Source organism: Oryctolagus cuniculus, chromosome 6 (genome assembly GCF_051225735.1).
Source record: "Oryctolagus cuniculus isolate XC-2025 breed Fujian yellow rabbit chromosome 6, ASM5122573v1, whole genome shotgun sequence".
In the NCBI taxonomy this organism is placed as follows: Eukaryota; Metazoa; Chordata; class Mammalia; order Lagomorpha; family Leporidae; genus Oryctolagus; species Oryctolagus cuniculus.
Genome location: NC_142872.1, coordinates 89,958,182 through 90,246,539, shown reverse-complemented (window position 1 = coordinate 90,246,539; position 288,358 = coordinate 89,958,182). Strand labels below are relative to the sequence as shown.

At 37.9% G+C, this 288,358-nt stretch overlaps 2 long non-coding RNA genes and 1 pseudogene across 2 annotated transcripts; all 3 read left to right on the top strand.

Moving 5' to 3' along the window:
• The first annotated feature begins 54,338 nt into the window (after positions 1-54,338).
• On the top strand, positions 54,339-194,084 carry LOC149126228 (uncharacterized). The gene is made up of 3 exons (XR_016234935.1): positions 54,339-54,392; positions 180,813-180,886; positions 193,847-194,084. It is a non-coding gene; the product is annotated as an uncharacterized LOC149126228 (long non-coding RNA).
• LOC149126229 (signal recognition particle RNA) lies at positions 98,640-98,921 on the top strand (annotated as a pseudogene).
• A 34,331-nt stretch (positions 194,085-228,415) lies between the features above and the next one.
• Positions 228,416-230,596, top strand: LOC149126227 (uncharacterized). Its single transcript, XR_016234934.1, has 2 exons — positions 228,416-228,622; positions 230,374-230,596. It is a non-coding gene; the product is annotated as an uncharacterized LOC149126227 (long non-coding RNA).
• The last annotated feature ends 57,762 nt before the right edge of the window (positions 230,597-288,358 follow it).

Sequence of the window (288,358 nt, the reverse complement as noted above, 5' to 3'; positions counted from 1 at the left end):
ATTTTTCTAAGAAAGTTTTATGTGCACATTGCAGGAAGGTCAAGTACAAATTCATTGCATTCTGCCTTACCTGCTCTCCTGCCGCTTCATTTACTATGTGTCCTTGACTAGTTATAATAATTTTCAACTCTATTTTTTCATCAAAAATTAAGATAATATTTACTTTATTATGCATTTATGAAAATCATGCATACTTATAAAGTTCCCAAAACACACACGGAACTCAACAAAAATTAAAGACTTCTTATTATAGAGATCTCCTATTTTCTAAGTAGCTTTGCAATATATTATTTACCTAGTGTGATGGTTACACTGAATTGAATAAGATATGAACTTTTTTGAAAACTGAAAACCAGGAGACAAATAATTGTATTTCTCAGTGAAGACTATGCTGTTCTCTCTTATTTTATTTTTTTAAATCTCTGAATCAAATGCTTTTTTTTCTTTCCTATGACCATTCCTTTTCTTGTATAATCACTGACTTACAAAAACTATTGTAAACTTATCTGCAGTGGCAATGATAGGCCATTATGTTATAGGTCTACACAGCGATTAGACAGTACCAGTTGCAAGCATTCAGTGACATGGTTCATTCACAACACCAGAATGGACTCTGCCTGACTCCTTACTCCCCAGTCAGTGAGCAGAGGACCGAGTCCCTGGTTTTATTTCCTTTGAACCTGTGCTCTCAGGCTGGCTTTATGGTCCTGCAACGAGAGTGGTCAAGACAATAAAGTTCCACTTCTTTGGATTTAGTGCTCTCCCCTTCAATCTTAAAATTCTTAGGGGATTTATCTTGGTGTTTATACTCTGTAAGTCATGTGAGATGAACAATGGAATACATATCAGAGATTTGGAAGCAGCTCAAAAGTGTCTACCTTCTCAGATGATTTCTTAGACCATTTTCCCTAGTAGCTGTTTCTCTCTGGCCAGTATCCCATTTTCTCCCTTTCTCTATGACTGCTGAAGCCCTCTTTCTGGTGAAGACATGAGGTTGAAACCCCCATTTCTCCATTCCCCTCTCACTTCTGCAAGGTCCATGTGGGGACTTAGGTAAGGGCATGGGCTGGGTTGCGGTCAATAGTACATGCTGAGCTGTGGTCCAGGGTGGGAAATGATGGCAGCAATGCTCAGGCTAGCAACTCAGCAAGTGTGATGATGTCACCCTCTGGGGTCAGGAATCTATTGAATTCCATAAGCAAGTTCATGATATGCAAGTTCAACTTACTGCCTCCAAATTTCTTGATAGGGATATCTGCCCAACATATGTTGGGTGGTGTTCTTAGAAATGGCAAGCTGACATCTCAGCTCTGGCCAGGTCTACCGCATCTATCAGGTGCCTGGTAGGAAGGACTCCTGGATGCCAAATTCCAGGTGGGATTCCTGAGCATCTGTGAGGGTCTGCATTTTCCCAGGAACCATTCCCATTCCTAGAGGGTAAGACTTTAAGTAGCAAATAAAACACACCATAACAGTCTATGCTGTAGCATGGTGGGCTAAGTCTCTGCCTGAGGCACAGGAACCCCATAAGGGTGCCAGTTCATGTCCTGGCTGCTCTTCTTCTGATCCAGATCTCTGTTGTGGCCTGGGAAAGCAGTGGAAGATGGTCCAAATCTTTGGGCACCTGCACCCATGTGGGAGACATGGAAGAAGCTCCTAGCTCCTTACTTCAGACTGGCTCAGCTCCGGCCACTGAGGCCCTCTGGGGGATTAAACCAGTGGATGGAAGACTTCTCTCTCTCTCTCTCTGCCTCTGCCTCACTCTGTAACTCTACCTCTTAACTAAGTAAATAAAATCTTTTTTAAAAATTAAATATACCATGAAATGAATGTGAGACCACAGAGGAAGTAATAAATTTTACATTTTAAATTTTTTATCCTGCTTTTTGAACAAAGGTCCCCACATTTTTACTTTTCACTAAACCCCCTATTTTGTGTAATAGGTCCTTTTTGCTCCCCTGTTCCCTGCACCTCGTTCATTAACCTTTTTTTTTTTTTTTTTTTTTTTGACAGGCAGAGTGGACAGTGAGAGAGAGAGACAGAGAGAGAAAGGTCTTCCTTTGCCGTTGGTTCACCCTCCAATGGCCGCCGCTGCAGCCGGCGCACCGCGCTGATCCTGGCAGGAGCCAGGAGCCAGGTGCTTTTCCTGGTCTCCCATGGGGTGCAGGGCCCAAGCACCTGGGCCATCCTCCACTGCACTCCCTGGCCATAGCAGAGAGCTGGCCTGGAAGAGGGGCAACCGGGACAGAATCCGGCGCCCCAACCGGGACTAGAACCCGGTGTGCCGGCGCCGCTAGGTGGAGGATTAGCCTATTGAGCCACGGCGCCGGCTCGTTCATTAACCTTTTAACACTATGCACATTCCCTTCACTTTCTCTCTTTCAACCAAAGTGGTCACATTAAACTCCATCCATATAGAGCTGGTCCGATAAAGGTCCTGGCCAGTGCTGTTATCCTGGGTCTTCTAGGTGAGTTCCAGAACTGCTCCTTCACATGCTGCAATGATGGCTGAATCTTTGTTCCCTAAGAAGCAGTGTCCTGAGTCAAATATAAAATCCAAATTTTATGGTAATAGTTACGGTAAGGGTCTCTGAAATGATATTCAAAATATTCACACAAATTCCTAATATTGGCCTTCCTTAATGAATGAAAGTTTTTATTCATTTAATTAATATTTCTTGATTAATACTAAACTTTATGCACTCTGCTAAGTACTTAAATTACATTAATTCACTTAATAAATATTATTGAATATTTTATTTGATATTGAATTATAACTGGGGTCAAAGCATAGAGTGGGAAACAAAAGAACAAAATCCTCTGTTCCTATGGAATTCATACTTTAGCTGGGAGGATAATAGTACACAGACAATGGGCAACTAAATAATGTTCAACTGTTATTAAGTTTATCAATATTTAGACATCCCTGACATTATTTGGATTTGTAATTTACCTTTATAAAATAGCACACATACAATATGTAACAGAAACTCTCTCCTTTTAGTTACTAGAAGGGACGGGCTGATTATTCTGAACTAGAAAACTGTTTTCTTCTTAATACGCTATGCTATCAATAGCCAGTGAAAATTAGTGATGATTGAATCAATAAACCCAAGCGCATAATGTATAAAGTACATAGTTTAGGAGAGAGTGGAAAAACCCTCTTCCTTAAAATAACTCAAAATATGAGGCCAACGCTGTGGCATAGTGGGTGAAGCTGCCACCTGCAATGCCAGCATCCAATATAGGTGCTGGTTCGAGTCCCGGCTGCTCCACCTCCAATCCAGCTCTCTGCTATGGCCTGGGGAAGCAGTAGAAGATGGCCCAGGTCCTTGGGCCCCTGGATCTGCATGGGAGACCCAGAAGGGGCTCCTGGCTCCTGGCTTCAGATCAGCGCAGCTCTGGCTATTGTGGCCAACTGAGGAGAGAACCAGCAGATGGAAGATTCTCTCTCTCTCTCTCTCTCTCTCTCTCTCACTTTCTCTGCCTCTCCTTCTCTCTCTGTAACTCTGACTTTCAAATAAATAAGTAAATCCTTTTTAAAAACCTAAAATATAATTAATAATTCAAGAAAGTATATGCAAGGGCCAAACCTTGGTAGAGAAATAGAGCTATCATTGTGTTTCAAACAAAATGGCATGGCCAATGGGAGTCAGACATGGGAAGTGATGTTGGAAAGCTGTCCTACATATGGCTGGGATTAGAAAATTATACCAAATGAAAAGGCATTCTGGGTAAAGGGATGGCATGAAGAGAATGGGGAAGGCTGTCGGGTAAATTCAGTGTTGATAGCAGTAATGACAAAAGGGGGATTAAAATGCTAAGCAAACAATGAAAAAGCTTGAGTACTAGCAAATGATTTTAGATATTAGTTTGTAGGCTATGAGTGACACCAAATGCTTTGGTGCTTTTTAAAATATATACTTAGTAATAGTCTTTTAGTAGTTTTATTTACTGGGAAACTGAAGTTAAGAGGATCAGTTGATGTTACTGAAAAGACATGGTTCTAAAATGGCAAACATTTTCATTAGGATGAGAGCATTTGTACTGAACATGAAATATCAATTGCTATGTTTTGTTATAGATGATATGGAAGATAAAACATAAAAAATGACTGAGATTTTGACCCTCAGGGATGAGGAAAAGAATAGAATTTTTCAAAGTGCCAATAATAGGTAACTTATTAGGGAGAAAAACTGAAAAAGCAGTGAGCTTCCCTCCCCCCAGTACTGTTAAATGTTGGTTTCCACAATTCTCCCTTTTCACAAGCTCCTTGACTACATCAATTCCATACTTGACAATGAGGCTGACAGTCCATTTGCCCTGAGAGGCCAACTGGCATCTACTGTCATTGCAAATAACACCATTTCCTCAGTGAAGGTTGAACTAAATTACTTTAACAAGGCTAAATTAAAAATCAAACATGTTGATGCATTTAATGTGAGTCACAAAGGACACAAAAGATCATCAAAAATGAGTGGCAATATTGATTGTCATAAACAACCCATCATGAAGTAAGACGGATTCAGTACTGACCCTTGAAATGCATTTACCTTATTCCTAGCATGTGGGCTCATAGTTTATGTAATTTAAAGGAATTATTTATTTTTTCTTATAGTTTACTTTTAATGTATTGTTTTAAAATTTTATTCCTCATAATAGTATATTTTTCTTTTAAGTAATAATGCTGGTGATAACTTCATCCTACTGTTGATAATTTTATGAAAAATATGTCATTCTTTTATATCACATGTATGAAATGTATATACTGATAATGCACAGAAAAAACATAGTTTTTCAATATATACAAACACAGCTTGGATATTGTGAAGCAGCAAAATTTTTGTTTACTTTGCTCAACTTTTAATGCATTTCCATCCATTTTTCTAAGAAAATATGTACCATACCTGTGGCCTTACTATTTTGCAAGTTTGAATTCTGTAATATAGCATAGGATGGTCCTTTTAATTTGATTGTGTTATTAAGTATTGAGAAAACTAATGATATTATTGGAAATTTATTAATACAGACTTTCTTAGATTAAATTTTTACAAGTAATAGCCAAGAAAATTTTAGCTAAGGTAAAAAATAATTCTGGTAGACACGCTGGACAAAGATATTTCAATATTTATTGATCTAGCACTAACTTAGAGGAAAGTATCTTTTCATATTTATTCTTTTGAAATTCTTATTATATGTTTATATTTAAGAGAGAGGGAAAGAGAGAGAGAGACATAAACACGGAGATAGAGAGCTTCCATCCACTGTTTCACTCCTGAAATGCCCACGTTAGCCAATGCTGGGTAAGTTCAAAGCTGGGAGCCTGGAATTCAATCCAGGTTTCCTTCAAGGTGGCAGGGACCCAAGTACTTGGGCTGTCACCTGCTGCCTCCCAGAGTGTATATTAACAGGAAGTTAGAACTGGGAGTGGAGCTAAGACTTGAATCCAGGTACTAAAATACAGAATGTCCCAAATGTCTTAACTTCTAGGCTAAGTGCCCATCCCTTTATATTTATTCTTTATCTTTATTGACAGGTTTACCAATATGCAGAATGCCATGTGAATATCAGGATGTCCTAGATAGAAGAATTTAAGCAAATTTCCATATAGAGCATCAAACAAACTGTGGAGTATATTGCTCCAAGGGCTCCAATAGGAACACATGCAACATAGTTTCTGTATTTCAGGACTAATCTATTCACATTAAAATACTATAAGAAGATAGGAATACTTACAATTTTATATGTTCAATTGATATTAAGCATGATAATCACACTTTCCTGCCTAATATCTGATATCAGAATTTCAGTATTTGAGAGGGGTATTTTATAGCTAGCAAAAAGACTGAGTTCTTTTTATTTTGACATTTAACTTCAGCATAGTGGCTGATTTCATATGAATTTTTTTAAAAGATGTATTATATTGTTTGTCTGAAAGGCAGAGCTACAGAGAGAGAGAGAGAGAGAGGTAGAGAGAGTGCTCTTCCATCCATTGGTCCACTTCCCAAATGGCCCAAATGATGGGGGCTGTGCTAGGCTTAAGCCAGGAGGCAGGAACTCTCCCAGGTCTCCCACATGGGTGGCAGGAGACAACTACTTGGGCCATCCACTGCTGCCTTCCCAAGCACATTAGCAGGAAGCTGGACCAGAAGTGGGGCAGCCAGGACATGAACTGGTATTCCAATATGGAATTTGCATCAAAGGTTGCAGCATAACCTGTTGACCCATCTTTATGAGTTTTTTTAATGCTGTGTATTCAGAATGTAATTCATCTGTGGTATAAAATAGCACATGAATTATATACACATTCTTCAACCTAATAAACCCATATTTGTGTCTCCAGACTTTTCTGCCTACTGTACAATAAATATGCCCCCTACTTCACTCATCCAGTATTCTACCAAATTTTCTCTATAACACATGGTTAGATTTCATCCCTTCTGTCCTAAAGGGCTTTATAAATTTCTTAATATGTTATTCAAAGCTCTTCAAAGTGTGACTCTGGCAAGCATTTAATTCTCTCAGTAAATATTGAACTGTTGCCAAATGCCAGAATCTCTGAGGTCCCAGGGGTCCCTGGCTTCATGTGGCTCATTGGTGAACTAGCAGTTGCAACCCAGTGTGATCAACAATTCTTATGCATGCACATTAAAGTCCAGCTAGGATCAGAGGTGCTAGGGAACTTTTCCTAAATGAATTGGTGGAAAAAGGCAAATAATCTACTCAGAGTGTTGCAACAATCACTGAATGTGACATGCTCCTTGAAGGGCAAGAATTTCTGATGAGGGGTATTTAGAGATTAGTGAGAGCCTTGCAGATAAAGGAGGTTGGAACCAAATAATAGTAACTAGGTGCCAGCCTTGTGGTACAGCGGGTTAAGCCACTGTGAATTAAGCTGCCTCTGCAATACCAGGATCTCATATTGTAGTGCTCATTCAGTGTCCCAACTATTCTGCTTCTGATCCAGCTCCCTGATAATGTGCCTAGAAAGGCAGGGTAGGATGATTCAAATGCTTGTGTCTCTGCCATCCATGTTTTAAACCTGGATGGAGTTCCAGGCTCCTGACTTCACTGCATCCAGCCCTGGCTATTATGGCCATTTGGGGAGCAGACCAGCAGATGGAAGATCTCTCAATCTCTCCCTCCACCACCACCAGATTTATTGCCTCTAAAAATAATTTAAAACTAGAATTGTCATCATTTCTTAACAAAGTACATAAAGGATTGAAGGGAAAAGAGGAATGTAAAATAAGCTTTGCTTCTAGCTAGGCAAATGGATCAATGCTTGTGTGACATAGAACAAAAACCTGAAAGAAGAGAAAATTGGGTCAAGGTGGCATATAAGAGATTAAGAGGTTAGTGTGGGATCATATTAAACCTGAGATCCCACTGGGGATCTGAGCAAAATGTTATCCATAATAGGCTATTGGATATCGATTTCTATAGCTTAGGAACTAATTATGGGCTTAATTCTAACTCTGGGATTCACTGGGATATAGCTGATATTCCAAGTTGAGGCTGCTTAATAAAGTGGCTTATGATACTTCAACAATTCATAATTAAGGAAGTTTTTGCCAATTCACATTTATGGGCAAATCTGGTGCACCTCTACCTCTGCTTCTGATTTTCTCTTTTTTCCTCTTATAAAACCTCATGGAATTTTCTTACATTTTCTTTTAGACAAATTCTCCACTAGCAAATATATTACTGTTACTATATGATGCATCAGTGTAGTTTATAGATTTTAGTTAAAAGAAATATTATGCCAAATATTATAATAATTTTGTTTTAAAATTTTTTATTTCATTTTATTTGAACGGTAGAAAAACAGATACAGATAGAAAAACAGAGATATTTTCCACCCACTGGTTCACTCCCTAAATACACAGCAGCCAGGGCTGCTCCAGGAGCTTGGAGACTCCAACTGGGTCTTCCACACTGGTGGCAGGGACCTGAGTACTCAAGTATGAGTCAGCTGCCTCCTATTATGTATGTTTGCTGGAACCTGGATCAGAAGCACAGTAGCCTGGACTCACACCAGGAATTCTGGTATGAGAAGCAAATGTTCAAAGAAGTGACTTAATAGCTGAGACAAGTATCTACTTCCATAATAATTTTCATAGCTGATTCTTTCATTAGTAAGACACCCTTCCTATAAATTCACTTTTTACATGAGGTGCAATATAGTTTGAAGGTACACTACTTTTACAAAATGACTATCTAAATCTATTGTAGCCCTCAATTTTTCATTATAGAAGTGAGAATTTAGTTTTTTTTTTTTTTTTTTTGACAGGCAGAGTGGATAGTGAGAGAGAGAGACAGAGAGAGAGATCTTCCTTTTTGCCATTGGTTCACCCTCCAATGGCTACCATGGCTGGCGCGCTGCAGCCGGCACTCCACGCTGATCCGATGGCAGGAGCCAGGTGCTTTTCCTGGTCTCCCATGGGGTGCAGGGCCCAAACACTTGGGCCATCCTCCACTGCCTTCCCGGGCCACAGCAGAGAGCTGGCCTGAAGAAGGGCAACCGGGAAAGAATCCGGCGCCCCAACCAGGACTAGAACCCGGTGTGCCGGCGCCGCTATGTGGAGGATTAGCCTATTGAGCCGTGGCGCCGGCCAGAGAATTTAGTTTTAAGGCATTTTTTAAGGGAATGACTTGCCTTCATTGATTTAATGTATTTATTGCTACTATAGATTTACTTTTTTTACTCCCTTTAATTTTCACTAAAATGTACCAATCCCAGTTTCATAATTGCTTTAGCTTTCTTGCTTGGATATCCTAAATCATATATGATGCAAAAAGAAAAAAATTCCAAAATATTAAGTCCAACTGATGAAAGATAGATAACTGTATTATCAAAATCTGGTTCATAATCTATATGTTACTGATAGTCAAAAGAGCCAAAAATCAACACTTTTCTCATGACAAATAAAATTGTAATAAATATTCTAATGTCTTTCAGAAAGACAATACCACAAATAATAACATTATAAAAATGTTTAAATACAAAGAACCGAAGAATATAAGGTTGAAGAAGCTATACTATTTTAATGAAACACTTTATTGATTCCTATTTGTGTCAACATCTCTTCAACCACGAATCAAAATGTGCTCATGTTAAGCCCTTAAAGTAAGTGTACTAACGAATGATACTTCTATTGAGTTTTCATTCTTCTCTAAGACTCACAGAATGTGTCTTGATTTTTTGAGCTTCACCATCAAGAGAATCTTTGGCATGAGAGGGCTTTGCTGTTGCTGTGCTTGATTTGACCATCATAAAGGACTACAACTTCCCAAGCTCACATTTAACCAATTTCCATAGGCAGACAGTACAGCAAAATTTGATAGGGACACACAAATGGTATTGCATCAGTGAAGCCAAAGTGTGAGTCTAATTAACTAGAATGATAGATCAACGTCTTGCATACAAACTTTATTCTCTATAAAATACAAATACGGTCTTATTGGAGAGGTGAAGCTAACCTCAAGGAAGCTGGACTAAAATTACCTATTGCACATTCATAAATGCTTTACATATGAAACCATTATTTGCCTTTCAAATTTTTTTCTATTTCTATTTCTTTTCTTTTTTTAAGATTTTTTTTTTATTTTTTTTTTTTATTTTTGACAGGCAGAGTGGACAGTGAGAGAGAGAGACAGAGAGAGAAAGGTCTTCCTTTGCTGTTGGTTCACCCTCCAATGGCCGCCGCTGCAGCCGGCGCACCGCGCTGATCCGATGGCAGGAGCCAGGAGCCAGGTGCTTTTCCTGGTCTCCCATGGGGTGCAGGGCCCAAGCACTTGGGCCATCCTCCACTGCACTCCCTGGCCATAGCAGAGAGCTGGCCTGGAAGAGGGGCAACCGGGACAGAATCCGGTGCCCCAACCGGGACTAGAACCCGGTGTGCCGGCGCCGCAAGGTGGAGGATTAGCCTATTGAGCCACGGCGCCGGCCAAGATTTATTTATTTATTTATTTGAAAGTCAGAGTTACATAGAGAGAGAGGAGAGGCAGAGAGAGAGGAAGGTCTTCTATCTGATAGTTCACTCCCCAATAGGCCGCAACGGCTGGAGATGCGTCAGTCCGAAGCCAAGAGCCAGGAGCTTCTTCTCAGTCTTCCATGTGGGTGCAGGGGCCCAAGGACTTGGGCCATCTTCTACTGCGTTCCCAGGCCATATCAGAGAGCTGGATTGGAAGTGGAGCAGCTGGGACTCGAACCTGCGCCCATATGGGATGCCAGCGCTTCAGGCCAGGGTGTTAACCTGCTGGGCCACAGCGCCGGCCCCTCAAATTTTTTTCTTTAAATTTCCAGATTTGTGAAACTGCTGTATGATATTCTAAGGATGCAAATATGTTGTTATTCATTTGAAAAGCCATAAAACATACAAAATAACATGTGAACCATAATGCAAACTATGGATTTTAGTTATAATGACATATCAGTATTGACTTTTCAATTGTAACACATGTGCCACACCTAGAATACAAGATAAAGAAATAGGAAAAATTCTTTTGGAGGAGAGGGACATATTAGAACTCTATACTTTCATTCAACCTAAAAGTGGTCCTTACAATAAATCTACTGATTAAAAAAAATCAAAAGGTATCTGTAAAAAAATCAAAACTCATGAAAATATAAAGAAAGAAAAATACCACCCCAAATCCTACATGCAGATACTATTATTTTGATGATCATTATTCATTTTCTGTTTCTGTCTTTCTTTCTCCCTCTTTTGTCTCCTCCTATCTCTTCTCCCCCTCCCCTGAATTTTATTGTTTTTTTAGAATCCAAATGAAAAGCATAGCCTGGATTCACATTGCATCTCTGCAGATTCTCTAAATCTGGCTCTAATTCTAAACAAATGTACAAACTGAAGCAGGTTACTTCCACACAAGTGCCTCAATTTCCTTATTTATAGAATAGAAATAATAGCAAGAGTTTACCTCATTGGCTGGTTGAGAGGGTGGTGTCATCAGAAATGGGGATGTTCTGACCTCATAGCCTGATGCACAATGAGCACTCAGTAAATGCTGCTTACTGATTTCTCCTGTGGGTTGCAGAAGAGGATTGAAGAAGAGGAAATCAAAGATTTGAAGCATTGCTGACACAATGACAAGGTGGCCATGTGGCAAGGAATTTTACCAGCCTCTGGGAGCCAGAATGGGCCCAGCTCAGAACCAATGAGAAGCTAGTGCTGTGGTGCACCAAGTTAATCCGTTGTCTGTAGTTCAAGCATCTCATATGGGCACCAGTTCTAGTCCCAGCTGCTCTACTTCCAATCCAGCTCCCTCCTAATGTGCCTGGAAAAGTAACAGAAATTGGCCCAAGTATTTGGGCCCCTGTACCCATGTGGGAGTCCTGGAAGGAACTCCAGGCCGTTTGGGGAGTGAACCAGCAGATGGAAGATATCTCTCTCTCTCTCTCTCTCTCTCTCCCTGCTTCTCTGTAAGTCTTTCATATAAATAAATAAGTCATAAAACAATAAAAGGACTAACGAGAAGACAGAAACTCTGTCATAATACTGAAAGGAACTAAATTCTGCTCACAACAACTATTATTTTAGTTGGGGTCTCCTGTGACAAGAACTCAGTCTGATTGATATTTGTGGGGAGCAACCGGACTAGACTGAGTTACTGGAATTAAGACTTATTCTATGCATCTGCTCTCCCACAATATGGCGCTGGGAGAGGAGAAAACAGCTTCTACACAGCTGCCTCCAGTTCAACTAATAAACTGTAGGACTTGCTATTGATTGGAGGAGAGCAGCGTACTCGGCGTGTGGGCAGCCGAGTTGGGATTGGCGGAGGAGGACTATAAAGGAGGAGAGAGACGGCATGCACCTGGAACATCTAAGGGGAACATCTAGCTGAAGGAACACCTGTGCAGCCCCCCGAGAAAGCCGGCCGGCGGTGTGCCGCTCCCCTGCGGAAGTGGGGAATGTGGCCAGGGGGAACTGCCCTTCCACGGAGGTGGAAGGGATAGTAGCCAACCCGGGAAGAACCAGCAGCAAACCCGGGGAGGGCCGAGCAGACGAAAGAACAGCGCAGGGTCCTGTGTCGTTCCCCCATGAAGACGGGGAGCGACAATATTTGACTTCAACCCTGTGATACTAACTATATAGAGAGGCAGAAAGCAGCATCATGCTCATCTTCTGACCTACGGAATTGCAAGGTGAACAATTGGTGCTGTTTTATGCTACTAATTTTGTGGTAAATTTTTATGAAGCAATAGGAAACTGACATAGAAGATATGAAGAGTAAGAGTGTCGAAGGAAAGTGAAATGCCAGGTGTTCCAGAAAAATATGTCTGCTACTTTGAACATTCTTGGGAGTCTATAAGTACTGATTGAGTGAATAAATGTGAATTGAATGATGTTAAAAATAAGTCACAGAGGAGCCGGTGCTGGTGCTGTGGCATAGCAGGTAAAGCCACCTGCAGTGCCGGCATCCCATATGGGTGCTGGTTTGAGACTCGGCTGCTCTGTCACGTGGATGAAAAGACCCAAGGACTTGGGTCATCTTCCACTGCTTTCCCAGGACACAGCAGAGAGCTGGATTGGAAGTGGAGCAGCCGAGTCTCAAACCAGCACCCATATGGGATGCCGGCACTGCAGGTGGCTTTACCTGCTACGCCACAGCACCAGCACCGGCTCCTCTGTGACTTTTACAAAGTGCTATGCAGCTATAGTACCCTCAATTTGCTGTCTTATGCTAATAAATGGCAAAGTTATATTCATTTATCTGATAATTTTTTAACTTTTATTTAATAAATATAAATTTCCAAAGTACAACGTTTAGATTATAGAGGCTTTTTCCCCCCATAACCACCCTCCCACCCACAGCCATCCCATCTCACACTTCCTCTCCCATCCCATTCTTCATCGATTCATTTTCAATTATCTTTATATACGAAGATCAATTTGGTATATACTAAGTAATATCTAAGTAATATCTGATAATTTTAACTTAAAGAATTTTAAACTCAATATTTTAAATTTTAAATGGAATTATTTCTACATCTGTAAAACATTTATTTATATTGCTTGAAAGATGTGTGTGTGTGTGTGTGTGAGAGAGAGAGAGAGAGTGAGAGAGAGAGAAAGAATATCTTTCATTTTTATTTGCTGTTCGTTCCCCAGTTGCCTGTTGCCTGAAGCCAGGGCTGGGGCAGGCCAAGACAGCAACCTCAAATTCAACCTGGGTCTCCTACATGGGTGGCAGGCAACCAACAATTTCAACCATCATTTGCTCCTCCCAAGATGTGCATTAGCAAGAAGCTGGAGTTGAGATAGGAGCTGAAACTCTAACCACTCCTCCTCCTCCTCCTCCTCCTCCTCCTCCTCCTCCTCCTCCTTCTTCTTCTTTCTTTAAGAGTTAGAGAGAGGCAGAGGCAGAGGGAGAGAGAGCGAGAGGTCTTCCATTTGCTGGTTAACTCCCTAAATAGCCAATTGGAGGTGAGCCAATATGAAGCCAGGAGCCAGGAGCTTCTTCCTGGACTCCCACCCTGGTGCTGGGCCCAAGGACTTGAGCCATCTTCCACTGATTTCCCAGGCCATAGCAGAGAGCTGGATTGGAAGTGGAGTAGCCAGGACTTGAACCAATGCCCATATGGGATGCTGGCACTGCAGGCTTCAGCTTTTCCTGCTATGCCATAGTACCAGCCCCTAACCTATGCACTTCTAGATGAGATGTGAGCATATCAAGAAGCATCTTAAGTGCCTTGCCAAACCTCTACCCCTAATGATTTTTAAATATTTTACATGTTTAAAAAATTTTCCATAACTGTGTGAAAAGTATGATTACAAGGCAAGCTAGAAAATGACATAATAGAGGAATATTTCATCTATGGTAGTACAGATAGTCTCATGTACAAGGAGCCCTCTGTAAATTTGGGTTCCTTGAATTCAATCAAATGTCTTAAAAAATAGTTTTAAAAAATTGGATCTGTACTGATAACATACTTTCTCTTACCACTATTCCTTAATCAATACAGTAAAATAATTATTTATGTTGTTTTAGGTATTATAAGTAAGCAAAGCATGATTTAAAATATATGGCAACTTGTATATATATTATATACAAATACTGTGTCATTTTATATAAGGGATTTGAGCGCCCGAGGATTTTGGTATTTTGAAGAGGCTGGGGTTTCTGGCACAATCTGTAGCTATTGCAGGAGGAGTGCATACCAATGAAATTAGTAGATAACACAGGGCCTTCCCAGCCAGTAACTGAGTCCTTCCCTAAAAAATAAAGTCAAAGACTCAGTGATGTTTATTAGGTGTCATTAGTCATATACAAGAAATAGATACACATCTTTACTTGCAACATTTACAATGAAATCATAGATAGGAAGGAAAGGAGAATTAGGAAGCAAATCTGCTGTTTGAGACAGAGGTTGAGCAGCTCACGAAAGTCATTCCAAAATAGTCAGAGATTTTGTGAGCCTATGGCTAAGTCACTGGCAGCTGGAAACCAGCCTTGTTGCAGTATTTAATCAGCTCACCTTATACATCACAGTGGTCATTTTAAAGAGGTTGTGTTCACGTAGGCCTTGCTGTGTGGACAATGAGGGAAAGACATTTCCAGTTGGGGGAGTATTGTTCAACTCAGGGGGTGAAAGAAGGTTGATTCTACTGGGGCAGATGAATCTTAGCAAGATGGATACGGTATATGCCTACCTACCATAGGTACAATGAATGGCCACAAATATGACAGTATGAAACAAAACAATTTTACCAGTTTATAGTTCTGGATATCCCAGGGCAAGAACAGGTCATCAGGGCAACATTCTGTTTGTAAGACCGAGGAGAGAATACAGTCTCCTGATTCCTCCAGCTTCTCAAGGCTGTCCTCATTCCTGAGGTCGTGGCCCCACATCAGTCTGACCTCTGCTGCCCTCCTTGCATCCCTTCTGACTCTGAGGATCCTGCTTCTGCTTCCTGTTTCCACTTAGAGGAGGGAGCTGTAATCACACTTGTGATTGCATTGGGCTATACTGGATAACCCAGGATAATCCCCCCTTATCAAAGACTTTCATTTAACATCACATCTGCAGTCTCTTCGGCCATGTAAATTTATAGGTTTAAAGGTTTTGGAAATTAGGATATGGGCATCTCTGATAGGTTATTATTCTGCCTAACACAATGGGTAATATGGGTCAGTTGATTAAGGGCCTTAAATGGTCAACTGAAGAGATTAGAGACCTTAATACTGAGCAAAAGACTGATTTAATGAAAATAACATTTTAATAAAATTAATGTCACAACAGATGGCTCATTGAAACTAGAAATTGTTTCTGAAGTAGATGACTTATAGTTATCTACGTAAAAGGTGATTAGAGTATGAATTAGAAGATGCCAGTGAATTACATGCTATCATCAGATAATTTCACACTTGCACTTTAAGAAATAAGAAAATATGATATTTTTGAGACATAATTTACACTCCAGGCACTGAATATATTAATACATTTAAAGTGTATAATTAAATTGTTTTTAGTGTATTTACAGTTTTACAACTATCACTAAAATAAAGATTAAAATAGTTCTGTAACCATTAAAAAAAACCTCTGTACCTGTTAGCAATAACTTATTTCTTTCCAATACCCTAGCCTTAGGTAATCTTTGATCTACTCTCTGTCTCTATAGATTTGTGTATACTGGGTATATCCTATGAATCAAATGATACATTATATGGTCTTTTGTGACTAATTTTCTTAGCTAATTTTTTTCAGTGTTCATCCATGATGTCATACAATCAATATTTCAGTCTTAAGGCTGGTGTTATGGTACAGGTTAAACTGCTATTTGAGATACCAGCATCCCATGCTGGAATGTCAGCTGCTCCACTTTCAATCTGGCTTACTGCTAATGTACCTGGGAACACATCAGAAAAATAGCTCAAAGACTTGGGCCCTTGAAATCTATATGGAAGACCCCACTGGAGGTCCTGGCCCTGGGATTTGGTCTGGCTGAGATCTAGGTGCTGTGGCCATTTGAAGAGTGAACGAGAGGAAAAAATCTCCTCTCTTTCTCACTCTCCCTCTCTCCCTCCCTCCCTCCTCCACTCTCCCCCATCTCTCTGTCCTTCAAATAAATATACACAAAAGAGGCTTTAAAAAATACTTCAGTCCTTTTCAGTGGCAAATAATATTCTATTAAATGGACGTATCATATATTATTTACCCACTATCAGTTGATCAGCATGAATTGTTTCCACTGTTTGAATATCATGAATAATATTATTATAGCTATTTGCTATAAATTTTCCTGTGGACATGTTTTCATTACACATCGTGTATACCTAGCAATTGTCTTGTTAGGTCATAACTCTTTATTTAACATTTTAGGGAACCACCAGTTTGTTTTCCAAAGTTAGATGCATCATTATACATTTCAAATAGTACTATATAAGGATTTCAAGTTTTAGCAAATTCCTGTCAATGCTTGCTATAATCTGTATTTTTTAGTTTAGTCATCCACCAGTGTGTAAATTGATATCTTTATATCTTCGTCCAAAATTAGTTAATTATTAGTTTGAGAGTTTATTTCTAGACTCACTGTTCTATTACCTGATTTCTATTTCCGTCCTTGTTTCAGTACCACATTGTCTTGGTAACTATAGCTTTGTAGTAAGTGTTGAAACTTGGATATGTGAGTCCTCCAACATTGTTCTTCTCATTCAAGATAATTTTGCCTACTTTAGGTACCCTAGATTTTCTCTATATGAGCTATGAAATCAGCTTTGCCAATTCCTGAAGAGAATCTTGCAGAGATTTTTCTGGTGCTAATATTAAATCTGTAGATTAAGATTTAGAAAGTCATATTGACAATATTATCTTCAATCTACTGTAATTTGAGGGCTGTCTCTTAGTTTTACATAAATGTTTTTATTATACTGAAGCAACTCCTGTTTCCTGTGTGTTGAGGGTTTTTGTCATGCGTTCATTTGTGGTTTTGTCAAATGCTGTTTCCAAAGATATGGAGATGATTATCTGGTCTTTGTCTTTTCTTCTACTGATATGGCATGCTATATTAATTGACTTTTGGATAAATGGCTATGTATTATGAGACTACTTCAAAAGCCTGTGGAAAATAAAATTAAAAGACATTTATTTTAGTGCATAAAAATTTGAAATCCTTGCATATTTTATTTTTATAAAACACATTCCTATGAATTTTTTGAAGACCCCCCCATATAATTTTTTTATGCTGCTGGGAATCTGTTTGCTACTATAACAATCTTCATTATTCACAATTTCCATATTCACTCATTTCTGACTTAGGAAAATGTACTGGTGATCCCTAAATCAATACTTGATAAAGTTTTGTGAGCAGGGGCTTATAAGAATCTAACCCTGTGTTTCCTCAGTTGCAATGGGTCAGTGCACACTAACAATGTTCTCAGTGAATGCAGAGAACATAACTACCATGAATAAAAGGAATAAACTGTATATTTGGTAACTTTTTTCATATGTATTCATTAGAGAAATAGTCAGTAGCTTTTAGCTCTTGTGACATTGAGAATCAAGTATTACTGGCCTAATAAAACGAGTTGGGATTTGTTCCTTTGTTTTGTTTTGGGGAGAGTTTATTGAAATTTGACATGAATGCATCTTATAATATTTGAGAATTCACTGGTGGAAAAAAGTCATGGGCCTTAGCATTGCTTTTTGGAAAGTTTTAGGTTCTCTACTTATGCATAAAGCAACAACACCACATCACAACAGCATAGCCAGCCTAATGTCCTTATAAGGAGTAGTCCACAGTTATGTCTGGGGACCTAAGTTTTGGAAGGATTCCCACCATTCCCAGAATTTATGAGAATGTTTCACTGTGGCTTAACTGTTTGTACAACCAATGTGATTTATACAGAATACTGATTTTCCTTCTAAGAGTCTGGAATTTTGAGCACATACTAAGCATGGCCAGCTCTAGCTTGTTGAGTTTTTCAGGAGCTTTCATAATCAACAGTATTTCACACAGATTGTCACAACTTGTTGCTGGAGGAATGAAGTGCGTCCCATGTGACTTCATTGAATTGCAAATCTTGAAAGCTTGTGTTTCCCTGCAACCATACTCGGACTTTGCCTCATGCACCTTTCCTTCTTGTTAATTGTTGTTTAGTGTTCTTTCATTTCACAAATTCATAACCAAAATAATAATTATAAGCTGAGTATTGTGATTTCTCTTAGCAAATTCCCTAAGCTCAGGGTGATCTTGAGGATTCTTAACATATTTATTTAATCTCCACTTGTTTTTAAAAGCATTTATTTATTTGAAAGGCAGAGTTGCAGATAGAGAGAAGGAGAGACAGAGAGGTCTTCCATCTGCTGGTTCACTTCCCAAAAGGCCGCAGCACCAGAGCTGGGCCCATCCGAAGCCAAGAACTACAAGCTTCTTCTGAGTCTCCCACAAAGGTGCAGGGGCCCAAGCACTTGGGCCACCTTCTACTGCCTTCTTGGGCCATCACCAGGGAACTGGATCAGAAGTGGAGTAGCTGGAACACAAACAGGCGCCCTTATGGGATGCCTGTGCCACATGTGGAGGCTTAACCTACTGTGCCACAGCACCAGCCCCAATATCTTTACTTATTAAAGACCTACTTTGATTTCCTAATTCTTCTTGAATCAATTTCTGCATTTAATATCATCTCAGGAACTTGTCATCATAGTTATCTACTTTTTTTGGAATGCAGTTATTTACAACATTCCCTTACAATCATTTTGTTTCTGTAAGGTCAGTAGTGATGCCCCCTCCTTCACACTTGTTTTTACTAATTTGAAGTTTTTTTTCTATTTTTTTCTTGCCAGTCCAATAAAAATGTTTGTAAATTTTGTTGTTCTTTTCTAGTTGTTAATGTAGAAAGTTAAGTTACCGATGAGAAATCCTTCTTCTTTTTTAGCATAGATATTTACAACTATAAATTTTCCTTTCAGAAATTCTTTCACCGCATCCCATAAATTTTTGTATATGATGTCCTTATTTAATTGATCTGAAAGTATTCTCTAATTTTCTTTGTGATTTCCTTGATCCTTTGGCAATTTAAGAAGGTGGGTTTTTTTATTATTTATTTATTTATTTATTTGAAAGTCAGAGTTACACAGAGAGAGGAGAGGCAGAGAGAGAGAGAGAGGTCTTCCATCTGATGGTTCACTCCCCAGATAGCCGCAACAGTCGGAGTTGCACCAATCCAAAGCTAGGAGCCAGGAGCTTCTTCCGGGTCTCCACATGGGTGCAAGGACCCAAGGACTTGGGCCAATTTCTACTGCTTTCCCAGGCCATAGCTGAGAGCTGGATTGGAAGTAGAGCAGCCAGGTCTTGAACCAGCACCCATATATGATGCTGGTGCTTCAGGCCAGAGTGTTAACCTGCTGAGCCACAGCACCAGCCCCAAGAGGATAGTTTTTAATCTGTACATCTTTTTGAAATTTGTTGAAGATCTTGAATTTACAGATCGACATCAGTGATCAAATCTGGGAAGTTTTCATCAATTATTTTTTTTTCAAATATTTATACGCTCTTTCTCCTATCATCCTTGGATTCCCATTACATATATACTGGTGCACGTTGGAGTTCACTTTTCATTATTCTTTCCTTCTCAATGTTTTGTATGCTTTTTAATCAAATTATATTCATTTTAATCAATTTCTTTTTTCCATTCAAATCTCCTGTTGAGCCTCTGTAGGGAACCTTTCATTTCAGTTACCTTCCTTCTCAACCCGAGAATTTTCATGTGATTCTTTCTGTATTTCTTTTCATAAATATGCTTTATTTGATGAGACATTGCCACCATGCTTTTCTTTATTTCTTTAAGCAAGGTTTCCTTTACTAATTTGAAAAAGTTTATGATGACTGCCTACCAAAATATTAATCCCTATCAAAATACTGATGTCATTCTTTACAGAATTAGAAAAAGCAATCCTAAAATTCATATGAAATCACAAAAGACCCAGAATAGCCAAAGCAATCCTGAACAAGAGAAATCAAGCTGTTGGCATCACAATAACCGATGTCAGAGACTACTACAAGGCTTATAGCAATTAAAATGGAACAGAATACAGAGCTCAGAAATTCATCCTTGTACATACAGCCAACTGATTTTCCACATAAAGCTTGGACCATACAGTGGAGTAAGGATAATCTCTACAAATGGTGCTGGCATTTGTGTGTGTGTGTGTGTGTGTGTGTAAGAATGAAATTAGATCCTTGCCTCTCACCATATACAAAAATCAACTCAAGATGTATCGAAGACTTAAATTGACTGAGACTATTGCTGGAAGAAAACATAGGGGAAATACTCCAAGACATTGGTGTAGCAGATGACTTCTTGAACAAGACCCCCAGGGCAGGCACAGAAAATAAAAGCAAAACTAAGCAAATAGAACTATATCCACTCATCTTTCACACAGCAAAGGAAATGATAGAGTGAAAACACATCCAGCAAAATGGGAAAATATATTTACAAAACACCTGTCCAACAAAGGATTAATATCCCAAATATTTCAGCAACTTAAAAAACTCAACAACAAGAGATAAAACAACTAATCCAGTAGAGAAATGGGCTAAGGACTCTGATAGACAGTTCCCAAAGAAGAAATACAAGTGACCAACAAATATATGAAAAATTCTCAACAACATTAGCCACCAGGGAAATGCAAATCAAAATAATAATGAGATATCCCTGAACCCTGGAAGAATGGCTAAAATCCAAAACACAGAGAGTAGCAAATGTCAACAAGGATGTGGAAAAAGGGGAACACTAATGCACTGTTGCTAGAACTGTAAAATTAGTACAGCCATTGTGGAAAACAGCGTGGGAATTTCTTAAAAATGCTATAAATAGACTTGCCATATGATCCAGCAGTCCCACTACTGGCTATATATCCAAAAGAATTGAACACATGAATGAAAGAGCTACTTGTGTCACCATATTTATAGCATCACTGTTCTCAATAGCCAAAATTTGGAATCAACCAAGGTGTCCATCATCAGATGAATGGATAAAGGAAATATGATATATATACACAGTGGAACATTGCCTGACTATAAAAAAGAATGATATCCTACCATTTGCAGCAAAACAGACGCAACAGGAGTGTTGCAGTTGATTTCTCAACAGTGTTGCAGTGGATTCGTTTCTGAGAGGAGGAGCGTGGTGGGGGCAAGAGGTGCGGAGTCACCACACAGACCCCGGGAGTCGGGTGAAAGCAAGATTGAGGCAAGCAGCCCACAGACTCGTTTATTTCAGTTGGTATGTATATATAGCCAAGACCAGCCAATCCGGTCAAGGGGCGGTCTATGCCCCAACCAATCACAGCCTGTTGCCAGGCAGGCTCCGTTTGCCATGTGGGTTTCAAATCCATCCAATCACAGCCTGTTGCCAGGCAGGCTCCAGGTGGGTTTCAAAGCCATTCCTGAGTAACTGTTGCTCGCTTGCCAGCGGCCACCTTGGAATGGCCTTCTCATTCCACCACACAGGAGGATGTCATGTTGAATGAAATAGGCTGATCCAGGAAGACAAATACTGCATGTTCTCCCTTATATGTGGGAGCTAAAATTTAAAAAAACAAAAAAGAAATTTCTTCGTGTATTAGTATCGCTGCACATATCATTTTGTAAAGTTTTGTTTCATACCTTTGTCAACCAATGATTAAGAATGCTATATTGGCCAGCACCGTGGCTCACTAGGCTAATCCTCCGCCTGCGCAGCTGGCACACCGGGTTCTAGTCCCGGTTGGGGCGCCAGATTCTGTCCCGGTCGCTCCTCTTCCTGTCCAGCTGTCTGCTATAGCCCTGGAGTACAGTGGAGGATGGCCCAAGTGCTTGGGCCCTGCACCCACATGGGAGACCAAGAGAAGCACCTGGCTCCTGGCTTCAGCCACATGGGAGACCAAGAGAAGCACCTGGCTCCTGGTTTCAGATCAGCGCGGTGCGCCAGCCACAGCGCGCCAGCCGCAGTGATCATTGGAGGGTGAACCAACAGTAAAGAAAGACCTTTCTCTCTGTCTCTCTCTCTCTCACTGTACACTCTGCTTGTCAAAAAAAAAAATTAAAAAAAAAAGAAAAGAATGCTATATTACTATAGTTTTAATGATCTGTGATTACTTTAAAATTTACTGTATATGAATGAAATGGTCATTTTTCCATTAAATTACTGTTTATAACCATTGTCTGTATTCCCATTAAGCTAGGGTCTTTCAGTTTACTACATATTAAACTTCTTATTTGGTGAAATATTAAGCCTTTTTACTGTAGTGCAAGTTTAAATTATGTTATCTCAAAAATAAAAAAAAGAAAGGGAGAAGGATGGAGCATGTGAAGGAGAGAAGGGGAGGGAGAAAGGGAAAGAGGAAGGGAATATCATATACTTTTAGACTTCTATCTACAAATCACATTGAATCTCTTACAAACTAATTAAAAATTAAAATAAAATAAAAAGATGTCAGGAGATAAGAATTTCAGTTACAGGTATAGAGGAAGTAATAAAACCTGTAAATAATTCTATAAGATATGTATAAATGAATACTGGCAGGTAGACAGATATTAGAGAAAGCCAGTTAGTAAGAAATATATAAAAAAAGTTGACAGACTAGATCAAGGAAACTAACAGTAAGGAGATGAGCTGCATTAAGTGCAGTGAAGAATTGGCAAGGGTAAGGATAGAATCCCTATCTTAATTCCATTAGGAAGATGATTTAGTTGAACAGTTTCAGGAAATTTCTGAGTCTTGAATTAAGATTATAGGAGTTTAGGGAAGAAAAGAGTGGGTGGTGAGGGCAGAAGAGGTTGGAGGGGCTGGCGCTGTGGCGCAGAAGCGCCAGCATCCCATATGGGCACTGGTTCGAGACTCTGCTGCTCCACTTCCCATCCAGCTCTCTACTATGGCCTGGGAAAGCAGTAGAAGATGGTCCAAATCTTTGAGCCCCTGCTCCCACATGGAAAACTCGGAAGCTCCTGGCTCCTGGCTTCGGATCTGCACAGCTCTAGCTGTTGCAGCCAATTGGGGAATGAACCAGAGAATGGAAGACCCTCTCTCTCTCCTTCTCTCTCTATCTCTGCCTCCTCTCTCTTTGTAACTCTGGCTTTCAAATAAATAAATAAAATATTTTTTAAAAAAGTAGAGGTTGGAAGTAGGTTACTTTTCTGAGAATCTCAAGGGTAAAATAATGATAAAAAATAGAATTTCAGTGGATTGGTATTTTTAAAGAGGAAGAATCTTTAAGTTTTGGAAATTCAATCATATTCACAAGAGAAATGAATATTAAAGAAAATAAATGAAGTACAAAGGATAAGTACTACCACTAGATTCATATATCTTAGGAAGAACGGTTTCCATACCAAATAAGGGAGGGCAGATTTTACTCTATAAGAAGACCCTGGAGCATCAGTGACTTGAAAAGAACCATGAGAGAGGTATTGGGTTAAAGTGCACACCGTGAACCAGTGATGTGGCTATTAGGAAAAATTCTCCAAAATTCATAGTTAGGGTCAACACGGAGAACATCGGTTAAGTTTTAAGGATGAATATTAAACTGGTGTCGTGAGTTGACTTTCAACTTTTGAGGCAGACATTTAAAGGAATTCTTTAAATCTGATTTCCAAATGTCCACCTCTTGTGTTCGACTCTACAAGAATGTAGAGTGACTTAGTGGCTGTTACACTTCTCAACCAAAGACTGGAAAAGTTCTCAGATTATTATAAGAGGTCTGGCTCAGGCTACTGCAATGGAGGCTTGGTGAGTAGAGTGGTGAAGCTGTGCCTGCCCGCTTATAGCTCCAGGAAAAGTCTTGCTTTCACTGTGCTCAAGGCAGGTCTCCAGTTTGAATATAACCTGGGGGAAAAGGAACTGGTGGGAACTCTGGCTCCATTACTTTTCTTTCTCTGATCTTGCCTCCTTCACCTCTTGATGCCCCTGGATTTTATGATGCCTTAATTTCCTCATGACCTATATCGTAAGGGCCTATTAGATGGATAATAATTATTGTATCTAAAACAATGTAAGTTTTAGCCCCCCCCCCATTGATATTGTAGGTTAATACAGAGACTCATTCAAGTTACAAGCAAACAAACAAAAAAAGGAATTACTAGTAATAGTGGTGATGCTGATTGGATTGATTTTCTTCCAAAAATTTATTTGTTTACTTGTGAGTTCTATCAGTAGCTGTTTTCCTACAAAACTGAATGCTATTTCTGTCTGGGTAGGAAAAAGTCTATTCATTGAGGTGGTCAAGAGCAATATTTACAGTTAAGACTAAGTTTAGTACAACTCATTCATTATTATTGTTATTGTTATGTTATGAAAATAAAAAGGCCTTTTCTCTACAGTGTGGTGGTGTTGTGGATTTAATCAAATTTGAAATTGGGGAAAGTTGGGAAATTTATCAATTTTTAAGGAATTAGAAGTGGATTCTTACCATTTAAAGCTATAAAGCATTCTATCTTGTTTAAAGTTTATACATTAAAATAGTTTTTTTTAATCAACCACTGTCAATCCATTCAGAGCATTAAAAAAGAAGCTTACTTGTATTTCCTATGTGAAATTATTGCTCATGAACATTGCTGCATGGTACGGAATTAACCAATTAAATTATTTTTACTTAATTAAAAAGCTAAAAAATCAAATTTTTGTGTAAGATACAGCAATAGGTTCTGGTGAGCTATAATATCTTTAATAATCTTAAGTAACAAAATGTAATAATGTTCGTCTGGTTATTTAAAGATCTTTTGATGAAAGATATTTTGGTTTCAACTACTTAGTTAAGATTCTAATTTGTTTGCAGTTCTTTTTCTCAGTTGAGTGTTTTATCCTCATTGATAAATACCCAGAATATGGGGTGTCTGCCTAGGGAGAAATATAAATGTATTTGTTATACTTTAGCACTAGTGTAAAGGCTTCTGTGTTCAATATTCAGTGCTTATACATTAAATACAGTTTGTTCATTATAGGCCATTTGCTTCCTTTTCTAATTACAGAAGATTTGTGCATAGTGAATAGTCATTATTTATAATCTTGGTAAATTTAGTTAGGACATTAGTTAAATCTTTATTCTTTCATAATATGGGAAGTAATTATGATAGAAGAAAGAATGTTAATTTAAAAAAGGCATTTTTATCATGATTTTACATGAACAAAAGAGTTTTAAAAGTAATTTTAGTTTGGATTAATTCATATTACAATATGTAGCTAAGAAAGGAGTTTATATATGGAATCAAAGCATTAAAAATCTATAAGCACTACCAGAGAAATAAAAATGCCTAGTTTATTATTCAAATATAATTGCATCAGAATTTTTGTATATTCCTGTGAAACTGAAAAGAAAGTTGGTCTATCTCTTATGATATAAACAGTGATCAGTATCAGCAGAATATAATCTTCGAAAAGCTATTGTTCTAGTCAAAATGAGTCAGAGTTTTAATCCAAATAGTAGGAACCACCATTCTTTTATTAATAGTTAAATGTCTAAGATTTTATTTTTTAAAATAAGCTTGCGTTTATTTTTTTCAATTCAATAGAGCATTTACTACATTATTCAAATTAAAAGAATAAAATCTGGGATTAAAAGTAGAAACAGCTGCCCATCTGTCCCATTCCTACGTGACTGTTCAGATTGACAAGCTGGATTTTGTAGCACCTAATTCCAGCAAATGTAGGACACTATGCATTTTCAAATTGCCAAAAAGTCTTACTCATATTTTAGCAGCATTTTATATTGCCTCCATCTTAGAGGAAATATGGTATCCATCTCTTTAAAAAAATGTACTTCATGATGTCACATGATTGCTTGCTGTAGAGTTTTCCTTTTAAAAGACATATATGACAATGCAGATCAGCAGACCACGAAGCTGATAGTGATTTTTTTCCCTTTCTAACATAAAACATGTTTAGTAAAGTACACTTTTAAAAATGAGGATTGTGGATCCTGAGTCCAGTGTTATAAAGGCAGCTAGGGCACAGACAATGTGTGATTGTATTTCTGAAGAAAGCAATAACATGGCTACCAGAAGATTCCCACATACGTCTAGGCTGGTATAAAATTTAAGCCTTTGACCACGTGATAGAGTCTTAAATGAGCAAAGGGCAAATTCCTTCCATGTTAACATACTTCTACTTCAAACATTTTAAAAAGACAGATTCACCTTGTTGGAGTGCCTCATGTATGAATATGAATATGTGATTTTTATACAGAGGAGTATCTCAGAGTCACTGCCTCAGCCCAGAGAATCAGGATATAATTCTAACATCTTGCAGGTGCTTGCACATGCTTCACTTTTCAACATGCACATAAAATGGCTGCATGTAGAAAGGCTGTATAACCACAGTAATTGTCAGGATAAATGAATACTGAATGTAAGAATTGTTACTATGACATGTCTTACACTACCTACATGTTAAAAATCCTTTTATGCCAATAATTTGCATAACATGCTTAGACAAGCATATGTTGTCTCTCAATTTCTTAAAAGAAATGACCCAAGTTAATAGTGCAGCAAGAAAAATATTCATATTTCATTATATACAGTTAGTTTGGACCATAGATACTACATATGGGCTGTAGATAGATCCTATACAAAAAAGAAATAAGGAATGTAAGGAACTTCTAATCTGATACTTCAGCAATTTATATTCTTATAATGAATGCCATTCATTTTCTGATTTTTCAAGCAAAATTCCACCCTAGATGTTCAAAATATTTTTGAATATTTAATGTGACAGCACTTATCTGATGCTTATATTTGAAAAATGTAAATCTCCTAACCCATGGATTAAGAACCTACAGAGTGCAGTTGTTTTCTAATGTGTACACTAAAACAAATTGTTGATTCTGAAGAAAAATTGGGGGGTGGGGATCCTATTTTATCAAAATAGCTTATGCAATGGTGACTTTAACCTTGACTCTAGACTACATATATATATATATTTGTAGCTCATCTGTTAGCTACTTTTCTTCTAAACATCATCTTCTAAGAAGTAAGTGTGCTATTTTAATAGGCTCATTCCAATAACATAAGATTTTGTGTTGTGAAAGGAAAGAATTTCCGCACAGAAGCAGCAGCTAGGCAGTACTGAAGCCACAGCATAGTAGACCTTATATGCTTGCAGAATTCATGCCCACTACAACTGCCTCCCTTACTATATGCCTATTTTCACTGTTTATCCAAGTCCTAAAAGAAAAGTGCCATTTACCAACATTGGTTTGAAACTATGCATCATGATTTGGAGGAAAGTAGCAAACACAAATGAAGTCTTTGATCAGAAATAGGAGAATAAATGTCACTTCTTAACAGAATGAAGTGTGAGAGGGACAAGAAGATTGACCTAGATATCTTGTTTTTGCTGGAGAATTTCTATGTAATCTCTTTAGATGACAGTCATGAAATACAGTGAGGTGATTTTGTGTTCCAAAATTTTTGTTCTCAGATATTTCCGGTTGGCTTCTTACTCTGCCTGGATTTTCAGTCAGGCAGGTGGTGTTGTGAAAATGAAAAGTCAGATAATGTTGTGTAAAGCATATCGTTGCTTAAAACACAATGAGCTTTTAATAAATATCAAGTCCTTTCCCAAATTTTAACTCTTAAAATTGTAATACTTATGAATTTAGGATACAATTCAAGTTTCTAGATTTTGTATGAAGTCTTATCTTACTTAAATAAGAAAGAAAATTCTAATTGGCCCACCTTTTGCCCAAATGAGAAGAATCATCTAGATAAAGATAAACAAATTATTTTGTTTGTCCACTTTATTGTGGAAGTGAGCGGCAATCATCCCCCACCTCCATCTCTCCTCACTTTATCTGGGTACTTTGTGCAAATCAAGCTTATCTCTAGGAGGCAGGAGGCTAAGAAGAGAATCGCAGAACAGAATCACAGGCTGAGGAAGAAATGATAGTTCTCAATAGCTAGTCTTAAACAGCTGTAGGGGTTATTACCTGGTTTCAAATATCTCAGGCCATGCTCAATCCATCTTACGTACCCATATTAAACCGATAGACGCTGCCTTTGAGAAGCACACAGTAGTGGTAGTTCCTTGGCAAGGCTACAGATAAATCAACGGATAGTACTTTGGTACCAATCACAGTTGCTCACTCTCATTTTTTCTTTATTGTAAGAAAGAAAAAGAAAGAGCAAGAAAGATCCATCATAGTGTCTGCACTAGTAAATTAATCTCAATTATTTTCTTACTTGGCTTTAGTAGAAATAGAAAATAACCGGTTGGATTGAAATGATGATCTCTCTTTAGAATCAGCTATCATATGGTAACATAAAAACTGGATGATGAGAAAGACTCCTAGGTTCTGGCTTAATCACTGCCCAACCTACTATATTCAAGGCAAGTTACTCATATTCTCTGAAACTGTTTCCAGCCCATAAAATGGGTAAAGTGATATTTTTGATTACTCACAATAGTGCCTGTCAAATAAAATATCAAATGGATGATGAGATACTATATTATCTCAAAGCAACAATACAATTTCTTTTAACCTTCCTATAGTAAGCAATCACATTTATAAAATACACACACACACACACATATATGAACTGTAAATGTATATGCACACATGTGTGTCATACATATATTGGTTTAGCATAATAATATTGTGCTGTATTCTCCTTTTGTTTCACTGACAATTATAAATCTATTATTCCATGTCATTAAATATTACAAGTTCACCTTTAATTTTAGTGTGGTATTTTATAATAGCCTTAGTCTATAATGCATTTAGTCTTATAGAGAAGTATATAGAAACTGGTTTTGTTTTTCTTTTTGTATATGATGCTGCACAAAACATTATTGTATCATCTTTTTTTGTTTTTTTCTCGTTTATCTCATTTTGCCTACAGAATTTGGATGTAATCAAATTTATCTACATATCCGTTTACTGTTTTATGACATGGTTAGAAAGACTTTTCTCGGATTCAGCTTATAAACACTTTAACCATTTATTTTCTGAGAGGTAAGTTCATTGATTTATTATGCAAAAAGAATTATTACTAATATTTTTTTTGTTGTTATTGCTGTTAGGAGTAAGTAATGAGGTTTGAGATTCAGTTTTACATCTCCACAAATAACTTGCTGATCCAATATCGTGATTGAGTCTATTTCCCACTAATTTTAATATTTTGTTGCATATTGTTCAATTTATTTCTGGATGGTCTACTTTATTCATTTGATTTGCAATGTTTTCACTAGTACTACACTCCTTAAATTACTATAGGTGTTGTGAATAAACTGCTAGCAAAAGATTTTGAGGTTGGTAAGCAAAATCCTGCAGCTGAAAATATGAATAGAAGTATTAGTTCTGTAGTTTAGTGGGTTAGAGCAATGTCTGAAAAAGGTGAGTGGGAACAGTAAGTGTGGTAAAGATGGTAAATGGGGGCCAGAACTGTAGCGCAATCGGTTAATCTGCTCCCTGCAGCATGGACATCACATATGGGCAACAGCTCCAGTCCTGGCTCTTCCACTACCAATCCAGCTCCCCATTAATGTGCCTGGGAAAGCACTTGGACATTGGCATCCACATGGGAGACCCAGGTAATCTCCTGGCTCCTGACTTCTGCCTGGCTCAGCCCCTGCTGATGCAGCCATTTAGGCAGTAAACCAGCAGATGGAAAATCTCTCTGTCTCTCTGTCTCTCTCTGTCATAATAACTCTGCCTTAAAAAAAAAGATGATAGGTGAAGAAAACTATAGACAAATGGCATTGCAATTCCAAAGGGAGCTGGAAACATGCTTACACAGGAGTGTTGGTTTGTACTTTCCAATACAATACAATGCATGTTTATGCTAGAGTGAAGGGATATGATTGGGTTTTTCCAGCACTGGAATTTAAGTGGGGTAGTTACACAAGGTAAAATGAATATAGGTTTGAGGGTGCCAGCACAATGATACTTAAAATGATGGTGTACGAGGTCAAGGCTTGTTGCAGAAAGACATCTAAACAGGAGAATACTGATAGACTGAGAAAAGAAATGAGTAGTCCAGAAATTAAGGATGCTGGTGAAACTTAAGAGCTCATTATATCTAGAGAGTGAAAGAACTAAGAAGTTAGAGTTAAGGTCAGAGAAGAGCATGTTAAAGCATACCTGGCTGTGATAAGTATAATAAATCCATTGTTCTTTTCTTTGTGCTGCCTATATTTTTATAGGAAAATTATCAGAGAGGTGAGACACGGTTGAATAAAATGAAAGAACAGAAACATTACAGACAGAGAAAGTATACAATTTTTCTGTTAAAAAGAGACACGAGGGCTGGTGCTGTGGCACAGTGGGTTAAAGCCCTGGCTTGAAGCACCAGCATCCCATATGGGCGCCGGTTCGTGTCCCGGCTGCTCCACTTCCAATCCAGCTCTTTGCTATGGCCTGGGAAAGCAGTAGAAGATGGCCCAAGTCCTTGGGCCCCTGCTCTTATGTGGGAGACCTGGAGGAAGCGCCTAGCTCCTGGTTTCGGATCGGCACAGTTCCGGCCGTTGCGGCCATTTGGGGAGTGAACCATCGGATGGAAGACCTCTCTTTCTCTCTCTGCCTCTCCTCTCTATTGTAGCTCTGACTCTTAAGTAAAAAATAAATAAATCTTTAAAAAAAAGAGGCATGAAAATGTAAAGAAGAAAAGGAAGGTAAATTAATATTTTTCTATATATTAAAATAAAATCTTATTATGATTGGAATGTGTGGCAATATGCTTAATAGAAAAAGAGGAATGACAAGCATTTTGAAATAAAAAGAAAGCTGATCTGATCTAAAATATGGTGCAAAGTCATTACAATGTGACAGGAGGAGAAAGAGAAAGTGGGTATAAATATTTGAAAGGAGTTCTCCAAGTTCAATTAAATGCTTAGGCAGGTCCCCAAATTAAATGAGATGCCAAGAAATCATTGGCAAACAAAGTGTTGTAATTAAGTGCCACAGGGCTAGGAATGGGGCCGAGCCTCACAACATTGTGCCATCTCTTCATGGCCTTGTTCACCATTCTGTAATGGGAAACCCAGTAAATGAAACAAACAGATCACAGTCCAAAATGGCACAAAAAAGATAACTGAAACCAGATGCTACAGATAAACACAAGTGTGGCCAGTGATGTGGATTCCAAGGGCAGCTCTGTATTGGCCAAATGGGAATTTACACTCTGGGATAAAAAATGTGCCAGGTTCCTGGGGTCCAGTCTGAATGAAGTGTACATGGAAACTGAAAAGCAGGCTGCAAGTTAATAAGTTATGCTTGCCCTTCAAATAAAAGTATTCATGAATTTGTAGGCTGGGTAATAACCAGAGTTTTAAGATCCTAATTTGAGTTCTAACTTACATGGTCATCTTGGCAGTGCCATTAAAAAATGAAGGGTGTAGGTACAAGCAGAATCTTAGATGAAAATGTAACAATCAGAATCTCAAACTATCTAATAACTGCAACCAACTTTCCAAAGTCAGTTCAGTGTAGTATATATGTGTGTGTATAATATTTATAGTAAGAGTTATAGTTTGTTGTAATTTTGATGTGTTTGTTCTATTGCTGTTTAAACTAGAAGGGATATGGTGCTGGCACTGTCCCAGCTGCTCCACTTCTGATCCAGCTCTCCGTTACGGCTTGGGAAAGTAGTGGAAGATGGCCAAAGTACCTTGGGTCCCTGCACCCACGTGGGAGACCCAGAAGAAGCTCCTGGCTCCTGGCTTTAGGTCAGCCCAACTCTAGCCGTTGTGGCCATTGGGGAGTGAACCAGCAGATGGAAGACCAGTCTCTCTCTCTCTCTCTCTGCCTCTGGCTCTCTATAAATCTGCCTTTCAAATCAATAAATAATAACAAAATCTTAAAAATAAATTAGCAGAGATAATATCACTTCCAAATAATTTATTTTGGTATTGTTTTTTCTTCTTTGTTTTTTTAGATTTGTTTACTTGAAAGGCAGAATGTCAGAAACAGGGAGAAAAAGAGAGAGAGAGAGAGAGAAACAGAGAGAGAAGAGAGAGAGAGATCTTTCAGATTTTCCAGCCAGGGCTAGGCCAGGTCAAAGAAGGAACTAGCAACTCTATTTGGATCTTCCATGTGGGTTCAGGGACCCAAATACTTGGGTCATTATCTACTTCTTCCCAAACACAGCAGCAGAGAGCTAGACTGGAAGCAGAGCAGCAGAGATTGGAACTGGCCTCCCTATATGGAATGCCCATTTTGCAAGTAGTGGCTTAACCAACTGGGCCATGGTGCCAGTCCCTATTGTTGGTGTTTTATGTATTTGTTTTTGTAGAGTAGAATGGTTTTCCTGGTGGAGAGTTGAGGAGGCATTCTAAAATATTGCAATAGACAGAGAGAACTAACTTGGAGATTTTTTAATCCTTAAATCTGAGAATCTAAGAGATATGTTTAATTGCTTCCATTCTAATGGAAGGTGATAGCTTTGTTGTATATGGGATGGGGTGGAGAAGCAAATATGAAATTACAGCAGCTGAACCATTGCTACCTAAAGAATTTTACTAGGCTCTGAAACCAGTTAATCCAAGGAAGCTGAATTGTATGGTGTTATAAGAAATTGAGATTCAAATATTGTTCTTTATTAAAAACCAATAGATGGTATAAAGGAAGTGCTCTGCCTCATCGTAAATAGGAAGTGCTTTCTTTTCACTACTCTTATTCACACAAACTATTATATTCACTTAAATAGCACCCTTTAGGATAAGTAGATTCAGGAGCCATGTTGCCCAACAAGATCCCCAATTTAGAGATGTACAAATTAATACAGAAATATATTAAATGATTTATTCAAGGAGGTCACATGAGTCACAGAGATGAGACCAGAGTCCTCCTTTTGGTTTAAACCTCCATCTAATTGGCCAATACTTTCACTATACTCTTTAGATTTTAAAGCTAAAATAATTAATGGAATATAATCCTCCAGTAAAGCAGACTGGACTATTATAATCTCCAATTTGGACACAGGATTGCTTGATACTTGATAAATCTAACCAAACCTCAATGATGGATTAAAGCTGTTTCTAGAATCAAGTATTTTAAACAAGTTGTAGAAAAGTTTTCCATTTTTATAACTGACAGTCAAGAACACACACAATGAAGTTTGGATAAAAATTACTTTAGAATGGCATTATGTGCTAGAGAATTTTGCCTAAGTAGAGAAATTATCTGTGAAATGGGGATAAAGCTTTTGACTGCTTTGCTTCATATGGAGTGAGGATTAATGAATAACACTGACAGACTGCTCTGAACTGATTGGAAAAGACATGAAAGAGGGAAATAGGGTATTGTCAATACGCCAGGATGAATGAGGAATGAAATTTTGTCCAGGAGGAAATGTTAATTCATTTATAATTTAAGTGGTGAATCCATAAGATACTTACATGTATTCTCCATTAGAGCCACACTCTAAATATAAAGTTAGAACAGTTTTTATTTTATCTCCAGAGAAACTAATAACAGAGAAATGTAAATTTCAGCAACAGAAATTAACACTAGATATTTAAAAAATCTTATTATTTCACAATCTGCTAATTTATAATTTATAATATTTCAAGAATGGATTGGGCTTTAATATACACTTGTCTTTTATAAAAACAGACATCATAATGAAGTTAAAACTGTATGTAAAATTGCCCTGTTTCTACAGAAGGAAACATAAGTATTTATCTTGCTTAAACATTCAGGCAGATTTTAAGTAGCTTAACAGTAACTACTGGCTACAAATAATCTTTCAAATGATTTTTCTATTAATCCAAGCATATTTTGCAGAACACCCACTTTACAACATTTTTCTTAGTACTTCTAATTTACTTTCTATCATTTAAAGCCATACACAGCTTTTCAATCTTTTAATCGCAAACTTCCAATTGTATAGGGTTTAAACTGACCTTTTTCCTATACAATAGGCTAGTCCTTGATGGGTCTCATACTTGCTCATTCTTCCTCAGTCTTTCCTAATGGTCTCAGTCTAGGCATTCACCATTTATCAAATGATGGCAAATTTTCCATGTCACTGTTTCTTTCTAGAGCAGACACTGCATTTCTTGGTCTCTCTCTTTCCCAATGTACATCTGCATCAATTGTTTCGGTAATCATTTTTGGAACTAGCATCTAGTATGACAATCCTAATGGTATAAATTTTTGAATGATTCCCAGTTATGTAATTGCCTAGAGAAGAGAGTACAATATCCTAATCATATATGTTAAAGGAAAAAAAATTAGACAGATTGTGTATAATAGCATTTATTTGAGCAAAGAATGATTCATGAATTGGGCAGCACACAGAACCCAAAGTTCAGAGAGCTCCACGCAGCAATGCAGGAAGGCAATGATGTTTAGGGACAGAAAAAGGAAGTGCCATATAGAACGTTTTGATTGGTCACAGCTTGTCACTTGCCTTACTTGGACAGGGTATGCTAAGACATTGCCTTCTAGGGACATGACGTGGTCACTGGGTAGACTGTGGGTGGCTGTGGCTCAGCTTCTGCAATTGGCTGAGACTCAGTTAATTGTTAAAAGGATACATTTTTATAATATGCCCTTAGGTTGTAATTTGTTTATATGTTAAGATTCCTGTTCACTATATAGAGAGTCAAACTACAAAAGCAGCCTTGGGTCAAATCAATTTAATTTAACACATTATACATAATTCTTCATGACTCACCATGGTGTTCCTGCACATCTTCCGTCACCTCATAGAAGTGGCCCCCTTAGTCAAGCCTATAATCAGGTTTATTTGCTTTTCTGGGATCCCTTCCCTTTCACTTTTCATGGTTCTGTATCTTTTATCATCCTGGTAATACTTCTGGAAACACCTTTCATTACTGCCTCTGTCCTTCCTATGATAGATGAATAGCCATTAAAGCTTTTATATTTTAATATTAATTTTCTTTTTTTTTTCTTTTTTTTTTGTTTTTGTTTTTTTTTTTATTTTTATTTTTATTTTTTTTTAAACTTTTATTTAATGCATATAAATTTCCAAAGTATGACTTATGGATTACAATGGCTTCCCCCCCATACCGTCCCTCCCACCCACAACCCTCCCCTTTCCCACTCCCTCTCCCCTTCCATTCACATCAAGATTCATTTTCGATTATCTTAATATACAGAAGATCAGCTTAGTATACATTAAGTATGGATTTCAACAGTTTGGTCCCACACAGAAACATAAAGTGAAAAATAATAGATGATTTTTTTAAATGATGATGAAATCAGAGCAGACCTATTGTCATGTTTAATCCCAGTGAGAGTCAAGTTGGGAGTTGATAATTTCTTTTTTTTTTTACAGAAGATCAGTTTATTATGCATTAAGTAAGGATTTCAACAGTTTGCACCCCCATAGAAACACAAAGTGAAATATATTGTTTGAGTAGTCGTTATAGCATTAAATCTCAATGTACAGCACATTAAGGATAGAGATCCTACATGAGGAGTAAGTGCACAGTGACTCCTGTTGTTGACTTTACCAATTGACACTCCTGTCTATGGCATCAGTAATCTCCCTATGCACCAGTCATGAGTTTCCAAGGCTATGGAAGCCCTCTGAGTTCTCCAACTCTTATCTTGTTTAGACAAGGTCATAGTCAAAGTGGAGGTTCTCTCCTCCCTTCAGAGAAAGGTACCTCCTTCTTTGATGACCTGTTCTTTCCACTGGGATCTCACTCGCAGAGATCTTTTGCCAGAGTGTCTTGGCTTTCCATGCCTGAAATACTCTCATGAGCTTTTCAGCCAGCTCCGAATGCCTTTAGGGCTGATTCTGAGGCCAGAGTGCTATTTAGGACCAACATGGGAAGTGAGATACTCAGCAGACTCATAGAATGGCAGATGTCCTAAATATTAATTTTCTTAATCATTGGTTTATATGGACACCTGCTAAATTTTGTGAACACATGAATAAATATAACAACAATGGTTTAGGATTTCTGAACTCTTCTGCTAAACACTTCATAGATTATTTATTTATAGCCGACTACAGTTAAAAAGAATGATGCATATTATCTCCTTTCTCCACTGCTTATCTTGTAAGGATTGGAGAGTTCAGAAAATATGTTAAAGGAAATGCAGATAGTAAGTGAAAGAGCAACATAAAATCAGCTCATGCTCTCTTATCATACTTTCCAATGGTTCTTGCTTCTTTCAGGTCAATTTTTCTCTACTACAAGGAAAACTCTAAGAGCAGAAGCAAGGCCTTCTTAGTATTTGTAGCACCTCATACAAGTTGTAGGATGAAATAACCAAATCATGGCATGAGCTACTCAAAGAGGTAGTGAAAATATTAGTAACACAATTGCAAGATTTTTCTATGTCTACATATGAAATGGTTCACAATTGCATTTATAAAGCTTGATGTTCATAAATTTCAAGCCTTCCTTATTTTCTGGGCAACAAAAATACTCCATTTTTTCATCTGTGGTAAACAAACTCTTGTTTTGGCAAAAGGCCAAGATACGAAGGACCACTTCGGGAGAGACTTCAAAGGTGGATATTAATTGGGCTAAAGTAATACTACTGGTTTCTTCTTCTTTGCTGGAGTCAATTTAGAAATGAGTATGTGGTACAGTTATGTAAGAAAAGTTTAGTCTTCTAGGTTCTGGGGAGATTTTATTATTATTAAGAAGGAGCATAAGAACAAATTCTGTCTGTCTTTTTGTTTTCGGATATTCACAATGATACGCTTCCTTGTGTTCCTCTTAGTCTCTAGGATCACAAGGGGAGCACACTATTGGCTAATTATTGCCAAGAATTTGACGGCAGAAATCGAGGTCTTGTCATGGGTGAGATGCTGAACTAATCAATTCTGGGATTACTATATCCCTAGACCTCTTGTAATATGAGAAACTACATTTTCTTTTCTATATGTGCTACTTAATTTTCTGTTGATTATTGACTGTGAGTAGTTGTGCCGTAAAATGCCTTGGTGCACTTTTTTGTGTATCTGTTCTGCTTGAGGCTCACAGGTGAATGTGTTTGTTCTGAATGTGGCGGACACATTTCATCAACTGTCAAAATCCTGGCTACTATCTCCTCAGATATTCTTTGTAACCCATTTTCTATTTTCTCTCCTTCTGTGACTCCAATTATTCATACATTACTTTGTTTTCTATCATCCCATTGATCTCAGATGCACTATTCCACATTTTTTCTCTTTGTGTTTGGATAACAATCTTCAGACTTACTGACTTTTTAATTTCTATGACCAGTGTGTTGATAAACCCAGAAAATAAAGTTTCCCATGTAAATGTGGCTTTCAATTACACTTCACATTTGGCTTTTTAATTTTTAATGGTTTTTCAAAATGATGAAATTAATCTATTTACCTATGTAGTCTACTTTTTCAGCTTTTTTGCACATTATTTTGACGTCTGATCATTTCTGTCTTGATTGCATTTCTGGGTCTGTTGGTGATGTGCCACATTTCCTGGCTTCTAGAGATGCATTATAATTCTTTTTTTCATGCAAAATATTGTGTTTCAGAGGACAGTAGTGGACTGGTGTGGAATAGCAAGTGAAGCCACCACATGTGATGCAGTACCCCACATGGGTGTCTGTTTGTGTTCTGCTTAATCCACTCTCAACTCCCTGCTAAAGCATCTGGAAAAGCAGTGGACAATGGTCTAAGTGCTTGGGCCACTGCCATCCACATGGGAGAACTGTAAGAAGCTCTCCTGGTTCCTGGCTTTAGCCAGGCCCAGCCCTGGCTGTTCACTCATTTGGAGAGTGAACCAATAGATGAAAGATCTCTCTGTTTATCTCTCTCTCTCTGTAACTCTGCCTTTCAAATAAATAAATAAAATGTTAGAAAAATAAATAAAAAAGGAGTATAGACAAAAGTAAATAATAATACAACACAGAAAAAGTAGGCGTTTTCTCTGAGGCCACCAGGCTAGAGACTCACCATATGTCATCATTTTAGTTTAATTCAATTCACCAATGTCTTAAAATGATTTGAGATCAAAATCAGGATTTTCTCTACATTAGGGCTCACTACTTGAGCACCCAGACTCCAAATATCTCACTGGACTAGGTTTGAGCAAGCTTCCAACTGGCTGAGGTTCTTGCATATTCCTGCCCCTCAGTCCTGTCCCCAGTATTCTTTGCTTCTTTGCACTCTGCTGCTGTGGTCCCAGCTTTGGAGGGCTGGAGTGGTAAATCTGGTGAAGGCCTGGAGCTTCCGTGAGGGGCTTCTTTCTGTTCCCTGGCCCTGACCTCAGATTTGGAATGCTTGGGCCTCCAAGGTGGTCTTCCTCTGGGGCCCATGTTGTGACAGAGTGGCTTAAGCTGCTGCCTGGTCAGAAACCAAATGGGCAGCAATTCAAGACCAAGCTGAATGCACCTAGGAAAGCACCAGAGGGTGTCCCAGGTGCTTGGGCCCCTCTACCCATGTGGGAGACCCAGAAGAAGCTCTGGGTTCCTGGCTTCTGCATGGCACAGTTCCAGCCATTGAGGCTATTTGGAGAGTAAACCAGACTGGAAGACTCTAACTCTGTAACCTTGCCTTTCAAACAAACAATGACTAAATTTAAAAACAGAGGTTGTCTTTCAGCTCTGCTACCTCTCCTCTAGCCCTTCACAGTCTCCTAGTCTGTGGCGGCTGTGTTTGCTTACCCTGTCCTTAGCCTTCATCAGTTCTATTTAATCTTTCACATAAGTACTTAATGAAGGTCTAGGGAGAAGCTGGCGGGTGAGTGCAGACCCTGTGTATAGCTCCTGCCTACTGCAATTATTCTAAACTGCCATGCCTGCCCATATGGGCTGCAAAAATTTCTAAAATTTTTAGTGATACTTTCTTATCCCTTTCCTTCTCTCATCATTGTTCCTCTAATAATAAAAGTGAGTTAAGATTTTGTTTTGGTTTGTTGTTTCTGCTTCTAGGAAGAATTAGTCACTTTCTAGACTTCAGTTATTCAGTAGATTTTTTGCATCCTCAGTTCTACTATGGATTAAAACAATCAACCAGTAAGGACAATAAAGCTAGGATTTTGTAGGTTATATGGTTCATTCTCATGACTGGGATGGGAGAAACTCTACCCTGAGACCACATTTATCCTAAGTGGAAGTGGAACTATCTTTAATACAGTTTTAATTGAGTTTTCTGGTACTTTGCAGCTGGATATATCCTAATCTGATCTATACTGCATTTGAAATTGTTCTTGGAGATGAGAAAATCACAGAATATTCTAATTACTTTTTTGCTGATTATAAAATTAACCATTTTTGTTATAGACAATATTTTTAGATATGGAAAAATTAAGGAAAATTTATCCAGAGTCACTTTTCATGAAGATAAGCATTATCATTTTATTAGATATCTTTTCAATTATTTTCTTGTAAAAATATGTACTCATAGTTTAAGGTAAAATGTGCAAATATATAAACTTTTATTAATGTATAATGTACATTTTTAGTGTTGTTAAATATTCTAAATGCATGATTTTTAACATCATATGTTATTACATTTTATGATTTTCCAAAAGTTTTATTTAATTGATCATCTATTATTGGGCATTCTTAATGTTTCTAACATATCAATGACAAATAATCCTTCAATGGTGTATTTATGTATTGCTTGAAATTTGTTGAAGGTCAAATAGCTGGTTCATGGCTAATCCTGCACTAGGTATAAGGTCTACACTTGTGCTCTTCAATAAACACTGCTTGCAGTGGAGTAAGCGGAACTTTACAGGTCAAGGGCAAAACAAAGGACAGGAAGTTTACTGTGGCAGAAATAGCATCTAGTAAGAGGGTGTAAACTGTCATGATTCAGGAACTGTCTAAGTTAGAGAAATCAAGAGTGGGGCAAAAAAACCCAAGCTGTTATGATTGGACTCATTAAATACTTCCTGACCAAGTATAAAATGAATCTGAGAGGTGATCTGTTTAACTCTCAATGAACACTCATCAACATCATCTGCCTCTCACAGAGTGCTCACCATACAATGCCTACTTCCTTACCATAGTGAGAATTTAGTATCCTTCCTTTCTTCCTTGCTAGCAATGCCTTATTTTAGGATCTTACCATTTGTATCTTTGATTATTGCGAAAGCATCTTCACTATATTTTCTGCTTTTGGCCTTGTCCCTATCCAACTTATTTCCCTCTTGTTTGAATTCTGTGCCATCTTTAGAGATCTCATTTTATTTCTTAAAAAATCAAATCCCTTAGCTCCATTGACAACACCCTTCATAATTTGGTCCCTGCCACATTTATACCACACTATTTGCCAATAGCCCACACTGATACTCCATTCATTTACAGTGAATTTCTAGCTTCCCAAACATACATGGCTTTATTTCTCCCCGCGTTTGCCCTTGTTGTTTGTCAAACCTGGGATGTCCCTCCAGCTTCCCCACCAGTGGTTATCCATGTTTACTTCAACTCATCTTTTGAAATACAACTTCAGGGCTGGCACTGTGGTTTAGCAGGTAAAGCCGCTGCCTGCAGTGCCAGCATTCCATATGAGTGTCCGTTCATGTCCCAGCTGTTCCACTTCCAATCCAGCTCTCTGCTATGGCCTGGGAAAGCAGTGGAAGATGACCCAAGTCCTTGGGCCTCTGTTTCCACGTGGGAGACCAGAGGAAACTCCTGGCTCCTGGCTTCAGATCAGCACAGCTCAGGCAGTTGTAGCCGATTGGGGAGAAAACCTCTCTCTCTGCCTCTCCTTCTCTCTCTGTGTAACTCTGACTTTCAAATAAATAAATCTTAAAAAAAAAGAAATACAATTTCAGTTTCATTTTTATTGGAACTATCAGAGAACACTGAAAACCAATATAGACTTTCTACCCTTTGCTGCTCAAATATCCTCTTCATCAGCTTGTCATAGCACAAACTATAGGACACCACAATTCCCAGTTTTGTTTCACTTGTATAAACAATGCTTTCATTTTCACTTTGTATTTGTAGCAGTTAGCTGGCTCTTAGCAATTGATTAAACAATATTTATTAGAATCTATAATGGTAATATATTAGTTGACAAAAAAGTGAAATTGTCTAATTACCCATTTCCTCTCTTAGCCTTCCACATGTCAATGAGATATTTCACTGAAATTCACTATTGTTAAAGATTAGAAATTAAAAAAAAAAATCATTCTTACTGGGAATCTTTCCTTCCCATTTCATCATTTATATTCTATCAGCAAGTCCTATTGGTCAAAATGTTCTGTCCAGTTCTCACTCATCAGTCTTCTTGCACTTCAATATGTTTTATAACTGGTCTCTTTTTTGTCTCTAACCTTCTCACCATGGTCTTTACACCACTAAGCAGAGTTCTTTTAGAAATGGAAGCTTTCTAAGATGCACTTTCACCATCACGCTTTGTGTGAAATCCAGAGTCCTTTCCGTGACTGACAAGATCCCATATGATTGGCTACCGCCGCTGTCTCTGTCTTCGTCCCTTTGTTCATCCCCCCTCCCCCTTGGACGCTCCAGTATATTCATAATGGCTTTATTGCAGTGTCTCAGCAATGCTATGTTGTTTTATCAAGGGACTATGCATTTGCTGTGCACTTGGCTTCCTGTCTTCATGCCATGCAGTTCCCTGACGGAGCATCACCTCCTCAGGGAGCTTCTTTTAACAGTTGTGTTACTATAGCCCCCAGCCTACTCTTGGCCTCATTCTTTAATCCTCTTCCCTCCCTTTATCTCCTTTGCAGCACTCTCACTAGAGGATATATCATATTCACATTTTGTTTACATTTTCATTTGCTGAGTTTTTACTCTAACATATGTTCCATAAGGCCACACAGTTATCTTGTGTACTGTTGTATCCTAATGATACATATTCATTGAAAGTGTGAGCTATAAGCTGTATTTAGTAAACTAGACTATTTTTTCTATATTCTTTATTTTCTACTATATGGGGTGATTTCTCAACTTTTTTGAACATGATTTGCAGTAAGAAATACATGCTGTATGACAATATACACATTCTGATATTACAATGCATGTACAGTGATAAATGTATCTCATAAAGCAGTACTTATATTTACTATATGAAGTACATTCTTTTATTTTCTGTTCTATTTTATTTTTTACCAAATTGACCTTTCCATTTGGTAGTAATAGATTATATTCAGGACTAATTCTTAATGCTGTGTTGTATTTTGCCAGAGGGTTATATCCAGGCATATGTATGTATCTATATAAAAATGAGAGTACACATACACACACACACACAATTCTGTAAGTACTTACTGTAAGAACATGCTGCCTTATGTTCATTGTCAGTGTAACAGAATTATAATAAACCATAAACTTAATAAAAGATTTACTGGAAATTATGACCTTGATTTTCTACTCAAATGGGAATTTCATTTGAATTTTAGACTTGACCTTCAGAAAGTATTTATTTATTTTTGAATTGAGTTAAGCTTTAAAAGAGTTAAAACTAAAAGTAATCAAGCAAAATGTTTTGTATGTAAGGAGAAATATTTTAAAAATTGAAAAAAGCTTATGTTTCTGTTAAGAAAATGTATGTGACAAAAGCTTAAAAGTAAATATATGAGTGTAAGAGAGTCCTTCTCTTAAGCTGGGATCTTGGATCTTTGAACCAGGAGGCTAAATCCACAGCTAAAGAAATGGTTTTTCTTTTCCTTGTGAACTTGTCATTAGAATTTAAGTCTGGCAGAACGAGGGGCTCACTTCCAGGGGCTTGCAGAAAGAATGGCACTGGTGAAGGAGGGGCAGAAAAGTTGGAATAAGGTCAAGAGATTACTTCTGTATCCTTTTTTTAAAGCCTGTAAATTTCACTGTGATTTGTCATGTTCATTCATCTTGTTGCATTTCTCAGACAGAACACTGGGGAACAGCAAAGAGAATTTTATTTATATAAATTAATGTGCTAATTAGCTGCAGTCTCACAGCTCTTGGAAAATTGCCATTTCATTTTATTGCACATTAAGGATTGGGTGTCCCAACTCTTGCATGCCTTTGGAAATGAAGAAATAATCCCACTAAAATATTTCTGCCACCCAAAGGGAAATGTTAAATACAATGGGCCTCAAGCTCAGTTTCTGAGTGCTCCTTGGCTGCCTGTATTTTACCATTTGTGCTCTTAGCTCAGTGTGTTTGTAGTTGTTTTTTTGTTACCATATAATAAATACCTGAGGGGAGATCCTTAGGAAAGATTTATTTATACTTGAGTTTTGGAGATTCAAAATCCAAGATAAGTGACCTCATTAATCTGACATTTGATGAGGGGCACTATATGGTGGAACAGGTACAATGGGAAGGTTACATGGGGAGCCATGAAATAGAGAAACAGGCAACAAACTCTGCTTACACAACGAGTTCTCTATGAGGACTAACTTTACAGAGAAGCACCAGGTGACCTGATAACCCCAGAGTAGGCCCACCTCCCAAGGCCATAATTAGCTCAAGTCTCCATCTATATCAATGTAGTTTAAATATTGGCATATATTTGGGAAGCTAAATTGTGTTCAAACCATAGCTCTTGGAATATTCTCTCTCTCTCCCTTTTTTTTTAATTGTTTATTTATTTGAAAGGCAGAGTTACAGGCAGAGAGAGGGAGAGATAAAGAGAGAGATCTTCAATCTGCTGATTCACTCCCCAAATGGCTGCAGGGCCAAGGCTGAGCCAGGATGAAGACAGCAGCCAAGAGACACTTCTAGGTCTCCCATGTAGGTGGCAGGGACCCAAGCCCTTGTGTCATCTTCTGCTGCTTTCCCAGGTGCATTAGCAGGAAGCTGGATTGGAAGTAGAGCAGCCAGGACAGGCACTGGTGTCCATATGGTTTGCCTGAATTGCAGGCAGTGGCTTATATCACTATGCCACAATGCCAGCCCCAGAATCTCCTTTTCTTAAAATTTAGTTTTATTTTAAAGGGTAATGGAGAAAGACAGAGACAGACAGACAGACACACACACACACACACACACAGAGAAAGAGACAGAGAGACAGAGAGAATCTTCCATTCACTGGTTCACTCTCCAAATGGCTACAACAGCCAGGCCTGGGCCAAGCAGAAGTATTCAGTCCTGGTCTCCCTTGTGGGTGATGGGGCCCAGCTACTTGGGCAATCTTTCAGTGCCTTCACAGGCACAGTTAAATCAGGATTGGAAGCAGAGCTGCTTGGATTTAAACAGATACTCTGATATGGGATGCTGGAGTAGAAAGTAGTGGCTTAACCCACTGGGCCATAACGCTACCCCCATTTAAAACTTTTTTGAATAGTTTTACAAGTTCACCTCCTGTATCTATTCCCCTGCATCTTATTATATCAATTAATAATTAAGTCTATGTATAAAATATATGGCATAAATATATGTACTCTGATGTACTCAGGATATTATACTAATAAGCAAACAAACCTTATGAAATGCATGAAGCATGAATCCCAAAGGCTGACATATTTTAAATTTGGGATGTTATCTCTTTGACTATGTCCCAGAAGTTGGATTCGAAACTACCAGTGCTGTGATGAGTAAGCACCATGTGGATTTTTCCTCATTTTGGTGTTTACATGATAAATGTGTGTTCCTTATGCTCCAGAATAATACATGTATTTTGGAATGAAATGCAATTTGCTTCACTTTTCTTGGAAAAACTGCAAACTTGTACATTCAATGACAGAAATAAGAAATATTCACTACCATCACGTAGAAAACAAGCAACTAATATGTGTGAGTGTTAGTTGTTCATCAGGGCTACCCCAAACACTGAGTTGATAACAAACATACTCTGTTTCTGCCCATCTTCTTGCCTTAAGGATTTAGAAAGGTTTACTTTTTTCTACATTTCTCATGATTGTTTTCCAACAACACAGCACAGAACTCTCCTCTTTTAAGATACAGTTACCTACTAACGTGCAATCAGGCTTCCTGGAGAATATTCTACTCCTGCATTTCTACCCAAAAGTATACCCTACCAACCATTGAGAATGATGTTTTCTCAACTTCTCCTCTTAGAAGTTGAAGAAATATTTCTGATTTGAAATACATTGATTTCTCCTTTTGTTTGTGTAGCACATCTTAAAATTACATATTTTAACAATCCCTCCTTTATTTTTATAAAGTGAAAAGAATGCCAAATAAAATATGAATAAAATGGCTAGAAAATGAAAGCAATGATCTGGAAAGTAGTATGATTTAACTTTTCTAAAGTAAAGGAGCATGTTGAATGACACAGCTGAATGCAAGAGGGGTAGGGAGGCATTTTAGATGGCCTTCTCCTAGCATCCTTTCTGCAAAAAGAAAACAGGACAGTTCTAAACAGAAAATGTGGAAGTATATTGTACGAAGGGGATGGCATCAATGCTGTATGACGTGGCCTTGGTGTGGTCCTAGTCCTATTGTCAAAGAATAACTTAAATTCAGATAAATTGATTTCACTGGCACATGTTCCTTGCCCTATATGAAATAAGGTTGGCTGTACAATTTTCATAAACCTATACTAGTTCCATGATTCTGAAAGTGTATGTTATATTTTTCAGATAAGCTATGACCTGTTAGTAAATCTTTACTTTCATATTAGCTATTACAAACCATTAGATACAAAAGAAAACAACAGAAAAAAGTTACCTACATATACTAAATCAGGAAAGTTCTCCAAAAATAGTAAACAGTAAGTGGTGAGAAAAATAAATAGTTTTGTAACTCATAAATTATATGTTTAAAATATTCCAGAGTTGAAATAAGCAGTTACTGGTTATTAATAGTTGTGTTTCATATATAGCATTACTTCCTATAAATATTGTCCAGGGAATAAAAAACAAAGAAAACCTCCATAGCAGTGATAAGTAGTAGTGTAGTAGTACTCTAGAAGCTTTTTAAAAAGCTGTTGCATATCTTCTGGTACATGTTCTTTCTCTAGAACCCAACCAAATAAGGACTGTTTGGTAACATCAGCATTAGCTTACTAAATAATGGCATTTGCATCTTGAATTATTCTATTAGATTCTAACCTTGGCACAGTATAACCCTTTTTGCTGAAATATTTATAATTACCTAGTAACATGGGAAATAAACAATTTATCCCTATTATCAGTGTGCATGTTTTGATACCGAAATAGCAAACTGTGAATGACTGGGTACTAATAAGATCATGGAATATCCCCAGCTTGTCATATTGTCTAGTAGCAAATATTTGCATCAGGAATTGGCTATCCGAATATTCCTTATGGAAAGCAGCTGAGAGGTTTTGATTTCTTTCACCTTGAAAAATCATTTTATTCTATTGTTCCTGTGATAAATATTTAGGGTAATGTAGTACAAAGACTTCAGGCCATGCTTAAATTGAATATTTGCCATTTGTACAACATGTTGTTTCAGAAGTGTCTAATTCAGGGCCGGCTCTGTGGCGCAGTAGGTTAATCCTACTGCTCCTCTTCCAATCCAGCTCTCTGCTATGACCTGGAAAAGCAGTAGTAGAAGATGGCCCTAGTCCTTGGACCCCTGCACCAACATGGGAGACCAGGAAGAAGCACCTGGCTCCTGGCTTCGGATCGGCGCAGCTCTGGTCGATGCAGCCATATGGGGAGTAAACCAACGGAAGGAAAACTTTCTCTCTGTCTCTCCCTCTCACTGTCTGTTATTCTGATGTTCAAATAAATAAATAAATCTTTCAAAAGAAAAAAAGAAGTGTCTAATTTGAGGGTGATTTAGGTAAATCATTGTGAAAGTGGTCCTGTTTTCCCTATGTTTTACATAGGGAGATTTTGAAAGTCCTTCTCCCTTCAATGACTCATTTCAAAAATGGGGAAATAAGCACCTAACTTACCACTCATACCTTGAAAAATGGGTTATAAGCTGCACACACACATACATACAAACATATTTGGCAATAGAGTCCTTGAGTTTGCAGAGAGTAAAATAACCTCAATGAAATGCGTGAATAACAATTGTGGAATAGCAAAGATGCACATCAACTTTTATGCCATTAGACAAAAATCTTTCAACTCATTGCAGGCGACTGCTAATAGTTAACGATTTCGATTAAAAAGATCATCCTTGCAGGACACACACATGTGTTGTCATGGATGTTATTTGAACACCTCAATATCACATCAAAAGGCAAAGGCTTCGTTGCAAGTCAGAACTTTAATTTAATGAACTAATATTTAAGCAATTCACATAGTGTATCTCTCACCATCTTTCAGCTGGAAAGCATTCATTAAAGAAAATCTATGCTAATGTTAGCAGAATAAACAGAATTCCAAATAACACAATGAACATTCTGAAATGCCCCCTGGTTTCCTTAATGGATTTACTGCTCAGCTCATCCCTATGGCAGCCTGACACCCACATGGCAGTCCCCTTGTCCATCCTTATTTATACAGTGTAACAGTATAAACAAGGGCTCCAACATGCGTGCATCTGGCTACTCTCGCTACTCATAGCAAGGAAACATCAACTGCCTCTGAAAAGTTCTGAATCGTTTCTAGTTTGCTGCTTTCAAAGCTTGACCTGTGTTATTCTTGAATTCTATTTTATTCTCTTGAAAAAATATATCTTTTCATGATCAGGAAAAAAAAAAAGTCTAAATGAGTTCCAAATCACTTCAGATAATTATCAGCATTGGATCAGCTAAATGCAAGTAGATCAAGGAAAAGCTATTATATTCTTCCCAACCACCTTGGGAGCAGCATGTATGTCTTGCTACACTTGTATTGTATGAAATTTACATTTTATTGATGCCATGGCAGGCCATCTCACACTTCCGGTCTTGGCTTCCTCAAACACAAAGTATGAGATTAAATAGAATGACTGCTGAATCTGTTAAATTCATTCTTACACTGAAAATAACCTATTAACTAATCCTATTTTGTAACTTTGACTGATCGTGTATTGTGTATAGGAAATCTGAGTTGGGGGAGAGATGTCTACTTGAAATGTTCAGAAAAATCTCGAGACCTAGATTTAGTAGACATGGTTCAAGACATATTTTTTTTGAAGTTAGCTTTAAAAGGTTTAGGATTGGATGAATTAAAGAACATCTAGCCCTCCATGATTTTCATAGCAACTTAATAAAAGATTATTTCTAAATGAAATTTGCAGACTCCTTCATTAAATAAAATAAAGCAAGAGAATGAAAAAGATAAACAGGTGCATATACTTATCTTCCAAATTACCCAAACCTACAAACAAAAATTTACCCAGGTGACTATGGCCAGATAATATCATCCATTGACATATAGTCAGTAGTTAAAATAGTCACAGGTATATATTAGTAAAATTAATATTCCTAACTTTTTAAATCATAATGTATTGAAATATATTAGTTATTAGTTCCTACATATTACAAACATTTGTTATGACAAAACAGGCATTTTTTACAATACATATTTTAAAAACTCATCCTCCTATAATTGGGGGTTGGGATAAGCAAAATATTTTATTTAATATTTTATTTAATGATTTAATTTTGTAATTACTGTATCATTTATCTAGTTCATATTCTGAGTGGGTTTGAAATCCTAAGTAAGAGATCGTTCGTAGGAAGAAATTGATCAAGTTGCTTTATACTAATCACATTTAACATTTTATAATAATATCTTCTGCAATAAAGAGACATATGGCAATAAAACTTTATAAAAATATTTTAAATGTACACATAAGAAATTGGATATGTTTAAGTGCTGTCCCCTTCAAATAATCACCTTAACCAATTGAATTGATCAAAATATTACTATAAGGATTTTTTGGAATTATTTTACAACTTGTGACACATACTTCTAATTTCAAACTACCATAAAAGGTTGAAAATCTTTTTGTTTGAGATTATTTTGGCTTTAGAAACAATGAGAATTCATTCAAAGCCTACTCTAATACACAAATTGAGTGATTCAAACTGGATAATGCCATTTGGGGGGTCTAAAGATGTGATGCAAAGGTAATAAGACTGACTTTCTTGTGTGACTAATGGAAGAAATAACCAAATAAAGTACTCTATAGGCAAAACCCAATGACTTGGAACCAAGTGTGAAAGCTTTCTATTTAACAAATGGCAAAACCTTAGAGAAAATAGTAAACTGACTGGGGCCTAGGCTACACAGTATTCTGTTGTTCCAGTTTCTAACTTTGCTGCTTATCATTGTTTCTCTCTTCCAAGAAATAAATTCATTAAAGGCATCAAAGGATTGCCACAAGGTAATGAGCATACACATTTAAATTAGGAAATTAGTATGCCTATATCCAACTAAGAACTGACCTTTTTTTTTATTTTATTTATTTATTTTTTACAGGCAGAGTTAGAGAGAGAGAAAGAGAGACAGAGAGAAAGGTCTTCCTTCCATTGGTTCACCCCCCAAATGGCTGCTATGGCCGGCGCACTGTGCCAATCCGAAGCCAGGAGCCAGGTGCTTCCTCCTGGTCTCCCATGCAGGTGCAGGGCCCAAGCACTTGGGCCATCCTCCACTGCCTTCCCGGGCCACAGCAGAGAGCTGGACTGGAAGAGGAGCAACCGGGACAGAATCTGGCACCCCAACTGGGACTAGAAGCCAGGGTGCTGGTGCCGCAGGCAGAGGATTAGCCAAGTGAGCTGCGGCACCAGCCATGAACTGTCCTTTTATAAGCTATCTTAGAGGCATACATATGTCCATAGTTCAACATTACTACTGACATTGTTCAATTCATGTTTGGAAGCTCTTCTTTTACAACAAGATTTATGAAACTGTTTATGAATCACACATGAGGCAGGTCACATTATCACATTATCCAACCTCTTGCATACTCATTCTTTTCCTCTTTTTCTTCTTACCTTTACCCCATATGAGATAGACTACCTATTTTTTCACCAATGTTGGGGCTGAATAATATCAGAAGCTCTCTAGACACATGCTAATTGACCTCACTAAAAATTTGCAAACAGGGCGTTTATTAAGAAGGCTAAAGTTTTCCTACTCCTCTTTTCCTATATCTCTCTTTGCCTCTGGTAACCATTATTATAATCTCAAATTCTTTTTTGTTTTTAAAATTTTATTTATTTGAGAGGCAGAGTTACACAGATAGAGATGGAGAGATAGAGACAGATATTCCATTTGCTGGTTCACTCCCCAAATGGCTGCAATGGTTGGAGCTGGGCTGATCTGAAGCCAGGAGCCAGGAGCTTCTTCCAGGTCTCCCACACCAGAGTAGAGGTCCATCTTCCACTGCTTTCAGGCCATAAGCAGACAGCTGGATTGGAAGTAGAGCATCCAGGACACAAACCAGTACCCATGTAGGATGCCAGTGCTGTAGGCAGAGGCTTAGCCTACTACGCCACAGTGCCAGCCCCCTATTATCTCAATTTCTATGGGATGATTTTTATTTTTTAGATTCCATGTATGAATGAGATCATGTAGTATTTGTCTTTCTGTGCCTGTTGTTTGTTTTCACTTAATATAATGACTTCCAGTTCTATTCATGTTGTTGCAAATCTCAGGATTTTATCATTTTTTATGACTAAATAGTATTCCATCATGTATGTGTACAAAATTTTCTTTACCTGTTCATTAATGAGCATTTAGGTTGTTTCCATTTCCTGGCTGTTGTTAACAGTGCTGCATGAAGCTTGGGAGTGCAGTTGTCTCTCCTATGTACTCATTTCTTTTTCCTAGGATGTATGTCCAGTAATCAGCATTGCCTGAACATTTGGTAATTATAGGCCATTTTAAAGCGAGGAAAAGCCACACAAATGGAATGAATACAGATACTTGAGGTTATACCTCTGAACAAAAATATTCATTTGGAAATGTAAGCTTGGTTTCCTTGTTACACTGACCTTACTATTTTATTTGAACCTCTTACTCTTTACAAGTGTATAGTTTTTATAATCTACTTAGGAAACAATTATTTGGTGCATTAATGGAATGTATCATAGAATTGCTAACTTCATTCCAGAAGGAAGGGGCTAAGTGAAAATGGGTATTTAATGGAAAATTTTAGAAGGATTGAGTATATTTTAGTTGGTTAAGATATAAACTTTAAAATCATATGTAAATTCTCTTTTTAAGGAAAAAATATTCTTTTAGGAAGAATCAGCCTCATGTGAAAATACTAATATTTTAAAGATTTCTATCATTCTGTAAATTATTATGTGAAATACAAAGGGAAAGTGGAAAAATTCCTTGAAATGCTTTGACTCTATGAGCATAGAAGGTAATTAAATTATCTACAAAATAAAATTGAACTTCTTGTCTCAAAATACATTGGAAAAGAACAATCTCCTTTTACACCCCTAAGGAATTCACAAAGGAACATCTTCAGTTTCCACTTTCCTTCAAATTTAGTCGTGCTCATTCTTCAGTTTGATGATTTTCTGGGAAAAAATGGAAACTATTACTTTTTTCATTAGCTGCAGAATGAGCACTTTGGTTACCTTACAAAATGGTGGTTGTAATAAAACAGATATTCAGGCTCTGACTCTTCCTTTGTGTTTGGATATATTATTCTTCCTCTGTCTGGAATGAATGTGATATCAATGATTACTTAAATAAGTAAATACATGCATAATCTTCCTAGTAAGTAGGGATTCGATTAATTTTTTTCATATTAACATAAACCAGCAAGACAACTGAAAGTCCACATTTAGGAAAGATTCATTTTTTTTAAGATTTTATTTATTTGAGAGCTAGAGGACAGATTCATTTTTACAAATTCATTTAAATCAACCCTGTTTCCCTTTGCAAACATGGATATATAGTACCATGTTTCAAAATATATCCTATAAACTTTGCTTTGACAATAAAACCCAACGAGAAGGAGTGCAATTAATACCACATTTTGATCTTTATCATGCAAATGCCAAAATATTTTTGTTATCTAATGTAGTGGGGCCAGGATTACTTTACATCTGAAGCATGAGAGAAATATTTGACACATGCTATCAGGGCTTTAAAGTGCCTGAGTGTGTTGTTTTAAATATTTCCTGCATCCGTGATCATTTCTCCCTCTCTTCAGGCATCATTCACCCATCATTCCCTCTCTCAACAGAGACATACATACAAACACACACACACCTAAAATATATCCTTCAACATAGATAATATCATCAGTTAAGCAAAATAACAGTTGATTCGTGTTAAGCAAGATAACAATTTGATTCAATTAAAAATCAGTCTGTGAAATTTATCATTACATAAATTTCAAGGTATTCCACCCAATCTTTAGCATCAGGTCATTCCCATCAATTAGAATGATTAGTGAAACAGGAGGAAAAAGCATTTGACCATATGTCAGAAATATCTATCTAATACATGCTGGGCATTTTGTCAGATTTTCATTAAGATGTTCCTAAACACTTCCAAAGCCCTACTGATATAAAATGGGACATCTTATTTCTTCAGGGAAATTTTTTAGTAGTGAGAAACTGGATAGAGATCTTTGTGTCACCTGCAGCATTCTGAAGCATTCTATCCGTTTACATGCCTCTTTGCACATTTTCCTCATTATTCCAATTAGCAGTTCTCATAATTTTGATTTTTGATACCACATTTTAAGGTGAATGTACATGTATCACACACACGAGCATCAGTCCTTCATCTCAGCACCCAAAACAACAAAGGTATTTGAAACCAACACGGAATTCCCAGCTCTGTGCCTTTTTCCTGGCGAGTAGTCACGCTGCACATTTATGGATGCCTCTGCAAGTGGCGTTACCTCCTTAAATCTGCAGTCTCCCTTCTGTAGGCTTCAGTTCCAGCACAACTTAGCTGTTCTCCCTACAAACCCTTCTCACCTGCCCCAAGTGAGGAATGCTTCGCAAGCTTTTGGCAAGACGTGTTGTTAAAACTGAGTTATTTATCTAATAAACATTTTCATAAAAACTCAAGAGTGTTTTTTTATCTTTTGTCCTAAATAGCCTACAAAATTTCAAATCTAAACTATTAAAGTTAAAAAAAAAAAGAAAAAGAACCAGAGCAATTATTACCTTCACAACATTACTTACCATATCACCATAGTGTCTCTCAAGTAGCAAAATTCTTTTTTTTTTCTTGGAAAGTCATTTAGCTAACATGTTTATATGACAGGTGATCATATCATCTTTACAGTTTTGTTTACGAGGAGTTGTTATGATATGGCAAAATCCTAATAAAATAGTTCAAGAAAATCATGCATTGTATCAAATTGTGTGATTTATAACAACAATTTTTGTAAAATGCAAAATCCTAGGAGAAAAAAAAAAGACTAGAAGGAAATTTTCAAAAATGTTTTCAATACTTGTCTATGATTGTTAGTATTATAGATGATTTATGTTCTTACTTTTTCTATGCCTTATGCCTATATGCCTGTATGTTCTTATGCCCATTATTCCTATGGATCTCATATTTGACACATGAATTCAAAAAGAATCACAAAAAATGTTTTTGTTTTTTTTTTAGCTAAAAAAATTGTGGCAACTAAGTGTATTCATCTGGTAAAAGACAAGGCAGGCATGAATACTTCTTTGTGTTAAATGAGATAAATCTTAAAAATTTTTCATAACAGATTTAAACAATGGTTTGAATATCTACTAGATAATTTTGTGACGTAGGATCTTCTTAGAGTAAGTTTCTATATGAGGAAAATTTTATTAGCTTAATGTTACTTAGTATCTATTGATATTAAAGAATTCTTGTTTAATAACACTCCTATTATCCTGAAATATTTCTGTTTCTTTCGTGTGGATTTTTAGAGTATTTAATCAAAAATTTGTTTGTTTTACAAATTAAAAAATTTATGCCAATTTAAAGATAATTTTTGAAATACCAAAAACCTTTTCAGAGATATTAAAAATACTAAAGGTTTTTTCATCAGCAGAATTTTTCTTTTAAAATTGTATGTGACAGCCTATAATTCTGAAATTATCAACCAAATATTTGATAAACAAGTAGTTTTGAATAGGGCTAACTATATCTATAACTACAAAATGTGGACTTGATTAGAAAATTCAGGGTTTTTACTGATTTAATTTTTACAGGAAAAATGTCTGTTTTATAAAGCATCACCATACAAACTTTTTTGACTCTTTCACATAGACTAAAATGGTATTTTCAGAGTATATTGATTATGCTGCTTAAAGGTATACACAGTAATATAAAACACTCTTCTCAAATGTTGTATAGAAATTAGATGCAATGTTGGTGGAGACATGGTAAAAAGGTGAGTAAAAACTGTCCGGAGTTCCACTGTACAGGTGCACTCAGCAATTTAAAAATACTAACTTTATTCCATTTAATGGTAAGGAAACATTTCTTTTTCATTCTTTGCCTAAAGGTCATCTATAATTGAGGAGAAGTTAGCAAGAGTCCAGAGGCTGAGTGTGGCTTTGATCTCAGTGTCCAGCCTTTCTCAGTGCAAATCATTCTGGGCAGAAAGGTAGGAGTCACATCAATGATTCGGTTGCCTTACTAAAGGTTATCAAGGCCTCTCTTCCCTCCCCTTTCACCTCCCCCGTTCCCCCACTGTTTGTGAGCATCTCTGTATGTCTGCAGCAGTTTGCTTGTCTTGAAGAAATTGTACGCAGGTATAGCTTTAAACCTTAAATCTGTTCTTTATGTGTGTTTGGTTACTCTGACTTTGCTGAGATTTAGGGCATGTCGTTTCGTCACTGATCATCTTTATCAAATCATTAAAAAACTGTAATGCATCTTATTTGATTTTGTATATGCAGAATATTCTTCGTAGAATATTCTCATTCCCTAAAAAAATTTGAATACAATTTGATATACAAATCACTTTTTTAATCCTATGATTTAAGCAAGAGGGCAATAGTATTAATACTATGGGTTTTCTTTGAAAATAACAGTAGCCCTAAATGCTCCACATTAGAATAAACCCTGGAAAATTAAACAAACACTTATCATATTTAGATACATATATGGAATTCTTCAGAAATATTTTTATATATTTTAACTTATGTAAAACGCATTAATAACAGAGAAAAAAGATTAAAATCACTCTAAATAGGTTTTTACAAATTATTTATACTGCTTTGTAATATTTGAAAACTTGGCAGTAATTTTCTCAAACATCATATAAATCATTGTCAGAGTGCTGCCAGTCATTTTAAATTACACAATAAAACTATTTTTATAATCAAATATTTCATCAACTATAAAATGCATGAATCTTTTATTCAATGGATAAAAGTTAAGCCTGCTATTTCCAAAAGCAGTTCTTTTAAGTACTTTTGCATGACCAATATTTGTTCACACAATTTTGCATTTTAAAAAATCAAGTAAAAGTATTTTTCCATTAATGCATTAAGGTAGTTTAGATATCAATCCCTGCACTGTTTGATTGGGTGAATATTTATATAAATAAAATATTTTAAGTGTTTGTTTGCAATAGCTACACCTTTTTGCCAATAATGTCTTCAAGCTTTAGGGTAAATACTTTAGGAGAAGAAGAAATTCATGGGACAAATTCTTACAGATACTTCCGTTTCTCCCTACTGTGTTCTAAACTTCTTGATAATTAAGTGTAGATACACAAAATATTGTATTTAAAATGATAACTGGATTTTTTTTGTGGTATGAGTACTTACTGTTGCATACCAAAGAAATATCTGTTGTTTTCCTACTAAATTCCGTATTTCCTGTGGAATAATCCCATTTCTTTAAAGGTACTAATTCTGTACTGTGTTTTAACAATAGCCAATCTCTAATTACTCAGGTTTCTGCATTATGTTTGTGATTATGGTAAAATACAACATGGCCATATAAAATGTAATGCATGTTTATAATTTTTATATAATTTATGATCAATTTCAATGTTTTACATTTTTATTATATGCTATGAACACAATGTAGTGACATCATGAGGCATCAAAATAAATTTATTATTTTAAATCAGTTGTACAAAAAGCAAATTTCAGGTACAAAGAAAGTGATTATATTTATAAGGGATTACTTAAACACTATCATATTAATATATTTATAATTTGTATAGCTAAAATTTTGAATAGCAAATTCTTTAAAAAATTATCAACATAAAAGCAGCCAGGGTCTTTTAATCATGGAAGGACTCTTTTCTGCAACACTCTGAAAATTGGGAAAAATATTGCTAGTGAATTCTAAATTTAATAATTCAAAACAAGTTTTCATTTTAAAAAATGTCCTGTATTTTCATATTCCCTAATTCAATATGATTTCATTTTCATGGCAAATTTATTAATCATATATATCTGATCATATATTAATCATGTAGTCTTAACATTTGCCTTTCTGAAAATATCCAATTGCAATGCTAACAAATAGAAATAGCTTTTGCAGATGACACTTTATTCCCAAGGAAAAAAAAATACCTTTTAGTTTCATCTGAATATCATTTAAAAAGCTAGAGATAGCTGTTTTTCCAAACCTGTGATCAAAAGGTGTCCATTTTCCTAACATCATTAGTAATAGAATCTCATTTAGCAGAAGGGCCATTTTAATGTAACAGTATTTTTTATTAAAAAAAAAAAAAACAGCTTGTCACACTCCTCTTTAATAGTGAAGGATTTCAGTTTCTCTTTCTGTAGACATTTGCACCCAGTATTTTCCAATTCTGTAATGCAAACATTCATGGAGAGGTTAAATACAATGTTGGCTCTATAATATGTATGCAGAAGAGCTGCAGGCATATTGCCCAACCTTCCTTGAATTTAACCTTGGGTCAATAGACATGTTTAAATGTAGACTTGAACATAAATGGTACCTACCAAAAGGAAGTAAATGAGTGTGAAAGTTGTTTATTTTTTTAAGTATTCATATAAGAGCAAGATCTCCAAGGGGGGAAAGAAGGTGGAGGACGGACAGTCCAAAAGCCTTTGATTGAGCATATATTTCCTCATTTTAATATGGTGATTGTACCAAATCTCAAGTAGCCAATGCTCCACCAACATTTTCTTTTCTATATTCCTGATATGTTCTCTCTTTCCAATTCCTCTATTTCCAGGCAGTTGTACTATATGAAATTGACAGCAATTGTTCTGATTCATGGTTTAGGAGGAGTAGCTGATTAATCCCATGTCAGCAGTCCTGACCTTACGTGGAAAATAGAACCACAGAAGCCCTACTCAACAATATATCAGGGAGCAGAGCTATGTGGCTTGCCCTGCTCTTAAATGTAATGAAAGTTTAGGGCAGTGCTGAACAGTGATTTGATGCCTTCTCCCATCCCCCAGTTTCTAATCTATGTTTCAAAAGAACCTTCTGAGAGAAGGGATGAGTGTGTACTGAGGAAAGGAGATGAACAATTAAGATTATTTTCTGGAACAAAATCTTAAGTTTACAAATATTTTCTGTTTTCTAGGAAATGCCTTAAGACATTACATTTTTCATAGACATGATTATTGTTTTTAAGGATAATAATGGTTTCTATATGTTTATTTTGAACCGTTGAATTTTGAAATATTTTTCTTTTTTTAATGACTACAGAATGCTCTCCCACCTTTAATGTAGATCCTTAACTTATACTTCTTACAAGATAATTGCAAGCATCCCCCAGTTCTGGAATCATGTTTCATAGGGCACCCTCAATTTTAAAGAAAAAAAATGCACATGCTATACTTGAAAAGCACAAATGACAGACTTTGAGGAAAGTATGTTAGTCCCTGAGATCACATTTTTCACACAAGCCCACACTGTGCAATGTATGTCTACTGTGCATTGGAAGAAAACCTTAGAGCTCTGAATTATGTTCTCAGAACTTATGATTAAAATAAAAGGATAAAGTAGGATTACGTCTTTTTCAAAGAGGACCATGTGCACGAAGGCACTAATGTGTGAATTTTATTTACAACCATAAAGCAGATTGAAATGCCAAAGCAACTTGAAAATCTGTCAAAAAACATGAAATCTTCAAGCACAGGGTGCTAGGAATGATGGTCACAGAGGACCAGTGGAATCTCAGTACTGGAAGCTGTGCACAACTAGTCAAAGAACAAAACAGCGCATTAAACAACTACCTAGTGTAACTAGATAAAGCTGAAATGTGCTGGAATCTTCCCTTGTGAACTGCATAATAGCACTTCCAATGTTCCCTTTCTGTCACCCTCTGTCACCATCAAGCCACGATTCTGCTGCAGTCAGGTGAACAGTCGCACAGTTCTTACGGCTGGCTGCGTGGAATTCCAAGCAAAGTCACATCTCTACAATTTTCCTTGGATAGTAATAAATAACACCTTTTCAGTACATTTACTTTTTCCTAAATACATTGGAAACAAATTATGCCAGATTTTCTTATACTTTCTCCTAAAGGAAAGGTTTTATTTTGACCGAATCCTTCACTGTGCAAGTGCAGCCCTTTGATCAAGTAATATTTGCATTTCTGGTATGGGTTAGGATTTTATGTTCTTTTTGCACACGTTGTCTATAGCTACATGTATCGTGTTGGTTTGTGCTAGTCAGCATTAAACACATTAGGTACCAAGTGTTGCTTTGTGAACAGAATCCATATGTATTAAGCAGAAGACAATAGAATGGTACAATTTAAAATTCAAAATGAATAGATCTTTGGAATGAAATGCATTTTAGCATAGTTGTTTTAAATATATGCTCAGATACAAAATGTGATATTTTGATTTTTAAATGCAGCATTTTCAGATTAGCCCTGTCTTATAATTTAAAAAAAAAAAAATGGAGTGCTTCTTGAGGCTTTTCTTCAGAGATAAGCATTCTGCATGTACTTATTCAGATAGTGTTAAAACCAACTGCAGGTGACATTAGGATGCTCGAAGTGTTCTTAAGCATAAAGCTGTGTCTTTTGAAAGATCAGCAAGCATGCACCATTGTCTATAAAAATGGGAAAAAAAATGGCAAATGTGTGTGTGTGTGTGTGTGTGTGTGTGTGGAGAGAGAGAGAAAGAGAGAGAGAGGGAAATGATTTTTATCGGTTTGGGATTTATTTTTTCTTTGCTATAAGGAGGAAAGTTCTTTTACCTTCACTTACAAAGCTGGTAGAAAACAGTTTTGCCCTTTTCTCAGGTTTTGATGACATCTTTTCATAAAATCTCCAAGCCTAGGCTGCTTTATTTTTGCATGTGTGGATATTAAAACTGCCTGGATCACAAAGACATATAAACACCTTGTCAATAAAGGAGTAAATTAAACAAGTGACATTAAAAAATTTTTTTCCAATGAATTTTCTTATTAGCAGCCAACTATTTTGGGTGCTTTCAGGCTTAGAGCTTTAACATTTGGTAAAATTTAAATAAGGCAAGATTTGAGTTTCTTGAGTTTTAACAGACATTGGTGAAGTGATATATTTTATCAATTTAAAAAATATATTTGAAATTAGGTGAGTTTTTCTTAAAAGAACAATATTTTTATGTGTATTTACTAGATTTCACATAGCATATTCTTTTCAAAAATAGATGATGGAAGTGTGCATTTAGAAGCATTGCGATAGAGTTCATAGAAAATAAAGGCAAGCAAAATATAAATTACCTATCTCTTAGCCAGGGTTTAGTTTCTAATGTCAAGAATATCAGGTAATATGAAAATATGTGCTATTGGAAGAGATTCTTTTTGTGTCTTCACTGATCTGTTGGTTTCTTCTGCTTTTCCTCACCTATTGAGCAAGGCAGCATGTAGTATCTGTGAAGAAGCTTGATGTTTCTGAGATAATATGTTTTGGAAAATGCTGTTTGCAAGTGTATTTGCTTCTGTGTTGTGTTCATAAGCAGGAAAATATAATTCATCTCTGCATATCTGCTGGACTGGACAAATCAAGGTGACAATCCGTGGTTAGCTCTGTCAGGCCCTTTGTCCCACCGCTGCTGTGAATGGAAGGACAATGGGAGCAAAGTGAATATATAACAGTCCAGCTGCCTTGTTGTGACAGCCCAGTCCCACCATGGCAGTGTGTCAGCTCATGTTTGTGTACTGGTAGCCAATCCATAAGATGACAATGCAAATCGTGTGAAAAGTCTTCTATAAGATAACAAATCATGTTGGGGGTTGAGGTATGGGGAGGAGAGGAAACAGGGAGGTTGGACACATGTCTTAGAAAAATAATGACCCGTAAAAGGTTATATTTTTGGTACAGTGATTACATTCAAATGCAGGACCCTCAGCCCAATTCTGGCATGTGTCTCAAAGATGCAGGTAGGCGCTTACACTTAAATCGATCATACCCTTTCTGTGTGCAAGGGTCTGCATTAATGTTACTTTTAGGGCTGTTTATATTTCATTTACGCATGCAGTTAATCATCTTTACTGTGTTGATGCTACTGGCATCAGCAGTGTGACTTAATTAAATTTGAAATTATAGTACAGTAAATATAGGCTTCCAACTAGCCAGTCCAGATTAAATGCTGTGGTCTATTTCTTACCCATGGTGTTTTCCAATTTAAATGTTCATTTGAAAGGTTACATTTCAGACTGAAATCAGGTTTCTTTCTTTCTTTTTTTTTTTTAAACTCAACTATTATTAAACAAGAATAGTTCTCTTTCAATGAGTGCTTTATTCCTGTTATCTCTATTCTTACTATACAAATTCAGTGTAATCTGTATTTATTACTTTACCTTTACTATTTATCTAATTAAATGCCTAAGGTTCTCCATGGAATCATTTTACCCTTTTAATACTCTTCCTATCTCCTCCTGATATATCAGCTCTGAGCTGCTTTGAAAAGGTCTCGCCTCCATTTTGTTTCAGCCTGGTAATCAAGCAATTAGCCCACAAAATGGAGGTCCTCTGCTCTGCTCTATATACCGGCTGTGAGGTGGGTGGTTTTACCTGTTTGAAAGCTCAGGCAGAACAGTTTACGGCTGATCTTATGAATTGGCCTCTGAAGAACGTTCTCATGATGTCAAATAAATGATTCTTGCTTAGAAGAAACCTTAGTAGCTTGAGAACTTTATGGTGTTGTCACGAAAGAATTATCTTATATTCAAGATCTGCACATCTCTGATCTTCTAACTTGAAAAAGTAAAAATTTAGATTATTTATTCAAAGATTCCAATGATAAAGCACCGAGCTCTAAACCATGGGCTAACTTCATCCCTTTAAATGTTTATTGCTTTGTGCAGTGCAGTCTTCTTCAAACAATTCATAACGTGTCTAGCAAGGTACCTGACTAGAAATGCAGTCACACTCATAGCATGTACACAATCAGAGCTTGAATACGAGAAAATCTGTCATCCGTAAAGTGCAACGTAGGACTTGTGTGTAAAAAATGCATGCTCTTTCCTTCCTTCTTCTTCTTCTTCTTCTTGTTCTTTTTTTTTTTTAATGCAGTGCTGCCTTGTCTGCACTTTTTGAAATTGCATATTTATCAGATCATGAATTATTCATAAGATTGAAAAAGTGGAGGGGGGTGACTAGAGGATGAAGAGGAAGAACATACAAAAAAATGTATGCTTGAAATACATGGGATAGGAAATGCTTTTAATGTGAATGCTAACAATTCTCCTTCAGGACAGCTGTATTTTGATTTTTTTTTTTTCTGTCTGTTGCTCTGAGATCCAATAATGAACAGTTTGGTGTTTAAAAATTGCCTTGCTGTGTTTTCTACTTGCTTCCTGGGAAAATCAGAAAGGGTATGGTGTATTTGGAATTAGGTGAATTGGGGAGTACAAAAAAGAGCATTCAAAAACTTCTAAACTGTAGCATATTTAATAAATATTAATCTTTAGTCAGTCTCCATTGTTGTCAAAAAAGAGCTGACAGATTGAGCATTAATGGAATGTTTCATAAATTAGAAATGAAACTATCAGCAGAATGTCCAAAGTAGAAACCAAACATTGCTCGAGTCAGAGCTTTGGGGCAGTGGAATAGCCCAATCTTAAATCTAATCTTTTTTCATTCCATGAGAAAAAAAAATAATAAAACTCCAATATCTACTAGGTGAAAGCACATATTCTGCTTCTTCTCAAAGGAATGAATGTTTCCTATATTTTTTTTATCACATTGATATTTTTCACTTCTATTTCTCAAAAAGAAATTAAAAATAAAAACAACCAACTAACCAAAACACTACCGCCCTCTCCTGAAATGGTTATAAAAACCAAGAAATTCAATACTAAGGTTTTTCTGAATGAGTTTAAACATTTTAAAAGATACAATAGCAGCTAATACTGCAGATTGTAAGCTTTCTATTGCCAGGATGTTTTACTGGAGCACTGGGAGCAGAGGATAGTTTATAAGACGAGTGGTTGTACTTGGACCGTGTTGTAGCTTCCTATTGTATCACACAATATACCATGATGCTGAGAAACTAAGTCCCCAAACTAACCACCCTGTTAACAAAGATGAATGATGTGACCTATAACAATAAGGTACAAACACAATTTCTTATCCTTCATCCCCACAATATTTCCTGTACAAAGTATGTGACACAGGAAGCATCTTCACCTATGTTAATCTTTGAAAAATTACTATACCAAAAAGAAAAATATATTCTGAGTGTGTGTGTGTGAATGTGTATGTGTATATGTGTGTGTTATGCAACACACTCCATTTTTTGTTCCTGAAAATTCTGACTTTTGTTTTTTAACAGGTTAAAGTTGAAATATGAGCTCTTTACTACTTCTTCTTACCATTCTACTCATTTGAATTTATTAACTTTTCCACATGGTAGTTCCGAATACTCACCTGAAGTACCTCTCTTCCTATCGGCCTGAGATATATAATTTGAAAGTGGGCTAGTAGAGTGTATAAAAATGTTTAGCCTAATCACTCCCTAATGACAGCGACTTATGTCCTTAGTGCAGTCGATTTGTTTCCTGGGTTTTAAAAGTAGATTATTTCCATGGTGCAGGCTTAGTGTAAGCTGTTGAGAAACCACAAGCACTGCACTTCAGCCTGAGTTTGGGACGTTCGCCAAGGGTAATCTGATTAAAAGGGCATTTTTTACAACATTGTGCTGCTTTGAAAATTCTGTGCAGCCTGATAGAGTGGGGGCCAAAAAAATTGCTTTTTGAAGACTAACTAGTTTTCTCAAGTAAAATTGAAAGCTTGATGATTCTCTTTACCCCAACTTCAATGGATAAATAAAATGACTTTAGTAACACATCCATTATACCTACAAGCAATTTTATGATCCAGTTAATGTAGCTTTTTGTTTGTTATGATTTTAGTCACATGAATTTAAATCATAGATGTGACTCTCTGTTCCAGGGAGGAATATGAAAATATTTTTTCTAGGGCTAGTTTTGCTATTCTGTGACCTACCTGTATATGCATTATGCTCTGCTTTGAGAAGCAGTCACTTGTGGACTGCCCTGAGAACCAGTAGCAATCATGGTTGCTTGAGAAGTTTAGCAGCTGTAAGTTATTATAAGCTAATTATCATATCTCAAATCTTGGTGTCTTTTAAAAGAAAGAATATAATACTAATTAAGTATGCTGTGTTTGCACACACTGGTGTGCACTCCAAGAAAGTTTTTTGCATCATTTATTTTATTGAAGTATTTTCATGTTCTTTTGTGGGAGCTAACTAGGCAAACAAAGATAGATAACTAAACCTGCTCCTCCTCCCCCAACATTCTCAGAGTAGGATGAACAGCAAAGATATGTAAGAATCCATCCACTGAAATCAATAGACCTCTTTTAATCTGAGTGTTTGTTACATTGCCACTAGTAATTATTTGAGTTTCTGTTATTTCTTCCAACTTGCCATCCTAGTGGATCTTCTTGGCATTTTGTCCTCATTGAAAGACCTTTAATGGTATATTGCCTTTCCCTCAACAAAATGGCTTTCCAAAATAACTAAAACCTTTTAATGAGATACCATGACACAGTTCTGAAAAGAAAAATAAAGCACATTTTCATTTCATGCAATGTGCCAGACACTGTGCACAGTGCTATTTGAATAAATCCCCACCTTCAACTGCTCATGCTCTGCTGGGAGAATGATGTAAAGAGATAGGACTTATATTCAAAACAGAAAACAATTACTGAGAGATCTCAGAGGGACCAGAATTCCTTTTTATAAAGGGATTGGTATTACTGAACTAGAATTAAAAAAAAAAAAAAAAAAAAAAAAAAAAAAAAAAAAAAAACTCCTTCCAGGAGTGGAATATTTTCTAATCTTTAAATTTACCTGGTCACAGTAAGAACTAATGCCAGTGAAAGACCTAGACAATTTCTTGCAAGCACTTATTTCCTAAGTTTTAGTGGCATCCTAAAATATGTTGAAGTTTTCTACATTGTGTGCTTCTGAATTCTGAGATCTACATTTTCATGGAAATAAATCCCTAAGCTTATTGTTCTCAGTAATTATCAAAAATGGTAGCATTTCTTAAAATATACTTTCTAACTTTTGGTAACAGGCAGAAAATGTGCTGAAAACAACTCCAGTCAAAACAGAAATTGAGAGATGCTGCAAATTGAATTGGGCCTTTCTCCATGACAAACATCTATTGCGTTTCTTTGTTAAGGATGACAGTTTTCTCTTCTGAGCCATTTTTAACTATAGAAGGATCGGGAATGTGTGATATAGTAAGGAAGATTCAATGACAAAACATGGCGTTTCCAAAGAAACTCTTTGCAGTCATTAGGTCGTGTTTCAGGATAGGAGTGTTGTCACTTGAGAGCAAAATTCCTATCTGTGCCAATGGGATTGGCCTTATAGATTCAGAGAGCATTTTATGGTCTTTTTCCCCCTGCAGAATAGAAAGGATAGTCTGACTCAGACACATTAATATGAATGGCTTGGAGTTATATGATTGAAGATTTTTTAATACTAGCACCAAGGTCAGCTTGTAGGGTAGAAACGGTGCTCCAGGGTGCCAGTGAGCCAAAATACATATTCCTGTGACCAGCAAGACAAAGAGTGATGATTTTATTCTGGAGAGATCTATGTAAGAGGGAAGAGGGGTTCTCCTGCTTTCTCTGTATTAGGCATGGTGTTTTAGAAGCAGTCCTTTCAAAATGTTCTAGGAAAAATTGGCAGTGGGAGGCCACAAGTCTACATTTCTACCAGTATAAACCTTTTGTAGCACCAGTAATGTTTGTGAACATATTTTCCCCTTTGAAGTTCAATGGGAGCTTTCTTTTTTTTTTTTTTTAACTTGAGTTTTGGATATCTCTTTAAGATTTTTAAATCTTGTGCCACTTAAAATGTGATATTCATGTCAGGAAAATGTCCTGCTGTTCTAGGAAAAGGAGGGGGATACCATTAAAAAAAAATCTTGATAATCAAGGCCACCTGTGATCCTGGGCTGCTTTTTGGAGCACAAAGCTGTCCTCCGAACCAAAGCGCATTTCTGTGATCCACAAGAGCCTCTTCCCACTAAGAAAAAAAGAAAACCATGCTGCAGCAGGATCAGCTGCTCTCTGTTCCTTCCTCACAAAAAAATCGAGGTGGCTGCTATTTAACACAAAGCCCCATGACCTTAGTGCTGTGGCTGCTTTGAAACACCGAGCTATTTAATGATGCAAATTACAAACAGAGGGAAAACATCAGAAGAATCTGTCTGGAAATTAGCTTGTTTGACTGAAAATTAGCTAGCTTAATCGAACTTGCAGGACTCAGATTCTCTCTGCAGAGACCTGGCTTGGAGCTTTGGTCCATTTGCATGATCTCACCACCTAGTAGAACCCTTGGAAATGCTGAAAATTAGAGACAGGAAAATCTGTCTTCTATGTAAATGGCTGAAATGCCCAAACAATCTCGTGGATTTTTAGCAAGGGCCTTATGGTCTTCCAAGATGCATTATATTAAATACTTGGGGGGAAATCAACCTAGAAAAAATAAGCTAAATTACTATTATATTTAGCCATTTCTAAATGGCTGAATCAAATTCTTCTTTGGCCCTAAAGGGCTAAGATGAATCATATATGTGTATGATTATATCAGCTTTGGTTTGAGAACACTGAATGGTAGCAACATGACCCAATTCATGCAGAGAGATTCCTTGTAAACATTGAATCTAGTCAAAGACTTCAAAGACATGCTTAAAACATAGGGTTATGTTTCAGGCTTATGAATAATTCTGAAGGTCAAAAATTGTTCCATGAAGAGATAACAGCATCAGGACATCAAGATCTATATTAACACACCAGTTCTTAAAGGAAGGATTCAACAATATTAAAGCCTTATTTTCAGCTTCTAAGAACTCTAAACAGGATCGTGGAATGATATCTTGGAAGAATTTTAGAAATATTTATGTTTTCATAGGAGTTAGCTAGATGGAATGGCTGCTTGCTTTTGTTTAAAACACCAAAGTAGCAAAAGTCTCAAGCCATTTGCCAAACAGCTATTTTGCTTTATGTTCAGTCTACCAATCAAACCCTTTGGTGTGAGAAAAAAATTAATATACATAAAGAAATTATGACATCCAGAACAGTATATTCTTTAATTTAAAAATAAGGTATAGACGGTAAAAGCATAAATAATTATTAAAATAGCCTCCTGTGCTAGAAAAATTTAACTTGAGGAATGTACTAGTTCAAAAAATTGTTGGAAGCAATATAACAGGATAGATACAATGGAAAGAAATTTATTGCTAGTATTTCAGTATCATAATAAAATAATAAAGATGACTTTAGGCAGAATTCATCAAAAAGAAATTACAATATTTTTATCACTTCTCTATAAAATATATTGTTATTTGCTATTTATAGACTTTAAATTTTAATGAAAATCTCTGGTAATAGTTTCTGAATTTCTATTGAGAAAACTGACAGTTCATAAATACGTCATATCTAGCTATTAGGGACATATTATTTCTAACTTTTTACAAGAAGGTAATTTACTACTTTTGCAACTATTTTTAAACAACCGTGGTTACATGAAAATTTGCACTCTGTAGAACAATTTCTTAAGCTGAATGATTCCTCATGATGAAATAGCCTGTGGCTTACATAGAATATCAGTGTCAAGGGGTCCCCTTATTTGATTATGATACTCTATTACTTCATAGCCAGAGTAATGCCAATTTTACTTTTAAGATTTTTTTTGCAAATTAAATGACAGATATTTTTGAATAGTGTTCTGAGAAGTGTTGAATGCAATTCATTGAATGTCATTATATTGCTGATAAAACATTTTATAAATTAATTCACAAATCAAATCTGAAAAAAATGATGCAAACAACATTTTCAATCTCTGTTTAAATAGCACTTAATAATTTGAATTGTTTGTTTATCTTTGGCATCATTACATGGTGTAGAAGCAAGCAAGCACTGGTCCTCAAAGAAGACAGACTGCACAACTGTTTTGTCAGGTTCCCAGAAGTCTTTGATGTTCACAGTCTACTGTTTGTTGATTGTATACATCAGCAGTTTCTGGTTTCATTCTGTTATAATTGTGATTTAACACTCAACACAAAAAAGTTATTTGAATAAGATAATTCTTCATGCCACTGTTAAATTTTGGAAGAGATAATAAAATGTTTTCTCTTTCATTACCACGTTTAGTCAGTTTTTATTATACTTAAATCCCATGCTTGGCTCTAAACAACCTGAATTTTGTAATATGAATAATTTTCTGAAAATGCTCCACACCTAGATGGAAATTCCACAGCATTCCTTCCCTTTGTTTCTCCTATTGCTTATCCCTACTTCCTCTAGCTCTATAGTTTCCTGCACAAGGAAATACATTCTCACCTGGATCACTGTTTAAATCCATTGCTATTCTCTAACTATTCTAATATTTCAACTTTAAATTTTATCATCCCAGGGATATCCTTACACGGGTATTATAATGGTGATGCCAGTGGAAGAACACTAAAGTCTATAGTCTTCATTCTATGAGATAAGGTCTGCACTGTGAAATTCACATGGCTTAGTATATTATTGTCATTATTCTATTTGGTTGACTTTGATCTTGCTTCTGCATTTGGTGAGTGAAGTCCCTTTATGACTTAAAAGCCTTAAATATATAAGATTTATTTGGTCACCAAACTAATTCTGAAGCCCAATGTGTTTACACAAAACCTTCAATTATAATATCACATATATATGTATAATGCTAGTTATGAACATATGATATAAATATTCTAAATGCACGTTATGGTACATTTAGAATGTATTAATATATGTGCATAAGCACATTTATATCACACTAGGTTGCAAATAAATTTATTTATTCTGTGAGAATTAAAATTGCAAAAGATTTATATAGGCCGGGCATATATTTTTACAATAGGGAAAAAAATTTTCCCTTAAAAGAACATAATGGTGGTTAGCTTTTAAGTTTCACTTTGATAGATTCTAAGTGAATCATTCCCCTGAAGGTGAGAATAGGGAGCAGGGGTCAAGATACCCTTAAGACCCTCACCCTGCTCTGCACAGGGAAGCTGGCATCCCGAGATTGGGGTAGGGTATGGATGGAGGAAGCTGCCACTCTGCGGCAGAAGCACATCTATCCTGCTCCAAGCTGTGGACAGCTCCTCCGTAGAGAAATAGCTGATGGCCGCAGAGTGCCTCTTCTCCATCCCCACCCCCACCCCACAGCAGTCTGAGCTGGGCATGTGAGCTGAGATGTCCGACATTTTCAGCAGGAGCCTGCGGCAAGAAACAATATTGGGTGCCTCTGCGGGCGGAAGGCACAGGCAGATGGGAGGGAGAGATGGGATGGCAGAGGGTGGCAGGGACTTAGCTCTTCACAGGACATCTCCCTGGATCTGAAGGCTTATTTATAAAAAGCCAATCCTATTTACACGTATTGGCTTCCTGGACAGCTAGGGCTGTGCACTTTGTATATGGGACTTGACTTATCACCTTAGGTGGATTTCAAAGCCAGAGCTTTTGAAAGACAAACAAACAAACAAAACAACAAATTTTTTATAGAATTGCCTTTTTTCTAGAAAGCATCCACATGTTTACTTATTCTACCACCACCAATAGGTCATCTGTGCTTCTGGCATACCATGGTCATTACACAAAAGTAAATATCATTAACAAGAATAGGATTTTGGAATGACTTTATGCACATGTAAAATTAATATTTTCTGTTCTGTAAGAACAATGAAAGTTTGCAAGGCTTATATAAAATATGCTAAAGTTGTAAAACTAAAGCTTTTTTGTGATCAGCATCTTTTCCTTTAAAAAAAAACTAAAACAAAAAAGTGGTAAGTGGAAAGGAAATTCTGTGTATTGTGCATGTGAGTCAATAAATTGAGTATAGTCAGATAGGTTCAGTATATCCTAAACTTCCAGCTTCTCATCGTTAGATTTACTGAGTAATAAGTCTGTTAGCATTTTCTCATTTTCTCAGCATAGGCACCACTCAGACTTATTCTGAGGCAGTGAATACATGGAATGCACACTTACACCCTTCATAAAAAGATCTGATGCGAGGCAGAGAGCCAGAGAGAACTTCAAGGATTTGGCAAAGGCAAGGACGTATCTTAACCTATCCCAAATTCTCATTTTGAACGTGTAAAATTTCAGTCACTTAAAAAAAATAAATTTAATTATGTGTAGTTCAGTACTTTCTTCACAGAACTGGTACTAGAAATAGTTTAAGAACAAACTGTTCTAGGTTTTATTTTTACTGGATCTGTAGGTAAAACTGCCAAAACTGTCACTTAAAATGTTGTTTGCCACCAGATTTTGGAGTCCTCATTTCTGGTTTAGAACTTTGAAATTCGCAAATGTTTGAATACTTGTTCAGTTGTGCAGATAAAAATTCCAGAATGGTCCAAAGCATTTCTTTCTCTAAATGGAAGCAAAAGAAATTAATAAAAGAAGATGCGAGGGAAGCAGGAAGAAGGATAAAAAATCAACCTAATGTGAAAAGTAACAAACACTTCACTTTGACCTACTTTGTAAGTTTTTTTTCCTACTGAACTATATGTGCAGAGACAAAGTCAGCTTCCTTTCAGAGTGACATGATTATTCTTTTGTGGCACCTTAGAAATCCAGAAAGAAAAAAACTTCTGGGGTCATCCTGACATTTCCTGCCAACTACAGGCTGAGTCCAGGCCCCAGTGGCTTGTGCCATGCGATACATATGGCAGGGTCAAATGTTAATGGAGCACCCGTGATTAGAAGAGGAAAGGATTTATTTTGTAAACTCCATTTTGTCATTGTCGTTTCCATACCACTCAGCCACAGGCACCCGTTCTACCTTTCCCCTGTTCTCAGCCCCAACACGCCTCATCAAAAGGAACAGGACTCTACATTTTTGTGTTGTTCTTTGGGTTGCTCTGGTTGAGCAAAGATCATCATGCTCTGATTTAGTGTTTTCAAATAAGTGTGCCCTCTGCTGCAGCCCTCTATTGAGAGACAACACAGCCCAAGCGGGAGAGTTCAGCATGGCCACTAATAAAACACAAGTGCGGCTTTGTCAGGCCACGAGTGATTACTTGAACAAGTGCCAACGAAGAAACCAAACATTAGAGCTCAGCGCTTCAGGCCCTCAAGACAAAGGGCCAATTGACTTTCCTCATTAGTTTTTGTGCCAAACATGTAAACACAGTTTCCTTTCTATCTTTGATGCTCAAAACATGCCAGCTTGTTAACATCTTGGGTGGTACGGTGGTTTACGAGTCTTTAAAGACTATTATATACGGTTGGGTATTTTTCTCTTTCTTCTTTCTGAATAAGATCCATTTCTCCTATTATTTTTTTTTCTTTTTAAGGGAAGAAGAAGCTTTGAGGCTATTTTTTAAATTACTACTAGCTTCATTGATTCAAATGAAACAATTAAATAACGTAAAATCGTGTGTGTGTGTGTGTGTATGTGTGTGTGAATAGATAGGAAGGAAGGAGTGAGGGAGGGAGAGAAGGTGAGAAGGAAGGAAGGAAACAAGGAAGGAGGAAACAATTTGTAAAAAGCTACAATCCTCACTCATACCAGCTGAATATGTAGATTAAAATGTCTAAGAGTTTCTAAAGTGAAGCTTGTAAATGAGTAATTGTGAAAATTAGACTGTGGAGCACGAGAGACTGGTGCAGTAGAACGAAGATTAGGGTAGAGTCGAGTCAGAGTTCCATCTTGGGGTGACTGCTGTTACATCTCCTCACCAGCCTTTCCTGGAGCAGTGTCCCATTGGATGTGAGCCACACCATTTATTTCTCCCCTCTTCCTGTTTTCTTCCATGGTTGGTTTCTCTTTTATACCTGTGCTTAGGGTGCTTCATCTTCCTCCCCCTTTCAATTCTGACTTCTCAGGCCACATGAAGCAGTTTTCTCAAAGCTATAGGGGTCTGCATGCTTGCATAGAAGATATGTGACCCATATTTGTCTCCGTAACTAGGCCTACAGGAGAAAAATGGCACTGTATTGGTAGACAGATAGCCATAATTGTGAGTCTTGGCTCTATGAGTCAGCTCTAGGAACCTCTTCATTGTTAAACCATATTTACCTGTTAAATGTATTATCATCGAAACATGATAGTATAATATATGGTGGAGAGAACATATGTTATTGCATACTTTCTGGATAACCATTTAATTCCATCTATCAATATTAATGTGTATGTCTTTGAGTCAGCAATTCTGTTCTTGGAATTTATTATACAAATATACTCACATAGATGTATAAAATATTATTTAAAAAATAATGTAGCATTGTTTGTAAAAAGAAAACATCAGACAGAAAAACTCCTAAATGTTCATCAGTAGGGAATGAGGTACATAAACCATGGTACATTCATACTATGAAAAGCGATTTATCAGTTAAATAGAATGTTGCTATTTTGCATATGTTGAATTAGGATGATCAGCAACTTCCATTTTTTATGTGAAAAAACAAGTTTAGAACACTGTGTCTAAGAGGTTAGAATTTGTGAAACACAAATGCATACACATATACATACACATATATATGATTATATTCACAGATTCCCCTGGAAAAACTCCCAGATAATTAGTAAGAGAAGTTGCCCCATGGAAGGGGAACCAGAATTGTAGGATCAGATCAGGAAGGGAGACTTACATTTCACATTTTTTTTGGACTCATGGAATTTTGTATTATGTCAATGTGTTTCTTGGTTTAATGAAATAAAATGCTTAGTTTTAATGTATATATAAGGAAAAAATACCTAAATTCACTATAAGCTACTAACATCATAATGTAAGTTATTTTGTCCCAAAATAAAAGAATACTAGGATCGACTGATCAATGAAATATATTCTGTCACATGAGAAGGAGATGACTGAGCTCAAGAAGACCAAATCCTAACTAAGGACTTCAAGTCTTGGGGACACAGCAAAATGAATGCATGGAGGCAGCATGAGGGCTCTGAGTCCCTGATGAACTGGGAGGTAGAAAAGGAATGAAAGGGGAATCCCTGAAAGCAGAAATGAGACCTCTGAAGTCAAAATAAACTCAGACACTTCAGTGTGGTGCTAATCTTGGCCAGAAGCCCTTAATGCATGTTTAAATGTTCTACGAAGGGGGTCGGATGTCAGGAACATCCTTAAACTTTGCATCAAGTTGAGCACAATGGAAGATGCATTAGATCTTTTGGGCCACTAGGGTACCATTTAGAGTAGAGTTCCATCATTGTAGCCAATGACCTAGAAACAGATTATTTTAAAGTAATGACACCCCAGAGGCCTGAAGAGTTAATGTGCCTCCTAAGTGACTAACTTACCATTAGGGACTTATTTAGCCTCTGGGGAAGATAGAATTTGTTCTTATAAGGCAGAGTAGTTTAGTAGATAAAACACTAAGGAAGGAGAACACTGTCGAGCCATGTTCTATTCAGACTTCTTTGTAGATTTGTTCTGCTACCACACTGTTCAACCACTACCATTTCTTTATCTCAGCATGTCTATGAAACAAGGCCACAGTTTTTTAGTTTACCCCAAATATCAGGCAGGGTGTAGGGATTGCTGAAATAATACTTCCAAAATAGTTGGGGAAGAACACTATTTACTATGAGGGTAGCAACCTGTTTTAGAGGCCCAAAGCCATGAACTGAAAATCAAATGATGAAATTTAATTCTCAGAGTGCTAGTAAGAAGATAATTGACCTTGGGTGCATTTATTACCTTCTCTAGGCCTGAGTCCTTCATTTGTAAAACGAGAAGATGCAAGAAGATGATATTTATTACTTCTAACAATTATTTCAAATCTAATGCTCATGGATTATAACCAAATGTCTAAGGAAATACTCAAATGGAAAAGCATATAAATATATGATGAATTTTTACCATTTGTTTTCACTTTACCATAAGTTCCTCTATCATTATTTGAACAACAAGAATGCAAAATTTAATTGCAGGAGTTGTAGCATAGTGGGTAAAGCCTTCACTGTTGCCACATCCAAAATGGGCAGCAGTTCAGGTCTCTACTGTTCCACTTCCAATCCAGCTAATGTTCTGTGAAAAGCAACAGAAAACAGCCCAGGTGTTTGGGCCCCTGCATCTTATTGGGGAGACCTTGATGAAGCTCCTGGGTGCTGGCTTTAGTGTGTCCCAGCCCTAGTTGTTGCAGCCATCTAGAGTGAACCAGTTGATGGAAGATCTTTGTCTCTCCCTGTCTCTCTGTAACTCTGACTTTCAAATAAATAAATACATCTTAAAAAAGAAGAATGTAAAATTTAGAGAATGCATCTTGGCCAAAGGAGATAAATGTAAAATATTGCAAGTCTATGAATTTAGTTTTAGGCTTTTTCATATGTAAAATGATGATAGTAATATACACCTTAAATACTGTTAATTGAAAAATCACCTTTGAAGATGTTTATTCCATGCTAGCCCTTTTGTGGAAGCTTTTATTTTGTAATATGTTAGGTCTATTAGTAAGACTCCCAAGTGATAGTCAATGAAACTGAGGAACAGAGAAAGACATCAGGTAGCTGGTCCAAAGTCACAATTAGACAGTTGCAGAGAAAGGACTCAAACTGAGATATGCTGACAATGTTCATGCATTTAATGCTAACCTAATTTGTAATTAAGGACAGTTCATAAAAATCATTAGACAAAGCACAAATTGAGCTCTAGCCAGCTTCTTCCAGCCTTCATTCTCTTTTCCACAACAAGTAAATACCAGATCTCTTACCCACTTTTTAGCCACCATCTATCCTGCTGTATCTCACAAAGTTAGTCTTCATAATTACTTATACCACTTAATATATATTAAGTGAGCAACTCTCATGTGCTAGGCACCAAAGTCGAGATAATGCATATGTTTCCTAGTCCTTGAATTGCTAATGGCCTGGGGATTAGGGAACAAGCCAGACCTGTCCATCATTGAATTTTGGAAATAGATAACTTGTTTAGATTTCTCAGGACCATAGTTGAAGGGAATGTGCTTCAGGATTAATTATGCCCTGAACCTCACCCATCTATGATTTAGATGAAACTTTAAACTTTTGAGTAGATACTGGAATAAGTTAAAACTTCAGAGGCTATGGAGATGAAATGAATTGATTTATATGTGAGAAGGACATGAGTTTTGAGGAACAGAGATAGAATGCTCTGGCTTGAATGCCCCCTCTAAAGTTTACATGTAAATTGCATTGCCAATGAAGGTGGAGTATTAAACAGTGGAGCACCACCCTCATAAATATATGAATGCTCTTAGCTCAGGATGGATTCATTACTCTGGAAATGCGTTCCTGATAAAAAAAAAAAAAGGGTAGTTGTGCTACCTTCCTCTGTGCCCAGTGCTCCCTTTCTTTTCCATCATGCTATTAAGCAATATGAAGACTCACTAGATGCTGGCATCTGTCAAGGACTTCTCAGCTTCCAGAACAAAAATCCAAACAATTTTATTTTTTAAAGTTTTTTTTTTTTTTACTTTATCCATTTTAGTACTTTTTTTTTGTTCTAGTACCATTGGTTGAACTCTGTAATTAACACACAATTATTCTTAGGTGTTTAAATTTTAACTGAAAAGTGATCCCTGTTAGGAATTTGGAAAACATTATGCTGAGTGAAATAAGCCGATCCCAAAGGGACAAATACCACTTGTTCTCCTTGATAGGTGACAACTAACTGAGCACCAAAAAGGAAACCTGTTAAAGTAATATGAACACTATGAGAAACGGTGACTTGATCAGCCCTCACCCTGACTGTTGATGAGCAACTTAATATGTAATCCCTTTTAGTATTTTTTTTGTTTGTTCTACTTAATACTTTTGGTTGAATACTGTAATCAATACACAATTCTTCTTAAGTGCTGAAACTTAACTGAAAAGTGATCACTGTTAAATATAAGCATGGGAATAAGAGAGGGAAGAGATGTGCAATTCGGGACGTGTTCAAGCTGTCTTACCTCAAATGGTAGAGTTAGAAACATACCAGGGGATTCCAATTCAATCCCATCAAGGTGGCATGTACCAATGCCATCTCACTAGTCCCAGTGATCAATTTCTGTTCACAATTGATTATAATTATAGGACTAAGAACCAAAGGGATCACATAAACAAGAATAGTGTCTGTAAATACTAGCTGACAGAATAAAAAAGGGAGAGAATGATCCAACATGGGAAGTGAGATACACAGCAGACCCATAGAATGGCAGATGTCCTAAACAGCTCTCTGGCCTCAGAATCAGCCCTTAAGGCATGCGGATCCACCTGAAAATCCCATGAGAGTATTCCAGGCATGGAAAGCCAAAACACTCTGGGGAAAAAAAAAAAAAAAAAAAAAAAAAAAAAAAAAAAAAAAAAAAAAAAAAAACCTAAATGAAAGATCTCCACGAGTGAGATCCCAGTGGAAAAAACGGGTCATCAAAGAAGGAGGTACCTTTCTCTGAAGGGAGGAGAGAACTTCCACTTTGACCATGGCCTTGTCTAAAAATTATCAGAGTCAGTGAACTCAGGGGGCTTCCATAGCCTTGGCAGCTCATGACAAGAGCCTAGGGTGATTACTGAGACCATAAACAAGAGTGTCAATTTGTTAAGTCAACAACAGGAGTCACTGTGCACTTACTCCTCATGTAGGATCTTTGTCCTTAGTGTGCTGTACGTTGAGATTTAATGCTATAACTAGTACTCAAACAGTATTTTTCACTTTATGTTTCTGTGTGGGAGCAAACTGTTGAAATCTTTACTTAATGTATGCTAAACTGATCTTCTGTATATAAAGAGAATCGAAAATGAATCTTGATGTGAATGGAAGGGGAGAGGGAGTGGGAAAGGGGAGGGTTGCGGGTTGGAGGGACGTTATGGGGGGGAAGCCATTGTAATCAACATTCTGTACTTTGGAAATTTATATTCATTAAATAAAAGTTAAAAAAAAAAGAAATGCAGAGCCTCACGCACACACAGAGACATACATAGACACACACGCACATGCACACATGCATACACATACACACACACATGGAGAACTTCCATTCACTGATTCACTCCCTAAGTTCCCACAATAGCCAGGTCATAACCAGGAGCCAGGAACTCTATCTTGGTCTCCTCAATGGGTAAGAGCACTTGAGTCACCATCTACTGCTTGCTTTTTAGGAAGCACATTAGCAGTAAAATAAATATGTACACATATGGTTATAAAATAAATTTGAACATTAGATAGAACATTTGGTAGGAAAAGTAAAGAGAAAGAAGGAAAGATTGAATCACTTCTGATTTTAGCATTCTAATGAATAGAGTTTAGCAATTTATATGTTTTCTTCTAAGCGTTATTCTAAGTACATTTGTTACAGAAAGTTGTACGTATAATATAAGTACAGTTTTGTGCTCTGCTCTATTAGTAGCCTTTATATAATAAAGCACAAACATCTTAAGAAATCTACTTTGATAGTGCAATAATATTTTATTTATAGCTTTGTTTTTTCATTTATTACTTGTAAACTTGGAATGACAAATATTACCCCGTACCATGCTGATGTATTCTAAGAATTCAAAAATGAATAAAACCTGGCTATTGACTTCAAATATTAAATAATTCATAGCTTTTTATTTTTTATTATAGAAAAATAGACATTTACCCGGCAAGCAAAATAAGATTTCATAGGTGCTATCATAGTTAGTCTGGGCTGCTATAACAAAAACCCCATAGACTGGTGGCATATAAACAATGGAAATTTTTGGTAGTGCTAGAGCCTGAAAGTTCAGTTCATGGTGCCAGCATGACTTGGTTTTGGTAAGGGCTCTCCTCTGAATTGTGGACTGGTGATTTCTTGCTATGTTCTCAACATGGTGCAAAGGAAACTCACTGTGGTGCCTGTCATATGGACACACGTGCCATGCATGACGTCTCCACCCTCATAACCCGATTACCTCCCAAAAGCCCCACATTCTAAGACTGTCACATTGTGGGTTGAGATTTTAAAATAAGAATTTGGTTTAGGAGGCAGAGGGAGGGACACCAACATTTCATCCATAATAGGTACAATGTAAGATGAATGTAAAAAGTAGATTGGAAAACACAAAAGGAAATAGCCAATCCCCTTATGGGAAGGGGCCATAAGTGTTTCAATTACAAACTTGGATTTTGAAGGATGGTCATAGATCTTGAGCTTAAAATGCAAGGGACGTTGAAATGTCATGGAAAAGGAGGATACCTGCAAGACCCTTGGAACAGTTCCTCTTCAGAGAGGCTTTGGCTTCCAACCAAAGCTGCAGGGCTGATCTTCAGAAATGACCAAAAGCATCAAAGCTGACACACCACATTTGTGTTGAGTAAGATCTCGCTGGTAATAGTGGCAGATGGTTGAAGGGAGGTACAACAAAGTTTATATATGTTTCAAAGTATTTCTTCATAATTAAATTCATATTATGCATTGCAGTTTAATCTTGATTTAATGAAACTCATTGCATCATCACAATATTTCTGACATTATTAATATATGGCAAAGAAAATCATTCTTCAAAATACCTTGCTAATTTTTATTTTTTCTGAGATTTGTAAATGATAAATGAGTCATAGAATTAAGAGTGGTCAACTTCTATTATCACACAAATGAACAATGTACATCATGACAGCCATTGAAATCTACAACATATAAAAAGAAAGGAAAGCTTCAGCTTCTATCAGTCTGAAATCTTTGTCAGATGATCTTACTTTCAATCAGTTTTGTGTATTTAGTTCCTCTGGTGGCCAATACCACAATACTAAACTTGTGGTTCTAACAGTAAATATTATTTTGCATTTTGAAGCATATATACTCTTTTAACTCACTAAATGCATACCCATTCTTTGTTAGCTACATAATTATTTTTAAATAATTTGATTCATGATTCTAAATAATATATTTAAACCTTTCCATCTTATTCATGAACCTAAGCTGTTACATAAATAGAATTCTTTACATAGCAAAGCACCTGCTAGACCTATACAGAGGAAGGTAACTCATTGTTTTTGTGTTTTTCATTCTTTTTTTCTTTTTTTTTTTTGTCTTTTTGACAGGCAGAGTGGACAGTGAGAGAGAGAGACAGAGAGGAAGGTCTTCCTTTGCCGTTGGTTCACCCTCCAATGGCCGCCGCGGCCGGCACGCTGCAGCCAGCGCACCGCACTGATTCGATGGCAGGAGCCAGGTACTTCTCCTGGTCTCCCATGGGGTGCAGGGCCCAAGCACTTGGGCCATCCTCCACTGCACTCCCTGGCCACAGCAGATAGCTGGCATGGAAGAGGGGCAACCGGGACAGAATCCGGCGCCCTGACCGGGACTAGAACTGGTGTGCCAGCGCTGCAAAGCAGAGGATTAGCCTAGTGAGCTACGGCGCCGGCCTTTCATTCTTTTTTGTAAAAATTTATTTATTTGAAAGACAGAGTTACAGAAAGAGGTAAGACAGAGATAGAGGTTTTCCATCCACTGGTTCACCCCCCAGATGGCCGCAATGGCCAGAGCTGGGCTGAACCGAAGCCAGGAGCCAAGAACTTCTTCTGGGTCTCCACATGGGTGCAGGGGCCCAAGGACTTGGGCCATCTTCTACTGCTTTCCCAGGCCATAGCAGAAAGCTGGATCGGAAGAGGAGCAGCCGAGACTAGAATCTGCACCCATATGGATGCTGGCGCTTCAGGCCAGGGCTTTAATCCCCTGAGCCATAGCACCGGCCCCTGTGTTTTTCTTTCATAAAAAGGAAAGCTGTTTCCAAAATTAAAATTTTTAATTATTTTTTGGCTTTGGTTCACCCCCGAAATGGTCTCTACGGCCAGCGCGCTGCACTGATCCTAAGCCAGGAGCCAGGTGCCTCCTCCTGGTCTCTCATGTGGGTGCAGGGCCCAAGCACTTGGGCCATCTTCCACTGCTTTCCTGGTTCACAGCAGAGAGCTGGACTGGAAGAGGAGCAACCGGGAAAGAATCCGATGCCCCAACTGGGACTAGAACCCAGGGTGCCGGCGCCGCAAGTGGAGGATTAGCCTAGAGAGCCACGGCGCCGGCCTCCAAAATTAAATTTAATCACAATCATTTTATTCCTGACAACCAATTGCTCACTATTCTTCCATGTGTTCATTCACTCTTTGATGCGACCGTGATTTTATTAAGCAACTATTTCCACTGGCATTTCTAATTCCTTTACTTTTTACTTAACTTTAAAAATATGTGCCTCTTTACCATCTCATGGGATCTTTAGGCTTTTTCTTTGTATAAGAAAATAAAATAAAATTCATTTTCTTCTTGGAATAAAACCTTCCTACTCTAATCTTGTGGTGTGGCTTTTCAGTTCTGTTGTCTGCCTGATATTCTTGGAATGATTTTCATCTTGTAGTAGATACATGTTTTTTTTTTTCTTTTTTCATGACTCATTTATAATCTTTTTGCTTGTTTTCTGGAGTATATACTCAAGAAGTTTTTTGTTTATTTTTCTTTGCTTTTCAGAATCAGTTTGTAGGAGAAGCAACAGAGTTTAGGTTGCTGGGTAGATATAACAGAATTTTTAAAAGTAATTTTAAGTTTAAAGGTCTTAATTCATTGATTTCCAGAATCCATTGTTCTTATGTTATTTTATTTCAATGAGAATTTTAGTGCTAACCTGATAGCTCCTTCTTTGGTTTTGCTTTCTGAAAATCCTTTTAACTTTAGTGTTCTGAAATTTCACAAGGATGTGCCTAGCTTTGTATATTTTCAACTTTATCTCCTTCGATAACTGACAGAGCATTTAATGTTAAAGTTCATATCTTTTTTGACTCTTTTTGTGAAATTTCTGTTTTTCTTAATTTTTTTTTCTAGTCTCCCCCTCCCCTTATTCCTTAGTAACAGAGTTAGAACACACATTCTGGAAAACAGACTAAGTTCAAATCCTATAATCACCACATTTAAGATATGAGAATTTAGACAAGTTACTTAACCTTTCTCTTGGTTGGATTTCTCATTTGTAAAATGGGCATGTTGTAGAACTTAAGTGAGAGGTGTCTATGATGATTTCATAAGGCAGAATATATATACAGCCGTTAGAACAGAAACTTACATTTAAGCCCAGTCTAGTGTAAGTGCTTTATCACAAACATATAACATTCTATTTAGTGGTAAGCTATAATTTCTTTCTAGAATCCCTCTTATTAGCTACAATCAGCATTCTAAGTGTCCAGTTTCTCTTATATTTCTACCGTATTTTCCATTTCTTTGTCTTTTGCTATACTACAGAAGTCATAAAATGAGACAAGAATGCTAAATTTAACCTACAGATGTTTAGGGGTTCTACATAATTTTTTTATTATTTTATTCATTTGACAGTGTGTGTGTGAGAGAGACAGAGAGAAAAGTCTTCCTTCCTTTGGTTCACCCCCTAAATGGCCGCTATGGCAGGCACTGTGCTGATCTGAAGCCAGGAGCCAGGTGCTTCTTCCTGGTCTCCCATGGAGGTGCAGGAGTCCAAGCACCTGGGCCATCCTTCACTGCCTTCTCGGGCCACAGCAGAGAGCTGGAGTGGAAGGGGAGAAACCAGGACTAGAACCTGGTGCCCATATGGGATGCTGGCACCGCAGGCGAGGATTAACCAAGTGAGCCACGGCACCGGCCCGGGGTTCTACATACTTTAAGACATGTGTATAATTGAAAACTTTTAAAACTTAGGAGATTTTGCACAAAAATCTACATTCTTGCCTGCTTTAAAAAAATAGCAGGCTCTGTTACGCCAAAACTGCTTGGAAATCTGTGCAGATTTGATATCAATAGTTAAACTGTATAGTGTAAGTACCTGTCATGATTTCCTTTGCAAAGGTGTAGGTAGGTAAATTGAGCTGGAATGGCTATGTTGACTTTGCAGTTCACACATTTCCATGGCACCTGCTAGATTTCCTGTCTTGGTATCCAAGCAGGAGCATAGTAATCTGTTTTTAAATCTTTTTTAAAAAAAGATTTATTTATTTATTTGAAAGGCAGAATTACAAAGAGGCAGAGGCAGAGAGAGAGAGGTCTTCCATCCGCTGATTCACTCCCCAAATTGTCTCAATGGCCATAGCTGGGCTGAACTGAAGCCAGGATCAAGAATCTTCTTCTGAGTCTCCCACATGAGTACAGGGGCCCAAGGATTTGGGCCATCCTTTGCTGCTTTCTCAAGCCACAAGCAGAGAGCTGGATTGGAAATAGAACAGTCAGGACTCGAACTGGTGTCCACATGGGATGCCAACACTGTAGGCAGTGACTTTATCCACTACACCACAGCACCAGCCCTGCATAGTACTCTTGATCTTGCCAAAATACGGCTTTATTTTAAGTTTATTGAACCCCCACGTTCAGTATGGCTCTCCTAAGAAATACTTTTTCAATTCTTTGTAAGATGTGTAGTTCCAGGGCAACCCCTGCTACAACCAGTAGACTTCAGATGATAAGAGAGAAATATCACACTGTTTGACAGTGGTCTATCCTGTCACCTGGAAAGCTGTCCCCTGCACGAGTCCTGTTAAATCCAGAGCCTTTTAAAATCATGTGCCGCTCCCCTTGTTTTGCAGAGTTTGTTGGTTTGTTTTAAGAGCTAGAACTGTTTTTATATATTGTCTGATGCCTTCCCCTTTCTCAAATGGGAAGTGGCCCATCCCCATGTAATGTTTATCCTAGGTCTATTCTCTGTTCATTGGAGAGCTCATTAAATCTTGTCATAATTCCAGCTGGAGTGCAGGTTGATATATTCTGCTTCTAGAGCAATTTCCAGCATCAGCAAGCATTTATCCTGTGGCTTCTATAGCACGGAGGTATAATTTTCTCCTATTCCCATTGCCTGGATCTCTAACTCAGATGCAATGCAGTTCATGATAAACTGCAATTCCAAGAATGTCCTGGCACCTCTGCTCCTCCTGCTGTCATTCTGCATCCAGGGGCTACCAGATTGGGGTGAAGCCTCTCAGTATGCAACCTTGCTAGGCCCACTGCTCACTGCCCTATTATTTTGTAGGAATTATAATCTCCAAATAGATGTTGTTGCAAAAAAAATTGTAAAAGGAAAAGGAAAAAAAATCAACACACTGATCTTAAAAGACAGAAGAATGATAGTGCCCAGGTTTCATGGCTAGGAAAATAACGGATGTGTAGAGAGTTAACGAAAGTCTTCCCTGATGTTTGTCTAAAAGTTCATCATCATAGGTTTTTTTTTTTTTTTCCTGTTTTCTGTTTTTGTTCATTCTTCTTAACATATTTTTGGTTGTAAAATTAAGGAGACTGAATGACTGAGCTAAGTGCCATTTTAACATATTATGTGTTCAATTCTTTTGTGATCATTGTGATGAACTTTGACCATAACCAAGTAACACTTCTATGGAATGATATGAAATATGTTTTGCAAGCCCACTAAGAAATAATGAATATATTAAATTATATTGTTGATGAATTAAAATAATTTGCTACTTTTAGTACTTTACTATATTTTTAATTAACTTTATTTTAGAGTATGTGTATGTCTTTTGGGCTAAAATTTTTGCACATTTCTTTCAATTTAAATGAACTCTTTGCAAAATAAAAGTATTAACTTTTTTTTTTTTTAATTTATTTTTTTTGACAGGCAGAGTGGACAGTGAGAGAGAGAGACAGAGAGAAAGGTCTTCCTTTGCCGTTGGTTCACCCTCCAATGGCCGCCGCGGCCTGCCCGCTGCGGCCGGCGCACCGCGCTGATCCGATGGCAGGAGCCAGGAGCCAGGTGCTTTTCCCGGTCTCCCATGGGGTGCAGGGCCCAAGCACCTGGGCCATCCTCCACTGCACTCCCTGGCCACAGCAGAGAGCTGGCCTGGAAGAGGGGCAACCGGGACAGAATCCGGCGCCCCAACCGGGACTAGAACCCGGTGTGCCGGCGCCGCTAGGCGGAGGATTAGCCTAGTGAGCCGCAGCGCCGGCCAAAAGTATTAACTTTTAACATACTTTCTGTTGCAAGTATTTTTTTCCTTTAGTTTAGGTCTTCATCAGTGTTACACAAAAGTTCTGCTTAACAATTCAAATATTTCTAAATCATGTAGTGGTTAGATGCACAGGGTTTGGAATCAGCAGGTATGAATATGGGCTCTGAAATTAACTAGGTGACCTTGGATCAACTAGTTAATCTTTCTTAGTACTTTATATCTCATTAGTAAAATTAAATAATGATATTATTTTCTTTATGAGCGATGTGGACATTAAATGTGGCAATGCATGAAGGTTCATAAAACTAAATCTAGGGGCCTGCCCTGTGGCATGATGTGTGGAGCCACCGCCTGAAGTGTCAGCATCCCATAAGGGTGCTGGTTCGAGTCCCGGCTGCTCCACTTCTGATCCAGCTCTCTGCTGTGGCTTGGGAAGGCAGTAGAGGATGGCCCAAGTCCTTGGGCCCCTGCATCCATGTGGGAGACCTGGAAGAAGCTCCTGCTTCACATTGACTCAGCTCCAGCCATTGTAGTAAACTAGCGATGGAAGACCTCTCTCTCTCTCTCTCTCTCTCTACCTCTGCCTCTGCCTCTCTGTAATTCTTTCTACTAAAATAAAATAAATCTTTTTTTAAAAGAACTAAATCTAACACATATTAAATACCACAATGTGTCTATTTTATACATGGTTTATTTATTGTTCATTCATAATAAACATTTTTCATACCATCCCATTGCTTCTTTCAATCTTTTGCATGATATGTTATCTTATTGTGTAATATGTATGGAATTTATTTTGGCTGGTGTTGAGGTTTGGGGTGGGCATTGTGGTGTAGTCATTTAAGCCTCCATCTGCGATGTTGGTTTCTCATATGGGCACTTGTTGGAGTCCCAGCTGCTCCACTTTCAATCCAGCTCCTTGTTAATGGCCTGGGAAAAGCAGCAGAGAATGGCTCAAGTACTTGGGCCCCTGTACCTCTGTGGAGACCCTGTTGAAGCTCTTAGTGGTCATCTGGGTAATGAACCAGTGGATAGAAAATCTCTCTCTCTCTGTCTCTCCCTCTCTCTATAACTTTACCTTGCAAATAAAATAAACCTCAAAAAAAGAATGAGGTTCAAGTTTTAAGTATTGCCCATTCCAAAATTTAAATAGTTTCAAAAACTTTGTTGAGTAATATATCTTCCATATTGATGTACTACATTAATTTTCACAAATATTTAATTCTTTTTTCAAAAGATTTTTTTGTTTTGAAAGTCAAGGTTACAGAGAGAGAGAGAGAGAGAGAAACTCTCATCCACTGGTTCACTCCCAAATGGCCACAACAACCAGGGTTGGGCCATTCTGAAACCAGCACCCAAGAGCTTCATCAAGGTCTCCCCCATGGAAGGCAGGGGTCTAAACAATTGGGCTATCTTCCGTTGCTTTTCTCAGGCCAGTAGCAGGGAGTGGATTACAAGTGGAGCAGCCAAAGCCTGAACCACCACCTGTATGGGATGTGGCAACAGTGGAGGCTTTATCTACTATGCCACAACTGCTGCCATTAAATTTTACCTTCTTATTGTTCAAATAATGATAGAAGAACTTGTGCAAAAGTGAAAAATGGTAAACTTTTATTGTATATTATATATGATCTTCAATTTGGCTATTTCCTTTGACATTTGGTTATGATTCACCAATATTAGATTTGAAATAAGTGTTGGAAGTCATCAATATTATCTTGTTTTACAAATAACAAATTCAGGCCTAGCTCAGTCCTAGAGAAGGTGACAAATACTTCTGAGATCAATTATCTTCTTACTAGCACTCTGTGAATTTTTTTTAAAGATTTATTAAAGTCAGAGTTACACAGACAGAAGGAGAGGCAGAGAGAGAGGAGGGGGTCTTTCATTTGCTGGTTCACTCCCCAGTTGATCACAATGGCTGGAGCCATGCCGATATGAAGCCAGGAGCCAGGAGCTTCCTCCAGGTCTTCCTATGCCGGTACAGGGGCCTAAGGACTTGGGCCATCTCCTATTGTTTTCCAAGGCCATAGCAAAGAGCTGGATCAGAAGTGGAGCAGCCGGGACTTGAACGGGGGCCCATATGGGATGCTGGCACTGCAGGCAGTGGCTTTATCTGCTACGCCACAGTGCCAACCCCAGCACTCTGAGAATTAAAATTTCATCATTTGGTTTTCAGTTCATGGCTTTGGGTCTCTAAAACAGGTCTCTATCCTCACATTAAAAGTGTTATTCCCCAACTATTATGGAAATACTATTTCAGCAATCCCTACTTCCTGCCTGATACTTGGGTAAACTTCATCTAGGTCTCCCACCTGGGTGGCAGTGGCCCAAACACCTGGGCAATCTTCTGCTGCTTTTGTCCAGACCATTAGACGTGATACGGATCCAATGTGGAACAGCCAGGACACGAACTGGCACTTATATGAGATGCTGGCATCACAGGTGCAGATTTACTCACTACACCACAATGCTGGCCCCATAAACACCTAATTCCCACAAAAATAGTAGCATCTGTGTAATCTCAATATTCTATTATTCTGAGCTACTGAAATGTCCATTCATACCTCAGGGTCAAAATAGTATCTTTAAAGATAGTATCTTTAAAATGTATTCAGTTATTTTTTAAAAAAATTGGCGCATAGGGGCCAGCACTGTGGCACAGTAGGTTAATCCTCTGCCTGCAGCACCAGCAGCCCATATGGGCGCCGGTTCTAGTCCTGGTTGCTCCTTTTCCAATCAAGCTCTCTGCTATGGCCTAGGAAAGCAGTAGAAGATGGCCCAAATGCTTGGGCCCCTGCACCCACTTGGGAGACCTTGAAGAAGGTTCTGGTTCCTGGCTTCGGATCATCTCAGTTCTATTGCGGCCATTTGGGTAGTGAATCAGTGGAAGGAAGACCTCTCTCTGTCTCTCCCTCTCATTGTCTATAACTTTAACTCTTAACTAACTAAATAAATAAAATCTTTAAAAAAAGTTGACATACAAAATTGTATGTATTTATGGAGTTCCATATGATGCTTCGAAATATGTATCCACTATATAATAGTCAAATCAGAGTAAGTTATGTCTCTTCAAACATTCACCATTTCTTTGTGGTGAAAATTTTCAAATTCCGTTCCTGTGTGGTTGATACTTAGTAAAACCTGTTCTAGTCAAATTTTACTCATAGATACAAAGGACTGGATTCAGGATAAAATCTAGGGTGTCATTTAGGTGAATTGCATGGAGCAAAGAAAAATGAATCCTAAAGTCTCTTCTTAGGAGTAGAGGCTTAGGAAATGAAAGGACGGAAAAGAGAAAAGGGTAAAGGAAGGGAAGGGAAGGGAAAGGAAGTGGAGGGGAGGGGAGGGGAAGGGAAGGGAAGGAAAGGGAAAGAAGTGGGGGGCAGGGGCAGAAGGTTTTTCAATTTTAAGAAGAGTTAGGTAGAGGACAGCAAGAAAGTAGATAAGACAGAGAAAAGACATAAGGCTAAGAATCAGAGGTTTATCCAGAATAAATTACAAGAGTCAAAGAGAATAGCTTATCCTACTTTTCACAGCCTTTAACATATGAAAATGAAGAGTAGTTAAACATGTTGTAAAAGCATGGCATTGAATTTCCACCACGCTGCTTCATTTTCAGTTGTCCCTGTTCTTTTTCCAATTAAACATTAAGAATCCTGTATTTTCCACTTATTAACTGAGTAGAGCTCCAATTCACATCTCCCCAGCTCCATGTTCTCACCTACAAGATGGCAATAGTACAGTTCACTCTCAAGGATCCTTAGGAATGAAAATACCACTGTAAGGCAGTCAACATTAAAAATAACTCCACCATGACAATTCATCCTTCCAGTTTTATTACTTATTAAAAACTAGATTGGTGCGTCTCAAACTAAATGATATGAATAACCTGGTTAGTGAAAATGTGGGGATCAGGGATGTTTTTTCTCCCTCCATCCTTTATATCGTTGAGATTGTAATCCCTTGTTCTCACCTATGCTCACCCTGCAGGTAAGCCATATTGCAAGTAGAAGTAGCCGAATCCCAACTCGCTCTGCTGCCCATGGTTGACAGCCCCTGAAAGAACAATTGCTTCACATGCTTGGACTCACTAAGGAAAAGTTGGCCAGTGTTGTTGTTGTTGTTGTTGTTAAAAGTCTTCTAGGAATAGCAGAACTATAAATCTGGGTCTAAGAAATGGTGTGAGTTTCCTGAGTCAGGAATACTGGTTTCCAGTCACTTACTGAGCTCTCTGTCTGGGCTTTTTTCCAGGGTTTCAAAGCCAAGCAGCTCCTACCCATCATCATGCAAGAGGTTAAGGCTGAGAACTTGGCTAGTCTAACAGCTATGGCTTCCTACAATTTTTTTTAAAAGATTTAATTGTTCATTTACTTGAAAGTCAGAGTTACAAAGAAAGGGAAATACAAGGGAGATCTTACATCCGTTAGTTCACTCCTCACATGGCTGCAATGGCCAGGGCTGAGCCACGCTGAAGCAGGAGCCAGGAACTTCATCCAGGTCTCCTATGTGGGTGGCAGTGACCCAAACACTAGATATAACTTCCACTGCTTTTCCTAGGTTATTCACAGGGAGCTAAATCAGAAATGGAGCAGCCGGGACACGAATTGGTACCCATTTGGGATGTCAGCATCATAAGCAGCAGACCTGCTATACCATAATGCCAGCCCCATTGTCTTTCTGTGAATAGCATTATTTTGATTAAAACTACCAAAGAGTAGGTTTAATATTGCTTTTAACCAGCCTCTAAGAATAAAAGCCTGCCTGCATAATTTATAGGGAAAGGAAGAGATCAACTGGCTGTGAAGAGATGCATGACTCACAGTGCTAGCGTGATGAGACTCTGTATATACCACACTGATTGGTCCTGTTGTTGATGACGATGACCTTGTAGTTACTGAATATAATTTGGAAGGCAAGAAGTTAGTGAAGTCTGCACAATGTTGTCACAATGAATGAACACTAAACCCTTGACTGAGTCATGGCCAATGTGAAAATTGAAATGCAAAGCACAGGTGCTTGGCTCTAGAGTTCATTATACTTCTGGACTTATTTGAAACAGAGTTCTTTTTGTATAAGATGCTGATGGAGGATGCATGCCAAAGCTCCACTTTTCTCTGTTTAGAAAACAATGCTGCAAAGCATATTTTATAAATAGATGAGAATGGTTCCCAATATACAACAAATGCTGCTCTTCATGTGTTCATGATTTTTCTAATACAGGCTTAGAACGGTGCCAGATCAACACACCAAATGCTTTCCCAACTGCTGACAGGGAGTGATGCTGTTTCATTCTGGATCATAATTTACCATTCTAGGTTTATTTTACCTTTTAAAGTAATATTTCAGGGATTTGTGACTATATTTTTCTAACCCATGAATCCTTGAATATGAGCAGGCAAAAACACGTATCGATTAGAGGCCAAAATTATAAATGTTTTAATGTGAACTGATCCTGTACATGAAAACTGTATTCACATTTTTCCTCTGTGTCTATTTATAATGTGAGGAATATAACAGGCTTCCAAAAGCTTAAATGACATGTTGACCACATTAACCAGTCTATTACTGATGATTAGTGACAAATAATTTTGTAAGAAAATATTGTTGAAAAAAGATGACTATCAGTAAACAAACGTGGGAAATTTATAATAAAAATGATCTTAACAACTTAAGAAAGAACACAGAAATCACTAGTGCCATCACTGCTTGAAATGATGATACTGTGGGGCTGTTATCAGTATATTTATGCACATTGAATAAAGAATATTTGGGTCATGTTGTGAAATGTTTGCATTTTACAGCAGTTAAGTTTTCCATAAACAAACACTGGCATTTTGTTTGAAGCCTACAAAATTGGTTCCCTTCTGTAGTAAGAGTGGTTTTGCAATTTATTGGGCTTTAATACAGAAAATATCTGAGAAAAATAATACTGTATACTAACAATTTTATGATGTTTTTGAAAAATAGGTGTGTATGCCTTTTTTTTGACCCCTGGATATTACATTCTAATCCCTTTATGGATATTTTTTATTTAATTGAAACACTGTAATATTTATTGAGTGCCTACTATGTGGCCCCCAAAATGCTAAATGCTTTTCCTTACCCCATTTGATCTGAATGAACAATAGGACATGTTTACAAGTGAAAAGACATGGACAAATGTGTCTAATTGTGCCTTTTCAAAGATGCAATGGGGCAGTAATATATTTGAGTTCTGAGTTAATCAATCACCATAGAACACTAGGCGAATTTTGATGAGTCTCATGCTCAGAAACCTCTTTCAAAATTTGCAAGCTTTACTATATATTGGAACTCTAAATATCATGCTGTTTTTCCTACCTTTGTTCTTCTGCACTGATAGTTTTTAAAATGAAAGCCCTAATCTGTATTATATAGGATCATTAATTTCTGCATTTTACACTTGAGCAACAGCACTCTGATTATCTGCTGCAATGAAAAGTAAGCAGCCCTGCTTTTGCAGACTTAATTACCTACTGCAGGGCCTTTCTTCTCCCGTTACCACGAACAGTCTGGAATTGGGGTCAAAAGCATGATTAGAAACCAAATTAGCCACTGAATCCAGAAAACAAACATGGAAACAGATCCAATAAGCCACTGGGTTATAGAAATCAGTCTCCTATCATACCTGGGTTTATCTGGAATATCTCTTAATTCCATGTTTCCTGCAAGAACAAACTCACAAAAGATTTTCAATGACTTTTATATGTGAGAAAATAAATTGAAGTTCGTAATAAGCAAAAGATCAGTATTATGAGGGTCAGACTCAGTCTAGATAACAGAATCTTTTAAAGAATTTGACATATATATATATATATATAATACAAATGCTAGGAAAAATGTCCACAATAGTTTAAAAAAAATGCTCAAGCTTTACCTTGAAAATGATAGAACATATGTAACTTGCTTTTAGCAGTTTAAAATTAGCAAATTTGTTTTTTATGTACCTTTTATTGGAGAATTTTATTGTATATCATTTTTATAGGTACTTTCTAACTCCATGCTAATTGATAGGGCAAATTCCATTTAGTATTTTTCAATAAGCACACCCAGGTTCTGAACATAACATAGTGCTAAGAGAACCTGGTGGCTTTTTCTAGCTACATGTGAAAGAAAGATGTCTGTTAGAGTAAGGTCCTCTTATTCAGGGAATTTAATAGACAGTAATAGAATTTTATACCATAAATGAAATGCTGATCGATTTATATTAACAGGGATAATAGTGTTTACTTACCATATTGATAGAAACAGTAATATGATGATCTAATTTTAAAGATTGTGTGGTAAGACAACTATTACTCGAAAACATGCATAAAAGACAATAGGGAGATACCATGATAAAATATTTAAGGAACATCCAGGGAAATGAGTCAATAAAAACCACAGTTAACATTAAGAGATCATTCAGATCCATTTGGAATTTGTTTATTTGAATATATTGCATGCAATTAAATGCTGCTAGTCCTGGTGGCTAACGCTTAAAATATAGAATCCAATTCTATTTATAGGATGAATGTTCAGAAAAGCAATTGTTTAACAATATTTACTTATCGGTAAATAGTCTTGAGTAAATCATCTAGGTTTATGTAAAATTATCGTTCATATATTTCAGGTGGGCTGAATTCCTGTAATAACATCCAATCCCCATAGTCACTATGCCACTACAATGATAACTTTATTTTTTATTTTTTTGACAGGCAGAGTGGAAAGTAAGAGAGAGAAACAGAGAGAAAGGTCTTCCTTTTTCTGTTGGTTCACCCCCCAGTGGCTGCTGCGGCTGGTGTACTGCGCTGATCCAAAGCCCAGAGCCAGGTGCTTCTGCTGGTCTCCCATTCGGGTGCAGGGCCCAAGCACTTGGGCCATTCTCCACTGCCTTCCCAGACCACAGAAGAGAGCTGGACTGGAAGAGGGGCAACTGGGACAGAATCCAGCGCCCACACCAGGACTAGAACCCGGGATGCTGGCACCACAGGCAGAGGATTAGCCTAGTGAGCCACGGCGCCGGCTTACAATGATAACTTTGAAAAACTGAGAGAAATATGTATTGTTTCCAGAGGATAGTCATTCTTTTTCTGGGTTTATGCCCACTTAACATGTTTTTTTTTTTTTTTTTTTTTTTTTTTTTTTTTTTTTTTTTTTTTTGAGAAAGGGGAGATAGAGAGAGAGAAAAAAACAGAGCTAACTATTTCCCATCGGCTGGCTAACTCTCCCAATGGCCCCAGTGGCCAAGGCTGGTCCAGGCCAAAGTCAGGATCCAGGAACTCAGTTAGGGTCTCACACATGGATTGCAGTGATACAACCACTTGAGACATCACCATCACCTGCTACTTCCCAGGATGCACATTACGAGAAACATAGAATGGGAAGCAGAGCCATGACCCATATCAAGACACTTTGATATAGGGTTACAGGTATCCCAAGTGATGTCTACTCTTTTGCCTAAATCCACCCCATTTCATTTGCATTTTATCTAATCTCTAATTCATCCATAACCAGAGAATGAAAAAAATATACTTTATGATGAAGATACAAGATCTCCTTAAATAAAGGAAAGTTTGAACAATTATATAAAGTAGACAGAATGAGATGGTTCACAAGTCTTGTTTTTCAGTCCAAGTTTTTTCATGCTTTTTCTTTTGGAGAGTATTCATAGTTTTGGGGAAGGTTCTTTCTATCTGAATTGTCCAGTAATTTGATGGTTGGTTCTATTATAGGACTGTAGCTTTGATTCAAGTGAAGACTGGAAATTCACTCAATGAGTTTTGAAACAACCTTAGAGATGGCCTAGTATTTCTTGACTTTTCAGAGAATATCAGTAAAATGTAATGTCCAGGTATTATTGAACTGAGAACACTTTCAAGGAGGAAATGACCTTATTGTTAGTTGCTCATTTTTATAGAGCTATTTTCTCTCATCAAGGGAGCATTGTCCAGTGAGTATAATTTTGTAGCAAAAGAGCCTTACTGCATATCCATGTTGAACATACCTCTGCTACCTGCCTGTTCTTATTTTGAGGAATTGTGTCACAAAAATTCAACCAGTTGATCAATATTTATTGCCTGCTGAGGAAATTGGGGTTTGAAGGATATAAAAGATCTAAAAGACCTAAAAAAAAACTTACAGAACAGTTGAAAAGACTTGAAAAATGGCAACATCCATAACATCAAATGCATTCAATAAAATTGAGCTATGGCACTTTAGAAAGAGTGCAAGCTTTGGAGCTAGTTGGGTGTACCTTGGAATCTTCCCCTTTCTTCATACAAGGTGTGAGGCCTCATGCAAATCAGTTTTCCCATCTATAAAATGATGATAGAATTATCCAATTCAAAGAGATTTTGTGAAGATTAGAAATATTCCATTTTTAGAAGCTGACATATAAAATGTGCCAAACACATGGTTGCTAACTATGATTATGACTGATTACAACCAGCAGTCCTGTATATAAGTACATTATATTTAATACATATGCTTAGGCCCTAGCAGCCATATATAAGATTATTCACAAGACAAAGAGTGAGACAACAAACAGATAACAAACTGCCTTAACAAGCAGTGCTAAGGAAGTGAGGTAGTCATTTTGGAAACAATTGGAAAGCAGAATTTAGTGGACAAAATAAAGCAAGAGTAAGAGACAGTTAGTGGTGATTTGGATATAAGTACAAGGAGAATTGAAATATAAAATAGCAGTCACAAAAAACTAACAGTATTTAATATACCCAAGGAAAGATGACCAGGCATATAAAAAAAGCAGGAAAACATAATCCATATTAAGGAAAATAATCAGTTAATGAAACCTCCTCACAGTTGATGTACTACTTAGAATTAATAGGATTCTGAATGTGAGTCAGAATAAGAAATAAATTATACTTCTAACTATACAAGAGACAATTCAGAAGCAGAATTTTAATAACACAATCATTTAAGTATTACTGACATTTTAAATACATAGGGTTAAATTTGATAGACTACCATACTACAATATAGAAGACTAAAAACATTAAAACAAGGAATAGCTAAGCTAGCAAAGGAGTATACTACACGAATGCATACATGAATCAGAAGATACAGTAGTATAAAGATATAAATTCTTTCTGAACTGACCTACAGATTCAATGAATGTGCAGTCAAAAATCTGTTTCATAAATTTAGCAAGCTAACTTGAAAATTCATACAGAAATACAAAGGCAAGATTAGTTAACACGTTGGTTAGTGCATTATTAGGAGAATGGTGCAGTCTTATCTATGGGGCAATCTACACCCTGACACCATCCTAGGCTCTAGCCCCAGCCACCATTGCTGGAAGCCAGGTGGCCGCATCACCCAACCACCAGTGTCAAGATCCACCCCCATCCTAATGGGATTCGCTGCTTCCGCTTCCCTGCCTGCCCTCCCTCTGGCAAAGTTTTAAAAGGATCTGTTTTTTTTTTTTTACTTTTATTTAATGAATATAAATTTCCAAAGTACAGAATGTTGATTACAATGGCTTCCCCCCCATAACGTCCCTCCAACCCGCAACCCTCCCCTTTCCCACTCCCTCTCCCCTTCCATTCACATCAAGATTCATTTTCGATTCTCTTTATATGCAGAAGATCAGTTTAGCATACATTAAGTAAAGATTTCAACAGTTTGCTCCCACACAGAAACATAAAGTGAAAAATACTGTTTGAGTACTCGTTATAGCATTAAATCTCAATGTACAGCACACTAAGGACAAAGATCCTACATGAGGAGTAAGTGCACAGTGACTCCTGTTGTTGACTTAACAAATTGACACTCTTGTTTATGGTCTCAGTAATCACCCTAGGCTCTTGTCATGAGCTGCCAAGGCTATGGAAGCCCCCTGAGTTCACCGACTCTGATCATTTTTAGACAAGGCCATGGTCAAAGTGGAAGTTCTCTCCTCCCTTCAGAGAAAGGTACCTCCTTCTTTGATGACCCGTTCTTTCCACTGGGATCTCACTCATGGAGATATTTCATTTAGGTTTTTTTTTCCCCCAGAGTGTCTTGGCTTTCCATGCCTGAAATACTCTCATGGGCATTTCAGCTGGATCCGCATGCCTTAAGGGCTGATTATGAGGCCAGAGTGCTGTTAGGACATTTGCCATTCTATGGGTCTGCTGTGTATCTCACTTCCCATGTTGGATCATTCTCTCCCTTTTTGATTCTATCAGCTGGTATTTGCAGACACTATTCTTGTTTATGTGATCCCTTTGGTTCTTAGTCCTATCATTATGATCAATTGTGAACAGAAATTGATCACTGGGACTAGTGAGATGGCATTGGTACATGCCACCTCGATGGGACTGAATTCGAATCCCCTGGTATGTTTCTAATTCTACTGTTTGAGGTAAGTCAGCTTGAACACGTCCCGAATTGCACATCTCTTCCCTCTCTTATTCCCACTCTTATATTTAACAGCGATCACTTTTCAGTGAAGTTTCAGCACTTAAGAAGAATTGTGTATTGATTACAGTATTCAACCAAAAGTATTAAGTAGAACAAACAAAAAAAATACTAAGAGGGATAACATCTTAAGCTGCTCATCAACAGTCAGGGTGAGGGCTGATCAAGTCACCATTTCTCATAGTGTTCATTTCACTTTAACAGGTTTCCTTTTTGGTGCTCAGTTAGTTGTCACCTATCAAGGAGAACAAGTGGTATTTGTCCCTTTGGGATTGGCTTATTTCACTCAACATAATTTTTTCCAAATTCCTAACAGGGATCACTTTTCAGTTAAAATTTAAACACCTAAGAATAATTGTGTGTTAATTACAGAGTTCAACCAATGGTACTAGAACAAAAAAAATACTAAAATGGATAAAGTATTACATTGTACATCAACCGTCAGGACAAGAGCTGATCAAGTCACTGTTTCTCATAGTGTCCATTTCACTTCAACAAGTTTCCCCTTTGGTGCTCAGTTAGTTGTCACCAATCTGTTTTTTAATACTTGACTCTCTTCTCTCCTTCCTAGCTCCTCCTCTCTCTCAGCTCCTCTCATTCTTCTCTCTCTTGCTCCCCTCTCTCCTCTCCCTTTCTCTCTTCTCTCTGCTCTCTCTTGGCTCCTCTCTCTTGTTGCTCTCGTCTTCTCTCTCGCTCCCTCTCTCCTTCTTCTTACCTCTCTCTCCTCTCCCTCTCTTACTCTCTCTTTTTCCTTCTTTGCCCCTTCCCTCCAGTCTTCTGGGTTTTCCCCAATAAACCCTTTTCCTTATTCTGGTGTTTGGTGTGTTTTGTGATGATTTTACAGTGCATGATGGCAAGCAAGATGACAATATCACCCTACATCAATAGTTACTCTAAAGGAAATTTTTTTAATAATTTTTCTGTAGCAAATTAGCATATTCAGCACTGGAAGAAAATACAAAGATGAAATGTGGAGGCTAAAATATATGAAAATAATTTATATCAAAATAGCACCATATTGTAGAGGGGGCTAGGATGATTGTTTCAAAAATTTTGAGCCACTGAGATACACCAGAAACACCAGGTACTATTTTTTTTAAGATTTATTTACTTGAAAGACAGAGTTACAGAGAGACAAAGACAGACAGAGAGAGAGAGAGAGAGGTCTTCCACCCGCTGGTTCACTCCCTACATGGCCACAACAGCCAGTACTGCATTGATTTGAAGCCAGGAGCCAGGAGCTCCCTCCAAGTTTCCCATGTGGGTGCAGGGGTCCAAGGCCTTGGACTGTATTCTGCTTTCCCAGGTGATAGCAAAGAAGTGGATCAGAAGTGGAGCAGCCAAGATTCAAACCGGCACCTATATGGGATGTCAGCACTGCAGGTTGGCATCTTTTTTTCTTAATTTATTTTTTATTTAGTAAATATAAATTTCCAAAGTACAGTTAATGGATTACAATGGCTCTCCCCCCCCCATAATTTCCCTCCCACTCACACCCCTCCCATCTCCCGCTCCCTCTCCCATTCCATTCACATCAAGATTCATTTTCAATTATCTTTATATACCGAAGATCGATTTAGTATATATTAAGTAAAGATTTCATCAGTTTGCACCCCCACAGAAACACAAAGTGTAAAATACTGTTTCAGTACTAGTTATAGCATTACTTCACATTGGACAACACACTAAGGACAGATCCCACATGAGAAGTAAGTACACAGTGACTCCTGTTGTTGACTTAACAATTTGACACTCTTGTTTATGGTGTCAGTAATTTCCCTAGGCTCTAGTCATGAGTTGCCAAGGCTATGGAAGCCTTTTGAGTTCGCCGACTTTGATCTTATTCCGACAGGGTCATAGTCAAAGTGGAAGTTCTCTCCTCCCTTCAGAGAAAGGTACCTCCTTCTTTGATGGTCCCGTTTTTCCACTGGGATCTCACTCCCAGAGATCTTCCATTTTTTTTTTTTTCCAGAGTGTCTTGGCTTTCCATGCCTGAAATACTCTCATGGGCTCTTCAGCCATATCCAAATGCCTTAAGGGCTGATTCTGAGGCCAGAGTGCTATTTAGGACATCTGCCATTCTATGAGTCTGCTGTGTATCCCGCTTCCCATGATGGGTCATTCTCTCCCTTTTTGATTCTATCAGCTATGAGAAACAGTGACTTGATCAGCTCTTGTCCTTACTATTGATGTACAATGTAATACTTTATCCATTTTAGTATTTTCTCTTTGTTTTGTTCTAATACTATTGGCTGAACTCTGTGATTAACACACAATTAATCTTAGGTGTTTAAATTTTAACTGAAAAGTGATCCCTGTTAAATATAAGAGTGGGTTTAGAGAGGGAGGAGATGTACAATTTGGGACATGCTCAATCGGACTTGACCCAAAAGGTTGACTTAGAACCGTGCCAGGGGATCCCAATACAATCCCATCAAGGTGGCATGTACCAATGCCATCTCACAAGTCCAAGTGATCAATTTCAGTTCACAATTGATCACACTGATAGGTCTAAGAGTCAGAGGGATCACACAAACAAGACTAGTGTCTGCTAATACTAGCTGATATAATCAAAAAGGGAGAGAATGATCCATCAAGTTGGCATCTTTACTCGTTAGGCCACAGGGCCAGCCCTCAGGTACTAATTCTGATGCTTAACTTCATTACATACCAAACAGTAATTTTGCTGGAGCTGTAGATCTTTACATGGAAGCCAAAACAATAAGGCTTTTTTAAATTAGATCACATTCCATCATCATCATCTGGAGAAAGGAAAGGTTTCTCAGACATTATTCATAAAGCAAACAAAACTTGACAAATTGAAGTATATTAAATTTAAAAATTCTGTTTTTAAAAAGAAAATTAAAATTCAGATAAAAAGCAGAAAGTATTTTCACAAATATTACTAATAAGAGGCTCATATCTAAGCAATACAAAGAATCTTTTAAGTCTTCATAAAAATCTCACGGTAGAATAATAAGCAAAAGATAAATTAGCAGTTCATAAAAGAGGATATTCAAATGACCAGTTAATATATGAAAACATTTAACAGTATCAGTCATCAAGGGAAATATAAATTACAACCATAAAGAATTATGACTAGAAAGCAATGAAAATATATAATATTAGAAAGATAATGCTAGAAAAAGTTGGTGAGGATGAGCTTCAGTCATTAATTCCATACACTAACAGTGGCAATATGAACTCACATAATGGTGTTGGAAGACATTCTGTAATTATCTATCAAATTTTAACATATGCATACAATAGAACTTAACAATTCTAATTTTTGTTGGGTAGGAAGCACAAATATATATATAGGAAAACATTTGCCAAGAGACATGTATGAAAATATTCATAGTTGTACAACTGGTAATAAAAATACCTTAACAGTAGACTACTTGCAGATAAATAAATCACACAACAGTTATACTACAGAATAGAACAAATTAATGAAATGAATGCAGTGCTGCCAGCAGCAACAACATGGCTCAATTTCAGACATATTATTTACTGAAAGAAACAAGATAGAAAAAAACATGCTTGCTATGTTTGGGTTTGATGCATGTGTCCCTTTATAATTCGTATGTCTGAGCTTAATCCTACAGTGAGAGGTGGGCTTGTGGGAAGTGATTAGGCCTGAGGCCTCTGATCTCATGAATGGCATTAGGGCCCTAATCAAAGATGTTGAGAGAGTCCTTTTGGCCTTTTACTCTTTTACAACATAGGGACACAACAATGAGGCATCATCTTAAGAAAGCAGATACTGAATCTTCTGATGCTTAATCTTGTACCTCTCAACCTCGAGAACTGAAAGAAATAAATTCCTGTTCTTTAAAAATTATCTCTTTTTGAGGATCTTGTTATAGTAGCAAGAAGCGACTAAGGAAAGTATGTAATTATAATATGAAATCTAAAACAAATAAAAGCAAATTATAGTGTTAGAACTTTAAGGAGAAGAAATTATTATCCAAAGCTAGGAAAGCAGCCATTGAAAGGATTGAGAACTGTATTCAAAGCTCACACATGGCCAGGAAGAATGCCCTTTCTCAACTCCCAGGCAGGAGAAACCCATAACTCACATGGAATTGGATGGATTTTACCTCTGGAGTGGAGAATTACTGGCCATAGAGAGAACATTGCTCTGGATGTGTCTATTCATGCTATTCTCAAGTAAAACAACTGTGTCTCAGAACAAAATTCAAGACCACTTATACATGTGCAAAAGTCCCCAAATCCAAAACATAACATTTACAGTTTCTGGCATCCAATCAAAAATTATAGGCATGGCCAGGCACAGTGGCATGCACCTGTAGTCCCAGCTACTTGGGAGGCTGAGGCTGGAGGATCACTTGAGTCCAGGAGTTCTTTGCTGTCGTGCACTATGCTGATCGGTGTTCCCACTAAGTTCAGCATCAAAATGGTAACCTCCTGGGAGCGGGGGACCACCAGGTTGTCTAAGGAGGGGTGAACCAGCCCAGGTTGGAAATGGAGCAGGTCAAAAATTATAGTCATGTAATATAGTAAAAAAAAAATGCAACCAGTTATAAGGAGAACAATCAACAGATCATAGCTGCCCTAGAACTGACACAGATGATCAAATTAGCAGACAATTAAAAGAGGTATTAAAACTCTATCCCATAAGCTCAAAAGGTTGTGGAGAAATATGGAATATATAAAAAAGCAGAAAAAAAATTTCAGGGATGAAAACTACAATGCTTGAGATGCAAATGGCATCAGAAGGATTTAACTGCAGATTAGATACTGCAGAAAAATAATTAGTGAATTTTAGTATGGAGCAACAAGACATTTCCCACATGAAGTACAAATGAGACAATCCTTTTTTTTTTTTTTTTTTTTTTTGACAGGCAGAATGGACAGTGAGAGAGACAGAGAGAAAGGTCTTCCTTTTGCCGTTGGTTCACCCTCCAATGGCCGCCGCAGCCGGCGCGCTGTGGCTGGGGCACTGAGCTGATCCGAAGGCAGGAGACAGGTGCTTCTCCTGGTCTCCCATGGGGTGCAGGGCCCAAGCACTTGGGCCATCCTTCACTGCACTCCAGGGCCACAGCAGAGAGCTGGCCTGGAAGAGGGGCAACTGGGAGACAATACTTTTTAAAAGAAAAAGAGCATCAGTGAACTGTGTGGGAGCAAACTGTTGAAATCTTTACTTAATGTATGCTAAACTGATCTTCTGTATATAAAGAGAATCGAAAATGAATCCTCATGTGAATGGAAGGGGAGAGGGAGTGGGAAAGGGGAGGGATGCGGGTGGGAGAGACGATATGGGGGGGGAAGCCATTGTAATCCATAAGCCGTACTTTGGAAATTTATATTCATTAAATAAAAGTTAAAAAAAAAGGAGACTACTATATATATGTAGCTGAAGTCCATGGAAAAGAGCACAAAAAATATTGTAGGAATATTTTGAGGAAAAATAAATGAGAAGATTCCAAATTTCATTAACTATAAACACATATATCCAAAAAGCTTAATGAGTGTAAAACACAAGACTCATAAAGATAACTATATCAGACACAACAAAGAGAAATTGCTCAAAACCAAAAATAAACAGAAAATCTGAAAAGCAGCCAGAGGTAAAAAAAAAAAAAACTTACATAACTTACATACAGATAAAGATAGGAATAGCAATTTCTCTTTGGAATCAATGCAAGGTAGAAGACAGTGAAGAAAGATCTTTAAAGTAGAGTAAAAACTGTCACCCTCATATGCATATGCATGGCATGTGAATATATATATATATATATATACGTGTGTGTTTATGTATGTGCATATATGTAGGTGGTAGGTGTGTCTCTCTATATCTACATCTATATCTATATCTATTTTTTTTGACAGGCAGAGTTAGACATTGAGAGAGAGACATAATATTTATAATATTATGTATATATATGTGTGTTCTGCTCTTTGAATAAATTTTTAAAAATATACTGTGTACATATGTATACATAAAATAAAACCTCCAATAGTAATAATACTATGCATGTATATGTATATAATATTTATAATATTATGTATATATCTATATATGCATACATATATTTCCTCAAAAGAAACCACATAATTCATAGTTTTTCCCTCTTCCTTATCTGCAGTAGCCACCATTCTACTTTCTTCTTTTGTAGATTTGTCCATTACACTTCATTTTATTTAAATGGAACTATGTAGTATGTTGTTTGCTTAATTCACATAGTACGTTGATCAGCTTCCTGGCACTTTAACAAAACACCTGACTCAGGCTACTTATAAAGAAGAAGTTTCTTTAGCTCACAATTGTGAAGGTTCAAAGGCATGACACCAACATCAACTCAGTTCTGATGAGACCTCATGGTGAATAGGGAATGGTGGATAGTGAAACATGTACAGAAGCAGGATCATATATCGAATGGAAAATAAGAGAGGCCAAGTGGGACTAAACTCAGGCTCTTAAAAGAATATGCCCAATGTCTCACCAGCTTTATCTTCTGAGGGTGTGTCCCCAATGACCTACAGAGCTCCTACTAGGTGGTACATTTTTATAATTCCACAACTCTTCCAAATACCACCACCATGAAAGCCAAGGCTTAAATCATAAAGAACCCTCAGAGGATACTTATTATAGATGATTTGATATTTTATGAAAGAAAAATGACAAAATCAATCACCACAGCTGTTACCTGGAGAAACTGGCAAGCTAGCAAAAAAGGAACAAATAAATCCTAAAATAATTGGTAACATTTAAATATTAAGATCAGAGTAGAAAACATAAATAGAGAAAATAGATGAATCCAGAGATAGTTTTTAGTACATTTTTAGCCAGACTGATCAGGAGAGTAGAAAGGGAGAAAAAGAGAGAAGAAAGGACAAATGACCTCTACCAAGCATGAGAGATGTAAAGCTACTTGAGACTCTACAAATTTTAGAAGAGTAATCTTGAAATATTTTGAAGAAAATGTATGTATGGATCCATTTCCTTTTGTTATTAAAAGATCTATCTTTACTTATTTGACAGGCAGAGTTACAGAGAGAGAGGGAGAGGTAGAGAGATCTTCCATCCAATGGTTCACTCAACAAATAGCTGCAAAGACCAGGGCAGGGCTAGGCTGAAGCCAGCAGCCTCTGGGTCTCCCGCACGGGTACAGGGGCTCAAGGGGTTGGACTTCCTCTGCTCCTTTTCCAAGCACACTTGCAGGGACCTGGATCAGAAGTGGAGCAGCCAGGACAGAAACCAGAGCCCACATGGGATGCTGGCATTGCGGGCTGCAGCCTGACCAGGTACAACACAATGCCAACTCTGATCCATTTCCTTTAAATTGTTGAATTTCTAGGCATTTTCTTCACAGTATCCCCTGATAATACTTTACACTACATATAATACAAAGCAAAATGGATCATAAATTTCCATGTAAAAACTTAAAAATTAAAGAATTATGGAAGAAAGTAGGAGAAAACATTTGTGAAATTGAATAGGCAAAATTTCCTTAGATAAGACACTGAAAGCACATTTCTTAATACAAGAAATTGATAAATTCAACTTCAAACTGAAAAACTTCTTTTTTTTGAAGGACAGTTAAAGGAATATGTACACAGGTTGTTGACCAAAATAAAATATCTGTAAATAAATATCTGATAAAGAATTATATACAGATTACATAAAGAAGTCTTAAAACTCAATAATAAGAAAAGAAATAACCCAATTTAAAATGAATTTTTTAAAAAAAGTGTTGAGTGGGTATGTAATAAAAAGGCATATTATTAAAGGTACATGAAATATTATTAAAATATTAACCATTAATAAAATTCTATACAATTAGGTATCACCAGATATACATGATGGGCATAAGACCAACCACACTGAGTGTTATTGAGGATGTAAAGGAACTGGAACTCTCATACATGCTGAAAGGAATGTAAAATTGTACACCTGCTATGGAAAACTGTTTGGCCGCTTCTAAATTTAAACAAATATGTATTATATGATGCAACATGTCATTTATAGGTATTTGAAGAGAAATCTAAAGCTTATAACCATAGAAAAATCTGTATGTGAGTATTCTTAGTAATTTTATTTTTAATCAACAAAATTTAACAATATCCAAATATCCAGCAACATGGGAATAGAAATCCACATAAAACTTGAAATAACTTATTAGTGTTGAACAGCTAGTATTACCAAGATTTTTATAGTTAGTGAAAGAAACCAGATGAAAGTGAATACATATCACTTGGATTTATTTTTTTTAAAAAAGCCTAAAAGATAGAGACTGATAGATAATTATAGAAAGCAGATCATTTATTGTTCCAGAATAGAAGCAGAAAGGAGCAGGAGTGGTTACAAAGCATCAAGAGGAAAGTTTTGAACCTTGTGGAAATCTTGTTACTTGACCTGAATATGGTTTAACATGTGGTGAGCTTACAAATTATGCAATCTGATATATCCAGTTTATACAAATAAGTTTTTCCCCAAATCTTTCCCAATAAAGCTGTTGAAAAGCTGACTATGGGCTTTCAAGTTGAGATAGAAAAAAATGGTATAAAACATTTATAAGATATAGACCTAAAAGAAAGTAAATCAAAAAGTTGGAAAATAAAACTATGTGAAATTTTATGCCAAATACATGTAATCACACTAAAGTGACTTAATTTAATTTAATTTAAAAGGACAATGTCACAGGTAGTCTCTGTGGTAATTTAATAAATTAAACGCATTTTAAAGGACTAGATGATTACTTAAAAATTTTAAATTCATGATTTAAAATAAAATACAACTTTTATAAAACTATGTATGCCATGTATGTAGCATGAAATCAATAAAGTCAAATGTGTTAGAAATTCAAGGAGAAACTAAGGATGAAACCCTTAGTTAGTGTATCTCTCATGAATTTCTACACTTTTCCTCCTAAGCCTCTGGTAGCCACTATTATACACTTCAATTCTGTGAAATCGCTTTTTTTTAGAATCCACATATGAGTGTGATCATGTGATGCATGTGCTTGACTCATTTCACTTAATGTAAGACCTCTGGTTACAACTATGTGGTTGCAAAGAATGTGATTTCATCCCTTTTGTGGCTGAGTAGTATGTATCACATTTTCTGTATTCATTCATCAGGAGATAGACACTTAAGTTGTTTCCATTTCTTGGCAACTGTGAATAGCGTTGCAATAATCATGGGAGTGCGGACGACTCTTCAATAGGCTGATTTCACTTCCCTTAGAAATATATCCAGTGGGGAATTGATTGCTGGGTCATATGGTAGTTCTATTTTTAGTTTTTTGAGGAACCTCCATACTGTTTTCCACAATTGCTTTACTAATTTACATTCCCATCCACAATGTGCAAATGTTCTCCTTTCTCCACATCCTTGATAACACATGTTATCTTTTCTTTTTTTATATTAGTCATTCTAACTGATGTGAGGTATATCTCACAGTAGTTTTTATTTGTATTTTCTTGATGATGAGTGATGTTCAGCATTTTTTTCATGATCTTATTGGCGATTGAGAAATGTCTATATAGATATACTTCCCATTTTTAACTGGATTATTTGTGGTATTTTTGGAATTATATTATTTGAATTCCTCATATATTCTGTATATCAATTAATTGTCAGATGTGTAGTTTGCAAATTGTTTCTCCCATGTTTAAAAGACTTATGTCTGTATTTAAAAGGCAGAGTAACAGAGAGAGAGAGAGAGACAGAGACAGAGAGATATCTCCCACCTGCTGATTCACACCTCAAATTGCTGCAATAGCCCAGTCTGGACCATGCTGAAGTCAGGAACCAGGAGCTCCATGTTGTCCTCCTACATGGGTCATCTTCTGCTGCCTTCCCAGGCTCATTAGCAAGAAGCTGGTTTGGAAACTGAACAACTGATATCCAAAATGGCACTCCAATAGGGTGTGCTGTCATTGCGAGCAGTAGCTTAACCTGCTGCATCACAACTTTGACCACTGATATCTTCTAATTCTGTAGGTTTTCTTTTTCTTTTTTTTTTTTATCTTTTATTTAATGAATATAAATTTCCAAAGTACGACTCATGGGTTACAATGGCTTCCCCCCCCATACCGTCCCTCCCACCAACAACCCTCCCCTTTCCCACTCCCTCTCCCCTTCCATTCACATCAAGATTCATTTTCGATTATCTTAATATACAGAAGATCAGCTTAGTATACCTTAAGTAAGTATTTCAACAGTTTGCTCCCACACAGAAACATAAAGTGAAAAATAATAGATGATTTTTTTTAAATGATGATGAAATCAGATCAGACCTATTGTCATGTTTAATCCCAGTGAGAGTCAAGTTGGGAATTGAAAATTTCTTTCTTTTTTTTTTTTTTTTTTTTTTACAGAAGATCAGTTTAGTGTACATTAAGTAAAGATTTCAGTCGTTTGCACCCCCATAGAAACACAAAGTGAAATATACTGTTTGAGTACTCGTTATAGCATTAAGCCTCAGTGTACAGCACGTTAAGGACCGAGATCCTACATGAGGAGTAAGTGCACAGTGACTCCTGTTGTTGACTTTACCAATTGACACTCCTGTTTATGGCATCAGTAATCTCCCTATGCACCAGTTATGAGTTTCCAAGGCTATTCTGTAATTACCACACAGTTATTCTTAAGTGTTGAAAATTAACTGAAATGTGATCCCTGTTAAACATAAGAGTGGGAATAAGAGAGGGAAGAGATGTATAATTTGGGACATGCTCGGGCTGACTTGCCCCAATTGGTAGAGTTGGAAACATACCAGGGGATTCCAATTCAATCCCATCAAGGTGGCATGTGCCAATGCCATCTCACTACTCCAAGTGATCAATTTCAGTTCACAATTGATCATAATGAAAGGACTAAGAGTCAAAGGGAGCACATAAACAAGTCTAGTATCTGCTAACACCAACCGATAGAATAAATAAAGGGGAGAGTGATCCAACATGGGAAGTGAGATACTCAGCAGACTCATAGAATAGCGGATGTCCTAAATAGCACTCTGGCCTCAGAATCAGCCCTAAAGGCACTCGGATCTGGCTGAAAAGCCCATGAGAGTATTTCAGGCATGGAAAGCCAAGACACTCTGGCAAAAAGATCTCTGTGAGTGAGATCCCAGTGGAAAGAACAGGTCTTCAAAGAGGGAGGTGCCTTTCTCTGAAGGGAGGAGAGAACCTCCACTTTGACTATGACCGTGTCTAAACAAGATAAGAGTCGGAGAACTCAAGGGGCTTCCATAGCCTTGGAAACTCATAACTGGTGTAGGTTTTCTTTTTACTCTGTTGATAGTTTCATTTGCTATGAAAAAGTTCAGGAAACCCCATTTGTCCATTTTTGCTGTTACTTACTGTGCTTTTGAGATTTTACTTAATTTTGAGCAAAAGGAACAAAGCACGAGGCATTAAACTACCTAACTTTAAAACATATTAAAGGCTGGTGCTGTGGCGCTGGCTCCCATGTGGGTGCTGGTTCTAGTCCCGGCTGCTCCTCTTCCAATCCAGCTCTCTGCTATGGCCTGGGAAAGCAGTAGAAGATGGACCAACTCCTTGGGGCCCTGCACCCACATGGGAGACCAGGAGGAAGCTCCTGGCTCCTGGCTTTGGATCGGCGCAGCACCAGCCGTAGTGGCCATTTTGGGGGTGAACCAAAGGAAGGAAGACCTTTCTCTTTGTCTCTCCCTCTCACTGGCTGTAACTCTACCTCTCAAATAAATAAATAAAATCTTTAAAAATAAATAAATAAAAGATATATTTCAAAACTCCAATGATTAAAATCTAAAAACAGATCTATAGGCCAACAGAACTGAAGAGAGAACCTTGAAATGAGCCCGTGCATCCGTAACTAACCCATTTTTGCCAACGTTGCTAAGAATAATCATTGGGAAAAAGACAGCTTTTTCAACAAATAGTGCTGGGAAAATCACATATTTATATGCAGAAGAACAAAACTAGACTCCTATCTCCCACTATGAACAAAAATGTACTCAAAATGGATTAAAGACATAAATATAAGATTTGAAACTTTGAAAATACTACTAGAAAACATAAGGGAAACATTTCTGGATACAGGGGTGGGCAATGATTTTTTTTTAATCAGACTCCAAAAGAACTGAGTTCATAAAGAGAATTCTTTTTTTGGCTTATTGACAGTCGTATTCCTGGATCTTCACATGGCACAAAGTAAGCTAATTAATTCTCTGGCCTTTTTTTTTTTTAAGGGATTAATTCCATTCATCAGTGCTCCATATTTATGACATAATTCCCATCCAAAGACCCCACTTCCCAATAACATCTCATTGGTATTTAAGACTTCTGCATCTAAATTTGATGGTGGGCACAAACACTGAGTCCACGGCAGAAACTTAATAACTGATTTATATACAATTCTTAGTCTTTGGCAGGTTGATTAAACTGTAATAAATACATAATAGGAATCTAAAGTAAGTAATTTATAATGCTTATCCAATAAGGATGCATCCAGTTCTATAATCTGCTAAATAAAAAGATATTTTCATTTAACTGCTTTAAAATTTAATTATACATTATGTCCAGGAGAACTTCAATATATTTCCAAAACCATGCATAATAAAATGTTTCCAAAGAAAATACAATAAAACTAAAAAAAATGGGAAGAAATAAATACTTCAACAGTTTCAAATTTTAATTCTCTCTTATTTTTTTAAGATTTATTTATTTATTTGAAAGGCAGAATGACAGAGAGGCAATGACATCTGGTTCATTCCCCAGATGGCTGCAACTCCTGGGGCTGGGCCAATCTGAAACCAGGAGCCTGGAGCTTCTTCCAGGTCTCCCACATGGATGCAGGGGCCCAAGAACTTGGGCCATCTTTCACCTCTTTCAAAGGCCATAGCAGAGAGCTGGATTGGAAGTGGAGCAGCCTGGACTCCAACTTGAGCCCATATGGGATGCCAGCACTGCAGGCTGCGGCTTTACCAGCTATTCCACAGCACCAGCCCAAGCTCTCTTATTTTTTCAAAGATTTATTTTTTAAATTTATTTGAAAGAGCTACAGAGAGAGTGGGGGAAGAGAGAGAGAGAGAGAGAGAGAGAGAGAGTTTTCATCCATCTGTTGATTCATTTCCCAAATGGTTGCAACACCAGGCTAGGCTGGGCCAAAGCCAGGAGCCAGAAGCTTCTTTCCGGTCAGCCAATTGAGGGGCAAGGGCCCAAACACTTGGGCTATCTTCTGTAGATTTTCTCAGGCCATTAGCAGGGAGAGAATTGGAAATGAAACTGTCGGGATGTGAACCAGCACCCATATGTGTTGCGGGCATTGCAGGTGGTGGCTTTATCCAATATGCCACAATGCAGATTCCTATTTTCTCTTTAAAAATGTAGTTATTGGATGGTGTTTGGTTTGATGGTTAAGAAACCATTTAGGATGCCGAGTGCCTGGGTTCAAGTCTCCACTCGTGATTCCAGCTTCTTGTAAATGTATACATTGGGAGACAGCAGGTGATTGTCTAAACAGTTGGATTGCTACCACCGATGTAGGTGGCCCATCCCTGGCTATTGTCGAGATCTAGGGAATGAACCAGCAATTAAATTCTCTCCTTCTCTCTCTCTCTCTCTGTCTTTCTCTCTCTCTCTCTCTCTCTGCCTATGAAGTAGATAAATAAGAAATGTAGGGGCTGGCATTGTAACACAAAGGGTTAAGCCATCACCTGCTATGCTGATATTCTCATATGGGCACTGGTTCAATTCCTGGCTGTTCCATTTCTGATCCAGCTTCTGCCAATACACTTGAGAAAGCATCAAAGAATGTCCCAAGTGCTTGGGATCCTGCTGTCCAGGTGGGAGACCTGGATGGAATTCCAGGCTCCGGGTTTTGGTCTGGCCCAGTCCTGGACATTAGGGTCATTTAGGGAGTGAGCAAGTTGATGGAAGATGCCCCCCATCTCTTCCTCTCTCTGTGTAACTCCATCTTTCAATACATTATAAACTCTTTAAAATAAACAAATAAATAAGAAATTTAGAATAACTTCATAGATCAAAGCATGGGTGGGAGGGAAGATAGAATGGGAAGTATCACTATGTTTCTAAACCTATATATATGAAATACATAAAATTTGTATACCTTAAATAAAATTTTAAAAAATAATAATTAAATCATGCATGCTATTATTATTGTTTTAGTTAGTTGAATGGCAGACAGAGAGAGAGAGAGATGTACACACAGTGACTAAGAGAAATCTTCCATCTTTTGGTTCATTCCCCAAGTGCCCACAATAGCTGGCACTGGGCTTTGTAAAAATCAGAATTTGCAAACTCAATCCAGGTCTTCCACTTTGATGGTAAGAATGAACTATTTCAGCTGACACCTGCTGCTTCACAGAATGTGCATTAACAGGAAGCTGGAATGGAGGGTAGAGCTAGAACTCCGTCCCAGGTACTCGTAGTTGGAATGTGGGCATCCCAAGTGCCAGCTTAAGCACTGTGCCAAATGTCTGCCCCCATTTCACTATTATTGACATATTCAATAAACTTTATATTAGTGGTCATTTGATTTTTAACAAATGTCCCTAGAAAATGCAATGAGAAAAGACTCATCTATTCAAAAATATATAAGGAAATAATTGAATATTTTGAATAAAAAGATTAATTTATGCCTTTACCTAATTCCCCTTCCAAAAAGTAACTAAAAATTAATTACATATAATTAATTTTAATAATTTTAATAGTTAATTTTAATAATTAATATGTAATTATAATTTATATATAACTACAAAAATTTGAGAACATGTAGAAGTAAACTTTATGAGCTTAAATTAAGCAAGCAAGTCTTAGATATAACTTAAATTAATCAAGAAAATTTTAGATATAACATCAAAAGCATGGGCCAGAGGCAGTCTTTGGGTGCATTGGATTAAGACACTTCCTGGGATGCCTACATACCATGTCAGAGTGCCAGTTTGAGTTCTGGCTCTTCTGCTTCCAGTGGAGCTCCCTGGTAATGCATCCTAGAAGGCAGCTGGTGATGACCCAACTCTCTGTTCCCCGGCCACCCATGTGGGAGATTCTGATGGAGTTCAAGGTTACTGGCTTTGGCTGCCCAACCCTGGCATTTTTGAGCAAATGGGGGGGGAGCAATCCAGCAAATGAAACACCTCTCACTGTTTCTCTGTCTCTGTCTCTCTCTGTTGCTCTGCCTTTCAAGCAGATAAAAATAAACATTTTTTTTAAAAAAACCATGGTTCATTTAATATGTTTAAACTCTTTCAAAGTTTAAAACTTTCATACTTGAAGAGATAGTATTAAGAAAAATACTAAAAAGGAGCTTGCCTTTGGCACAGTGGTTAAGACACCGCTTGGGATGCCGCATCCCATATAAGAGTGCAAGGGTTTGAGTTCCTGCCCTTTTTCGGCTTCAGATTCCTGCTTATATATACCCAGGGAAGCAGGAGACAGTGGTTTAAATACAAAACAATGAGAAAAAACCCTAAAGGATGGAGAAGAAACGGTAAAAATTTTGTGGCAAGAAATGTGGATTGAGAAGTCAACACTAATGGATAATCAAAAAATTCTGTTTCTCCATAGTAAATCATGCTAACAAGAGAAAAAAGTTCAAGTTAAAGAGACCATTTATGGCAGAAAACAGGGATATTATGCTTAAACACTATGGGATGTAAAAATGCAAAAGTGGGATGTATAAATAAAGGGTGGGTTTAAACCACCTATGTTAGAAGCAGGTGAATTAACAGTCTTTTCTCATCCTGTGTGGCCCCATGACTACCTTTCTCCACCCTAAAGAAGGAAGGACAATTTGAAGCAGAGTATCTCCAAAATCAGACACCAGAGCAGATGGAAGACAAAAGCTCTGTACAAAGAAACCAGGAGGTACAGTGAGACTGTATGTACAAAGCATTTATCTTGGTCTTCACAAGCACAGTCATGTGTAACCTCTTCTACGACTTACTCTGAAGTAGTATATTGTTAAGTCATTCTCTGGAGAAACTCAAAAGAATGCTACAAAAATTAATATTGAAGAGAAATGTGTGACAGTCAATCAACTGTTACTGGTTTGTGAGAAGTAATTGTCTAATTTTTAGACATTTTGAGAACAATTTGAAGTGGAGTTGATAGCTTGACGTTCGCCACGGTGGGCATAGTTACATCATAGAAACAGCACATGCTGCAAGTCAGAGCTTCTTCACCCTGGAGAGCACTTGTTACTGATTTTCATTGATGTTTATCATAGGCAACATATTGTTTTGAAATATGTATATATTGTGCAATGGCTAAATTGGGCTAATTGACAAATGCATATCTCACTTGTCTTTTTTTTTGGTGAGACCATTTAAATTATATTTTCTCAGCATGTTCAAGAGTATACTATATCACCATTAACCATAGTAACCATGCTATACAATATATCTTTTTACTTTATTTCTATTTTCCAACTAATTTTTTTTATCCTCTGATCAACATCTCTTCAACACCTTAATAACCATTAACCAGCTCCCTACCTAGTTAGCATATCATGAAACTAATTATCTAATAAGCCACGCACTTTCACATAAATTGTTGTGCCTCAATCTTAAATATGAATGGGTGTTCAAGAATTTCCAGTAACCTGGGGAAAATCTATAATATAAAAACAAACTCCAAGAAATAAACAAAGAAACTCAAAGGAAATAGAAGATGAATCTGGAAGAAAAATGAAAACATAATGTTAAAATTTTCAAAGAGGAAAGTGAAGACACATTCAGAAATTGGTGAATATGCAAAAAGAAAAAAAAACACTCAGAATATAAGGAAGAGCTTCTGGAAATATAAGTATTGAAATAAATAAAAATCAATAGAAGAATTTCTAGATATAGTTGAAATATACCAGAAAGTACACCAAATATCAGTAAATAAAAAGCATCATTCCAGGTGTATACCATATGACTTATAAACATAACACAGGGGGCTGACACTATGGCTTAGTAGGAACCAGCATCTCATATGGATGTTGGCTTGTGTTGTGACTGCTCCTCTTTTTATCCAGCTCTCTGCTATGGCCTAGGAAAGCAGTAGAAGATGGCAAAAGTGTTTGTGCCCCTGCACCCACCTGGGAGACCCAGAAGAAGCTCCTGGCTCCTGGCTTCTGATAGGCCCAGCTTTGGCCATTGCATTCATTCGGGGAGTGAACCAGCAGATGTCTCTCTGTCTGTAACTCTACCTCTCTAAATAAATAAATAGATAAATAAAAAATAAAAAGACATAACAGGGCAAATGTACTGCTAAAAAATATCAGAAACAATCAAGAAATTTTCCCAGAGCTCTAGAAGTTGACTTGTTAAAAGGGTTCACTGAATGTTAAATACAACAAATGAAACACATGTGCAACAAGCACAGCACCACAAACTTTTGGTGCAATCAAATCCACCCCCCCAAAAAAAAAACCAAAAATTTTCAAGCTTCAAGGAATTAGGGAATAGATCGTATGAAAAATGAAGTGACAACCAAATCACTAAATGTGAACAGAGATTAGATGTTTTAAATAGATTATGTCTTAATACGTGTTTCCTATAATCTCTCAGAGAGTTGGTAGAGCTAAAATATAAAGTAGCAAACCAAAAAAAAAAAAAAAAAAAGTGGGGGGAAGAATAGAGGGAGAGTTCCAGAATGAGAGTTGTACATCGAACACCTGTAATTCCAAATATAAGAAGACAGGCAGTGTCAAAAAGGATGAGGCCAACATTTCATAAATCAAGAAATAAAGTTGTATTATTTTTACAAAGAAAATTGTACTTTATTAATAGTTACATTATTTATAATTGATGTTACTTCCTTTGGAATTATGGAGATAAATTTTAGAAGACAAAACTAAATCAATTGCAAATGATTACCTCCATGGAGTGGAGACACTTGGGAGAAAGAACTACTGCTTCTCTTTGTAAGACTTGGAGTATTTTGTAATGTTTAAAATAAAAATGATACAAGTATTCCTTTCACATAAAACAAAAAATTAACATCAAAGCTCACATTATAGTTCTAAAAAATGAAACCTATACTCCATCAAAGGAATATATTTTTAACAGACAAATATCAAAGAGATGTCACTGTGTTCACTGAAACTTGTGCATATCTGAGCCAAGACTTTGCTCTGCAGTCTGCTGTGAGGAACTTGTTCAAAGTGAACATAGAGTTCTGGTGTATAGGAGTGGTAATATGCAAATCTGACCACTGATATTAGTTTTAAATTTTTTTAAAGATTTAGTTATTTATTTGAAAGTCAGAGTTACACAGAAAGAAGGAGAGGCAGAGAGAGAGAGGTCCTCCATCCAATGGTTCACTCCACAGTTGGCTGCAACAGCCAGAGCTGCACCGATCCGAAGCCAGGAGCCAGGAGCCAGGAGCCAGGAACTTCTTCCAGGTCTCCCACACGTGTGCAGGGGCCCAAGGACTTGGGCCATCTTCTACTGCTTTCCCAGGCCACAGTAGAGAGCTGGATGTAAAGCGGAGCAGCCGGGTCTTGAACCGGCGCCCATATGGGATGCTGGTGCTCCAGGCCGGGGCGTAACCCGCCCCATAGTTTTAATAAATCACATTTGAAAATTGGCCCTTTACTATTATTTAAGTAGTATTCCAGAAAGATTTTTTTTTCTAAATTTGTGCAAAGAATTTTATATATTTCATTTGGAAATAAATTTTTGAAGAATAAATAGGTCTTAGAAAAGAAACCGTGTTGCATATGTTTTAGAAGCTAGTTCTAGAAGATGACTGTCATGTCATGAGTACCAAATACCTTTCCTTGCGGAATCTTCTGCTTACAGTTTTCAGTGAAAATAGACTACTTAGAAGTGCACTGGTGTGTGGAAATCAATTAAAAACACAACTAAAGTTTTAAGATTTCCTTTAATTTTATTCTAGTTTTAGATGAGAGTTCAGGTCAATTCTCACTTTATCCCTATCAGTTCATCCATCAGAAATTATAATTACCTTTATTCTATTCCTTAATTACTTTTACCAATAATCTATATAATATTCAAGATGATTTAAATTGCATTTTCCAAAGGAAAATGTTTAATTCAAAATGATTAGTAAGTAGAGTTGATAACAACCTTGTTTTCCCTACAGGGAAAAGGCACTTATTCAAGATAAAGGGTTTTAACATAAGCAAGAATGTAAATTCATCCTACATAATATAAAATGCTAAAAAACTCAACTCTCATTAAATAGGTACACATACACATACATATACATATATATGAATCTGGAGAAATGGATACATTAAAGAGTTTAAATGTGTTTGAAAATTGCATTATCACATATTCTTTCATAAATATAAGTTTATGGTTCCTTGTTACTTTTGTCATTTAATCGATTTTAATAAAGGATAATTTAAGAATAGAGGAAGAACTTTGATAAATATATATACTTGCTAACAAGACCACAAGTTGTATATAGAACATTTTTTTACCTCTCAAATATGTTCCACGTCAAGTTTTAGTCAACAATCTTGCCTACCCCAAGTAACCACCATTCTATTTTGTCACCATAGATAATTCTGCCTGATCTACTACTTAATATAAATAGAATTGGAAAAAGTTTTTTTTGATTCTGACTAATTTCTTCAATATACTTCTTTGCCAATTCATCCATGTTGCTTCACAATGTAATAGTTTGTTTGCTTTTAGTGCCGAGTAGTATTCTATTGATAGATATTTGTGTTTTGAATTTCAGTAATTATGGTAATATCTATGTAGAGAGTTAATATTAAGTATATAAAGTTAATGAAAAAAGATGTTAGTAAAAATTAAGAATGGGATTGAATTCAATCCCATCGAGGTGGCATGTACCAATGCCATCTCACTAGTCCCAGTGATCAATTTCTGTTCACAATTGATCATAATGATAGGACTAAGAACCAAAGGGATCACATAAACAAGAATAGTGTCTGCAAATACTAGCTGATAGAATCAAAAAGGGAGAGAATGGTCCAACATGGGAAGTGAGATACACAGCAGACCCATAGAATGGCAAATGTCCTAACAGCATTCTGGCCTCATAATCAGCCCTTAAGGCATGCGGATCCGGCTGAAATGCCCATGAGAGTATTTCAGGCATGGAAAGCCAAGACACTCTGGGGGAAAAAAAAAAAAAAAACCTAAATGAAAGATCTCCACGAGTGAGATCCCAGTGGAAAGAATGGGTCATCAAAGAAGGAGGTACCTTTCTCTGAAGGGAGGAGAGAACTTCCACTTTGACCATGGCCTTGTCTAAAAATGATCAGAGTCAGTGAACCCAGGGGGCTTCCATAGCCTTGGCAGCTCATGACAAGAGCCTAGGGTGATTACTGATGCCATAAACAAGAGTGTCAATTTGTTAAATGAACAACAGGAGTCACTGTGCACTTACTCCTCATGTAGGATCTTTGTCCTTAGTGTGCTGTACATTGAGATTTAATGCTATAACTAGTACTCAAACAGTATTTTTCACTTTATGTTTCTGTATGGGAGCAAACTGTTGAAATCTTTACTTAATGTATGCTAAACTGATCTTCTGTATATAAAGAGAATTGAAAATGAATCTTGACATGAATGGAAGGGGAGAGGGAGTGGATAAGGGGAGGGTTGCGGGTTGGAGGGACGTTATGGGGGGGAAGCTTTTGTAATCCATATTCTGTACTTTGGAAATTTATATTCATTAAATAAAAGTTAAAAAAAAATTAAGAATGGGGATAGGAGAGGGAGGATGAAGAGGGGTGGGACTGTGGCTGCGAGGGTGGGTACAGTAGGAAGAATCATCATGTTCCTAAAGTTGTATTTATGAAATGCATGAAGTTTACATACCTTAAATAAATGGTTTCTGAGGAAATATTTTAAATACACAGTTTTTATAATACCAGATTATATGATAAATATGTTTAAGACTTTCTAAGAAAACTAGCAATTTGCTTTCCAAAGTGGGTGTCTGTGTCATTTTATACTACTTCCAGTTGGATATGAACATTTCAGTGGCTCCTTGTCCTTGCCAATACTTGTCCTTTTTAGCATTATTAATTTGGGCCTGTCTTGTGTATTTAGTAGTACATCATTGGAGTTTTAATATACAATACTTTAATCACTACTGATCTTATTGGTACTGAATGTCACGTTATGTGCTTACTGGCTATATATAAATTTTTGTGTGAAATACGTTTAAATCTTTTGCATATTTAAAAAATTGGATTGCATATGTTGTGCTCATACAATTGAGTTGTAAGATCTCTTGAGATATTCTTTTTTTTTTTTTTTAACAGGCAGAGTGGACAGTGAGAGAGAGAGAGACAGAGAGAAAGGTCTTCCTTTGCCGTTGGTTCACCCTCCAATGGCCGCCACTGCCGGCGCACCGTGCTGATCCAAAGGCAGGAGCCAGGTGCTTCTCCTGGTCTCCCATGGGGTGCAGGGCCCAAGCACCTGGGCCATCCTCCATTGCACTCCTGGGCCACAGCAGAGAGCTGGCCTGGAAGAGGGGCAACCAGGACAGAATCCGATGCCCTGACCAGGACTAGAACCCAGTGTGCTAATGCTGCAGGCGGAGGATTAGCCTACTGAGCTGTGGCGCCAGCCCAAATAGTAATATTTTTAAACAAGCATTCTATACTGAGTCAACTTTGAGATAATACAGATTTCCAGGTTGAAATTCCTTAGTCTACTTTCACATGATGTAAGAAACCATTCTGACATTAGCAGAAGATTCAAGGCAGGGTTTTTTCTTTTGAATTAAAAACATTGAAAAGTCTGGAGTTCTAAAGAGATCTAATGCTAATGGGGAAAATGAATCATATAAAAGATTTGCCACATATGTACTTGTGGCTCTCTGCTTAACTGGTTTGATTGAATTAATTGGTTGCTTTAAATTTACCAACCAATTTAGTTTAACACCTGTTTTGACCACTTTTTTTCTCACTAAAATTGGACTATGAGCATCTGAGTATAGTTTTTTAACAATGTGCAGAAATGGTTACATGGCTTCTCAGCTTTATCTTGCATCTAATTTAGTTTTTTTCATTTGCATTCCTCAGTCCATTCGATTAATTTAACCTCTTTTTAAGAAGTGAATGTTTGTCAGATCATTATGATAGTACAGATAACATGAGCGTGATCAAGTATTTATGAAATTTTCTTCCAACTATCTTTTGTTTCATCCTAAACTTAATGACACTAAAAATAATTATTGATAATCATAATGACCAGAATCAAAAAGGACTATTCCAATGAGAGAGCAATAATAACTTTCATTGTATATCTGCTTATGCTGGGTACTTTGCCTACATCATCTGTCTTAAAAGTAAGCATGGTTAGTTTGCATTGATATTTCAGTTCTTGAAACACACAAAGGTTAAATAATATTCAAGAATCTATTTGGCTCAAGCCAGGAATCAAATTGAAATTTGTTTAACTCCAAAACCCATGATGTTTGATTATACCACATGGCTACCTATTTTTTGTGAGCTCTTGTAGATACAGTTTGATTCTAGGGAATTATCTCTTTTTTAAGATTTATTTATTTATTTGAAAGTTAGAGTTACACAGAGAGAGGAGAGGCAGAGAGAGAGAGAGAGAGAGAGACAGAGAGAGACAGAGAGAGGTCTTCCATCTGCTGGTTTACTCCCCAGTTGGCCACAATGGCTGGTGCTGCTCTGATCCAAAAGCCAGGAGCCAAGAGCCTCCTCCGGGTCTCCTATGTGAGTACAGGAGCCCAAGGAGTACAGGGGCCCAAGGACTTGGGCCATCTTCTACTGCTTTCCCAGGCCATAGCAGAGAGCTGGATAGGAAGAGGAGCAGCTGGGTCTTGAACCGGCGCCCATAGGGGATGCTAGCACTGCAGGTGGTGGCTTAACGCAATACGCCATGGAGCCAACAGTGCCGGCCCCTCTAGTGAATTATCTTAAAGGATATAAGAGAGTTTCATACAGGAAGCTACTCTACATTGAGATCTTTCTGGGAGATTTCTTCAGAACTTAAGGTGGTACATCTTGGGGATGTAGAGATGTGTCTTCATCCTACACAGTTCATAACAGGAAATTTTTGAATCATTCTTATGATTCAGGTTCACCTAGACACTCCACTACATCTGAGATTTGTCCCTCAGCTCCTTCCACTCCATAAACTTCTGCCCTTCAATTGCACATACACTCAAGATGATATGCTCACAGCTATGAGTTGTAATTACTAGACTGTGGCCCATAAATGCTTAACTAGGAGTTTAGGTCATTTCAGTAAAATGTACTTTGTTCTTTGTGTTAATTGTGCCATTTCACTACCTGAAAATACAACTATATTACAATAGTGAGTGGAAGGCATGGGATTCAGGAGTGAAATCATCTTTGGGATGCCCACATCCTATATGGTAAAGCCTGGTTTGAGTCTCAATTACTACACTTCCTATGCAACTTCCGTCTAATATGTACCCTGGAAAGCATCAGATAATGGCTAAGTACTAAGGTCCCTGTCACTCACATGGGAAACTAATATGGAACTCATGATCCTTGGCTTCGGCCTGCCCTAGCCCTAGCTGTTGTGGCATTTGAGGAATAAATAACTTGTCTGATTGTGTTCCAAATGAAAGTGACATAATTTTTTAAATTAAAGAATGATAATAATATTTACAAAAATTTGTTGCAGAGAGGCAGAGGTCAAGATAGTCTTCCATCCAATGGTTCATTCCCCAGATGGCCCCAATGGCCAGAGCTGTGCCAATCTGAAACTAGGAGCCAGGAGCCTCTTCTGGACCTCCCATGCAGGTGAAGGGGCTCAAGGACTTGAGCTATCTTCCACTGCCTTCCCAGGCCATAGAAGAGAGCTGGATCAGAAGTGGAGGACCCAGGACTCAAACAGTTGACCATAAAGGATGTGTGGCAGCTTTACCCACTACTCCACAGTGCCAGCCCCAGTATCGCCTTCATATACTGATCTCATTTCCTTTAGGTATGTTCCCAAAAGCAGTATAGTTAGGTCACATAGAAGAGTAATTTTTTACTTTTTTGAGAAACATCTATGCTGTTCTCCATAGTGGCTTTATTAATTTGCTTTCCTACCAATAATGAATGAGGGTTCTCTTTTATCTACATTCTTGCCAGTAATTGTTATTTTCTTGTCTTTCCGATAATAGCCCTTCTAAAAGGGATAAGATGACCTCATTGTGGTTTTGTGTTTCCTTGATAACTAGTGATACTGATTTTTCTTTGTTGTGTATTGTTTAGTCATTTGAACTTCTTTGAAAAATGTCTACTGAGATCTTCATCCTTTTCTTACCTGGATTGTTTGGGTTTTGTTTCTTATTGAATTTCTAACTTCCTTACCTATTCTTGGTATTAATCTTTTGTAAATAAATAGTTTGCAAATGTTTTCTTCCATTTTGTTGATTATCTTTTCATTCTGTTGATTGTTTCTTTGTTCTTTGTTTCAATGCAGAAGATTCTTAGTTTGGTGTGCTTTGTTTTTACTTTTGTTGCTTGTGCTTTTGAGTTCTTACCCAAAATATCATTGCCCTTGTCAATGTCTTGAAGTGTTTCTCCAATGTTATCTTCTATCACTTCCATAGTTTCCATTCCTTCTATGAGCCTAAACCAGAAAAAGATATGACATAGAAAGAGAACTATAGATCAATATCCCTGATGAACATAGATGGAAAAATTCTCAACAAAATACAAGCCAATCAAATCCAACAACACATCAGAAAGATCACTCATCTGGACCAAGTGGAATTTGTCCCTGGTGTACAAGGATGGTTCAACATCCAAAAATCAATAAATGTGATATACCACATTAACTAACTGAAGACCAAAAACCATGTGATTATCTCAATAAATACAGAGAAATCATTTGACAAAATTCAATACCCTTTTATGATGAAAACCTTAAGCAAATAGGATATAGAAGGAACACTATTCAACATAACCAAAGCAATTTTTAAAGATTTATTTATTTATTTGAAAATCAGAGTTACACAGAGAGAGAAGAGGCAGAGAGAGAGAGGTCTTTCATCTGGTGGTTCACTCCCCAATTGACTGCAATGGCAGGAGCTGAGCCTATCCAAAGCCAGGAGTCAGGAGTTTCTTCCAGGTCTCCCAACAAGGACTTGGGCCTTTTCATACTGTTTTCCCAGGCCATAGCATAGATCTGGATGGGAAGTGGAGCAGCCAGGGTCTCAAACCAGCACACATATGGGATGCCAGTGGTTCAGGCCAGGGCATTAACCCACTGTACCATAGCACTGGCCCAACCAAAGCAATTTTTAATATACCACGGCCAGTATCTTACTGAATGTGGGAAAATTGGAGGCATTCTCATTAAGATCCAGAACCAGACGAAGATGCCAATTCTCACCATTGCTATTTAATATAGTCCTGGAAGTTTTAGCTAGAGCCATCAGACAAGAAAAAAAAATCAAAGGGATAAAAATACAGAAAGAAGAAGTCAAACTATCCCAATTTACTGATAGCATGATTTTATATATAAGGAACCCAAAAGACTCCACCAACAGACTATTGGCCCTCATAAAAGAATTTGGTAAAGTAAAAGGATATAAAATCAACACACAAAAATCAATAGCCTTTGTATACATAGACAATGCAATAGCTGAGAAAGAACTTCTAAGATCAATCCCATTCACAATTGAATCAACAAATTGAAATATCTTGGAATAAATTTAACCAAGGATGTTAAAGATCTCTATGATGAGAATTACAAAGCATTCAAGAAATAAGTAGAAGAAGACATAAAAAGGTGGAAGAATCTTTCCATGTTCATGGATCGGAAGAATCAACATCATTGGGGTTGGTGCTGTGGCACAGTGAGTTAAAACCATGGCCTGAAGCACTGGCATCCCATGTGGGCACCAGTGCTAGTCTCAGCTGCTGCTCTTCTGATGTATCTCTCTGCCTAGGAAAGCAGAAGAAGATGGCTCAAGTCCTTGGGCCTCTGCACCCATGTGGAAGACCTTGAAGAATCTCCTGGCTCCTGATTTCAGATCAGCTCAGCTCTGGCTGTTTTGGGAGTGAACCAGCAAATGGGAGATCCTTCTCCCTCTGTCTCTACCTCTGTCTGTAACTCTGTCTTTCATTTAACAAATATAAATCTTAATAAAAGAATCATCATCTTCAAAATGCCCATACTATGAAAAGCTATTTATAGATTCAATGGGATTCCAATCAAAATATCAAGAACATTCTTTTCAGATCTAACAAAAATAATCTAAAATTCATATGGAAACACAGGAGACCCCTAATAGCTAAAGCCATATTAATGAAAACAAAGCTGGAGGCATCACAATACAAGACCTCAAGACATACTACAGGGAAGTTATAATCAAAACAGCTTGGTACTGGCACAAAAACAGACATGCTGACTAATGGATTGAAATAAAAACTCCAGAAATTAATATATATGTCTACAACCAACTTATCTTTGACAAAGAAGCAAAAATCAACCCCTAGAGCCAAGACAGTCTCTTCAACAAATGGTTCTGGGAAAACTGAATACCTACATGCCGAAGTATGAAACAAGACCCCTACCTTACACTTTAAACAAAAATACACTCAAAATCTATCAGAGACCTAAATCTATGATGTGATACATTCGAACTAGAGAACATTGAGGAAAACCTGCAAGACATTGGCATAGACAAAGACTTCTTGGAAAGGACCCCAGAGCATAGGCATTCAAAGCCAAAATTGCCAATTGGGTTTATATCAAACTGAGAAGCTTCTGTCCTGCAAAAGAAACACTCACAAAGTGAAGAGGCAACCAACAGAATGGGAGAAAATATTTACAAACTATGCAACTAATAAAGGATTAGCCTCCAGAATCTGTAAAGAGCTCAAGACACTCAACAACTATAAAACAAACAACCTTGTCAAGAAATGGGCAAAGGAGCTGAACAGACATTTTTCAAGAGAGGATTTTCAAATAGCCAATAGACACATGACAAAATGTTCAGGATCACTAGCCATCAGGGAAATGCAAATCGAAGTAGCAGTGAAGTTTCACTTCACCTCCATTAGAATGGACCTCATACAGAAATCAACAAACAACAAATGCTGGTGAGGACGTGGGGAGTAAGGTACCCTAATCCACTGTTGGTGGGAATATAAACTGATATAGTCATTATGGAAGACAGAATGGAAATATCTCAGAAAGCTGAATATAGACCTAACATATGACTCAGCCATCACACTCTGGGAACTTATCCAAAGGAAATAAAATCTGCATATGAAAGTGTGATCTATACCTCCTTGTTCATTTCAGCTCAATTTAAATGAGCTAAGATATGAATCAACCCAGTGGTCGATTAATGAAGACTGGATAAATTATGGTATATATACATTATGGGATACTACACACAGTCAAAAAATGAAATCCTGTTATTTGCCACAAAGTGGATGCAACTGGAAACCATTATACTTAATTAAATAAGCCACTCACAAAAAAGACAAATACCATATCGTCTCTTTGATCTGTGGTAACTAATGGAGTATTCAAAAGGTCATCTGTAGGAGCAAAATTGAAACCTTGAGATACTATGATTATGAACAGCCTTTGCCTGACTGAAGTGGAACAATGATTACCTTGTCTGGGTTTTTGTTGTTGTTGTTGTTCTATTATTTTTTCTTCATACTATTTGGTTAACTCTCTACATAGTGTAAGGTTAATCTTGTGAGTAAAAAATTAAATGAAAATTAATTTCTATAAAAATAAGAATGAGAAAGGGAAAGGGAGGAGGAAGAAATGTTTGAGTATTGGTGTGGAGGGGGGAATCACCATGTTCCCCTATTTGTATATATTAAGTGCATGATGTTGTATTCCTAAAACAAAATTGAAAAACAAACTTATCCTTCATTTTGTTTATGTTTTGAATTTCATGTATTTCTCCTATAATCTTTATTATTTATTTCCTTCTACTAACTTTGAATTTTATTTGTTCTGTTTTCTTAGAGATCCATTATTAATTTGTATCTGCTTGTTTTTAGTATAGATGCTTATTTCTAGAAACTATGCACTTAGTATACTCAGAATATTATAACATAAAATAAGTTGTCCTTCTCCAAAAGCCATAATCACTGAATTAAAAAAAAAGAATTTTTTTCTTTTTATGTACCATCAATGAGGAGAATGGGCAAAGATTCTGTGGTCAAGCAAGAAGAAAGTCTCTTTCTTGAGGAATGTTCATCTACATATAGTCAGGGGAAAATACAATGTCAAAACATATCACCATGAGTAGAAATCAATCTGGATTACCTAACATGTAGTACAGATCTGCAGATGTGAGCCACTGCCCTACATGCCAGCAGTGTGGTGTAAGTTAAGGATCACCCCAGTGACTTGGGTTCTGTGTTCAGGAGGTGACATCTTTCAGGTTATGGGTGTATAAGAACTCATACAAAGGCCACAACCAAGTTCAAAGACCTAGATATTCAGCAGCCCAGAGCCTGGAACTAGCCTGAGTCCCACATAGATATGAGTCACTCATGATCAATATGTAAGTCCCATTTTGTCAAGTCAACACAGGCACATCCCAGGAAAATAATTCAGGGCAAAGCAATGGGATGATCACAAAAATACAACTCTAGGGGCCACTCGGACAGTTTCCTTAACCCGTATGATAAGAGAGGTGTTGGAACATTCAGGAAGGGGAGAAGTGACACAGCTCCCAGGTGGGCTTTGGACATGACTTGGTGCTTCCCACTAGAGATAGCACTGTTAGATTTGACCAGAATTAACTAAAGAGGGAGACAGAAAATTTCAAGGCAGTGGCAGCTCATGAGAAGAGCCTCGGGCGATTACTGACATCATAAATAAGAATGTCAATTGTTAAATCAACAATAGGAGTCACTGTGCACTTGATCCCCATGTAGGACTTCTGTCCTTAATGTGTTGTGCTATGAGAATTAATGATAAAACTAGTCTTCAAACAGTACTTTATACTTTGTATGTCTTGATGAAGAATGGGATGGGAGAGGGAGTAGGAAATGGGATGGTTTGTTGGTTGGAGGGTGGTTATGGGAGGAAGAACCACTATAATCCAAAAGTTGTACTTTTGAAATTTATATTTATTAAATAAAAGTTTTCTATTAAAAAAAAGAACATGAAAAAATTCGTGGCAGATAATTCTGGAGTCCAAAATCCACCGAGAAGCTGATATAGGCTTCAGTCACTCAGTGTTAGCCAGGCCATCCTGAACACTAGAAGTCAGTTTGGAAACTTGGGAGGAATACACCCCAAAGCAAGAGGGGCCATTGACTAAGGCAAAGACGGGTATGGCAGTCCCATTCCAAGAATACTTTAGGACCAGAACCAAATTACCTATACCAAGTAAGTAGCAAATCCTTGCCAGGACAGGCTACTGAGCAGAATTCTCAAGTGTCGCTCCCCGTTTTCGTGGAGGAGCGACACTGAACCCTGCGCTGTTCTTTCGTCTGCTCGGTCCTCCCCGGGTTTGCTGCTGGTTCTTCCCGGGTTGGCTACTATCCCTTCCACCTCCGTGGAAGGGCGGTTCCCCCTGGCCGCTTTCCCCACTTCCGCGGGGGAGCGGCACACCGCCGGCCGGCTCTCTGGGGGGCTGCACAGGCGTTCCTTCAGATGTTCCCCTTAGATGTTCCCCTTAGATGTTCCTGGTGCATGCCGTCTCTCTCCTCCTTTATAGTCCTCCTCTGCCAATCCCAACTCGGCTGCCCACACGCCGAGTACGCTGCTCTCCTCCAATCAGGAGCAAGTCCTACAGTTTATTGGTTGAACTGGAGGCAGCTGTGCAGAAGCTGTTTACTTCTCTCCCAGCGCCATATTGTGGGAGAGCAGATGCATAGAATAAGTCTTAATTCCAGTAACTCAGTCCAGTCCGGGCTGCTCCCCACACTCAAGGGTGACAAAACACTACTTTTTATGCTCCTTCCTCCATTTCTGGTCTTTCTACCACTGAGAGCAAGAGTTGTGAAGAAAGGGTACACAATATGCACGAGTAACTATTCATGTAAATGTGAGATATGGTTCTAGGAAGCCAAGTTCATTTGTTCATCACTTGAGTGCCTCCAAGAGAACCTTGACAATGCCAATCACATCAGCCACATAGAAGAAAAGGTTTGTAAGAAAGGGAGAGCATTGGTAGTGTTCACACACTTGTTTCAGTTTCATCATGCAGTTTTACCTGACTTTACCTTTTCCTTTTATTTTTTACTTAATTTAGTCTGAATAAGGCTTTGTAAATAATAGCGGGAGGACATAACAAAGACAGAGAAGAAGTGAAATGTCACTGGCAAGTGGGTCAACAGTATTTCTTCTTTCTTCTTTGCATTATAATATACAGCCCTGTCTCGTGTATTTAGTGTGACTATAATATAGTGAGATTATAAGCCTTCAGGCACCCCTAAACTGCTGATTTGTAGTCAGACACTTAAATGAACTAGCACAGTTACCTTTTATTCCTAGATTTGTATAAATGAATTTAGGATCTTCGCCATTTTGAGGGATGTTAATTTTCTGTGAGCTTGTATTAACTAAAATGATGTACTTCAGCAATAAATGATAGGGATTGAAATTAAAGACCTTTCTCAACATTATTTCACTTTTATTGGCAAGACAGTGTAAAAGAATTCTTTGGCACTTATATACTGCACTTTTCTCTAAGTTTGTGGCCTTTCCCTTGATGTCTTTGACTAATATAAGATTTATTAATTTTAATGTTATCAAAACGTATCAAAGTTTTCTTTTACATATTACATTTCTGTATTTTGTTTAAGAAATCATTTCTATCCTGACGCCATGAAATTATCCTATATTCTCCTAAATATATGCTTTTCAAAGATTTGTCTTTTTGCACAGTAGTTCTTATTCTATATGGAATTGAATTTGTGATCAATATGTGATAGGGATCCATTTAAGGGTTTCTAAAAACACATTTATTTACTTGAAAGCCAAAGTTATGGGGGGGGGGAGAAGGGGAAAAGAGACAGAGACAGAGAGAGATAAAGATATATATATATATATATATATATATATATAGAGAGAGAGAGAGAGAGAGAGAGAGAGAGAGAGAATCACTCCCCAAAAGGCCTAATTGGCCTGGGCTAGAGCAGGCTGAAACTATGAGGCTGGAATTCCAACCAGAACTGAAGGTGTATAGCAGGAGCCCATGCACATGGATGATCTTTCTCTGCTTTCCTGGGCACATTAGCATGGACTTGGATCAGAAGTAGAGAAGCTAGGAATCAATACAGGGCTCATATGGGATGCTGGCTTTGCAGGCTGGGTTTAACATACTGTGCCACAATGCTTGCTCCAATGTTTTTTTTGTTTTGTAATTCAATACATAACCACTTTTATAATGCTGTGCTATTCATTACCACCAATGGCATGTAACACCAGCTCTTCCATGTATGTTTTTTCTTTGATGTACAGATCTGTTGAGTTGTTTTCTACCATGTTAACTCTTTGGTTATCCCTGTAGCAACATGGTAATGACATCAGTACCACAATTGTGATAAGTCTTAAATCTGGCAGAGATGGTTCTTTCTTTACTCTTACTCAAGAAATGAATTATGGTGATGTGTTCTGGACATATGTAGAGTCAGCCCTCATATCCCTGAATTATCCATATCCAACCAGAAATTGAAACTTTCAAAAAACTTGCATCTGTACTAAACATGCAAACTTTTTCTTATAATTATTCCCTACAATACAGAGTAACTACTACTTATATGCCATTTCCATTGTATTAGGTGGTATAAGTAATATAGAGATGATTGAAATTACATAAAGAGTTGGAAATCCACACATTTTGGTTTCTGCAGAAACCAAAGTAAAATCTCTACACACACTGACGCGTGACTGTACAAAAGTTTACAACTGTCTCAATGTCATATGCGTAAGTTATTTTAAGTTTTTGGGTTCCAATTTGCCTTCTGCAAGACAGGATGAAAGAATAATAGAATTGTCTTTGTAGATTTTCTGTGACTGAATAAATTAAGAAATTTTGGAGATGAAATAATCAAAAAGTGAAACAAACAAAATATGTGACTGAGAGCTTTAATAGCAGAATAGACCAAGTGGAGGAAAGAATTTCTGACATCAAGGACAAGAATTTTGAAATAGCCCAATCAGTCAAAAATAAAGAGGAAAGCATTAAAAAGAATGAAGAAAGCCTATGTGAAACATGGGATACCATTAAATGACCAAATACTTGTATTATAAGCATTCCTGAGGAAGAAGAAAAGGAAAAGGGCATTGAGAAACTACTTAATGAAATAATAGTAAAAAAAATTCTCAGGTGTTGAAAGAGACATGAACATCTGGAAACAGAATCTCAAAGAACCCCAAGCAGACTCAAAAATCCAGGTCTTCTCAAAAAGAAACTTCATATATGTTTTATGTAAAAATCCTTTGAAATATTTATTTGTTATAGATATTATGTTTTTTTAATGAAAGAACAGGTTTTCTCCAAGACAGTAAGAAAAAAGTTTCAAGTTAGATATAAAGGAAAATCAATTAGATTATCATCAGACTTCTCAACAGAAACCCTAAATGCAAGAAGAAAGCAGTATGATATATTTAAAATTTTAAAAGAAAAAAAAATCTTCTAGACAAAAATATTATATCCAGGGAAGGTATCATTTAAAAATGAAGTAGGAATAAAGTATTTTCCAGATCAGCAAAAATGGAGAATTCACCATCACCATACTAGTTTTACAAGAAATTTTGCAGAGCACTTTGCATTAGAAGTAAGCATCATGAAAACATATGACACCACAAAATTTACTAATAGACAAGGTGGTACTACTATGCAATCAACAAAATGACAGGTCTTTGTTCTTCTCTATCAGTACTAACCTTGAATGTAAATGGATTAATTCACCAACTAAAAGACTTTGGTTGGTTGTCTGGATAAAAAACTGTATGCTGCCTACAAGAAATCCAATTCACAAACAAAGATACGCACAGACTGAAAATGAAGGGTTGGAAAAAAGATATACCAGGCAAATGGAAACCATTATATTTTGATGAAAGGTTCAATTCATAAAAAGACATAACAATCATAACTACATATGCACTCAACACAAGATCACTCAGATCTATACAACAAATACTATTAGACCTAATGGGAGAGATAGACTCCAATATTCTCCAATACAGAAGAAGTTCCTGGCTCCTGGCTTCAGATCAGCTCAATTTCTCAGTTGCAGCCATTTGGGGAGTAAACCAGTGGATGGAAGACCTTTCTCTCTGCCTTTCCCTCTCTCTGTAACTCTCTCTCTCAACTAAATACATAAAATCTTAAAAAAGGAAAAAGATACATCAGAGTTGCAATGATGTATCATAGCAGGGATAGTCAGGACCATTGTTTTGTTTCTAACTTCAGTCCGATTTCTATTGTTTCAGTTTGGTCTGATATATACCATTGACTTCTGTTCAATGATTTTTTTTTTTTTTGAGATTTTATGTATTTAGTTGAGGACAGAGTTACAGAGAGGGGAAGACAGAGAGAACGTCTTCAATCCACTGGTTTACTTCCCAAATGGAAGCAAGCACTGGAGCTGAGCTGATCTGAAGCCAGGAGCGAGAATCTTTTTCTGTGTCTCCCACATGGGTGTGGGGTCCCAAGCACTTGGGCTATTTTCCATTGACTTTCCAAACCAAAGGCAGAGAGCTGGATCAGAAGTGGAGCAGCTGGAACTCAAACCAGGACCCACATAGTTTGGTGGCTCCACAGGCAGAGGCTTAACTTAAGCTACAGCACCAGCCCCTGTTTGATGTTTTATAGATACTCCTTCAGAATAAGAAACTTCCACTAGATGATAAGTTCTTTATTAAATTATGTACAGTTTATCTTTTTTTTATGTAGTAGATTTTATTTTGAGAAGATCACATTACTTTTCTCCTTTGATCTATAAAGGGTAGATTTCATTAATAAGTGATTCTGTAATGGAAATTTTATGATACTAAACCAATCTCATATTTCTAGAGTAAATTCATCTGATTTTTATGCACTAAGCTGTTTATGCATTGCTAATGTTTTTATGCGGTGTTAATATTACTAGGTTTTTGCATCATTCTTGCCAGTGAAATTAGTTTATAAATTTTCTTTATTACTTATTGCTTTCCTCATTTTTTTCTATTAAGATTTATTTGAAAGACAAACTGACAGAGAGAGAGGGAGAGACAGACACAGATAGAGCTCTTCCTTCTGCTGGTTCACATCCCAAATGACCACAACAGGCCAAACAGGCCACAACACAAAATGATCATATTGAAACCGGGAGCCTTGAAATCCACGGATAGCATTGGCCCAAGTAATTGGACCATCTTCTGCTGCCTTCTCCTGTGCAGTAAGAGAGATGTTTTAGAAGCAGAATAGTTGAGTCTTTAATCGGCATTGTGATTTGGAATGCTGGTGTTGCAGGTAATGTCTCAACTCTATGATCCTCCTCAGGCTTTGGTCATATGACAACTTTGAACTAGTCTCACTAATGAGTTGGTCAGTGATACTTGTTTGTCTTTGCTCTGAAGGAGTTCAGTCTGGATTTTAAGTGTTTAGTGTTACCGTAAATGTTTGGTGAAAACCAAATGTAAATCTCCTTGGGACTGATGCTTTCTTTGCAGAAAGACTTTTAATTGCCAATTTTACATATGGTTTAGTCTTTTAACTTCTTCATGAGAAAGTTTATTGATTTTTATCTTTCCAGGGAATTTCACATTTCATCTTAATTCCAAAGCCATTTGCATATGCAGCACCTAATGCCCTCCTGTTTCTTCTATTCTCATCTCCAACTGCTCTTGTGGCTGTTTTTCATTCCTGGGATTGTTAGCTGCTTATTGTTTCCTTATATGTTTTTTCTTAATAGATTTTAATGATAATTTTGTTTCAAATAAGAAACTTTTGGCTTTATTGATTCTCTTGATTACATCTTTGCTTTCCATTTTATTAACATTTGCTATATTTTCATTGATGTTTCTGTCAAATTTCATTGGGTTTCTTAAGTTTATCTGCCATTCTTTTACCATCTTTTTTCAAATGAATATTATAGACACTTAATTTCAACTTTTCCTCATTTTTATATAAACATTTTTTTTGACAGGCAGAGTTAGACAGTGAGAGAGAGACAGAGACAGAGAAAAATGTCTTCTTTTTTCCATTGGTTCACCCCCCCAAGTGGCTGCTACAGCCAGTGCACTGCCTCTGACATGCTGCGCAGATCCGAAGCCAGGAGCCAGGTGCTTCTCCTGGTCTCCCATGGGGTGCAGGGACCAAGCACTTGGGCCATCCTCCACTGAACTCCTGGGCCACAGCAGAGAGCTGGACTGGAAGAGGGGCAACCGGGACAGAATCTGGTGCCCCGACCGGGACTAGAACCCGGTGTGCCGGCGCCGCAGGCAGAGTATTAGCCTAGTAAGCCGCGGCACCAGTGTATATAAACATTTAAGTCTGTAATTTCCCTTCTTTGTTCTGCCTTAGCTGTATCTCAAATTTTATACAATTCTTTCATTTTTATTTTGATTTTTTCCTGTGAGGCACAGATTATTTAGAAATATATGTATTTTTTAAAGATTTATTTATTTGAGAGGTAGAGTTACAGAGAGGCAGAGGCAGAGAGAGACAGAGGCCTTCCAACTGCTGGTTCACTACCCAAATGGCCTCAACTGCTGGAGCGGGGCCATTACTAAGCCAGGATCCAGGAGCCTCCTCTGGGTCTCCCATGCAGGCATAGAGCCCAAGCACTTGAGCCATCTCCACTGCTTTCCCAGGCCATTAGCAGGGAGCTCTTTCAGAAGTTGAACAGCTGGGACTCAAACCAGTACCCCAGAAATACATGAATTTTAGTTTGTATAGTGAGGCAACTTTTTGTTATTTTTATGATATATAATAATTTCAGAGTGGTCACAAAAATTACATTTTGACATTGAGTATTTGAAATATTTTTGGCATTTCATTTACAGCCTAACAAAGACTGAATTTTTAAAAAGACTTAATTGTTTATTTGAAAGGCTGAGTTACAGAGTGCAGGAGAGAACTTTGATCCTCTGGTTCACACCACAAATGACCACAACTGCAGGGGCTGAGCCAGGCAGATGGTAGAAGTCTGGAACTCCATCCTGGTCTCCCAAGTGGGTTGCAAAGTTTCCAAGGACTTATGCCATCTTTTCCTGCTTTCCCAGACCTATTAGTGGAGACCTGAACCAATAGTGGAGCAGCTGGGACTCCAATTGGTACATACATGGCATGCTGGACACATTGCAGGTGGTAGCTTAACTTGCTGTTTCACAATGCCAGCCCCAACAATGATCCATTGTATAAGTGTTTTGTATACTTAAAAAGAATGTGTAGGGGCCAGTGGTGTGATGTAGTGGGGTAACCTGCCAACTGCTAGTAGGTATCAAGTATCAGAGAGTCAATCTGAGTCCTGGCTGATCTGTTTCTGATCCAATTCCCTTCTAATGCACCAGGGAAAGCAGCAGCAGATGCCCTAAGTGCCTGAAACTCTGCCACACATGTCAGAGGCCAGGATGGAATTCTTGGCTTGTGGCTTCAGCCTGACCCAGAGCTATCCGATGCAACAATTTGGGGTGTGCATATGCAGATGGCAAATCTGTCTCTCTCCCTGTGTCTCTCCCTCCCTGTTTCTATTACTCACCTTTCAAATTGAAAAAAAAACAATCTTTAAAAAAAATTCAAAACGTATATGTATTCTCAGTCATATTATATACACATTTGCTCACGTTTAATAATCTCGATATAGACATTAGAGAAACTTATTGTGTTCTTCAAATGTATAGCCTTAACTTAATTTCCTTCATCTATTGATCCCTGAGAAGATGTTAAAAGTCTTCTATTGTGGCATGTCGCCATCCATCTGCAATTTTTTCATCAGCTATTTTGACAAGCAGTAGTTGAGGAAAACATTGATGCACATATTAGATGTATATGAAGGTGTTTGCCAACTTATGAGTGTAGCCTTCTGAATGAGGTCTCTTTTGATTGAAACTTTAACAAAACTTACCTGCATAGTTTGATAAGAAATTTCAACCTGATAGGATCGAGAGGAACTTGGAATAGAAGCAGCAGTGAGGAGCAAGAAGAGTACCTTCACTACAAAGGCAAAATGTACAAAGGTACAGTAGCTGTGGTGGGAAGCAAAACAACCACAGGAAATGGCTGTGGGGAGAAGGAATCTCCTCGAGGTTCCTGTCAAAGCAAGAAATTACCTTACAGCTCTGGGAGAGCTTGATGATCAATCAGGTTTTGTATGTGATAGATCCTGAATTCTAGAGGCACACAATTAAGGAAGGATGGGAGATGAGTTAAAGTAAGGTGTGCACAGTTCTATGGTGATGACAGTGGCTGGAAAGGGACCTGCAAGTCCACAGTTTCCTGAGATGCCTGATTTGAGTAGCCTCATGGAAGAATAAGATCAGTTTTGAAGCAGCTGAAGCACACTGTGGTAGCCTGCCCCTGAGTACTCCCTGGGGGACTGATGCATTTTAAGGCCTCTCTTCGTGATTCTTGTTGATGTGGTCTGTGTAAGTCAGGTATAGCATATTTGAGATGGGCAAGCTTGTTGCCTAAACCAAAATATTTGGTGGGTCTTTACTTGACCCTTGTTGGTAAAGGGCAGAAGTCATTGTTCATGATAGCTTCATTTCTTCATCTGATTCAGTGAGTTTTTGTTTAACTATGATTCTTGGAATTTTCTTTGTAGAGTTTGAAGTATTTCTTTAAAATTCATTTCTTTGGATGAGTGTTTGGCACAGCAATTAAGTCACCACTAGCCACACCCCTATCCTGTATAGGACAGCCTGCTTTGTATCCTGGCTTTGACACTGCTGATCAGTTTCCTGCTAAAGCACACCCTGGGAGGCAGCAGTGGATGGCCAAGTTCTTGGGTCCCTGTCACTCAAATAAAAGACTCAGCTAGAATTCTAGCCTCCTGGCTTTGGTCTGGCCCAGGCATGGTGGTTGCTGCCATTTAGGGAGTGAACCAGGGGAGAGAAGATCTCTGTTTCTTGTCTGTCTCTTTCTTACTCCCTTTCAAATAAAATGAAAATAATGAATGGATGAATGAATAGAATAGAATAGAAGAATAGAATAGAATAGAATAGAATAGAATAGAATAGAATTCCTCTAGAGAAGAATTTCTTTTGCTTATGCACTATCTATTTAGAAGATACATTATTAAAAGATTGGGTTATGGTCATTTGGATACACTGTTATGAATCCACCTTCAAGCTTCCGAGAGTGCAGATTTGTGGTTAGGAGGCCTCAGAGAATAGTTTCTTCTCTCTCTCTCTCTCCTTTTTTCTGCTCTACTTGGCCAAGGCAGTGATGCATATTCCCATTCTTCATTGAGTAGTTTTCTCTAGATTCTCCCTTGAGCATAGCCTTTTAGACATTTTCATTTCATGCAGTGATGGACAATCTACCCTCTCACCCTGCTCAGGCCCCAGGCTCTTTCTACTTCCCTTGTCAGTGGTTTTCTGAACGCAGGGATCTGCACATCCACCTGGGCAAACACTGGCTCCAGTGCTCCTGTGCCCCTCTGGGGTCTCATCTACTTTCTGTTTTAAATCTTCAAGTAAATTTGTTCATTCTATATCACTCAACTAAAAACTTTTTAATAAAATATATTTCTTCAGAGATTTTAAGTTTACTACACCTAAAATATTTCTCTAGATATTTAGCTTAGTGTGTTGTCAGAAATAAAAAAATCCCATATTCTTTGTTACAAAAAGATTTTAGATTTTTGAAAAATAGTATAATCAAACAGTGAACACTTATGGACTGATAGTATAACTTAAGATAAGGACACTTCTGTGGTATGGATATGATTCAAATGTCCCCCACGGCTTCCCCTTTGTGAAGAATTAAAATCATGACAGAGGCCAGAGTTGAACGTAGTGGGTAAACCCTCCACCTGCAGTGCTGGCATCCCATATGGGCGACAGTTCTAGTCTTGGCTGTTCTACTTCCAATCCAGCTCTCTGCTGTGGCCTGGGAAAGCAGTAGAAGATGGCCCAAGTCCTTGGGCCCCTGACCCCATATGGGAGATCTAGGAAAAGCTCCTGTCTCCTGGCTTCTGATTGGCACAGCTCTAGCCCTTGTGGCCAATTGAGGTGTGAACCAGTGGATGGAAGACATCTGGTTCTCTCTCTGTGCCTCTCCTTCTTCTGTGTAACTCTGACTTTCAAATAAATAAAACACAGAAAGATTCAAACACTCACAGCTCTATTCATTTCCTTTTCCTTGCCACGTGATGCTCCATGCCACCTTGATAATTTGCCAGCAGGAAGGTCATCACTAGGGTGAGGACTGTTGACCTTGCATCTCCAGTATCATGAGCCAACCAGGCTTCTTTCTAAAGAAGACTGCCTCAGGTATTTCACTGTGGTAATCAAGAATGGATTAATACAAACATAATGCAAATATAGATGACGTTACCTGATGTTACCTTTTCCTATTTCTTCAGAGCTAACTCATATCCTGCATGTCATTTTTTTACACTTTAATTTTTATTTGAGTGAGTGAGGAAGAGAGAATGTGTGTGTGTGTGTGTGTGAGAAAGAGAGAGAGAGAGAGAAAGAGGGAGAAAGAGAGTGTTTAAATGCAATTTGTACACATGTCATTGTAGGGAGCCTTCTAAAACTTTGTTCCACTTGACATTATAGTTTAACAATTTATCTATAGTTCCTTCATTTTCAGAGGTACATAGCATTCCGTTGTTTACTTATTCCATAATTTATTTATCCACTCCCCTGTAAATAAACAGGTTGTTCCCAATTTCTTACTATTACAAATAGTGCCACCACAAAGCTTCTTGTAGGCACCCCTATGAATTTGTTCAAATTCTTCCAGAATATACATAAAAATAGAATTACATGTATGTGCACACTCAACCTTACTTGATAATTCCAAACTACTCTCAAAACTGATCTCACATTTGACATTCCCAGTAATTTTCCACAAGTTTATTTGGTATTCAGATTTCTTGCTTAAGAAGTGCTGTTTAATTTTTTTTCAATTTTCTATTGGGTTAGGTGTGTGTATTTTACATTTTAATAAGCATCATCTAAATTCTTGGGAAGTGTATAGTAATTCACACATCTTAGCAATGCATGATGGGATTACTTCCATGCATCCTCATGAGCAATTTTTGTCACCCATCTTTATTATTTGTTCTAACCTAGTGAGTAAAAAGTGATTTATCATCATTGAATTATTTCCAAGTTTTCATTTCTTGAGAGGGTTATCATTCTTTTATATTTTTCTTTATTGTAAATGGTTATCCATATGTAATAAACAGTTATCTAATTTATCTAGCAGAGGTGGAAACATTTTTTCTGCCAAGGGCCATTTGGATATTTATAACATCATTCATGGGCCATACAAAATTATCAACTTAAAAATGAGGTTGCTATAGATTTATTAAATTTCAAGTCCCACCTGCAGTTGCCTTCTCAGGGCCAAAACAAATGATTTCACAGACTTTATATGGCCCAAGTGCCAGATGTCCCCTACCCAATTCTAAACTATAATACTCAAAAAATAAATAGCACATTCCTTGAAAGAGATAATAAACATTATAGAAAATTATGTATGTGTATGTATATGGATGTATGTATTCCAAAGACTGATGAGTCAGCCAATCTTGAAATTCCATTTAATCTTGGCAGATTAACATTTTAATCCACTGTTAGATCTAGTGTGTGTGTGTGTGTATTCCAAACAAAAAAATTTCAATTTTTAAGTCTCCTACTGAAACCCACCAAACCTAGTTGTTCAGTATTGGCAGTATGAAAAGGAGATTTTTTTTTTTTTAATTTTCTTTTAATCATGGATAAAACTCTGTATTTAATTTTTAAATTCAAATAGCAACTAGAACTATCAATGTGAACTAAAATCAATCTTATCTTTTTTTATTTTTTTATTTTTTGACAGGCAGAGTGGACAGTGAGAGAGACAGAGAGAAAGCTCTTCCTTTTGCCATTGGTTCACCCTCCAATGGCCGCTGCGGCCTGCCCGCTGCGGCCGGCGCACCGTGCTGATCCGATGGCAGGAGCCAGGTGCTTCTCCTGGTCTCCCATGGGGTGCAGGGCCCAAGCACTTGGGCCATCCTCCACTGCACTCCCGGGCCACAGCAGAGAGCTGGCCTGGAAGAGGGGCAACCGGGACAGAATCTGGCGCCCCGACCGGGACTAGAACCCGGTGTGCTGGCGCCGCAAGGTGGAGGATTAGCCTAGTGAGCTGCGGTGCTGGCCGAAATCTTTGGCTCATTGGTTTTTAAAGGTTATCTATCTACCTCTCTTTCTCTCTCTCTCTCTCTCTCTTTCTCTCTCTCTCTTAAAGGCAAAGAGTCAGAGTAAGAGATGGACACAGAGAGAGAGAAAGAGAGAGAGAGAGAGAGAGAGAGAGAAACTTCCTTCCATCTGCTCATATATTCAAGTGTCTGCTACAATCAGGGTTGTACCAGGCTGAAGCCAAGAGCCAGGAACTCCATTTGGGTCTTCTTTATGGGTGGCAGAGACTCAAGTACCCAAGACATTAGCAGAAAACTGGTTAGGGAGTGGAGAAGCTGGGACTCGAACCGGCACTCTGATATGGAATGTGGGCATCCCAAGTGGCAGCTTAAACTACTGAGCCACTATGGCCACCCTTCTCTCTCATTTTTTTGTATTATTTTCATCTAAACTTTGCAACTGCCAAACATATTTTCCAAGACTTATACATAGAGGGCAGGTGATTTGTGTATTGGTTAAGATACCACATGGAGGGGACTGGCGCTGTGGCTTAGCCGGTAAAGCTGCCACCTGCAGTGCCAGCATCCCATAAGGTCGCTGGTCTGAGTCTCAGCTGCTCCATTTCAGATCCAGCTCTCTGCTATTGCCTGGGAAAGCAGCAGAAGATGGCCCAAGTCCTTGGGTCCCTGCACCCATGTGGGAGACCTGGAGGAAGCTTCTGGCTCCTGGATCTTGGCTTCAAATTACTGCAGCTCTAGCCATTGCAGCCATCTGGGGAGTGAGCCATCGGACCTTCCTCTCTCCCTCTCTCCCTCTCTCCCTCTCTCCCTCTCTCCCTCTCTCCCTCTCTCCCTCTCTCCCTCTCTCCCTCTCTCCCTCTCTCCCTCTCTCCCTCTCTCCCTCTCCCTCTGCCTCTATGTAACTCTGCCTGTAAAATAAATAAATCTTTTTTAAAAAATCATACCACATGGAACATTTGTGTGCCGTATTTTAGTGCCTGGGTTTGAGTCTGGCTCAATTCCATATTACAGCTTCCTGCTAATATACACTCCAGGAGGCAGCAGGTGATTGCTCTAGTAGTTAAGTCCCTGGCACGCCAACAGAGAACCAGGATTGAGTTCCAGCTCCCAGGTTTGACCTGACCCAGCCTCAGCTGTTGGTGGGATTTAGGGAGTGAACCAGTGAATAGACAGAGCTCTCTGTCTCTGTCTTTGTCTCTGACTCTGCCTATTTGTCTCTCTTTCTCTGTCCCTCTACCTCTCAAATAAATAAAAATAAATTTTTTAAAAGACCAGAATTAAACAAAGATTTTTTTTAAATGTTTGGCTTTGTGAGAGGGATCTATTTGCAGATTTAAGTTAAAAGTGAAAACTACTTTCTATCATTATTGACTCTTACACGTGTGCTGCCCTAAGTAATTAGCCCTTGCATATTGCTTAAATCCCTTTTGATTTAAATATCAAATTTTAAAATGGTTGAAAGTGTTGGTATATACAGTTATGCCATAGTCAATATTGTGCAGTTCACTTTACTGCCATTGATAAGAGATTAAAGCTCATTTCAAGGGGTTAATTATAAATTTTACACCTTTAGTTAGAGTGTCAGAATCTGCCTTTTTCAGTCTTGAAGAAAATGAATCTTTTCCTCAAGGGTACATTGGTCAGCGTTGTAACTACAAAGCCTGCTTTCCTTTCCACATCCTGCAAGAGTGAAAGGAAAGCCAAAAATGGACTAAAAGTAAAACTTTAAGAGCCTGCTTCTGGAGTCTCTTATAATTTAAAACTATTTTGTTTTAATAAAGAAAATATGATGACAACTATGGAAGAAAGCTGAATCATAGAGAAAATATCGAAGGAACTAAAATTCAATAAATATATCTAAATCTTTTATTTGCAATTTATGCGATTATGCCTACTTATGACAAATGAATAAAATCATAGCTGTGTTTAATTTTGTGGCATAAAAACTGTAGACAAGGATAATTCAAGGACAAAGGAAGTAATACATTTAAGAAAACAAAAGTTTAAAAAGCAATACTCCCCCCCCCCCACCCCAGGAAAACTGCCAGTTCAGTGATTAAAATGCCTGTGTCCCACATCAGGGTGTCTGGGTTTGATTCCCAACTCCAGCTCCTGACTCCAGCTTCCTGCCAATGCAGAACCTGGGAGGCAGCCCTGTTGGCTCAAATAATTCAGCTGTTATCACTCAAGCGTGAGCCTTGGTTTGCTTTCCTGGCTCCTGGCTCTGCCATTGACCCAGCCCTGGCCTTTGCAGATATTTGTGAAGTGGGCCACCAGATGGGAGTTACCTTATTCTTCTTTATATCTGTTTTTCCCTTTCTGATTCTCTTTATCTGTCAAATAAAATTTTAAAAAGAATTAAAAGGGAGGGGCCTGCACTGCGGCACAGCAGGTTAATGCCCTGGCCTGAAGAACCAGCATCCCATACGGGCACCGGTTCGAGACCCATCTTTTCCACTTCCAATCCAGCTATCTGCTATGGCTTGGGAAAGCGACAGAAGATGGCCCAAGTTGTTGGGGCCCTGCACCCACGTGGGAAACCGAGAAGAAGCTCCTGACTCCTGGCTTCGGATTGGCACAGTTCCGGGAGTTGCAGCCAGTCGGGGGAGTGAACCATCGGATGGAAGACCTCTCTCTCTCTCTCTCTCTCTGTAACTCTGACGTTCAAATAAATAAATAAATCTTTGAAAACAAAGGAAAGAGCTGGCGCCGCAGCTCAATAAGCTAATCCTCTGCCTAGCAGCGCCGGCACACCGGGTTCTAGTCCCGGTCGGGGCGCCAGATTCTGTCCCGGTTGCCCCTCTTCCAGGCCAGCTCTCTGCTGTGGCCCGGGAGTGCAGTGGAGGATGGCCCAAGTGCTTGGGCCCTGCACCCCATGGGAGACCAGGATGAGTACCTGGCTCCTGCCATTGGATCAGCGCGGTGCGCCGGCCGCAGCGGGCAGGCTGCAGCGGCCATTGGAGGGTGAACCAATGGCAAAAGGAAGACCTTTCTCTCTGTCTCTCTCACTGTCCACTCTGCCTGTCCAAAAAAAAAAAAAAAAAAAAGGAAAAAGAATTAAAAGGGTAATACTAGACATAGAAATATGCCATATGATCTCATTTATGTGTAGAATCTAAAGAAGTTAAACTCAAAGAAGCAGGGAGCAAAATAATGTTTTCTAGGAGTGAGGTTGACTGAGGAGGTAGGAAGACTGGAGAGACCATGGACAAAGTATTAAAAATTTCAGTTATACAAGATTTGTGGGCAACAGAGATCTATTGTTCAACATGCAGACTATACTTTATATAATGTATATTTGGAAATTTTAAGACTATCAATTTTAAGAATTCCCACCATAAAACTAAATTTGTGAGATAATGCACCTTAATATACCGTATTTAGCTATGAGTATACAAATTCCAAAGCATCACAAGTATGCCATATATACAATTTCACCAGTTGTTGTAATAATAAAAGGCAATAACCCTTCAAAAAAGATGCTTAAATGGCAATATATTCAAATATAAACAGATTGTGATGTATTAATAGAGTAATAAAGTTGTTACATCATTTAACACATTTCCTCAGAATATTTCTTGGAGACTATATTTTTAAAATTACATAGGAAATTTTTTATCTAACATGCCTCAATACATAATATTTTTCTGAAGGTAGAAATTTATTTCTATTAGAAAATATTTTAATCATCAGAGAAAATAATCCTAGAACAGCATATATTACTTTTGTTCTTGGTACTTTTTTAAATATCACCCTTAACAACATATATTTACTATGTAATGTGAGAGGTAATTTTAAATAGAACACTTTTATTTAATAACTGTAAATTTCCCCCAAAGTACAACTTTTGGATTATAGCAGTTCTTTCCCCCATAACCATCTTCCCATCTTCAAACCATCCCATCTCCTACTCCCTCTCCCATCACATTCTTCATTAAGATTCATTTTTAATTATCTATATATACAGAAGATCACCTCTATACTGAGTAAAAATTTCAATAGCTTATACGCACACAGACACATAAAATGTAAAGTACTGTTTGAAGACTGGTTTTATCGTTAATTCGCATAGTACAATACATTAAGGACAGAGGTCCTACGTGGGGAGCAAGTACACAGTGACTCCTGTTGTTGATTTAACAATTGACACTCTTATTTATTATGTCAGTAATCACCCGAGCCTCTTGTCATTGGCTGCCAAGGCTATGGAAGCCTCTTGAGTTCACCAACTCCGATCTTACTTAGACAAGGCCACAGTCAAAGTTGAAGTTCTCTCCTCCTTTCAGAGAAATGTACCTCCTTCTTTAAAAGCCCTTTAAAGAGAGAGGTAATTTTTTCCTAAGGTAAACACTATATTGGTCTATTATTTTTATTAAGGGCATTGTTAATATTTTTTTTCACAGATAAAATTCTTTTTTTTTAACTTTTATTTAATGAATATAAATTTCCAAAGTACGACTCATGGGTTACAATGGCTTCCCCCCCATAACGTCCCTCCCACCTGCAACCCTCCCCTTTCCCATTCCCTCTCCCCTTCAATTCACATGAGGATTCATTTTCAATTTTCTTTATATACAGAAGATCAGTTTAGCATACATTAAGGAAAGATTTCAACAGTTTGCTCCCACACAGAAACATAAAGTGAAAAATAATAGATGATTTTTTAAATGATGATGAAATCAGATCAGACCTATTGTCATGTTTAATCCCAGCGAGTGTCAAGTTGGGAATTGCTAATTTCTTCTTCTTTTTTTTTTAAACAGAAGATCAGTTTAGTATACATTAAGTAAAGATTTCAACAGTTTGCACCCCCATAGAAACACAAAGTGAAATATACTGTTTGAGTACTCGTTATAGCATTAAGCCTCAATGTACAGCACATTAAGGACAGAGATCCTACATGAGGAGTAAGTGCACAGTGACTCCTGTTGTTGACTTTACAAATTGACACTCCTGTTTATGGCATCAGTAATCTCCCTATGCACCAGTCATGAGTTTCCAAGGCTATGGAAGCCCCTTGAGTTCTCCAACTCTTATCTTGTTTAGACAAGGTCATAGTCAAAGTGGAGGTTCTCTCCTCCCTTCAGAGAAACGTACCTCCTTCTTTGAAGACCTGTTCTTTCCACTGGGATCTCACTCACAGAGATCTTTCATTTAGGTGTTTGTGGGGAGCAACCCGGACTGGACTGAGTTACTGGAATTAAGACTTATTCTATGCATCTGCTCTCCCACAATATGGCGCTGGGAGAGGAGAAAACAGCTTCTACGCAGCTGCCTCTTGCCAACTTGAGTGATGACCTCCAGGAGCTGATCCTGCTCCTGATTGGAGGAGAGCAGCGTACTCGGCGTGTGGGCAGCTGAGTTAGGATTGGCGGAGGAGGACTATAAAGGAGGAGAGAGATGGCATGCACCAGGAACATCTAAGGGGAACATCTATCTGAAGGAACACCTGTGCAGCCCCCGAGAGAGCCGGCCGGCGGTGTGCCGCTCCCCTGCGGAAGTGGGGAATGTGGCAGGGGGAACTGCCCTTCCACGGAGATGGAAGGGAAGGCAGCCAACCCGGGAAGAACCAGCAGCAAACCCGGGGAGGGCCGAGCAGACGAAAGAACAGCGCAGGGTCCTGTGTCGTTCCTCCACGAAGAGGGGGAGCGACATAATGGTGCCGTGACTCGGATAGGAAACCTAGGAGGGAAGAAACGGGAAGAAGTGGAAAATACCGGAGAGAGAGACTAGCAAAGAGCCTAGGGAAAAGCCGGACAGAAAAGGTGCCGGAAGAAGCTATCGAAAGCCTAGGCATAAACTCGGATACGGACTGTTGGAAAGAAGTTAGGATTTAAAGTGAAAGCAAGGAGAAACTTAGACTCAGATATGGACTGCAGGTTGAAAGTGAAAGTGAAACCTATAAGAAACTTAGACTTGGATACGGACTGTGGGGAGAGGCCAGGAGAAATGAGGGAGGAATATTGTTGGAAGAAAACTTAGGGAAACATACCGGGTAGAGAAAAATGTTAGGGAGGATGAAGCCGCGAGTGTAGGCCGAGGCGGAGACGTAAGCCAGCTTGGAATTCTTTAAGTCAGCCCGGGGGGCAAAAGGCGAAAATCTGGAACCAGAGGCAGAGACGTGGGCTGCCAGGTTGGAATCCGTCAGATTAGCCCGGGGAGCAAAGGACGGGAAGCCAGACCGAAAGGCGTGGACGTGAGCCAGGTTGAATTAGCCAGGTTAGCCCGGGGAACTTAGATTGAATACTAGTGGCGAAAACGTGAGCTGGGGCTGTGTGATTCGTGGAAGCCGCCGCATGCAGAGAGAGCACGGGGCATGAATAGATAGGGAACGCGGGGCTGGCGCGAGGCCATGGTGTGGGCGCGAAGGGGCGCGGAGACCACGGAGTGTGCGTGCGAAGCCGGGAAGCCACGCAGATGAGAGAAGTGTGGGCTGAAGTGGAACAAAGCTGGGAAGCTGCTGCGGGGCGGCGAGGCGCAGAGAAGCAGCCTCGGGGCAGGTGCCGGCGGGGCGAGGCGCCGGGAAGCCGCGCAGAGCCCTGAAGCTGCCACGGGGCGAGGTGCCGAGAAGCAGCCTTGGGGCGGGTGCCGGGAAGCCTCAGGGATAAGAGAAACAGAAGTCTAGAAGTAAAATAGGAGAAATAGGAATGCCCGGAGATAGAGAAATAGAGAAAGGCCTCCCCACAACACAGCAATGAGAGAGCTTGGATTCGGTCTGCCTGATTAGGACGATAAGCACCTGCGGGCGGCTAGCAGCTTATGCGCCGCAAGTCACCGAAGACAGGCACGAATTAACATCAATAAGTCTCCCCACAATACCGCAATGAGAAGGCTTGGATTCGGTCTGCCTGATTAGTAAGGCGGTAAGCACCAGCAGGCAGCTCGACCAGAGTATGAGCTGCAGGTCACCGAAGATAGGCACGAACCAACACTAATAAGTCTCCCCACAAGACAGCAATGAGAGGGCTTGGATTCGGTTTGCCTGATTGATAGGACTTGTAAGCACCTGTAGGCAACTCTAGCAAGCAGAGCAGAGTGTGTGCCGCGGGACACCGAAGACAGGCGCGTATCAACGCCAAAAAATAAAAAGAAAGGGGGATCTGTGGGGAGCAACCCGGACTGGACTGAGTTACTGGAATTAAGACTTATTCTATGCATCTGCTCTCCCACAATATGGCGCTGGGAGAGGAGAAAACAGCTTCTACGCAGCTGCCTCTTGCCAACTTGAGTGATGACCTCCAGGAGCTGATCCTGCTCCTGATTGGAGGAGAGCAGCGTACTCGGCGTGTGGGCAGCTGAGTTAGGATTGGCGGAGGAGGACTATAAAGGAGGAGAGAGATGGCATGCACCAGGAACATCTAAGGGGAACATCTATCTGAAGGAACACCTGTGCAGCCCCCGAGAGAGCCGGCCGGCGGTGTGCCGCTCCCCTGCGGAAGTGGGGAATGTGGCAGGGGGAACCGCCCTTCCACGGAGGTGGAAGGGAAGGCAGCCAACCCGGGAAGAACCAGCAGCAAACCCGGGGAGGGCCGAGCAGACGAAAGAACAGCGCAGGGTCCTGTGTTGTTCCTCCACGAAGAGGGGGAGCGACATAATGGTGCCGTGACTCGGATATGAAACCTAGGCAGGGTTTAGTGTCATTCCTCCGCGAAGACGGGGAGCGACAGGTGGTTTGCTTTTTTTTTTTTTTTTGCCAGAGTGTCTTGGCTTTCCATGCCTGAAATACTCTCATGGGCTTTTCAGCCAGATCCGAATGCCTTTAGGGCTGATTCTGAGGCCAGAGTGCTGTTTAGGCCATCCGCCATTCTATGAGTCTGCTGAGTATCTCGCTTCCCATGTTGGATCACTCTCCCTTTTATTTATTCTATCAGTTAGTATTAGCAGGTACTAGACTAGTTCATGTGCTCCCTTCGACTCTTAGTCCTTTCATTATGATCAATTGTGAACTGAAATTGATCACTTGGACTAGTGATATGGCATTGGTACATGCCACCTTGATGGGATTAAATTGGAGTCCCCTGGTATGTTTCTAACTCTACCATTTGGGGCAAGTCAGCTTGAGCATGTTAATTTTTTTTAATATTTTATATTAAAATTGATAAATTGCACTTTTTTCAGAAACATTTACTGAATATTGGACCTTTATATGTAGTAAGGATTCTGATTAAGTATTTTTTATTTCTTTATCTTTTTTTGACAGAGTTAGTGAGAGAGAGAGACAGAGAGAAAGGTCTTCCTTCCATTAGTTCACCCCCCAAATGGCTGCTACCGCTGGCGTGTTGTGCCGACCCCAAGTCAGAAGCCAGGTGCTTCCTCCTGGTCTCTCACTCAGATGTAGGGCCCAAGCACTTGGGCCATCCTCTACTGCACTCCCAGGCCACAGCAGAGAGCTGGACTGGAAGAGGAGCACCCGGGACAGAATCCAGCACCCCAATCAGGACGAGAACCTGGGGAGCTGGCACCGCAGGCAGAGGATTAGCCGAGTGAGCCTTGGCACCGGCCCTGATTAAGTATGTTTAGATAAATCGTTTTAAAAGTCAAATGTAGAATATATATGTTTAAAAAATTTTTAATTGTATGAAGCATAATTTTAGTGTTATTTAACTCCTCCATGACATCTGTTTACTAAAATTCAGTCTTTTTTTAAAAGAATTACATCTAGTATTGATTAAAATGCTGAAATCATATTTGATATGTTTCTCGAAAAAGCCACAATAATCCAGTTGGAAATTTAAAAAAATCATATAAGAGTATTAAAAAGTTAAGCAATCTACAAAGAGATCAAGAAATTCCACAACAACAAAACAACCAACCCACTTAAGAGATGGGACAAGGACCTCAATAGACATTTTTCAAAAGAGGACATCCAGATGGCCAACAGACACATGAAAAAATGTTCAGGATCAGTAGCAATCAGGGAAATGCAAATCAAAACCACAATGAGGTTTTACCTCACTCGGTTACAATGGCTCACATACAGAAATCTACCAACAACAGATGCTGGCGAGGATGTGGGGAAAAAGGGACACTAACCCACTGTTGGTGGGAATGCAAACTGGTAAACCCACTATGGAAGTCAGTCTGGAGGTTCCTCAGAAACCTGAATATAACCCTACCATACAACCCAGCCATCCCACTCCTTGGATTTACCCAAAGGAAATTAAATTGGCAAATAAAAGAGCTGTCTGCACCTTAATGTTTATTGCAGCTCAATTCACAATAGCTAAGACCTGGAATCAACCTAAATGCCCATCAACAGTAGACTGGATAAAGAAATTACTGGATATGTACTCTATATAATAGTATACAGCAGTAAAAACAGTGAAATCTGGTCCTTTGCAACAAAATGGAGGAATCTGGAAAACATCTTGCTGAGTGAATTAAGCCAGTCCCAAAGGACAAATGTCATATGTCCTCCCTGATCGGTGACAACTAACTGAGCACCTAAAAGGAAACCTGTTGAAGTGAAATGAGAAACAATGACTTGATCAGCCCTTGTCCTGACTGTCGAGGAACAAGTTACTACTTTATTCCTTTTAGTATATTTTTTATCTTTTATTTAATGAATATAAATTTCCAAAGTACGACTCATGGGTTACAATGGCTTCCCCCCCCATACCATCCCTCCCACCCACAACCCTCCCCTTTCCCACTCCCTCTCCCCTTCCATTCACATCAAGATTCATTTTCGATTATCTTAATATACAGAAGATCAGCTTAGTATACCTTAAGTAAGGATTTCAACAGTTTGCTCCCACACAGAAACATAAAGTGAAAAATAATAGATGATTTTTTTTAAATGATGATGAAATCAGATCAGACCTATTGTCATGTTTAATCCCAGTGAGAGTCAAGTTGGGAATTGATAATTTCTTTTTTTTTTTTTTTACAGAAGATCAGTTTAGTGTACATTAAGTAAAGATTTCAGTCGTTTGCACCCCCATAGAAACACAAAGTGAAATATACTGTTTGAGTACTCGTTATAGCATTAAGCCTCAGTGTACAGCACATTAAGGACAGAGATCCTACATGAGGAGTAAGTGCACAGTGACTCCTGTTGTTGACTTTACAAATTGACACTCCTGTTTATGGCATCAGTAATCTCCCTATGCACCAGTCATGAGTTTCCAAGGCTATGGAAGCCCCTTGAGTTCTCCGACTCTTATCTTGTTTAGACACGGTCATAGTCAAAGTGGAGGTTCTCTCCTCCCTTCAGAGAAAGGCACCTCCCTCTTTGAAGACCTGTTCTTTCCACTGGGATCTCACTCACAGAGATCTTTTTGCCAGAGTGTCTTGGCTTTCCATGCCTGAAATACTCTCATGGGCTTTTCAGCCAGATCCGAGTGCCTTTAGGGCTGATTCTGAGGCCAGAGTGCTATTTAGGACATCCGCCATTCTATGAGTCTGCTGAGTATCTCACTTCCCATGTTGGTTCACTCTCCCCTTTATTTATTCTATCGGTTAGTGTTAGCAGGTACTAGACTTGTTTATGTGCTCCCTTTGACTCTTAGTCCTTTCATTATGATCAATTGTGAACTGAAATTGATCACTTGGAATAGTGAGATGGCATTGGCACATGCCACCTTGATGGGATTGAATTGGAATCCCCTGGTATGTTTCCAACTCTACCAATTGGGGCAAGTCAGCCCGAGCATGCCCCAAATTATACATCTCTTCCCTCTCTTATTCCCACTCTTATGTTTAACAGGGATCACATTTCAGTTAATTTTCAACACTTAAGAATAACTGTGTGATAATTACAGAATTAAACCAGTCATATTAAGTAGAACAGACAAAAAAAAATACTATGAGGGATAATGTATTAAGTTGTCCATTAGCAGTCAGGGCTATGCTGATCAAGTCACCATTTCTCATAGTGTCCATTTCACCTCAGGAGGTTTCCTTTTTTTGTTCTACTTACTACTACTGGTTGAAATTTTAATTAATACACAATTATTCTCAGATGTCTAAATTTAACTGAAAAGTGATCCCTGTTAAATATAAGAGTGGCAATAATAGAGGAAAGAAATGTACCATTCGGGACATGCTCAATTCGACTTACCCCTAACAGTAGAGTTGGAAACGTGCCAGGGGATTCCATGTCAATCCCATCATGGTGGCATGTACCAATGCCATCTCACTAATCAAAGTGATCACTTTAAGTTCATAATTGATCATAATGGTATGAACAAGTGTCAAAGGGATCATATAAACAAGACTAGTGTCTGCCAATACTATCTTATAGAATTAAAAAGGAGAGAATGATCCAACATGGGAAGTGGGATACACAGCAGACTCATAGAATTGCAGATGTCCTAAACAGCACTCTGGCCTCAGAATCAGCCCTTAAGGCATTCAGATCTGGCTGAAATGCCCATGAGAATATTTTAGGCATGGAAAGGGAAGACATTATGGCAAAAAAAAAGACCTAAATGAAAGATCTCTGCGAGTGAGATCCCAGTGGAAAGAACGGGCCATCAAAGAAGGAGGTACCTTTCTGTGAAGGGAGGAGAGAACTTCTACTTTGACTATGACCTTTTCTAAATAAGATTGGAGTTGGCAAACTCAAAAGGCTTCCCTAGCCTTGGCAATTCATGACAAGAGCACAGGGTGATACTGATGCCATAAACAACAGTGTGAATTGTTAAATCAACAATGGGATTTAACAACAACACTGTGCACTTACTCCCCATGTAGGGTCTTTGTCCTTAATGTGTTGTACTATGTGAATTAATGGTATAACTAGTACTCAAACATTACTTTACACTTTGTGTTTCTGTGTGGGTGCAAACTGTTGAAATCTTTACTTAGTATATACTAAATTGATCTTCTGTATATAAAGATAATTGAAAATGAATCTTGATGCGAATGTGATGCCAGAGGGAGTGGGAGATGGGAAGGTTGTTGGTTTGAGGAAGGTTATGGGGGGGAAAAGCCAATGTAATCCAAAAGCTGTACTTTGAAAATTTATATTTATTAAATAAAAGTTAAAAAGGTTAAGCAATCTACCATCTCTAATTCTTTTTATGAATTACAACCATTTTCATTAATATAATAAATGGAAGACAATCTCAAACAATGAAACCTTGGAAAGTATAAACTTTGCTTTATGGAAAACTCACTTTCTTGGTGTTTGCCACATTTTCATGAGACAGTAAGAACTTGGACAGGAAAGGATTTCTCGCCATGGCTTAACATGTGTCCCGATTTGGAATAGCAACTGTGGTTTCTACCTTCTTCTCTCCAGCTCTCTATGAATTAGCCCTATTGAGGCCCTATGCCTGAGAATCTCTGGGAAACCTTGTCACACTGTCTCTACTACTAATGTCCACTATCAACACCCTGAGATCCAGTTGTGTCAAAGCTACTACAATCGTTTCCCATTGTGGAAAATACTCTGAGCGAGCACTGCTGGCTTCTGAATGGACTGCAGAGAACCCTGCTGCAGGTGCTACTGAAGCTTGGCAATCCTGCTGAGAGCTGTCATGTGTCAGCCATATGGTGGCCCCAGGGCTCTTAGTATTCTGTGCCTCCCCACACCCTTTCAGGGAGAACAGGACTCACTTCCCAACCTTGTATTATGTCACAGAACATTGCTCCCAAAGTAGCTCTGCTCGGAATGCCGGTGCCCAATGTGAGCAAGTGTATGTATGTATGCGTGGCATTCCTTTCAGTGCTTATATTTGTAAAATCTCTTTTCCTAGGAATTGCACACAAATTCTTATACTATACTCTGGAAGACTAATCTGAATGGCAAAGATAATATTCACTGTGACAATGGGAGCATTGTTAATTTTTAATGCAGTAATTGCATTCTGTCCATTATATAACCTATTAAGACAAATTCTTTTCCAGGTTCCCTCTCGATAAATTCCTTGGCACAATCACATCACTAGTCCTCCAGACCTACACATTTCTGGATGCTGAAAGCCCTTGTTTGTAATGTAATTTAAGGTAGTTCCCACAAAGGGCAGTTTGTGAGTCTACCTTTAAGTACCATAATTGCCAATCAATCACAGAACTCTTCAATGGAAATGTATTGTTGTAAACCTTAGGATAACCCAATAAAAATTCTGTGTATGTGTAAACAATTTGCACACTAGTCCACCATTAAAGAATACTCCATGCATCATAAGGCCTGCCAAGGTATAAAAGGCACTTTTGGGAGAGAAGTTATTATGAGACTTTATCATAAAGGATACCAATATCTGAAAGAGTTTTCTGTAAACAAGGTGCTATAGAAAAGGTAAGATGACTTCTCTATCTGTAAGAGACATTATATACAATTGTTTAAAGTAGATGATCTATTGTCAGACAGGATCTAAGGCTGCACTGAAATCCCAGTTCTGTCATTTATGAGGTTTGAAACCTGACTCTATCATTCACTTGTTCTGCAAACTTATAGCACTTGACTTAGATTTCCTTTCTTATCTATAAAATGGGGATAATAAGTTTTCTTTCTCCATAAAACAATTGTGAATATTAAATATCTTGGTTTGCAGAAAACTATGGAGGAAAATAATCATACCCTGCTTGACGTGGGACACTAAAATGCTGAGACCAACTTTGCATGGAACTGTCCAGAGGAGCTGCAGCTGAAATTAAACATGAGGAATCTGTTATTATTATATTTGTTTATTCCCTGCCAAAGGAAGAAGCAAATAGCGTATCAGCTTCAACAGATAAATATCCCTTAGAGTTGGTTCTCACTTACAAATGTACCTAATATATCTTGATTCTTCTTTCCCTCAAACTTTCTTCTTTATAACTTACAGAGTAAAAATGTTTTCAAATTAATAAAGGGTATGAAAAACATCGTAGTGCTATTAAGAGTTTTTCATATTTAAAAGACAGACTGATTTCACTGAATCAAAATAGAAGTTAATTTTGGCAATGATATTGTATTTTAAATTTTTTACTGAGCATTGAGATTTGTAATAGAATTTTTTAAAAGATTCATTTATTTATTTGAAAGTCAGTTACACAGGAAGAAGGAGAGGCAGGGAGAGAGAGAGAGAGAGAGAGAGAGAGAGAGAGAGAGAGAGATCTTCCATCCACTGATTCACTCCCCAGTTAGCCACAAAGACTGGAGCCACACCAATTGGAAGCTAGGAGCCAGGAGTTTCCCCTGAGTCTTCCTATACAGGTACAGGGGTCCAAGGATTTGGGCCATCTTCTACGGCTTTCCTGGGCCATAATAGAGAGCTGGATCAGAAGTGGAGCAGCCAGGAGTCGAACCAGCACCTATATGGGATGCCAGCACTGCAGGCTGTGGCTTTACCCACTATACCACAGCGGTGGACCCTGTAATAGAAATTTGAGGTTGCTATATTTCTAGGGAGGTATCTGTTAATTTCTGGTCCAAGTTGAACTTTATAAAATTGTAAAGAAGTTTGTTGGTTATAGTAGCATCCATGCTGATATCTATTTAATGCTTTTAAAGTAATATAATACACCATCATAAGTGTTACTATTTTTAGAGCCATCAAGAATCAGCAAAAGAGAAATTATCACATTTCCAAGGGACACACAAATAAATTAGAATTCCAGTGCCTCAGTCTATCACCATGCTGACAGCCAAAGCCACAGTGTGGCCATTTCTTGTTAATCTTTATTCCGATAGTTCTCACACATTCCAACTTATGACCTGATACAATTAGATCTTTGTATCTCTCCCCACCCCACCACACCAATCCATGAACTACCAGGAGATATAGTTCTACTCGGACCTAGTTTGCTTTGAAATCTCCACTGATTCATCTGTGGAGATGAATCGTTCATCTGTGGTTCTGTCTGCTTTTGCACATGTATTTTAAAGGGTAGAATTAAATTTTGAGTAACAATATTTTGCATCTTAAAATTTTATTTATTGGGGCTGATGCTGTGGTGTAGTGAGTTAAGCTGCCACCCGTGACACCAGCATCCCAAATGAGTCCTGGTCTGAGTCCTGGCTGCTCCACTTCTGATCCAGCTCCCTGCTAATGTGTCTGGGAAAACAGCAGAAAATAGCCCAAGTGCTAGGGCCATTGCACCCATGTGGGAGGCCTGAAAGAAGCTGTTGGCTCCAGCTTTGATCTGGCCTACCTCTGGCCATTTCTACCATTTGGGGGATAAACCAGCAGATAGGTCTCTCTCTCTGTAACTTTGAAGTCTGGCTTTCAAGTAAAATAAATAAATCTTTTAAAAATATTGTTTGTTACTATGATAGACTGCATTTTGGTCAACTTGTTATCAGTAAACAAAATGTTTCTCTAAAATATCCTAATTCTACTATGATATGTCCCTCTTATAAATTGTAAATGTTGACCACTTTTTCATGCAACCTAAAAGTCATTATTCTAAGATTTTTCTTAGTTGTGTGCCAGGAGATGAAGAAAATAATATTTTGACTAAAAGCTTTTGTAGAAATTCCATGCTCTGTATTTTCAGTTCCAAAGCTCATGGGAAAATATTTGATTGCATTTCTCACATTAAGGCTAAAACTTCCTTATGTATAAACTCCCTTGATAATATAACAATTCAAGCCTCAGGTTTTGGATAATTGAGAATTGATGGTAACTGGGAAATAAAAATTTCCTATGAGATTATTTGTTTCTTCTATTAAGAAAGGGCCAAACTAAAATAAAAAATATATATTTCTCTTTTTTATTTCAATAATTCTACTTATCATGGCCTTGGGAGGGGGAATACAAGAAAATTGCTTTAGAATTAATTGGAAAGTAATGGCTACCACAAAACAAAAATTTTCATTTCATGAGGTTAGTCATGTCTTCCCTTCTTTTTGTGGCATGTCTACCTCTCACTGACACAGTTTTGCATTTGAAAGATCAGCGGTTCTGTTTGATTCCTTCAATTCATGATCTCCAGGAGGACCTTTCTATCCTCTGAGTCCTGAACACTTTGCTGTCCTTTTTACAAAGTGAGGAATGGTTTGAACATCCTTAGAAGGATTACTGAGACCCTACTAATAAACATTTGCAAGCCTATAGGAAGAAGACTTTCCATGAGGGTGGACAATTATCTTTGTCAAATCAAGTTACCCATCCTATGAAAACCTCTGCATATTATTAACTGACTCACTGTTCTACTTAATACTTTTGGTTGAATACTGTAATCATTACAAAATTCTTCTTAAGTGCTGAAACTTAACTGAAAAGTGATCACTGTTAAATATAAGAGTGGGAATAAGAGAGGGAAGAGATGTGCAATTCGGGACATGCTCAAGCTGACTTACCTCAAACGGTAGAGTTAGAAACATACCAGGGAACTCCAATTCAATCCCATCAAGGTGGCATGTACCAATGCCATCTCACTAGTCCCAGTGATCAATTTCTGTTCACAATTGATCATAATGATAGGACTAAGAACCAAAGGGATCACATAAACAAGAATAGTGTCTGCCAATACTAGCTGATAGAATCAAAAAGGGAGAGAATGATCCAACATGGGAAGTGAGATACACAGCAGACCCATAGAATGGCAGATGTCCTAAACAGCACTCTGGCCTCAGAATCAGCCCTTAAGGCATGCGGATCCGGCTGAAAAGCCCATCAGAGTATTTCAGGCATGGAAAGCCAAGACACTCTGGAAAAAAAAAAAAAAAACCCAAATGAAAGATCTCCACGAGTGAGATCCCAGTGGAAAGAAAGGGTCATCAAAGGAGGAGGTACCTTTCTCTGAAGGGAGGAGAGAACTTCCACTTTGACCATGGCCTTGTCTAAAAATGATCAGAGTCAGTGAACTCAGGGGGCTTCAATAGCCTTGGCAGCTCATGACAAGAGCCTAGGTTGATTACTGATGCCATAAACAAGAGTGTCAATTTGTTAAGTCAACAACAGGAGTCACTGTGCACTTACTCCTCATGTAGGATTTGTCCTTAGTGTGCTGTACATTGTGATTTAATGCTATAACTAGTACTCAAACAGTATTTTTCACATTATGTTTCTGTGTTGGAGCAAACTGTTGAAATCTTTACTTAATGTATGCTAAACTGATCTTCTGCATATAAAGAGAATCGAAAATGAATCTTGATGTGAATGGAAGGGGAGAGGGAGTGGGAAAGGGGAGGGTTGCGGGTGGGAGGGACATTATGGGGGGGAAGCCATTGTAATCCATAAGCTGTACTTTGGAAATTTATATTCATTAAATAAAAGTTTAAAAAAAATTAAAAAAAAAATTGAAGGCATCATCAGAAAATAGAGTTCACTTTTAAATTCCTTGATAGTAAGGAAGGAATGAAAAATCTCAGCCCTTTGAGTGTATAGCCATTTATCTCAATATAAATTAAATGGCTGAAAGTAAGAAGATTTTTAGCACAACTGTTTTGAAACAGGTTTTTTTTTTTTTTTTTTGAAAAAGTAGCAAAAAGAGCCTTAATCCCTTGACACTTGGTGAAGTTACTTTCATTCCTATTGGTGTTTTAGTGAGCAGATTCTCTTTGCTGTAAACTGGAGGTCACAATTTGTTTTGAATTTGAGCTGGAAATAAGATAACAAATATTGCCTAAGGCTGTATGGGATGTCTTTTATATCTGAATTAGATTAGACAGTCAGAAACTATTGCAAATTCTTTATTATTTTGTTTTTAAGCCCTAAAAACGAAAAACAATGCATGCAGGCAAAGTACATTTAATAAGTTAGCACCATACCACAAGAGCTCTTTATATATCTTTTAATATATTGTTCATTTATATAGGGAATAAGCAGAAATTTGCCCTGTCTATTAAACTCTAATTTTTAAAAATCATGGATTTGTACTTTCATAAGTTATTATTTTTAGTGCAGGGTTGGTTGAAGTGTAAACTTTAGCATTATTATACAAAAAAGTTTTAATTCTTTTTCTTTTTCATTGGAAAAAAATCATGTTAATTATTCCTCTGCACCTGCCTAATGGGCCTGAAGTAATTCGATTGTCATATTGTTGTAGATTGTTGCTTTGTGTAATGTATCACCCCTGCTGTTCCATTAAAAAAATTCTATACTCTTCCATTATTCAGCAAGGCCTAATGATTATTCTAGCATTTGTGCATGCTGCACTGTTATTTTGATTTTAATTGACTTCACTTTTTTAATTAAGCACATTGGTTTTAACACTGTTGTTGACAAGCTTGGTTTTGTCATTATCAGTATTTGTTTCTCTGTACATTACATACCTATTGACATTTTATTTAGATTCATTATAAATGATAAGAACAATATGTATTTGAAGTCTATCAGCAAGTCTAACATTAATTTATATCTCATACTACTCATACATAAATGTCTGCAGAATACTTTAAAGGACTAATTGTTCTGTTTAAAGTATCTTTTAAAATTAAATTATTAAATCCTTATTTTGGAAATTGAAAATAGAGATTGCACTATTTTTACAAGTTTAATAATCTTTCAGTGGAAAGGGCACATGTAAAATTATGGTTTGCATATATTTGAAAAATCAATCACTTATAACAATCTTTTATTTTTGAGAAGAATTATTTCATTTCCTTAAATCACTTAAAAACTTATATATGGTTTATGTAAAAATCCTTTGAAATATGTATTCATTATAGATATTGTGTTCTTTTAAATATAACACAGTATCCTGAATGAAAATAACAATTCCCCTACAAAACCTATTGAAATGTCTCTTTTTGAATGATATCTCAGTCATTTGTCATAACACAAGGTAATGAAGAAAGGACCATAGATGAAATAATTCAAGTTATATTTAGCTGAGATACTAGAAATTGTGGAACTGAAGAAAAGAACTGAGGCAAGAAGAAATTAATGGTAAATTTTATGATGAGTAGATCTTTAATTTTTTTTAACTATAGGAGTATGTTTTATATTTCTCATACTTTTCTGAACACAAATCCAGCACGGTATAGTTTGGAAAATTCTGAAAATGGTATAGACATACTTTAAAATGAAGAAGGCTGACATGAGAAATCTTATTTCTCCTTTGCCATTTGTGTTTTGTTAATGGACATGAATGAGTGAATGAATGGAAGGATGAATGGATAGGCCACAAGGGATTTCACTGCCATTTGGTCATCTGAGGGACAGAGCACAAAGATTTAGAAGTGGGCCCTTCTGCCAGTGTCTGGTGCGGCCCCGTCACCGTGGTTGTGATTGCTGATGAGCCTGCTGCTGGGGATTTATGTTCAACCCCTCCTTATGCCTTGGTGAGTCTGACCTCGCTCTATTAGCATAACTTCCATTCCCAGTGACAACATGAATAGAAGATGACTGGTGTGACCTCAGAAAGTGCCAAGATAGTATTGATGTAATGAGCCCAATATCTACAGTTTTATGTATCACCATACAATAGCAATCTTAATAAAAGGTTAAACAGCATTATAAGGTGTGTATCTTTGATATTTCTCTGACTCACTGACTTTACTTTTTCATTCACTGTGGCTCCTTTAAGGATCACCAGCTATCAGAGTTCTTATTTATTTTGTTTCGGCATTAGTCCGTTTGTCTGATAAGTTTAATACAAAGCAAGATTGGCAAAAAGTTTTGCTTTCAGAGTCTTCATCGTTTCACAGAATAATTTTTTGTTTACATGGCATTGTTTTCTGCTCAACATAAGCCATCACTATTCATGAAATAGAAATTACTGCTTAGTCTCTGGCTTGAACACACCAATTTAATATTTAGAATTCCATATTATCAGTCTGTTTTCTTGGCTTTTCATATTTTTCTGATTGTGAAAATCTAAAATGCAATCTTATTAATGAAAGTACCTCAACACCACCAGCCTTGTATTGCATTTTCTCCTTTTCACCTTGACATATTTAAAAAGCCTGTTATGTATGGAATTCTTAGATGTAGATACTCTGATTATCTTGCTCCAAAAAGCCCAATGAAAGAACTGTAAGTGCATGTAAAAAACGATCAGGGAATTTTCTCTTTCTGGAAATTTCTGACTAAAACAACACCAGTCAGTTAAAGTTCTCATCATCCTACAATGTAAATAGGCTGTGTAATAGGCAGGGAGGAAAAGGAAGATGAGAACATGGAAAGCACATGTCTAAAGTAATATTACACCTTCTCAATAGCATCCTTTATTTTATTTTTCTAAGCAAAAGCACAGCTGGACTAATATTCATTATTTTAGCAACAAAGAGAAAATGGTATTCTCCATAACCTTCATTTAGATAACAAATCACAGTTCTCTTAAGATGTCCTTTGCTTCCTTTTAAGGCCTGTTACTTAGAAAATAGGAAAATATGTTAACAACTAACACATTGTGCTTCTTTAGACCTTCTAGAAAGATTAGAAATCATTTTAAAATGGGAAATTTCTGAAATGTCTATTTCTTTAAACCTCAGATTTACTATCTGACATTAGTTAGGGTATTCTGCATTTTGAAAGGGTGATGATGAAGCAACACACAGGACACAAGTTTCTCCAAATATCTATATCATATTGCCTTGTTCATGTCATATCTTGCTGAGGCATTGCATATATATCATAACAGAAGATGACTGGATATAAATTGACAAGGGATTATGCTAATAGCTGCTACTATTAAATATATATAATGGTGATCTGAGTATACCAAAATGCAAAGTTAATCAGATCACATTCATTTAAGTTTTATTTTGGAAGAAAACAAACCACCCTATATCTTCAGCTTCTTTAACGGGTTGCTTCAGTGATGAGAAAATCGTGTATTATCTGTATATCTATTGAAAATTCTTGAGTGATTTTTTTGGAGAAAATTCATTCTAAAAACCCTGCTTTAATTGCCTCCCTTCAATCTGATAGTGACTCCTACCAATGAGAGTTAATGCAGTTTTTTGTTTGGGGAAAAGTTTGCATGAAAATGGAAACCGTCCTAATCTTCATTAAGAAGATATTTGGTGTTAAAAGTAGAGCATTAGCGAAGAGCCCAGATTGTACAATACTCAATGTAATGTAGATTTTATTATACAATTTAGAGAGGAGTTCTTGATAAGAACTAAATAGATATGAACATATAACTACAAACCCAACCTTGAGATTGCCAGAGAGAAGAAAAAGTCACTGGCTGCCCCCCAAAAAATGAAAGCAGATGTCAGATGCAAGCAGCTGTGGACTGGGAAATTCAACAAAATTCCAATATTCAAATTGCTTCTCTGGATATGAACTGCTTGTTAACATAGTTTCAGACTTGATCCGAGCTGCCAGTGAACCATCTGTGTAAAATGAAAGTAATCTGCTGACGGTGTCCATCCAGGTAGGCATCAGCATCATTTGATTGGAAAAAGAACAACGCTAAGAGGTTTTCTGGTGAGTTTGTCAGGAAAGCATTATTGTAATTAACATCAGTTGTTATAATAGTGAACACTAGACCAAAGAGAAAACAAGTGAGTGTTTGCCTCAATATTTAAGGACTATTTGAAGAGGGAAAAGAAACAATCCTTCATCCCAATGTTAGGTTATAATAGAATATTCTGGGTAGGAATTGAGACTGAGGAACGAGATTGAGGATATTGAGAAAATTACATTCCCAGCACCACAAAAGAGAGACTTGTGATGATGATGGAAATGTACCATAGGTTCACAAGCAAAGTGTTAGGAAAATTGTGAGCTTTTAAAAAATTCATTACCACAGATCCTCTAGAGGATCAGAAAAAAACACTTTATTTTATTGTTATGTTTTGAATAAAATAAACATATGTAGATGCTGAAAGGTTTGTTCACAAATAGGTCAGCTTGTGGCAGCAGTCTTTCATAATTCAAGATACATCAGCCTGGGCAGGAGCTGAGAATAAGAGCAAGTAATCAAAAGTGACCCAAAGCATGACACCAGAGTTTCCAGATGGTATAGAAAAAAGTCCATAATTTATGATTGCCGGTGCAGTAAATAAATCTAAAACAATAGGCGTGGATGGGGAAGCAGTCACAGCTGACCAAAAGAGCAGTTGTAATGCAACCCACAGAAAGCTGGGTGCCAGAAGTAATTGACATAGTCGTCAAATCAATTTCCTGGGGTGCAGACACTCAAGCACTCAATCTGATTCTGTATGCTGCACAGCATTCGGATTATACAGCTGCCTCTAATTCAGATAGCCTTAGCTCAATGTGAATCCAATTCGAGGAACTGTCTGGAAGTGAACAGTAATTATTTCAGCTTCCTTTTTACAGGTCTACGGTTTTCTCGTCAAATTACTCTCTTTTGGAATCACATATATTTCATATTAATTGCTTAATGTTAACCTGATATTTTTTTTCTCCTCTTGTGTACTATTTTCAATGACATTCACAAAATCCGTGACCTTTCCTCCCTGGATACCAGTGGAATACCGTTTCAGAGCAAGAAGCCTATGTGCATAATGATGCTCTTCATGTTGACTATGGAAGCTGCCACTTAGGTTATGTCATACCTAAGAGGACTGATTAATTAATTAATTTTTCAGTATTTCAATTCAATGCATGTTTTCAAAGATAAGATTAAATAATCTTTGACTGTAAATAATTTACTTAGTATTTACTTATTCATTCTTCCAATGGTAAGAGAGTGACTGCATTGCATCAGACACTTGATAAGTATGGATATTGGAGACAAAATTATGTTTTCAAAGAGCTTACAGTTTAGTGAAAGGCCAAGATAAGTAAAGAATCATGTAAGAAGAATTTTTTCAGACATTTAAGTTTGAATTTATTTATTTAATTTATCAGGAAGACAGAGAGAGCTCCCATATTCTGCTTCAGTCCCAAAATGCCAACAACAGCCCAGAGTGAATCTGGGACCTAGGAGCTAGAAATTCAATCCAGCACTCCCATATGAGTAACCTAAGTTCTTGAGCCAAAACATGCTGCATTCCAAAGTACCCATTAGCAGGAAGCTGGAATCAAGTATGGAATCAGGGTTCCGGTGATGTCGCCTAGCAGGTAAAGCCAAAGTCTGCAATAAGGATGTCCCATATGGGCACGGATTTGTGTCCAAGCTGCTGCACTTCCAATCCTGCTAATGGTCTGGGAAAAGAAGTGGAAGATGGCCCAAGTTTTTGGGTCCCTGCATCCAAGAGGGGAAATCCAAATGAAACTCCTGGCTCCTGGCTTTGGCCTGGCCCAACTCTTGCTGCCATCTGGTGAATGAACCAGTAGATGGAAGATATCTCTTTCTCCCCCATCCCCTCTCTTTTTCTCTGTCTGTCTGCATCCTTGACTCTGTAAGCTCTAAAATATAAATACATATTTTTTTAAAAAAATAGGGTACACATTCTCTAACTAAGGCAACTCAGGCACTTAGATGTATGATTTAGGCATCCCAACCAGCCTCTTTACTATCCAAATGCCCACCTCAGGTGAGAAGAATTGTAGGTAAAATATAAAGGTGAAGAGAGTAGAAAGTGTTGATTGATGTATGAGTGTGTGTGTGTGTGTGTGTGTGGATATATATGGATCAAGGGGCAAAAGAAAAGGGGTGGAAAGTGTTTTTGGGTTACAGAACAATTTTAAACACTGTCATTGACTTGCTACTCAGAGAAACTGGGAAGAACACGATTGCCCCACTTGAAAATGCTCAAGGGTCAAAGCACAGAAAGGCTTGGTCACTGAACCAAAGGTATAAACATGGGAATTAGGCTACAGTCTGAATAGAGTGCTAGTTTGCTTCTTAGCAGAGGGTTTTCTCTGGTTCTGTGCCCAGTTGTTTATGCCAAGTTCCAAGTTTTCAGAAAATAGTAAGATGGGGTGATGGGTCAGACAGCATAATGCAAGAAGAATAAAAATTAAAATTAAAAATGCAAAATAGAAGAAAAAGAGGATGGAGACAAAAATTTATATTAATTTTGCAATACCACAAATGTGAAACAAGCTGGCTTTTGTCTTCCAGAGTAAATGAGAAGAAGGGATTTCCACAGGGACTGCAAGACTAACAGGATTTCTATGGCTGCACAACATCTTTGTGAGGGCGCATTAGAAAATGATAAATCACACCATCAATGAGCTATTTGTTTGCGATTAATTTAACATTATATCTTTGCAAGCAGGGGAGGTGAAGGGTCAAGGAAAAGAGATAGTAAGTTGATTATGGGTGCAAACTGGCTGAGCCATCATCAAGCCTGGGAACAAAGAAACACAGGGTGACAATGGTTAGTGGTGTTAAGGAGGCAGTGAAGACAACAGAACAATGACAGGAGTTTGGATCCAGAAAAAATTCTGAGAAGAAAATGAAAAAATAATGAAAAAAATAGCACAAAATCAAAGCAGCAAATAAACAATTACATTGATAAGGAATTTGAAGTAAAAAGAGAAAAAGAATTAAATCTGAGTTGATTTTTCATAAAGTTCATCTTGTGTTTATATAATAACATTTCCAATTTTAGAAAAATTAGAGAATGAATAATAATAGAAAAAACAGAAAAACACTTCTATGTCACAAAACAACCACAGCTGGCATTTTGAGGTACTTTCTATAGTCATTTTTCTCTAGACAACATATTTAATTGTGAACAAAAGGTGGAAACTTGGGGAGTCCTCCAAGATGGCGGAATAGGGAGGGAGTGCACTGATAATCTGGGAAAAGATAGTTTAATAAAAGTGGAGATACTGTAGTTTCAGGTAAGAGTTAGGGAAAAAACTTCAGAGGAAACTCTTCCGGAACTAGTGGACCTAAGTGGAGGGCACGGGTGCCCACAGCTCGGGACCCCAGCCACCGAGTCTATGCACCAGCACTGGAAAGGGAGGGGCCAGTGCTAAGACACTGACTTCCTTCAAGGAGAATAACTCAGCTGTGCAGAATTACTTCCCTTCTGAATAAAAATAAGAGAGAGAAAGAGAAGATTTACCATGCCAAACCTGGGTGTTTCACCTTTGGCACACCCTTAACCCTAAAGAACTGAACAGAACTCTCTGACCACACCCACCACAAGCCTCTAAAATTCCACCAAAAGCAGACAGTCCACTTAATCTAGAGTCATAGTATGACAAGAAAAGCCACCACATCAAGGAAAAAAAAGAAAAAGAAACCAAAGAAAATCTCCATAATGCCAAGCAACAAACACAGAAACTGAGAAAACTAGAACAAGGAAGACATTATGACACCCCCAAATGAACATGACACTACAATTCAAGATTATGAAGATGATGAGATAGAAGAAATGCAAGATACGGATTTCAAAAAATTTATTATAAGAACATTTAAAAGTTCCAAAAACAAATTCTTGAACTACAGAAATTCTTACTGGACAGGATAGAAAATCTTTCTCGTGAAAATGAAATCTTAAGGAGGAATCAAAATGAAATGAAGAATCTAGTTGAAGGCCGGCGCCGTGGCTCACTAGGCTTATCCTCCACCTAGCGGCACTGGCACACCGGGTTCTAGTCCCGGTCGGGGTGCCGGATTCTGTCCCGGTTGCCCCTCTTCCAGGTCAGCTCTCTGCTATGGCCCGGGAGTGCAGTGGAAGATGGCCCAAGTACTTGGGCCCTGCACCCCATGGGAGACCAGGAGAAGCACCTGGCTCCTGCCTTCAGATCAGTGTGGTGCACCGGCCGCAACACGCTGGCCACGGCGGCTATTGGAGGGTGAACCAACGGCAAAGGAAGACCATTCTCTCTGTCTCTCTCTCTCTCACTGTCCCTCTGCCTGTAAAAAAAAAAAAAAAAAAAAAAAAAAAAAAAAAAAAAAAAAAAAGAATCTAGTAGAACATGAAATTGTGATATTGTGATATTGAAGAGAAATCAAAATGAAATGATGAATTCAATAGATCAAATGACAAATGCATTTGAGAGTCTTAAAAACAGAATCAGTGAAGCAGAAGAGAGAATGTCAGACTTAGAAGACAGAGCACAGGAAAGTATAAAGTCAAACCAAAGAGAAGAAGGAAATTAGAAATCTAAAACATATTGGGAATCTATAGGATACTATTTAAAACCCCAACATTCGGGTTCTAGGAATTCCTGAAGGCATGAAGAGAGAGAAAGGCTTAGAAGGCCTTTTTAGAGAGATACTAACAGACAACTTCAACGGGTTTGGAGAAGGACAGACATCCAAATACAGGAAGCTCATAGAAACCCCAATAAACGTGACCAAAAGAGATCCTCACCATGAAATGTTGTAATCATCTCACCTCAGTGAAACACAAAGAAAAGATTCTAAAATGTGCAAGAGAGAAACGTCAGATTACTCTCAGAGGATCTCCAATTAGACTCACAGCAGACTTCTCATCAGAAACCCTACAGGCTAGGAGGGAATGGCGAGATATAGCCCAGGTACCAAGAAAGAAAAACTGCCAGCCCAGAAAATTATATCCTGCAAAGCTCTCATTTGTGAATGAAGGTGAAATAAAAACCTTTCATTGCAAATAGAAATTTAAAGAATTTGTCACCACTCGTCCAGTCCTGCAAAAGAAGCTTAAAAATGTGTTACAAACAGAAACGCAGAAACACGGCCATCAGTATAAAAGAAGGTAAAGGAAGAAAACATCCCAGGAAAAGATCAGAGGAAGTCCAAAGCATATATTAGAAATATCTTTGGCGGCCAGCGCTGTGGCTCAATAGGCTAATCCTCCGCTTTGCGGCACTGGCACACTGGGTTCTAGTCCTGGTCGGGGTGCCGATTTTGTCCTGGTTGCCCCTCATCCAGGCCAGCTCTCTGCTGTAGCCAGGGAGTGCAGTGGAGAATGGCCCAAGTGGTTGGGCCCTGCACCCCATGGGAGACCAGGAGAAGCACCTGGATCCTGCCATCGGATCAGTGCAGTGTGCCGGCCTCGGCAGACATTGGAGGGTGAACCAACGGCAAAAGGAAGACCTTTCTTTCTGTCTCTCTCTCACTGTCCACTCTGCCTGTCCAAAAAAAAAAAAAAAAGAAAAGAAAAAAAGAAAAGAAATATCTTTGGGAAAATGGCAGGGCAAAGTTACTACTTATCAATAGTCACATTGAATGTTAATGGCATCAACTCTGCAGTTTAAAGACACAGACTGGCTGAATGGATTAAGGAACAAAACCCATCTATTTGCTGCTTAAAGAAAAACTTGTTTCCAACAAAGATGCATGCAGACTGAAAGTGAAAGTTTGGAAAAAGATATTTCATGCCAACAGAAATGAAAAATGAGCTGGCATAGCCATCTTAATATCTGACAAAACAAACAACACAAAAATTGTCAAGAGAGATAAAGAGGGGCACTATGTAATGATTAAGGGATCATATCAGCAGGAAGACGTAACTATTATAAATGTATATGCACCTAATTATAGGGCACCAGTTTATTAAAAGATATGTTAAGGGACTTAAAGGGTGACTTAGACTCCATTACAGTAGTACTGGGGTACTTCAATACTCCACTCTCAGAAATATACGGATCAACTGGACAGAAGGTCAACAAGGAAACAGGAGTTTTAATCAACACTATAGCCCAAATGGATCTTACAGATATCTACAGAACTTTTCATCTTACACTTAAAGAATTTACATTCTTCTCAGCAGTACATGGAACCTACTCTAGGATTGACCACATACTAGGCCATAAAGCAAGTTTCAGCAAATTCAAAAGAATTAGAATCATATGATGCAGCTTTTTAGACCACAGTGGAATGAATCTGGAAATCAACAACTCAGGAATCCCTAGAGCATATGCAAACACATGGAGACTGAACACCATGCTCCTGAATGAACAATGGGTCATAGAAGAAATCAAAAGAGAAATCAAAAATTTTCTGGAAGTAAATGAGGATAACAACACAACATATCAACACTTACGGGATACAGCAAAAGCAGTGTTAAGAGGAAAGTTTATAGCAGTAGGTGCCTACATCAAGAAATTGGAAAGGCATCAAATAAATGAGCTTTCAACGCATCTCAAGGATCTAGAAAAACTGCAGCAAACCAGACCCAAATGAAGTAGGAGAAGAGATATAATTAAAATAAGAGAAGAGATCAACAGAATTGAATTCAAAAAAATTACAAAAGATCAGCCAAACAAAAAGCTGGTTCTTTGAAAAAATAAACAAAATTGACACCCCATTGGCCCAACTAAGAAGAGAAAAGACCCAAATCAATAAAATCAGAGATGAAAAAGGAAATGTAACAATAGACACCACAGAAATAAAAAGAATCATCAGAAATTACTATAAGGACTTGTATGCCAGAAAACAGGGAAATCTATCAGAAATGAATATATTCGTGGACACATGCAACCTACCTAAATTGAACCAGGAAGACATAGAAAACCTAAACAGACCCATAACTGAGACAGAAATTGATACAGTAATAAAAGCCCTCCCAACAAAGAAAAGCCCAGGACCAGATGGATTCACTGCTGAATTTCTACCAGACATTTAAAGAAGAACTAACTCCAATTCTTCTCAAACTATTCAGAACAATCGACAGAGAGAGAATCCTCCCAAATTCTTTCTATGAAGCCAGCATCGCCTTAATCCCTAAGCCTGGAAAAGATGTAGCATTGAAAGAAATTATAGGCCCGCGCCGTGGCTCAATAGGATAATCCTCCACCTTGCGGCTCCGGCACACTTGGTTCTAGTCCCGGCTGGGGCACCGCATTCTGTCCCGGTTGCCCCCTTCCAGGCCAGCTCTCTACTATGGCCTGGGAGTACAGTTGAGGACAGCCGAAGTGCTTGGGCCCTGCACCCAGATGGGAGACCAGGAGAAGCACCTGGCTCCTGGCATCAGATCAGTGTGATGTGCTGGCCACAGCACGCTGGCCACAGCGGCCATCTGAGGATGAACCAACAGCAAAAGGAAGAAATTTCTCTCTGCCTCTCTCTCTCACTGTCCACTCTGCCTGTCAAAAAATAAAAAAAAAAGAAATCGAATTACAGACCAATATCCCTGATGAACATAGATGCGAAAATCCTCAATAAAATTCTCGCCAATAGAATGCAACAACACATCAGAAAGATCATCCACCCAGACCGAGTGGAATTTATTCCTGGTATGCAGGGATGGTTCAATGTTTGCAAATCAATCAATGTGATACACCACATTAACAAACTGCAGAAGAAAAACCATATGGTTATCTAAATAGATGCAGAGAAAGCATTCAATAAAATACAACACGCTTTCATGATGAAAACTCTAAGCAAGTTGGGTATAGAAGGAACATCCCTCAATACAATCAAAGCGATTTATTCAAAACCCACAGCCAGCATCCTATTGAATGGGGAAAAGTTGGAAGTATTTCCACTGAGATCTTGTACCAGACAGGGATGTCCACTGTCACTACTGCTATTCAATATAGTTCTGGAAGTTTTAGCCAGACTCATTAGGCAAGAAAAAGAAATTAAAGATACAAATTGGGAAGGAAGAACTCAAACTCTCCCAATTTGAAGATGATATGATTCTTTATTTAGGGGATCCAAAGAACTCTACTAAGAGACTATCAGAGCTCATCAAAGAGTTTGGCAAAGTAGCAGGATATAAAATTAATGCAGAAAAATCAACAGCCTTTGTATACACAGGCAATGCCACAGCTGAGAAAGAACTGCTAAGATCAATCCCATTCACAATAGCTACAAAAACAATCAAATACCTTGGAATAAACTTAACCAAGGATGTTAAAGATCTCTACAATGAGAATTACAATATCTTAAAGAAAGAAATAGAAGAGGATATGAAAAAATGGAAAAATCTTCCATGCTCTACGTGCAGAAGCATGAAGCAAGACCCATACCTTAAACCTCACACAAAAATCCTCTCAACAGGGATTAAAGATCTAAATCTGCAACCCGACCCCATCAAATTATTAGAGAACATTGGAGAAACCCTGCAAGATACAGACACAGGCAAAGACTTCTTGGAAAAGACCCCAGAGGCACGGGTAGTCAAAGCCAACATTAACAATTGGGATTTCGTCGAGAAGGTTCTGTACTGCAAAAGAAACATTCAGAAAGTGAAGAGGCAACCTACAGAATGGGAAAAATATTTGCAAACTATGCAACAGATAAAGGGTTAACAACAAGAATCTACAAAGAGATCAAGAAACTCCACAACAACAAAACAACCAACCCACTTAAGAGATGGGCAAGGACCTCAATAGACATTTTTCAAAAGAGGAAATCCAAATGGCCAACAGACACATGGAAAAATGTTCAGGATCAGTAGCAATTAGGGAAATGCAAATCAAAACCACAATGAGGTTTCACCTCACCCCGGTAAGAATGGCTCACATTCAGAAATCTACCAACAACAGATGCTGGCGAGGATGTGGGGAAAAAGGGACACTAACCCACTGTTGATGGGAATGCAAACTGGTCAAGCCACTATGGAAGTCAGTCTAGAGGTTCCTCAGAAACCTGAATATAACCCTACCATACAACCCAGCCATCCCACTCCTTGGATTTACCCAAAGGAAATTAAATTGGCAAACAAAAAAGCTGTCTGCACCTTAATGTTTATTGCAGCTCAATTCACAATAGCTAAGACCTGGAATCAACCTAAATGCCCATCAACAGTAGACTGGATAAAGAAATTATGGGATATGTACTCTATATAATACTATAAAGCACATAAAAAACAATGAAATCTGGTCATTTGCAACAAAATGGAGGAATCTGGAAAACATCTTGCTGAGTGAATTAAGCCAGTCCCAAAGGGACAAATATCATATGTTCTCCCTGATCAGTGACAACTAACTGAGCACCTAAAAGGAAACCTGTTGAAGTGAAATGAGAAACAATGACTTGATCATCCCTTGTCCTGTCAAGGAACAACTTACTACTTTATTCCTTTTAGTATTTTTTTGTCCTACTTAATACTATTGGTTGAAATTTTAATTAATACACAATTATTCTTAAGTGTTTAAATGTAACTGAAAAGTGATCCCTGTTAAATATAAGAGTGGGAATAAGAGAGGGAGGAGGTGTACAGTTCAGCATATGCTCAATTGGACTTGCCCCAAATGGAAGAGTTAGAAATTTATGGGGGTGTGGGGAACAAGCCACTGTAAACTAAAAGCTGTGCTTTGGAAATTTATATTTATTAAATAAAAGTTTAAAAAAAGGTAGGAACTTTTGTTTTCCTTTTTATCCCAGTATTTTGTCATAAACATTTGCACTGATATGTAATTAATCTTATATGTATTTTTCACATGGCTTAATAGCATAAGAAAATAACTTACTTCTACTTAGCTTTGCAAATAAATATTTTGGTTAGTGGATTATTTCCAAAAGTGTGGATTACCTGGTTTGTTCTATTTGAAGATTTTTATGCATAAAATAAGACAATTACACCCTCACAGTTCATAGATACCGTGAATAATTAAATTTTTAATAAATTTGGCTTAGAACAAATTATATGCATATTTGTTTTGTCCAGTAATACAATTAATAAAGGAAATCTATTTTTTGAATTTCCTTGAGTTTTTAAAGACAACTCAGAACCAGGTAGGAGCCCATAATTTGTGTCAACTACATAAATAATTTACTTTTTGAATCAAGCTACCTTCAAGGAAACACATGAAGATGGGAAAATGCATGGACTTTATTTTATTAATACAGAAATGTAAGAAAAAAACACACAGAAATACCATGTTGGAAATAGTTAACACTATTCTTTTTTTTTTAAATTCTATTAACAATAATTATATGTTTTTATGGTATATAGTGTGACATTTTAATGCATGTATACATTGCATTAAATTGATCATAGGATAATCAACAGCTTTCCCTTGTTTGACATAACTGTATGATTGGAAGCACGTAGCTCCTTTTCTCTTTGTTCATACAATATATACAAATTTGGGGGAACTATAGTCTCCTCACTATGTTGCATAACATGAAGAAAGTATTCCTTCTATCTAACTGATTTGGTGCCCATATCAAATCTCCCTTTGTCTCTCCCTACTCTACTCTCATGCTCCATTAATCACTATATTGTGTTCCGATAGAGTTTTCTTAGGTTCCACATAAGAGGGAGAACATGTATGTTTGCTTTTCTGTGTCTGTCTTCTTTCACTTAAAATGTCCTCCAATTCAATCTGTTTTTCTGCAAATGTCAGTATTTCATTCTTTTTGTAGCTAATATTCCATGGCAATTATATACACATTTTCTTAATCCATTCTTCTGATGATAGATACCTTGGTTGATTCCATATCTGGGCTACTGTGAACAGTGCTGCAATAAATATGATGGAGCATGTGTCTCTTGGATATAATGATTTCATGTCTTTTGTATGTATTTCTAGTAGTGGAATTGTTGGGTCACTTGGAAGATCTATTTGTAGTTTTTTTTTGTTTGTTTGTTTTAAGAAATTTCCATACTATTTTCTATGGTAGTTGTAAATAGACAGTTTCACCAACAGTACATGAGTTCTCCTTTCTCTACATAATTTCTATCATCTATTATTGTGACTTTTTTTATAATAGTCTTTCTGCCAAAGAGAAAGATGGTATCTCATTGTGGTTTTGATTTTCATTTCCCAGATAGCTAGTGATGTTAAGCATTTTGTTATTTTTTTTTGGCCATTTGCATTCTTCTTTTGAGATTTTTTTTCTGCATTTCTTAATTGCATAGTTACTTTTTGGTTTTGAGTTTTTGGATTGCCTTATATATTCTAGATGTTAACAATGTGTCACGTAACAGCTGGAAAATATTTTAACAAATTATATCAGATGTTTATTCCCTTAGTTGTTTCCCTTGTTGTGAAGAAGCTTCTGAGTTTTTTTATATCCTATTTTCCTAGTTTGTGCTTTTGAGGTCTTACTTCAAAAAGTCATTGCCTACACCAATGTCTTGAAGTATTTCTCCTGTTTTCTTCTGGCAATTTCATATGTAGGTCTTTGATCCACCATGAGCCAGGAGCTTCTTCAGGGTCTCCCATGTGGGTATAGAGGCCCAGGCACTTAGGCCATCTTCCACTACTCTCACAGGCCACAGAAGAGAGTTGGATTAGAAGAGGAGCAGCTAGAACATGAACAGGTGCCCATATGGGATGCTGGTGCTGCAAACAGAGGCTTACCTACTGCACAACAGTGCTGTCTCCCTCCCCTCTTTCTCTTTTTTTTCAAAAAGGGACCTAAATCTCTTACTTTGGGCATCATATATCATGTAAGGGCACCACTCTGGGACTTTGAAGATGGGGAATAATACTCTAGATGGATACTCTGGGACAACTGATTAGTCCAGGTTTGTCAATGATTTTCTTATTAGCCATAGTCTTCTTTCTGACTACAACTATGACTCCCCTAGATCTTGAGGTGGTGAGAATTCATACTCTATGCTGTCCAGATTCGAGTGGTGTTAGAAGTTGCCTGACAGCAGTCTTTTTGGAACTAGTAGGGCACAAGCCCAAGTTGCATGGCCAATGACAAAACATGTATTTCTGCCTTTTTGTTTTCTTCTTTTCTCTTTTTCCTCTCTGTTATGTTGTTGGCTATGTGTTTTTGGCCATCCTGACTTACATGAATTCTTCTACTTGAATTTCCACTATTGTCTTCCTACATAATCTAAAAATGTTAAGAGGCTCTTATCCCTTAATCTGGTAGTTCCTAATTCTAACATTACCTTTACCCAGTGAGCTGAGACTGTCAAAAGGGTTGCAGTTCTAGTTTTAAATGATGCATCCGTTTATTTGCTACTGCATCCAGAATCCCAATATTTATTTGCCTTTAAATAGACTGATCCTGACATACAAATCATCCAACAATATATTTGGATAGTCTTCTCTCAAGGATTATGAGATATTTGTTTGGAAATGTCCTGGCTAAAACATTAAGGCAGTTACATTTGGAGGAGGGAACCCTCTTGCAATATATAGATTACCTCCTTATCAGTAGCCCTTATTCTATAAAGGTTTTAAATTTCCTGGGACAATGGGGACATAGAATTTCCCCTGCTAAAGGTCAAATCTCTACCCAAGGGATAAAGTCTTTCAGGCCTTGACAATTGATGCAAGTAGGCAATTATCTTTATTCTACCACTCCATACTAAAAGATGACTCGGAATAATACTTTGAATGGCAAGATTTTGTCAAACCTGCATTCCTAGATTTGGGCTCATAGCAAAGCTCTTATATGAGGCCTTTAATGAACCAAATCAGAAACCCCTAGAATGGACTGGGGATTGTATCAGACGATTCCAAGAACTTAAGGAAAATCTAGAAACAGCCCCATGCCCTAGGTCTCCCCACTTAAAAATTCATTCCCTCTGTACATGGAGGCAAGAGGAAAAAAGCACTTGGTGTCATTACTTCTGTAAAAACAGGACCCTGTGGCAGCAGGATGTCCAGGGAGCCTCAGGGCTGTAGAAGCTATAGCCATAGCAGTTGAAGGGTCATTTAAGTTAACTCTAGGTCAACCTCTTGACGTACTTACTCCTGATCAATAACAGGGGCTCTTGAGGCTAAAGGTCATTTATTATTAACAGCATATAAACTCTTGGGGCCGGCGCTGTGGTGTAGCTGGTAAAGCCACCGCCTGCAGTGCCGGCATCCCATATGGGCACCAGTTCGGGTCTCAGCTGCTCCACTTCCAGCTCTCTGCTATGGCCTGGGAAAGTGGTAGAAAATGGCCCCTGCACCTGCATGGGAGACCAGGAAGAAGTTCCTGGCTCCTGGCTTTGGGGTGGCTCAGCTCCGGCTGTTGTGGCCATTGGGGAGTGAACCAGCAGATGGAAGATGACTCTCTCTCTCTCTCTCTCTCTCTCTCTCTCTCTCTGCCTCTCCTCTATCTGTGTAACTCTGACCTTCAAATAAATAAATAAATAAATCTTTAGAAAAACAGGATATAAATTCTTAAAATATTAGGGAGTCAGATGATAGAGATTTAATTCCCTCTTGTGTAGAAACTATGGAATACACATACTTCAGTTGACTAAAGCATGAGACACTACTTAATCTTGATGCTGAATGCTTTACTGATGGGACAGTTACACGTATGAAGGAACTAGAATAGGATGTGCAGAGGTTAGCTTACAGAAATTTATAGAGGCAAAAGCCCTGCAACCCAATATCTCTGCCCAAGGCTAAGCTCAGTGCTTTCATTTGTGCCCTGCTACTGAAGAAGGGTTTGACACTAAATACAGATACAGACTCCAAATATGCTTTTTAATCTTAAGTATCCATGTAGCCAAGAAAGAGGCTTACTTAGTGTAGTTTCCCAATTAAATATCACGAGGAGGTATTGAAATTGCTGTAAGAAGTATTTATGCCCATGGACATTATGTTAATTCACTGTCAGAGATATCAAAAAGTGGATACTCAGATCATTAAAGGAAATAACTTGGATGACAGAGCTACAAAGATGGCACCTTTAATAGTTTTAGAGAATCAGACAACTTTGATCCATGCCTTGCGATACTTAGCTTCAAGTCCCCAATACTTGGCGTGGTGTTGTGGCACAGTAGGTTAAGCTACCACCTATGATGTCTGCTTCCTACATGAGCTCCACTTCGGATCTTAGCTACTCCAATTCTGATTCAACTTCCTATTAATGCTCCTGAGAAGATGACCCAAGTGGTTGGGCCCTTGTTACCCATGTGGGAGATGGAGATGGCATCCAGATCCCTGGCTTTTGTCTGGCCCAGCCTTGGCCATTCTCTCTTTCTTTCTCCTCCTCCCCCCTTCCCTCTCTCTCTCCTCCTCTCTCTCTCTCTGTTACTCTGCCTTTAAATACATAAAATAAATCTTTGAAAATGTTCCCAATACCCCTCAGCAGTCATAGGCAAATGAAAAGGGACTGCAAATATGGATTCTTGGATTTTGGATCAAAGCAAGGATATGCTAGGGTATGGTTAAAATACAAATACAAGACCTTTCTTTCCTAGACAGAGCAATAGAAAGCTATTAAGTACTTACTTAGTGTCCTCAACTTGGGAAAAGATCCCATGATTACACTAGCGACCTAACTGATTGGAGGACATGGTTGTGAAAGAGATACTAAAGGCTTGGGAACTATGCTTCCAAACAAGCCATATCATCACCCAATTTCTTCCCCTCTCAGCCAACCCATACAACATCTGGGTACCTAACCAGGGGAAGATTGACAAGTAGATTCAAATGCCCCCTGCTGGAGGCTTTAAGTATCTCTTGACAGTCATAGGTAGCATCACTGCACAGGTAGAAGCCTTGTAAACTTGAATAAAAAAGGCAACAGAAGGGGCCAAAATTATTATTAAGAAATATTAACCCATGCTTTGAGTTACCATGAATCCTCCAGTAGGACAATGGCCTTTCCTTCACTGCTAATTGAACAAATATCTAAGCCTTAACACTATTTGTAAGCTACATATTTTCTGGAGACCAGATTTTCAGAAAAAAGTAGAAAATGCAGATCAGAACTTAAAGTTGACTCTAGAACAATTATGCCAACAAACTTCTGTTAACAAGTTTAGTTTATTGTCTATTGCCTACTTGAGAATAAGAACAGCTCACAAAAACACTCTTAAACTCAGCCCTTTCTGAATGCTACATGGAAGACCTTTACTGACTACTGACTTGCTCTGTGATTCAGACACTAGCCAGAAAGCCATATTATCAACCTAAGCTAGGTACAACAAGAATTGCAAGAATATAGGAGCAACATACTCTCTGAGTCAACTCAGTTTTTTCTTCAAGCTTGGCACAATTGGGCTTCAATAATAGGTCCTCATTTTTCTTATTGCTATAATTATTTTCCTAATGTTTGCCTTAACCTGTGCTCCAACCGAGACCCTTAAAAATTTTAAAATTAAGACATAAAATATCTTGCTATGGGTACATAACAATGTTATCACTATTCTGGAGGTTCTCATTACCTCCTGCAGAAAAGAATGAAATACCAACAGCGTGATTAATCATAACTACAGAGGAAAAGTTGACTAATTGCAAGATTTACCACTAACATTCCCAGACTCACAATAAGCCCACAAGATACAATTGTTGAAACAGTTTTCTTAAATAATCACACTTAAGCCAAATCCTTCTCAATTCTCCTCAAACTACACTCATTAGTCCACTGTACGCCAAAGGAGATAATCATGTGATATCTGTTAATGTGAATTAACCCCTTGGTTTTCCCACTGATATCTGGTTTATGAAGACCTACTTAGGCCCAACTGATGGCAGAAATTACCAGAAGTCTACAGAATGGGAGACACTCTCTCTGCATTGAAGATTTAATAATTTTTACCTTGAAACTAAAAATTGAGACCTGAAAACTTTTCCTTGCCCTTAAGCCTCTGTGCAGTAACTGAATACTGCATAATCTGCAGACACTACCAGTCTGATCTTAGTGGCTCACATTAAGCTCACCCTTTTGTAGGATTTCCTGGCCAATGAATTGACAATTGATTATACATGCGTGAATGCTCAACAGGAAGTTTGGCTACAAACAGAATCTCTGTCTATGAAATATCAAGTCTAACTAGAAAGAAATGGGCCATTGGACTGATCTTGGGAGGCATAGTGTCAGCCACTGTATTAGCTGCTCCTTTGGAGACTTTGCTTACCACAAAGCAACTATCAAAACCACACTCTGACCATGCAGAATCTGGTACAAATCACAGATGATGCTCTGGATCATCTACAGACACTTTTGGCTCCCTGGAAGGAGTGGTTCTTGACAACAGTCTTGCCTTTCACAATTTAATGGCTAAACAATGTGGAATATGTGCTGTAACAAGCAAAATCTGCTGTCCTTACATTAACAATTTAGGCACAATGGAATCAAATATTAAGAAGATTTATAGCCAAGGTAAATAGCTTTAGATTCTTTGGACATGGAGCACCAGCAGCCAACTTCATCTGGCCTGCAGTAAAAGAAGCCCTTCTAAACCATCTGGTTTCTACCTCTCAAGATTGCTAATGGCTATCATCTTGTTGTTTTTTGACCCATGTCAGTTAAATCTACTTGTTAAGTATGTCTACTATAGAATGGGACAATTCCACTTCAAGTTGATGGTCATTCAAGGCTTCCAACTGCTGGCAACTGGACTGGACTCAAGTCCTAATTCAACTGCTCCACTGCTGGGGCCCCCTAGATGGGGTTATCCAGAGAATTCCATGCCCTGGGTAGGCTGTGGAGACAAATCCATACACAACATTGAAGAAGTTAACAGAAGACAGACTATCACCCCTCATCAAACCATTTAAAATTAAGGGATGGAATTATCTGAGGAGGCAATTCTCTGAGTTCCTATTATCTCAATAACCATAGGGTATGGATTCAAGTCCTCTTTTTCTGATGATAAACAGATTCATACCAGTTTATCTGAAGATAAACCAGGCTCATACCAGTTTAGGAGACCAAATATGACCAATAGCTCATTTTAGGCTCATTTTAATACATTAGCCTGCTAGGTGACACACCCACCAGATGCCATGACAGAACACATTGGGACACATAAAGAGTTAAAAAGAGTGCTATCTGGATTCTGTGAAATTTCTACCTATTTCCCAGAAGAACTATGAACACTATAGTCCCTTACTAAAATGTACCTCTCCTTTTATGAAATAATCCATATAATGTTAAATTCAGTTCAGAGATGGGGCACTCTCCTTTTGTAGGACCCACTGTGGAGTATATATCTATTCTTTCTCAAGAAAATGCTTGCTGCTCTACTAGTCATTATTGTCTTCTTGCTCCTAAATTTCTTCTTGAAGCAAAGTCAAGGATCTGAGCAGCTCTCACTGTCCAGTATTTTAAATTTCAATAAATTTATTCACCCAAAGAACACATTTTTAAATTAATACAATACATAAAAGAGATTTGTAAAAATTATTTTATTAATTTTAATCCATGTTACTTATTTTTCTAAATGAGTGTCTTTCATTCTAAAATCCTAGAGATAACAAAAGATCTTTGATGTAAATAAGAATGATCTAATAATTAACCCCAGAATTTTCTGCACAATACTAAAACTGAAAGCAAACTGAATCTGTAACAGTGATGAAGGAAATGCCAGACCTAATGGATCTAAGATATCAAGTTTTTTCCTCCTAGTCAAGAAATCAATGATGTATGCATCCCACACATTTTTTTTTTTAAAGGAAACTTCTCTCATCATGTTTTCATGACTGATAATCATGTAGTGCTTCTTTCAAAGCTAGATTGAGGACTAATTTCTTTGTGATTTTTTTCTTCTGATTGCTATAATGCACTTGTGTGAAGTAGATGTCTACCCTTCTAACCACCACAGACTGTATGAAGCCACAGAGAGCATCACTCAACAGGGAGAAGTTACTAAACGCTTTTTATTGATGTACCTATTGAGTCTAATCATTGACCTGGTTCACAATACTCTTATTGCTAACAGAGTGTGCCACAAAATAAGGATGTGAAACACTTGTTCATCCATCTATCCATTCTGTGTGCTTCAAGTAGACTATATTAAGATGTCATCACTATGCAGTAATTAAATTTCTTTAAGTTTGAATTGATTCAATCATACCACTGTTAAAATGCACAATTCAAGAAAAGGATGACTTTTCTCATTTCTATGTAGCATAGATGCATCAGTGAGTATTTTAAAAACAAATACACTTTTTTCTACCATTGACATATTATCTGAAAAAAAGTTCTTACAATAATACAGGTGAAGTACTACTGAATATGCTGTTAGAAAGCATGTGAGACTTAACTACTTTGAAATGAAAAATCCACCATATATTTCCATAGTGTATGGGAAACAAGAGGTTGTACAAAGAAACTGGAAGAAGTAAGTTTAGCTAAAATGTCAGTGAAAGCAGAAAGAATGAAGACTCTCTAAGGTTAATGGTTTTATTTTATGCATTTTTGCTGATTTTGCCTACATGGGAGACAATACAGGAACTAAGCAAGATGTTAAGGTAACTGAGAGAAGATGGTAGTAACAAAGCTAGAAGACTTCACGTTATTAAGAAGCAGAAGTTTCTATATTGATCTATTCTTGAATAATATGCCTCCCCTGAAGCAGAGGGCAAATTGGTTTGCTGTCCAGTGCAATAAGCACATGTTCCCCTGCGGAAAGGTTGGGAAAGTTTGCCTGATGAAAGTCTTGGGTTTGTTAGCTCTGGATTCCTCACCTGGGATGTAAACCCACTGTGTATGCAATGTCTACTTGTCACCTCAGGGGGACCTTGATGGGGGCCAAAGGAGCTAAACAGGAAGCTCATGCTGCCATGTTCCAGGAGTAACAGCATCCCAGGATGCCTGGAAGTGGCAGTCCACTGCGTTATATGTAGATGGGATTAAAGCTCAGGCCCTGCACAGTGTTGACACTTCCTTTTGGGAGAAGGGAGATTATGTAAGTATAATTTTTTATTTTCCAAACTAGAACGGTCTACTTGTATTTCCACAGTATTTTGTATTTGTCTTCTCTCTTGGAACTTTTCATTCTGATTTTCTTGTGTACTTTCTTGTTTTCACATCTGATTTGTAGTATTTTCTGTACCATCCACACTACTCCTTAAGGTCAATGAGGTCTTGACTAATAGTTTTTATCAGATGAATGTGTGCTTTTGTAATATGCACTCTTCTTGCACACACTGTCTCCCTTTTTAAAAAAGTTTATTTTATTTATTTGAAAGGCAGATTCACAGAAAGAGGGAAAGACAGAGATCTTCTATCTGCTGGGTCACTCTCCAAATGGCCACAATGGCTGGTGTTGGGTCAGGCTGAGTCAAGGAGCCAGGAACTCCATCTCTGTTGCTTACCCAGGTATTTGAGTAGACAGTTGGATAAGTAGCAGAGCAGGATCTGAAACCAGAACTCTGATATGGGATGTTGGCATTACAAGCAGTAGCTTCACCTGCCATGCCACGTGCCAGCTGCTTTGCCTACACTCTTATAACACCTGTTGCTCTCAGTTGAATTACAATAGCTCCTTCCCACACACCTCACCAGGTACAGTCCAAAATGTGTAGGATAGCTTTACATGCTCTAAATGGGCTCTGCAGGTCTTCCATCAAATGATCCAGACAAGGAAGAGAAACCTGCTTTTGAATAGGATTTCAGCTGTTCAAACAGGTAGTGTTCACTGGCACTAGAAGGGCTTTTCCTTCCAGAATGATAAAACTGTCTTATTTTTTAACATATTAACCAAAAAATGTTGTACAGAATATAAATATATGGGGCCAAATATTACAAGGAAATTCACTCATGTTGGAATATTGGCATCAGTTACATGCCTTATGGCAGGAGACATGAGTCAAGCCTTACCTGAGTAATTTTTATTTTTTTTAAATTATTTATTTATTTGAGTTGTAGTTACAACTAGAGAGAGGGAGACAAATGTCTTCCATCTGCTGTTTCATTCTCCAAATGGCCACAACAGCTGGAGCTGGGACAGTCTGAAACCAGGAGCCAGGAACTTCTTAAGGGTCTCCTACATGGATGGGCTTCTGCCATCTTTCACTGCTTTCTCAGGTCAAAGCAGAGAACTGGATTGGAAGAGGGGCATCCAGGAATTGAACCAGCACCCATATGGGATGCCAGTTCTACAGGAAGCGGCTTAGCCCACTAATGCCACAGTGCCAGCCTCTGAGGAATTTCTTTCTCTAAAGGACATGAAAATTATGCTGAGTGAATTAAGCCAGTCCCAAAGGGACAAATATCAAATGTTCTCCCTGATCGGCGATGACTAACTGAGCACCAAAGGGGAAACCTGTTGAAGTGAAATGGACACTATGAGAAACAGTGACTTGATCAGCTCTTGTCCTGACTGTTGGTGTACAATGTAATACTTTATCCATTTTAGTATTTTCTCTTTGTTTTGTTCTAGTACTATTGGTTGAACTCTGTGATTAACACACAATTATTCTTAGGTGTTTAAATTTTAACTGAAAAGTGATCCCTGTTAAATATAAGAGTGGGTTTAGAGAGGGAGGAGATGTACAATTTGGGACATGCTCAAGCTGACTTGCCCCAAATGGTGGAGTTAGAATCATGCCAGGGAATCCCAATACAATCCCATCAAGGTGGCATGTACCAATGCCACCTCACTAGTCCAAGTGATTGATTTCAGTTCACAATTGATCACACTGATAGGTCTAAGAGTCAAACGGATCACACAAACAAGTCTAGTGTCTACTAATACTAGCTAATAGAATCAAAAAGGGAGAGAATGATCCATCATGGGAAGCAGGATACACAGTAGACTCATAGAATTGCAGATGTCCTAAATAGCACTCTGGCCTCAGAATCAACCCTTAAGGCATTTGGATATGGCTGAAGAGCCCATGAGAGTATTTTAGGCATGGAAAGCCAAGACACCCTGGAAAAAAAAAAAAAAAAAGACCTAAATGGAAGATCTCTGCAAGTGAGATCCCAGTGGAAAGAACAGGACCATCAAAGAAGGAGGTACCTTTCTCTGAAGGGAGGAGAGAACTTTCACTTTGACTATGACCCTGTCGGGATAAGATTGAAGTCGGCGAACTTAAAAGGCTTCCATAGCCTTGGCAACTCATGACTAGACTCTAGGGAGATTACTGATGCCGTAAACAAGAGTGTCAAATTGTTAAGTCAACAACAGGAGTCACTGTGTACTTACTTCTCATGTGGGATCTGTCCTTAGTGTGTTGTCCAATGTGAAGTACTGCTATAACTAGTACTGAAACAGTATTTTACACTTTGTGTTTCTGTGGGGGTGCAAACTCATGAAATCTTTACTTAATATATACTGAATTGATCTTCTGTATATAAAGATAATTGAAAATGAATTTTGATGTGAATGGAATGAGAGAGGGAGCGGGAGATGGGAGGGGTGTGACTGAGAGGGAAATTATGGGGGGGAGCCATTGTAATCCATTAACTGTACTTTGAAAATTTATATTTACTAAATAAAAAATAAATAAAAAGGACATGAAAATAGCACTTCAAGATGATCCATTTAAGACAATTCCGTATATGCAAATGTAATTCTGTGATTTCCTAAAACTGACTTTAAAAATATACAAATTAATTTTCAATGTAGACAACATCAGCCGAGTGCTTTTAAGAACTCTAGCTATTATGGAATGATGAGAAACTTCATGATTCTCACTATGGCATGAGATTAAATTGAGCCAATGTGTGAAATCTCTGCAGAAAATAGGTAGGAGTAAAGATGCAATGTTATTCTTCCAGATAATTCCTCAGAGTGAAAATAAGCACTAGCCATGAATTTGAATAAAACCAGGGTAATACTAATCCGAACATTCATTCAATTTTTTGCTGGTTTTATTTTCTGGAAACTCTGTTGAATTTCCCACAGTCAGACATTGTATGTTCTTAGAATTTTGTAGTTTATTGATTTGGGAAGACAGACAGTTTAACATAAGGTTATCTGGGAAGTTTCCAAATTAATATTCAATGGATAAGTGCTCATTCGTTTATGTTGTCCCTCATTCTATCATATTTGTCAGTTCCAAGTTGTTTGCAATTGGAGTAAAATTGGGGAAAAATCAGGATAATAAGAAACCTCTAAAGCTTCAATAATTTTTCTTAACTTTTCTTCAAGGTATGATTAATTTAGATTATTTTATTAATGCATCATCCCTTTCTCCGATATAAGAATCCACCAGTAGTATCCTAGCTTGGAAGCAAAGAGTTTTGACCACGTAACACAGATTGACTGAAGGGTCTCCTCTCAATTTAGGCTTGATGACTCTAAGAACTCATTTACAGAACAGAAACTGCCCTTCTAAATTAGATGTGTTATGTGTTGGATCTAATCCTGATGAATTTCACATCTATAATTTCCCCTTCAAAAGAGACAGGTATAATCAAGGTCATGACATTTCTTCCAGACATCACACAATTGATTTCTCACTTCTGTTTTGTTTTGAAAATGCAGAACAGGCATTCAAGGGCTAAATATCAATACCATGAAAAATGGAATGATGTCAAGAAGAACCATTTGCAGCTGACTATGTGCCTGCTCTAAAAACCAGTTACACAGCTCAGCAAATACATGGCATGCACTTGTCTAGAGGAAGATGGACTGCAAATAAATTATTAAGTTTTTTCTACTGGCGGATGGGACATTTCCACATAGACTGAACTGCGTGTCATCACAAATGGCGAAAGGATAAACAGGCACAGACCAGCTTGAGAAAAATTGATAGTGACGGGGGTACATCCTGATTCATAACCACTTCTTTCCAGATTAAGGAAGCTGCAAACAGCAATTTCTATGATAATCCTGTAGAACCCTTTACAGATCTGTAAGATCACTCCCCCAAAATTTAAACATACACACAAACCACCGCTGATTAAAAACTGAAGAGTTTTAATTTATGCTTCAGATATTTGCTGGATCTCTAACCAGACTGCACTTTAAGGGGGGTGAGCTAGCCTATGTAGATATTTAGAAAGTAAAAGGTGAAAAATTATTCTCTCAGAGCTGAGATTGTGGCACATTTGCAACACCAGCATCACATATAAAAGTGCTAGTTCAAGTACCAGCTGCCCCACTTCCAATCCAGTTCCCTGCTAATGCACCAAAAAAAGCTGCAACAGACAACCCAAATGATTGGGCCCCTGCCATACACATTAGAGAACCAAATGGTGTTTGTGGCTCCTGATTTCAATCTGGTGCGGCCCTGGCAGCCATTTGGGGAGTAAACCAATGATGGAAGGCATCTTTCTATCTGTCTGTCTAACTCTGCCTCTCTGTAACTCTGCCTTTTAAATGAACAAATGAATAAATCTTTTTTAAAAACTGGCTTTCTTGTTATTGTACACTGGGAAAATATGATTGGCTCTTTTCAGTGTTAGGAATTATTCTATTTCCTCACAGTCACAGGTGTCTATTTGTCTCTTCCAATGTTTACAAAAGGAAATTATTTGTGGCAAAAGGTGATTGGCAACTTTGACTTTGGATAAGGAATTCAAAGAGGCTACTGCCAACATTTTTTTCTTTTATAAAAAGCCAAAATAATAATTATTAAGAAGTGGTGAAAAGAGAGGTCTAAGAACTAAAAGAAAAACAAGGAAAGAAAAAACACTCACTGCCCTTCAGTGTGTAAAATATGCGAAAGATTGGAATATAAAAGGTAAAATATTAAAAAAAAGTATTGGAGAGTCAGTCCTTTCAATAAATAGCTGAAAAAGTCAGTGAAAAAAAATTTTACTAGCAGCCTAAGCATCAACTCCAAGAAAGACCGCCTAACTGAATTTATATCTAGTTTTCTGCATTCTGTTTTCTGTTAAGGAGTGTGGGGTGAGAAGATACTTTGGTGGATTGTCTGGCTCACAAGAATTATCTAACAAATCTCACTTGGACCTATATATGTTTGAGGAATTCAGAAGAGATTTTGCTGTTGCTTTTTCATTATTATTTTCTAGAATTCTTATCTATGGATGAAGACCAGCTTCTGATCTGAATAACACAGTCATTAAGTAGAAGATCATTGTCGGTACTAAGTATTTTTCATCCCAATAGGTATCCCTGTAATATCGAGATGGCATCTAAACTTTTATTGAAGTTCTCAATATGACCTCACTACGACCAATTGGGTAATGTATTAATCTGATTGATGGGAAATTGTATCTAGAGAACTTTATACCCTCACTAGCATCTGATTTTATACTTTCTTCAGAGAAGACACAAAAATCATAACCAAGTATCACAATAAGACACATCTAGGTAGTTTGAAAAATTCACTTTTTCTCCATGCAGAACCTCAGCAAAAGCTGGAACAAGGATGTGACTTGATCAGTGGAGAAATTGCTGAAAACAGAGACTGTCAGAGACTTTTTTGACTAGGATTTTCCCCTGTGGCCTTTAGAAGTCCAAAATCTGGGTCCCTTTCCTGTAACCCTGTTCATGGTGTATCCTTTGCAATTCTACCTGACTTGAGCACTTTAACCACCACAGCTAACTGAACTGACATGTTCATAGTCTTCTCAGCTAATAATTTCTTTCTCCCAAAATGCAATAGAATATTCCCTTTTTGGAATTGGGATGTGTATTTTTGTTAGAAAGAGAGTGTGGGCCGGCGCTGTGGCTCACTAGGCTAATCCTCCACCTTGCGGCACCGGCACACCGGGTTCTAGTCCCAGTCGGGGTGCCGGATTCTGTCCCGGTTGCCCCTCTTCCAGGCCAGCTCTCTGCTGTGGCCCGGGAGTGCAGTGGAGGATGGCCCAAGTGCTTGGGCCCTGCACCCCATGGGAGACCAGGAGAAGTACCTGGCTCCTGGCATCGGATCAGCGTGGTGCGCCGGCCGCGGCAGCGGCCATTGGAGGGTGAACCAACGGCAAAAGGAAGACCTTTCTTTCTGTCTCTCTCTCACACTGTCCACTCTGCCTGTCAAAAAAAAAAAAAAAGAAAGAAAAGAAAAAAAAAAAGAAAAAGAAAAAAAAAGCAACTGCAAGACAAAATTGGCAAGTCTTACTTCCCTATCTCAGAAGATTAGTGACTGGTCTCCTGGACACACAACTTTGTTTTGAATACAACTTGGCTATGACTTCTTTTTCTGAACTGTCCCAGAACTCTGAAAACATTCAATCTTGAATGATAAGTCTGTGTATGTGTGGGTTTGTTTTATTCTACCAATAAAGTTAATAAAGCTCTTTTCTAATTTCTTGTGTACAGTAAGTATTTTAGTCCTCATAACACCCTATGGAGTAGGTGGTATTATTAATCACATTTTAATGATAATGAAATTAAGTCATGGAATTAAACACTTTGCCAGCCAGAGCTGCAGAGTCCAGATTGTGAACTGACTCCAACCTTCCAGTGTATGCTGTCTTCCAATTTGCAATGCCACAGTAAATAAACATAACATTTGCATGATGCAAAAATTCACAATAAAAATATTCTGTTAAAGGAAGTTATTTTGTGCCACCAAATGAGTCTTCAAGTCTTTCTCTTTAGAAGTGACCCTTGCTCTAAGTTTTAGATTATTCTATGCATATGAGTAAATATAGCATTTTGTCCACAAACATAAATTTCAGCTTACCAAATACATCTAATATTTTGGGATTTTTTCACTTGCTTTTGCAGTTCTTTTATATCAATTTATAAAGCACTGCTTCATTCTTTTTAAAGGCCTTGATATTTTGCCATGCATGAGTGTAACAAATCTATTTGACCAATCTTCAATTATATAATAAATTTATAGCAAATCATTTGCCACAAATGATGTCCTACAAGTCAAGTTACACATTTACAAATTTTTCAGTTAGATCAATTTTTAAGAATGGGATCCTGAGTTTAAAAACATCTCTATTTTTAATATTTATTGCCAGATTGTGCATTATCAGCACATAACCAGGGGTTATGTTAACTTTAATTCCCACCAGCAATGTGTGTTTCCCCCATTCCCTTGTCAACAGAGTACAGTCTACGGATTGTGCCAATTTACCCCTGGATCTTTGCCACACTCACAAGTGAAAACGGCATTTCATTATAGTTTTAGTCTGAATTTTTGCTTAGGCTAAGCTAAGCATTTCACCCTTTTTTAAAATTTATTTTTTGCTTTTTTTAACGGCAGTGTTAACAGAGAGAGATGGAGATGGGGGAGGCAAGGAGAAATGTGTGTGAGAGAAAGAGAGAGGAGAGAGAGAGAGAGGTGAGAGAGAGGGGTCTTCTATACCTTGATTCATTGGTTCACTCCTGGAGTGCCCACAGTAGTCAGGGCTGGGACAGGCTGAAGCTAGGAGCCTGGATCTCCATCAAGGTCTCCCACAGGAATAATGGGGTTCCCAAGTACTTGGGCTATCTTCCACTGCAGTGTGTGCATCCTCTTCATTTTTTCCACTTACGTTGTCAGACTTTCACTTGCAGATTTTTTGGGAACAATTTCCAGGTAAAAAGGCTACCCTTTGATATTATGTAAATTGTAGTTCTTTTACAAATTGGCATTTGTTTTTTGAATTATTTATTTTAAATTATGAAGGAATTATTTATATGTAATTTACCAAATCAATTATTTGTTTTAGTGAGTTCAGGGATTTATTCCACACTTAACAAAAGTCATAGATTTCCTGGAATTAAAAAAGGAAATTCTATTTTGTTTTAATATTTTACAATTGCATTTGTATTTTTTACGTTTCTATCATTGATCCATGTGGAATTCATTACTAAGTAAAAAGTAGAGTTAAGACTTAGCTTTTTCTTTCTCTGGTTTACCAAACATTTCTGTTTTGCTGCCTTCATAGTATTATTTAAGTAATATTACTCTACTCTTTGGAAATATTAGTTATACCAGAATTTTTAATTGATGGACCCATTGGTGTATTTCCATATAACTCTATTCCATTGATTTGTATATTTCTGTGCCAGTACAAAACTCTATAATTGTTACCATTTTTTTTTTTTTTTGACAGGCAGAGTTCGACAGTGAGAGAGAGAGAGAGACAGAGAGAAAGGTCTTTCTTTTTCTGTTGGTTCAGCCCTCAAATGGCCACCACGGCCTGCGTGCTGCGCCTATCTGAAGCCAGGAGCCAGGTGCTTTCTCCTGGTCTCCCATGCGGGTGCAGGGCCCAAGCACTTGGGCCATCCTCCACTGCCTTCCCAGGCCACAGCATAGAGCTGGACTGGAAGAGGAGCAACCGGGACAGAATCTGGCGCCCCAATCGGGACTAGAACCCAGGGTGCCAGCACCACAGGCAGAGGATTAGCCAAGTGAGCCACAGCGCCGGCCAATTGTTACCATTTAATACTACATTTTTATATCTAGTAATACAAGTCATGTCTCATGATCTTGCAATGTTTTGGTTTTTATTGTTCAAGTTTTCTGTATGAATATAAGACTTTTGCTTATCTGGTTTTTAAAAATACATTTTAATGCTTATTTATTTTCATCTACTTGGAAGGGCAGAGTGAGGAGAAAGAGAGAGAGAGAGAGAGAGAGAAAGCACACAATATTCCATCTCCTGGCTCACTCTGCAACTATTAAGGCTGGGCCAGGTTCAAGCCAGGAGTCAGGAACTCTCCAGGTCTTGAATTGAGTAGTAGGGGCCTGGGCACTTGAGCCATAATCTACTGACTCCAGGAATGCTTTTCCAGGAAACTGGGTTGGAAGCAGAAAAATGGAACTCAAATTGGCACTCCAATATGGGATCCAGGCAACCCCATGTGGCAGCTTAATGTGCTGAGCCACAATTCCTGCCTCTTGCATTTTTTAATGATCACAGTAACATTATACATTAACATAGGTAGGATATGGTAATGCGATTATGATGAATGATGGTGAATATAAAAAAAATGAGACTTTCTATTTGTTTGAGTATTCCTCTGTGTGCCATAGCAACATTTGACAGATCACTTTTTTTGAAAGATGATGAAGAGTTCTATTTACATTGTCCTATTTCACAAATGTTGCCATCACTAAAATTGTAAGACTTGCCTCCCATTACATATTGAAAGTGTGGCTGTTGACTATGTATATGAAGGCAAGTGGGTTCTATATTACTTTTTATCTTTTCTTATTTTTATTTTTTGATCTCTGCTAATGAATTAATTATGTCATGCTAACTGCCATTTATTTCCTGAGCTTTTAAGTCTATTTCTTCTTCATGCTTTGTGGTTATACTTTCTCTTTCAAGTTTTCAAATACCTAGGAAAATGTTTGATCACAGTTTGTTATGTATTGTGGCAAGGAATCTTTATTTTAAATTTTTGTTTGTCATTGCTTTTCCATTCTTGTATTTGGGTTTATGTGGAAGCATGTGAATACTCTCTTTCTATAAATGTTATTCTTTTGTCATTACTATAAATCATTGAGGGATATAATTTCTTCCTCACTAGGTATATTTACCAGAATTTTGTCAGACAATGCCAGGACCACATAGCAGAGAACCATGGATTTTTTTTTAAAACTTTTATTTTACTCTACCTCAAAAGTTCCTATCAGTTAGACTGCTTGGTCTCATTGACAAAGAGTTTCCTGTGAATATGCCTATCTATGTAATTCTTAATTTCTTCTCAGGAACGAACCTAATCCAGGGTTGCCCATTAGCTCATATAGTCACTTTTCTTGTCTCATGAGATTCCTGGTTTTACCCATCACACTGAATGACTGTAATGTACTTTTTGAGTGTGATCTGTCTTCATGCTTTCAAAATATTCAATTTTAATTGTTTTTGGAGTCCTTGTTCTGATTTATGTTTCAAAATTTCAGTATCTTTATTTGAAAATCAAAAGTACATTTCTGTTTCATATTCTGTCATTTTCTGGTGTTATCAATGAAAAGATAATAATACTAAATATACTCCACTCTACCTAACACCTTACGAACTGGAAATTCAGGACATTTCTCGAAATGATATAAACCTCAAAATAATATCACAGGTCCCATTCATGAATGAAGAATGACATTTTACAGGAGGCAATACTACTCATATGTTATCAAGAATATAAGAATAATGATATAATTTCTTTTTTAAACATAACTTTTTAATTCTTTCAATGAGTGTTTTCTTATGGTCCAAGGACTAGAAGATATACAAAAAATAAAAATAAAAATAAAAGTAAAAAAGAACAGTATGCCATTACTTTTCTTAAAGCATTTATAAGGTCTTGAGAAGAGAGAGACAAAAACAGATATAAGAGTATGGAAGAAAGGTAGTTCACTGAACCTGAAGAATAAAGAATGATTTCCCAGAAAAGGTGAAAGTTGAACTAAGGCTTGAAGAATGAACAAAAGTTAAACAGAAAAAGAACTGAGGGAAACATACTCAATTCAAAATAAAAACATATTCAGTCAAAAGAAACTAATAATCAGGACAGTAGACACCACAGTGTGGCAATGAAGTTTCTTATCAGAGGCTATAGTCATTCGAAGTTCTTGGATGCTTGCTTTAGAATCAGTATGCTATGTGAGCACCTCTAAAACATATTTTCTTATGTTTTCAGTTCAAGATATTCTCATCATAGTAATTTTCCCATTTTCAAATGACCATAATAATAATAGTAATAATTAATAGTAAATATGTACTTCTGTGTTTATAAAGACAGCTAAACATTATTTCTACCCTGAAGAGGTGAAGATGTTCATACCTAGAGTAAGTGTAAGGAAAATGAACCTCATTTACTATTGCTGTCAAACTCTTTAACTCATTTGCTCCGGCCTATTACTGTTTCCTTTTTTATTGTTGAATAAATCATTTGTATAAGTATCCCTTATTATATTTTATGATTCACTTTTTACATATGAAGATATTTTGATATGAATTTTAATGCATACTTGTTAATGTTCTTTAATCTATGGCCTAATTTGGCTTTGGCATTTTACTTCCAAACTTACAACTTTTAAGAAGCACTTCATAGAATGATTTTATGATTATTCTGTTTATTTATCTACAAAAATTTCAGAAATTATTTAATCCAATCAGCTAATGATCTTTCTAAAATTCTGATTTATTCTTGACTTTGTTAATCAGTAAAGAAAATCAAGGTTAATTACACCACTCTTATAAGATTATGTTATTTCACTGAAAAAGACTATGAGTTTACAGGTTCATTTTCTTATTTTTCTTTATAATCCAAATTTATTTCTTTTAATATGTATTTTTGCTACTTATGAGAATTAAAATGCAAAGCAAGTTAGAGAAAACATTAACATTAGGATCTGACTTCTGAATCCAATCTCATTTTCGGTGACTCTTTGGAAGACAAAACTGAGACGATCACCCCTTGCATGACATGTGGACCTGAATCAAGTTGCTAATATTGACATAATGTTGTAGTTTGAAGCAAGCAAATATTAATGTTGTTGCTACTAAATTGAGTAGCTATCTTGGGTCCACATTGATCCCAGGTCTCAAATGCAAAATAGCCCCCCCGCCAAAAAAAAAAAAAACTATTTTGGCCAGGGATAGCGCTGTTTCACAGCAAGTTAAAGCCTTGGCATCCCAAATGGTCGCTGCTTCTAGTCCCAGCTGCTCTTCTTCTGATCCAGCTCTCTGCTATGGCCTGGGAAAGCAGTGGAAGATGGCCCAAATCCTTGGGCCCCTGCACCCACGTGGAAAACCCGGAAGAAGCTCCTGGCTCCTGGCTTCGGATCAATGCAGCTCCAGCCATTGCGGTTATCTGGGGAGTGAACCAGAGGATGAAAGACCTCTCTCTCTGTCTCAACCTCTCTCTAACTTTGTCTTTCAAATAAATAAAATAAATCTTTTCTAAAAAAAAAAAAAACTATTTTGGTGAATTAGGACCATGTGATGGATTTGTGAAGATGAGAAAGAACAGTTTGAATCAAATGCAGATGCTAAGATGTCAGCTATTTCTAGATCATCCAAAAATGTCTAGTTTTGCTAAGAGGAGATGAACCAACAATGTCTTCAGTTAGATTCTAAGAATTAAAACATAATTAATTCTACAGCACTCTTGAACATACTGGGCAGACATATGAATGTTTAGCAAATCGAATGCCATGCATTTGAAGGATTAGCTATTCATTTAGTCTTTTAGCATGGTTGCAACAAGACTTACATTTGAATTATGAACTGGCTAAAGGCTGACAATAAACTTGCACTGCTCTACCACTGCCATGGGAAAAGAAAAACCTTAATTACAATGCTTGTATTTGAATAATATTTCAGTTGTAACAGCACATTTTTTCCAATTTTGCATGATAAGTGCATTAATATTTATTCATATTCTATGACCTTTACACAATTCTCCTGGGCACTATTTTCCAAACTCTGATGTTTGCTCTTTCTTCAAATTCTTTAATAGTTACCATTTATGCTCTTCTAGTGACTGTATACTTTATGAGAGTATTGAGATTATTTTAGAATGAGCTGGAATGAAATATTGATAGTGACTCTTTTTCACCACTTTTAAAACTTCTGGAGGGAACTCACACTATTTTTAATCGGTTGACACTCAAGATTAATTCACTTGTTAAATTTGGAATATTTGATTTTGAAATAAATGTCTGACACAAAATCTACACACTCAATGATCCCATTTATATCAAAATCTGTAAAGTAAAGAAGTGTTAAAATACAGTTTGATCAATGGCTCCCAGAGGCCTGAGGATGAGAAAAGTGATATATTGCACAAGAGAACCAGAGATGTTTTGGGAGTTGTAAAATGTTTATCACGATTGTGGTGAAAGGTATACATTATTACTCACTTCTCAAAAATCACCAAATTGAGTGACAGCAGCAAAAATGGCAAAGTAGAGAATTCAGAGTCCATTTCTCCACAAAAGCAGTGAATAAACGGGCAACAACTGTCACAATTGTTTTGGAACTCTTGAAATTAATTCAAAGCCTGCAACAACCAGGTGTAGATTTGTTCAAAGAAGAGACAGAAAAAATTCTGACTCCTAGCAAGGAAGCTTAGTGACGTTTTCACTGACTCTGGCTATCCTTCCACTTACAACTCAAGGGGGACTTGAATAACAGCCAATACAGATGCCAGTACCAGAGGAAACCTTATTCTCAAAGGGCTGTGATGTTTGTGACTCATAGATATTGCTTTCTGCCCTAACTCTTAAGTCTCCCAGTGCTGACGTGGGCATTTATTGAAAATAATTAAGGACAAATGTATTCATTTCTGCTGCCTGAGGTAATAAAGAACACTTGGAGCAGGCAATAGATTTACCAAATGCCTTAAAAATACTGGCTGGAGAATGAGGAACTTAGGGAAAAATGAACATTCAAGGATCTGATATATTCTGGGAGTCTAGAAGGTCATGTGGATTCTCTGGCTGGATGCACAATCAGAAAGACCCAAGAAGGCTTTAAATCTATGGATGTAGAGAAGCAGATATTTTATACAACACTGGAGTTAAGTTGTTATTAATTGTATACTGTTAAAAAAGTAAGATATTAATTATAAGCCTTGTGAAGTTTGTAATAAAATAAATAAAAATATATATACAGGAAAAATATCACAGGGGATAAAACTGAAAAATGCCAGCAAGGAAAGAATAGAGAAACCAAAATGATTTAAGAAATACAGTTACTAAATGTTAATATGCACATTCTTCCAATTCATGAGAAATCCACCCTCATGACTTAGTCACCTCTTGAAGGCCTGACCTCCTAAACCGTCACACTGGGGAGGTTAGGAAATCAAGATAACAATTTGAGGGAGACTCATAAATCATCAGTATATAGCAAGCACCTAAAAAAAGAGCTCCAAATGTCTGAAAAAACTGACAGAATTGATAGAAAAATGAACAGTCAACAAAAAGTGTGATAAATTTAATATCCTTACTTCAATAATGGATAGAAAAGCTAGGCAGATATGGAAGAAATTAATGATCTGGTGACACAATAAACCAGCTAGACTTAACAGACATATGTAGAAAACTCCTTCCAACTATAGGCTAGTATATATTCTTCTCAATTACCCAAGGAATATTCTCCAGGACAGAACATATGTTGAAACACAAGGCAATTCTCATTTATGGAAGATTGAAATAAGGCATAATAATTGGTTTCTGATCTGATTACAGGAATGAAATTAGAAATTGATAACCAAGTAAATATGAAAACTTTCCAATTAAATAACATAATTTTAAATACATATGGGTGAAAAAGAAACATGCAAGAGATATTAGGGAATACCTTCATATGAACAAGAAATATATAACAAAAATAGCAGCAAAATTTAGAGAATAAATTAAAGCAGTTTTTAGAAGGAAAATTATACCTCTAAATGCCTGCATTAGAAATATAAAGTTCCCAAATTAATAATCTAAATTTCCATGTAAAAGAAATAGAAGAAAAAGAGCAAATGAAACTCAAAGGTTTTTTTTTAAGATTTTATTTAATAAATGCAAATTTCATAGGTACAACTTTAGGAATATAATGGTTTTATCCCCCCATACCCACCCTCCCACCTCCACTCCCATCCCACCTCCTACTCCGTCTCCCATCCCATTCTTCATTAAGATGCATTTTTCATTAACTTTATATACAGAAGACCAACTCTATACTAAGTAAAGATTTCAACAGATTGCACACACACACACAATGTAAAAAGTACTTTTTGAAAACAAGTTTTGCAATTAATTCTCATAGTACAACTCATTAAGAACGGAGGCCCTACATGGGTAGTAAGTGCACAGTGACTGCTGGTGTTAATTTAACATAACAATTAACGCTCTTATTTATGACATCAGTGATCATTGGAGGCTTTTGCCATGAGCTGCCTAGGCTATGGAAACCTTTTGTGACCACAAACTCTGGCAGTATTTAGAAAAGGCCATAAGCAAAGGAAGTCTCTCCTACCTTCAGATAAAAGTACATCCTTCTTTGATGGCCCCTTCTTTCCACTGGGGTTTCATTCACAGAGATCCTTCATGTAGGATATTTTTTGCCACAGTGTCTTTGCTTTCCATGCCTGAATTGCTCTCATGGGCTTTTCAGGCACATCCAAATGCCTTAAGGGCTGATTCTGAGGTCAGAGAAACTCAAAGTTAGACAAAGGAAATACTAATAGAGGTTAGAGAAGAGATAGACAAAATTTAGAATATAAAATTTGAAACCAAAAGCCAGTCTTCAAAATAATTCAAAATTGACTTTTTAAAGGCTTATCAAGAAAATAAGAAATACATTATTGATAATAAAATTTTTAAAATATTTATTTATTTGAAAGACACAGAGGGAGAAAAAAAGAGAGAAAGGAAGAAGAGAGATTTATCTTCCAACCACTGATTCACTCCCCAAATGACTATAAATGCTGGGTCTGAGCATGCCAGAAGCCAGAAGACTCTAAAGAGCTTCATTCAGGTCTTCCAGGTGGGAGGCAGGGGCCCAAGTACTTGAGCTATCTTGCTCTGCTTTCCTTGATGCATTAGCAGGGAGCTAGACCAGAAGTGGGGCAGCCGGGACACGAACCAGAGCTTATATGGGATGCTAGCATTGCAGCACCTTCTGCAACAACGCCAGCCCAGAAAATTAGAAAGTAAAATGGGAACATTACTAGAAACTTTACAAAAATCAAATGTTTATAAGAAAATGCTATAAACCAGCATGTGCCAACAAATTAGATAACCTCAATGCAGTGGAAATTTCTCTACAAATACCCCAAATACAAAATATAATTCAAGACCAAATAGAAAAATTTGAATAGACCTGTGAAAAGCAAATTTATTAAGTGAATAAAAAAGAAACAATACCACAAACAACAGAAATCCGAGGATCAGATAACTTCCCTAATTCTATAAAACATTGAATGAACAACTTACATCAATCTCCTCAAACCCTTCCAAAATCAATCAATCAACCAATCAATCGATAAAAAGTAAAATTTCTAAACTCATCCTTTGAGTTCAATATTACCCTGAAGACAAATCCAAAGACATCAGAAAAAAAGTATCGGCCAACATTATTCACATACATATAAAAACCCTTCAAAATATTAGCAAATGGAATACAGTAATATATTAAAAGGATTATGCACCATGACCAAATGGGGTTTATCTCTAGAATTTATCTGAGGAGTTTATCCTAAATTTGTCATATAAAAAGTAATCAATATAATCCATCACATTAGGGGCAAAGAAGAAAAACAAGGTCATGTCATCTGATGGAAAAAATGCATTTGACAAAATTCATGATCATATTATGATAAAATCATTTGAAAAACACTATGAGTAGAATAGGACCTTCTCAGCTTGGTAAAGGGCATTTACTAAAATTATGAAGCTGGAGTCAGAGTTGTGGTACATTGTGTTAAGCTGCTGCTTGTCACACTCCGGCATCTCATTTTGGACTATTTGTTCAAGTTATCTCTTCTTTCTCAGTCATCTTGCATTTAAAATAAATAAGCATTGCTAGTAAAAAAATTAAAAACCCAAAATCAGCATAATTTTTAATCATGAAATACTGAAAGCTATTCATTTAAGATCAATACTAAAACAAAGATGTCCATTTTCACAGCTAGTATTCACCATTTAGAGAAAGTTCTAGCAAGGACAATTAGACCAAAAAATAAATAAAGTTCATCCAATTGTCAAGGGAAATAGGGAACTATCTATATTAACAAATGCCACATGATATGCAGAATGTCCCTAAAATACACACATGAACATTACAGCTGATAAATGAATTTAGCAAATTTACTAAATAAAATATCAACAAAAATCTTTTATAGTTCAATATGCTACAAATAGTGAATCTGAAAATACAATTAAGGAATTTATTTACTTTATAATATTATCAAAAATACTTAGGAAAACATTTAAACAAGGAAACTGGGGCCAACATTGTGATATAGTGAGTAAAAGACGTTGCCTACAGCGACAGCATCCCAAATGGGCGCAGGTTCAAGTGCCAGCTGCTCCGCTTCCAATCCATCTCCCTGCTAATGCTCCTGGGAAAGCAGTGGAAGATGGTCCAATTATTTGGGCTCCTGCACCCATGTGGGACACCAGAAAGAAGCTCCTGACCCCTGGCTTCAGCCTGGCTCAGTCCTGGCTGTTGAGGCCATTTGGGGAGTGAAGCACTGGATTGAAGATCTTTCTCCCCCTCTCTCTCTAAATCTGTCTTTCAAATTAATAAATAACTAATTTTTTTTGACAGGCCGAATGGACAATGAGAGAGAGAGAGAGACAGAAAGGTCTTCCTTTGCTGTTGGTTCACCCTCCAATGGCCGCCACGGCCAGTGCTCTGCGCTGATCCAAAGGCAGGAGTCAGGTGCTTCTCCTGGTCTCCCATGGGGTGCAGGGCCCAAGCACTTGGGCCAACCTCCACTGCACTCCCGGGCCATAGCAGAGAGCTGGCCTGGAAGAGGGGCAAGTGGGACAGAATCCGGCGCCCCGACCAGGACTAGAACCTGATGTGCCGGCGCCGCAGGCAGAGGATTAGCCTATTGAGCCATGGCGCTGGTCAATAAATAACTCTTAAAAAAGATAAAGCAATACATGCTTGCTCTGTTATATCCCCCCCCCCACCATCTGTCTATCTATTAAGCCAAAACACAGTGGTAAAAATTGTCCTATATGAAGGGCTTCTGTGGGTGAGACCCCAACAGAAAGAAGTGGTCATCAAAGAAGGATGTACTTTTCTCTGAAGGGAAGAGAGAACTTCCACATTGCTCATCACCTTGTCTAAATACAGAAGGGTTCAGTGGATTCAAAAGTCTTCCACAGCCTAGGCAGTGCATGGCAAAAGCCTCAGGTGATCACTGTTAATCCAACATAAGACTGTTAATTTTTAAATTAAGGATAGGAGTCACTGTGCACTAACTTCCCTTGTAGGACCTCTGTCCTCAAAGAGTTGAATTATGAGAGTTAATAGTAAAACTTGTTTGCAAACATTTACCTTGTTTTATGTATTAAGTGGAGGAAATTATATATGTCTCATAAGCTATAGTAACGTCTATGTGCTTGCAAAAGACGCACCACTCTTGGGTTCTTCTTCAAAGTTCATTTTTTCAAAAAAATATATGTATAAAAATTAAACCTCAGAGGGGCTGGCACTGTGGCTCACTTGGTTAATCTTCCTCCTGAGGTGCCAGCCTCCCATATGGGCATCAGGTTCTAATCCTGGTTGCTTCTCTTCCAGTCCAGCTCTTTGCTGTGGCCCAGGAGGGCAGTGGAGATGGCCCAGGTGCTTGGGCTTCTGCACCTGCATGAGAGACCAGGAAGAAGCACCTGGCTCCTGGCTTCAGATCTGCGCAGCGCTGGCCATAGCAGCCATTTGGGGAGTGAATCAACGGAAAGAAGACCTTTCTCTCTGTCTCTCTCTCTCTCACTGTCTATAACTCTACCTGTCAAATAAATTAAAAAAAAAAAAAAATTAAACCTCAGAAAGGTCTACTTTTATTGAATTAAAAAGTACCGTATTCCCTTATTGTAAAAACAATGCTGTTGGTGTCTATTTCACAGCAGAGTAATAATAGTTAAAATAGCATACTGTCATTTTCTAAATAGCTAGAAGAAAGACTTCTGATTGCTCACACTACAAAGAAACCTTGAATATATGAAGCGCTAAATGCTAACTATCCTAATTTGATCGTTAAAATGTATGCATGTATTGAAATATTACAATCAGTGTTTGTCAATAAGTAAAAAATAAATAAATAAATAAATAAATAAATAAATAAATAAAATTAAAGAAAAGATTTACCCAAAAAAAGCTAAGTTCAGGACAAGTACATGGAAAGCAAAGGAATATTTTTGGAAGACATTAGGAAGACCTAAATAAGTGGAAAGATAGTTTGTGCTCATGATTGAAAGGCTTCATATTATTAATATATCAATAATTCTCACATTGATCTAGGGTTTCAATTTATTCCCTATCAGATTTCCACCTGTCATTTTGTATAATGAAGAAGCTGATTCAACAATTTATACTGAATTGCCATAGTCAATCCATTTTGGAAGGGAAGAATAACACTGAGGGACTCACACTTCCTGATTTCAAAACTTATACCAAAGTTACCATAAACAAAACAGGACGGCACTAGACTAAGGATAGATTCATGGATTAATGGAATATAATTGAGAATCCATAGACATATTTCCATTGTTGGTTGATTTTTTATCATGGGGACAAAATCATTCAAGGGAAAAAGATAGTTTTTTCAATAAACAATGCTAGAACAGCTATGAGTCCATATGCAAAAGATTACATTTGGACACCTACCTTAAGCGATATAAATCAAGTCAAAATCAAGTCAAAGACTTTAACATGAGCTAAAATGTCAATAAATTTTTTAAAATGTGAGTGAAAATCTTTCTGAACTTGGATTTAGAAACAGTTTCTTACATATGATATTAAAAGCAGGAAAACAAAACAGATAAATCACACCATCAAAATCAGACTATCACACATCAATAGATACTATCAAGAAAGAGGGGAAAACTCACAGAATAAGAGAAAAATGCTTGCAAATTATATATCTGGTGAGAGTCTGGTATCCAGAATATGTAAATTATTCTTTAAAAATGAAAGCTATTTTAAAAATGGCAAAGAATTTAAATAAACATATATAAAAAATTACAGAAATAATCAACATGTACATGAAAAGATAATCAAAATGAACGATTATTAGAAAAATGAAAATCAAAACCACAATAAGATACTATTTTACATCTAGTTGTATGCCTACATTCAGCAAAATATAAAATAACAAGTGTTGGCAATGATGTGAAGAGATTGGCACCTTCATGAATTACTGGTGGAAATGTAAAATGGTGTGGTCACTATGTCAAACATTTTGATGGATCCTCATAAATTTAGGCATAGAATTACCATATGAACCTTCAGTTCTCCATCTACATCAAAAATCAAGGGAAGCGAAAACAATTGCCCAGACAAAACCTTGCACCCAAATCGTCATGGATCGTATTCATAATGACAAAAAGGTAGAAAAATATATACATTAACTGATGAAGGCAGAAACAGAATGTGCCATGTCTATATAGTAGAATATTATTCAGTCCTAAAAGAATAGACTATTGATATATGTTACAACATGATTGAACCTCAAAAAATGTCAGGTACCAAAGTCACATACTTTATAATTCCATTTATATGAAATGCCCATAAGAGACAAATCAATAGAGATGGAAAACAGATTAGTAGTTACCAGGATCTAGAGTATGGGTGTATAGGGTTTCACAGAAACAGAACCAATGGAAGGTATATATTATATATTTTTATATACTATATTTTATTTGTAATATATGTAAAAATGTTTATGGTATATGTGTAACGTAGGATAATGATGATGAGTTATCTTGAGTCCCAGGAAGGTTGGTGGTATAAATGTTTGAAGATCCAAGAACCAGGGAAACAATGATAGAAATGTCAGTCTGAGGGCAAGAAAAGGTCCATGTTCCTACTCAACAGTCAGGCAGAAGGGAACAAATTTCCATTTCCCATTCCTCTTATCAATTACACCCTCAACAGATTGGAAGATGCTGAACCACAGAGGCCAATCTGACTTACTAAGTGCAGGATTCAAATGCTATTTTCATCCAGTAATAACATAATGGATCCATACGGAAATAATAATAATTAGCCAAATATCTGGACACCCGTGACCCAGTGAATCTGACACATGTATTAGCCATCGCAAAAGAAGAGTGGGGACTAACTACTTGATCAACAGAGTTTCTTTTTGGATGATGATGATGAGTCGTTAAGAAAATAGATTGTTGTGAATTAAGAATATAATTAATATTACTTACTTACATACTTTACAATGTTTACATTAATAAAATTTATGAGACTTTTATCTCAAATTTTAAAATCATTAAAATATGGGCTTAAAGTTGGTGAATTTTTATTGTAAAATTTATCTCAATGAAATTGACTAAGTGAGGATAATGAAAAAATATTTCAGTAAATAAATAAGGGACCTGAAGTTTGCCCACTCTGTTTTTGCAACCTCTTGAAAATACAGGAGATCAGATAATACAAGTAGCTTTCCCAGAGTCACGCAACTGGAATCAGAAGCCTGGGCTCACTATTTCTTCTTAAACTGAATTTTTTAATAGTCTGGATTCATTGAAAAGAACATGTCAGTTTGCTAACAATTTGTTCACCTGTAGACTGAAAAAGAGGATTAATCTGTGGTTGAAAGGACGGTCTCCTATGAACACCTTACATAAGACAGAGAAAATAGGCAGGGCTCCAAACCACAATGGTTGACACCAAAGAATCTGATCATGAGGATGGACTAAGACTTTCATGCTCTGCCAGAATCTGTTTAATCTGAAATATCAGAAAAATAAATTCAGATTCTTAAATTCTCTCACATTGCTGACACTGAGTATTTTTTGCTATTTAAAAAAAAAAAACAAATTTTATCTTGCAATACTCAGTATCAGGCATATGATTATATGACGATGAGGTCCCTGAATTAGATTAAGTTCAGAAAAAGCTATAAATAAATATTAATTTTTCTTGAGCTTAGCAGTTTTTGGCATTTTTTTCTGTTTTCTCTCCTTTGTACTACATGATCTGTCTATATTTAAAACTCATTAATTTATAATTATAATTTTAAATACATAATTTGCGCAAATACTAGTTATTGAAGTCATGTGCTTAGAGGTTTGTTTTTTCAAAACCAAATTATATTAATCTACATAATTATCAACGTAGAGAGTTCTGAGAAATAATTAAGGAAAGTCTTTTAAAAAGTCTTTTAAAAAATGACTTAAAACTTCAAATAATAATGGAAATGTCATTTTTTATGTGGATTTTCTCCTAGTCTGTTTTCTGTTACTATCATAAAATACCACATATGAGGTAATTTATAAAGAAGAGCACTTTTGTTCACAGTTCTGGAATCTGGGAAGTCAAACATCAAGACCATAATATGGCAGAGGGTATACCACATGGTGAGAGACTGGCAGTCTGCCAGCCCAGGCCTATCTTACATAGCCATTAATCCCTCCATGGAGGCCCCACTGCCATGACCACATCTAATCTTAATTATCTCTCAAAGACTTTACCTACAAATGCCATCAAAATATGAACTGAGGGATTAAATTTGACATTAGAGGGAAGCATTCAAATCATAGCAGATGCAAAATTTAAATTATAAGGTGGGGGACATGGGCAGGGGGAGTGCTGGATTTAGAAAGATCTATAATTCTTCTGGAAATAGAGATAAGTCTAGTTCCCTAGCACTGTCTGCATTTAATACAGGTTGGGTAGAATAGAATAGGACCCAGAGATTACCATGTAGAGAATTTTTCTGCCAATTGGATTAAGTGTTACATTTAAATGTCCATGTACAGGATTGTCCTCCAGGTAGTTTGTTGTTTTTGTCTTTTTAAAAGTAATTTTATTTACTTACTATTTTTTAATTTATTTTTTCTGATACTTTATTTTTTTCACGTTAATGTAACGTTAATACAAAGAGAATAGATTCAATTGTAGCTTCATAGGTACAATACTAAGAATATAATAATATTCCCTTCCTTTCATCTCCCTACCATCCTCCCTCCACTCCTTCCTTCCTTCCTTCCTTCCTTCCTTCCTTCCTTCCTTCCTTCCTTTTTTCCTTCTTTCCATTTGATTATTGTCTATAGCCCTTGCCTATATTACCATTGAACTAGGGTCTTTTTACTTTTTTCTTGTTGATCTCTTGTTTAGTGGAACATTAAGCTCTTGACTTAATCTTAGTTAAAAATATGGTCTATCAAAATCTAAAGAAAGCAAGCAAGCTAGCAAGCAATGCTTTAAAGTGGCTTTGCCCTTCCCTTGTCTTTGTTTCTTTTCACTTATTGAGTGAAAAATTTCTTTCCAATTTGCCACCAATAAATATGCTAAATTTCACAACTGCAAATTTTTTTGTAGGAAGCCTTTGTGAGGAATGCTTCTTAAAATATATCTGCTCCTGGAGGCCTTTACACTTTATCAGGTAGCAGATCTGCCAAGGGCTGAATATTTGTTGCTGATATTTTAAATATTACATATAACTTGTTTTAAGTTGCTGAGACTATTTCCAGGATCTCTAAGACTTTACCACATGGGTGCATGCCTGCTCTGACCACCTGTAGGCCTAACTTTGTATGCCTTTAGTACTTAGATTTCCCCTCACCACCTGGAATCCTCCATCCAGCAAAGCTCTGTAACTAAAAATATTCCATCCTGTGCTTCTGTTCTGCTTCATTGACGAGGCCTATCTGGATCATATCTTTCCAATCCATAAGGACTTACAAAACTAGGACCTGCAGGCAGACATACTGCTGTGACAGGCACCTAGTAGCTCTAGGACAGATGCTGCAGATTCCCACCCCCCCAACATTTTTAAAAAGATTTTTGGGCCGGTGCCGCGGCTCACTAGGCTAATCATCCGCCTTGCGGTGCCGGCACACCGGGTTCTAGTCCTGGTCGGGGTGCCGGATTCTGTTGCCCCTCTTCCAGGCCAGCTCTCTGCTGTGGCCCAGGAGTGCAGTGGAGGATGCCCCAAGCGCTTGGGCCCTGCACCCCATGGGAGACCAGGATAAGTACCTGGCTCCTGCCATCGGATCAGCGCAGTGCGCCGGCCGCAGCGGCCATTGGAGGGTGAACCAACAGCAAAAGGAAGACCTTTCCCTCTGTCTCTCTCTCTCACTGTCCACTCTGCCTGTCAAAAAAATAAATAAATAAAATAAAAATAAAATAAGAAAGATTTTTTATTATTTTACAGTCAGAGAAACAAAGAGAGAGAGATCTTCCATCCGCTGGTTCACTCCCCAAATGGTAGCACCAGTCAGAGCTGCACTGATCTTAAGCCAGGAGACAGGAGCTTCTTCTGGGGCTCCCACATGGGTGAAAAGGCCCAAGCAGTTGGCCCATCTTCTACTGCCAGGCCATAGCAGAGAGCTGGCTAGGTAGAGGAGCAGCTGGGACACAAACCGGCACCTATGGGATGCTGCCATTGCAGGCAGAGGCTTAGCCTACTGTGCCCCCCTGCAGGCACCTACTACTTGGTGCCCAGAACTTAGCTCTACAAACAACACATAGCAGGTATAAGCTGATGAGCAAAAGAAGCAACTGCCCTGGTCTTGGATAAGAAGAACCTGCTCTTCATGTTTAGGAAAGTAGGGCGAACATGGTGATGAGGGAGTGAAACCTAAAGAGCAGCAACATTTAGAGATGGTTTGACTTTCCTATAGCCCTAATGTTGACAGATCTTTTGTGCTAAGGTAGTATCTTCAAAAGAAGCTATTTACCTAGCCAGAGTTAGCTAAGGTTGTTCTACATAGAAGTCCATAAGGGAATGGTAATTTGGAGATATTTATAAAGGAGCTGGGCACGCAGGTCTCACTTTTAGGTGGACAGTGCTGTGAATGAATTAGATGGAAGCATAGAAAGAATGAAAGACAGGGAAATGGCCTGCTGGGGTGCAGTAGGACAACTGCAGAAAGCAGAATAACTGCAGGGGTCCACAGTTCTGGAAACTGAACACATACTAGCAGCGTGCCTTAAAATTGGAAAACCATGAGTGAGCATGCAGTGCCATGGTTAAGTCATTGCAGAGGAGTGCCCGTTTTGAATCTGGACTGCATTCCTTCCAGTTCAGCTTCCTACTAATGAGCACCCTGGGAGGCAGCAGATGATAGTTCAAATATTTGGATCTTAGTTACCCACATGAAAGATCCAGATTGACTTGTAGTCTCCTTCTTTGGCCTGGCCAGCCCAGGCTGTTGAGGACACTTGAAAAGTCAACAGTGGGTAGAAGATCAAATCTCTCTCTCTCTCTCTCTCTCATTCTCTCTCTCTCTTTCATAAAATGATTTTTTTTAGATTGTAAAATGAAAAGGATGTCAGAAGAAAACAAAACCTAGAGAACCTGTCTAGAATTTTAATTTAACTTTAAATTCTTAATTCAGTGAAAACACTTTCAAAGTGCAAGTGAAAAGCTAGATAAGATAGAAGGGTAAGTAAAGAGAAAAATAAGAGGCATCAAGCCTTCAAAGGAAAGTTGAAGAGGCATCAGGCCTTCCTGTAAGTTATACAGTTTGATGGCTTCTAGTTGGAAAATGACTGGATGCTGCCCTTTCTTGTAGTCATAAACAAGGTGAAATGTATTTTGTTTTCAGTGATTATGTTCTGATAAGTGGACAATGTCCAACCAGAGAATGCTATCAGTTTTGGAAGGGGGTGAATTTCTTTTTATGCAGGAAAATGGAATTTATCTGATTTTGTTAACAGCTGATATTTAGTATGTAGAAAACAGCATTTTTTTAAGATTCCTTATTCACAGAGTGATGTAAAGGTAGTGAAGCATATTGATGCTGGTTAAATAATATCTGATATTTATCTGCATATCGACAAATCATCCAGTTATTTCTGTTCTGAATAATCTAGAGAAACAAAGCTGGTCTGTTATTTGAATAGCAGCATATCTTTCAAAAATAGTCCCTCTAGATAAGCCCATATCTCAACTGTGTTAAAGACTGTTCTATAATGTAGAAAATCAAGTTAGTATCTAACCTTGCACTTGAACCAACACAAAAAGATTTCTGTAGAAAAGAAAAACAATGCTGGAGAAAACTGTACTGCCTGAGTCTTTCAAAGTCTTTTAAGTCACTACACTACTGAGACCCTGCTTTCTGAGTAATGATCTTTTGTTTTCAGCAATTATTAAACGTGTTTTAATCTGAGTTTGATTATAAAATAAATAGGAACAAAAACCAATGTTGAGGGAACAGATCAGCTGTTAATTCTGTTAGCTTTCTGGATGCTTTAAATTTTGTCCTTGTGAACATCCAGAGCAGTAAAATAAACTGGACACTGATTGCTAAAGAGCCTCAAGACCGTGGTGAAGTCCTTCTTTTATTTTGTGTATGAGTAACTTGAAGTTTGAAAGGTTAGATGAATACCTAGGGATGCCCAGCTTATTACTCTTACTGTTGTGACTAAGACTCAAGATTACTTTTCTCTTGATCTCTCTCTCTCTCTCTCCCTCTTTCCTCTCTCTTTCTCTTTAATATTCATTGTTTGTTTGTTTGTATGTACTTGTATCCAAAGCCAACTTAGAATCCACATCTTTGGGCTTGGTTCCAGGACACCTCCCTAGCCCATCACTTATATCAAAATCTCCAGATGCTTACAGCCCTCATTTAAAATGGCACAACATTTACACATACCGTATATACATCCTTTGTTATATTTTGTATATTTTAACTCACCTCTGGTTTACTTACAATACATAATACAATGTTCATGCTATTTAAAATAGCTTCTAGTCTCTCTCACCTGTATATGTTCAATACAGGTGTAATTTTCTTTTTAATATTTGCTTTCTATGGTAGGCTGAACCCACTGGTGCAGATTTTGGAAGACCAAATGCAATTAACACATGGTTTTTGTAAGTGCAGCATTAACTTTCTTTCCTACTAGGTTAGAATTTCTATTATGGGAAACTTGGCTGCAGGTTATGACAAATACGTAAGCTATGGTTTAGTCCATTAAGGCTCTCACTCCTCCTCTATAGTCAGAAGACATTTTGGCCCATAGATTCAAGCAAATGTCTAAACCCCATAGTTAAGATACAAAATGTCTTTGTATTCTACAGTACCAGTTTTGGAGATGCTACACAAAATGGTACTAAATAGGCTGAAATTAGACTGCTAAATCAATGGGGCTACCTGATCTTGGACTTGAATCTCCAACTGGGTAACCTCTCTGGGTAACCTCAGTTGCTTCTAGTATTTCAATGGAGGAGTGAAAAACTGATTAATACCTCCCTTTATGGGGCCAGCTCGGTAGTGCAATGGGTTAAAGCCCTGGGACTGCAGTGCCAGCATCCCATAGGGGTGCCTATTCAAGTCGTGGCTGCTCCACTTCCAATCTAGCTCCCCGATAATGGGCCTAGGGAAGCAGTAGAGGATGGTCCAAGTCCTTGGGCCCCTGCACCCACATGGGAGACTCAGAAGCAGCTTCTTGCTCCTGGCTCATCTCTGGTCGATGTGTCCATTTGGGGAGTGAATCAGTGAATAGTAGACCTCTACCTCTCTTTCTGTAACTCTGTCTTTCAAACTAGTAAAATGAATCTTAAAAAAAAAAAATACCTCTCCTTTTATGGAAGTTCTTTGGAGGAGATTGACCTCTTCTATATGCGCAACTATAGCCCTTGTTCCTAGTACCATATCCTGTACAGGATAAACACTTGTGGATGAAGAAATAATCATCCTTGACAGGTGTTATGGACTGCATGTTTGTGTCTCCCTGATGTTCACCTGTTGAAATCATGATATTTGGAAATGGGGTCCTGGGTAGGTATTCATATCTTGAGCATGAAGCCCTCATGATGGGATTCATGCCTTCAATGTGTGGCTTTTGGATACTTCCTGCTTATGAAATTTGGGAGTAGGGGCGAGAGGGAGTTTGCAGGGGCTGTTAATTTAAACACTGTCGCTTGGTATGGTGCCCAAAATAAAAGGGTCTTGTGACCCCCAAATGCACAATAGTACATATTAAACTGTCCAAATCCCTAAGAAAATTATTTCCAACAACTCAGTATTTAGAGAGCTTTTTAAATAGCAACATTTTAAGACATAAAATGTCCTTATATTCTGAAGTATCAATTTTTGTGGGTGCTACACAGAAATACAACCATGAATCATAGATCGTTTCTGTTTAACTTTTTTGGGGAAAAAAAGAGGAAGAAAGATAAGCATGAGGGAATAAGATTTAAGGGTATTGTTACAACCAGCAAATACATACTTTTTAAAAATAATAATTTTGGAAAACTCACAAATCAAAAATTCAAAATTCTTGCCCTCGGGCTTTACTTCAATAAATGCAGCTCAGGGACATAATGCTGCCATCCACTTCCACTTAACAAGACTGTCTGATGATTCTCCTAATTTATCTGGATTTTCAAAGCCTTTGCTTGACAGATTTTAGATGAGCAGCTAATCTGTCATTTACAGAAGGGGCTGTGAAGAGAGGGGGCACTGCCTAATTCATTCCTGTGCTCTACTATCTGTTGATTTAATTTATTTAATTCATTCTTTTACTAAAAGTATTGACAGAAGAGAAAAATATTCCATCACAATCTTGCAGTATGAAAAAAAAAAAAAAAAAAAAAAAAAAAGATGTGGATGTCAGGCCCAGGGCAGCAGGAGAAAGCTAAGGTTTTTCTGATCCCAAGAGGAAAGGAAAATGTGATTGGCTGATGATTATCAGACCTATTTATTCTGAATTGTCATGGATGCCACAATAGTAGTGAAGAGTTACATGCATGTGACAGGTATTTACCAAAGATTTTTTTCTGCATTGTGTGTAATCAGGAATGCTGTTTCTCACCCATATTGTTTCAGGGTCAAATTTTTGTTAGGTTTGTGATTTCAGGAAATCAGTAACTAAAAGTATGATGATGATATTTTAGATATTGAAAGAAAGTCATTTTATGCTGTTTGCCATTGAAAGTTCTTTAAAGTGTTGTTTTCTTTATTTTCAGCTCGGATTTAAATTTTTAAAATTCGGTTTTCAGGTGTAGGCACTGTGGCACAGCAGTTAAGATCCTGCTTGAGACAAGACATCATGTTTTGGATTTGAGTTCCCCCTTCTTTTTTTCAATGCAACTTCCTGCTAATATACACTCTTGGCTCAGGAACTTGAGTTCCTACCACCCATGTGAGAGACCCGCATTGAGTTCCAGGCTCCTGGCTTGACTCTGGTCCATTCCTGGCTATTACAAGTGTTTGGAATGAAACCAGGAAATGAGATCTCTTTCTTTTTCTCTCTCTCTCTCTCTCTCTCTGACTCTGCCTTTAACATAAACAAATGAATAGATAAATAAAAACATTAAAAATTATTTTTCATAATTCTAGCTCATTTGTCTCTAGAGATTTCCATAGAGGTAACAAGACTCACAATTATGATTTTTTTTAATTTCCCTTTTTTTCTTCCAGGAGTAAAAATCTTCAGGATATAGGAGCTATATTAAATTTTTATTCTTAAAAATGTAGTGGTTTGCTTTTGGTTAAACTGTGGAAAAAACATCCTTTATATTGATGTGATTTTTAAAATATTTGTTATTTTGGTTTGGTTGCTCTTTGTTCCAGTGAACTCTGTAGAAAGTGAGGCTAAGGTATGCATAGAAATCACAGAGAAGTGGAGAGATCTATGTAGAGATTTCTGTACTGGAGGCAGCGGAAGGTCCCAGAACTTTTATAAGTCTGGTCTTAGACTTTCTTTGGCTAGCCTCTGAATGAAATTTTTGAAAAGTTCTCACTAGAAAATGAGAATTTCTCTGAAATGTCTGTTGCAGGAAAATTTAAGTCCAAGTTCTTGATGCTGCCGCAAGAAAGAATTCTAGGATAATTGAGGGTTGCATTTTTAATTATTTAATGTAAAGATTCCTTTATTTGAAAAGCAGAGTGACAGAAAGGGAGAAACAGAGAAAGAGATCTTATATCTGAAGGTTCACTCACAAAATGCCAGCAACAGCTGGGAGAGTACTTAACCGCAGCCAGGAGCCAGGAACTCTATTTGGGTCTCTCACTTGAGTGGCAGGGGTCCTTGCACTTTGGCCATCTTCAACTGTCTTCCCAGGTGCATCAGCAGTGACCTGGTTAGGAAGTGGAGCAGTTGGCATTTGAACTGGCACCCTAATACAGTATGCCAACCTTGCAGTCAGTCTCACAATGCTGACCCCAGAAAGCAAATGTTTAAGAAATGAATGCTCTCAGTTTAAGGGATTGAACAAACTGTGAGGGTGTGTGTGGAGGGGTGAGACATGGGAGGACTGTCTGCTCTGAGAGTCTCCAGAGATTTTTCTTTTATGTTTATCTTGTAAATATGGGAAAGGGATATTCATCTGTTGGAGAGATTTCTAAGAATAAGGTGGGATTTCCCTCAAATAGGGGTACCATCTATTTTTCTTTCCTAATAGGGTCCTTTCAGGTCTGTCATGGAGGTTTTGAAGGTTGGTGACAGCTGAAACTGCAATGTTAAATAAATTATAATGAGCCCAAGGTTGATTAAGGTAACAACATGGCTGACCGTATGGCTTCCTTTTCTGGGCCATTTACCAAACTGGTGGTTTTTGAGTTGTTAAGATATGGAAAATCCTTGAGCCTTCCTGGACCATCTGGGATCCCCTCATATCCAGCTGTCTGCCTACTTTAACATATCTAGATGATCATGTGTTCACAAGGTAGAGCAGCTTTCACACAAGTGTTAAGTATATCACTAACATTGACACAAAGATCAGCTTTAATAAGCTTTAACAAGTCTATGAGGGTAGTTCAAAAGAATATTGTAAAATGGATTTTGTGAAAAAGCTATGCATGGGCTGGTGCCGTGGCTTACTTGGCTAATCCTCAACCTCTGGTGCCGGCACCCTGGGTTCCAGTCGTGGTTGGGGTGCCAGGTACTAGGCCCGGGTGCTCCTCTTCCAGTCCAGCTCTCTGCTGCGGCCCAGGAGGGCAGTGGAGGATGGCCCAAGTACTTGGGTCCCTGCACTCACATGTGAGACTGGGAGTAAGTATTCGGCTCCTGGCTTCGGATCGGTGCAGCGCACCAGCCATATCGACCATTAGGAGAGTGAACCAACGGAAGGAAGACCTTTCTCTCTGTCTCTCTCTCTCATTGTCTATAACTCTCTCTGTGTCTCTCTCTCTCACTGTCTAACTCTGCCTGGCAAAAAAGAAAAAAAAAAAGAAAAAGCTATGCATGAATTTAAAGATTGCTTTACAACAAAATGAAATTATTTTTAAATCCATTTTTTTTTTAAATTTGAGAAGCAAAGAGATAGAGACAGTGACAGTGAGCAAGACAGAGAAAAGCAAACAGCACCAACTACTGATTTATGCCCCAAATGCCTGTAGCATCCAGGGCTAAGCTGGGCCTGGAGCCAGAAGCCGAGAACTCAATCCAGGTGTCCCATAGGAATTCTGTCTCTTGAGCCATTATCTGCTGTCTCCCAGGCAGGAATCTGCCTGGAATCAACAGCCAGAGCTGGAGTTAAACGCAGTTACTGACAAGGGATGCTGATGTCTTAACCTGTATCTCACCTGCTAAGCCAAACACATACTCTTCCATGATCATTTTGAAGGACCTTCATACACTGGTCTTGAAACTACTAAATTTTAGTTGTCTAACAGTACAACTGACTGAGCACCTAAAGGGAAACCTGTTGAAGTGAAATGGACACTATGAGAAACGGTGACTTGATCAGCCCTTGCCCTACTGTTGATGAACAACTTAATACGTTATCCCTTTTAGTATTTTTTGTTCTACTATTGGTTGCCATAGTGTCTTGGCTTTCCATGCCTAAAATACTGTCATGGGCTTTTCAGCTGGATCCGAATGCCTTAAGGGCTGATTCTGAGGCCAGAGTACTGTTTAGGACATCTGCCGTTTTATGAGTCTGCTGTGTATCCCATTTCCCATGTTGGATCATTGTCTCCCTTTTTTATCTATCAGTTAGTATTTGTAGACACTAGTCTTGTTTATGTGATCCCTTTGACTCTTAGTCCTATCATTATGATAAATTGTGAACAGAAATTGATCACTTGGACTAATGAGATGGCATTTGTACATGCCACCTTGATGGGATTGAATTGGAATCCCCTGTCACATTTCTAACTCCACCATTTGGGGCAAGTCCAATTGAGCATGTCCCAAATTATACATCTCTTCCATCTCTTATTCCCACTCTTGTATTTAACAGCGATCACTTTTCAGTTAAGTTTCAACACCTAAGAATAATTGTGTATTAATTATAGAATTCAACCAATAGTATTAAGTAGAACAAAAAAAAAAATACTAAAAGGAATAAAGTAAAAAAAATAAAAATGAAATGACCTAAATGAAAGATCTCCGTGAGTGAGATCCCAGTGAAAAGAATGGGTCATCAAAGAAGGAGGTACCTTTCTCTGAAGGGTGGAGAGAACTTCCACTTTGACTATGACCTTGTCTAAATATGATCAGAGTTGGCGAACTCAAAAGGCTTCCATAGCCTTGGCAGCTCATGACAAGAGCCTAGGGTGATTACTGATGCTGTAAACAAGAGTGTCAATTTGTTAAGTCAACAGGCATCACTGTGCACTTATTCCCCATGTAGGATCTCTGTCCTTAATATGCTGTACATCATGATTTAATGCTATAACTAGTACTCAAACAGTATTTTTCACTTTGTGTTTCTTTGTGTGATTTCTGTTGAAATCTTTACTTAGTATATGCTAAATTGATCTTCTGTATATAAAGATAATTGAAAATGAATCTTGATGTGAATGGAAGGGGAGAGGGACCGGGAGAGGGGAGGGTTGCAGGTGGGAGGAAAGTTATGCAGATGAAGAATCCATTGTAATCCATAAACTGTACCATTGAGCCACGGCTCAATAGGCTAATCCTCCTTCTGCGGCACTGGCACACTGGGTTCTAGTCCCGGTTGGGGCACCGGATGTTGTCCCGGTTGCCCCTCTTCCAGGCCAGCTCTCTGCTATGTCCCTTGAGAGCAGTGGAGGATGGCCCAAGTCCTTGGACCCTGCACCCGCATTGGAGACCAGGAGAAGCACCCAGCTCCTGGCTTCGGGTCAGTGCAATAGGGCGGCCACAGTGCGCCAGCCACGGAGGCCTTTGGAGGGTGAACTAACGCAAAAGGTAGACCTTTCTCTCTGTCTCTCTCTCTCACTGTCCACTCTGCCTGTAAAAAAAAAAAAAAAAAAAAGACAGAGCTAGAGGCCAGAGGAATGGCATATATGCAAGTCTCCAAGAAATGTGTGGAATTTCTGAGGAGCTAAGTGAAAGCCACTGCAAATGAATAAAGATCAGGATGTATCAAACAGTTTGGAGAGGAAAACAGTGTCAAATCAATCATTGGAGATTCATGGGCAAAGATATCCTTAATTGAAGGTTCTTAATTGTAGGTGGAGAGGAGGAAGAAGGATTGTAGGTGAGTGCATGGTGGAGAGGAGGGTAAGGAGAGAGTAAATTTATGATTTGTGTTTTAAAAAAATCAGTTTGCAGTCCAGTGCTGTGGCATAGTAGGTTAAGCCTTCAACTGAGGCACTGGCATCCAATATGGGTGCTGGTTCACGTTCCAGCTAACACTCTTCCTGTCTAGCTCTCTGGCAATGGCCTGGGAAAGCAGTGGAAGATGGACCAAGTGCTTTGTCCCCTGCATCCACCTGGCTCCTGGCTTCATATCGGTTCAGCTCCAGCCATGGAGTAAACCAGAGGATGGAACATTTCTTTCTCTCTCTCTCTCTCCCTCTCTCTGTCTGTTACTCTATCTCTTAAATAAATAAATTAGAATAGATCAGTTGGGCTATTCTGTGAATACAGATGGTAGTGTGTCAGCAATGGAGACAGCAAAGTTTTATTCAAAAAGAATACTAAGAATTATTATACTGCACTACTCTTTGTGGTAAAGAATTGTTATGTGGCATATACTGGTGGCAGTGGGGACGGAAGTTATTTGCACTTGCTATAACTATAGAAAAAGAACTGCCAGTTGTGATTTGTGTGTTTTTGGACATGAGATCTAAGCATTGTCTAGACTACTTCTGAGTTTAAGGCTGAAGTGAAGAATGGGTAGGGCTTCTATTTTCTCAGATTGAAGTTCAATTTTGAGATATATTAAGTCTGAGATGTTCATGACCCTTGTTCAGATAAGCAAAAGGAAATCTGAAACCTTGAAAAGAAATCTGTGCTGAAGATGAAAATTTCAGAGATGACATATACATGCTATTTAAGGCCATAAGGAAGATGAGATTATTGATGTAAAGAATGCGATAAGTAAGAGGGAGTGTGTAGGACTTGGACATGGAGCATCCAGCATTCAAAGTACATGAAGGTAGAGACAGTTCTCTGGGCACTGCTATACAACAAAGCCACCCTAAAATCATGGTGTAAAATAGCAGTCCTTTACTAGTATTATATATCACTATCCTGGAGGCTGACTGAACTTAACAAATATATCTTGATCAAGGTCTTTCACGAGGTTACCTTCAGTTAGTGATGAGCCAGGAGTCAACTCAAAGACTCCTCACTTCTGGGTATGGTGCTCAAATAGCTTAATGCTAGACTGCTGTAGCTCTCCTGGCTTGTGCCAATTGGAGATGGTTTCCTTAGCACAGCAACTTCTGTACAGGCAGACTTTCCACATGGCAACTTGGGGTTCAAGAAGTATATGCTTCAAGAAAGAGACCTACCTTTGATTACTGTACTAGAAATTCACAGAGGTGGCTTCTCCTCAGTCTGTTTTTCAAAAATGCATCACTAACCCTAGCCTGTATTGAAAGGGAAAAGACTTAGTTTGCATCTGTTGACAAGAGGACAAAGGTTGGTAAACAAGTTTTTAAACACTCATAATAACTTAGGAAATAAAATGCTTGACATAACCCTACAAGATGAACTTCCACGAACACCAGATAAGTGTGAAGAGTGTATCCAAATGGACAAACAGAAGAAACAAGGCACTGTCATAAGAAACCATCTTCTTGAATCACAACTGATCCTTTCATGACAATAACCTCCACATAATATTCCAGCATATTCCAAGGAGCCAAAGAAAGAAGGGATTTAAGATTATTTTTGCAAAGCTTTCATTTTAAAAATCTAAAGTCTTTATCTCTTCTCTCCGACCTTCTCTTTTATTGATTTATAGAAAAATTGATTTATACCAAACAAACTACCTGTGTCATCTACTTTAATCCATGATTGATTATTTAAGAAAGAGAATCAAATGTGTGCTCAAAAAAAGTCAGTCAGGTACAGAAGTAATTCAATTTATGAATTTAATATTGCAAGCTATTGAGCCAGATCATGGAGAGACTTTGAAGATTATTTGTCCTCAACTCTCAAGCGAATCAACATGATGGTGCCAATCATTTTTTAAAAGTGCTTTTGAAGAAAAGATAATGGAACTAAAGTAAAGCATTTGATTATATGTCAGTGTGTGAATGAGAGAGCACAGTAGTGCCAGTCTTCAAGAAGTGCTTCATGCTCTCACCAAACTGAACAAGCCAGGAAGAATGTCAACTTCTCACTGGTCAAGAGTTAGAGGCAGTCAAAAACACTTATGGTGTCCTCTGTGTACAATCACTGGACAAAGGCAATGGGGGATCATCAATGACTGTCTCAGCACCACTTGTTCTTTTCTCTGAGTTCTGCTTTTTCTAGTACTCCATTCTCCTTAGTTGTTTTTTTTTTATTTAGTTTAAGAAAATGCTGGGAGATTATGTAGAGGTTATTGACATGAAATGATCAGTTGTGATTCAAGAAGGTGGTTGCTCATGATGGTGCCTTCGTTCTTCTGTTTGTCCATTTGGATATACTCTTCACACATCCTGTGTGCTTGGAGGCTCACCTTGTAATTTATGCCAAGAGTTTTGTTTTCATTTTCTTTACCCTATGTCTTCAAGAATGGTGCAATATCTCCTAGGTAAGGAGGAGAGTGATTGTGAGTTGCATTCCTGCCCATATATCCACACTGTCCCATATGCATGTCACATTTATTGACTAAACGGCATAGATCCTTGAGGTTCTTTCCATACAGGTGTTCCTGTCCCAGATGCCAGAAGCACTCACTTTTCCCAGCTATACTTCAAGCTTAAGACTGGGCCCTGAAGTCTCATGGTGATTATATCTGACATACTCTAATATTACTTGACGGTTTCTTTAGATTCTGCATTCTCTTTGTAAATAGTTATTTGTTAAATCCTCTTTAAATTCCATAACCTGAATATGTCTGGAATTACTTCCATTTTTATTACTTAAGAAACTGGGTAGATAGACATGCTATTTACTACCATGAGGACAATAAGAATTTGGCTATGAAACATATGAAGATAAACATGACACTTAAATAAGTAGAGAAAATTATGCTGAAGGTAACATTTGCAGAGATGACACTTGAGGTTTATGCCAGAATGCTGACTCATGCAACTGATGTCAGTGGCCCAACTGAATGGCAGTCACAGATGGAAGGAGAGCTGATCAAGGTCAACTCCTCACCACGCAGCAGGAGAAGCAGCACATCCGTTGTCTCTGTGTGGAGGTGAAGAGAGATGCCAGATCCATGAGACTTGCAATAAGGGGTGCATGTGAACTATTATTTGAATTTTTGAATTTAGTACCTTCTGAGCCTTCCTCATTACCTGTCTCTAGTCTCATAGGTTTCTCTTCTATAAATTCCATCCCTTCCTGGTCCACTTCCATAGGTCACCCTTGTAGTCTGTAGTCTGGGGGAAATATTTTCTTCATTCTCATCAACCTGTTTTTACTTTCCATTGGAACTGTTTTTCCCTTGTGTTCTTACTTGATAGAGTTTGATGGACCATTAAACCCAGCATACCAATCATTAGCCACTGAAAATTCTCTCTTCCCAAAACTTCCCTCAAGGGAAAATATTTGCATTTCATCTTTAAGTGCATCAAAGACAAAAGGAAAAAAAAGTAGAGCCTTTGTACCCATTAAACACCTTAAGGAAATTCAAGAAAAACAATAGGATATGAACCTTTAAGTTTTGACAATCAGATGTAGCTGAGGGAGGTAAGATGGGGGGATGAAAATATAAAGTTCATAATGAGACAGTAACAATAGTAAATTAATGTGTAAAAATCCACTTGAGAAGGAAAATTGGCATCATATACTAGAACAATTAAATTAGGAAGGAGAAAGTAAATTTGAGAAGGCATTTGAAGAAAAGGAAAAATGTGAATCAAATAAAAGAAGCTACCTCTGATGGCTTAGAAAATGAGTATTTGAATGCTCTGGAGGAATAAGAAAACTCAATTTTGAATACTCTAGTAGACTTTCTTTATGCCCTAGTGGTAAGGAGAAGCAGAAGCAAGACATGAAGAAAATTTTAACATTTGTATCTAAGGCACAGAATTTAGGATAGATCAACAGAATGTTCTGTTTTTGGTCCCATTAGTAACTGTTGGACAAATTTCATAGGACTTTTAACTTCTCTGTGCTTCTCAATCATGATTTGCATTTGTAAATCACTTTAACTCATCTAGTTTTCTTCCCTAAGTCTGAAGAGAATACTGTGATAATAGAAGAGCAAAGATGAGAGTACAGGGCAGTCCCTGGGAGAAACTCTGCCTCTCACATGTTCCAGCAGATTCATGCCTGGTCAATGAGGAGAATTTATTTCAAACAAAAAAGTACAAGGTCAGAAATAGTTCATGGAGCTCTGCTAAACACACACAGAGGAGACACTTAGAGAAGAATGGAGATCTGGCTGGGGGAGAGCTAATCAAGTGTTCAGAAGTAAGGCTCTAGATCAAACGCAGCCCCTCTGGATTGGGGGCATTGTTGGATTGAGAATTGCATAGAAAGGTATTTCTGCTGGCGCCGCAGCTCACTAGGCTAATCCTCCGCCTTGTGGCACCTGCACACCTGGTTCTAGTCCCGGTCTCGGCGCTGGATTCTGTCCCGGTTGCCCCTCTTCCAGGCCAGCCCTCTGCTGTGGCCAGGGAGTGCAGTGGAGGATGGCCCAAGTCCTTGGGCGCTGCACCCCATGGGAGACCAGGATCAGTACCTGGCTCCTGCCATCGGATCAGCACGGTGCGCTGTCCACAGCGCGCTGGCCACGGCAGCCATTGGAGGGTGAACCAACGGCAAAGGAAGACCTTTCTCTCTGTCTCTCTCTCTCACTGTCCACTCTGCCTGTCAAAAAAAAAAGTATTTCTTCCAAGATACCACTATTACATTACAATGCTTAATTCTTTATACATTTACTGTAATGAAATTTTAATTTTTTTAATTTGACAGGTGGAGTTATAGACAGTGAGAGAGACAGACAGAAAGAAAGGTCTTCCTTTCATTGGTTCACTCCCTAAATGGCCGCTACAGCAATCCGAAGCCAGGAGCCAGGTGCTTCTTCCTGGTCTCCCATGAAATTTTAATTTTGAAACTCTGTCATATCATCATAAAACAGAGGTATCTGTCAAATCAGCAACAAGCTAATCAAGAGAAATGGAAATGAATAGACTCTGTTACAGTGATGTGAATAGAGACTCCAATCAAGGAGAATGTGAAAGTGACCTTATGTTGATCATGGCTTGTATGAATATTTGGAGGGCTCTACCATTGGTTTTATCTTTGAAATATGACCAACTATTTCCCCTTGTAAAAAGCTCACTTAGAAAGTACTATGATTTTTTTTTTTAGTTCAGAAATAAAATGCAGCTTGAAGAAAACATTTCCTGTTGGAACTGTGGTACAAACTAATTTCTAGTTTCTCCAGCTGTAGAATTAGATATATTTGCAATAGAAACACATAGACAACAAATAAGCTCATCTGTTGATAAGGGAAGAATTGGAAAATAACTAGACAGTTTAATAAAAATACAAAGGAAATTACAAATATATTAACTTTAAAGTACACTGTACTGCAAATACAATGGGCAAAAAGGGTTACCATTCCTTTTCTACCAAATGCAAATGCATGAGCTGGAGTGTCTCCCTATTATTCTGGCTATATATGGAAAATCCCTTGAATCACTAAAAAATAAAAAATAAAAACTTACTATGAACACTATAATATTCAAATGAAATACAATTACCCAAATAATTTTAGGAAGGAAGTAAATAAAAAGCAGATAGAAAGCTATGCCAAGACTAAAGAAAATAAGTCATGATATTTTGATGACTACTATACTTTACAATGTCTTCAGAGCATTACACATTTCCTTGGCATATTTTGTGTGAAAAATATTATATTTTATAAAGACCTATTTATTTATTTGAAAGACAGAATTACAGAGGCACAAAGAGAGAGAGAGAGAGAGAGAGAGAGAGAGAGAAATTTATCTGCTGCTTCACTCCTCAGATGACTGCAATGGCCAGGGCTGAGGCAGGCCAACGCCAGGATCCAGGAACATCTATGTCTTCCACATGGGTACAGGAGCCCAAGTACTTGGGCCATCTTCTGCTGCTTTCCCAAGCACTTTAGCAGGGAACTAGATCTGAAGTGGAATAGCTGGGATTTGAACCCGCATAAATATGTGATGCCTGACACTGCAGGCAGCCACTTACCTGCTACACTACAGCACCGGACCCAAAAAATACTCTCTCTGTGTTTTTTAAAGATCAATTAAAATGATGTCCCAAGTAACTAGACATTAGAAGACAAACTGACAAAACAGAGTCTTTAAAAAATGCAACCATGGGCCAGCCCTATGGCAAAATATGGTAAGCCTTTTCCTGCAGGGCCAGTACCCCATATGGGTGCCAGTTGGTGTCCTGGCTGCTCCTCTTCCAATCCAGATCTCTGCTTATGTCCTAGGAAAGCAGTGGGAGATTGCCCAAGTGCTTGGGCCTCTGTACCCCTGTGGGAGACTGGGAGGAAGCTCCTGACTCCTGGTTTCAGATCAGCACAGCTCAGCTGTTGCACCCATTTGGGGAGTGAACCAATGGATGGAAACACACTCTCTCTCTCCTTGTCTCTCCCTCTCTGTGTCTATAACTCTGCCTTTCCAATAATAAATAAATCTTTTTTATTTTTTTTTTTGACATGCAGAGTGGACAGTGAGAGAGAGAGAGAGAGAGACAGAGAGAAAGGTCTTCCTTTTTCCGTTGGTTCACCCCCCAATGGCCACTGCGCTGCAGCCTACACACCACGCTGATCCGAAGGCAGAGCCAGGTGTTTCTACTGGTCTGCCATGCAGGTGCAGGGTCCAAGGACTTGGGCCATCCTCCACTGCACTCCTGGGCCACAGCAGAGAGCTGGACTGGAAAAGGAGCAACCAGGACAGAATCCGGCGCCCCGACCAGGACTAGAACCCCGGGGTGCCGGCGCAGCAGGCGGAGGATTTGCCTTTTGAGCTGCAGTGCCAGCCAATAAATAAATCTTAAAAATGCATTTGTATGTTTATTAGATTATCAGTATAGAATCAGTTGTGGTCTTAGTGAAGAACATGTTTTCTTAGGTATGAACCAGATAATACAAGAGCCATGGGACACTATAGTTAGGAATTCATGGTCATATAATTGGAGGTAACTTTTGACTAAACATGCAAAATTTTCTGTGTGCATTTGTTTTTAGCTACAGATTTTCACAGGTTTTCTAGAGACCAAAGCACACTGTGATGTCTAAGAAGAGACAATGCAATGTAGCAAGGATTCTTATTTTTTTTTTTTTTTTCACAAACCTATAGCTAGTTTTCTGTGGCACATTTTTTCCCCTGAAGAATGACTCGTTATCTTTCATGGGAAGTATTTTGAGAAGCTATAGAGTAAAAACACACTATGATCATCATCAAAAGAAGTATCAGATCAATAATATGCTAACCAAACCATCCTGGAGTTTACTCTGCTATATGTAAGAAAATGGCTCAAATGTAAGAAAAAATGATATTATTTTATGAGTAGCAAAAATGAGGACAGAGAAAGAAAAAGGAAGTAAGTTAGGAGAGACTGAAAGTAAGGTCAAGGGTATCAGCAAACTCTTTATTTTAGTCCTCAATTCCAAATTCATCAAATGGTATCGCTTTTAAACACTAGATACTTACTAGAGAGGATGAAGTTTCTGTCCCAAGGAACAAACAATCTATTTGAAGAGAAATATAAGAAAATCAGCAATATCTCCAGTGGAATAAATAATTGGGTGAAACACAGGATTCTGTAAATCAATTAGGAGCAAGTATAAGCTGATCTTGGGACAGGAAGAAGCTGACAGTTTGTTCAGGGAGGGCCTTCTACATAAGCTATGACAGAGTAAGCTGAGCCCTGAGGGATGAGTATGAAGCAGCCAGAACACTTTGGGGTGAAAGGATGTCTTAAGAAGAAGGACATAAATTATTACATGAACATATGAGGTACTCAAGAAGAGTCTGAAATTACTGATAGCCTTGAGTAAAAACATTCATCATCCACCAATATTGAGTAAATGAAAAAGATCTTGTCTGTTGACTGAATCTGTGTCTTTTGTCAGGACAGCATCTGGAACTCTAGTTTCCCTGTCTCTGTAGTGATAGCTGACCAAATGACTAGATGATTCGGGAAGCTGATTTCAGCTTTAACAATAACATGAAATCAAATTATATTAATACTTAGTGCACTGTGTTAACACTTTGTATTCAGTGATCAGGAAACTGAGACTCAGAGAATTTCTAAGACTTTCTCAAGGTCTCCAAGATAATAAGAGAAATGAGGCAGCTTGGTTTCTGAGTCTGTCCTGTGCCTTAATGTAGCTAAAGGTCCTCCCAGTATAGGAAATACAGATATAGGCATTTGTTTCGCTTTGCAGTTAAAACATTGATTAAAACACCAGCATCCCATGTTGGAATGCCTAAGTTTATTCCTGACTGCACTCCCAGTTCCAGCTTCCTCCTAATGTGAGGCAGTAGGTAATGACTCAAGTACTTGGCTCCCTACCACCAATGTGGGCCATTTAAATTGAATTGCTGGCCCAGTCCTGAATGTTGTGACCATCTAGGGAGTCAACCAGCAAATGGGAAATATATTTGTCTGTCTTGATCACTGTCTCTCTGCCTTTCAAATAAATAATATAGATAAATTTAAAATTAGAAAATACAGATATTATAACTTTTATAATTTCCTTCCTTTTTCTTCAAGCCATATAAATACCATCTCCCTAGGGAAGGGAAATAATGTAAATATGTTCCTTAAAATATACTATGTTCAAAAATATTTTCCAAGTATTGAAGAGTTATGAGTCTACATAGCACCACATAAGTGTGTGGATACTGTTGGGGAGGAAAAACAGCTCTTCTGTGCTCTCATGATGTCTGACTGGCTGTAAGAAGTAAACTGATTTTATAGAAGCAAACAGACTAACAGGAGGAAAGTATACAGATTTTACTATAATTTCATCAGAAAATGGACACTTGAAGCTATGATCAGTATTAAATGCTGATATACTCTTTAAACAAAAGAACGGTAAGTTTGTGAAGAAATGACCACACAAAGGAGTCAAGGTTAAGGGCTTTGAATTGTAGAAAGTGACTACAAGTTATATGAGAAAAACCAGTGGGAAGATAAGACTTACATTTGAAAATCCCTTTGTATAGGTCCCCTGTAGCATTGCTTTCCGGTTTGATTATAGGAATGTTCTTTTCCTCCTGCTACTATGAAGGCACCTTTCTCATGGAAACGTTATGGTCTGTTTTCAGGTCCAAAGTGGGAGGTCAGAGGAGCTTTATGTGCCTGCTGTTTATCAATTCAAAATAAACAAATGCCAAAAGATGCATATTATTGGGTAGCACATCCTGAACTATTCCATCCCAAATGTATTCTAATTATTTGGGAATGGCATTGTGCACAAACCCAAATCTGTTATTTCTAGAAAGGCAACCTAATATTCTAGATAAGTTCCATATAAAAATTGTAAAATTCATTAGTGAAACATGAGAGCAAAAACAGAACAGTAAGTACATCCCAAACTGATGTCATGATACAAATATTAAAAATAGCTACTGTGAAGTTTTGTTTCTATGCTGTCTTTGAGGTTCCCGCAGAACAACATCATTACAGAATCTATTATCATAGATCCCTTTTTTGCCTTCAGTAACCAATTTTCCATGCCTAAGTTCCAAGATAAACACTGTGTTTATCAAGAGTTTTTTAGATAAACTTCAATTTCTATCACAAAAGAGAGAATATGTGAAGACATTTCCCTATACATTAAGTTGATGTAAGTTTTATTGATATAAGTGGCTTTTTTTTTTTTTTTTTGGTATACTGATATGGCTAAGTACATAAATGAAAGTACCAAACAACAACACAACAAAAAAATGATCCTTGGATTACCCAGCCATTCACGAGAATCATCCACCTTTAAAAAAAGAACTTTAAAAAGAAAGATAATTAGCCTTAACAACAACTATTTCTTTGCAAGAAAGAGTATTTTGAGGAGAGCATACATCAGAGTACAAAGAACTTCAGTTTGAAAGAAACTGCCTCTGTCACTTTCTTAGGACACATTATTTAGCTCTGTTGTGCCTCAGTTTCATTCTGTAAAATGAAAGCAATAGTACTTTGCATCACTGCAAGACTAACAGTAAACATTGACTGTGTTAAGGATACATTAATCCTGTCACATAATTATACATTAATCCTGTAAAATTGACATTATTAAAGCAACTATTAGAATTCATGTTCTCAAGATTAATCATTCGATCTGCATTTGACCTTTAGTATTTTATCTCATCATTTAAAACATATTTTACAAGAAAATCAGAGCAAAACTTCAAGCCCAACCAAGGTATCCAATTCTGCTACCCTCTTGTGCTGACCGACATGATGATGCAGGACAGAGAACTAACGATGAGTATCACTGAAGACCCATTTTAAAAATGACTACTTTTAAAAGTGAGAAAAAAGGAATAAGGATGTTGATGAGAGCCATTTAAGGAATTTTAGTTCCTCTTTGACAGTAAATATGCTACAGCTTCTTTGTTCTAGATGAAATAAAATAGTCCCTATTGAGTAACGGAACTGAGTTTTCTGTCTTGAAGGAATAATTACAGAATAATAATGGGATCACTAGGAAATTTATGAGAGTGAAATACATGTCTTTACCATAATACCAAGATATGATGAAGTGAGGAAAGTCAACAGACCCATCTCATCAGAGCCACTTGAAAGTGTTAATGTCTTCCAAATGTCAAAACAACATGGTAATTTAGTTAAAAAATAGTCAAATTCCTTGAGTGTGTGTTAACAAAACACATAAAATATATGCTTAAAAATGAAAGTTTTCATTTTCAAGTAGTTTATTTGAAGTCCTAAAAGAATTTCAAAGCATTACACCATGGTGTCCCTACTGGAAGGGCCAGCATCATGTCATGAGAAAAGTACAGTCAAAGGGCCCTATCCTGATATGGGTCTCACCCTTGGGAATTAATGTTTGTGGTTGGTTTTGTAAAACTCTTAACATTTTTCATCTTTGAATTTATTTGTATTTTCTAAGTGAAGTCCTTTGGAACAATGAAGCACGCATTTCAAGCTTAGAGTCTTGTCTCACATCTAGTCCTGCCTCTTTGACATGGACTCTAGACTGCCCACTCTCCCTTCTCTGACACCTGGGGTGCTAACTAACCTAGTCCTAGGTGCCCCTGCCACTGGTAGGTGTTTTGTTTAGTTGAGGTTACATGTAGGAACCCCTCTATTTTAGGTTGAACATGATGGCACATACCCCTAGTCAAAGCTGAAAGCACTATGGTAGACTCAGCTGCCCACCAAACCTCCTTCCCATGCTTAAAGTAGGTGCAAACCGTGTCCTGGCACAGAAGCTATAATATTTTAGTATGGCCTATTTCCTGTGAGTTGTAGGAATACCCTTGGGGAAGGGAAGATGTCTAAGAACTATACTATCCCATTGCCTGAAAGAGTATGGCACTACACAGCCAAAGTATATGAGAACTGTTCAGGGAGGCAGGTGAAGGAAATGGGTTTTATGTGCTAGTGCCTTCAATATTATTTCCCCTGCTCTTTTATATATATATATATATATATATATATATATATAGAGAGAGAGAGAGAGAGAGAGAGAGAGAGAGAAACAGAGAGTGGGACAAAGACAGAGATCTCCCATCTACTGGGTCACTTCCTAAATGCTACAACAGCCAGGGTTAGGCCAGTCCCAAGCCAGGAGCCAAGAACTCAATCCAGGTCTACTACACAGGGGCCAGAAACAAAACTACTTGAGACATTACCTACTGCTTCCCGGGAAACAGGAAGCTTAGCAGGAAGCTGGAAATGGAAGTTGAAACAGGACAGATATGTTATCCCTCTTAGTATTTTTTTTGTTTGTTCTACTTAATACTTTTGGTTGAATACTGTAATCAATACACAATTCTTCTTAAGTGCTGAAACTTAACTGAAAAGTGATTGCTGTTAAATATAAGAGTGGGAATAAGAGAGGGAAGAGAGGTGCAATTCGGGACATGCTCAAGCTGACTTACCTCAAACGGTAGAGTTAGAAACATACCAGGGGATTCCAATTCAATCCCATCAAGGTGGCATGTACCAATGCCATCTCACTAGTCCCAGTGATCAATTTCTGTTCACAATTGATGATAATGATAGGACTAAGAACCAAAGGGATTACATAAACCAGAATAGTGTCTGCAAATACTAGCTGATAGAATCAAAAAGGGAGAGAACGATCCAACATGGGAAGTGAGATACACAGCAGACCCATAGAATGGCAAATGTCCTAAACAGCACTCTGGCCTCAGAATCAGCCCTTAAGGCATGTGGATCTGGCTGAAATGCCCATGAGAGTATTTCAGGCATGGAAAGCCAAGACACTCTGGGAAAAAAAAAAAAAAAAAAAAAACCTAAATGAAAGATCTCCGCAAGTGAGATCCCAGTGGAAAGAACGGGGCCATCAAAGAAGGAGGTACCTTTCTCTGAAAGGAGGAGAGAACTTCCACTTTGACCATGGCCTTGTCTAAATATGATCAGAGTCAGTGAACTCAGGGGGCTTCCATAGCCTTGGCAGCTCATAACAAGAGCCTAGGGTGATTACTGATGCCATAAACAAGAGTGTCAATTTGTTAAGTCAACAACAGGAGTCACTGTGCACTTACTCCTCATGTAGGATCTTTGTCCTTAGTGTGCTGTACATTGAGATTAATGCTATAACTAGTACTCAAACAGTATTTTTCACTTTAGGTTTCTGTGTGGGAGCAAACTGTTAAAATCTTTACTTAATGTATGCTAAACTGATCTTCTGTATATAAAGAGAATCGAAAATGAATCTTGATGTGAATGGAAGGGGAGTGGGAGTGGGAAAGGGGAGGGTTGCGGGTGGGAGGGATGTCATGGGGGGGAAGCCATTGTAGTCCATAAGCTATACTTTGGAAATTTATATTCATTAAATAAAAGTTTAAGAAAAAAAAGAAACAGGACTGAATCCAGGTAGCCCCATGGAATGTCTTAACTTATTCACCAAGCACCCACTTCTCTACTTTTAGAATAAACATCTCCCTATTCTCATATTTCCCTTGTACTCACACATTGTGTATCCAGCACTAACAGGTTCCCATTATGCTAAACACACAAGAGATACTAGATATATACCTCTTCAATAGATTATGAGTGTAATCTTCATTAAAGAGACTATCATTTTCAATCTTGAAAACGTTCACTTGCTAGGTGATGAGAAATCACTGTATTTCTCCACCTAGAAGAATGCATTATGTTAGTTAGAAAGGAGGAGAGAGTGATAGTGACTACTGGCACATTTTTGGCTAACTAGAGAACCTCAACTGAGTTTTCATTCTTGTATCTATCACAGAAAAAGGACAAGATTGATTAATTAATTAATTAATGTACTGTGACTAAATCCTTAACCCCTGTTTCACTGAAGGAATAGTACGATCATGGCAGGTCTAGCATGGTGCCATAGCTGGTTAAGCTGGCACCTGTGATGCTGATTTCCATATGGATGCTCCACTTCCAGCCCAGCTCCCTGCTAGTGTGCCTGGGAAAGCTGCAAAAGATGGATCAAGTACTTGGGCCCACATGGGAAAACTGAAGAATCTTCTGGCTTCACCTTGGCCTAGCCCGAGCCATTGCAGCCATCTGGGGAGTGATCCAAAGGATGGAAGATTCTTTCTCACTCTCTCTCACTCTCTCTCTGTAACTCTGACTTTCAAATAAAATATTTTAATAAGCATCTGACAAAAAAAAAAAAGACTATGGCACAGATGGTGTTGTGATGCAATGGGTTAAGCTGCAGCCCACAATGCTGGTGTTCCATATGTGCGACATTTCAAGTCCCAGATCTTCCATTTCCAATCTAGCTCCCTGCAATGTGCCAGGGAAAACTGTGGAATATGGTATAAGTACTTGGAACCCTGACACTAACTAAATGGAAAGTCTAAAACTCAAAAATACAATACCTGATGGAAAAATCTCAATTGATGGGCCAAAGCAGACTTTAGGAGATAAGGGAAAAAAATCAATAAAATCAATGAAATGGAGCATAGAGTAATGTAAGTGACCCAATCTGAAAATCAGGGAGAAAATAGACTGGAAAAAAAGAAAGTTTCATAAATTTGTGGGATTAAACAAAAATATAATATTTATTATATTATATCATGATTAAGCCCCATAGAAAGAGAAAAAGAAGAGTGGGACTAGAAAAGTCATCTAAGAAATATAGGCTGAGAAACCTCAAATTTGACAAAAGACATAAACCTATGGATTCAAGAAGCTAAATGAACATTGAACAGGATAAAAAAAAACTAAATTCATGCCAAGATTCATTGAACTTCTATTTCTGAAAAGACAAAAATCAGTTTTTAAAAATTTTTTTTGAGGATTTAGTTTATTTATTTGAAAGGCAGTGTTACAGAGAGAGAGAGAGAGAGAGAGAGAGAGCTTCCATCTGCTGGTTCATTCTGCAAATGGCAGCGATGACCTAGGCTGGACCAGGACAAAGCCACGAGCCAAGAGCCTGGAGCTTCTTCTGGGTCTCCCATGCAGGTGCAGGGGCCCAAGGACTGGGGCCATCCTCTGCTGCTTTCCCAGGTGCATTAGCAGGGTGCTGGATTGGAAGTGGAACAGTCAGGACTTGACCAGCGCTGCAGGCCAGGGCTTTAATCCGCTGTAGCACAGGTATAGCCAAGAATAAATTTTGGCCGGCGCTGAAGGCTCAATAGGCTAATCCTCCGCCTGCAGCGCCGGCACCCCGGGTACTAGTCCCAGTTGGGGCGCCAGATTCTGTCCCGGTTGCCCCTCTTCCAGGCCAGCTCTCTGCTGTGGCCCAGGAGTGGCCCTGCACCTGATGGGAGACCAGGAGAGGCTTCTGGCTCCTGGCTTCGGATCAGCGCAGCCATTGTTGGGTGAACCAAAGGTAAAAGGAAAACCTTTCTCTCTGTCTCTCTCTCTCACTGTCCACTCTGCCTGTCAAAAATAAAAAAAAAAAAAAGAATAAATTTGAAAGCACCCAGAGAAAATATGTTTTACATATAGGGACAAAATAATCTGTATGATAGAGGACATCTCATCAGAAACCATGAAAGCAAAAGAAAATAGCACAAGTTATTTCAAGTGTTTAAGGAACAGAACTATCTAAATATAATGTTTGGAGTAAAAATTATCCTTTTACAGTGAAAGGGGAATTAACATATTCTCAAAGGAAGAAAAACTATGATAATTTATTGTCCACAAACCACTCAGAAAGAATGGTTAAATGAAGTCTTCTGAACATAAAGGAACTGATTTTTAAAAGGAGTACTATCAAATTGATTCTCATCAATAAATAGTGTCCTTCTTTGTCTCTTTTTATAGTTCTGATTTAAAATCTGTTGTATCTGGTATGCCTATAGGTACTCTAATTCATTTTTGGTTTTTATATGCATGATATATCTTTTTCCAACCCTTCATTTAAAGTTTATGTGTATCATTTGTGAAGTGAGTTTCCTGTAAATGGCACATAGTTAGATCTTGCTTTTTTTTTTCTATTTTTTTTAATCCATCAGCAAATCTATATTTTTTGGCTGGGGAATTTAATCCATGTACAGCTCTTGTCATTTTGTTGATTGGTCATTGACCATATTAGTTCTATTAGTGAATTTTGTACTCTTTTGTGTTTTTACTTCTAATGTAAGACTCCTTTCAGGATTCTTGTAAGGCTGGTCTGGTGGTGACGAATTCTCTGTTATTGCTTGTATGGCAAATAGTTAATTTCTCCTTCACTGCTGAAGGATAGCTTTGCTGGATATAATATTCTTAGTTGGAAGTGCTTTTTTGTTTTGTTTCTTTTTTCTTTCAAAGCCTTGAATAAATCATCTGACTATCTTCTGGCCTGAGGAATTTCTTCCTAAGTCTATTGTTAGTTTAATAAGTATTCCTTTACAAGTAACTTCAAGTTTTTTTTCGATTCTCTCCTTCTTCTTAAATTCCAAGAATTTGACTATAAAATGCCTTGCAGAAGGTATTTTTGGGTTGAGTCTAGATTTAATCTTTTAAGCTTCCTATATCAGGGTGCCTATATCTTTTAAGACAAAAATTTTTCAAAGGCTGTTTCACTCAGCCCTTCTTTCTGTCTCTTTTCTTTTGGCATTCTTACAATGTGATCCAATATGTCTCATAGGCTTCCTGTACTTATTCAATTATTTTCTCTTTATTTTTCTATTAATGGATTATTTCAAAATTTTTCCCTCAAGATCAGTAATTCTTTCATCTGCTCATCTGATTCATTTATTGAAACTCTGAATTGCATTATTTATCTCATTGACTGATGGTGACACATCCAAAATTTGATTGGTTCTTTGTAATTTCTCTTTATTGAATCTCTTACTCATATTATGCATTGTTTTCCTCATCTCTTTATTCTACCTGTATTCTCTCACATCTGATTGAATTTCCATAACATCATTATTTTGAATTCTTTTTCAGGTATCTCATAGATTTCTTTCAAATCAGGATCTATTTCTGAAGAATTTTGTGTTCTTTTAATACTGTCATTATTGCTGGCTTCTTCATGTTTCCTGTGTTCAAATGTTAATGTTTGCATATCCGGTGTAATAGTTTTCTTTCTTTTTATGGAGTAGCTTTCCATGGAAAGCATATTTTTTTTAGATAGAATTCAGTGTCATTTGGCTTGTTGTTTTGGTTGAGTTCTAGATGAGCTCAGAAGTGTAATCTTTGAGAATTTTTTTCAGCTATAATGGATGCCAGAAGTGTGTAACAGTACCACAGTAGTTGGTAAAATTAGTAGTATGATTTAGTAATAGATGTCAATTATTAGGATTTGTTAATTACTAGGGTTTGTGATGGTTATACCACTTCTGAGTATTATGGGACATAACATTTGTGGTACAGCAGGTTAAATTACTACCTGCTATGTAGACATCCCATATGGCACTGGTTCAAGTCCTGGCTGCTCCACTTACAATCTAGCTCCCTCTTTCTTTTTTATCCATAGAAAAGGTCACTGTTTAATAGATTTTTTAAAAATTTTATTTAGTAGATATAAATTTCCAAAGACCAGCTTATGGATTACAGTGGCTCTCCCCCCCATAACTTCCCTCCCACCCGCAACCCTCCTATCTCCCACTCCCTCTCCCATTTCATTCACATCAAGATTCATTTTCAATTATCTTTATATACAGAAGATAGATTTAGTATATATTAAGTAAAGATTTCATCAGTTTGCCCCCACACAGAACATAAAGTGCCAAATACTGTTTGAACACTAGTCATATCATTAATTCACATTGAACTACACATTAAGGACAGAGATCCTACATGAGGAGTAAGTGCACAGTCACTCCTGTTGTTGACTTAACAAATTGCCACTCCTGTTTATGGCATCAGCAATCTCCCCAGGCTCTAGTCATGAGTTGCCAAGGCTATGGAAGCCCCCTGAGCTTGCCGACTTTGATCTTATTTAGACAAGGTCATAGTCAAAGTGAAAGTTCTCTCCTCTCTTCAGAGAAAGGTACCTCCTTCTTTGATGGCCCCATTCTTTCCACTGGGATCTCACTCGCAGAGATCTTTCATTTGGGTCCTTTTTTTTTTTTTCTTTTTCTTTTGCCAGAGTGTCTTGGCTTTCCATGCCTGAAATACTCTCATGGGCTCTTCAGCCAGATCTGAATGCCTTAAGGGCTGATTCTGAGGCCAGACTGCTGTTTAGGACAACTGCCATTCTATGAGTCTGCTGTGTATTTCACTTCCCATGTTGGATCATTCTCTCCCTTTTTGATTCTATCAGTTAGTATTAGCAGACACTAGTCCTGTTTATGTGATCCCTTTGACTCTTAAACCTATCATTTTGGTCTATTGTGACCTGAAATTGATCACTTGGACTAGTGAAGTGGCATTGGTACATGCAACCTTGATGGGATTGTATTGGAATTCTAACTCCACCACTTGGGGTAAGTCAGCTTGAGCATGTCCCAAATTGTACATCCCCTCCCTCTCTTATTCCCACTCTTATATTTAATAGAGATCACTTTTCAGTTAACTTTAAACAGCTAAGAATAATTCCTGGAAAGCTGTGGAAGATGCCCCAAGTGACTGAGTCCCTGCCACTCATGTAGGAGACTCATAGAGGCAGGTGTACTCTAGTAGGACAGACCTACGAGATGAGCCCCTGGAAAATTCAGATGCCGAATGGTTTACTGATGGCAGCAGCTATATGAAGGAAGGAGTTAGAAAGGCAGGCTATGCCATTGTGGATCTTAGACAATAGAAGCTCAAACACTACCACACAATACTTCAGCCCAAAAGGTGGAGATTATTGCATTGACTAGGGCTCTACAACTGGGAAAGGCCAGCGAGTTAATATATACATGGATTCCAGATATGCTTTCCTTGTATTACATGCACATGCAGCAATCTGGAAAGAGAGTGGGCTTACTGACTGCAAAGAATTCCCCTGTTAAATATGGAAAAGAGATACTGGCTCTACTTCAGGCAGTACTGGAGACTTTAGAAGTGGCCGTCATCCACTGCAAGGGACATCAGAAAGGAGATAATTATGTTAACCAGGGAACTGCATAAGCAAAAAGAGCAGCTACACAGGAGAGTTTGGTTATGGCCCTTATACCTCAATCTATGGAAGTGGCTAAGGAACCTCACTTATAGAGCCTGAGAATGAATGGGCCCAACAGAGAGGCTATAGTAAAAATGCAAATGGATGGTGGATGCTAAATCATAGAATTATGCTACCAATGGACACTCAATGGAAAATTATTAAGGAGATACACAACTCTACCCACTTGGGAAGAGATGCCTTAGTACAACTGATCTCCTGAGCTTTTGGAGGAAAGAGACTAAATACGGTCATAAAGGAAGCGACTCACTCTTGTCCACTATGTTTACAGAATAACCCTGGCCACACAAGGCCACCTCCCTGTTGACTCCTGTGCAGGGGAGGGAACATACTCAAAATGGATAGAGGTCTTTCCGACCCAAATGGAGAAAGCACACAAGGTGTCTAAAGCCTTGTTGAAAGACATCCTGCCACGCTTTGGACTCCCACATTGTGGGAGTGACAATTGACCTTGATTTATATCTAAAATAACCCAGCAGGTAGCCACTGCTCTAGAAATTTCTTACCACCTCCATATTTATTGGAGGCTTCAGTCATCAGGTGGATCCTACAGATACATCAGCTTATTCCTGTGAGCCAATTGAAGATCTAAAATACCTCTTCAAAAGGCAGAAAGATAAGTAGAACTCTTGTCCTAGGCACTTCAAAATGCTGCAATTCAGTGCCCATCTGATGTACATACCTCTCTTGGTCCTTTCTGGGTGCTATTATTGGCAGAAGGACCCCTTGGTGGGTTCATTGGTGGTAAAGAATGACAGCCCAGAAGAGTTTTACGAAACCAACTTTAAGAACCTGACCTTAACTGTGGGTAATCTGGCCTACACTTCAGGATGGCTTCTACAGCAGGCTCTGATTTCAGTAGACTCCCTTTCCAGGGTAGTTATGGACAATAGACAGGCCTTAGAGTTCATGTTAACAGAACAAGGGGGCATATGTGCAGTGCTCAACAAGATCTGTCACCTTTATTCAAATAATAGTATGTTCACCAAAAGGGACATCAAAGCCCTCTATGCGCAAGCTAAATGGTTTTATGGTTTGCATAGGGATAATCCCCCACCACCTACTATCTGGGAGATGGCTAGATGTTTTTTTCTATTTTAAGGGGCACACCAGTTGTACTTGGGGCTATTCCAATCTTGCTCATGGTGACTGACAAACTTATGTGTTTCAGAACCCTGCAGCTTCTGAAAATAATGACAACCATGCAGGAGACACAGAGGATGGCAGCGACTGAAAGAACTCCAGCTCATGAAGTGAACTCATTAGATGAGATAGGCAGAGACTTCTGGACCGAGAACAGGCAGGGTCTGCACCCACAATAAGCAGGAAGCAGCTACAGAAGATGGTGACTCGACACCCATCAACATCCCCTTAAGATTAAGGTCTGGAGTCTCTGAGTGGGGAATGAAGTAGGCAGGCATACAGGCTAAAATTGATTAGATTTGTGAACTGGAAGACCACACCTTCACCACACCCCTGTATGACCACATGCCCCTACCTGATACCTTTGCCATGCCCCTGTGTGACCTCATCCCCCTACCCGGCCACACCTGGGTGGCAACCAGCCAATCTGTTTAATTAACCACTCCCCTTTGAAAGTGGGTTAAAAGCCTGGGACACAGTGTGTCCGGGCTCTCTCTTCTTCCCTGGACTCTTACCAGGAGGCAGGCTGGCTGTAGCCCTGCATTCCCAGGCCTAGATGCTCCTCCACGTGGCTGGTTCCTGGTGCTCAGTATGAACCCCTATTCACCTCTCTCTCTTAAATAAAGCTCTCACTCTCCTATGCATCTTTCTCACTAAATAAAAGCTTAAAATACACTATGCTGCCTTGTTTATCTGTGCTGGTATTTAGAATTCTTCTCTAAATATTAGGCAAGAACCCTCTCTGGCTTATTAATATTGGGGATTTATTAATAAGCTCATGGTGAAATCATATGGCACCCCAAATTCCGGTAGCACATGTGGTACCCCAGATAACACTTCTGGGGAACTTCAAAGGGCCACATTTTTGTGTAGATTTTAGCGGGTCTTCTCCAATTTCAACTGAGTCCCTGCTGTTCACGTAGGAGACCTGGAGACGTGATGGAGTTCCAGGCTCCTGGAGTTGGCCAGCTCAACCCCATTGATTGTGACCATTTAAGGATTGCACCAATGTTTGAAAATTTTTCATTTCTCTCTCTCTCTCTCTCTCTCTCTACTTATCTCTCTCTCTCTCTCTCTCTACCTATCTATCTCGATCTCTATCTGAATTCCTGGTTCCTGGCCTCAGTCTGAGGTGCGATGTCCTGGCTTTTTCGGGAAATGGAGGAGTGAAACAGCTGATGGAAGATCTGTCTCTCTCACTGTCTCTGTCTCTCTGCCTTTCAAATAAATAAACATAAAATTTTAACAAAAGAAATGGAGTAATATAAGCATGATAGTCTTGATATAAAATTGCAAATGATCATTTAATATGAGAGAATGAACACAAATAAACATACATGAAAAACAGAGTGATAAGCAAACAAGAAGAGAAATTTATCAAGCAGTACAGTCATGAAAGTGTTAAAGCACATTTCTAAAAATCCCAGTACCCATGCTTATGTACTTCCCAAAGACCTTTGCATTCTAGCATTTTAATATATGCCTTGGGTGTTTATTAATAGGCACTTTGGAAAATCATTCAGGCCACTGGCTTCCTTCCTTTTAGTGCTGGGAAATAGTAATTTACTAAATAGCAACTCATTAATGTGAAAAGAGTTAATGGAAAGACTATGTTATGCATTTTGATAATCTACTTCAATAAATATAACCACATAATGATGGTTATTTAGAAATATAAGTAGTAATAGTAAATCTAAATAAAGGCATTATTTAGAAAGTTGAGGCCAGTAATATTTTCCCACAAATTGGGAAAATGAAAGTGATGGTTTTGTTTTGCTTTTCTCTTTCTTTCTTCCTCCTCACTTCCTTCTTTCCTTCCTCCCTTTCTTTAATTTTTAAACTCTAGAGCATTGTTCATTTGGAATGAAAAAAATCATTTCTGGGCAAGTCCAGAGAAAGGAACTTGGGCTAAGGATTATTGCAGTAAGTTCTTTATCCTTGAAATTGCAGTTCCAATGGCAATTTCTTCTCTTTTTACTTCTCTCACAAGGCAAAGCATTAGAGCCAGCACGATGTTGGTGAGTCTTCCCTGCTTCTCCTGCATAATAACTTCCCAGTGAGGAAGAATATGAAAATGGTGCTCAGATGAGGGAGACAAACTGTTAAGACTGCTTCTTACCTTTCATTTCCTGGAGCCAATCTGAACGAAGACTCAGAGAGATGAGAAAGAGGAAGAGGAGCTGCCAAAACCAAACAATGGAAGAAAGGAAAAATGGAGATGGGAGGAATGGGTGCCAAAATCGTCCTGAGAGAAAATGAGAGAAGCTGGAGATTTGTCATTTTTATTGTTGTCATTTTCTATTGTATTTTAAATCTGGGAGCTTTTATGGAATAAGTATATGTACTTTTTAATAATAGCTTACAGAATGTCCATCTTTAGTTTAACGCATGTATTCCTCACTGGATTTTTTTTAGTCCATTTATTCCTTAGCACTTTAAAAATTCATAGGAAAAAAAGCCAAAAGCAAAAAACCCCAATTCTCTATATGCAGAATATGAATTCTCAGTAGTATTCCCTCATATCTGGAGAACTCACTGTAGGATTCATGTGTTGATTCCAAAATCCATGGATGGTCACATCCCTTATATACAATTCATATATTTGCACATAGCCTATGCATTCTCTCATATAATTTAGATCATCTCGATATTGCTTATAATACCTGATATAAAGTGTTATGTACACAGTTGTTACATTCTGTTGTTTTGGAAATGGTGACAAGGAAAAAAATCTGTACATGTTCCAGACAGTTGCAATTTTATATGCCTAAGTATTTTCAATCTAGGATTATTTGAATCTGTTGGTGCAGAATTCATGAATACAGAGGACTATTTTTCAGATTTATTCAATTATTATAGCCATGGAATTAATGCATATTTGTATCTATGTTTTGTATTTAATGCACATTATTTAATTGAATAGTTACTAATCTGCCAATTTTACCAATGTTGTTGTATTGAATTTCCTGTAATCATATTTTATACTTTGGGGTCTGAAATTTGATATATTTCTGATAACAGTATAATTTAATCTGATAGAAGTGACCATTAGTCAATATTCATGACTGATCATTTATCAATAACTATGGGTGAGCCACGGAATGATTTGCTCCTGGAGATGAGATGTTAGGCCCTATCAGTAGTTGCTGTCTTCTGTTAGTCTTAGGATCTCATCCGATTTTTTTTGTGATGCTTGTAGACTGCCTTCATGCACTGTTCAAAGCATGCAAGTCCCAGCCCAGTGATATCTAAGCAGCATTATTACTCAGTGTGTGAGTAGCCCTGTAAAGGAATTCTAATTGAATACTTTGATGAATCTTCATAGACACTGGACCATTGGATTGGATGAAACTGACAGTGTTGCTCTGTAAGGAAAACAGAAAGTAGGCATTGGCTTCCTCAAAGAGTTTATGGATCAGAGAGAATGGTCTGGTGAGAATATATAGTACTCTGCCTGAGGTGCCCTCTGCCACAGGTCCTGGGTACACAACAAGAAAACAATGGGATGTGATTTGTACAAGAGCTTTTCATCTCTACAGCCTGGTTTCTGCACACACACCCTTTCAATAATGAATGCGTACAGAAATGAAGTGAGGGTTCCAGTTTTACTGTTCCTTCATAAATATTAGCTTTGATAATTTATTTTTGGCTACATAAATCTGTAAAAGTTACCTTATTTTCATTTTGTTGATTGAAGATAGATGCTTATTTCTGCATATTAGCCCTGGTTATTTATCTTTTTTGAATTTCTTCAAAATTTTGTGTGAACTGATTTAATTTGCATTTATAAAACTCACTGAAAAATATTCAGCCAATTAAAAATTTCTAGTCAAAATTGCTGATGCTATATATGTGAATACTTCTGTTTGTTATATAACTTCAGAATTTCTTCCAAGACATACACACATACATACATGTATGTATGATATGAACATATTTTTTAAATTGATACATTAATTTGAATATTTGTTCCCATATTTTTATAATTCTTTTGAAGTTCAAGAACACAAGCTTCAAGATAAAAATTAACCAAGAGCTAAAGCAAATTTATATTTTTTGTGAGTTATGAAAGTAAGCTTACATTTTCTTCCAGGTGTCCTCAAAGAGAAAACAGTCCATGGGCCTGTCTTTGTGGCATAGCAAATAAAGCCTGCCACCTGCAACACTGGCATCCCATATGGGCACAGGCTTGAGTCCTGCTGCTTTTTTTATGACCCAGCACCCTGCTAATGGCCTGGGAAACCAGTAGAAAATGGCTCAAGGGCGTGGGTCCCTACACCCTACATCACGGCTCCTGGCTTTAGTCTAGCACAGCGCTGGCCTTTGTAGCTGTTTGGAGAGTGAATCAATGAATATATCTCTTTCTCTCTGCCTCTCTCTCTTTTCTCTCTCTCTCTCTCTCTCTCTCTCAACTCTTCCTTTCAAATAAATAAAAGAGAAAGAAAACAGTCCTCTAGGAAAAAACAGTAAAATAATGAGCCACATCTTCTACAATACCCAAAAAATAAATAGCAATTTGCTTCATAAAGAAATATCTGCTCACAATTGATCGTAATGATAGGACTAAGAACCAAAGGGATCACATAAACAAGAATAGTGTCTGCAAATACTAGCTGATAGAATCAAAAAGGGAGAGAATGATCCAACATGGGAAGTGAGATACACAGCAGACCCATAGAATGGCAAATGCCTTAACAGCACTCTGGCCTCATAATCAGCCCTCAAGGCATGCGGATCCGGCTGAAATGCCCATGAGAGTATTTCAGGCATGGAAAGCCAAGACACTCTGGGGGAAAAAAAAAAAAAAAACTAAATGAAGGATCTCCACGAGTGAGATCCCAGTGGAAAGAATGGGTCATCAAAGAAGGAGGAGAGAACTTCCACTTTGACCATGGCCTTGTCTAAATATGATCAGAGTCAGTGAACTCAGGGGGCTTCCATAGCCTTGGCAGCTCATAACAAGAGCCTAGGATGATTACTGATGCCATAAACAAGAGTGCCAATTTGTTAAGTCAACAACAGGAGTCACTGTGCACTTACTCCTCATGTAGGATCTTTGTCCTTAGTGTGCTGTATATTTTTCACTTTATGTTTCTGTGTGGGAGCAAACTGTTGAAATCTTTACTTAATGTATGCTAAACTGATCTTCTGTATATAAAGAGAATCGAAAATGAATCTTGATGTGAATGGAAGGGGAGAGGGAGTGGATAAGGGGAGGGTTGCGGGTTGGAGGGACGTTATGGGGGGGAAGCCATTGTAATCCATATTCTGTACTTTGGAAATTTATATTAATTAAATAAAAGTTAAAAAAAGAAATTTCCTTGTATAATAGCTGTATCTCACTATATATATACATATATATATACATATAAGTTTAAAATTGCAATATATGAAATCTGAAGAAAATAACTTGCCATAATTCTCACCTAAAGATAGTGACACTTCTCATTTTATTTTTCAGGATTAACAGATTCTTTAATACATCATTCAACTTTCTGTATCTACAAAGGTATTCCAAAATGTTAAGAGAAAATAGAATTAGATGTTTATATTGGTGTAAAAGTTTTGAAATACATGCATAACTTTTCATAATATGTAATTTTCATGAACTTTTTTTGGATTTTTTTCAACTTTTATTTAATAAATATAAATTTCCAAAGTACAGCTTTTGGACTATAGCAGTTTTTCCCCCATAACCTCCCTCCCACCCACAACCATCCCATCTCCCACTCCCTCTCCCACCCCATTCTTCATCAAGATTCATTTTCAATTATCTTTATATACAGAAAATCAACTTAGTATATAATAAGTAAAGATTTCAACAGTTTGCACCACACAAATACACAAAGTATAGAGCACTGTTTGAGTAGTAGTTTTACCATTAATTCGCATAGTACAACACATTAAGGACAGAGGTCCTACATGGGGAGTAGTTGCACAGTGACTCCTGTTGTTGATTTAACAATTGACACTCTTATTTATGATGTCAGTAATCAATCACCAAGGCTCTTGTCATGAGCTGCCAAGGCTATGGAATCCTCTTGAGTTCACCAACTCTGATCTTATTTAGACAAGGCCATAGTCAAAGTGGAAGTTCTCCCCCCCCCCTTCAGAGATAGGTACCTTCTTCTTTGATGGCCGGTACTTTCCGCTGGGATCTCACTCACAGAGACTTTCATTTAAGTCTCTCTCTCTCTCTCTCTCTTTTTTTTTTTTTTCCCACAGTGTCTTGGCTTTCCAAGCCCGAGAAACTCTCATGGGCTTTATAGCCAGATCTGAATGCCTTAAGGGCTAATTCTGAGGCCAGAGTGCTATTTAGGACATCTATGTGTCTGCTGTGTATCCTGCTTCCCATGTTGGATCGTCTCTCCTTTTTAATTCTGTTATTATTAGCAGACACTAGTCTTGTTTATGTTATCCCTTTGACACTTAATCCTATAATTATGATCAATTGTGAACAGAGATTGATCACTTGGACCAGTGAAGTGGCATTGGTACATGCCACCTTGATGGGATTGAATTGGAATCCCCTGGCACATTTCTGGCTCTACTATTAGGGGTAAGTTCGGATGAGCATGTGCTGAACTGTACATCTCCTCCCTCTCTTATTCCCACTGTTATATATATATATATATACATATATATATATATACAGATAGATAGATAGATTTACTTATTTGACAGGCAGAGTTAGACAGTGAGAGAGAAAGACAGAGAGAAAAGTCTTCCTTCTGTTGGTTCACCCCCCAAATGGCCACTATGGCCAGCGCTGTGCTGATCCGAAGCCAGGAACCAGGTGCTTCCTCCTGGTCTCCCATGCGGGTGCAGGCACCCAAGCACCTGGGCCACCCTCCACTGCCTTCCTGGGCCACAGCAGAGAGCTGGAGTGGAAGAGGAGGTGCCAGGACTAGAACCCGGTGCCCATATGGTATGCCAGCACCGCAGGTAGAGGATTAGCCAAGTGAGCCACAGTGCCAACCCCATCCCACTGTTATATTTAACAGGGATCACTTTTCAGTTAAATTTAAACTACTAAAAATAATTGTGCATTAATTAAAGAGTTCAACCAATGGTATTAAGTAGAACAAAAAATATTAAAAGGAATATAATAGTAAGTTGTTCCTCGACAGTCAGGACAAGGGCTGATCAAGTCACTGTTACTCATAGTGTCCATTTCACTTCTACAGGTTTCCTCTTAGGTGCTCGGTTAGTTGTCACAGATCAGGGAGAACATATGATGTTTGTCCCATTGGGACTGGGTTATTTCACTCAGCATGATGTTTTCCAGATTCCTCCATTTTAATGTAAGTTCATTTGTAATTTCTTCTCCTCGTGCCAAGATTATATTTCCATGTTACTATGGAAGGGCAAGGTCAGGAACAAATGGTTGGCGTGTTGTGCTCAGTAAGAATTTGTGATTCTCTGTATCCTGCTTCACCACAATCTCAGAAGGCCTTGACCCTTTCCATTCACTACTTGATGTATTTGCCTTATTTTGATTATTGCCACTAATTTCATCCCAATAAATCCTGGCATGGTTTCTATAACTTGACACCAAGAACCTTCAGTAATACACTCTGTAGTGAACCTTTCAAAGTTATTTTTCCAATTTACTTCTTATCTCTCTCAACATCTTTTAATGAACAACTCTTACCTTTGTCCTTTCTCAATCACACCATTCTGCTAAATACATACTTCAGCCACATTCTAAGCCATATTTCTTTACCTGTATAATTTTCAACTTCAACTTTTTTTCAGCAGTTCCTCCATTCTTTCAACAAATATTTATTGAGTAGCTCCTACTTGTCAATTATAACTTTCTTTTCCAAGATTTACTTATTTATTTGAAAGAGTTACACAGACAGACAGAGGGACAGAGGTAAGTAGGGGGAGAGAGAGAGAGAGAGAGAGAATCTTCCATCTGCTGGTTCTCTTCCCAAACAGCTGCAATGGTTGGGGCTGGGCCATGCATAAGACAAGAGCCCAGAGTTTCTTCCGGGTCTCCCACATGAGTACAGGGGCCCAAGAACTTAGGTTATCTTCTGCTGTTTTCCCAGATGTGTTAGCAGGGAGCTGGATCAGAAGTGGAGCAGCTTGAACTCAAACCAAAGCCCACATCAGATTCTAGCATTTCAGGAAGTGGTTAGTAGGATTTTTTTTCAGATTTTTATTTTTTCATTTGAAAGGCAGAGTTGCAGAGAGGGAGAGGCAGAGGCAAAGAGGGAGGGAGAGACACAGAGAGAAGGAGAGATCTTTCATCTGCTGATTCACTCCTCAAATGGCTGCAACATTCAGGGCTGGGCCAGGCCAATGCCAGGAGACAGGAGTTTCATCTGGGTCTCCCACATGAGTGCAAGGGTTAAAGTACTAGGGCTGTCTTCCACTGCTTTCTCAGGCACAACAACAGGGTACTGGATCGGAAGTGAAGCACTAGGGACTTAATGGTACCCATATGGGAGGCTGGCACTGCCCTATTACATTGCAACGCTGGCTCCTATAAGGTTCTTTAATACTGATAATGAGTGCTATTTAGGACATCTGCCATTCTATGAGTCTACTGTGTATCCTGCTTCCCATAATGGATCGTTCTCTCCCTTTTTGATTCTATCAGCTAGTATTAGCAGACACTAGTCTTGTTTGTGTGATCCCTTTGATTCTTAGACCTATCAGTGTGATCAATTGTGAACTGAAGTTGATCACTTGGACTAGTGAGATGGCATTGGTACATGCCACCTTGATGGGATTGTATTGGGATCCCCTGGCATGATTCTAACTCCACCATTTGGGGCAAGTCAGCTTGAGCATGTCCCAAATTGTACATCTCCTCCCTCTCTAAACCCACTCTTATATTTAACAGGGATCACTTTTCAGTTAAAATTTAAACACCTAAGAATAATTGTGTGTTAATCACAGAGTTCAACCAATAGTACTAGAACAAAACAAAGAGAAAATACTAAAATGGATAAAGTATTACATTGTGCATCAACAGTCAGGGCAAGAGCTGATCAAGTCACTGTCCTAAATACTACTCTCAGAATCAGCCCTTAAGGCATTCGGATATGGCTGAAGAGCCCATGAGAGTATTTTAGGCATGGAAAGCCAAGACACCCTGGAAAAAAGAAAAAAGAAAAAAAGAAGACCTAAATGGAAGATCTCTGCGAATGAGATCCCAGTGGAAAGAACGGGGCCATCAAAGAAGGAGGTACCTTTCTCTGAAGGGAGGAGAGAACTTCCACTTTGACTATGACCCTGTCAGATTAAGATCGAAGTCGGCGAACTCAAAAGGCTTCCATAGCCTTGGCAACTCATGACTAGAGCCTAGGGAGATTACTGGCGCCATAAACAAGAGTGTCAAATTGTTAAGTCAATAACAGGAGTCACTGTGTACTTTCTTCTCATGTGGGATCTGTCCTTAGTGTGTTGTCCAATGTGAAGTAATGCTATAACTAGTACTGAAACAGTATTTTACACTTTGTGTTTCTGTGGGGGTGCAAACTCATGAAATCTTTACTTAATATATACTGAATTGATCTTCTGTATATAAAGATAATTGAAAATGAATCTTGATGTGACTGGAATGGGAGAGGGAGCGGGAGATGGGAGGGATGTGAGTGGGAGGGAAATTATGGGGGGGGAGCCATTGTAATCCATTAACTGTACTTAGAAAATTTATATTTACTAAATAAAAAATAATAAAAAAATACTGACAATGAGGTATGAGGCCAGAGGTTGTGTTGGGGTATACTGTTTTAATTAGGGTTATCAGACAACAATTCTTTCATAAAGTGAAATTTGAGCCAAAATTTGAATAAAGGAGAGTAATGTGATCACTTCAAGGATATTCATACTAACCAGATGGAAAAATAAACTCAAAACCCTGAGGTTAGGGATATTTGATGAACTGCAAAGAGACAGGTAAGAGTAAGAGGTAAGTGATTGTGCAAAAAACAGGTTACTAGAAGGAGACCGGGCTGGGTTTTTGGAAGGCTCTTAGCTTTTATTCTGCAAGACATGAGAAGACATGAGAGGGATACATGCAAAGGAGTGAAATTCATTGACATTTCTGGTTATTGGTTTGAAACTAGACCATGGGAGTGGAAGTGGTGACTGGACAAGCCTGGAAGCTGAGGCACTATTTAGGAGACTATGGGGGTAATCCAGGTGCAAGCTCTGTAACACATGCCGGAAATAGGGACTAACACATGGAAACATGAAGTAGTTGAACTGTGAGCCTTCACAGGGTCAAAGTCACAGCTTGTCAGTCTTCACATTCCTTTGTCATCCAACGAGGGCTTAGCACTATGTCCAGTAAATGCTCCATGGATAAATTCCTTCAGCAGATGCTGGCGAACAATGTAGCCAAGGTCACAGCCTGCTGGGTTTCCAGGTTAGAAGCCTCGACCCTCTGCTAGCAATCTCTTTAAGTTTGGACCCTTCCCTAGGGAGAAAATATTCCCGAATTGCCTTGTTTTCTGGTCTTCAGGGCTTTACTGAAACATTCCTTCTGGCATGCCTTTTCTGTATATGACTCCCTGTGCCTTTCAAATTCGGGGAATATTGTAGCATCCAGTGGCTTACTAACAACATTTACTGAGCACCTTATTTGTGGTGGGCATGAGGTCAGGCTCTTGTTCTCTGTCAATAAAAATGGAGTAAACCACCAGTTCTTATGAAGATTGCATTCTAGTAAGGGGAAGACAGAAAGTAAAAAACAAATTTAAAAAATCTGTAAAGTATATAGTGTGCTATAAATTGTGAAGTGATATTTTCATAAACTATTCTTGCTTAATCATTACAAGTCTATGTGTTTCTTCACATTGCTTTTTTTCAACTCTTTGTTACATACTGAAAATATATTTGGTAAAGCTTTCCAATAAAGTAGGAAAATGTATTTACTTATTTTACAAATCATCACAATATGCCATCCTATAGTTTACAAAGTGCTTTCATACTTAAAAAATATGCATTTCATCTCCTATCATTGCTGAAGTTTTGATATAATTTGCCCTTATTTATGAATAATGGTACTAACATAAATTTGTGAGACTTTACTCAAATATGTAAGGGACCAATGCAGAAAAGCTTCCTGAGGAAAAATATTATTGAAAATTATACACTATGGTGGTCTTTATTGTATGTGATGTTTTTTAGCTTTGGGTCATCATTCTGTGATGCACACAGCATGCGGCATACATGGTGGTGTCAGCAAATTGTGTGGTAAGAACATATTAACATGAATTAAAATAAAGAGAAGCAATGTTCACAGGAACTGTATTGTTTGTCATCAGTTCTAAATATTGGATGAGAAATCTCAGGGCTCACAAGGTCAAATTTGTGAAACGAGATTTGCTATCTTGTTATAGTTTTTCATCATATGGCTATTTATTAATTGATTCTGTGATTATGTTGATCTCATAATAGTAAAGGAAATACGGAAAGAGCTATATGAATGTGGGGGTGGTATGTAAATAAACTCAATTTTCCTCATTTTTGTTCAACTGCAAGGGCAGATCTCCACAGAGGCTGGCTTACTGTGTAACGTAAGCACAATAGTACGCACTATTCCTAGAGAGTCTGTTCAAAAGTCAGCCTGTTTGCTCATAGAGAAGACAACAATTCCAGACTGTTGATGTTAGGAGTTCAGTGTTAACCTAATGTCTCTCTTTCTCAGCAACATTCCTCCTATTTTAAATTAGGTTCTTGGTAATTTGCTTTTGTTTCTAATACAGAAGCATGTATCCTAAGCATGCTTAACCTGATGATATAAATACATTTTTTACCTGTATGTTGATAAGAGGTGGATGAGAATGATTTTTCAATGGTTTGAACAGCAATGAATAATCCTACACCTCTTACTTCCATTTTTTATAGAAAGATTACAGAATGCTTGGGGAAAGGAATTCTGTGTAGCTTCCAACACAGTGGTTGACATAAAGCCTGTTCCAGAAGAGTCTTGAGAAGTAAGTCTCCATGTGACCAAACCAAGAGAAAACAGACACTGCCTCCTTCTGATCTCACTATGAACTCCTGCACATTCCATGGCAATGTTAATCCTGATAAATCTCTCTTTGAATTGCAATACCATCCTAGCAGGTTATTTATTGGAGTAATTACCCCCTTTCTTCCTTCAGTGATATCACACAAAAATATTTAGCTTTCTAAAAGTCACATTTTTTATGTTGTATCATACTGTAATATGATAGTCCTTTTGGCTAGTGTTTTTATTTAAGGAGCAAAATTGCTACTTTAAAAATAATTATAAAGAATCCTTTTTAAAAGAAAATGTCTAAACATTCCATGCCAAATACCATAGCAAACACAGTATAAAATAGATGGCTAAATTCTCTGATCCATATATAGCTGTTAGCCCTGCTGATAATCCACACAAATGTGCGTATCTGATGTCTCTTTTGAATTGCGTTGCATGGTTTCATATGACAGTAGAGGGAAATGACTTGGAAAACACAAAAAACTGTAAAACTTTAGAACAACAGTTTAAGGTGTTTAATGAAGTATAAACAACTTCCACTGTTTAAATGTCTATGAGCAGTGCAGTGACAAGAGCAAGGAAGGAATAGAAAACTGAGCAGTTTATAATTAGAGCTATTAGGGGCACTAAAGTGAATATGGAAAGCAGCTATAAGAGCAAGCTGCTCACCAAACCTTATACAAAATGTATACTGAAGGACATGTCTACACTAGCCCTTTAAAAGGAAACACATTAAATCACATTTATATCTGCTTGGTGTCAGCATGTAGGCAACTAAAATGCATTACACCCAAAGAATGCTTTTTATTATGTGCAATAACATCTATATTATACATCACAATGTATTATCATTATCATGGTGTCACTCCCATAGCTTTCAGCATTAACACTATGGGGAAATGCACTCTTTCTAAGTAACTTAAGCTAAAAAAAAAAATGGTTGGTAGAATATATAGTGTTCATTGATGAATTCATGTCACTCTCAAATGAATTTTGTTTGTCAATAATGCATGAACATACCTAATGTAGATAGGGCCAAGATTTGCCCATTTTATTTTTGTATTTAGGAAATTTTAACAACTTTGGTGGTTACAAATGAGTTGTTTTAAGGTTATGGTGGGCTACATGATATTAATTATAGTGTACCTTGAAGTTTAGGAAGGGCTGTGTGTGTGATGAGGGATAGAGTCTTTGCTGAGAACATGTCACTCCTCATAATTCAGTGTCCAGAATTCATAGTATCCATAATTACACAAAATAAGCACTGTTCTATAAGAATCTGCACAGTACTTGTTCATATACCAGTTATCTCAAATGCTTTAACATTACTACTTTCTTATACTCTGTTACAGCACAGAGTATCTCCCCGTCGCAGTAGCAAAAATATTCATCAATATAGATGAATCCAAGGGCAGTGTGGTGACTTTTTATTTCAAAGACCCTTAATTGGTCACAGCTGAATTTCCTAAGTAAGGTCTTGGTGTCTGAAAGGTGCAGATTTGAGAAACTATGAGTCATGGCTCAAATCCTACTCCATTACTAATAAACTGAATGGCTTAGCACATTGACTCAACATCCCTGAATATGGGTTTCCTCTTTCACATAATAATAGAGATTATGCTGCCTAATCCACAGGATTTTACCAGATTAAGTAGAATACATACATGCGTAGAGTGTCTGGCTCCAAATTTGTCATAGTTTGTAAGGGATAATGCTTCTTTTGTTGTCTTTATTGACCTTCATGGATGAATCAGAAATTTCATTTTCTTATCCCAGGAAATGAATTAAAATTATTTTCATGGAACATTAATTGAACTAGACTAGACCAACAGAGGAGCTGAGGGGGTGCGGAGACATTAGACAATTACAGGAGAAAAACACACAATTTGCTATTGCTTTCCTTTTTTGCTTTGATTTTTTCTTCCACTGGTTGGGACAAAGTCAGGTACCTTTGTAGGAAAGAATCTACAGCTCTGGAGGCTTCAAAAGCCATTCAATGCACTTTGACTATGTCCTCTTTGATTTTAAGCCCCTTCGTTTGGTAACATTCACTATATTCTTTTCCCCACCCATCCTATCTCCTATCGCCCCTCTTGGAAGTGAATTCCCTTGGCTAGCTCACATTTAAGTTATCATCCAAGCTAGGATACTTTCCAAAGGGAAAGGAGGTGCCAATAATAAATAGAATAATACTAGACTCATAAACTGGAACTATTCTGAGCAAATAGAGACCCATGTACACCACATAGAGGCCATGAGTCCTTATATTTCAATCAAGTCATTGTGTCAGCACTATTTATGAGCCATGGGAGAAATGAAAGAAGGGTATAGATAAGACTCAACTGTTGGATGGTTTAACAGATTTGAAGAAATAAAAATCATGAGTTACTCTGCTGTTGCCTGGGAAGGCAGAGGAGGATGGCTGAAGTGCTTGGGCCCTGCACCCGCATGGGAGACCGGGAGGAAGTACCTGGCTCCTGGCTTTGGATGGGTGCAGCGCCGGCCGTAACGGCCATTTGGTGGGGTGAACCAATGGAAGGAATACCTTTCTCTCTGTCTCCCTCTCTCTCACTGTCTAAACTCTACCTGTCAAAAAAATAAAAAATAAAAAATCATGAGCTAAATATGGCATACAGTCTAACGCGTAGGTATTTGTAGTTTGTAAGCAGAATCTAGTTCTATCAGGGAAAGCAGGAAGGAGAAGTTAATCCTGGAGTCTCTTATTAAGGTGCCCATGAATTGACAATGGGATAGTTCTTAAATGAGTGAACTTGAATAAAGGTGAAGAGAAATTGTCTTAGCCTCTTAGATGTGTTAGTCTCTACTCACTTTCCTTTGTGACCATGCTTGATGTTTACCAATTTTCTTACCAGTATTAACACTGCTCCTAACCACTGCCTCCATCCCAACTTAAACCATATTTATTGTAGAAAGAAAAAAAAGCAGGATATATAAAAATCATTCCATTATTTTTCTCATTAACTTGTAGATAAATTCTGCTCCCAATCTCATGTTCTCTTCAAACTAATAGAAAAATACATCTCTTCTTTAGTTAGTGATTTCTCCTTTAGCTTTTCAACCCATCTCCTCATATCTTTCCAGATTTATCAGATCATTTATTTCTCTTGTCTCCTCTATGTTTTAGCATCTCTCCCTTTAGTGAATCGTTCTGGGTCTTTCTCTGCAGTCTAAAACACACCTGAATACTTTCCTTCTTACATATATACAAAGATAATTCTTCCACTGGCCTTATGATTTCTCTAATTTATATTCTATTTCTTTTCATGGCTATGCTCTTTAAAGAACATAATTCCACAAATTTCTATTTTCTGCACATTTTACCTCCAGAGAACATAAACCCATTATCTGCTCCCTGCCCCCAACACACACACCATGCAAACTGTTTGGAAACTATCTCTTATGTGCATCCAATGTCTAAATCCAAGTTGCTTTCCATCTGTTTCTCACTTCTGTGTGACATCCACACCACTGACTACCCCACCTCCCTTCTCTTGACATCCACTTCAATTATTTCTCTATTACTCTTAGGATCTCTCAATGACTTTTTAATCTTCACACACCCCATATCCATTCCAGTCTTAAATACTCTCTGCTATTTCCTCTTTATCCTCTACCCATCTCATTCTATACACTTTGTTAGAACTATCCATGACTTAGAAATCCCTTGAGTACAAAACCTTTATCTCTAACTGTTTTCTCTACCTGGATGTCCAGCACTAATTCAGATGCAGAATGCCAATTGTCTTGCATCTGTTTCCCAGGAAATGGCATCAACTGTCAGAGTTGGCAGGTAACATTACATGGCAAGGGAGAGAGTTTATAAATCTCTCTTCCTCTTATAAAGCCACTAGGCTTTCCCTCACTGGGACTGTATCCCGATGAACTTATCTATTGCTAATCATTTCCCAAAGGCCCTACTTCTTATTTTTTTCTTTTCTTTTTTTTTTTTTTTTGACAGGCAGAGTTAGACAGTGAGAAAAGAGAGACAGAGAGGAAGGTCTTCCTTCCATTGGTTCACCCCCCAAGTGGCTGCTAGGACCGGCGCATTGCGGCCGGTGCTGCGGTGATCCAAAGCCAGGAGCCAGGTGCTTCCTCCTGGTCTCCTATGTGGGTGCAGGGCCCAAGGACCTGGGCCATCCTCCACTGCACTCCCAGGCCACAGCAGAGAGCTGGCCTGGAAGAAGAGCAACCGGGACTAGAACCCGGTGTGCCAGCGCCTCAGGCGAGGATTAGCTTAGTGATCCTCGGCGCTGGTTAAGGCCCTACTTCTAAATATCATAGTCTAATTAGTTTCTGTCCTCTTACTGATTCACAGTGGAGATTAAATGCTACACATGAAGATTTAGAAGTCACTCAAACCCCATCCCAACTATAGTAAGCATATTCTGGGAAACCAAGGAGGACTGTGGTGGGGGGAGTGGAACAATCAGTGAAGAGATATACAAGATCCTTCTCAGAAGGAATGATTGAGCTGCAAAATGTCAGTGCTGTTAGTCATGATAAAGACATTGGATGTCATTCCATATGAACATTCTGAGTGAGTGAGACGGCAAGCTATCAGAACTCTCTGAGGAGAGATTGTGATCTGACCCAGGTTTTGCAAGATCTTTCAGGCTGCTACGTATGGGGAATGTGGGAGGATGCAGGAGGCATTCAGGTAGTAGGGCTCAATCATAATTCCTGGTGGTGACTAAGGGCAGTACATGGGCAGAGGAGTTGGGAGGAAATAATGAGACTCTGTACATATGCAAAGGTTAAATTCAAGAAAATATCCTGTAGGTTAAAGTATAAAAGAAACAATAGGTTGAAGATTGACCCTAATTTTGAGGAGTCTGGTCTTTTCATGTTATGTGAAGTCATAAGAATGAAAGGAGCAACATTTGGTAAACATACAGGCCTGTGAAACTTCTCCATTTATTTATTTATTTTTTATTTGACAGGTGGAGATATAGACAGTGAGAGAGAGAGAGACAGAGAGAAAGGTTTTCGTTCCATTGGTTCACTCCCCAAATGACCGCTATGGCCGGTGCTGTACAGATCTGAAGCCAGGAGCCAGGTCTTTCTTCCTGGTCTCCCACGCGGGTGCAGAAGCCCAAGCACTTGGGCCATCCTCCACTACCCTGCTGGGCCACAGCAGAGAGCTGAACTGGAAGAGGAGCAACCGGGACTAGAACCGGGTGCCCATAATGGATGCCGGTGCTGCAGGCGGAGGAATAACCAAGTGAGCCACGGCGCCAGCCCAAAACTTCTCCCTTTATAACAACACTTACCCTCCAATAGAAATACCATCCCAGCCAATGTGAAAATGGATGTATTCATAAACTTTCTAGTGCTGTACTGAAGTCAAAAGAAACAATAAAATCATTTTGGCGTATAGTTTGCTTATCCTAATCTATCTAAAATATCATCATTTTAGCATGCCATCAATATACAAATAATGAATGCAAAATGTATTTTTGAAGATTTATTTATTTGTTTGAAAGGTGTTACAGAAAGAGAAAGAGGGAGAGACGGAGAGAGGGAGATCCTTCCTACACTGGTTCACTCCCATAATGGCCCCAGCAGCCAGAGCTGGGCCCATCTGAAGCCAAGAGCAAGGAGTTTCTTCCAGGTCTCCCACATTGGTTCAGAGGCCAAAGAACTTGAGTCATCTGCTGCTGCTTTCCCAGGCACATTTGCAGGAATCTGAATCAGAAGTGGAGTGGCCAAGACTAGAACCAGTGCCCATATGGGATGCTGGCATTGCAGGCTGCGACTTAACCTGTTACACCAAAGCACTGGCCCGACAAATGTAATATTTAACTCTGTCTTCAAAATACTATCATTCCAAAAATATAATCAACATAAAATACAGTTGATTTTCATTGTTTAAGGTTTTCACATTTTCCTGTGAGCTCACGTATATTTGTAATCTCCAAATGAATCCATGCAGTATTTTTGGTTATATCCTGATACACAAGGCAATAAAAAATTGAGTCACCTGATGTGCATGCTCACAAGTGAGATGAAACAAGGCACTGCTCTCCCTTCCTGTTTACATAATAAACAAGTGTCCTTTTCACCATTCACTCAGTGGCATTTTTTATGAGTGTTTGTACTTTTTCTTGATAATTTTATTGTTTAAAATGGTTCCACTGTTTAAAAGTGTTCCTATGTGCATAAGAGGCTGTGATGTGCCTTCTGGAGAAAATCTGTATCTGTTACATAAACTTCATTCATACATAAGTTACAGTGATGTGGACTATGAATTCAATATTAACCAATCAACAATTTATGTTAAATAAGATTCCTTTAAACAGAGCCTAACACTCACAAGGCTATGTATTCATCAGATGATGAAATATTATAACCAAGTGCTTAAAGGATCCAAACCCTCTACTTCCCTGGATGGCAATAATTCAGTATTTAATAAGAATTCAATGTTTCTGAAAACTTTATTCAACCTAATTACTACAAATAAAGAAAATTAACTCTATATCTATGAGTTAATTTATATTCTTTTTTTCACACTAAGTGTGCAAAATCTTGTACCTGTTTTATGTTCACAGCATATGTTACTCAGGCTCAATGGTCACATGATATAAACGAGATTCAGAATCACAGATTAAGAATTTAGAGAAGAAAGAAATTTCCAAAAAGATTAAAAATGGATGGCCATCAGAATCAGCCCTTAAGGCATTCAGATCCGGCTAAAAAGCCCATGAGAGTATTTCAGGCATGGAAAGCCATGACACTGTGGCAACAACAACAACAAAAATAACCTAAATGAAAAATCTCTGCAAGTGATATCCCAACAGAAAAAACGGGCCACAAAGGAGGTACCTTTCTCTGAAGGGAAGAGAGAATGTCCATTTTGACTATGGCCTTATCTAAATAAGATCGGAGTTGGTGAACTAAAAAGGTTTCCATAGTCTTGGCAGCTCATGACAAGAGCCTTGGGTGATTACTGACATCATAAATAAGAGTGTCAATTGTTAAATCAACAACAGGAGTCACTGTGCAACTACTCCCCATAGAGGACCTCTGTCCTTAATGTGTTGTACTATGTGAATTAACGGTATAACTAGTACTCAAATAGTAGTTTATACTTTGTGTTTCTGTGTGGGTGCAAACTGTTGAAATCTTTACTTAATATATACTAAATTGATCTTCTGTACATAAAGATAATTGAAAATGAATCTTGATGAAGAATGGGTGGGAGAGGGAGTGGGAGATGGGATGGTTGTGGGTGGGAGGGAGGTTATGGGGGGAAAAGCCACTATAAACCAAAAGTACTTTGGAAATTTATATTTATTAAATAAAAATTTGAAAAAATGGATGGCCAGAGAATAAGGGGAAAATGAGAAAAGTTTGATGATATGGAAGAAGACATAAAATGAGAAGCTGAACAGAGAATACCTCCTTCATGTGGAAAGATACTGAGACGTCAGGTATAGTGTGTGCTTTATTTCTGTACAAAAGGATTTCATTGTTGATCTTAGCAAATTGCACTCCTGAGACCCTGTAGAATCATGATTGGGAGGAAGGAAAGTGGAAAGAAGACCATTTGGAATGCTTGGCTATGAGAGTTTAGAGCAGATAATGTACTTGAAAAGATAACCAATACTTTGGACATTTAGTTCAGCCAGTTCAGGTGACCATGTCCCACATTCCCCACCTGGGTTCAATTCCTGACTCTGGTTCCTAACTTCAGCTTCCTACTGGTGTAGGCCCTGGGAAGCAGTGGTGATGTTTCAAGTACTTGGGTCCCTGCCACCTTTGTTGGAAACCTGAGTTGACTTCCAGGCTGCTAGCTCAGCCTAGCCCAGCCCTGGCTATTGCCGGCATTTGGCAGGGATCCAGGGGGTGGAAAATCTCTGTTTCTTTCTCTTTGTTGCCCTGGCTGTCAATAAACAAATCTAGATACGGAAAAATTTCCAATAATCAATTAGAAAAAGAAAATGAAATTCAAATAAAGCTAGCTGGGCTTACTGATAAGGAAAGAATTCCTCTCACCCCTCTCTGTGATTATAAGGTAGCTTCTCCATAATGGTGGAATTGAACTGAATATTTTTTGAAAATAAACCTCTTAATTTCTTTTTTTTCCTTTATTTTTTTAAACTTTTATTTAATGAATATAAATTTCCAAAGTACAGCTTATGGATTACAAAGGCTTCCCCCCCATAACGTCCCTCCCACCCACAACCCTCCCCTTATCCAGTCCCTCTCCCCTTCCATTCACATCAAGATTCATTTTTGATTCTCTTTATATACAGAAGATCAGTTTAGCATACATTAAGTAAAGATTTCAACAGTTTGCTCCCACACAGAAACATAAAGTGAAAAATACTGTTTGAGTATTAGTTATAGCATTAAATCTCAATGTACAGCATGCTAAGGACAAAGATCCTACATGAGGAGTAAGTGCACAGTGACTCCTGTTGTTGACTTAACAAATTGACACTCTTGTTTATGGCATCAGTAATCACCCTAGACTCTTGTCATGAGCTGCCAAGGCTATGGAAGCCCCCTGAGTTCACTGAATTTCAGAATAGTTTACATTTACAAAATGAAAATCGTTAAGTAGTACAAGCATTCCCATATACCCCACATCCAGCTTTTGTTTTGGTTGACATCTTACATATTAGTATGATATATTTGTCACAATTAATGAACCACTCCCAGCTTCTCCTGTTTTGTTTTTTTTTATATGCAAACTCCCTCTATCTCTCTCACTCTTTCCAACCTCTAGTAGTTAATATTATGTGTTCAGATTGATTTTTTTTTATTTTTTAGCTCTCACATATGAAGAACAAGCAGTATGGGCAGAGACTAGCCCTCCTATATCCTGTAGCTGTGGGGTCTCTGGGAATACATTAATTCTCTATGATTAATCAAGAGGACGGCTCCTCTGTTTCTGACTGGTGGCTGCAAGTCCTGAATCACCAGCTAAACTGACATTCACCTTGAAAGACCTGAGTAAGGACTCCACTGCATCCTGCACTTTCAGGACCATTACTACTAGTGCTAGATTCCTCAGTGTCACTGGGATGTACCCTGTGTGACCTAGGGAAGAAACTACCTGCATTCCACCACTTCAGACCCACAACTACCTGTGCACAATCCCCAGTGTAACCTATATTCACCTGCAGGCCTAGGGAAGGTCCTCTCCACCTCTCCTGGTTCTGGAACTAGCACTTTTGTTGCCATAAACTCTAGCATTAGTCACACCAATCCAGAAGGAATTTGGCAGATTTTGACTTTGAGAAATTTCAAATGGTGATTAGAAGCAAGCAAATTAAAAAAAAAAAAAAATTCTGCTGGCCGTCACCACGGCCCACTAGGCTAATCCTCCGCCTGCAGTGCTGGCATCCCGGGTTCTAGTCCCGGTCATGGTGCCGGATTCTGTCCCAGTTGCTCCTCTTTCATCCAGCTCTTTGCTGTGGCCCCAGAAGGCAGTGGAGGATGGCCCAAGTGCTTGGGCACTGCACCCGCATGGGAGACCAGGAGGAAGCACCTGGCTCCTGGCTTCGGATCGGCACAGAGCGCCGGCCGTAGCGGCCATTAGGGGAGTGAATCAATGGAAGGAAGACCTTTCTCTCTGTCTCTCTCTCTCACTGTCTAACTTTGCCTGTCAAAAAAAAAAAAAAAAAAAAAGCTGCCTTTGGTGTTGCTGAGTTTTGATTTTTGTCATGCTCCAAGTTGGTATATAAGTATGCAAACATTATGGCACAGTAGATTCAAACAGGGAAAAATACAACTGTACACAGACCATCCTACAAATCCTATGGTGGTCTTGGTGATGGATAGGATGAGAATTGCCTGAGAATTGCCAAAGCTATTGGGTGCTGGGGGCTGGGTGGGAAGAGTCCCTGCAGCCTATTAGGGTCCAGAAGCACCATTTTCTCCCCTTATTAACTACTTTGTAAAGTTTTTTCCCTCACATGTTTTCTAAGAGAAAATCAAACATTTGCAGTTATTATGCACACAATTCAAACTCCTACTTTCTCTATTTTGAGTGTGAGTAGGAAACTATTCCAAGAAATGGCCTATTTTCTACTTCATATATAAGAACGCCGCTAGTTGGAGGATTAGCCTAGTGAGCCACGGCGCCGGCACACCGGGTTCTAGTCCCGGTCGGGGCGCCGGATTCTTTCCCGGTTGCCCCTTTTCCAGGCCAGCTCTCTGCTGTGGCCAGGGAGTACAGTGGAGGATGGCCCAAGTGCTTGGGCCCTGCACCCCATGGGAGCACCTGGCTCCTGGCTTCGGATCAGCGCGGTGCGCTGGCCGCAGCGCGCCAGCAGTGGCGGCCATTGGAGGGTGAACCAATGGCAAAAGGAAGACCTTTCTCTCTGTCTCTCTCTCTCACTGTCCACTCTGCCTGTCAAAAAAAAAAAAAAAAAAAGAAAAGAATGCTACACATTTATTATTTTGAGAAATAATGCAAACCAAAATCATTATCATGTTTCAAAAGTGATCATTGTATAACAAGACAGGAGAAATAATATAATTCTCTTAATGGGTGGTAACTCCCTTGGACCTCTCCTAAAATATATATGTGGGTTAGCATATTTGTTTAATAATAACAGTGCTATTCTCTCATGGTGCCTGAGAGAATCCTTTTACAAGAGATCCACACTTGTCCGTAATCTTTGCAGGGAAGTCGCTTTGAGAATGTTATTCTAGAGCAGAGGATGAAGCTCTGACTGGATGATGGGTTCTAATCTCTGAACAGAACGGGGATGATTTTGATCCCATGAAGGGTAGAAAAGGATGAAATAATGTGACACCTGAGAGATACTCCAAATTCCAGTACAAAATGTAAATGTGCTAATTGAAAGTAAAGGCCTTATTAAGGCCTTATTAAGCTCAACAAAGACCTAATTTTGAATACTGGTTCACAGAGGCTCTCAAATGGAGTCACTTCACAGTGGATAGACAGATGGTGGACATCAGGAGCACACAAAGAAATTCCATTTACTTTCCCTTCATACTTCTTTTTATAAAAAGACTTATAACAACGGATGTGAATGAAATAAAATGTAAAATAAGCAAGTAAAGTAAGCTAAGGAAAAAGAAAATGTTCACAATCACAGTAAAAAATTCTTAAAATTTTCATTAGTGCTCCAAAGAAGATGAATGCCTATGACCCTGATTTCAAAGGGTTTCTTCATCAAGGTATAACCTGATTAAATGTTATTTTAGTAAAGATACTCCTTTTCATTCAACTGAATGGAAGTTGAATGAAAGAAGGAAGTATGACTCAAGAAAGATAACTCTGCAGAGGGAAAATGAGGATGGTCCACGTTCATAGATTCTTGATAATCTGCTTTGAGTTACTGATAGAAGACTAGCAAAGCAGAAGCATATCTTTGTCTCACACCTATTTTCAGATATTTCTGAGTCGTCTCAATGCTATTTCTCTTCACTGTCTCATATGTATTTGGTCATTGTTTTTGGTGTTTTCTAAATAGAATACTTCCCAGTGGGAAGATTGCATGATACAGTGGAAATAATTTGATTCTAGGTTTCATTTTAGCTCCAAATTTGGTACTCACTGGATGCATGATCTTGTCCAAGCATTTAAACCCTCCAAGTTAAGTTTAATTGTTTTTCAGCTTGGAACAATATGGATTTCTCATTTACTTCCTTATTAAATATTCTACAAATGTTCAATGTATAAGTACTAATAAATAAAAGGTTTCTTTTTATACTTAAATCTGTTTTAATGGTCAAAGACAGTGTCAGGAATATGTTTGAATACATAAAGAACTAACACGAGATTTGTAGTATCTTAAAACCCTGTACACAGGACTAGTTTAAGCTGGATATCCATTTATGCATGTTTTTCAAACAACACTTATTTATTGGAGTTCCATGTGACAACTCATTCCTGGTTGTGTCAGAAACAAATAAGTACTAATTGTGGTCAGAAATTAGTGTTATTTCAATTCACATTAATCACTTAAATTTTTCTACATCTACATACAGTATACAGCATGTTGTGGCATTTCAATAAACATATAAATGTCAGTTCATGTCACCTGGACAATCATTGGAACTTCTATCAACCCCTCTACTGAACTCTACTGTGATGATTTTCCTTACTATAGTCATGATACCAATCTTGGACTATGCTAAGTATTTTCAGCCTAATGAAAACTGGCTCATTTCTTTTATGTTTTCATTTTAAGTCTAATCTTCAGTCTGAATGTTTTCAAAATACTAGTCTATAGTGTGAGCATTAGTTCTCCCAGCAAGCACTCTTTAGCAGCTACCAGAAATCTATCTATGACTTCTGATGGACACACTTCCCTGGACTTTTGAACTATTTGCCAATCACACTTTCCTGTATATAGTGTGCCTACACAAAATATCTGGAATAAAATGTAAGTCCATTTTGTTCATCTTGTGACAAGACAAAAAAGTAGGATAGGACATCATGACATTCCACAAAACTGTCTATTTCATTATAGAACAAATATTTGAAGCAATTAATGAAATCCTTAACAGAGCAAATCCACTGTAATGAATGCAAGAATAGAGCTTACCAGTTGCTTGAAGTTGGAAAAAAATAAATGACTGGAGAGATCCATAATGGATTGTGGAGAAAAAATAGGGTAGAAAGTCAAAGGATGAGGATGAGGACGCTTGTAACTTATGAAAGCTCACTACACATAGCTGGAAGTTGATTTCATCACACTATCCACATACTCCAATCATTTTAAAAATTTATCCAGATATTTTCATACATATTTGAATTTGTGACTCTGTATTGTCCTTTTCCCAAGCTTTTAAACTCTTTCAGATGACTTAAATTTGTGCACTGAAGACAAATGTATTAAATTGCTAGATGTTCTGAACATTACCTGGATACTTGGAAACAGTATGCATTCTTCCATGGTGTTTAATGGATCTAAAATAGCTCCATAGCAAATGGTATATGACTTTGTTTTGTTCGGTTGCGTTAATTTTTGATGAAAACTGGGCTTTCAATTTCAGGTGCAGCCATATGTGAATTAAATGAGTATTATGTATGTCACACCACCTCGAAATTTAATGTTCATGCTTCAGTCACAAGTTTACCATCTCCCTTTGACTCAGAATCAGGTCTTTGTGTGTTCCACATGAGCAGTTAAGAGTGCATTGATGCATTTCAGGGGCAACATGGAAAACAAGTGACTTGAGAAAGGAAAATATACCAATTGATTTCCACTCACGGCAATTATAAGACCTTCCTATTTTGTGCAATTCCTGTACAAAGTTAATCATCTTTTAACAATAACTAAAATATTAATCTTTTTAACATGCTAATAATGTTTGGATCTATGTTCAAAGAAAGTCTATAAAGTGTTGTAAAATGGGCTCAGAGCTTCTTTAGAAGCCTACATTTTCTCTTTAATGCCTGCCTTCTCATCCTGGTGGGGCTGGCTGCCTCATCATTGAATTTCCACGTATTTGCCGTTGCTGGATTGAGTCACTATCAGTCAGACCGCTAATGTTATTTTAATGCGTGTAGGGGGTGTGGGTTTAATTCAAATATATTTTCATTTTAAAGTTATAATGACTAAGTACACCTGCTCACTTAAAAATTAGCACCTAGTTAGGCAGTTTTCAATAGCCTAATCATCTTTTGATTGTCTCTACTTGTATCATAGGCAGTTCACCTGCTCTTCATCTAAACTTAAATGTTTCCTGTTTACACGTCTGAAAACACTGAAAGATGATAATATTTAGAAAACAAAGAAAACTGAAACCTACATTCAAATGCATTATTTATATAATTATCTTGTAATTAAAGTAATTATAGTTTGTGAAAAACTGGAGTTTTTTTAAATTTTAATTTACAGATTTCTCATGGGATAAGCTGGGAACATGTAGAAAACATGCACGCACACACACACACACACACACGTTATCCATGATGTTATCTGCACAATAAACAAATTTACCTCGAGATTTAGGGATTTCAAATATGTTATTTCTTTCTTGAAACAAATATACTCAGAAAGCCATACAGTGAGTTAATCCTATAGAAGGGATTACCTGGATTGAACTTTGGGAAATCTTTAATCCTCTATAGTTTCAATAACAACAATAAGAAAAAGTCACAGTTATACCTTGCTGTGCTATATACTGCTGCGAGGGATAGGTGGTCATGTCATATAAATAGTGTGTCTGCTGCATTTCCTATAAGGCCAGGACAGTGTCAGATAAGGCCATGAGACATGAGTGTGCTTGAGGGTGTGCAGAGGAAATGCAGAATTTTCAAAGAGACCCCTACAAGGGCTCACAGTGGGACTTTCATTATCTTCATAGAGAAGGCATATCAGTCAGGTTTTTGCTATATAGTGCCATCCACATAACTGCTTTTTATATGATTTCAAAGTGAACAGCACAGTTTGGGTCCAGTTTTTTCATTCTAAATATCCTATTCAATAGTTATTCTTCTTTTCTATACCTTTAAACAGATTTTTTTTTAACCACAGTGAGATCACATCACATTTTCCGAGCATTACCTTGAAAGTGAGTTAATAGATCCGGCTCATAGACCATCTTCTGAAGCTCCTTTAAAGAAATACTTGAAATTGAATCACAAACGTCTTATTTTCTCTTTATTTTGATCAAGTTTTGTGGAATGAAGCAAAAAGTCTCAGAATACCTTCACTCAGGGTTTGCAAAGAGGTTCTGTATTCTTGTCCACACTCCCATAACCCTCTTTAGACACCTGCTTTAGCTTTTCAGGTGAGGAGACATGTTGTTGCATTTAGTTATAAGACTACACCTCACAATTGCAATTAAAAGAAAAATAGATGAAAGCTCTATGTCTTTGATTCTTACAGTTGCAGGCCTGTACTGACATCTCAATGATATCCAAGTCCTGGAAAAGATTGTCCTTGGATCAGCCAATACCTATAGCACAAGCCACTGCTGTCACACATTCTTCAATGTATTGATTTCAACGGTTCTGAAATACCAACAAAAGGAGAGAAGAGGTGAACGTATCAACATGCTATATTCCCCAACCCTACCATTTTCTCAGGTCATGACTTCAGGGGCTGAACTCTCTCCAGGAGGATGAGCTTTGCTTGTCAGTAGTCAAACAAGTGGTAAACAAAAAGGCAGATGCTTGAAGCATCATGATCTCCCCACAGAGCATACTGGTGTCCACCTGCTACAATCCTGCAGCATGGAAGTCATCCCCTACACACACCCTTCCAGTTCCTCCCATCAGCTGTTTTCTTATTTTTTTTTTTAGGTTTAAGTATTGAACTCACATTATCTGAAAACGAACTTCTGTGACAACAGCCTTTACCTGGGACTGTTTATATTGTAATTGGCAGGAAAATGACAAAAATTTTAGGGACACAAAACAGTGTCGAATGCAAAAACAAGCAAACAAACAAACAAAAACAAAAAAAAACTACACTCTAAGTGTTTAACAGGCAAGAGAAAGTGAGTGAAAACCGTGAGGAAACCGAAGTGAAAACATGTATGGGTAGGCATTTGGTTTCACAGTTAAGGTATAGATTAGGATACCAATATAACTATATCCCTCTGCTGGATTTGATACCTGGCTCTGCCAGTAACTCCAGCTTCCTCCCAATGCAGATGCTGTGAGGCAGTGGTTATGGCTCAAATGATGGCTTCCTGCCAATCATGTGGAAGACCTGGATTGAGTTCCCAGCCAACAGCGTTGGCTCCAGGCAGGAGTTGTTTTGGACATTTGAAATGTGAGCCAGCAGGTGGAAGCTCTCTGTTTCTCTGTATCTCTGCCTCATATATTTCAGAGTATATACAGACTATGCTTGACATAATTTTTAGAAAGCTTTTATTTAATAAAGATAAATTTCGTAGGTACAGCTTTTGAAATATAGCGGTTCTTTCCCCCATATCGTCCTCCCACCCCCTTTGACATACTTTTGTGAAGCGTTTTCTAGAGGAGGCAGAACAGCACTCAGTGTGTGATGACTCTCCAACAGTTAGTTGGAATCCTGGCAAAGAAGAAACTTAATAGATCAAACAATTTCTTTCCAGAAAGTACAGGTACCTTATATTATCTGTCAGGAGGGAAAAAGTTAACCTGAAAGTTACTAAATGCATATCATTGAAATAAATTTGATATAACAAATAGCTACTTTTTAGAAGAGAACATAGTGACTGTTTTCTATAACTCAGAAGAAAAATTTTGAAAGCAGTTGATTTGTCTTTGCAACAAGCAAACATTCACTCATTCAATTACTCATTCACAAAACATGTGGAGTGACTTTTATATGCGAGTGCTCTGCACTGTTAGTGCCCTGGGAACACAGCAGTGAACATAGAACCAGGCCCCAGCCCCATATTTACATTTCAGTAAAGTTACATTTACAGGTGATGAAGAACAATAGTTTCAGGTTTTAAGAAGTTGAAATTGCATCACAGATATACTGTGCTATGGTTCGAATGGACCCCCTCCAAGATTCAGGTGTTGCCAGGGTTACAAGGTGGAGCCATTAGGAGGTGATTAGGCCATGAGGGCTTCTCTGTCAGGTATGTGATGCAGGCACTTAGAACATTCACCTCTCTTGTCCTGCTTTCCACCACATGAGGCTACAGGGACCCTGCCCGCTACAGCACATGGTCCTCACCACTCTACCAAACCTACTGGCACTCTGATCTTGGACTTCCCAGTCTATAAAACTCTGATAAAATAAATGATTTTTTTTAATTTAAAGATTTATCCATTTATTTGAAAGACATAGAGACAGAGAAAGAGACACATAAAGAGGTCTTCCATCCACTGTCTCTCTCCCCAAACGGCCACCATTGTTGGAGCTGGGCCAGGCTAAAGCCAGTTCCCCCACATGTGCAACAAGCCCCAAGTGCATTGGCCACCCTCTGCTGCCTTCCCTGGGACATTAGCAGTGAGTTGGATTGGAAGTGGAGAAGTTAGGATTCCAAACTGCCCTCTGATATGGGATGCCGGTGTCACACACACACAGGTTTAAACTGCTGCACCACAATGCTGGCCCCAGAAAAGCGTTTTGTTCTTTATAGTTTACCGAATCTTAGGTACTTTGCAATAGCGATGCAAAACAGAATACTCATATCAAACCCATGCTTCAGAAAATTGAACAAAATGCATTTTTCTAAAAGTACACCTTTAGACTGTTGTTTTAATTCCGGCTGCTGTATCAATTTACCATAGACTGGGTGATGTAAACAAGCATTTATTTCCAATTGTTTTGGAGTCTGGGTAGTTCAAGATCAAGATTGCAGCAGAAGCAGTGTCTCGTTGACTGAAATAATCAGAGCCTGGTAGGAAAATCAAAGGTGAACTTTATTCACCTACTCAGATGGAAGTTTTAAACCCAGAAACTGCAAGTCAACTGCCTGAGTTGGCTGTTTTGAGAATTGAGTTTGCTTACAGGTTTTCTATTTTTCATACAAGGTAAATGCACGCATTGAGTCATATTTAAATGATGCAGATTTATGTGTGGTTATCAATCACGTTAAAATCGAAGGATACTTGGCAATAACTAACAGGCTTGATTATTGAATAAAGAGGTATTTATACTCCCACGCTCACTCTGTGGTATGTTTTCTCTATGCAGCGAGAGATGAAAATTGTGTTGTTAATGACTTTTCTTACAGTGGCGTGAGGATGGAAAGTTCACTCCTTCTGAAGGTACAGTAGATCTTTCCTGGCCCGTGGCCAATTTTCCTTGGTCACAGTAGAGAGCCTTTTCAGGTCCTGTTACCAGGGAACCTGCTGTGGAGCAGGACATATTCACAGCACAAACAGCATCTGGCTGACTCAGGCCTCTGAACTCACGGTTGCACCCTTAGTTCCACGTGGATGAGGGCCCGCCTCCTGCTTTGCAGATAGCTGTCTACTTGTTGCACCTTCAAGTCGTGAAATGAGGGAGGGAGCAGGAGAGACAGAAATTCTCATGTCTTTTTACCAATCTGTTTATGAGGGCCCCTGATTTGTGCCCTAATTACCTTCAAAAAGCCTGCTTCCCATAATCATGACTTTGAGATGCTCAGATTCAATATATGAATTTTATGGGGACACAAGCATTGAATCCATAATAGTCATCATGTCCTCTATATTGATACATATAGATTTATTCATAAGATAAAGAAAAAGAAGGAAAAATCAAAGAAGCATGAAGTATAAGTAGGCATGCTGTATAGCAGTCCCACTCACAATAGCTAAAAATATATTTAAATACAATGGGAAAATTTAATCAAGAATGTGAAAGATCTCAGTAAAGAAAATTACATAAAAAAAGAAATAAATAGAAGACACAAAAGGGAAAAATCTTCCACCTTCATGGTTTGGAAGAATTAATATAATCAAAATATACTACCGAAAGCAATTTACAGATTCATCAAAATACCAAGGAGATGCTTCTTAGATCTAGGAAAGAAAAAAAAAAGAAAAATTCATATGGAAACATAACAGAACCTGAATAGCTAAAGCCACTAAACAATGAAAATAAAGTTGGAAACATCATGGTAGTGATTTGAAGACATATTACAGGGTAGTTGAAAATCAAACCAGCCTAGACTTGTACAAAAATGGACACGTAGAACCACAGAACAGATTAGAGACCTCAGAAATTTATTCACACACATACAAGCAACTAATCTTTGACAAACTAGTTAAAAGAATTCCCTGGAGAAAAGACAGTCTCTTCAATAAATGATGTTGAGAAAATTGAATCTCCACATGTAGATGTATGAAACAAGCTCCCTCCTTACACCCGATACAAAAATCAACTCATAATCTATCAAAAATGTAAACGCAAGACCTGAAACTGTCAATTTACTAGAAGATGACATAGAGGAAACACTTCAAGACATTGGCCTAGGCAATGACTGCTTGGATAAGATCCCAGAAGGGCAAGTAGTAAAAGAAAATGTAAATAAAGGGGCATCAAGCTGAAAGGCTTCTGCATAGCAAAAGGAACACTCAACAAACAGGTAACTGAATGGGAGAAAATATCTGCCAAATACACATCTGATAAAGGATTAATATCCAGGGTATATAAGAAGCTCAAGAAACTCAACACATCAAAGCAAACAATCCAGTTAAGAAATGAGCTAAAGATATAAACAAACATTTTTCAAAGTATAGACTATTTAAATGGCCAATAGACACAGGAAAAGATGGTTAGGATAATTAGCCAGTAGAGAAATGCAAATAAAAACCACAATGAGGTTTCACCTCATCCTAGTTAGAATAGCTACTATCCAAAAATCAAAACATAGCAAATACTGGCAAAGATGTAGAGAAGAATTACCCTAATACACTATTGATAGTAATGTAAACTAGTACAACCCTATGGCGTACAGTATAGAGATTCCTCAGACATCTGAAAATTGACCTACCATATGACTCAGCCATTCCACTCCTGAGAATTTATACTAAGAAAATGAAATCAGCATGAACTATCTGTACCACCTCCCATTTTTGTAGCAGCTCAACTCACAATAGCTAAATTATAGAATCAACCCAGATGCCCATCAACTGATAACTAGATAAGATATATATATATATATATATATATATATATGATGGAATACTACTCAGCAATTATGTATTTTGCAACAAAATGGTAGAAATTAGAGGCCATTATGCTTAGTGAAATAAGCCAGTCCCCAAAATACAAATATCATATGACTTCTCTGATCTGTAGTAGCTAATATATAGAATACAGAAAAAGTAATGTTGGAGTCCATGCTGTGTTGTAGTATGCTAATCCTCTGCCTGCGGTGCCAACAACCATATGGGCACTGGTTCGTGTCCTGGCTGCTCCTTTTAGGTTCTAGCTCTCTGATATGGCCTGGGAAAGCAACGGAGGATGGTCCAAGTGCTTGGACCTCTACACTCATGGGGGGACACAAAAGAAGCTCCATTTGAGGAGTGAACCAGCAGATGGAAGACCTTTCTCTCTGTCTCTCCCTACCTCTGTCTGTAACTCTGCCTCTCCAATAAATAAATAAAAGATGTTTTTGACAGGCAGAGTTAGACAGTGAGAGAGACAGAGAGAAAGGTCTTCCTTTTTCCGTTGGTTCCCCCACCAAGTGGCTACTATGGCCGGCGTGTTGCGGCTGGCGCACTGCGCTGATCCAAAGGCAGAAGCCAGGTGCTTCCTCCTGGTTTCCCATGAGGGTGCATGGCCCAAGGACCTGGGCCATCCTCCACTGCACTCCCAGGCCACAGCAGAGAGCTGGACTGGAAGAGGAGCAACCGGGACAGAACCAGCGCCCCAACCGGGACTAGAATCTGGGTGCCAATGCCGTGGGCAGAGGATTAGCCTAGTGAGCCGCAGCGCCGGGTTAAATAAAATACTTTAAAAAAGTAATGTATATGAGTGAACTTGACATCTTGATATTTATATATATATATATATATGTATGTATATTTGTTTATAGCCTCTGTCTATACGTCTTAGAAACAGTGGTCTTCCTAATTACTACTTGTTGAATTATTTATTTAGTGGAGGATTAGGCTTGTGATTAGAAAATGAATTGAAAGTATATGATTGCCAAAGTTAACAGAAAAATAAGAAAAGGAGGAGGAGGGAGGGTGGGAGGAAGGGTGAGAAATATCATTATGTTCTTAAAACTGTATGTATGAAATATGGGAAATAGTTCCCTTTATGCAATTTTTTTTCAAAAGAAGACATTTTTCTTTAGTGAGAAAAGTATTTTTTAACCTCTTATAACTTCATGAAAAGAGAGATTATGTCATCCTAAGCCTCCACTAGAACTTCACAGGAAAGGGCAATTCCTGGCACAGAGTTCGTGATCACCAATTATTTATTAAACGTATAGATAGATGAATGTATGCAAGGATTGATGGATGGGTAGAAGGATGAATGGATCTTGTTAAAGTGATAAGATTATAATAAAAATTTGAGTAAAGATTGAATTATATGGTCGCTTTACTTTCTAGTTTTAAACAAATAATTAAAGGAAAAACTATTTTCTCTCATGTAATAAACGGAAGGAAAATTCAACTGATTGGACTGTATTCAGGACAAATCTAAACTTGAAAGGAGAAAAACGCCATAAGTATTAGAAAATATGAGGCAGGTTCCCAAACCCTGTAGGAGGTGATACTTGCACTTTCATCTTGGGATAGCAACAGTTCAATTTGTCGATCAGTGGACGACTGGAAATATCCTAGAAGGAGTAAATGTAAGAGAAATACTGAGTTGGTAAGAGAGGGGACTCTGCTTGTGAACAGAAATCTGGGAATTGGTTCTAGATGTAGTGGTTGAGCTGGGCAATGAGCCAAAAAGAATCTACAAGAAGGTGTTGGGCTTTACAATGGAGGTTAGTTTCCCTTCCACCCAAAAGGGTTCTTTTGCTGAGCCTTCACTGGGATCTTCCTTTTATGGAATATGTCTACCTACCTTGGTGCATGGTTGTTGTGGTCTGTTGATTTTGTTCTCTAAAGATTGGGAACAAATTCATGGTCCAAAAGCATTTTTTAAACATGTGTTACCATTTATTGGGCACTTAAATATGTGGCAGATAGTGTGCTAAGTGTTTTACATACCTTACTTTGATTAATCAACACGTGCAAAGGAATTTCTTTCTTTTTTAACAAAGGACAGAGCTAAGTCTCAAAAAAGTTAGGTAAACTGATCCAAGTCACATAGCGGAGGACCAAATTACAAACCTAGGTCTGTCTGATTCCCTAGTCTGTGGTCTTGGTCTCCATGTCTTGTCTTCTATCTTTTGTCATAAAATCTGCTTGACTTTCTAGTTATTCCAGCAGAACTATATCAGCTAATACTATTCTAAGTCATTTTTTTCCAAATATATGAAGGGATGAATGCTCAACAAGCATCTGGAGTAAAATACTGGCCAAGGACAGAGAAAATTATTCCCTAAAATAAATTTGTATTTAGCTTTTGAAGAGAGCCAGAGCAGGAAGGAGAGTTTTTTTTTTTTTTTTCTTTCCTAGGCAATAAGAAACTCCGTATTCACTGGCCAAGATGAGAGAATCTGGAATACTCTTTTATCCCATATTTTATTCAATTCAGAAGGTTTGATTTTATGTTAGACTTAGCCTGGCACCTCCACTTAGAAAAAAAACCCACTAACTGAATTTCTAAAGTTAAATGTCTACTTGTTCTCATCAATTTCTTTTGCCTAACAGAAGTCAGTGTAGGTAAATTCTTGTTACCTACAACTGACATCTTCATCTCAATCCATATGTATGTGAACATATTAATTTACCCTTTTTACCATTTTGGGTTTGCATCTAGCACAGAGTCTCAAATCTTTCCTCCTTGGGGCTTTGAATATGATGACAGTCCCGGGTGTGGAGCCCATTCATCACAGAGCACACGTCAGTATCTGTTCCATGCACTGTGTAGGTGTTTTTTAATTAGCTTTTCAGCTCAGAACAAACTAATTAGAGGTGTACACTAGGACAACGATCATCTTGGAGACAACAAATATTTCACTATGTTCTTTCCAAGGTGTCTGTGGGTAGAAAATTTGTACTAAGTTTTCTTTATTTTAGACAGCCAAGAATCCCAACTCTACTTTCCCACCTACCCTTACACCAGACATCCACACAGAGATACATATGCCCTCTTCTATGTCTATTTGTTCTTCATCTATGATAGCTGAACACTTTGTATATGGCCACCTTAGGCTGACCCACTTGGAGTCATTCCTACAGTCTATTTAATCATTCTGACAATAATTTCTCACCAAGTATTCATCAAACACTTACTAAATGTTGATGACACCAAACTCAGCAATAGTAAAATCAAATAGAAACAAAGTATAAATAAAACATAAAGTTTCTGTTCAATGTTATTATCTGGAATTTTTATGTCTCTTTGTTCCCATTACAAAAAATCACATTGATGATATTCCTAAGCTTTTTACTTAGAAGTGGTGATTTTATATGGTTCAAATTAATAAATGTAATTGTTTTCAATCTAGATTATAGAATAAATCATTAATTTTAGATACAAAATAAGCATGGAATAGGAACTAAAGGTTTCTCTTTAAATTAGACATCACTTATTTCAGAAGGAGGCAACTTCAATAGTGGGCAAATATTTTAAATATCAATTTTTCATCTGCTATGCTATTTTATCCCATGTAACCAAGTGACTCAAACAGATAACAAAAAAACAGCTGAGCTTTAACTCCTGGACTTCAGAAATGGGATAATAGAGACAAATCGATGAGTTCTGATATCATCACACACACATGGCTACTAAAAGATAGTTATAGAAGAAATTCTTAAGGTCAGTAAATGGATACTATAATTTGAGTAATTTCCAACATTGTGCACAATGTCCAAATACTTGATTTTTTCTCTAAATTAGTTAATGCTATTTGAGGATTCAATGAGGATCCAGAATATACCACTGTGGCATAAAAAATATTTTGAGCAAAAGGCAGTTGAGATCTGGAAATCTCTTATCTGCCTAACAGCAGAGTCACCCAAAAGAACTCAATAACCCAATGATCCTAAATCCTCTAAAGATTGACTTTTTAAAAATATTTATTTATTTATTTGAAAGGCAGTTACAGAGAGGCAGAGAGAGAGAGGGAGAGAGTCTTCCATCCGGTGGTTCATTCTCCAGATGGCCACAATAGCCGAAGCCACGCCAATCTAAAGCCAGGAGCTTCTTCCAGGTCTCTCCTTGCGGGAGCAGGGGCCCAAGGACTCAGGCTGTCTTCTAATGATTTCCTAGGCCAGAGCAGAGAGCTGGATTGGAAGTGGAACTGGCACCCATATGGGATGTCAGCACCGCAGGCAGTGGCTCTACCTGCTACGCTACAGTGCTGGACAGCGTGGGCCCCTAAAGATTGACTCTTATCATTGGAGAAGAGGCATCTCCACACCAAATATTATCACAAAGATATCATATATCCCATTTATTCTCCTAAAGGCTCATTTAAGTTCTCCAGAATTCGTTTGTTTTCATTTAAGTGCCTTAATCACCCTCTCCTCCATCAATTTAGATTATATATAAACCCCAAATTCTAATTGTACCTTTGAGCCACATTTTTCTATTTACTCTCATGGGTACCTATATGAATAGAAATCTATCTTTCTTCTTGCTAATCTATCTTTTGGAAGTTTAATTCACAGGCCCAAAATGTAGAAGAAAAGTTTTTCATGCCTGGCAATAGCAACATTGACTTGCATTCTTGCTAAACCTTCATGACACTAATCATCAACTCCCTAAACATTTCTCTTCCATATTTTCTATTGCTGTTGAGTCAAAATTTCCTGTGCTAAGGCCAACATATTATTTCTCTGGGCTCTCACAAGTAAAATTTGATGGCCTTTCTGTTTTCCCTTCTTCCTATTTGTATGATTACTTTTATTATTAAACAAAAAGAACTCAGGTAGCACCTCAGAATGGCAGTTGTGTCAGGTTGAAATTTACTCATTTAGAAAAGGATTTAGGAGAAGAATATTGTTTTGACACATTTCTTTCACTTTTGAGTTTTCTTTTGGACATATGGCTCTATTCTTTTGTTTTAATCTTGCCACTCCAGATGAGTTTTAAACTAGAAAAAAGAATGCAATGCCCAATTTATTGTTTGCAAAATATATAATTTTATAAGTTGGAAAGGACCTGAGGGACTGTCATTTTATAGGAAATGAGTTATCAGGGCTCTTGAAAAGAACATAGCACAAGTGTGGCAAAGCTATGTGTAGAACACAGATGCTCCTACCCCACAGGCCATTAACTGCTCTGTCCATGATTCTACATTGAAGGCATTATTCCATTTCAGTGGCACTGAACTAACATGAAAAGCAAATTGGAGGACTCACAGAACCTGGAACTTTACTTTTATAAATACTTATTTGATCAGAATATTTTGTTATCAACACTTAGGTGTCTTATAAAAGATTACACTAATTTACATTTCTCTCAAAATATTAATACTCATAAAATAATAAAAATTATAATAAAATTAATTCTGTAGATCATGCCTTTAGTTACATGCTGAATTCCGAAAATTTTGAAATGGCATATGTGTAAAAACTTTCATCATTTATGTTCCAGAAAAATATGTTAATTTTTTTCTCTACAAGAAAGTTGGGTAAAGTTCTTCCTCCATATGTCATGTAAGCAGAGAAAACCTTAGGTACCTTCCGGACTAAAGGCAGGAAACCAGAATGGTTGATTTCTGGAAAGTGCTAAATACCTGTATTTATAGAACTATACTTGCCTTAATGTAACATGTGCTCATAAATGTTTCTTGGTTCATGGATGATGAATTTCAGCTCACTTCAAGGTTAGTCTGATAAGCAACTACCTTATGTACAGAGCAGTATTACACATCAAAGAAATGGACCCCTCATTGACTTCAATTATCCACAATTTTTTTTATGTTTTAAAAAAATAATTTATTTGATTCAGTTGAGAGGCAGAGAGACAGAGAGATAGAAAAATAGATGACAAGTAAACAGATTGAGAGAATTTCCATTTGCTGGTTCAAAGAGCCATAAGCTCAGGCCAGGTCTCCCATGTGAACGGCAGGGAACTGACTAGGCGAGTTATCACCGCTGGTTCCCAAGCTGTGCATTGGCAGGATGGTAGAATTGGGAGTGGAGCCAGAACTCCAACCCAACCACTCTGATGTGGAATGCAGACACCCTGAACAGTATCTTAACTGCTGCACTAAATGCCTGGCTGCAGTTGTCTGCAATTTGCTAATATGCCTGCATTTTCTCAGTTTCACTCCCTCATCTCCCAGCTCCTTCCACCAGAGACCCATCCACCATTTAGCTTTATAGAAAAACCAAGTTTTCAAGGTAAACCTTGAATGTCACTATTTTCATAAAATTTTATTTAATCTTTATCTCTTCCCAAATTAAATTCATTTTATCTAAATATACATCTTTTTAATTGTACTTCTATCAAAACATGACATAGTCTCTTTCATTAAAACTCTTGGTGTGCAGGGCCAGCACTGTGGCATATCTGGTAAAGTCATCACCTACAGTGTCAGCATCCCGTATGGGCACATGTTCAAGTGCTTGTTGCTCCATTTCCAGTCCAGCTCTCTGCTAAGGCCTGTGGAAGCAGTGGAAGATGGCCCACGTCCTTCAGCCCCTTCACTCATGTGGGAGAACCAGAAGAAGCTCCAGGCTCCTGACTTCAGATAGGCTCAGCACGGGCAGTTATGGCCATTTGGGGAGTGAACAAGCAGATAAAGACTTCTCTGTCTCTCTCTGCCTCTGTCTCCTTGTAATTCAGCCTTGCAAATAAATAAATAAATCCTAAAAAAAAGAAAACAAAAAAAGACCTCTTTGTGCACATATATCTTCACAACTAGTTCTGCAGTGCCTTAAGAACAATCATTCAGTTTTAATTTTTTTCTAACATTTAATATGATGTAGAAATAATTAAAATAAATACTGATCAAATAGGAAGCATTTTCAAAAGTATTTGCAAAATTGAATCAAAAGATAAGTTTAGTTTGGTGCAAAAATTTTTTGAAATACATGCATAATTTTTATAAAGTACATTTTCCTTTTTTTAAAAAAGATTTATTTATTTATTTGAAAGGCAGAGTTGCACACAGAGAGAAGGAGAGGCAGAGAGAGAGAGAGAGAGGTCTTCCATCTGCTGGTTCACACCCCAGACGGCCTCAATGGCTGGAGCTGTGCCTACCTGAAGCCAGGAGCCAGGAGCTTCTTCTGGGTCTCCCACATGGGTGCAGGGGTCCAAGAACTTGGGCCATCTTCCACTGCTTTCCCAGGCCATTGCTTATAGCTGGATTGGAAGTAGAGCAGCCAGGACTTGAACTGGAGCCCATATGGGCCAGCACTGCTGGTGGCAGCTTTATGTACTATGCCACAGCGCTGTCCCCTATACCACATTTTTCTTATATTTTGTAAAGATTCCTAAAGAATAAATGTTCCAAATTAGTCTGAAAAGTGATTGAGTACAAAAAATTATAATTGGGGTGCATTTTTTTTTTACAGTTATTAAGTCACAGTTTGGAGTCCCATATTGGAGTGCTGGCTTTGTCTATAGGCTCCTTCACTGTTGCACCCTGGAAAGAACCTGCTTATAGCTCATGTAGCTGAATCCTTACCATATACAAGGGCCACCCTGACTGAGTTCCCAGATCCTGACTTTGGCCTGGTTCAGATCCAGTTGTTTCAGGCTTTTGAAAGTGAATTAGTGGATAGAAGATCTCTATCAGTTTTCCTGTCTCCCTGTCTTTTTTTTTTTTTCACCTCCCTCCCTCCCTCCCTATGTCGCTTTCTCTCTATTTCTTTCTTTCTCTCTGTCTCTCTCTTTCTGTCTAAGAGTTTCAAATAAAAAAAAAAAAAAAGAAATAAGGAATTTCTGGGAAAGGAAATGCTAGTGTTTCCCTAGTGATAATATTCTTCCCAAATAGTTGCTCTCTTCTTAGACATCTGTAGGGACTGATTAAACTCCTTGCTAATTTAATTTTTATTTATGCCTCAATATTATTAAAAGCAGTACATATTGCACTGTGAAAGTACAAAAACGATCAAATATCAGGAAGAAAGCAATGTATTCATGAACTAATTCACTAATTTTCTCTAAGTAAGAAGTAAATATATACTACTTTTGAACATTCTAGAAAAAATGGAGTCTCCTCTAAAAAATTTTATTCTATGGGTGCCTTTAGCTTCAGTGGCTGCTGTCTCCTAAACTGAAAATATTTGATTCGTCAGTGCTTGCTGGATTGATCGTAGTTGTCAAGCATCACCTTTATACAATAGGGTGATAGTCATTGTGCAATGATTCAGGGAGTAACTTGGACTCAGAAATTACTTCCATAAAAAGTCACAAAATTCCATTGTAGCATAAAAACTTCTTTTTCCCTCTTCCTCTACCTAGTCTTAGAATGTTAAGAGTTCAAAGCTACCTTGTGTATATTCACATCTGTCAAATCTATTTATTTATAAACACTATTCAACTTTGTAATGAATACTGAAAAATGCTTTTTATCTTTTCATTTAAAAGAGAACCACACAGAGTGGAGTTCCTAGTCTCAATTTGAGGCATATTCATAAACAAAGCACTCAATAATTTTAATTGGATTTGAAATTTGCAAGGTATTCAACTTGTTATCCTCTATCAGCTCTGATGTTGTTACTCTTCTATTGAGGGCTTATTTTGAATTATACTACTCAACTGATAGAAGCAAAATAAAACTGATCCCTCACCTTAGAAATGCTAGCATTTTGCAAGTTATGCTGAGAATTTTATGTTTTCTTTGTTGAGGTTATCAAAGCTTTTAAATTCTTTACCACATTGCTTTTATTGGAAGATAGGTTAGGTTGGTTTCTTGGGTATATAAATCATACAGCATCCTGAATCCTCTTCTTCTGTTTGGTTTAACTTTTTAAAAAAAATAATTAAAGGCTTAAAAGTGTATTTGTGTTTATTTGAAAGAAACCCACACATGCAAAGAGAGAGTGAGAGAGAGAGAAAGAGAGAGAGAAAGGAATGAACAGAGATCTCACATCTCATCTACTGGTGCATTCCCCAAATTCCCAAACGCCCACAACAGCCAGGACGGGGCCAGGTCAAAGCCAGGAACCTGGAATTCCATTCAGACCTCGTGTGCATGGCAGGGAGACAAGTACTTGCATCATCATCTGCTACCTCCCAGAGTACACAATTGCAGGAAGGGCTTGAGAGCCCAGCAGGGACTCCAACTAGATACACTGAGGGCATCCCAAGTGTTTTTGTTTTTTGTTTTTGTTGTTGTTGTTTTTTTTTTTTTTTTTTTTTGACAGGCAGAGTTAGACAGTGAGAGAGAGAGAGAGAGAGAGAGAGAGAAAGGTCTTCCTTCCGTTGGTTCACCCCCCAAATGGCCGCTCTGCTCCGTGCCGTGCCAGGAGCCAGGTGACTCCCCCTGGGCCATCCTCCACTGGTTTCCAGGGCCACAGCAGAGAGCTGGACTGGAAGAGGAGCAACCTGGACAGAATCCAGCACCCCAGCTGAGACTAGAACCTGGGGTACCAGAGCCGCAGGCGGAGGATTAGCCTAGTGAGCCGCGGCTCTGGCCCCAAGTGGTGTTTTAACAACTGTGCTCAATGCTTGCCTCTTGGCTTTACTAAATCAATGCTATAATCAAGTGGTCCATTGGTCCATTCCCAGCAAAGAACTGTCTCTTCATGTGTTTTATCGTCTCTTTCTTGGACTTTGCAGAGTCTCAAATATATTTGAGAGAGGGATTTCTAGAAAGCATGTGTTTAACAGGATGCAGCCAGATTGTAATGGTATTTTTAAAAGCAATTAGAGAACCACTTGATTGACTTTTTCATTAAATAGCTTTGGTCTCTACATGTTTTTCCTTTGGTGTACCTTGAAGGTTATGAAAACTGAAGTAGGATATGTCTTTACAATCTACTGAATCTAAAATTATATTTTGTCCAATCAGATATGCATGCAGAGATGTTTTCATCTCCACCATCACTTCCAGTGGAAAACACATTGCCTGGAAATTAAATAATAGTAGTAATAACAAAAATAATTTTATTTCTCTTACATATTCATTGATGAATCAAATGTTCAGTATAACAATTTGATTATATACCATTATTATTCTCATTTCACTGATAAGGAAATTTCAACTTAAGTTGGGGGAGAAAAACTCTTAAAAATAAGTCCCCAGATATTTATTACCCAGAAACTGTACAAACATGTATATAGACACTATATAAACAAACATATATGAGGGCCTTGCAAAAGCTTCATGGAAAGTGGAATTACAAGGTAACTGTGTTTCACTTCAAAAAACTAAAATTCCTGCATAATTTTCTCATAATACACATTTTCTGTGAGCATTTTAGAGACACCCCCCATATGCATAGATCTTTTTGAAGTGCCTGCATATATACCTGTGTGTGTGTGTATGTGTGTGTTAATAACACAGTTGGTTCTATGGGGAAAGTAAAGAATGTAATGAAAAAAAGTATAGCAGTAATCTGAAGACTGGGAAGATTCTTTGCAAGAAATGTCAAACAATAATCAATTAGGAGAAAATGGATACAGAAGGGAAGGATAAATATGACACTTTCTGTATACTCAAGGATGATATAGGTTAGCAAGGGAGATATTCAGTGGAGAATTAATGCATTAGTGACTTAAGCACATTAACAGAAGTGTGAGGAGCAAGCTGTGTATGGAGATAAAAAACAATTAGTTACTTAATGTCCCTGGACTTCAGCTTTCTTACCAACACAATGGATGGGCTTGACAGGATTATTAAGATTCTATCTATCTCTACCATTTTTGATATTATCTTTTGTGATTATCCCAACCCTCCTATGAAGTATGATGCATACTTTTCTTCCTGCTTTCACTATGAATGCAGAGGATAATGAACACTAGTGATTTCCCAAAAACCACACAGCAAGTTCATGATGGAGATGAGTCAAAAATCTATATATGCTTTCTAAACTACTGACTATTTTAATGACCAATTGATTTTTCTGAGAAGTAGATGAGTTATTCTTCATATACACATATGTAATATTTTGATGATAAACAGAAAAATTAGTGAGGTTTCTTTCATTCAAACTCCTGAAAATATCTATCATTGCAAGAGATAAATAAGAATTAGGTAAATTTTTAGCACCAGAGTTCATTTTATTTTTGCATGACTAGAAATTCACAAAAAGCATATGTACCACAGTGGAATAAAATAATTTTCCATCCTCTTCAAATAGTCACACACAACTCTTAAGTTGGCAAGTTCTGTCCATGATACGGAGAACCAAAAAGTTTTCTTTTATTCTAGCAAGTTTAGTGAATAGGCGAGCTTAGAGTTACTACCCATGGTGGTGCTTGTTCCATTCAAGCCGTTCTCTCTTCACCATATGTTCCTTGATGTTCCCCATAGCAACACGAAACATCTGTGGATTAGGAAAGAAAATTTAATATCCCTCCCCTTTAAAAAGGGTGGGGGGAGATGATGTCACTACCTGGAGTGTAAGAGTAGGCCAGCCATCTGATAGCTTTTTCCTGACTGCAAGTGTTCGAAAGCAGTCACAAAACCACACTGGACTTCTATAGATTCCATCTACCAGGTTTCCCCAAAGAAAACTGAATCTGTTTTCTGAGAACCATTGTATGTTATACAATTCTTCAAGAAGAAAGGATATGTTTCTGAATGTAATCCCTGGGCAAACACTAGAACAGTTCACTTTAAAAGTTAAAAGGATTGCTTATTATTCACTATGTACCACCAGAATATGTACCATGAAATCAGTTAAACTGCAAGACTATGTGAGACTCACAAGGCTAAAACTTCAGAATGCTCCCAAATAGCTGAAAATATGTTAACAACAACAAAGAAGGATATTGTAAATAGAAAAAATGAGCAAGAATTAAAAAAAACTAGCCTTCAAAAGAATTATAAAATATTCCACATTAAATATTATATCTTTTCAAATAGAAATCATAATTGATTCTACTGCATAAATGTTTTAGTTGATAAAATGTGTTTGCTAAAAACTATTTTGTTTCGTTGTATCTGCAATAGCTTGTTTGGAAGTTTATGAAAAGTTCTACTAGAAATTTTATTTTTGAAACATGTACAATTCATTTTTATGTAATTCTTTGGCAAGCTAATAAACTTTTAGCTATTGAATAATTTTTATTTCCATAAAAATAAATTACAAATGCTACTTCAAATAGAATAATGATTTTAACATTAAAAATTTAGGATTACAAAAAACTTTAACACTCAGATAAAAATTTCATCTTCTAAGTATGAAAAAATAAGTGCATCATCTGTATTTTCACCATAGGAAAGAATAGTGTTTCTTACATTACATAAAAAACATAACAGAAAACATCTGAAACTATAGCTTAGTCTAGTCAAAGGAACTTGGCAAGAAGAACAAATTAGATTTTTTTTAATGATGAATGTATTAGGATATGCATGTTAGGTATATGTGTTAGGAGTTATGGGGTGAGAAGTTGTCAGATCATGGAATGAAAAACAGATTAATTTCAAATAAATACAAGAAAGTGATGTATGTGTGTGTTAGAGAGTTAGTAGTGGTTGGGGTAAGAGATTGCCAAAGACTCAGAATTGCACAGCTTCAGAGAAAAGCAAAGGCAGTACTATGGGCCTCACAAGCACTGGAAAGGTACCAATGGGCAATCGTATCTACCTTACAGACTATAGGAGCTCCTAATTTTTCTGCTATACATGTTGTTAATGTTTTTCTCTGTGAGCATTTCTGTTTTTCACTCTCTCTGCTGAGCACCTACCTTGGCTTCCTCAGCAATTTACACTTGAGTCAAAATTATCTCCCGCATCTCCCAACACCAACTGAACTGCTGACTCTAGAATAGATCACCAGCTGACAATAATTAAAATTTTGCTTCAATTTCAAAATCTCAAGGGAGAAATTCAACTGGCTTTTATTTCTTTGTTTAAAATAAATCTTGCATAGGTTACTAGCATGTGTCTACATGTCCAATCAAACATGGTAATAGGTTACTAGCACGTGTCTACATGTCCAATCAAACATGGTAATAGGTTACTAGCACGTGTCTACATGTCCAATCAAACATGGTAATAGGTTACTAGCACGTGTCTACATGTCCAAGCAAACATGGTGAAGAAGTGTTTCTCATTTCAAAAGTACTCTGTTGAGCCAGTGATGACTGTTGTCTTCAACACACATCTTTTCTATAAAACAGTTTGAAACTGAAATTTGGGTCCACATATGGATTTTAAGAAAATATAGCGAATATATAACAAGGTGTAAGGATTCTGTGAATCTTCTTGGAGAAAGCCCAGAGCAGCCATCACATTCTCAAAATGACCCTTCTCTCCACATTTACCCTAATTTAAGAACAATCTTTAGGTTTATCCCCACAGTTTTATTTTTTTCTGATTTCCCTTTAAATTATTGGGATCCATCACTAATGATCATAGAGCAAATTACTAATATAGATCATTATAGAGTTAATACAGCAAAATTGCAAATTCATTTCAATTGTTATTTTATTTCTATTTTCTTTTTATCTATTATTTTTATCTATTATTTTTAAGTATCCACTTCTACACTGATGCTATTGTTGGTAGAAATGCTATGAAATAAAAATCTGCCTAAAAGAACTTCAGTGAACTAACCAATGAATATTTACGAAATACCTATACTATTTTTAGTGCTGTGCTAGGAGCTATTTGGTACAACTACATGCTCCTGGAAATTTCACCATGTAATTGACACATGAAATTGTTGCTGAGCAAGCAAGTATCATGAAAATACCTAGCTAGTTGTATAGAAAGACATTCAGAGTTTAAGGTCCCTGCAATCTCTTCTTTATTTTATTTTATTTTTTTTTTGGAATTAAAAAAGATGAATTTATTTTGGTACAAAAATTTTTAAATCCAAACATAATTTTTCTCATGATACATGGTTTCCACAAAATTTTGAGGACCCCTTCTTTCCCAATGTGCTACAAATTCAGAACTGTTCTATGTATGCTCAAGCTTTCTTCTGTTGATGCAAATGGCAACATAATACCTACGGCTTCTCACTTAATGTGTGGAAATAATGGGTACACTTCTTTATTTTAATAATAATTATATGTTTTTAAAAATACATTTTTTTGACAGGCAGAGTTAGAGAGAGAGAGAGAGAGACAGAGAGAAATGTCTTCCTTTTCCGTTGGTTCACGCCCCAATGGCCGCTACGGTGGGTGCGCTGTGCCAATCCGAAGCCAGGAGCCAGGTACTTCTTCCTGGTCTCCCATGCAGGTGCAGGGCCCAAGCACTTGGGCCATCCTCCACTGCCCTCCCGGGCCACAGCAGAGAGCTGGACTGGAAGAGGAGCAACTGGTACAGAATCTAGTGCCCCGACCGGGACTAGAACCTGGGGTGCCGGCGCTGCAGGCGGAGGATTAGCCAAGTGAGCTGTGGTGCCGGCCTAAAAATACATTTTAATCCCTCAACGTCTTTCCAAGATTTCACATTTTTATCCCTTCTTTATGTGACTTTTTAAAAAACTTTTATTTAATAAACATAAATTTCGAACAACTTTTGGATTATATACATAAGGGACTTGTGGCCAAACATATTAAGAGGTTTTCCCATTCATAATTGCCTAATTGGGAAGTCTAAGCCATGGCTCTTTCTCCTACAACACGGAGTTGTTAATCATGGACTAAAGAAGTGAAGAGCCAAGGTATTCTATATGAGCAGAAAAAGAAGGAAGAAATAAACTGGATTTTTTACAAACAGGAACTCCATAGAGAGAGGCAAATAGGTGGGAAGACACAAAAGGCAGTAGTAGAAAAAAAGTATGGATGGGGTGGGATTATGGAGTATGTTGAAGTGGAAAGAAAAGAGGCAAGATTCAGTGCAGAAACTTGCTCACGTTGGAGCAGAGGCAAGATAAGAAAAAAATTGTGAATCTTTTGTTATCTACATTGCGATCTATGGCCAAAGGGTGTTGTCATCATCTTCATGCATGCTTTTAGTTTCAGTTTGTTTTTACTTTGTGTATGTGCCCCACACATGTGCACAGGCACTGAACTGGATGTAGTGATATCAGTAGTCAGCATCAGGATGGTAAAGATGTGCAGCCTTCACTAAAGTGTGAATTTTTCTAACACTAATTCACATGATATTGACACTTCTAAGTCTAGTCCACTCAGATGTATTTTTTTCCAATTTTATTTCACATAGCACTAAAATTTTCTATCACATTTCTTGGATTTGATTCATTTTTAGCTTCTTTTTTTTAAAAAAAAATTATTTAACTAAAAAGCAGAATGAGCAAGATGGAGAGACAAAGAGGAAGAGATCTTCCATTCACTGGTTCACAATGGTCACAATAACCAGGGCTGGGACAGGACAAACATTTTAGCCATCTGGGTCTCCCACATGGGTGCCAAGGGTTACAGTACTTGGGTCATCATCCTCTGCTTTCCCAGCATTAGCAGGGAGCTGGATCAGAATCTGAACAGTGGAAACTCAAACCAGCCCTCTTTTATGGGATATTGGCATTAAATGACAGCTTAACACACTGTGCCACAGCACCAACCCCCATTTCTTTGTTTTAAAACACTAAATTAAGTTTTAAATTACACTGTCAAATCAGAATCACAATATATTTTGTAATTGCATAGCTAATCCAATAGCATCAAAGTTTTTCAAGACATTTGTCCCTTAGAACTGAAGTTGAATGCTAAATTCTGTGAACAAAGATTCTAAAAGTGATCCATTAATGAGGGTAAATTTTACAATAAAGCCAACCAAAACTATCATACTTAGCAAATTTCTACCTTGGAGCACATATGATGCTTCTTGGGGCACTAGCATGCAGGTTGGATGCCTGAGCTCTAGTCATCCCTATTCCATCCCTACTAATGTGGTCTCTGGGAAGCCACAGATGAGAATTCAAGTACTTAGATCCCTGCCAACCATGTGAGAAACCCAGACTGAGTTTTTGGCTCCAGCCTTTGGCCTGTCCCAGCCCAGCTCTTGCAGGCATTTTGTGTGTGAACCCATAGATGGGAGATCTGTCTCTGTTCTGTCTGTCTGCCTGCCTTTCAAATAAATAACAAGGAAATAAATAACTTTCTTTTAAAAAATCTATAGAAAACATTGATTTTTAGAAACATCATTGGAAGAAAGCCTTTGAAAAAGGAACACTTTTATTGTATTTAATTAGTATTCTAGTATAGGTACAATTTTTTTTCTTTCCTCATACTATTAGCTCAAATATGAGAAAAAAGATGTATGTATATTGGGTATTCAAGGCAAGATTCACTTCTGAAGATTTTTCAGTTCCATTAAAATTAGAGACTGTATAAATATTAAACTTAAGTTCTGTATTTTACTGAACATTCTATAGAAAAGAAGAAATAGAGTTCAGATATCTAAAATCTTTATCTCTTCACATATACACTTTTTATTATCTGAAATGTAATTGGCTGGAGTATAATTATTATTCATCATCTACACTGAAAAATTTAAACAGAAGGGGCAAGAGGGTTTGCCCCTACCACCACCCAAAACCTTTCCAGCACAAATTACAGCCTGATTCTAATTACAGTTTTAACCACTAGCTGCTGATTCTTTTATGGTTGGTGTGGTAATACAATCAGATGGTTAGGGAGCTCACGTTAAACACACCACACACAGAAATTGAAGTATGACTGATGGGCTTAAAGACCGTGAATCAATATGTAGGGAGACCTAATTCAATTATCTTACATTCTCCCCCCACCCACCCCTATCATTGCCCAAAGCTTTTTTGAAGTTCTCATTCTTTGATGGAAGAAATATAGGTAGCAAGTTCACTTTTACCACTATCCCCAACATTCATTCTGTTAGTCAACTGAATTAGTCTGCCTCATATTTTTTTTAATAAGAAGCTTTAAGGAAATAGTATATTCACTAGGCATATCTACAGGTCAAGACATTCCAGGTTTCATTAATGTGCAGGTCTACACGACAGTTAATCTGCATCCATAATATATTCATTCTAAGATACACTGGGTTTATTTCTTGAAGTACCTTTTTAACTGATACATTTAGAAGCATGCAAATAGCCAATTATCTTTACCTCGAAGGCCATTAAAAGTCTACCTGCGTCAGGGACAGGCAACAGTGGCTAAACCATGATTATAAATTGGCAGCTTACCCAAAGTAGAAGTATGAAGGCTGGGATGAGGCACAAAAGTAATTAAAAATATTCCCAAAGTCTAAAGTAGGTCTCCCTTTGAGAAATGTTCTTGGTTTTGGATGGTGTTATATATGAGGCTTTCAGCCACACATTCTCATGTGGTGTGTGTAAGCGAGTCATAATTTGGAGGCGTTTTAAAAGAAATTCAGAAGAAACAAATGGACTTAAAGTTTTTGATCAGCACTCTCATTTTTCTTGGGACAGAGAATTAACGAGGGTTGGTGGAATAGTTGCACTAGCTTTGTAACACTTGTAAGAAGGATTTTGGTTTAAAAAGTTACTTTGTTAGGGACTGCTGTCTTAAAAGATTAGAATGAAACAGGGGAGGTTGGGCATGGTGTATGGATTGTGGCAAATGCACTAGTGCAAGATATCACTAATGGGGAAGCTGCATTTGGAGTAAATGGGAACAATTTTTGTTTATAAATTTAAAGCTTCTGAAGCACAAAGTTTTACAAAAAGATTTGGAATGAGAAGGAAATCTTGGAATAAAGAAGATTAGACATTTTGAGTATTGGTTATTTTCTCCTAATGTAGGTTTAGAATATCAGTTTCAGCCTAATGAGTTACAGGTTGAACGTAGAATTTGTTATAGCAATGTCTGACTTTGGAAAACTCAGATTACCCAATAACTCTTCCAGAAAAAAAAAATCAACATTTATGCAGATTGACTTAAAATAAAATCTCATTCTCATTAATGACCTGTGATTTGCAAAGCACATTATCATAAAATGTTACTTGTTATCATTAACTAACTCTTGTAAACCAAATTTTCAATCTTCTGGATTTGTCTCTTAATTATATCTCCATTGTTGGGTTGAAGCAAAAGCTTCCACAACGATCTTAATGCTTGGACTCTTTCTGCTCCACCCACTTACCCCTTCCTGGACTTCAGACTCCACTCTGAACCTCATCTTTGGTCTTGAATTTCTCATATGTTGATCCACTTGAACCCAAATTTCAGTTCTGACCTTGACTCTCCCATTCAGTATTATAAAAAATTACATAGCTTCTGTTTTGTGATTGAGTCTTATACCCATATCCTGCAATGTACTCAGCTCAGCCTGTTGTAATCACAACTCAATAGGTATGGAAAGATTTATTTTATTCTTGACAAGACAATTGGGGTTTTAGCTCCTGTATATGCTGTTGTGAGATACTAAGATATTGTTGCTTCTAACTGTGCTGTGTGAAAAAATACATGGCAGAAGGTGAAAAAATATAGCAGATTGTGAGGGTAAAGAAAAAACTGGACTAAGACTTAGATCTTATATTCATCATTACCAAGGGCCTCAAATTCCTTCCTATAAAATCAGAGCTTTTTAAAGCTTATGGTGGCTATAATTTTAAGTGCTCAATCTAGCATGGGTTTCTGATTTTATCATCAAAACAATTATGCAAGATAGGTATCATTCTACAGGTAAAGAAATTGAAGCTTAGGAAAAGTAACTACCAGCATGCAGCCTCCTTTGCATTCTTTTTTTTCCCTTAGATCTATTTATTGATTTGAAAGCAGTTACAGAGAGAGAGAGAGAGAGAGAGAGAGAGAGATCTTCCATCTGCTGGTTCACTCCCTAAATGGTCACAATGACCTGGGCTGGACCAAGCCAAAGCCAGGAACCAGGAGCTTCTTCAGATCTCCCATGTGGATTCAGGAGCCCAAAGACTTAGGCCTTTTTCCACTGCTTTCCAAGGCCATTAGCAGAGAGTTGGATTGGAAGTGGTGCATCCGGGACTGGAACCGGCCACCTGTATTAGATGCCAGCACTGCAGGATGTGGCTTAACCTACTGCACCACAGGACTGGCATCCTTATTTGCATTCTTGCAATAGAATCACTGCCTATGAGAAGAGATTTTATGGTAACCCATTTTCAATTATTGATTTGTATATAAAACATAAAAGACTTGAGAAAAAGGCATAAGGTAAAGCAAGAATTATCTAGATATGTTCTTTTCCTGGATTCCTAACATAGAACAGATGTTTTGAGAAGGCAAGTACCACATTATACATACAAATCCAATTTCTCCAGAGTCTGAGTACCATGCATTGAATGTTGTTGACAGTATATTAGATAATTGTTGTCTGAGTGAGAATTAACATTGAATAATATCTAAAGATAACTGATGGTGGAGAATATTATAGACAGATACTAATCTATGAAACAGCCATTTGATTATTTACAGAATCAAACCTAAAGTGTGAAGAAAGGAATTATAACTACCTGAAAGTAGAAATACATAAGAATAGCCATTAATCAGAATATGCTTATGGTAAGTGCTGCGAATTCTCACTCAAATAGTGGAAAATAACGCAGCATTTTTGCTTGCTTCCTTGTTTTGTTTTTGGGCTCATGTGTTTTAAAAACTCAATCTGGCTTTAGGAGTTAGGATTATATTTCCTTCCATCTCTCCACTCTTCATAGGGTTGGCTTCATTCTGATTCTGGTTCACTTCATCTCATAGTGCTACCCACTTCTTTATTCATGACCAGTGAAGATAAAACTTAGGTTTAGCACTCCCCTCCATAATGCTGAGTCTGATGCCCACCACTGAAACAATCTAGAACTTCTTTCAGAATATTCTGTATGGCTTCACATAGGTTACATTCTCTGCCTGGACCGGGACAGACATTTTCTCTGAAATACAATGGATAACCAAAAGAAATTTGAGATTGTTGGATAGGTAAATAGGGATGCAACTTGGTACAGGGTATACAGCCCCCAAAAATGTCTGTTAAAGAACCTATTTGACCGATTATTGTAGGCTGACTATCCTGCTCAGAAATTTTGGGTGATCCTAGTTAACCAGCTTCCCCAGGGAAAACATCTCCATATCCATTCAATTTGCATCAAAGATGAGTCTCATACACTGATCAGGAAATTTATAGCACCATCACAAGATGGATAGCCCCAGCAGGTCCATGTCATGGGCCAGAAGAAGTCAGGTGACTGAGTGACCAGGAGAGTCTCTGTCTAGTGATCATTCCCCTGGAATTTGAGAGATTCTTCCCTCTATCTTATGCTGGTGATCATGCTGAGTCAGTTATTTGGTGATTGTTTCAAGGGAGTAGACAATATTCTTGCAGAAACAATCTTTGTTTTAAGAATTACGAAAGTTACACCTGTGCCAAGGTAGCTTTACCTACTGGAAATACCCAGGCCAGGTTGCATATGCTAAGTGACATGCAGTATCAGCATGGGAAGATGCTTGAGGGACCTTATGATCATCATTTAAATCTTTTACAGTATACTCTACTAGGGCATTTTTTCCATGTGATGGTTGGTCAGGGCTGCAATAGACTTTTCATAAGTTTCATTGTTTGCTAAGATGGTAAGTTGGCACCTCATTTATAAGAAAATATGCTGGTTAATTATAGTATCCTTTACACATGGCTTGAACCTCTTAATTTACTAATTGCATTAGCTTTCTGCATATGAAATATTCTAGGATTCATAATCCCCCAAAATATAATCATTGTGATTTATCATCTCCAACCATTACTTTCTACTTTAAACATCTTTTCCTAGCATATGCAATTTCAAATTTAAATAACCTAGAAAGCAAAGACAATTCTGATCTATTCTGAGAGATTGCATGTATATATATGTGTGAAAAGAGGTTAAAATAGGTTATATGTCTCAAGCACAATTTATAAACATTATTCTATGTAGTTTTTATGCACCCAAACTTTGGTCATCCATTTTTTTTTGGACAGGCAGAGTGGACAGTGAGAGAGAGAGACAGAGAGAAAGGTCTTCCTTTGCCGTTCGTTCACCCTCCAATGGCCACCACGGTTGGCGCACTGCGGCCGGCGCACCGTGCTGATCTGATGGCAGGAGCCAGGTACTTATCCTGGTCTCCCATGGGGTGCAGGGCCCAAGGACTTGGGCCATCCTCCACTGCACTCCCTGGCCACAGCAGAGAGCTGGCCTGGAAGAGGGGCAACCAGGACAGAATCCGGCACCCCAACCGGGACTAGAACCCAGTGTGCCGGCGCTGCAAGGAGGAGGATTAGCCTAGTGAGCCGCGGCGCTGGCCTGGTCATCCATTTTCTTTTCTTTTTTGTTTTTTAAAAGACTTATTTATCTGTCAGGCAGAGTGATGGAGAGATGGAGAAAAAAGAGAGATACAGAGAGATCTTTCTTCCGTCGGTTCACTCCCCAAATGACCATTCTGCCCAGACAGTGCCAGGCCAAAGCCAGGAGCTTGAAACTCCATCTGGGTCTCTCACATGGGTGGCTGGAGTCCAAATACATGGGCCAATTTCCACTGCTTTCCCAGTATATAAGCAGGGAACTGAATTGGAAGAGAAAAAGCCAGCACTTGAACTGATGCTGTCATATACACACATGATGTTGCAAGCAGCAGCTTAACGTGGTGCACCACAATGCCTGGCTTCATGTATAGAAGAAATGGGGATTCTTCTTTTGAGGTTGTGACTTGAGGCTGGATCTCATAAGGTCTCTGAGGAACCAGAAACTGTGTGTAGGGAATAGGCATTTGGCCTAATAGTTGGGACATCTCTGTCCCCCACTGGAGTGTCTGACTTCAATTCACTGCCCCAGCTCCTGTTTCCAGCTTCCTACTAATGCAGTGTCGATGACTCAGTTGAATTCCTACTACTCATGTAGTGGACATGGATTGTGTTCCTGGCTCCAGGCTTTGGCTCCAGACCAATACTGGCTGTGTAGATATTTGGGGAGTGTGCAAGTAGATGGGAGCTCACTCTGTCTTTCTGTCTCTCTTTCTCTGTCTCTCTGCCTTTCAAATAAATAAATAAAAATTTTTAATTGTATGCATGTATTTGTGACAATGTGTTTTGTATGAGTCAGTTTGGGATGCCATAAAAATTACCACATACTGAGAAAACTTAACCCAAATATATTTCCTCACAGTTCTGGAGGCTGGAAAAACCAAGAACAGGATGCCTATCTAGTTGGCATCCCTTGATACCTCTCTGCTTATATTGTAGTAGGTCAGCCCTCTCACTGTGTCCTTACAGGTTTTCCTCTATGCATGTCTCTGCTGGTTCTTCTTATAAATATACCAGGCCTGCTGGATCAGGGCTTTCCCTTAGGATCCCATTTAACTATAGTTACCTCCTTTTCAGCCTATCTTCAACTATGGTCACAATGAGCTCAGGGCTTGAATTTGAGATTTTGATGTGACAAAATTCAGTCCATAACATGTCTGTTTGAATTTTCCAGAATGAGATTCTGTAGCATCATTAAATTCTGAAAGTGGTTTGTGATCATAGATTTCACCCAAATATTTCATTTCATAAGTAAGAAAACTGAAGCCTGGAGACGTGAGATGGTCTATCTTTAATCATACAGCAACTTACTACTTGGCTGAAGTGTTAATTCATGTCTACCTGATTCCTTGTTCACTGAATGCTTCTGCGGGACGCTGGGGTTGGTATTCACAATGGATGAAAGCTAATTTCATATGAACTCACAGGCTAGGTGTACATATAGTGAAGTATTTAGCTAAGCTTAAACCAAGGCTGTTCAAATTGCAATAAATCAGAAATAAGGAAAAGGAAATCATTGGTGTCTGATAGCTAGGAGATTTAAGGACATACCAAAAAGTGGAGATCAACTAGTCCAAGGGATCATCTCTAAGTCCCCATAGAGAAAGAAAAGAGCTAATGACAAATAGGTGGTAGAGTGCCTGTTTGAATGAGGAATCTGGTGAGATTTCAGATACAAGAAAAGTGAAGAATGGAATTCTCTCAAGTTCTACCTGGAATTCACTAACATTCTTGGGAAGAAATGTAGATTCTTTATGACAGCAGCAAACTAATGGAAACCAGGGACAAGAGTGGAAATGTTTCTCAAATAACATCTATTTAGTGGGCTTCACTGAGGACATCAAAATTAAAGAACAGTCATTTTCTGATATAACTTAGGGTACTCCCAGAAATAAATGGTATAGATTCAATAGGAGTGCTGATGTTCTACAGTCACAGAGACATGGACCACAAGCAACCCAAATTTGGCAATTATGTTAATATGCCATCACTGATACTCAAGCCGGAATGGGAAACCTTGAGGATACTCTCTATATTTATGTATCTATCTAGCTATCTATCATCTATCTAAATCTATATATTATTTATCTAAATCCATGTACTGATCTATCTGTGATCTATCCATGTATCTATGATTTTCAACTGATGATAGTGTTTATATGTGGACAAAATTCCTAATACAATGCAAATTCCAATGCACATTAACATCACTTCCTTTTTCATGTACTAAGAGACATACAAATGTTAACACTTGATGAATTACATTTGAATGATCAGAATATATGCTGCTAATTAACTCTGTTTTACGTTTAAATCATTTCCTTCAGATGACCTGAATTTGTTCTCCTAACACAAATGATTCATAAGGAAAATCACAGATGTCAAATTAGGCTTCCTGTGTTGTCTAGATCTTTAATAATAAAAGCTGCCACATTGATGTTAATGCACACATAAGGGTTCAGTCCTTTCAGCACCCAAGTAACTATTTCTTGAATTATTAAGTAGTACACAAGAGGGCTGAGAAATACAGTTCAATTTCCCAATGTAGTGGTGAATGCTGATGATAATCTAAGGGCCTTTTGTAATTCTTGTCCTTCTATAAATACTCTACCAAAAACAGAGTAGCCTACTGGCCACCATCTTTTTAAATTCTATCTCTGACCAGCAGTACCAACAACTCAAAAGAAATGAAAATACTTGGCAAAATGCAAACAGGATCTGTGCTAAAATCGGAGATCCACTCTTTATTTCATTTGGGTTTTGCCAGCATCTCAAAGTCCCACAGTTCCCCATATCCAAGACCCTGTTTTATTCTGACCTCATGATGGGGTCCAAAGCTTGCTTGACTCCTAAGAGTTGACTGAGATTTCGTAAAACACTTTCCAATATTTCCAATATGGATTTTCCTTTGTCTGCCTTGTTTATGCACATCTGCCTCTGATTTCCCAACACTAGACTCCCCCCTGAAGACTTGTCAGATGACCTCTATTTCTTTCTTTCGAAACAGACCACCCTAAATAGAGCTGACTAGAAGCAAAAACCCATTCTTTAAGTTTAAACCGACACTATGAGCTTAACATTCAAAAAAAAAAAAAATCAGAACATTAAACAGCAAACTTAGGAGTAGTCAGATGTACCTCCTGGTTCTAGCATTTCTTTATTGCCTAAAGCAGATGTAGGAATCCTTTTTTTTTTTTCTGCCGAGGGCCATTTGGATATTTATAACATCATTCATAGGCCATATGAAGTTACCAACTTAAAAGTTAGACTGCTACTGATTTAGTGAATTTTGAGTCCTGCTTGCAGCTGCCTTGACAGGACCAGAACAAATGATTTTGTGGGCCTTATACAATTCACAGACCAGACATTTTCACCTCTGAGTCCTCATAACAAAACCTACTGTGTTTTGAATGTATACAATGCACCATGTAATCCTCTCTGCCATTGTGCTAGTTAGGTATCCATAATCTTATTTTATGGATAGGAAAAGTTATCTTTATTTCCTTCTATAAATAATAAGAAAAGCAATCTGATTCAATGCATACATATAACAGTGTGCCCTTTTATTTACTGTACTGATTATTGATTTTTAATTCAAATAAATCTTAAAATGTTGGAATTTCAGATTTTTAGAAGAAATTTAGGTGTGCAAGAATTTTCTACTTAAGTCATAGCAGTTACTGCTATTCAATTGCTAAGGTGAGTGAGAATGCATAAAAAGAAATGAAGCCATATTTATGGGCTTCATCCCTGATCATCTTATCAGGGAAGAGAGAAAGGTAGAGCCTCAGAAAATATCAGGATGGTGCTATACCCTCATCTATGAGCACAGGTTCTGGACTAATTTTGGATTTGTAACCCAGAAGAATGAGTATGTCTGCAGAGGTGGAGAAAGAAGAGGTTTTGCTATTCAACTTCACTCATTGCTTCAGAGAGTTTAAGTTTCTTTTTTTCTTATTCTTGGACACTGAATACTTATCTGATCCCCTTTGAGTTTTTCTTTGACCTGCCATGCGGTCAAGAGACCTTTCAATGCATAGAAAAAAAAAGATCTCATTTTACCTTAAACCAACCATTCATGCACTTGAGTCTCTTATACTCATAATGCACAACACTCTTGGGACTCCCATCAGCCCCGGCACTGGGGCAGTCCTTGTAGTAGTGTATTTGAGAATTTGGAAGATTCATTATGTAATCCAGGGGACTCAATACAGCATTCAGTAAGGCAAAACCTTCTTTCAATTTCCTTTCTCCTCTTAGAAATCTAAAATAGAGGATTTAAATCATAGAAATTAACAATTGGTGCCTGCGCTGTGGTGTAGTGGATAAAACTGCTGCCTGCAAAGCCAGCATCCCATATAGGTGCCAGTTCATGACCCAGCTGCTCCACTTTCAAGCCAGTTCTCTAGTATGGCCTGGGAAAGCAGTAGAAGATGGCTCAAGTCCTTGGGCCCCTGCACCTGTGTGGGAGACCCAGAAGAAGTTCCAGGCTACTGGCTTTGGATTGGCGTAGCTCCGGCTGTTGCGTACATTGGGGAGTGAACCATTGGATGGAAGACCTCTGTCTCTCTGCCTCTGCCTCTCTGTAACTCTTCCTTTCAAATAAATTAATTAATTTAAAAAAATAAATTAACAATCATTCTTACAGTTTACATAAATCTTGTATGCCTTCAGTGTAACAAATAGCTTTAAGATCAAACAGTCTCAGATTTTATTGCATATATTTATTAAATTGTGTCCTTTCAAGATATTTTGGATTTGGGGCCATTTGTTCACTTGGCATAGTCATCTGCTAAAAGGCTTTACAAGTCTTATTTATTTTAATGAAAAGAAGTTATCTTCATGATGTAGTATTTAGAACTGAAGAGAGCAAGCCCAAGCTAATTTGCACAAAGTGCAACAAATGGAAAAAGAATATACTGCTAGCTACGAAGAAATAATTTAATAATTTCATAACATTAGGCAACTCTAGAAACACCTATCAGATTCTTTTCTCCATGGAAAACTCTAGAGGAAATAACCTATCTATACTTTGTTATTTGAATCCTCCAGGTCAGAGTAGGCAACACAATTTCTAGTCTATGAGTCCTGAGATTTCAATCTCCTTAGACAGATTTGGAAGAATCAGTGAGGAGGATGGGTACTCAAAGGCTCAATTACTGACTACCCAGCATGTGTCTCTGAACAACAGATGCCATGAACCCAAAGTGTTACCAATAACTGATCTAAACAATGATGAAAAGTGGTACCAAATCATGAATACAGAGCAAAACTAAATTTTGAGATTTGAGTCTGTGCATTTCTTAATATGAACTCCCCTTGAAATGTTCATTGCTTTCCATTTGAGTAGAAATTATTTCTATCCAATCCAACAATCCACAGCATAAACCACACCATAGCCTATTTCCTTCCTGGAGTTCAGTTTTCAGACTTTGAGAAAAGTTTGGGAGGCAAAGGACAAAAAGGTTAGATTGACTAAGAGCCATGGACAAAACTGTCAAATTTTTTTGTTAGGAAACAGAAAGTTGTTAACTACATAAACATTCTGGGTTGAAAAAGAAAAAAAAAATTCTATCACATCAGACTCAGTCTTGCTACATTGCATAATGCTACAAAATGGGAGATAGCTCCCTTCCAGAGGAACAATTACAGAAGATTCATGGGCCCAGATGACCTACAATGACAATGATGAATTCGCGATTGGATATTGAATGGCCTCAAGCCAAATATAATGAATGTCATATGGACTTGCCAATGATACACACAGAAACAGAAGTTATGGCTGCCACCCTCAAGATTTACCACTGCTAAAACTGTCCGGTCATCATAATAAGCTTTAGGGATTTGTAGCTACTATCCAGTAAGCAAAGTTTCAAGGACATTGTGTTTGAAATTATTCGGGCAAACTCTTTTTCAGGTTTAGGAGAAGTCTCCACTAGAGAGATACTGAATATATGTTGAATGGATAAATAGATGTCTTTCCTATTACTCTACATGAGTTGGGAAATCAAATGTTTCTTATAGTTGCTTAGAAAATTTTGTCATAGTACCCTTCATTACAAATGAAAATAAAACTAAAGCAAATGAAATGCAGCTGAACTTTAAGAAAGTTCTCTCTGGAAGTAGAAAACATCCAACATGAGCTGAGACTCTTTCAAACCAGTGTGGGGATACTAATAAGATACTGTAATCCACCATCCCAAGTCCTTATGACCCTGGTAGATCTACGAACAGTTTTCACAACCAAATAAATTATGCATGTGTTCCAGGAAGGTGTTTGGTGATTCTAAGCACTTTACTCCATTAAATGTGTCTTTTTAAAATTATATAACTAATAATTTTATAAATTGCAATGGTCTAAATTCATTTTTGCTTATTAATAAGCTAGATTTTTATTTTTAAAATATTGGAATAATGGATATTTTCACCCCAGTAACTGAACTTAGTTACAGCTGGTATGGAAACCTGAGAGCTGCAGCCCAGAGGGTATAGCCTTCTTGAGATACAAAGGCAGACTAGGAGAAGAGCTAGAACCCTGCCAGATCCAGTGCTTCCAGAATTAAAATATTCTAACTGCTTTAACAAAGAGAATAATGTTCTGGAATTGTTCAAAAGCAATAATACGATATTGGTTCAATTATTACTACAGAGTGGGTGAAAATGTTTATAAAACATATCATCTGGTCTTCCTACAAAAACAAATATCAATGGAAGTTCTACAACCTTCAACATGTGCCTTTCCGGATTATACTAATGTTTCACTCCAGTCTTATCAGGTGAGAAGTGATGATGCTTCAGTTCTTGAACGTATCCCAGAATGGCACCAGAACCAATGAGAAAGAGCGAGATGCCATTATCTAGAGGTAGAATCACCTTATGCAGACTGATACAGATAATTTTATCAATGACTCAAATGTCACAGAGGCACTGTTACAGGTGACACAATTTTCTGAGAGTGACCTTCATAGAACTCCAAATAAAACAGCATTTTTTCTTCTATTTATAGAACAGTAACATTATGAAGATGTCAATGAACATTAAAACCGTTCCAAGATACTCTATGTTCATATGTAAAATGATTTAGGCTTAAACTTAGATGAATATTTACATATTTATATAAATATAATCAATAATTACAGGCATTTATTTATCTCATTTCTCCAGTAAGGCTCCTGAAGCTTATGAGGACTTAGGTTGGTTCTTTTTACAGGACTATGACAGTTTGTCCAAATAAATGGCA